Here is a 246,015-nt window from a genome sequence, read left to right on the forward strand (position 1 = left end):
CCCCGCTCGCCCATTCCCCCGCTCCCCGCTCCCATACCCGCTGTGTCCGGGAGAGACTAGAGACGTGCTGCTATGTAAATTTCACGTGTCTCGCTGGACCGCTAGCCAATGGGCACTTGCGGTCCAGCAGCCAATCAACTGGTGGCTGCTGGACCGCGAGCGCCTATTGGCTAGCGGTCCAGCGGGAGATATGAATTTTACATAGCAGCACGGCTCTCTCCCGGACACAGCGGGGAGCGACAGGACAGGACGGATGGCCTTTTTTGTGCACCTGAGCCCGCTGCCTCCCTGTCAATCACTGTGCGCCTCCCCGCCGCGTCATTTTCATATTTTATGTCATGACATCATCACGCCGCAGTACCGGCCGCTCCTGACCCCACAGCCCCCAGCCTTGGCTGCCCGACCGTCACTGTGCGTTTCTCCACCTGGCATTAATTAAAAACTTTATATGGAGTCCGTATTCATAAATGAAAATAGGCGGCTATGGTTATAAACAGACTGCCACAGAGTGTGAGCAGCCGTTATCGCTGACAGCGGATCCTGCGGCAGTCTGTTTATAACCATAGCCGCCTATTTTAATTTATGAATGCGAACTCCATATAAAGTTATAGCCTTCAATATAGGCACATTTGAATGAAACATCGGCAGGATGAGAGCAGCTTTTTGATTCATCCTCTCTATCTTATACTATGCTGTTTTTCACAGGCATTACCTCTGCAGCATTGCATATAGGTAAACAGTTAAATGCTTCTTACTATTTATACTTGACAGTTTTCCTACTGACTGCATGCTGCTCACCCCCCACCTATGCGAATACTTTGTATGTGGAGGGCAGCAGCGCATCCATGTGGGATTAGTGACTGTATGAAGCCCCTTGGCATTGAGCATGAAGACCCTTGGCATTGAGCATGAAGCCCCTGGCATTGAGCATGTAGGTAAGTGGCACTTTTGTGTCAAATGTGTAATGGGCATTACGGTGTTATATAGTATGTCACGGGCATTGCGGAGTGTTATATAGTATGTCATGGGCATTGCGGAGTGTTATATAGTATGTCATGGGCATTGCGGAGTGTTATATAGTATGTCACGGGCATTGCGGAGTGTTATATAGTATGTCACGGGCATTGCGGAGTGTTATATAGTATGTCACGGGCATTGCGGAGTGTTATATAGTATTTCACGGGCATTGCGGAGTGTTATATAGTATGTCACGGGCATTGCGGAGTGTTATATAGTATGTCACGGGCATTGCGGAGTGTTATATAGTATGTCACGGGCATTGCGGAGTGGTATATAGTATGTCATGGGCATTGCGGAGTGTTATATAGTATGTCATGGGCATTGCGGAGTGGTATATAGTATGTCATGGGCATTGCGGAGTGTTATATAGTATGTCACGGGCATTGCGGTGTGTTATATAGTATGTCACGGGCATTGCGGAGTGTTATATAGTATGTCATGGGCATTGCGGAGTGTTATATAGTATGTCACGGGCATTACGGAGTGTTATATAGTATGTCACGGGCATTGCGGAGTGTTATATAGTATGTCACGGGAATTGGGGTGTGTTATATAGTATGTCACGGGCATTGCGGAGTGTTATATAGTATGTCATGGGCATTGCGGTGTGTTATATAGTATGTCATGGGCATTGCGGAGTGTTATATAGTATGTCACGGGAATTGGGGTGTGTTATATAGTATGTCATGGGCATTGCGGAGTGTTATATAGTATGTCATGGGCATTACGGAGTGTTATATAGTATGTCACGGGCATTGCGGAGTGTTATATAGTATGTCACGGGCATTGCGGAGTGTTATATAGTATGTCATGGGCATTGCGGAGTGTTATATAGTATGTCATAGGCATTGCGGAGTGTTATATAGTATGTCACGGGCATTACGGAGTGTTATATAGTATGTCACGGGCATTGCGGAGTGTTATATAGTATGTCACGGGAATTGGGGTGTGTTATATAGTATGTCACGGGCATTGCGGAGTGTTATATAGTATGTCATGGGCATTACGGAGTGTTATATAGTATGTCACGGGCATTGCGGAGTGTTATATAGTATGTCACGGGCATTGCGGAGTGTTATATAGTATGTCATGGGCATTGCGGAGTGTTATATAGTATGTCATGGGCATTGCGGTGTGTTATATAGTATGTCATGGGCATTGCGGAGTGTTATATAGTATGTCACGGGAATTGGGGTGTGTTATATAGTATGTCATGGGCATTGCGGAGTGTTATATAGTATGTCATGGGCATTACGGAGTGTTATATAGTATGTCACGGGCATTGCGGAGTGTTATATAGTATGTCACGGGCATTGCGGAGTGTTATATAGTATGTCATGGGCATTGCGGAGTGTTATATAGTATGTCATGGGCATTGCGGAGTGTTATATAGTATGTCATGGGCATTGCGGAGTGTTATATAGTATGTCACGGGAATTGGGGTGTGTTATATAGTATGTCACGGGCATTGCGGAGTGTTATATAGTATGTCATAGGCATTGCGGATTGTTATATATGTATGTCATGGGCATCATGTGTGGGCTTATGTGTAATTGGAATTACAAAGTTCACTAAAACGTGCAATGGGCATTACGGTGTGTGGTATAATGTTGGTCCGTGCCCACTTTTCACTGCGCAGGAGCCTCACCTACTACATATTGGGGGGGGGGGGCGCGAAACATGCCCTTGCTCCAGGCGCCGTGGCACCTACAGTAGCTACACCACTGCTCAAGAATCACTTATGCAGTATTTGCCCAATGTAGCGTATACCAATAATTATTTAGCTGGCTTCATGTTCAATGTAAACCTATTTCATATGGTGAACAGCTGGTTACGGTATAGATGACAGACAATGTCTATATCGCCATTCACTTATGGTCAACAGTGACTTGGCCGAAAAAGGGTAGACATACCTTAGTTCGACACTGCCAAAAGGTCGACACAAGCTTATGGTCTAGTGTTCATTCTAGCACCCACCATCTTTGAAAACCCATGCAGTTCCATGTAAACTAATATTGAACTTTTGACTATCGACATTGCATCTCTCGACCATAAGTGTGTGTCGACCTTTTGGCAGTGTCGACCTAAGGTATGTCAACCCTTTTTAGGTGTCAACCTAGGCATTGTCTATCCATTGACTACATACCGAACAGCTAATGTAGCATACATTTTCGGGTTTCACAACTTAGAATTATCATAACTAGAGACAGGATTATATGCAACATAAAAAGCTTGAAATATGCATGCAAATATGCATGAAAAATACTTAAAATATGCATGAAAAGTGTTAAAATATGCTACATTAAATAATAAAAAAAAAAGTAATTTTTAATTTATTTAAAAATCAGCATACAATTAGTTGCATATAAACCTCAAAAATAGGCCCACAGCATCTGCAGATGTCTAGTTCTGTACACAGGACTTTTTTCTTCCTGGCCGCTACAGCAGACTGCAGCGTCCAAAGCTCTTCTTGCATCAAGAAGACCCTCATCTCCAGCACTGATGGATCAAATGTCAGCATACTAGCGTGTGAGGGCGGTGCAGTGGAAGGCTTCCTCAATGCGCCGCATACTCACTGTGACACAGTATTTCCTCCGCGCCGCGTGATGTCACAACCCTTCCGTCCGCCTCCTCTGCTGCAGAAGTCTGTCTCTTGGTGTAAAGTCCCAGGCCAGGGACAGGCAAAGGTTCAGTAGCTTCGTAATGGCATTCCACACCGAATGACTTTTATAAACATGGATTGGCAGTCTAGAGCAGTGTCAGACATATCGTACATTGAAGGTTCCCCACACTGTGCACATATTGCCCCAGCCTGCATACTCTACCACTACCTGGCCAGCAGCTGCAGGGCAAAGCAGTGCTGTGACTCGCGGGTGGGAAGAGGGCGGGGCTTAAAATATGCACCATCACTAGATTTTAGGTAAAATATGCAATAACCAGTGAGAATGGTCAAAAGATGCAAATGCATATGCAAATATGCAAATGCATATAATCCTGTCTCTAATCATAACACTGTGCAAGAAATATCAGCTCTGGTACTTTATATAGGATCTATACGGCTCGTAGCTGCCACCTGGCGGACACACGGCAGCTTAGAGGATGCAGTATTCGTACATTACAAGACTCTTTGCGGATATATACAAAAATTTGCTGGTCGCGTTTTATGCGACATAAATACATGACCTTTTCATTAGTTTATTTTAGGACTACAAGTGCCGGGATGCCCCCTGTCGGATATGGACTATCCAGCCTGCTCACTCTGAGCCACACGCTATAGAACTACATCTCCCGGCATGCCTCGCGCTGACGCTCTCAATGAGTGTCAACACGGAAGTTGATTTTGCAGTTACACGTGGTAGAAGCTGTGCAGTCCTGTCTGTGCTGTTGCTATGTTTCTGTCATTATTATTATTGTTATAGGTTTACACTCGTGTTTTTAAGGTAATATGTGTATAACGCGGGTGGGTAGGATATGCGTTGGAAACTGCAGATAGACTTTTTAACTTCTAAACCAGGGAATGTCATATTTCTAGTTATTTTAAAACGGATAGAATTACATGACTCCACGAAATAACACACAATGGCACTTTTTTCTAACTGCATGCAATTAGTTTTATATTTTTTTGTGTTACTCTGTTTTGATGGCTATTTTGGAACCAGATGTAACAAGCTTCAAAAAATTATGAATTGGAGAGGGACAAACAACCAGTCAGCTCGTACTTGTCATGGTATGGGCTGTGTTTGAAAAATGACAGTTAGGGGCTGACCGGCTGGTTGTTTTACTCCACTTCACTATCACTTTTTGAAGCTTTATACATCTGGCGCATAATGTTAAATCTTGCCTTGGTTCTACAGTATATTTCACCATAGCATTTGTTTTGTCACAGATGGACACCGTACTTACTTTACTGCCGCTGAACCATGAAGACCACGGAACACAAAGATGCCGCCTGGGTCCCAAGGCTATGTCTTACCTGGGATTAAAGATAGGCTTCCCCCTCCTAATATCATTACCCACTGGCAGCTGTTTGTGTACTGCTTGGCCTAGAAAGGATTTGTCCGATGTGTTCTTGCAGGCTGACCTGATGTGTTCCACATTGCCTAAACCAACGGTGGACTATAAGAATTTCTGTATTTCCCTAAATCAGTTAAGAAGCCTAAATTCTATCAAGTTAAAAAAGGTGACAGTAAAAGTTGTTATGAGAAATGTAGATGTGAAGTTAGCTGCATGTGGACCAGTTCTACAGGAGATAGTGAGAGACTTGCTGAGAAATGTCTATGTGTTGCCTGGCTATTTGATACGCACGACGGAAGATTCACCGGTGGTGAATGTGGAAATAGTAGACATGGATCCCAAAGCAGGAGCAGCTGGACTTATAACGGCAAAAACAAACTTGCTCATTATAGAGACCCTAACGCAGGAATGGTACACGCATATAATGGACAATGGGCCACAATGTCAGGTTGCTGGAATGGATGACGTATGTGAATCACTGAGGGAGATTATAAATCTACCTTTTCACTTCCCAGAGACCATCGCTAAGCTAGGCCTTTCTTGTCCCAGAGGGCTACTCTTGGCTGGTCCTCCAGGAGTTGGAAAAACTCTCCTGGTAAAGGCTGTTGCGAGACAAGTGGGGGCATATCTTATTAGTCTGAGTGGGCCCTCAATTCATGGAGCAAGGCCTGGAGAAAGCGAGGAGAATTTGAGAAAGATTTTTGAGAGAGCCAGAGATCTGTCTCGTGGAGGTCCATGCATTCTTTTTATTGATGAGATTGACTCATTGTGCCCTAAAAGGGGGAACTCAAATAATGCCCCTGAAAACCGTATAGTTGCCCAATTGTTGACACTCATGGATGGGATTCACAGTGACGACAAGGTGGTTATTGTTGCTGCTTCCAATCAGCCGGATGCGATAGACTCTGCACTCCGGCGACCAGGAAGATTTGACCGAGAGGTAAGTATCCTTTGTCAGCTTGGGTAATCATATGCCTTATAACAACAGTGGTTTATTAGTACTACTCTTCATTGTTTTTTTCATGGGAAAAACCTACAAGTAGTAACTTAAAGTTACCTTTACTATAACAGTTGAATGCTTACGCAATTACATTTACAGAGTTAATTAAAATCAAGAATCGCATTAGTAATAATAGTGGTATACAGCTCTTACCGAAGGCCAATTTCAAGTTAATTGGAAAATGAGACACTTGCATGGGAGCAAAATTGGGTCTGTACAATCCTGTTTCTACAGCTATTGAGATGAATGTATCTTAAGATGGGCAACTGTAAATGTAGGTAACGCACACATACAGCCATCGGACTTGGCAACACAAACACTTTTGCAAGACCTGTGAAACTCAGATGCATGTAATTCTAAATGTAGTGCGTCTTTAAGGGGTGTGATAAGCGTCACATTCCTTCACTCCACTGAACTTGCACACCAACTGGTCCACCTACCACAAGAAAATTATACACAAATAACCTCAAGATAGAAGCATTCAGAATAGAGACTTTGTGAGAATGCGCAGTTCAGCAGCTTGTACGCAAGATATGTTATAAGAGCCTTGTTCATTTTAATGCAAGCTGCTATTATCCAACAGTTACGGCAGTCTGATTCTGAATGTGCTTTCACAGCCTGAAGATAAAACCAGCTTTCTAAAGGGATGTGGTATGGCACGCAGACAGTTGGGATTCCGATGTCAGTATACCAACATCGGAATCCTGACTGCCGGTAGGGGGTGAACGCAAAGAAGCCTCTTGTGGTCTCTCTTCGCTCGCCACAGGTTCTGTTCTCCCTCTATGGGGGTTGTGGCTTATTCTCCGCACGAGGGAGAATAGCCCCTGTCAGATGGGATCCCGACTGTCGGGCAATTGAACAGTCGGGATTCCAATGTCAGAGTACTGGCCGTCGGAAACCCGACTGTCAGGCTGTAATCCGGCACCCCTTTCTGAGACCTAATGCACAAAGAGCCTCCAGAACACATGGCTAATTGCATCTAACCCTAACTAATGCACAGAAATGTACATACAAATACAAATTGGCAGCAGCTCATATGATCTAAAAGATAGTCACTGATTCTACCAGTCCAGTTAAATATTTGTCAAACTTTCCTTGGAGTGGTAAATGAACACCAATAAACTGTAACTCTAACAAAGTACCCATATAAACCTATGATCGTTATTACAGTTTATCTGTAAAATGCTACAAAACTTGCTGTAAAAGGATCACGAACACAAAAGGTTAAGAAAGAGAATATGCAGTCATGAACCAGAGGGTGGAGAGAGGGCCAAGTTTATTGGAGCTTAAAGTCTATATAATAGCAGATAAAGGCTATTAAGCCCATGTTCTGTGCCAAGCTATTTTTTTTATTGTACTCTCCTTTCAGACAGCAGCTGAAGTGTAATCTGTTGCTGAATTATATGTTAATAGTACATGGAATACAAAGCAATGTCATAGCAATGACAAATCTAGGGTTTATTGCGATAAGGAGGTTGTATGCTTGCAAATACCTCATTAGTATCACGCTTGGAATATAAACACTAGCATTAATATTTTGCCTTTAAATAAGTTGGGGTCTCTTGGGAGGTGTTAACATGATCCTCATAAATTTGGCCACTTTTTGCAATCTCTTATATATTTGGCTACATCTGTCACTCAAAGTGTGTCTGAAGCTGTAACGCTGGGTGGAGCCTCTGACTCACATGACTGACTCACACGACAGAGAACCAGCCCAGTGAGCCCACAGACAGTGCAAGACACCCTCTGCCTCTACATGTTACACAGCAAAGACACAGCTACTCACCAGACACACCAGGTGAGCGCCCCACACCTCCATACCTCCCAACATGACCCTCTCCAGGAGGGACAGAATGCTCTGTTTGTGGACTTCCATCTTAATTTATGATTGTCATCACCTGTTTTAAACAGGGTAATTGATAAGAAAGGTGTATAAGCACAGGTGATGGTAATCCAGAAACAGAGCAATGTGTCCCTCCCCCCCATTCACGGCAACCCCACGATTAAATGGCACATGCAAAACACTGACATGGCTATGGTCGACAATGAAAAAGGTTGACATGAGTTTTTGAATATTTATTTTTCACTTTTTCAATGTTTTCATATTCATTCTCATGTGTCGACATGGACACCAATGAAATGCCACACTTATGTCAACATTTACATGTGTTGACCTTTCTGTGTTGATTTTTTCTTGTGGCGATTTGCGGCACCCCCCGGCGACCCCCCTCCCGCGATTCACAGCACACCCCCCCCAATTCGCGGCGACTCCCGCGATTTGCAGCCCCACCCCGTGACACACCCCCTCCTGCGATTCGTGGCACCCCACGACCCCCCCTCCCACGATTTGTGCCAACCCCCAGGCACCCCCTTCCTCGCGGTACCCCCCACGCCCCGCGCCCCCCCCTACCGTGATTCCCCCCCCTGTCATTGCGTCAACCCCCTGCCCCCCACCCTCCCACGATTCACTGCAACCCCCCACGTCCCCCCCTCCCACGATTCGCGGCACCCACACACCCCCCCTGCGACCCCCCCCTCCCGCAATTCACAGCATCCACCCACGACCCCTCCTCCCGTGATTCGCGGACACACCTCACCTCCTCCCCCCCCCCCCCCCCCCACCCCCGTTTGCGATTCACGGCAACCCCAGGATTAAATGGCACATGCAAAACACTGACACGGCTATGGTCAACAATGAAAAAGGTTGACATGAGTTTTTGAAGATTTATTTTTCTTTTTTGAATGTTTTCATACTCATTCTCATGTGTCGACATGGACACCAATGAAGTGCCACACTTATGTCAACATTTACATGTGTTGACCTTTCTGTGTTGATTTTTTTTTTGTAGCAATTTTTTTACGGTGACAACTATGTGCAAATCAACCTACACATCATCAACCAATTCTTTGTATAATATATAACACCTGTTCTGTTTTACTGTAGGTGTTTTAAGTCAGATCTTTTACTGCTACTATTACTGTTTATGTAAATGCATTCTGAATGACAGCAACATCCTACCATCCTTCTACAAGAATATATAACCAACTAGGTGATTTATCGCGCCCCGTGCCCCCCCCCCTCCCGCAATTCACGGACCCCCCACCCACCCCCCCCCCCACGATTCACGCCCCCTCCCACGATTCACGTCACCCCCGCACACCCCCCCCCCTCCCGCAATTCGCAACCCCCCCCCTCCCGCAATTCACGCCCCCTCCCACGCTTTGCGGACCCCCGCCCTCTCCCGCGATTCGCAGACACCTGCGCCCCCTCCCTCCCTTGATTCACGGCACCCCCCACGCCCCTCCCACAATTAACGGCACCCCTAAGCCCCTCTTTAGTCCCCCGTATACTCACACACCCCTATCACTACCCAGCTTTCTGCTCTCCTGAACCGTAACTTCCACCACTGGGGAGTCGCTGACGCTGTGTTGCCCACATGCCCCTATCATGCCTCATAGCCCAGCCTCCTGCTCTCATGTACCCTAACTCCCACCCAGTAGGAGGAGACACTGACTCAGGGCCACCATCCTGTACTCCTGTACTCCTGTACTGCCACACTGGACCCTCACCCACTGGCAGAAGCTGCACAGTATCTCCCACCCTCCTCTTTAGTCCCCCTTATGTCCACAGACCCCTATCACTACCCAGCCTCCTGTTTTCCTGTGTCGTGACCTCCGCCAGTGGGGAGCCGCTGACTCATAAACACCCTACTATACTATTGCACACACACACCTAAACAACATGCACACACAGCCCCACCCACACCCATAAATGTCACTGTACCATCCACACTATCAATGTACATCTTACTCTGTAACCGCTTTTTAATTAAACAAAACAATACACACCCCCTTCCACATCATATGCTCTCTATTTAACACATTTCACCTATAACTCAAGTTGCAATACAGGCATCTTTCATACAATTCTAACCATCTTTCTCATATACAAATGTTCACAAATTAAGGGGGCGCAGCCCCTTACGACGGTGTGAAGAGCGCCCGTAGGGCGCGATGAATCACCTAGTGGTGGAATATAAGCACTTGTCATAAGGCCCCCCCCCATACACTAGGCAATTCACCTGCAATATGGGCTCTTTTCCTGTGCAGGCGGCCATCGATTGCAGGAAAATAGCCCAAATTGCATGTGAATGACCGCAGGTTTGATGCAATGCGTGGACCCATTCGCGCATCACACCGGAGCCTGCAAGTCGCACCGGCCGCAGAAGCAATCAGCCAGTCAGGCTTGGCTGAGATCGCATGCAAATGGACCATATGTGACATATTGGGAGGTCCCAGGTGGGTCAAGGGGGATCTCCGGAAACTTCCCAGAGGGGGGAAGATGCCATAGTGTATTGGCATCTTTATATGTAATGGGTTTGTTTGCAACCCTCTGTGTGATAATATTGGGGCTCTGGCTGAAAGGAATCCCTCCCATTTCTAGGACCTGTCAGCTCAGTGCTCAAGAGTTGCTCTGATTCATTCAGGATTGACTGTCATGGAAAAAAGTCTGAACACTTAGAAGCATATTGTGGGCTAGATTTATTAAGCTCGGTGAAGTGATAAAGTGTCTGATATTTTATCACCGACCAATCAGCTCCTACCATTTTTCAAACCAAGCCTGTAACTTTACGGTTAGGAGCTGATTGGCCGGTGATATAGTACCAGCCACATCACTTCACCGAGCTTAATAAATCTGCCCCTGTATTTATTACCAAGGTAGAGACTTATACCCCTTTTCCACCTAAAGCCTGGGTACGACCTAGCTAATTGAAACCCTGTTTACACTGTGGCTGAACCCAGGGTAGTAGTGAGTCTTCCCTCTGCCAGTGATCCTGCTCTCCATAGGCTTTTAGTGTAACCCGTTTACACTGCACTTTTACCGAGGTCTGACCCTGGTAGCTACTTGGACCTGATTCCCGGGGTTATATTTAAGGACCCTTTTCCACTGAGCCACAATGTGGGTAGACATGGAAATAACCAGAGTTATTGGGGCAGTAGAGAAGGGTTATACCATTGATATGTTTCTAAAAAACTGTAGAATATCCTAAAAAATAACAGTACCAACATGTTCATTCATTTCCTTTACATACAAGTCAGAATTAAAGGGTGAGTAAAGGCTTACATATAGCCCATTTCCCCACTTGCAAACAAGTACAACTATTCCCATACTAGGGGCCTGCAATTATTGGCTGCCATTCTCTTGTCCAAATGGGTGATGGTTTCTAGTGCACATCACCACACTGTTACATACTGCATTCACCTAAAAGGGCAGACTACATGGGCCAAATGTTTATCTTGTGTTATATTATACATTTCTGTGTAACCCTTGGGCCCACAATTCCTGCACACTCTCCCCTTCAGTAAGACTACCAGTATAGCTGAATCTAACCTGAAATGCATCCCCACTTTGGTACTGTATTGTAATGCACACTATAACAAGCACACTGGCTAATGTGTGTCATACAGCCGGTGAGTACCGGTAAATGTTTCCCTAACAGACTTTGGGGTTTATTCTAGTTCATTCTTTCTGACAAAATCCTTCTTAGATGGACAAAACCATGTCCACTGCAGGGGGGCAGATGTAACATGTGCAGAGAGAATTAGATTTGGGTGAGTTATTTTGTTTCTGTGCAGGGAAAATACTGACTGCATGATTTTACACTTCAATATAGATCTCACTTTGAAGAAAAACCCCACCCAAATCTAATTCTCTCTGCACAAGTTACATCTGCCCCACCCGCAGTGCACATGGTTTTGTCCATCTAAGAAGGATTTTGTCAAAAAGAATGGACTAGAATAACCCCCTTTGTGAGGTTCTTTTTACATTTGTTTTACACAACATATGGTTTGTTTTAATTGAAGAAAAAAATGCAATTGTGTACATACATTAAAGTCTATAAAACGGCATGGTTAAATATAAATACAGGTAAAATAAAAGGATAAATACAGAAAATATCAAGATGTATAATTTTTTAACAGTATTATTAAACAGGGTTATTCAGTTACTTTGCACTACTGCCCAGCTGTCACATCACTGCCCGGTCTATGTAGTACACTGAATCAGACCCATAGATGGGAATTCACGGTCATCATCCAACCAGATAGCCAACCTTCCCAATCGATTATGAATCATCTTTATTGTGGTAATCAATCAGTTTGGGCCTATTGCTCTAAAACAAATGGAAATCTGCCAAAATTGTAATTTACCAAGTACCGCATGATTAGAAATGTTCTTTATCACATGCAAGGTGGGATATAACATTATTATCAGTTAAGGACAATGCACACAAGGAAATGATGGTTCTGTAAATCACAATACAGTATCTTGTGCTTGCTTTATGTTCATCTTAGAACTACTGCTACGGGACCATACGTCAGTACAAGCTGAGCAGGAGAACAAGTGGTAGGCCAAGTTATTGAGCGCTATTACAAAATAGAAAAAAATAGGAGGTAGGCGGTGGAATAGAGGTAACAATAATTTGTACAATAGATGAACATGAAAATACAACAAACTCACTTCCCTGTGCCCGGTCCTCTTTTTACTTCATATAGGGGCTGATCAGACTCACTTGTAACGGGCCAAATTCGTCCCTGTCCCTGATAGTCGGGTGACTATGCACATGTGCAAACCCCATGAACGAACGGCTTCATTCATTCTAGGAGGGCCAGTCAGGGGGCGGCAGCTGGGGAACGCCCAGCGTTTTAGGGGAATGCCCATAAAAATGCCTGGTGTACCCCTGTAGACGCAGTCATGTTGATGCATGCTTGGGGTGGGCACCAGCCCCAAATTCGGAGGACAGCATTCAAATGAAAAGTAAGTCCTGGCTTTCTTTACATTAAACATTGATTAAAAATAATGTGAGCGACAATGATTTTTCCTTTGTGTGGCCGCATGCAAGTAGATGTGTAAGCGCACACATCCAATCACATGCTAATGCTAGGATTCACTGGGGCGGCGTTTACCTGCTCGCCTGGAAGCGAATATACTCTGCCTAGCAAACAGGTATGAATCAGGCCCATACTTCCATCAATTCTATAATATATTTCATTACATATGTTGAATAGAATAGACAAAATTGTGTAATGTTTAAAAAATGTATTCCTTATAACACAACACCATTAACCCCTTAGCTGGCACTAGTGCCACTGTCTGCGCTCCCTTCTTCCGGGCAGCGCCGCTGAGATCAGTGCTACGCTCAGCTTCAGCGCTGCCCCGCCTCCTTCCCCCCGGCTGTGCGCGGCGTGACCTTGCTAACGTCACGCAGCACACAGCCTGGTTGCTGGGGACAGGGCTGGGCAGTGGCTGATCTAGTGCGCAGTGCTACCCGGCCCCTGGAAACACAGGGGGCTTTTAGGGAGCGCTCCTTAAAAAAACGCCACTGACGGGGTTAAACAAATCTATAATAAATCTAAAATATCCATCACAAATAGTAAAAGATTTGGGGCTTTGCCAGATGTTTGACAGAGGACCCTGTAAAGAAATTTTAGAGGCTCCAGAACCCCAAACCCAGCTTTCACTGTAACAGGCCTGGTTCCGTCTCCCCAGAAGGATGCAACCGATTTTCCCGTCATCAGGCTCCAAAGCGTTTCAAGATTAAGCTCTTTGTGAAAGCAATATGATCTAATATCTGTACTTCATTCCTCCAGATAATTATTGGAACTCCAATGTTACGCCAGAGAAGAGCTATTCTTGAAGTGCTTACGTCACAGATGCCTATCGGCACAGATGTGGACATTGCGGCTTTAGCAGACATGACTGTGGGCTATGTAGGAGCTGATCTGGTTGCCCTCTGCAGAGATGCTGCCATGCAGGTGGTACTGCAAGTACATCAGGTAAGTGGAGCGCTACAGAATATTTTATCATTTGGTTATAGCTTAGGGAGTTACTATAGGCTTCAAACATCTGTACCTTTTTAATTCATAATATACACAGTATTGTAGAAATGGCCAAATTAACAGCGCAGTATAAAAAAAAAAAAAACATTTTACACAAGGAATAAAGCGGTCTGCTAGAAAAAAAATAAATAAAAAAATAGACATCCCCAAAACTCTAGTTCCTTCAATAGAGAGCATTAACCCCTTCAGTGGCAATCCCGAGAATTTTCTGGGCTGTGCCTCAGTGCCCAGTCTGGCAAGCCTGGAAAATTATCGGGATTGCCACTGTTAAGAGCCGGGCAGCGCTGCTGAGTTCAATCGCTCCCCTCTGTCGCGCCTCCTCCTCCCCCCTCCCCTCCGGCTTTTCTATTGAAGTCCCCGGCGCTGGCTTACGAGAAGCCGGGGACAGGGACGGGGTGCAGGGCCAGGCAGCGGCTGATTAACAGTTCAGTTGCGCGACCCGGGGAGGCAGTGGTGGCTTTTTTTTTTTAAGGGAGCACTCCCCATAAAAAACTCACCCAGTGTGGAGCGCTCCCCCAAAAAAAGGGTTAAGGACCTTATTCTGGTTGATTTGTTCGCAGGCACTCAAGCGAACGATAGTCGTATGCACGCAGACATGCAAATTTACACCCATACCACATGCGAACATGAGCATTCGCAACGGTACCCAAAGGGGAGTGGACTCAAAGTATCCTTGCACTTGCGTGCTCCTACACACATTGCTGTGTCCGCAAGATCATGCACTGCGCATGCGTGCGAACAGCCTCTGTGGGTGATTTAATTTGCAACTATAACAATATGCACGCAGTCAACCCATTCTCAACCCATTAGTTAATGACATGATTTCACTCATTTCATTGTGTATATTACATGACTTACCACGTCGAGTACCATCTTCTCTGGAGCCAACAGGGGATCCCCTCCATGCCTGCATCCACATGAAAAGCAAGTACTTTAAGCAGAATCCTAAAAGTGATTTGGTGGTCAAGCCCTCCCCCTGCAAGTCCTGCGCTTGCCCCTGTTACTCCTTTAAACAAATTGTGAAAAATGATAGAATGAGGGTTGCGGAGGTGCTCCTTGGGAGTAGGATATTAATGTAGAAGTATTTATTTAAGAGAGAATAAAAAAAAAAATCTCTCCGGGCAGGGCACTTGCCTTAGAAAGTCAATAGATCAATAAATAAGATATACCGTTTATTAATATAAGTCTAAAAGTGTGTTCCTACTTTTGTCTGGTTCCTTTAGAACTTTTAGACCTATATTATTAAAAGGTATATCTTCTTTATTAATCTATTTATTTATTTAGTTTCTTATATAGCGCAGCATATTCCGTTGCGCTTTACAATTGGATTGACTTCATAAGGCGAGTGCCGCCTGGGGAGACTTTTTTTTTTTATCCTCTATCCTCTCTTGGATAAATTCTTCTACTTTATTACAATGCACCAGGACTGGCCTGCAGCACGGCCAACCAGGAGATGTCTCATGCGACCTGCGGGAGTGCGCTATTTGTCATACATTTAGTGATCTGCACAATTTGTCAGTCTGATAAAGAATATAGTGCTGATATCCCTCTTATGTCTACCTGTTTTCTTAACAACACATTTTATATATGACAATAGACATAGATCCGTGCAAAATGTGTCTCGCATAGGAAAAGTTCTTGTTGTCAGAAACCCTTGTATTGAAGACTTCCACAAAGACAAAAATTAAGAGGCGCAGGTGAGCAGGGTCCTCTATCATCAGTTGCCTGTCCATCAGTACTGTGCTGGTCAGATAGTGATCTCAGTCCAAATATAAGATACTAAAGAGAAGGCTTGCCAAGTATGTCTCACGGAAACAGTCTCTAACGCATTCAGAGAGTATGTACGATATTAAAAAAAAAAAAATCAGTCTTGGTCATTAATCCTTAAGGAGTAGTTTCTTTCTCTTACTTGAGATCTCCTCTTTGTGTGCACCCATTATAGGTCCTGGTGACAGACATCTTTTCAACAGAGGCCAGACATGGTCTTTCAAACATTTGATTTAAATACCTGAAGATCAGCCAGGCTTACAGAGGTCAGATGTGAAGATGTGAAGCATTCAGGGAGACCAAATGTATAACCTTTATATACAAAGCATAGTTTTATGAATATAGGGGTGTACAAAAATAAACGGAGTGCATAGCTCATTAAGGTAGATAAGTGGTAAAGTGATCAGAAGAGAATAAATATTGTACCGCACTGTAAGTACAGCTAATCCGTGACGCGGTATAGCTACATTTATTTAATGGTCCATAAGATCTTTTTTAGTTTTTAATCTACTTTGGGGGAATACTGTTAACTTTGGGTGTAGAAGGCGCTTTGGTATGAGTAAACTCAGCCTTGTTTGCAGTCTGTCTCCTACACCCCTAGCACATTGTCACCTACATATAACGTGCATAAACAGTGAGATTTGAGCATAAGATTTTGACTATATAGTCAAAATCCAAAGAAAGTAAGTACAAATCTCACAGTGTATACAGCTTGTATTGCCAATGGGCACTTCTGTGGGATTGGCATTGCAAGAAATACACTGTGCAGGTAAGCCAATTTTCACTATATTGTATATAGTATAGCGTTCTAGTATAGTCAAAATCTCAAGTAAACATAATCAATATTCTATGGTGGTCCTTTTAGCAAGTTCAAGGGAAATCACAGTCAAAATCGTACAAAGCCTATGGTCTTCCCTGGCAGCATTGAACAGGGGACCTCGGCAGAACGAGCCCAACTTCACAAGCAGTCGGGCTCGTTCTGCTGAGAACGGCCAGGAATTGACGAGCTCCTAGGAGCTTCTTGTGGCCACGCCCCCTTCTCGACCTGCGGCAGTCGGTACATTGAATCCTGCCTGCAAAATTCTCAGTCGAGCAGACCGAGAACGGGACAGGGTCACGGCTGTCGGGCCAGCCCGACAGTCGTGGCCCAACATCGAATACCCCCCTAAATCTCACTGTGTGTAAGCAACTATAGGGAGATCAGCTCCTGCATGCTGTGTTTTCCTGCAAACATTGCCCTAAGAGTATTCAGACCCAAAACGATTCTAACAAATTTACCACCTATTTTGAATAATAAATAGATCTACTCTTCTCTCTCCCCCCCCCCCCCCCCAATTCTTGTAATATGTAAAAGGCAGTTATTTTCCTTGTAATTGCATGCTCAGATTTTAAATGACTAAATTTATTTAAATCACATTCAGTCATAATAAACATGCGTGTGTTTTGCGTGTTTATTGTGATTGAATGTGATTAAATTAATCTTTTTAAGGTGTGAAATGTGTTCTGATAACCTTTATAATATCCTATGTATTTCTGATTTGGACAGCGAGCCATATAAATTAAGAAAGGAGTGAAGGTGGCCATACATGCTCCGATCCCGGCGGGTCCATTTGTACTTTGAGATGCGTGCTCCCGCGGCATCTCATCGTACAGTACAAAAAGTATGTGCTGCGCATACTTTTTGTACTGGCTTTATCACATCGCATTGCATGCACAAGGCATGCGATGTGTGCACAAAACGGACGCCCGCATCGAAGCGTCTATGGGCACCTATAGGCTCATTTATACTTCAATAAATAAAGATAATACAATTTATTTATTGTAAAAGTTGCTGAGTTATAAAACACAGATGGCAGAATAACATTTGGCCCAATGGAACCCCCGCATATGCTTTTTTAACATTCACACCTATCACTTTGTCTGTCTTCTATATGTTGTGTGATTTTAGATACTTTACAGTTTTATTGAATTATTAAAGGTTATATTTTATTCCTTCTCTTTACTTGGGTGCACCCCATGTAGACTAGCTGTATTTGTCCCATTTAACTATCCTATTATTTTTTTCTGTGGTAGCACACCCCTGATAATATCCATAATCCTGGTGGATACCAAACCGTAATAAAGGAAGGAGGCATCTGTATACCTATTTGAGAGATAAGTGAAGATAAAAAATGTGCACACAAACAATAAGCGCTATAACCATAGTAATACATTTGAACAATATCACTCAAATGGGTTCAGTGAGTCCTTCCAAGATTCCAATGAAATGTCCCCCAAGGATCCGAGATTTCATGAGTATGGTGGAGGGACCTATGTATATGCTCTCCCACAGAAAATTAATACAGGGAGATGGAGGGAAGCAAAAATAGTGCAAATAAATCTTTTTATAGGGTGGATTTTAATATAAGGTTGCATTTACAATAGAGAGACATTTGTAATCGCATGCCAATTATCCAAGGCATTCATTTAATTGGATTCTTGGAAGGACTCACTGAACCCATTTGAGTCATATTCTTCAAATTTATGACTATGGTTATCTTTTGAGTGCTTATTGTTTGTGTGCACATTTTTTATCTTCACTTGTCATTTTCAGTAATATTTGGGGACTATTACTTTGTGCATGACACATTAGCAGCACTTTAGGTTTTATTGCGCACTTTGATTTGATTTTTCACTATTGGAGAGATATACAATCATTAGTCTTGTGCAATCGATTCCTACATAACCTCTGCAAATGAAAAACCATATGCTAAAAATAAACATTCCAGGCGGTGAGGTTTTTATGGTCTTAATTCAGACTTCATTGCACTGCAGGTGGTGGGGGCACAGAGGTAACATGTGCAGAGAGAGTTAGATTTGGGGGAGTTATTTTGTTTCTGTGCTGGGTAAATACCGGCTGCTTTATTTTTACACTGCAATATAGATTTCAATTTGAGCACAGCCCACCCATATATAAGGACAAAGGAGATTGTCATTCACACAGGACCCTCATCATGTGTGAGAAGAAGGACCCCCAGGTAACTATGTAACTAGAGTATCAAAGAGGGGGTGTGCCACCACTAGACAATAGGTTATATGTCAAAGGCAAAACAAGAGAAAGATTGTCAATGATGTGGTGTACCTCCTAAGGTCTCTAAACATAAAAAGTAACCTTTATTGGTTTAATTTAAAACTCGCGAAATAAAAAAAACCCACAAAAACGACATAACAGAAAAGTGAAAACACAGTAGGAATAAAGTGTGTTAAAATAAGGTGGCTCGCTGGCAGCGCACTATATAATGATATATGGAATTTATCAATACATCTTGCAGGTATCTTTCATTGACACTGGTATTAATAAATCTGTTGATGACAAATAGTGCTTATTTCATCTGTTTAGACTGAGTAATCAGGATGTGAAGTACTGTTATGGTTTACAACAGAATTCCAGGTCTAGTGAATCATAACATGGGTTAGTGGTCCGCTTGTGTGTCAGCACTCATGAATGTCGACAGGTGCTCACCCTGTTGTACCCTTGGTACAGATAGTTAGTAACAGGTCTGTATGTCAGTACTATTGAGTGTCAACAAACATTCCCCCTTTTGTACCCGAAGTATAAATAGAGCTGCGACTAATTACTGTTTAATGTGCAGGACTGGAGCTGGTCATAATTGTCTCCATACGAATGGTATATGCATTCTCACTATGCAAATGTAGACGCTGGTCCGTTGTCCAAAGACAATAAGGGAGTAAATGACAGTGAAGTAGTGAGAACTGAATCTTTGTAATGCTGGGTACACACCAGGACGACGAGGATCCGATCCCATCAATCTAGATCAAATTCCGACCGATTGTATGTAGATTGTGTGGTGATTGGGCCCTTTTCTGTCCTGTTCCGATTCCGATCGGATGTGCGGCCCCGCGGGTCAGTCGGTCGTTATTCAGATCCTACCTGCAGCAGGTAGGATCTGGAAACAACCATACACCCGGGTGCGGGTCGCCATCGAATCGGAACCCACTCACGGTGCACATCATGAGCGGGTCGTGCGCTCTGTGTGATCGGGTCGGACGACACACTGATGACCCGCTCACGATGTGCATCGTGAGTAGGTCGTCCAGGTGTATAACCCGTATAAGAGTGTTACATAGCTAGAGTTGCCATTTGATTCAAATGTTATGCAACATTGTATCAGTGGTTCCCTTGTCTTAGAAGTATTGAGGAAGTGTTGCAGCTCAATAACCCTTATAAACAGGGGGGGGGGGGGGTGATGATGAGCGCTAATTAAAAACGAAAAGGTTATAAGAAATGGAAAGGAAAATAAGTAAGAAAAACACCTGAAAATAAAACGGGATAGTTTAAATGCTTACAGCCCTTCTGAGCCGGTGTAAAAGACCGTGGAATGTGCCTTGCTACCTTTCCCTACCTCTAGTGCCGGGACCGAGTGTTGCGGCATAAACGGGTTTAATGCTTTTGATTAGCCTGCACTTGTCAACATGGTGTCAACTGATGACATATTGCGAAACTAGTAATTGTTGTAACACGACAATAAATTCACAGATAGTTCACGCTGCCCCTGAATGTTAGTATAACGTGGGCATATTATTCTTAACACCTGCTTGTCGGCACCCAGATGTCAATCGTAATTATATCACATAGGCTGTCTCTTTAAATTGGAATAGCTGTTTATATATACAGCTTGAATCAATAGATGTATATGTACAGAATGCCTTTATTGTGATATATAGAATGAGTGGACAATCACAGTGTTCCACAGGGAGAGTTTCAATGGTCACTCAGTTCATAATTATAGTCTCTCCTGTGAATCTGTGTTGTGAGCCTTTTTGCACTTCGCAGCTCACTCTAATCACCAGATAAAAATCGGTTGGTCTTGTATCATATGTATATCTCTCCACTTCTACACATACAGATATTAGCAGAATTATATCAGTGTGTTTTACAATGCTGCAAGACAAAAAGACAGGGGGGGGGGGGGGGGGGGGGAGTACCGTCACTGATTGATTCTAATAGTGATAGCACTATGGCTTTGTAGAAAAGCAATCCCCTGAGCTTTCCTGCTCCTTGTTCTAGCTATAATGCTAGCGTGCAGATTTTTGTGCTCGGGTGCTGTGGTAATCAACCTGGAGCTGGTAGCATGCATTAGCCACTGGTTGGAGACACCTTATTGGAGCCGTATCACATGAGTACTGGATCGTTTTTAGAGACCCCAAGTAAATGGTTAAATGTGTTTAACAGTTTCACATCATTAACCCACAAAGGGTAAGTGAGATCTAGTCATCTGGGAAGAAAGGTACATAAATAAATGCATTCCTATCAGAAGTGCGCTGCCAGTGTGCACCACCGCTAGCCGGTGTGCGTTCCACACAGCTTCATCAGGGCCAGATATCTAATGCTGGGTACACAGTGAAGCTATTCCCGTGGCCGCCAATATAGTGAACTATATTGGCAGTACCGCCGGAGAATGATATAGGGCAGTGGTGTCAAACTGATCCAGTTATTGTGGAACTACACATCCCAGCGTGCCCTGCCACAGATTTTATAGAATGGATTTCTAAAACTGGCAGGGCATGCTGGGATGTGTAGTTCTACAACAGCTGGAGGGCCATGAGTTTGACACCACTGATATAGGGCATACACACTGACCGTTATCCTTCACAATATCGGTGATGGCACCCGACTCCACTCCGTACATGTAGTCGCTAGAGAGATTGTCAGATTGAGCTGCATGTACAGATGACAAGAGTGACCATTATTGACACATGGACGCTCGCATCGTTAATGATATTGACTGTACACACTGGACCAGTGGTAGCCAACCCTAGCCTACGAGAGCTACCAACAGTTCACATTTTCAAGACAACCTAGCTGCTGCACTCATTAATCACTGAAACAATTTAAAAGATACACAGATGGAGCTAATTAGCTCACTTGTGATTCTGTGAGGAGACCTGCAAAACATGCACTGTTGGTAGCTCTCGAGGACTAGGGTTGGCTACCCCAGCACTGGACGATATGTACACAATATTTTGTTAGATATCAAATTTTTTCCATATCATTAAGTAAATATCACCCAGCTGAACTCTCTCTGCACATGTTACATTTGCTACACCTGCAGTGTAACATGGTTTTGTCCATTTGGATGGGGAAACATGTCATTTTGATTTATCGTTATTGAGCAACCATCTTCTTTAGAGTACAGGGGATCCCCTCCATACCTGCATCTTTCCCTAAAAGTAAGGAACCTGAGCAAAAATACAAAAAAGGCTGAGCAAAAATACAGCCTGCAGGTAATGGGAGGGTTCTCCCCTCTATTCACATTGAATTCTATCTGGCCAGACAAGGGAAAAGAGAGTTTTATCTCTCTCTCTCCCACTAAGTGGACATAATTACCTATCATCCACTCCCTGACAGGACGAAAAACAGACTTTTGGACAATAATATTCCCCTATACAGGTCTTTCTAACAACCAAAACAGTTATATACTGGTATATATTTTTTTTACAGCTTTGTGATTAAGTCTTAATTGTGCTACAGTATATCCGGGGAATGGCATGGAAGCTATATTTTTTTAGTGGAAGATTGTCACCCTAAGCATAGAGTTTTGTCACAAAAGCAGTGATACACTCCATTGCTGATATCAATCACATTGTGTAGCATTGCTTGTAGTATAGTAACACTACACCCTAATTTTATTTTCTCCCAACCAGAGAATCGTAGATTCATTAGGTTACCAACTGCAGTGACTTAAAGCACTGGTATGATATTGGCCTAAGTGCCATTCATACCAGCATGTAATAAATGTGCCCGGATTACATTCATGATGTAAAAGATTGGGATTAACACAGCAAGAGGGCCGAGATGCTTAAATAACTAATACTATTTAACTGCTCCATTGCTGGAAGTGTGGGTGCTGTAAATAATTTCCGTTCTGTGGTTATTTCTCATTGACTAATTTTGTAATTTACTATGAACAAGCAAAAAGGGTTTTTGATTACTAGATGTTTTTGTATGTGAATTAATATATAGTTACAAGAAATAAATCTGCTTATGTAATGGTACTCTGGGCTATATTTCAGGTCAGTCAGGTGAACCTGGTCAGCAGAAGACATTTCTATGAAGCATTTAAAAAGATACGACCCGCTTCCGCACGGAGTGCTGTTGGAAAGGTGGAGTTTAAACCCGTATATTGGGACAAAATAGGTGGCCTGGAGGATATTAAACTGTTGTTGAAACAGGTAAAAAAGCAACTGGACTCTTTAGTAAATGTTCATTTTCTGTTTAAATTATTATACATTACATTTATATTCTTTAGTGTAACAGGCTGAGTTGACAGTATTTTTATACCTTTTGAACAACATAAAACATGACTATTAATAAATAACGATATTAGTCAATTATTGTTCGCTTAGCAATAAAATCACTGTTGGTATCTTAAGTTGGGTACAGACTAGGCCACAGGTTTTTCAAAACAGTCCTCGGAACCCCACACAGTGCATGTTTTACAGGTCTCCTCTCAGTATCAAGTGAAATAATTGGCTCCACCTGTGTATTTTTTAAAACATGTCAGTCCGTAATGAGTGCACCTGTCGGGTGAACTGTGTGGGGTCCTGAGGACCAAGTTTGAGACCCAGTGGACTAGGCGATATCAGCCTTTGGAGCTAATGGCCAATATATTGCGATCCCATTGGAGGGTGGGCACCCCCAACATGTCTGTGAACAATGTTGTTCACAGCCAATGGGTGATCTATAGTATCTAAAGCTATAATTGGCATATCTAGCTGTGTGTATGGGTGGTCATAGCTAAGTGCACAAATTCAAATGTCTGCCCAGATGGATGAGAGGAACCAATCGGTAAATGCGTATACTTACCTGAATTGTTTTTTTGGGTGCCACAGCGGGTTCCCCAACATGTCTTTTTGGAGTGTACCCAGCCAATTCAGAACAACACAGCATAAAGGGTGTATGTTATCTCACTTGGTAACCTGCTTTTCCCCCCACACGCCAAGCAATATGGCTAATTGGATCCCCCCTTAGTAAATGTACATGAACAATAATCTTTTGATATGATTTTCAACCATGTAAGAGCGGTCAGACCATCGTTCTGCAGTTTAGTCTCGATTCCACCTTAAATAAATGTACAGAATATCATCAAAAAGTCACCACCTCCTGCAATTCAAATATTCAGACTTTTAGAACACTGCTATTTACCATCTCAAAAGGGTATATGGTCATTTGGTCTACAGTATGTTGGTTGACATGGGTCAAGGTCAACATGGGTCTAGGTCAACAGGTCATTATGTCGACAGGGTTTTTCACAGTTTTTTGAGCCGACAGGCGGTATTTCATGCCCTACCATCCATTAGGGCGTGGTGGGAGAATAAAATAGTGTGCCAAGCACAGTGAGGCACTGTGCCCGAAGCATAGCCAGCGATGTGGTGCACTTCAAACTGTGTCCATGTCGACATTCGGGGGAAAAACAGTAAAAAAAAAAAAAAACATGTCGACCTTTTGACTGCCGACCTAATGCTTGTGTCGGCTTCATGACCTGTCAACCTTTTCCCATGTCGACCAACATACTGTAGACAGAACGATCCCAACCCCTCAAAAGTTCCACTATTCAAGAAACGTTGTTTTTCCACTTCCAGTGAATAAAAGATAGAAAACACAGTTGTTGTGCCCTGTGCACACGGTTCAATGTGGTCTATTTTTCTATTTGATTTTGCTTATATAATCAAAATCAAACTCTCTCGATTTGATCCACAGCCCCACGGCATTGAATTCAAATAGAAAAATAGACTGTGCAGGTAAGACTATATAGTAAAGATCGGTACTATATAGTCCTAATCAAATGCATTTGCCTTGCCATGCGATTCGATCCCGATCGGATAGCACAGCAATTACACAATGTGTACACCCCATCAAAAAGACACACTTAAAAAAAAAAAAAAAAAACGGTGTGCAGGCTACCAGTGATTGCTTCCAGTGCTGTCGACACCTAGTGGTTGCTTCCAGTGCTGTCGACATGTTTCAACCCTAAATCAGGACTTCGTCCAGGTACCTGGCTATTATGGGAAATATAAGCACCTGTTGTTCAATGTGAAGAACTTAACAATAACTATTACTTCTGTCTTTGATTTCCAGAGCATTGAGTGGCCCTTGAAGTATCCCGATGCTTTCCTCAGAATGGGCTTAACACCACCAAAAGGAGTGCTACTATATGGACCTCCTGGATGCGCCAAAACCACTCTGGTTAAAGCAGTGGCTACCAGCTGCCATTGCTCCTTCTTTTCTGTTAGTGGCGCTGACCTATTCTCACCATATGTAGGGGACTCTGAAAAGATTCTATCTCAGGTACAAAATTTTTTTTATATTACATTTTCTTGCCTCATTTTCACTTGTGTTTTAGCAGCGAGCTGTTCTCTCATTAACATACAATGCTGTAATCATATATGGCGAGATGTATCAAATGGAAAATGCGGTAAAACCCCGGTTTTACCGCATTTTCCTATGTATCAAAAATGATACTGCAGTGAAGGGTATCGCCACCTTTGGGTGGCGATACCCTATAGAAGCCTATGGGCTTCTTTTCGCCGCCACCGACGCAAACCCCCCCCCCCCCCCCTCTGGCTTACCTTCCTGAAGGGTCCTCCTGGACCCTGGAAGGTAAACCTCTATCGACGCAGCCGGACGTCCTTCCGGCTGCAGGGGGGAGGAGGTGGTGCCGGGGACAGCTTGCTTAGCTGTCCCCGGCGTGACGCTGCGTGAGGGATGTAGGAGCCGGCTGGGAGGTATCACATTCCAGGTATCGCGGGGGGCCTCCGTCACCGCACCGCAATGCCAGCCGCATGTTAGTACATATGCGGCGGCGGGGGGGCGGCAATGTATTAATACATCCCGCCCATACTGTCTTATACTTGTGCATATGGTATAATTATCTTTACCTCTAGCTTTTCAGGCAGGCAAGAGCAAGCACTCCAGCCATTGTATTTCTGGATGAGATTGATGCTATTGTGGGGTGTCGCTCAGAGTGCAGGTCAGGCTCTGGTGTCCAGGAGAGGATTCTCTCTGTTCTCCTGAATGAACTCGATGGAGTTGGGTTAAAGACTACAGAACGCAGGGGGACCACACTATTACTGGAAGGTGACCACAATATGGGTCATAATGAGCAGGTAACTTGAGACTTCAAAGTTATTAAATTAGAGTAGCATGTTCATGGTCACACTGGGGATGTAATAAAGCATGGACAGTGATAAAATAGAAAACTTACCAACCAGCTCCTGGCATTTTATAAAGAGCATGTAACATGGAAGTTAGGAACTGATTGGCTGGTATTTTATCTCTCTCCACTTAATCACTCTCTAAGCCTTTAGTACAACACCTCCTAATGCTTTAGATGTTTGTTATATATGTGGAGAAAATAGTAGCTTTTCTATTTTTTTTTCTTATCTACTGAACCTTTTAAAAGGGAACATTTATCAAAGTGTAATCATTACATAAACTAGGTATATACAGTATTCCCTGTTCTTGGTCTGCAATGTGTTATTTGCAGATGGAAATGAAGGAAGTTGTGAACAAATTGGTGATGATTGTGGCAGCTACAAACAGGCCAGATGTTTTAGATGATGCTTTACTGCGACCGGGAAGACTGGACAAGCTCCTGTACATACCACCGCCCGATGAGGAGGTAAGGGGTGTATTTTTCATTTGCAAATGAAGTCATTGCAGACTGTTCATTGCTCTTGCCTTGTTTAGAAGAAGGCCTTGCTTCCCTGTATCATATGACTTGTATACAGTAGGAGCAAGTTTCATCTTTGCTCCTTTGGCCATGGCTATTCTATTGTTCTCAGCTGCAATACGTATTGTATTGCAGCTGAGAACAATAGAATAGCCATGGACAAAGGAGCAAAGATGAAACTTGCTCCTACAGTAGATCACCATTAAAAAATATTTGTATACTAGCAAGCCCATGCTTCAAAAGCTAGCCTGCCACCTTGTCATTGCCTCTGTGCATATATATGTGTGTGTGTGTGTGTGTGTGTGTGTGTGTGTGTGTGAGAGAGAGAGGTAGTTTCACTGGCTGCCAACAGATGACAGTGTTTCGGAGACACACAAACGGACACGAGACTATGGCACTAGAATCTTACCACAGGAAAAAATATTAGAAACATGCAGGTTGAGTATCCATTATCCTGAAAACCCTAGTGTAATTTTGTAATTTGTTTGGGATGGAGACACACCAGATAGTATACCCTCATGGACAATCTACACAGTGTCACTATAGCAGTTCATGTTTATAATTACTGCCGGCCATTAGAGTGTAATAAACTGCAGTGAATGTGGAGGCCAAGAGTAAGCTGTTGTGTGATTTTAATCCTTGCACTGGAACAAATGAAATATTGTGCTGCCAAGGTACAAAGGTCTCAATATAGGTTACTTTATTTACATATGGGTATTTTTTATGGTTTGGTCTTTATTATTACCAGAGGCAGCTGAATTCTTCCACCAGTTTTCAGTACAAGATTACTAAAGCTTGCATAAATAAGGAATTTGGTACTCACCGGTAATTCCCTTTCTCCGAGGTAGCAGGGGACACTGCAGTCATCACGTGTGGGATAGTATGGTGTACTGGAGGAGTCGGCACGTTAAGAAAATTTAAGTGTGGCTGGCTCCTCCCCCCTCTATCCCCACCCAGACCTCAGTCTTAAAAAACCGTGTCCGAGAGGAAGATGATAGGGCAAGCACCCGACAGGAGGAGGACACATCCATTCATAGCGAATATGGAGATTAGAATCCAACACACAACAACTGTTTTAACAGACATATGTATCAACAGACACATTCAGAAACATAAAGAACAGAAGAAGTAGAAGAACTTCTAATAAAACATTCAAACCGCAAGTTTCATTTACTGTATGACAACCCCCCGGAAGCAGGGGATAATTTTATGATCATTATGGCAGGAAGACTAGAGCTGGGAGGGTGTGCAGTGTCCCCTGCTACCTCGGAGAAAGGGAATTACCGGTGAGTACCAAATTCCTTATTTCTCCCTCGGATAGCAGGGGACACTGCAGTCATCACGTGTGGGAATAATACCCAAGCACTACTCCCGGGTGGGAGAGCACTGGGATTCCTGCAACACTGCCCTTCCAAATGAAGCCTCAGAGGAGGCGAAGGTGTCAAACTTGTAAAACCTTGCGAATGTATTTGTACCTGCCCAGGTAGCCGCCCTACAAACCTGAGCCAAGGAGACTCCCCTAGCTAGGGCCCAGGACGTACTGACTGACCTTGTGGAGTGCGCAGAAATGCCAGACGGAACCTGTCTGTGAGCCTGCACATAAGCTTCCTTAATGGTTAGGCACAGCCAACGGGCCAACGTCTGTTTGGAAGCTGGCCACCCTCTTTTTTCCGCTCCATAAAGGACAAAAAGATTATCTGATTTTCTCAGAGCAGCTGTACGTTTGAGATAAATCCGAAGAGCACGGACTACGTCTAGCAATTTTGAATCTCCTGAAAGAACTGGAATCACTATAGGTTCGTTCACGTGAAAGGACGACACCACTTTCGGCAAAAAATCCTTGCATGTCCTCAATTCAGCTCTATCTTTGTGGAAGATCAGGAAAGGTTCCCGACACGATAGCGCCCCCAACTCTGACACCCGACGTGCAGAGGCTAAAGCTAACAACATGACCGTCTTCCATGTTAGATATTTTTGGTCAACCGAGATAAGGGGTTCAAAAAGGTCTGACTTGAGGAAACTCAAAACCAGCGGTAGTTCCCAGGGTTCCGTTGGAGAAACAAAAGGGGGTTGTATCCTAAGCATCCCTTTTAGAAAGGTTTGCACCTCGGGAATGAGGGCTAATCTGCGATGGAAAGTGCAGAAATTTGCACCTTTAAGGAGCCCAGCCGCAGGCCAGAGTTCAAACCTACTTGTAGGAACTGTAGCAGTCTGGATAGACTAAAGACCGCTCTGGGAAAGTTCTTGGACTCACACCATCTGACATAGGATTTCCATATCCTATGGTAGTGGGCCGATGTAACCCCTTTTCTGGCTTTAAGCATGGTCGGTATTACAGATGATGGAATTCCCCTTCGTTTTAGCAGGTCGGCCTCAACAGCCAGGCCGTCAAATGTAGATGCTTTAAGCCTTGGTAAGCGAATGGTCCCTGTTGAAGCAGTACCACGACCTTCTCGGCCAGTCTGGTGCCACCAATATGACCGTTGTGGCTTCCCTCTTTATCTTCTTGAGGACTCTTGGAAGAAGAGGGAAGGGAGGAAAGATGTAGACTAGCCTGTATGGCCACGGAATGGACAATGCGTCCACCGCCAGCGCCGCTGGATCCAGTGACCTGGCACAATAGAGAGGTAGCTGATGGTTCAGTCTGGAAGCCATCAGGTCTACCTGAAGGGTCCCCCACCTGAGGGCGATCTGATTGAACACCTCCGGGTGGAGGGCCCACTCCCCTGGGTGGAAATCCTGGCGGCTGAGATAATCCGCCTGCCAGTTCTCCACCCCTGGTATGAAAACTGCCGAGAAGTCCGTCGCATGAGCCTCTGCCCATTCCAAAATGGGTCGAACCTCCTTCATGGCAGCACGGCTCTTTGTGCCCCCTTGCCGATTTATGTAGGCTACCGCTGTCATGTTGTCGGACTGGATCCTTATGGAGCATCCCCTGAGGAGATCGTGTCCCTGTGTTAGGGTCAGCCTGATGGCCCGTAATTCCAGAATATTTATGGGAAGTTTTGCCTCCTGCGATGGCCATCTTCCCTGGAACCTGTGGTTTAGCGCTACAGCCCCCCAGCCTTGGAGGCTGGCGTCTGTTGTCACCATTGTCCACGTGCACGGCTTGAAGCTGCGGCCTTGCAGCAGATGTGGAGTATGGAGCCACCATTGAAGTGATGCGCGAGTTTTCTGTGACAGAGAGATTCTCCTGTGGATCTGCAGGTGTGATCCCGACCACTGGGATAACAGATTTTCCTGAAAGGTTCGGGAGTGGAAACGCCCGTATGGGAGGGCCTCGAATGAGGCCACCATCAGTCCCAACAGGCGGGTACAAAGGTGTGCAGAGACTGTGCGTAGTTGCAGAATCTGACGTACTCTTAGTTGAAGAGTCCTGATCTTGTCCAACGGAAGGAATACCCTTTCCTGAACTGTGTCCAAGATCAGGCCCAAGAACTGAAGTCTCTGAGATGGATTTAGTTGTGACTTCTTGAAGTTCATTATCCATCCGTTTTGGACCAGAAAATTGCAGGTTAGGAGTGCGTCTGCTGCCAACTTTTCTGGAGAAGGAGACTTTAAAAGAAGGTCGTCTAAATAGGGTATGATGATAATCCCTTTTAGACGAAGCGCCGTTATCATACAAGACAGTACCTTGGTAAATACCCTCGGGGCGGAGGAGAGGCCGAACGGCAGTCCCCTGAACTGGTAATGATTGTCTTGTATGGCAAACCTGAGGAACCTCTGATGTGGTTCCCAGATGGGTATGTGTAGGTAGGCGTCCTTGATATCCAGGGAGAGAAGAAATTCTCCCTTCTCCAAGGACGCCACTACTGAGCGAATTGACTCCATTTTGAACTTGTGATAGAACACAAATTCGTTCAGATTTTTCAAATTGAGAATGGGCCGGACGGAGCCGTCCGGCTTTGGTACTACAAAGATGCTTGAATAGTACCCAGTGCCCTTTTGGTGCTCTGGGACCGGGACAATCACCTTTGAAGAGAGGAGTGATTGAATTGACCCACAAAGGGCTGAAGCTGTCTCTTCTGAGGATGGAAGTCCTATTGGGAAAAACAAGTTTGGAGGAGGGGCAGTGAGCTCCAGCTTGTAACCCTGAGTCACAATCTGAAGAGCCCAGGCATCTTTGCAGTGGGACCTCCAGGTATCTGCAAAGACTGTCAGCCTGGCGCCCACCTCGGGTTCCCCTAGGTGAGCTGGGAGACCGTCATGCCACTGACTTCTCAGTGGACTTGGTGTCTCTAACAGTGGCGGCTGCTGAGGGCTGGGCTGCTCTGGCCCCACGACCCCGGCGGCCTCTGTAGGAAGGGAAACCTCCTCTGGACCTACCTCTAAAGCCTGCGTTCCCTCGAAAGGGGCGAAAAGTAGGTGACACAAACTGCCTTTTTTGAGGCGGAGCAGATGAGGGAAGAAATGCAGACTTCCCCCCTGTTGCTTGGGAGATAAGCCTGTCTAGATCAGGCCCAAAAAGCATGTCGCCCCCGAAGGGAAGAGCCTCCACGGCCTTTTTGATTTCTGGTTCAGCTTGCCAAGAGCGCAGCCAGACTGAACGTCTGGCCACCACCGCAGAAGCTGAAGCCTTTGCTCCTAGGATGGAAATATCAGAAGCAGCCTCCCCTATGTAGGAGGACGCGTCCCTGATGCATTCTGCCAAAGCAATAAGTTCATCTCTGGGAGTATTCTGTTCTAAACCAGTGACCAGATCTGAGGCCCATTTTTCCATTGCTCTTGCAACCCAAGCAGATGCCAGAGCAGGACGCAACAGAACTCCTACATTAGTATAAATGTTTTTTAAGAGATATCCAAACGTCTGTCCTGAGATTCCTTCAGGGACACTGCTCCCGGGATAGGGAGTGTGGTTTTCTTAGATAAGCGTGAAAGGGACAAATCTGGGGTGGGAGGAGTCTCCCATTTTTCTCTGGATGCAGAGAAGGGGTAAAGGACCCTCAATCTCTTTGACATTTGAAACTTTTTGTCCGGAGACTTCCAGACTTTTAAAAGAGGGTTGTCTAACTCATCTGAGTCCGGGAAAGTTAGGGGCTGCTTTTGGATTCTTCCAAAAATGGACACCTGAGGAGGTGCGGATGTGTCAGCAATGTGGAAAGTATCACGGATTTCCCTGATTAGACCTTCCACTCCCTGGACCTCATCCTCTGGGAGATCATCCCCTGCGGGATCCTGAGCTGGATCAGGAGGAAATTCCCCCTCTTCCAATGGGATACAATCATCTGGGTCATCTGCCAGGACTATGGCCTGAACCGCCCTTCTCTTTACCGGGGGTGTGGAAGGCTTGGTCTGGGAGTAAGCCGACACAGACTGCTTTAGGGAGTTCACAGACTGAATAAGGGATGAAGCCCATAGAGGCTCAGAAGTAGCTAACTGAGACAGATGGGAGTGAAAAACTTCCCTGTCTTTTCTGGAAGCTTCCATCTCCGCAGTAAAGCTGGAGAGAAGGGTCTGTAAGACATCCCCAGGACATGGGGTGTTTTGCTGTGACCCAGGGGACCTGGGAGTAACAGCAACCTGTACCCTTGCAGAGGACTGAATCCTAGTGTAGCATGGGCCGCACAGGGAAACCCCTTTGATATGTGGAGTATACTGCTCCTTGCACTCCTTACAGGAGTACACCTTTTGTGCTGCTTTTGATGTAGCCCTTCCTGCCATACTGACCAAGGAACTAAGCACCTCACACGCACACCCTTACACAGACACAAGTGTTTTCTAGCACCACTAGACACAGTGAGAAGCCCTGAGGCCTGAGTGCTAACAGGGAGAGAGGAGCCAATCCTGCCCCCCGATGTCTATAGTGTCTGGGGATAACCCCTGATGACTCACGGTACAGTCGAGGTCCCAGGGGAAGCGCTGTGACCGCACAGGAGCCGGTAAACCGGGGCTGTAGGTGTCTGACTGCGGGAACAGTGGAGAGAAGCTGCGTTCCGGCAATGGCGGCCGCTGCAGAGAGAGACGCCTGTCAGCTCCGCCTCCTTGATGCAGACGTTTCCCGCGCCGATCTGTGGGCGGGAGATACCATCGCAGCCGTGTCAGCGCTGAGCGCGACCTAAAATGGCTGCGGACGCTGACACTCTCTCCCCAGCCAGTGCGCTCACTTCTGGCTGGTCCCCCTCTTCTGTGTTCCTGGAGAAGGGGGCATGACCTTGGCCCCGGAACGCTCGCTGCGTGCAGCTGCGGCGGGTCCCCAGAGCGGGTGCTCTGGTGGTCTTTAGGTAGCAGAGGAACACTGCGTGCAGCGTCGACTGTACCTCTCCAGGGTTCCTTTTCACAGGCAGACCGTCCTGTCTGCCTGCCACTAACAAAGTTTAAATAAAAACAAAAAAAGAAATAAAAACCTAATCTCCCTTAGGAGACCCTTGCCCAGGAGACCGACTCCTCCGGGCACTTTTTTAAGACTGAGGTCTGTGTGGGGATAGAGGGGGGAGGAGCCAGCCACACTTAAATTTTCTTAAAGTGCCGACTCCTCCAGTACACCATACTATCCCACACATGATGACTGCAGTGTCCCCTGCTATCCGAGGGAGAAAACTCTTTGGATAAAGTTTTTTTCCGGAAAATCTCTTGTGCAGTATTCATTAGACATCTTACATTTTTACTCTCTCTTCTGACAGGCGCGTTTATCTATACTAAAACTCTACACAAGTAGTGTGCCATTAGCTAGTGACGTCTGTCTGCAGAGCCTGGCAGCAGCTACATCATACCACTCTGGGGCAGACCTTCAAAATCTCTGCAAAGAGGTGAGAAAATAATAATGGTTTAGTGTGTACAATAAAAATGATTAAGGCATTCCTATTGGCTGCTGTATTTTTAATGTAGGGTTTTGTTTTTTAAATTATATTTAGCATACAGCATCATCTGGTAAGGTTTTGCTTTATAGACAACATGTTTTAATTCTTTAATCAGAAAATCTCCTTTACAAAAACATGTGTGTGTCTTTCCAGTATGGGCAAACAAGTTTGTAGCACAGGAATATGTAACTTTACAAGGACAATATGTTTCTATCTGCAGGCTGCCCTTGCTGCATTACAGATGAATGGACTACAGGCTTCCTGCGTGAAACAAGAACATTTCCAACATGCCTTAGCATCTCTGACTCCATCTCTGAATGCCAGTGACCTGAAAGCCTATAAGAAACTACGGGGTCATCCAGGAATAAAATGTTAAATGGAAAACGGACTACTTTATAAAATAACAATGGCTGACATTCCTGTATTAGTGCAGTATCGAACACCCCCCCCCCCCCCCCCCCTCCCCTGTAATATTTAGCAAGTTTTATTGCAAGGATAAATAACTGAATAGCCATGTAATAAATATTTTATTATAAACACACTGCATTGTGCAATTTCAGTACCATCCTTACAGAAATAATGTGCCAGGAACGTTACATTATAAATCATTTGTAGGAGGAAGAACATTAATGAAGTTTACATAAAAATTGAACACACAAACTGAGCATAATCACCATTACACTTCAACGTTGTCACTCATGTTCAGTGCAGACAGGGCAGTGGGGTAGGGGGATATATATATATATTTAATACTTAGCTCTCACGCATGGTCTAATTCTGCACTCAATGCACTGTAAACCCAATAATCATCTTCTGAAGCGAAGATTTATGATAGAAGGAATGGGCATGCATATAAGCTCCAGGTCTCGTATACCGTTTTCAGACCGCAAATGCCGGGTCAGACACGGGTCTCATCCCCGGAGTGACACAGCATTTTCGGTTTGAAAGCAATATTAGAGACCTGGAGCTCCGCATCCAACTTGGCTTATTGCCGGGGCTGAGCGGCTGCACGTCACCAAGGTCTTGGGAGGAGGCAGCGCTTGGAGTTACCAGCTCTGCCTCCTCCATACTGTGAATGGGACCAGAGTCGCTCGACCCAGGCTACCTGTTCACACTGCAATTGACACGGGCCAGAGCCGTGTTCAACCCTGGTCATTACCAGGGTTGAACTCCCATGTTGCTCGACCCAAGGTGGCCCTTTCAGACCGCACCTTAACCCGTGTTGGGTCCGCAATAACCATTGACAACCTACTACTTTGGCTTTTACATAGTTTTGTTTTATCATGTACATCAAGTGGTAAAATCCACTTCGTATTGGTTTACTAAAATATACTATCTTCAGTTTATGTACAAGCTAAATTGGCAAACAAAAAAAATATGTAGGTTCAGATAACCAATAGTGAGGTTATAGAATGGAACCTTTTGTCGTAAATAAAGTATACGTTAGAAATCTGGTCCTTCAAAATGATATAACACTGCCCAGAATGATCCTGATTAAGTACAGGATATCATCATACCAAAGGCTGGAAGAAACATGAATAAGTAGTGTTTGTTCTCTTCATATATCATGTTTGGTAAAAGAAATGGAAGATACATCTGCAGCATATTTTCTTATAACTAGTGTGAGCTGTCATGTTGCTTTCTCTGCCAGGATAAAATATTAACTAAAGTGCCAGCTTGTGGCCAAATGAGCAATAATAAAAAACCCAAGCACATCTCAGACATAGAAATACCCTTGTAATAGTCACTATGGCAAGTCATATGAAATGTTTCTCTAGCTCTAATCGAAGCGTAACACTGGCCTGTGGTCATCGGCGCTAGCAGCACAGCTAAAGTTCCAGCAGCCTGGGGTGACATCTGAGATTTAAGTTTCATACATGATCTCACCACACCTATATCCGTCACTCAGATCAGCATTTTTCTAACAATGACCAAGTGGAACAGACAAGAATACTGGCAAAAAATAAAATACTCTCTCCCCCTCAGACAATGAAGGCATATGCTTACTCTACAAGTCTGTAAACTTTAGCTCATATCCTGTAATGCATCAGATTTATGAGTTTGTTAGAGTTGACAAGATCACTGCTTCATTAGAAGCAGAGCAGGTATTTTTATATACCATATATACACACACACACTACAGTCTAATGTGCATTGGAGGCAGTAAAAAATATATTATTAACCTGCTGTGCAAGGTAATATTTTATGGAGACACAACCTGCTCTGGAATGAAGGAACATAAGTGCTTGAACTTCAGAGAGAACCAAAAGGAAGATTCTACTGACAGAATAACACAATATAACTGTTTAATAGGAGCAAATTATGTCCTATTAAATATAAACTGCATGATCCATTAAACAAAAATGGATTACTTTGGGTTTTCATAGCAAGACATCCTTCTTTTGGCCCTAGGTCTGAGGTTTGTGCAAATGTGCTTAAATCTGTAAACAGCACTTTAAAATTGGTCCTATTTTCACTATTGAGCATTTCCTTCATCCTCAAATAGACAAAGGATCACAGGTTCCAATAAAAAAAAAAAAAGTGTGCTTCTATTAAAGATCTATGCCACAGAATACACCATCGCTTCATCACAAACGTTCAAGGGTAGCAAGTATTGCTGTATTGTGATAGGTCTGTGGTAAGGCAACAGTCCACAGGACTTAGGCACTGGAACAGTTGGCACATGCTGTGCTCTCTTCTTGCCTGTAACTCTGCATCTGGATAAAGCACTTGTACATTCCATATGTGTTTAGTAGTATGTGTCTCGCTTTGCTTTGAACTTCCTCCCACTTTGATGAAGAGCCAGGACCTGGGGAGTAGAAGGTAAATGAATTTGTCCATCATCAGACATGCTTGTCCACTTAATTATTGCTCCCTAGCCACATAGTAGAAAGAGAAATATGTAGCAAATAAGAGAGCGCACTGTGTTGATCAATTTGTAAATTTTTACTGAACAATTTAGAAATACATTTAATACATTTATAAAAAATAAAATAATATTAAATAAAATTGAATGAACAGACAATTAATTTAAAAATATGTGCTTAAAGCACTAGAAATTCATTAAAACCTTCCGACCGTGAATTAATTTGTAGTTAGCCAGATCGGTAATTTGTGCCTTCAATTGTAACAGTTCCTGAGGAATCAATAATGCAGTTCCTTTAAATATATTGTACTGATGTGCAGCTGATAGCTATCAGTTAGGCGATGCTCCTTATTGTAAAAAACAGGTTATACAGTCGGGCAAAAAAGTATTTAGTCAGCCACCAATTGTGCAAGTTCTCCCACTTAAAAAGATGAGAGAGGCCTGTAATTTTCATCATAGGTATACCTCAACTATGAGAGACAAAATGAGGAAAAAAAAATCCAGAAAATGACATTGTCTGATTTTTAAAGAATTTATTTGCAAATTATGGTGGAAAATAAGTATTTCTCTTTCAATGGTCCTGGTGACACAGCTTCACATTGGGATGTAGGAGGGTCCGCAGGAGCCAGGCACCTATCCTAAAGCTTTTGGAGGGTAGGCTCCTCCCCTACTGCATCCCAGATTCCTCAGTTCGTGTTAGGTGCCCACTGGAGTGGGTGCTATTCTAAAGGGCTGCTGGAGCAGCCGAAGGAGTAGAGTTAGTTAGGGTTTTTATTATTTTATTAACTTCTACACTAGCTAGGTAGGCACAGTGTGAGGATTCTCATTAGTGAATCCTCGCACTGCTAGCGCAGCAGGAGCTGACAGAAACGAGTCCTGTCAGCTCACTGTGCACGAGGGAGACGCTGTCTGGCCTCCCTGTGCAGCGCTTACAGCTTCTTTTAAGAAGCTGCCTGGGCTCCGGAGCGCCCTGAAACCGGCTTCACGCTAGGTGGGGATCATGGGGGACAGGCGCTCCGTGATGGCGGCGGCCATTTTCTGCGGAGCTTACACACTGAGCTCCTATATTGAGAGGACAGCAGTGTTGTTACAGGCATGTTCCGAGTGGTCCCCAGCTGAGGGGGAGATACTGGAACGAGGAGATCCTACAATGGGAGCGGCTGTCTGGGGGTAGTTGGCGCCAAAAGTCACAGACCCCGCAGCAGCAGGGACTTGGTCCCTTCCCTCACTCTGTTTTTGGCGCCATTCAGAACGCTTGCAGCGGAGCTGAGCTGGCTTACTGATCCTGACAGAGTGATTGGATTTCCTGGGCTTCGCTTTCCCCATTCTGAAGACTACAGAAAGCTAAGTGGCTGAGTACACTGTATATAATGTATGTACATTTAATGCTGTGACTGTGTTATTGAGAACATCATGTCTGAGCAACAGTCTGTGGTTTTGGGGGAGGGAGCCTTTAATGCATTGAGCGCTTGCAGTGGTTGTACACTGAAATTTGTCCCTAAGGGGGGCTTTTGTATTTTATGCGCTGCTGTGAAACCCATGGGGAGTGAACCCCAGAGGGTAGTGCATCGGACCTTGCGAGGGCTGAGTCCCTGAGACAGGTCTGAAAATGCTTTGGTGCATTACTGGACAGGCAGAGTGATGGCTGGTAATTTCCCTAGACCAGGGCCATTCTCTCAGCAGTCGGGCCAGCTCTTTGCCTCGGACCCAGACAGATCCTGACTTATACAAGTCATGCAGGATACTGCTATGGGAATCAGCAGGTTTAAATTACTTGTTTGACAAGCTTTATGGTTATTCTGGGGGGACCCCTAAAAGGTCTTATTCAGTGCCATTATTAGCTGCTGATGAGGAGGGAGAGTACACAGACATACCCTGGGTTCAGGGTGATGTTCCTGAAGAGTCCTCACCCTCAGGGGTGGAGGATTTGATTACTGCTGTAAACAGACATTGAATTTGTCTGTGAAGTAAAAAAAAAAAAAAAAAAAAAAAAAAAAAAACTCCTGCTAAGGTTGTTTTTAAGAGACAGCGTGAGGGAAATGATATCTCTCTGCAGACAAGGGTTTACAAGATTTATTGGAAAACCCCTGACAAAAGGCTTTAGATGCCAAAATAGATGGTTAAGCCTGTATCCCATGCCTGAGGATCATGCAGACCTCTGGGAAAATGTTCCAGTGGTAGAGGCTTCTGTGGTATACTTGTCAAAAGCCACTGTGCTACCAGTGCAAGCCTTCAAGCAAGCAAGTCCTCTGATTGGCTTCAGTCTGGGTCTCTAAGGCCAGGATTGGTGGGTCAGTGACCTGTGCTCTAGTTGACATACTGTTTTGTGTGTGTTGTTACTATGCAGAGAAGTCTAATGCTGCTGCAGAAAGGTGATTCAGGCTGAGCAGGAAGCTCTCAAAATGGCTGCCAGAGTTTCCTCAGTGTTTGGAATGCCAGGAGAGTGCTCTGGCTTATAGCTTGGAAGGCAGATAACAAGTCTAAAAAGGCTTAGAGGCATTTGCTTTTAAAGGAAAGCTGTTATTGGTTTACAACTGGAAGAGATTAATAAGCAGGCCACAGGTGGAAAAAAGCACTTTCCTGCCTACCCCTGCAGCCAAAGCAGACATCAAGGTTTTCTGCTTTCAGGCCATCCTTTCGGCCCTCCCCTAGAGGAGGTGCGTCCTTTTGAGGACAGTCTTTTAAGGGATAGTCTCAGTCCTCCAGGGGCAAGGCCCCAAAGTCAAAATTTGGTTCTTTTTATAAGAAACCATAGGAGAGGAAAAATCCTCCGCATACTGCCAGGGGTTTTGCCCGGCGGTGTTTTAAGGAGGGGGGACGTCTGTCACTGTTCAGAGACGCAGGGGCACTGTTAGACCGGAACGCTTGGGTTAGAAATATAACCCAGGGTTAAAAGATTCCCTTCAAAGTTCTTCCACCGAGAAGGTTCATTCCTACACCACTACCAAAGGAGGCTCGGCTCCGTACAGCTCTCTTGGGAGCGGCTCATTCTCTTTTAGAGAAGGGTGTGGTAGTCCCGGTCCCCAGAGCGGAGGGAAAAAAGGCTTTTATTTCACTCTGTTTTTGGTGCCCAAACCAGACGGGTCTTTCAGCTGATCCTAAACTTAAAGGCATTAATAGCCATTTGTGGGTAGACCATTTCAAAATAGAGTCTCTACGGTCTGTGCTGCTAAGCCGGGACCAGGGAGAATTTTTAGCGTCCATGAAGGTCCAGGACGCATACTTGCAGGTTCCTATCCACCCTGAACATCAGGCACTATTGGGGTGTGCAATAGGAGACCTTCTCCTGTAATTACAGGCGTTGCCTTTTGGTCTGGCCACAGCGTCAAGGGTATTCACCAAATAATGTCAGAAATGGCGGATGTGCTTCGACTGACGGAAATCATGGTTATTCCATTTTTGGACGACCTGCGGTTTAAAGCGGAGTCAGCAGACAAGTGAAGAGTCACTTGGCAGAAACCATCAGGTTTTGCAGATTCACGGCTGGCTTTTAAATTTACAAAAATCTCAATCGGTGCCGTCACAGAGACTCCAATTCTTGGGGATTGGTCTGGATACCCAGTTGCATTGGGTGTTTCTACCAGAGGCATAGGCCAGGGATCTGGCTGCCTTGGTACAGGAGATCCTAGGGTCTCAGAGCACAGCAGTATGGAGGTGCCTCAAACTGCTGGGGAAGATGATGGCGTCTTTAGAGACGTTACAGTTCGCCAGGTTCCACTCGAGAGTGTCCCAGTGGACAGGGAACACTCAGACCATGAGGTCAGAACAAATGTTGTTGTTTTCAGAAACTCGATCCTTCCTAAAATGGTGGATGGAGGTGGATTCCCTTCGGGGGAGTCGGTCCCTGCAGTCCTGGAGCTGGGTGGTAGTCACTACCGACGCCAGTCTCAGAGGCTGAGGGGCAGTAGTCGTGGACCTGCGTCTGCAGGGCTTGTGGACTTTAGAGCAGAAAGACTGATACTTTACAGTCTGCCTTACTGATCAACATCTTGGAACTGAGGGCTGTGTGGAAGAGGTTTTCTCTGGCGGGAGAAAAGATTACAAGAGCTCCCTTTTAGGCATTCAGACCGACAACGTCACAGCTGTGGCGTATCTGAATCACCAGGGAGGCACACACAGCAATCTGGCCATGTGGGGGTGTCCCGAATCTTCTTGTGGGCGGAACAGAATGTTCTAGCATTATCAGCAATCTTCATACCAGGAGTGGAGAATATAGAGGCCGACTTCCTGAGCAGGGAGAAACTGATGGAAGGAAAATGGAGGCTGAATCCACAAGTATTCCACTAGATTACAATAAGGGGGAAACCCCGGATAGGGACCTGAAGGCATACAGGTTCATCCATCAGGTACCCAGGTTGTATGACAGGACGTGGGATCCACTGGCAGAAGCAGTGGATGCCATGACTATCCCCTGGGAGGGGAATCTTCTTTATGATTTAACGCCAGTTCCAATGCTGGCAAGAGAGTTGAAAACAATACAGGCCCAGACAATTCCAGTAATTTTAGTGGCCCCAGATTGGCCAGGGAGATCCTGGTACTCGAGGCTTCAGAGATTCTCTGTGGACTCGTGGCGTCTACCTCTGAGGTCAGACCTTCTAAAACAAGGACCGTTCAACCAGCTGGATTCAGCTCGATTAATTTTGACGGTCTGGCTGTTGAAAACGCCATTTTGAGGAATATAGGATTCTCAGAGGCGGTGGTTAACGCAATGAGGAAAGCCAGAAAGTCAGTGTCTTCTGTAAATTATTTTGGGGCCTGGAAGACCTATATTTGTTGGTGTGTAAGACAGAGGTCACGCACATCGAGATTTAAAATGGCTAAATAGTTGGAGTTTTTTACAGGAGGGCCTTTCCTCTGGGTTAGGCCTTCAGTCACTCAGAGTACATTTCTCGACCGTGTCAATTTTTCTTTCCAAAGAAGGATTGCGTTAGAACCAGAAGTACAGACCTTCCTGCAGGGGGTTTATCTATTGAAACCTCCCTACAACCAACCAGTAGCGCCAGGGGAATTATCTCTGGCTCTGGAGTACCTTAAAGAGGCGCCTTTTGAGCCGTTAAGGTCGGTTGACCTTAGTTTCCTTTCAGGGAAGCTGGTATTTTTGTTGGCGGTGGCGTCAGAAGAAAAAAAAAAAAAAAAAAATATCGGAGTTGATTGCTTTGTTCTTCAAGTCTTCCTCCCTTATATGTCATGATGATAGGGCTGCCTTTCGGACAGTACCCCTAGATTTTTACCAAAAGTAGTCTCTGCTTTTCATCTAAATCAGGAGATTGTTCTGCCTGTGTTTCAACCCACAGAGGGTTGTTAGGAAAAGGGACAAATTGAGGAATTTGGATGTTGTGCGCGTCTTGCGCGTTTATGTGGACAGAGTTAAGAGTGTCAGAAAGACTGATACTTTACTGGTTTGTATGACATACACAAACTTAGTTGGCCTGCTTCTAAGCAGACCATTGCTAGGTGGTTGCGCTCTGTTATTGCGTTTGCATATACTAAAGTTGGTAGGACTGTACCGGCCAGGATTAATGCGCATACCACCAGGTCGGTTGCCACCTCTTGGGCGGTTCGACATGGGGCAACAGCTGAGCAGGTTTGCAGGGCTGCCACTTGGTCTTCTGTTCATACTTTTGCCAAATTCGATAGGTTCCATGAGTTCGCGTCGGTGGACGCATCATTCGGGCAAGCAGTGATGAAAACTGCAGACCTGAGCGTACCCACCCAAAAGGACCGGCTCTGGAACGTCCCAATGTGAAGCTGTGTCACCAGGACCATTGAAAGAGAAAAAGGGATTTTTGTAAGAACTTACCGTTCGAATCCCTTTCTCTGATATGGTCCTGGTGACACAGCGATCCCTCCCTTACGCTCAGTAAGTATGCCAGTGTTCATGATGTTTCATGTTATAATTGGTTGAAAAGTTAAATTTAAAATTGTGCATATAATATGTGCAGGTGTTTGTACTGAGTTAATGTATTCCAGTGGCTTTGAAAGATTGAACTGAGGAATCTGGGATGCAGTAGGGGAGGAGCCTACCCTCCAAAAGCTTTAGGATAGGTGCCTGGCTCCTGCGGACCCTCCTACATCCCAATGTGAAGCTGTGTCACCAGGACCATATCAGAGAAAGGGATTCGAACGGTAAGTTCTTACAAAAATCCCTTTTTGGTCAAAAACAAACAAGCAAGATTTCTTGCTCTCACAGACCTGTAACTTCTTCTGTAAGAGGCTCCTCTGTCCTCCACTCGTTACCTGTATTAATGACACCTGTTTGAACTCTTTATCTATATAAAAGACACCTGTCCAACACTTCAAACAGTCACACTCCAAACTCCACTATGGCCAAGAGCAAAGAGCTGTCAAAGGACACCAGAAACAAAATTGTAGACCTGCACCAGGCTGGGAAGACTGAATCTGCAATAGGTAAGCAGCTTGGTGTGAAGAAATCAACTGTGGGAGCAATTATTAGGAAATGGAAGGCATACAAGACCACTGATAGTCTCCCTCGATCTGGGGCTCCCCGCAAGATCTCACCCTGTGGGGTCAAAATGATCACAAGAACGGTGATCAAAAATCCCAGAACCACACGGGGGGACCTAGTGAATGACCTGCTAAGAGCTGGGACCAAAGTAACAAAGGCTACCATCAGTAACACACTACGCCGCCAGGGACTCAAATCCTGCAGTGCCAGACGTGTCCCCCTGCTAAAGGCAGTACATGTGCAGGCCCGTCTGAAGTTTGCTAGAGAGCATTTGGATGATCCAGAAGAGGATTGGGAGAATGTCATATGGTCAGATGAAACCAAAATAGAACTTTTTGGTAACAACTCTACTCGTCGTGTTTGGAGGAGAAAGAATGCTGAGTTGCATCCAAAGAACACCATACCTACTGTAAAGCATGGGGGTGGAAACATCATGCTTTGGGGCTGTTTTTCTGCAAAGGGAACAGGACGACTGCTCCGTGTAAAGGAAAGAATGAATGGGGCCATGTATCGTCAGATTTTGAGTGAAAACCTCCTTCCATCAGCAAGGGCATTGAAGATGAAACGTGGCTGGGTCTTTCAGCATGACAACGATCCCAAACACACTGCCCGGGTAACAAAGGAGTGGCTTCGTAAGAAGCATTTCAAGGTCCTGGAGTGGCCGAGCCAGTCTCCAGATCTCAACCCCATAGAAAATCTTTGGAGGGAGTTGAAAGTCCGTGTTGCCCAGCGACAGCCCCAAAACATCACTGCTCTAGAGGAGATCTGCATGGAGGAATGGGCCAAAATACCAGCAACAGTTTGTGAAAACCTTGTGAAGACTTACAGAAAACGTTTGACCTCTGTCATTGCCAACAAAGGGTATATAACAAAGTACTGAGATGAACTTTTGTTATTGACCAAATACTTATTTTCCACCATAATTTGCAAATAAATTCTTTAAAAATCAGACAATGTCATTTTCTGGATTTTTTTTCCTCATTTTGTCTCTCATAGTTGAGGTATACCTATGATGAAAATTACAGGCCTCTCTCATCTTTTTAAGTGGGAGAACTTGCACAATTGGTGGCTGACTAAATACTTTTTTGCCCGACTGTATTACCAGACGTCTCCTGCGGGTGGGTGGGGTGGTGATGTTGGATCCAGACGGACACCCGCTACCACCGGTGTTGCTCCGATGGTGAGGGAACCGGTACCGGGAGCAGGTGTCTTAGACGGGACTCAGCAAGTCTGCTAACAACCAACGCGGCCCCGATGTGAAGAGAGCCAGCGTTGGGAGCTGACAGGGCTGGAAAGTGAGTCACCCCCGGACGGTCTGATGTAGTGGACGTCTCTGCGCACCTTTGCAGGGGACACTGGAGGGATAAACCTTTTGCTGTTAGTAGGAGCAGTCCGGCAGTGTGGGGCACAGGTGAATCAATTGAGGCAGTCTGGAAAGTAGTCACGATCGGAGTAAAGTACGTCTTAAGTACGTCAAGACGTACTTTACTCCGATCGTGACTACTTTCCAGACTGCCTCAATTGATTCACCTGTGCCCCACACTGCCGGACTGCTCCTACTAACAGCAAAAGGTTTATCCCTCCAGTGTCCCCTGCAAAGGTGCGCAGAGACGTCCACTACATCAGACCGTCCGGGGGTGACTCACTTTCCAGCCCTGTCAGCTCCCAACGCTGGCTCTCTTCACATCGGGGCCGCGTTGGTTGTTAGCAGACTTGCTGAGTCCCGTCTAAGACACCTGCTCCCGGTACCGGCTCCCTCACCATCGGAGCAACACCGGTGGTAGCGGGTGTCCGTCTGGATCCAACATCACCACCCCACCCACCCGCAGGAGACGTCTGGTAATATAACCTGTTTTTTACAATAAGGAGCATCGCCTAACTGATAGCTATCAGCTGCACATCAGTACAATATATTTAAAGGAACTGCATTATTGATTCCTCAGGAACTGTTACAATTGAAGGCACAAATTACCGATCTGGCTAACTACAAATTAATTCACGGTCGGAAGGTTTTAATGAATTTCTAGTGCTTTAAGCACATATTTTTAAATTAATTGTCTGTTCATTCAATTTTATTTAATATTATTTTATTTTTTATTTTTTATAAATGTATTAAATGTATTTCTAAATTGTTCAGTAAAAATTTACAAATTGATCAACACAGTGCGCTCTCTTATTTGCTACATATTTCTTGTTCTTGTTAAAAAAGACCCAGTCTTTTTCTTTGGGAGCAGCACATATTTTTTGAGCTGTGTATTATATAAATTAAAACAACATATATATTGTTAATTTTTGCGCCTGATTTGCCCTTGGGGCATTTTTTCTTTGTATACATAGTAGAAAGGTAGAGATATCTGCCTTTGTATCACCAGTTAATTTGCTTATGGAATAGCCCAGATGATAGAAAAAAAACTTGCAGGGACGTACACTAACAGTTATGGACTCTGCATTCACTCACACACATACATACATATATATATTTTGTGGACTTCCGGTGGAACCGGATGGTCGCACACATGTGTGCTCCCAGATCCCATCCCCGGAGCTCGCATCCCCAGCCCCCCTGGAGAGGGGGAGATCCGGCACAATGTGAGGGAGATGAGGCTGAGAAAGTGGAGAAGTGACGGAGGAGCAGAGACGGATGGAAGCGGACAACCCCCGGCCCGGCGCCCCCCCAGCCTGAAGACGGGGCACTCCATCACCACGTGGAAGTGGATGATTCCAGCAGGCAACAGAGCAGTGGCCGCGGCCCCAGGCCTCAGTGGTGGAAGCCCCCCGTCCAGAGCAGGATGGAGGATGAGGACTGACATGGATGACCCCAGAACAACAGCAGTGTCACAGCCCCCAGAGGTGAGGAGGGAAGTGGATAATCCCGGCAGGTGATGAAACAGCATCCATGGCATCCAGCCACCCCTCCCACGTGCTCATGGGTACAACCTCGTGGGGAGCTCCCCACGAGGTGAGGTCCCAAAACTCCCAACTCCTGCCTGGCCTCATGGTCTCTGCCCCCTCTCCCTGCACGAGGGCTCACCCCATCTACAGCTCCGGCAAGGGCCCTGACACGCTGGCCACCCAAGTCTACAGCCTTATGTCCACCCTGTGGAGGGCTGTAGGGAGATGAACTGTTGAGCCCTACTGCTGCTGCCCGCGAGCAGCAGGATCAAGATGGCGCCGCCGCTAATGGCAGCCTAGGGACTGAGCATTCAGCCATATACACTCATGTATCTCCCCTGTCTCTGCTTATATTGTTACCTACCTGGCTGGTACCGTTAATGGCTGCCTAGGCGCTGTGCAGCTCGGTGGGTATATGTTCCTGTGTCCCCCCCCTGAACATGTCCATCACCCTTCCCAGGGTACATGTAGTATATATCTGTATATGTTCATGTATATCAGTACTGTCACTGTTGAACTGTTACCTACCCGGCTGTTGCACAGCAAATCAAATTCCTAGTATATGCAAATATACCTAGCCAATAAAGCTGATCCTGATATGTCAGCTTGCCTGCAGCTTTCCATAGCATCACTCAGAAAAATCTACAGTGTAGTTCTAGGAGAAATGCAGTTTGCCGAACACGTTCCCTACTTAAATTCTCCCGAGACAGAACTCCGACCACACTGACAATGCCAGAATCTCAACTTTCGGCATCCGGAATGCTGGTAAGGTTTAGGTTAGGCTGTGTTTAAAGGGGTGGGAGGGTTTTTTTTTACAAGTGGGGGGAAGAGTGTTAATACAGGTGTCGGGATGCTACAGTCATTCTTATGACCCCTGCCACTACAACGCTGGGATCCCAATACCATTCCTTAAGAACACACTTCAAATACTATCTTAAAAAAGCTTGTAGCAAAGTTTTGTGTTTGCTGTTAATACGAGTTGGTGCAATGCACTTACTTAGTTGTAAACGGATTATGGCCGTTGATTTCCCTGTCGTCAGTGACCAGACATTAAGGTCTTCTACTGAAAATACATCATCTATTTTCATCATGTCTTCTTTTATCTGATCTATATTTAGATGTTTTGGAACTCCTGGAATAAAACAATAATATTTGTTGGGACATTTTATTCAGTTAAATACAAATTTATAACTATTCTAATTAAACCCCGATACACAATATAGTACTTCTAGATCCTAATGCGATTATAATTCTTTGCTTATAGAAAGATTTTTAGACCAGGAACTCTGGAGCAGACATATTAAGCCTGGTGAAGTGATAAGTGGAATGAGATAACGCCGCAGCCAGTCAACTCCTGTCATTTTATTAAACCCAGGAGGAGTTAATACATAAAAAAAAAAAACAGTTAATTGTGCACTTAACATGCACTAGGGGCAGCCTGCCGCTTAACACCTAGCCCTGCTGATCACTTGCAATATGAGTGATATCGGGCATACTTTGCCCTCTTAAAGCTGCTGTGTCCACTTCTGCCAGCCCCAGGCTAGCGTTGTCCTATCCTTACAGCAGGGACAATGATAACCCTGCCGATGGCTCTGTGCTGTACCCGGGGGAGAGGGGTGGGAGAGTGCAGGCACATGTATAGTATCACACAGACGCCGAAAAGGAAAGCCAAAGAGGCAGAACATTATGGCTCTCCTTATCGGCTGAAGGGGAGATAACACATTAGGGGAAAACGTGTGCCCCCTTCTGCACATTATTGCAGGAGAAGCAGGATCTGAAAATTAAAAACAGTTAACTGCCTGATAATACATCTACACCCCCCCCAGTCTATATCTTGACAGTTAGGAGTCAACTTGCTGGTGCTTTAGTTTGGGGCCACAACACCTTGGCCACAGAAGGCGGTGTGGGGTTACACACGTTGTGGCCGGATCCTGCCACTTGACTGCATTTCAAGGGGAGCACAGCACAGCTGCACTGTGTGAACATATACATTGAAAAGGGGATTTTTTGTAAGAACTTACAGTTAAAACCCCTTTCTCTGAATCCATCCTGGTGACACAGCTCAACCATGGGATGTAGGAGGGTGCGAAGGAGCCAGGCACCTATGCTAAAGCTTTGTGAGGCAGGCTCCTCCCTTCTGCATCCCAGCATTCCTCAATTCAACTTCCAAAGCACACTAGGATACATTAACTCAGTACAATGCTTGAACATATTAATATGCACAATCAAGTAATTATAACCATCATAACATGACAACACATGAAACGGCATTACTTACTTAGCGTAAGGGAGAAATCGCTGTGTCACCAGGATAGATTCAGTGAAAGGGAATTGAACAGTAAGTTCTTACAAAAATCCCCTTTTCTCTTTCATCCATCCTGGTGACACAGCTCAACCATGGGACGTTCAAGAGCCGGTCCTTTGGGAGGTTACGCTCAGGCCCGCAGTTCTCATCACAGCTCGCCCAAATGAAACTTCCTCTGACGCGAACTCATGGAACCTGTAGAATTTGGTGAAAGTGTGAACAGAGGACCAAGTGGCAGACCTGCATGCTTGCTCCGACCGAGCCCCGTGGCGCACAGCCCAAGAGGCAGCAACCGACCTGGTGGTATGAGCATTAAATCTGAAGGGCAATGGTGTGCCTACTTTAGTGTAGGCAAAAGCAATAACCGAACTTAACCACCTAGCAATAGTCTGCTTTGAAGCTGGCCAGCCTCTTTCATGTACATCATACAAAACAAATAACAAGTCAGTTTTTCGAAACTCCTTCATTCCATCCACATAAATGCGCAAAGTGCGAACAGCATCCAGTTTCTTTAGTTTGTCCCTATTCCTGACCTCCTCTGGAGGACAAAACACCGGAATCAAAATTCTTGGTTTAAATGAAAGGTGGAAACCACCTTAGGCAAAAACTTAGGAACAGTTCGGTTTCTGTTTCCAAGTCAGAAATTTAAGGTCAAGCGACCTTAACGGTTCAAAAAGGTGGTTTCTGCAGACACAAATAACACCAGAGATAAATCCCAAGGAGCCACTGGTTGTCTATAAGGAGGTTTAAGATGCGTAACCCCTTGGAGGAAGGTTTGCACCTCCGGTAACAATTTCCTTGCACTAATCATGGTTCGGATAACTGCGTCTGAGAAACCCTTCTTTTTTAAGATGGAGGTTTCAAGAGCCAGGCCGTCAAATTGAGCCGAACTAGGTCCTGATGAAGGAGTGGCCCTTGTCTGAGAAGGTCTAGACGAAGTGGAAGACGCCACAACGCTGTCGACAAGCTCAGAATGTTGGAATACAAAGATCTCCTTGGCCAATCCTGAGCTATCAGAATGATGGTTGCTCCTTGTGTCCTCACCCTTGAGGACCCGCACCAGCGGATAACTGGTCCTCGCACAAAACCTGTATACCTGACAATTGCATCTGGATGCCATTAAGTCCACTTCTGGGAGTCCCCAAAGAACCACTATTTCCTGGAACACCTCTGGGTGTAACGCCCATTCTCCTTCCAGGAGATCCGCTCTGCTGAGGAAATTCTCTTCCACATTCCGAATTCCCGGAATGAAAAAGCAGATAAGGCCGGTGCAATGGCCTCTGCCCACTCGAAGATCCGAAACACTTCCTTCATCACCATCCTGCTGTGAGTGCCACCCTTGGTGGTTCAGATAAGCCACAGCCGTGGCATTGTCTGACTGGATTCGAATGGGAGATCCCCTCAGAACCTCTTCCGCCTGCAGAAGCGCCTTCCAGACCGCCCGCAGCTCCAGGACATTGATCGGTAAGGACAATTCCACACTGGACCATAGACCCTGCAACCTGAAATTCAGGGCTACTGCTCCCCAGCCCGAGGCTGGCGTCAATGGTGACCACCAACCAATCCCATGACTGAAGGGAGCATCCCAACTGGAGAGACTCCACATCCGTCCACCACAGTAAGGAATTCCAAGTTTCTGGAGTTAAGAGAACCTTCTCTATTTTCATGGACTTCCCCGACCAGCACGCCAGGATGCTCTATTGGAACGGCCTTGAATGAAATCTGGCGTACTGAAGGGTCTCGAAGGTCGCCACCATTTTGCCCAGTAGCTTCAGGCAATGCCATACTGACAGACCGGGTGACTGTAGAATGGTCAAAACTAACTGACAAACATCTCTGGCCTTTGATTCTGGAAGATATACCCAATGAAGATGTGTATCCAGAATGACTCCCAAAAATTGAAGCCTCTGAGTGGGGCACAGCTGGGACTTTGGTAGATTTAAAATCCACCCATGGCTCTGCAGAAACTGAATTGCCACTACAAGATTCTCCTGCAGCCTCTCTGCTGACTCAGCTTTGAACAAAAGATCGTCCAAATACGGGTTGATTACAATTCCTCGGAGCCTGAGTGCTGCTGCCATGACCGCCATTATTTTTGTGAACACCGTTGGAGCTGTCGCCAGCCCAAAGGGAAGAGCCCGAAACTACAGATGTAAATCGCCTATCGCGTAATGCAGCAAAGACTGATATTCTTCGCATATAGGTACGTACAAATAGCTCCAGGCTCAGAACTGTTCAAGGATTCCATTCTGAAGTGATCCACCCACAAGTGGAGGTTCAGAGACTTCAGGTTCAGAATCGGTCTAATGGAGTTGTCCAGGTTTGGGCACCAAGAAAGCGGTACCGGAACTACCAATTCCTTCTCCAGGAGAGACCTCGCCACCCCCAAAAGGGCCTTTCTTGAGCGTGCCTCCATGGGTAAAGGTGTAGGAAGAAACCTCCTTGGAGGAACGCCCCTCAGGTTGATCCTGTATCCCTGGGAAACCACATTGAGAACCCAAGGATCCTGGGCGGATAGAGCCCAAGCATCCTGGTACAGCAAGAAGCGACTCCCCTCTCTGATTCCAAACAGGGGAACCTCCGGCCCTTCATGCACAGGGCTTCTTCACACCCTTGGAAGTCTGCTTTTTTGCATAGGCACCAAAACGGGACTTGGGAGCTTTACCTTTTCCAGCAACAAATCTTCCTCCACTAGACTGCCCTCTGGAGGAAGCACCCACTCTAAAGGAGGGACGAAAGGATGAGAGAAAAGCAGCAAACCTGGAAGTTCCCTGATTGGCTGCCAGCGTGGGAAGAAATGTACTTTTACCCCCCGTTGCCTGTTTAATGAGGGATTCCAATTCAGAACCAAAAAGCAACTCCCTTTAAAAAGCCAATGCTTCCAGAGACTTCTTGGATTCATTGTCGGCCTCCCATGCCTTAAGTTACAAGGCCCTCCCGGCCATCACGGAAATGGCCAACACCTTCAAAAACTGCTGTTAATCAACCCTCTACCTTTTTATCCACAGGGTCCCCTGCACAGGCAGTGCAGTAGCTTATGACAGCCTAGCACCCGGGGCATCTACCAGTGGGACTTTTTCCCACAATTTGACATGCTCTTCAGGTATGGGGTAAAGGCTCAAAAACCTTTCAGGCATAAGTAGTCTTATCAGGGGTTTTCCACGCCCCTCCCAGCAATTCTTGCATGCCTTCATCAGAAGGAAAAGTGACTGCGTCCCTGATGGGGAACCTTATACGCCTCAGATAAATTCAATGCCTGTTTTACAGCCAAAATTAAATCAACACCAGGTACAGAGGATTCAATCTCTTCTCTCTGATCCCATGACATGTCTTCCACATACTCCTCGTCCTCCTCAGAGTCTATATTAGGTATAGGTGGGGTGGATAAAGGGTGTCTGGGAAAAACCTCAGAAGTAGTGTTTCTGTACTGTATTACATTCATTCTGTTAAGCGCCTTGAGTCCTATTGGAGAAAGAGCGCTATATAAATAAAATTATTATTACTATTATAAACTGCTCCATAAAAGCATTAATCTTGGGTACACTCTGAGCAGTGTCCTGCATTGCTTGTATAAATGCCGCGTCCAACCTGAGAGGGTGGAATAGAGCCAACCGAAGGTTGTGAGGAAGACAATGGCCTGGGAGTTCTAAGCAACTCATGTTTAAAGCCTGTACTAAGGCAGACACAGACCTTCCAAGAGCAGCTGCCCACGCAGGCTCAGGTTGCTCAACCCTCTGGGCTTGCACCCCACTGGGCACAGATTCGCATGTAGGGCATATATCCCCATGGTCCATCTGTTCAGGAGTTCATTTAAGCCCACAAAATTTGCAGTTAATTAACATGGCAGACGCTCCTTCCCCCAGCACAGCAGCATTACACCTTCCGGTCAGGATTTTCACACAGTGCATTAAGCCAGGCGTTTCTACAAAGTTAATATATATCAGTGTACTTATCTGTCTGCCGCTGTGTCTGACCCTCTGTGGTCACCGGGGAAAACGCTGCCTCAGAAGAACTGTCACTCTGTCTGCAGTAATAAATCTCCTTCCAGCTCCGCACAGTGTGGGATGAAAGCTCGCCAGGGCAGAGTGAAGAAAGAGACCAAAATCCCTGCTACAGCGGGGTGGGAGGCTCTTTTGGCACCTTTTCCCCGATCCTTCTGGTTTTCTGTGTCTCCCCTCCAATGGGGACCAATTAAAACACCCAGCTGCGCTGAGCTCCTGTAACAGGCTGCAATCTCCTAATTCAGCCTGCAAACCCATTCAAGATGGCGGCTGCCATCACGGGGTGCCAGTCACCCATGATCCCCCCTTTTGCAGGGAGCCGGCTCCAGTGTCCCCCAGGGTCCAGGAAACATCCCTTTAGTGCTTAGAGACCAGACAGCGTGTCTCAGCACACAGACAGCTGACAGGATGCGCTTCTGTCAGCCTCTGCTGCGCTGTCAGTGTGAGGAAATTTTCCCTGGAAGCCTCACACTGTGCCTGCACTAACTAAGATGAAATATTAATAAAAAAACAAACACCCTAGCTACTCTATCGCATGGCTGCTGTAGCAGCCCTTCAGCATAGTACCCACTCCAGTGGGCACCCAACACAAACTAGGGAATAATGGGATGCAGGAGGGAGGAGACTGCCTCTCACAAAGCTTTAGCATAGGTGCCTGGCTCCTTCGGACCCTCCTACATCCCATGGTTGAGCTGTGTCACCAGGATGGATGAAAGAGAAATGTATGTGTTCACCTTGAATTCCAGTCCTCCCACAGTATGGTGCAGTCGAACCCAGCACCTGTGTACAGGATCCTTCCAGCCAAGCAGGTCCCAATGAATGGGACCCTATTGGCCGCTGTGTGGCCCCAGCCTTATCACTTCACCAGGCTTAATACATTAACCCCTGTATGTATGTAAGTGCTGGATATTAATTTGTTTGTTGGCACGTGCTGCCTGCAGTGGAGACAAACGTACACCAACATCTAGGCAGTTTACTAGACATCCTTGCAGCTAAATTCAAGCTATATTCAGACAGGTGAATGCAGAATGGACTGTCATTTAAACGAAGGACAAGTCTAATTTTTTCAGAGTAAAGTTAGTATGCAACGGACAGGTTGTCAGTGTCTTGGTTCAAAGTCAATAGGTTGACATGACAATGATCAACACATGAAACAATTGACATGAGATTTTTGGAATCTTTTTTTTCTTTCTTTGAACTTTACATCCACATGGACTCTGATTGGGCCGGAAGCATGGGAAGCGGTACACTAATTTAGAGTAAACATGCTAAAACCTAATTTGACATCGAAAAAACACATTAAAGGCTCTGGTCGGCCTTGTGCATGCCAACTTTTCCATGTAAACCTAATGCCTGTCAATCCTGTATACCATAACCAGTTTGTGAAACCCCTCTAAAATCATAAGACATTAACAGAAAAAAGTGGGAGGATTTCTCTAATCAGAAGACAGATTTTAGCATCATTAGGAATGCTTTTGGTCTAAGCTGCATATGTGATAAACACCTCAGGAAACGGAGCACATGCACTTACTCATTGAAAAGGCTTCAGTGACAGATACATACACAAGACCTTATTTTATGCACTTCATCTGCTTGAACTTCAGATAAAATATAAATAAATAAAAAAGCGATGGTACTTATGTAGTATCTGGGCGCCCGATTTTGTGATTGGATGCCTTACCTTAAGGCATACAATCAGATGCGATTTGATGCGATTTTCGGCAAAATCGCATCGAAATTGCATGCGAGATCGCATCCAATCCGATGCGATTTTTCATAGGATTCAATGTTAACAAGGTCCTGTTCATTTCCCCACTATCCAAGTGGGCATAGAGTTGATTTTATATAGCGTGGCGAGCGCAGCGAGCCACTGAGCCCGAAGCGTGGCGAGCCCCGCGGAAAACATTTTAAGTAATCCGCGGCCGCTCGCCACGCTTCGGGCACGTGGCGAGCCACGCTATATAAAATCAACTCTATGCCCACTTGGATAGTGGGGAAATGAACAGGACCTTGTTAACATTGAATCCTATGAAAAATTGCATCGAATTGCATGCGATCTCACATGCAATTTCGATGCGTTTTCGATTTTCCGACCCGATCTTAAGATCGGGCACCCAGATACTACATAAGTACCAAAGCGATTTCCCAAAACAGAGCTGACATGAGTTTATATATTTATTGGCATATCGAATTAGGTGTGAGGTTTTGCCCATGCACCATATCCACCCAACTCAGGGCTGGGCAACACCGGCCCTCCAGATGTTAATAAACTACACATCCCAGGATGCTTTGCATTAGTTTTGCTATGTGGCCATGCTGAAACTGATGCAAGGCATGCTGGGATGTGTAGTTCATCAACATCTGGAGGGTCGGTGTTGCCCAGCCCTGACTGGATATGCCTCTAAAAATAAGCATTATTGTAAAGTCACCGGTTTCTGCTTACCTTCAAGTATTATAAGGACTGTGTCCCTTATAATACGCACGGTCGTAGAAAGTACTAGTACAGAAAATATGTAGGTACAGATTGGGTCTGCAATTTTATATTCTGGCTGAAAGATAGAATGGTATATTATTTACTCCCATCATATACATCAGTATATAACATGAAAGTTAGGCTGGGTACATTTCTGGTTAATACATCAACCAATGTATTGATCGGTATGGTTTATGCACAACCAATCTTGTAAATATACATTTGCCTATCAGAATCCTGATACGTCTGGCAGCGAACCTACCTCGCATTCAGCCATAAATACAAGAAGATGTACTGATATATCTGCATGAGCTGTGCTACAATTAAGAATGAATATACAGTTGTGCTCATAAGTTTACATACCCTAGTAGAATTTGTGATTTTCTGGCCATTTGTCAGAGAATATGAATGATCCCACAAATTTTACTTTCACGCATGGTTAGTGGTTATGATTTAAAAAGAGTAAACACAGTTGTTTGACAATAAATGGCGTCACCCAACCACTAACCATGAGTGAAAGAAAAGTTTGTGAGTTATCATTCATATTCTCTGACAAATTGCCAGATGATGCACTAAAAATATATTGATCATTTAAACAAATAACAAATATAGCAAACTGTGTGCACCGAGCATTATGATTCTATCAACATATGTTCTTCTAATATACAGTAGGTGAGACATGAATTTCTTGAAAATTGTATTCAACTATATCTAAACATGTAAATATGTTACACAACAGGAAGGATAAGTCCGATTCAATTATCGACAAGCTTCGTGATGGGCACACGTTTGGCTATAACATTAAGAAAAACCTTGCTCATCTATGCTTGCGACTTTGTGGAGGGATACAAAACCGTTTTGGTCCTCACTATTATTAGGTTTCCACTGGGATATGAGCAGGGTTTCAAGGTGCGCATATCTCGAAAAGGGGTGTCATTCTTGGGGGCTTGCCCATCACTTATAAAGGTTCTCAAACTCTCCCTTCAACGTGAATAGATGCTGTGACCATGCACTTTAAAATTCAGACAAGGCTCGGCAGCCTGCTAAAACAACCTAACATAAGTAATACTGTTCCAACCTTGTACCAAACTTTTCCAATGAAATCACTACAAGTAGCAGTCGCCCTCTTTAATAAACTCAATCAAAAAAAGAATGAGTGAACTAAACAATTTACAGGAAGTTATTTTCACAATGGGGCCACATTGGACCCCATGGCACAGCCAAGCTTATGAAGATCTATATTACCATTCAATAAAAGGCAATTCGGTACTTGTTTCCTAGTACGGCGCCAGCACTAAAAATTGTATCCATCGGGACCCCAAAAATCGTGTAGATCAAATCGCATGCGATGGACGTGATTTTTACATTGGAATCAATGTAAAATGGTCCCCGAGACCCAATTTTACATTGGCCCCAATGTTAAATGCCCCCCACACCCCGATTTTCATTGTTTCCCAACCCTGATGGGTGAAATGACCCCCCATTGTTAACGCCACCCCACGATGAACGCCAACCCGAAGCGTGGCGAGCCCCGCGAGGGGACGCGCATTACTTCACAGATATTACGCGGGCGCTCGCCACACTATATAAAATCCACTCCACGCCGACGTGGATAGTGGGGGTATGAAAAGGTCGGAGAACGCGTACCGCCGCAGCTCGCCACGCTTCGGGTTGGGGTTCATCGTGGGGTGGCGTTAACAATGGGAGGGCATTTGTCGTGTAAAATACCCATAAGGGTGGGTATACAATGAAAAATCGGGTCCATTGGCCTATTTAACATTGTTCCCTATGTAAAATCGGGTCCATCGCATCGGTCACATGCCTTAACTTTAGGCATGCGATGGGGGAAAAGGCTAAATATAGCCCTAAAATCGCGTCGGTCGCGTCCATATCATACCTTAAGTTAAGGTATGCGATCACCTACAACGGGCGCCGTGCTAGGAAACAAGTACCTGCAATTCCTTGCAAGCACTAGTTGAAGCTGCAAAAAATTTTAAACAGGGGGACCCTAGTAATGCATATTATTGGAAATTAACAGTTGAATAGCCTCTACCCCATCATGGTGTGGGATGCACGCATATAAACTCATGACATCTGCACAACACAACACGAAATCTCTCACTGTCTGAATCTCTCATCCTATTAAATTTCACCCAGGATGTGGCACCTTGCCCAACATATGTAACTGTTTGATCAACATGTTTGTGCCTTTCAAATACAACCTCATCTGTTGTACAAATAGGATCAAGAGCATCCAAGAAACGGGCATGCATGCCATGGTGGTGCACAGGCAGTCACTGGCCCCATCCGCTACAGGGATGTACGAGCTCCGATGAAAACTGTTTGACTCATGCATGCGCAGTCACTCAGATCTGGTGTGGTGAGGGGAATGCTTGCGCTGACAGGCAGGCAACTGTATTGTTGAAAGCAAATTTTAGCCTGTGCGTACTGGGGGGAGTTTTGCTTATTTAAGTTTAATTTATGAATAGTCCAAGTTTCCTGATATGACTGCCGTGAAGAACAAGAATACGTTAGTATGGCTGAGAAAAAGAAATGCTGACAGTATTTAAATGAATACTTAAAATACGGATTTGTCACATCACCTGCCAACAATCGGGTCCCCTTTTGCCTCCTTTGTGAAAAGACATTTTCACATGAAGCCTTCTCGACAGAAGGAGTACATGGTAAAAATGCATTCAGACAAAGTTGGTAAGCCACTTCAATTTTTCCCAAGATCTCAAGTCCAAACTTGAGCGCCGACACACTGTCAGTGTTATGTTCAAGAAATCGTCACTCACTGCAGACAAGGGGCTGATTTGTTCTTATAATGTGTCCTTATTAATAGCTAAATGTGAAAAACCACACACTATCGGAGAAACACTTAGTACCCGCATGTAAGGAGATTATCAATACTATGCTACATACCTGGGTCAAGTGGAATTAATCAATTCCAATGAGTAATGATACGGTTTCAAGAAGAATTGAGATGGCTGCTCAAATAGACGAAACGTTAATCAACGTATTGAAGAATACAGAATTTGTGATCAAGAATAACGAGTCAACGGTTCGAGACAATGAAGCATGTAGTCGTACGTTGTTTCAGCCAACAAGACTGACGAGATAGTGGAGGAACGGTTTGCCAGAACTTTGACATCCGATACAAACGGTTTTTCAATCTACAAAACGGTAGATATTTTAACTGAGAAAAATATCCCTCTAACATATTCTAGTGTGTGCAACTGACAGCACCACACTTATGGTTGGACGATATCACGGATTTATAGCTCATGTGAAAACAGCGGTACCTGGTGTTTTGACTGTCGAGTTGCACGAATGTTTGAAATGAGTTATAAAGGCAGTTAACAATATAAATGCTCATTCCGCAAGCTCTGAAGAAAATGACAAAGAATTTAAAATGCCTTCTCCTGCACAGCAAGGTGAGATGTCTGTCAAGAGTAAAGTGCTTGCTGCATTTCTCTGAACTCTTTGAAACAGTAGTGGAGTTTCTTCAGCCTAGATTCAAGTCTGAGCAACGTGCTTGATAAACGATGTCTTTATGTGGCCTATCTTTGTGATGTTTTCGATAAACTAAATAAAACTATCGCAAAGCTTCAAGGCGGCAAAATGTATTTCATTGAGGCCAAATGGGATTTCAGCATTTATTGCTAAACTGGACCTTCTTAAAACAAATTTAAGTTGGGAGTTGTAGCAGTTTCCTAGTCTTTAAAAGTTTTCAGATGAAGGCAAAACTTGATGACCGACTTAAACAGTTGAAAGACGACATGCATAGAAGGTATCGATCATATGGTGGACAAGAGGAAGGTCAACATGCATCAAGGTTGACATGTCTTAAAGTCGACATAGGGTTAGGTCGACAGGAGCATTAGGTCGACAGGAGCATTAGGTCGACAGGAGCATTAGGTCGACAGGAGCATTAGGTCGACAGGAGCATTAGGTCGACACAAGCATTAGGTCGACACAGACAAGGTAGAAAGTCAAAAGGTGGACATGGATTTTTTCACTTTTTTATCCCTATATAAGGTGACCTGTAATGGTTTTATTTTTTTCCCCCACAACATTTTTTTTATTTGATTTTATATAAAAAAAATGTGAGAAACTGGCATTGCTAGCGGATATTTTGCACATCTCCCAGATGTTGACATTCAAAGGGTTAAGATAGTCAGTGAGAAGTTAGCATTACTTAACGTCTTTCTTTCTGCCTGAAATTCTTGTATTGCATTGGTCCAACTTCAAGAGAGAATTAAGGACGTTCATTTTAATGGTTTTGTGACAAATTATCCAGTCACCAGATATGCAGCACTAATGCTTGGCAAACAATTAGCCATTTAGCTTCTGACAAGGAAAACAAAATCCTGCTAACATAGCAAAAATAATAACCAATCACAGAACAAATAAACCTGGTGTTCACTTTTAAATCAAGCTAGCATTCTCACAAAGGGACGCTTACCTTGAAACGAATAATGTAAGCAGCAATAAGTACGCCAATACTTTGAGCGAGGTCACCTAGTGCATGTATAAAAGCAGCTCGGACTGCCAGGCTACCGTGGCTGTGTCCATGGGCGTTGGAAGTAGTAGTAGTAGCAGCAGCAGCTGGAGCACTTGGAGAATGTGAGTGGGAATGAGGATGGCCTGCTTGATTTAACAGAAATCCCATTCTGTAGATGAGAAAATAGTGTTAGAATCTGTAAGCAAAAACAAAACAAAGCTTCTTGTAGCAGAAATTACAATAATGTATCCCCCCTCCCCCATGGTGGAACTCATATCAAATAAATCATGTAACACATGGGTAGGGCTTGTTTGCAGATTTCATATGATCGGAGTACACACCTATATGCATTAGTGAATTTTAGCTGACTCCTAAACAATAACTATCTTATGCAATAATCTGGAATAAAAAGCAGGCGGACAAGAAAATAGAGAGCAATTACATCTTTCAAACTAATTGCAGCTACTAAGCCAGGCATTCCCAACCACGGTCCTCAAGGCACTGTACAGGTTTTTAGTGATATCCAGGCTTCAGCACAGGTGACTTAATTAGTACCTGAGTGATTCTGATTAATCCAACTGTGCTGAAGCCTGGATATCACTAAAACCTGCACTGTTGGTGTGCCTTGAGGACCGTGGTTGGGAATGCCTGTACTAAGCTTTAACTTCCTTGTTGTACTGATTCCCCATATTCTGTGCTATGTCGGTTTGTGGATAATAATCAGAATACATTTTCTGGTACTTGTTTCCTAGAACGACGCCTAGATTTCCTACGTACGCTAACGTAGGGAAATCGCATTGCATGGGCCATTATAGCGGCATGCGATGAGATGCGATTTTTTAATGTAATTTTTTCATTGCTCTGTCTGCCCCACTGTATTACCTATACAATGATATCATTTTATGTCCTAAAAAGAGGTTTTACGCAGCCCCCCACTTTCCACGCCACCCCGAATCGTGGCGAGCGGCGGCGGAACGCGGCCTCCGACCTTTTCATACCCCACTATCCACGTCGGCGCAGTGAGCCACCGAGCCCAAAGCGTGGCGAGCGCAATGCGTAAAACCTCTTTTTAGGACATACAATCATATTATTGTAATGTAATGGCATCGCACACCCAGGGCTGGCGCCACCACTAGGCAAATCTAGGCATTTGCCTAGGGCGCCGGCCACTGGAGGGCAGCATTTTGCCCCCCCCCCCTTGCCGCGGGGGTACCTGTCCTGCGGCTGTGTATATAAAGCTTGCGGCGGCAGCGGGGGTTCCCTGCAGTCAATAAGAAATAACTAGCGCTATCCGCCTGGCTACGCGGAAGCGCTTCTGTTGTGAAAACACTGGCCGCACGCTGATTGGCTGAGATTCAGCCAATCAGCGTGCGCCGTGCAGCCAGTGTTTTCACAACAGAAGCGCTTCCGCGTAGCCAGGCGGATAGTGCTCGTTACTTTTTATTGACTGCAGGGACCCCCGTTGCCGCAAGCTTTATATACACAGCCGCAGGACAGGTACACCCCCCCCCCCCCCCCCCCCGGGGCGCCCCCACCCTGACTCGCCTGGGGCGCTCCGGTGCCTTGCACCGGCCCTGCGCACACCCTATAAAATTGCATGCAATTTTGTGGCAGGTGCGATGCGATATCCTGTGGCACACAGAGCAGTGAATAAATTACATGGAAAAAAAAAATTGCATCGCATGTCACTAAAACGGCCCATGCGATGCGATGCGATTTCCCTACGCAGAATAGCCCACTAAGCAAATAGCTTAGCGGGCGCCGTTCTAGGAAACAAGTACCCATTTTCCTATATCACCTAGTATATTTGTCTTATATGCATAACTATAGGACTTTTATCTGGAAAAACGGTCAACTAAACAATTCTTGATTTTGAAGTCATCATTTGCATTATTAGCAGAATGAGTAAAAAGAGGAACGAAGTCATGGCAACCAATAAGCTTTGAAGTAGCATTTATCAAATGCATTCCATAAAATTATAGGTAGCAGCTGATTGGTTGACATGGGCATATTCACTCGTTTTACTGTTCTATACATCTCACTCAATGTTTTATAACTAGAATGTAATCTCTCTAAGGGCCTTATTCTATTTCACTCTTTCTGACAAAATCTTTCTTAGATGGACAAAACCATGTGCGCTGCAGGGGGGCAGATGTAAAATGTGCAGAGAGAATTAGATTTGGGTGAGTTTTTGGTTTCTGTGCAGGGTAAATACTAGCTGCTTTATTTTTACACTGCAATATAGATCTCACTTTGAAGTAAAACACCACCATAATCTAATTCTCTCTTCACATTTTACATCTGCCCCCCTGCAGTGCACATGGTTTTGTCCATCTAAGAAGGATTTTGTCAGAAAGAGTGAACTAGAATAAGGCCCTAAATTACAGTTTAACAATATTTCAGTTTCCATCAAGTAACTTACATAAGATTTACAGCAACACCAACAGCTGCTGTTATCAGCATTACATCCCCATTAATGTCATAGTCCATGTGAATGGTTCGCTCTATTGCTTCATACAGCAAGAAGCCTGTGAGAACGTACACCAGTAATACACTGATGATGGCCGACAGAACCTCTGTAGTCAAAAAAATAAAAGCAAAATACAGAGCATATAAGCAACATGACCAAATAAGCTGGGAAAAGTTGTTAAAAAGGGACTCTACCTTCAGGTAATTATATTGTGTAGGGGAGACAGACAGATCACCTCAACCAGAATGAGTCTATCTCCTTAACTTATGCTGGGTACCAGTGGCGCAAGTTCGTCCCAGTTACCCGGAGGCAAGATAAATATTGGTGGAAGCCACAAGCACTGGTTTTGCTTATTTCATTGGCCATAAATAATTTTTATTTGTTCCTGGACCACAGCCCAGGGCAGCCCTGCAAGTGTCCCGACACCCCAGGATGCCACAGGACAGTTTGGGAACCACTGCCTTAATGCATGCAACAGGGATTTAGAAATTAGTTACTCTTAAAGCCACCTTACACTAGAAAGATTTTAAAGTTTTTGGTCGATTTAGATGTTTCAGGCTGATATATCGGGGGAAATTTACTAAAGAAAATTTGTAAAAAATAGGTGTATTTGTATCCAGAAATACACTTATTTTTGACATTTACTATCACGAAAATATGACAATTCGTATTCGTATTGATAGCACATCAATACGACTACGAATTGACGTATTTTCGTGATAGTAAATGTCAAAAATAAGTGTATTTCTGGATACAAATACACCTATTTTTTTACAAATTTTCTTTAGTAAATTTCCCCCATCATCTGAAAAGTGCCACATCGTTTGTGTGTTCCATCTGATCCGATGCTCAGTCCAGTGAGTCGGATAGGAGCCCCTAGGTTGGTTGGACCGCACCTGTGCTATATCATAATCGGATGGAAAAAGGAGTGCTTTTGCGCATGCGATATCGTATGCAATCTATTGCAGAAAGTTTGACTGACAATTTCAAGTCCCTCTAGCCCCTAATCCAGCCCATCAGATATATCGTATGGTACAATGGTATACCAAGATATATCTCATGTGATTTATCTCGGCTTGATCAATTGCATGAGATATATCTTACGCAAAAAATTACACCAAAGTACCAAATCATCTGGAATCACTCCCGGGAAGGTCCAGGGGGAGTTCAAGGGAAATTGTATCCTATTTCAGCATCAGATATATCGTTGTAGTGTAAATGCATAATACGATTTGGGCCAGATTTCAAATGAATCGGGAAGTGAAATCGGCCAAAATTGCATGTTTAGACATCCCGCCCGACAATGCACGGTCCCGTGCGCATCGGATCGGAGTCAGGCAGTCGGACCGGCTGCACATAAGATTTCTTAAATCTTATGTGCAGCCTCCGGACGTCCCCCCGTGTGCTCCCTCTGTGTCCCCTGCCCGGCTCTCCGGCGCCCCCGCCCACTGCCTATTTGACAGCTTACCATGCCTGGCTCTCCCCCTGCAGCTCCCCAGTATCTGCCACCGCTGACCCTGCCCGGATTTCCCACTGCAGCTCCCGGGGAGTTGCATGATAAATCGCATGGTGATTAATAATATGCGAAACTTGGCACACCAAGTGCCTAATCATGTGTGAACCCTCCCGGGAGCTGCCGGGGAAATCAGATCCCACTTGTCCCTAGGACAAGTCGGGCTAATGTATGGGGGCCTTAAGAATCAGATACTGAATCCAAAATAGTACAGATCTCAAAACATATAATCTGATCACAAATGACTACAAAATGTGCACATCATCTGTATGCATTTACTTTAATACAGGTGAATACAGTTTATAAATACGGATTTCTATTGGGCATCCACATAATGCAGTCATTTTTTTATGGCATGTGTGCAATGCACTTCCGTAATCATTGAACACTAGCTTTAACATGCCTGTTAATGATTAAGATATTTAATGGTTCTCTGCTGTAAAATATCTCCAGGTCCTTCAAAGCATCTCTTATTTCAAAATTGCAATGCAAAGAACAGTCCATTGGGTCGATGCAATGCAATGGTGCGCAGTGCATAGTGCCGGTAGGGAGATCCCAGAGCTATTATAATCAGCGTGTTGCTAAGTTGGAGAATGCCAGTACTCGCGGGCATTTAGTCGCAAGTACCATCATTTATCAACTTAAGTGCCCCGGGGCAATGCGGTTTGCACCACGCTAGGGCTTAAAACAGCATCTGCTTGTAACCCAGGACAGGTGCGCACAGCAATCCACTAGTCGGCATTAGCGCTCGCTGATTAGAGTAGCCACAGAAGCTCCCTCGCAGCACTATTCACTGCTCACTGAATTGAATTTGATCCCAATTGCAAGATGCTTCTCATATAGACCAGTTTGTGTAATTCCTTAAAATTGGAAACCTATAGTGATTACATTGAAGGAGCACAAAGACAGATTGCCTTTAAACCTCGCCTATTCACCTCTTGCTATTTCTCAAGATAATTCTTGTATGTGGTATCGGTCACCTATACGGCTATCATTGAAATGTAACCTAAAAAACAAGTTCATTGCATTTTTATTGTAATAATTTGCCTCTTCTGACTTCAATTAAAAATAAAATTATAAATATTATAAAATATACATACATGTATGCATTGGAAAAGGGGACAAGTGCTTGCCAAAATGTTGGCTTTGCCATACATGTCTGATTGCATGATTTAAGCAGAACACTGTTTTCGGAAGCCTCCGAGTGCCGCTGCCTTCCTTCTACATACACATTTTTTTCCTATCTCACTAGATATCTAGGACAGACTATTTGTTTTTTTCCAATTCAGGACTGAAATGTAGGAAACTAGTACATGCATTCAGCTATATGGAAATTAACTAAAACATGAAATGCCAATAGCAAATGTGTAGGAATTGTGGCTACATTAAAATGAAAGAATGTCCACCCTCGACTGGTTATCTGTTCCATTTGTTGTGTATTAGAAAAAGCTATTGCATGTGAATACAAGGCGAGTGCGATCAATTTACATATGCGCCGTGTATAGGGTGACAAGCTCAGTGGTTGTGAAATGTAATCTCTGACTAAAGTTCTTGGGAAATGTCAAGGCACAGAACTGTACGAGCAGCACTGCACACTGAAGTAGTCTGGTTCACTTCTTCTCAAAAATCATTATGAAGTTCAGAGATTACTGGAGCTATGATTTTTGGTTAGAAGAGTGACCTGCAATAGCAGGAAAGTTTTGGCTGAGCTGCTTTTAGGAACGAAGAACCGTCCCAATATACTGTGTTTAGTGGTTTGCAGAATCGCAGCACAGGAGACGGGCAGCAATGAATCCGGTGTCTGCCATCACCAAGGAAAGCATTGCCGACGTTCAGGCCATACTTCGCAATGACAAAAGGGTGACCGTGGCACAATTAGATAGAGACTGGCATCTAATTGGGATCCATCGCCACAAAAAGACTGGCCTGAGCAAGGTGTCTGCATAACGGATGCCCCATCAGCTGATTTGAGAGCAGAAAGAAGCTTCAGAGACTTTTTTTCCGCAACATGCTGGCCAGGTTTGAGGACAGTCACTAAAACTCTATATGTGAGATCAGCAGTGGTGAGGAATCCTGGAATCTACAGTTTTGATCCTGAGACCAAAAAACATTCGGCCCAGCGCACTCCATTTGGAGGTGGGCCGCTGAAGAAATTCCTATGTAGGTGCAGTGTGGCCAAACAAATGGTGGCTGTTTTCGTAGCCAGGAGTGGACATGCTACCTGTGCAAAAGCAGCACAGTCACTGGTATGCTAACCAATGACTGATACAAGTGCTGGAAGTTCAAGAACTCACTCTCGTGGTGTCCTTCTCCTCCATTACAATGCTCCCGTCCACAATTCCCAGGAAACTGGTGGATTTTCTGGCCCATGAATGAATCCAGGAGCTTGGCCATCTCATCCACCACCCAGACCTGGCCACATGCAAGTTCTTTGTGTTCCCACAAATTAAGCTCATGGAATTTGTTCTGAGTCACCATAACCTGTAATGGAGACCTTCACCCAGCATGTAGAAAACATACCTGCAACTGCTTCAACAAGTGGTTTGAGCACATGCAACTTTGCAAAGACTATTCTGGCAAATACTTGGCCACAGGTGACTTAATTAGTAGCTCAGTCAGTCAGATTTAACCATATGTGCTGAGCCATGGATAGACCTAAAGCCTGGATCCTGGACCGTTGGGGTGCCTTAAGAACTTCCGAGTTAGTATGTATAATCATTTTGTGAATCTTACGGCACACCAATTGTACTTTAATAAATGAATGTGTTCTGTTTGACAATTTTAGCCAGCAAACAGAACAGCAATGTATTCACATGAATGTACTCTGTATTGACAAACTAGCATACTTCGGAAAGTAGGGCTACTTCGGTCATGAACGCCGAGTCTGCAATATGCCTTTTACCGTGTGTGCCATTGCTCTGCATATGGTAAGTCCGCACACAAATATATGCACCGATTCAGAATTGGTATTATTTTAAAAATACAGAACATTTTATTAAAGAACTGCATATGTAAATACAATACAAAATAAAAGTAGATTTATACATGTACAATGAATGTAGTGTGCATAACAATTATCTGTCAATACACTTTTTTTTTTTTTTTTAAGAAACATGGTAGTTATATATCTATCAATTACATAAGAACACACAACTTTACTATTAGAAGAATTCTGTTTTAGCCATTTAGGAAGTGTACTGTACATCTCAAAAGAAAGACTATATGGAATGCAAAAAAAAAAAAAAGGAACAAAAACTAATGGTGGAAACATCAAGATTTGTACCATGAGGTTAACGTTATTGCAGCGCTCAATTAATATTTTTTGGGCGAAGATAGGGATTTAACCTAGGTCAACCAACACGTTAAATAATGTTTTAGCATGCTTATCTTTGTCAAGGGACATCTCTAACCAGTACATTTAAAATTAATAGGCGACTCTAGGTAAGAATAAAGACGTCAGTAGCAGAAGAAATCCATAGAGGTAAGATAGTCTCCCACTATTCAGAATTGATTGATCCTGGCACTTACTATACCTGTGCTGGCAGATGCATAATAGGAGAGGGAATGGGTACTTTAATGTAGGCCAAGTACAGTTCGTACAATAAGGGCACATTTGCAGGCAGAGACACTTTCGCCTAAGGAAGCCATACTATCTGCAGGGGAAACTGGTCAACTGCACATAGAAAATGGACGACGTTTGTTATCGGATATTTACATAGGTAGCACTAAGCGGATTGGTGTGTTCTTCGATGTTCAGCATATATGTTTTTGGGTGATTCTTTAAGCAAATTTGTTCTTTTTTCTTGTATGCGAGTGGTTTCTGATGTATTGTGGACAATTTTGGAAACTGATGACCAATAGCGAATATTTGGCAAAAAAAAACAAAACATTTATTACACATAAGCAGGGCTTGACAAATACCAGGGGCCAAATTCTTCTTCCTGGAGCCTAGATTTCTTTGCAGGGAGGCAGGAAGCAGAATCTGGTCGTGGGCAGAGCAACAGTGCAGGCAACAATGCCCGACCCATGTCTCCCCCTCCAGACCAGCGGCTGCCTGACTCCTCATTCCCCCTCCTGAGCAGGGGCAGCAGTGTCTGACCCCCCCACCCATCCTCCTGGGCAGAGGCAAGAGCGGCCAGCACTGCCTGACTCAGCGTCTCCCCCCTCCAGACCAGCTTCAGCGCTACCCATCCCTGCTCTCCTCCTCCCTCCCCATCCAGACCAGCGGCAGCGCTATATGACTCCGTCTCCCCCTTCTGAGCAGCGACTGCGTGGGCAGCAGTGTATGTAGCAGTGCTACCTGACTTCTCATATCCCCCTCAAGAGCTGCAGCAGTGCCCGACCCTGCCCCCCCCCCCTTTGCCAGGGGCAGAGCAGCCAGCGCTGCCTGACACCCCCTCCTGACCAGCGGCAGCAGTGCCAGACCCCCCTTTCCCCCTCCTGGCGAATGACATTCAGTGGTGAGAGAGGGGAGTTCTAACAGCAGCGGGTTAGAAAGCTGCTGCAGCTTCTCCCTGCACATGTGCCAGTGGTCTGTCACAGGAAGGAGACCTGACATGGACGTGAACAGATACAATATGGCAGCATGGAGACCTTCAGTTCCGGCGTTCCGTACCCCTCCTGTTTTCAGCAATCCCTTAGCAACAGAGCCCAGTCTGAGCAGCACAGATGGGCGCAACTATTACAGCAAGTAGGTACCCAGAGCCTGCACATAGCAGCGTGCAGCCACATACCAGGCACCAAGTATACTGATACTTATGTGTTTATATATAACCCCGGCCATATCGCTCTGGTGCCAGGACGCAGCGCTCTATAACAGCAGGTGCTGCCCGGTTGCCAGTAAGGGCTGTAACGCCAGCATGAGGGTTGGTGGAAGCCACACTGATCAGTTCACAACTTCTAGAAACAGGTAGTAAGCCTTGGAGAGTGATCAACTGGAGAGAGATTAAGTAGCAGAGATGATTGGCCGATACTTATGTCCCTTTCCACTTCTCTTTCCATGACTGTCTTACCACCTTTACACTGGCCCTAATAACCAAGTTTGTAAGCGGTGTAAACGGTCTTTCAACACGGCAAGTGTTCCAAGTTCAACCTGGATCACAGTGCAGTGTAAGCCCGACCCATTCACTGCAATGAAAAAGCCAGCGCTGGGAGATGCTCTCAACTCCCAGCTCAGGCACAGACTCAGGCCCCGCCTATGGTGATGTGATGTGATGTCACTAACCCGGCAATGCATCGCACCGTGTTTGGGCACTCTTAGTTTGCCTGGCTCCAACACTTTCACCCTGGCTCCTAGATCTAAAAAATAATTGTCAAGCCCTGCACATGAGGGTAATTGTATGTGACTATGAATGCCATAAACCAGGTTCATATACTAATGGCACTCAACTACCTGTACCTTGCAATACACTTAGATATACTGCATTTGCTATTGTGGTTTTGTAGGAATCGCACACAGAGCCTGCCTTTTGGGGTATCATTTTGGCCAATTATGCAACTTAACTGTATTCATTTATTAAATAAAATAATGTTGTCTTTAGTAAAGCAATGGTGATTGTATGTGCTTCTGAAAAGAGCATACTGTATGTGTTAAAAGTCAATAGAAATGTCTCCTTATAGAATGCTCAAGTTGGGAAAAAAATTGTATTCATTAGAATGTATTTATAGTCACTAAAATGATAAATTAAATACTTAAAAAATATATACATATATATTAGTAACTGGTGAAGCAGAGACATACCTAACCGATGGAATCCAAAGGTGAAACGTTTGTTTGGAGACTTTGCCGACAACCAGAGTGCAAGCAAGGTCAGAATAATACTGCTGAGATCAGTAAGCATGTGAAGTGCATCAGTCATAATTGCAAGGCTGTTGGCAATGTACCCACCTGTTAAAAAAGGATTAGGTAGTTACATAATCTGAAGATTATGTTTCAATGAAACTCTACCAATAAAGAAGCATTTATTATGCATTGCTACAGAAGATATAAGGGCCTATGTACTAAAGCTTGGAGAGAGATAAACAGCGAATTAACTCATAACTGCCATATTACAGGACATGTTTGAAAATTGACTGGTTGGTTGATCATAGTTGTCTCAGAAGTTGCGGAAGAGTCACAATTGCTTGGGTACTCCCTCACACCGTTTAAAGAGAAGGGGGCTCGCCTTCATCCCACTTGCTTTCTAGTGAAGCAGACAAAATGAGGAGATTAACAGGGAATGCCAGTACTTTGTGTAAGGGCAGGATTAAGTGGTACAAATCATCATTTTAGCCCCACCCCTTTAACGTGGGTCACATGACCTGGCTTTCCTCAATGAGCTGACAGAAAAGTAGGCATGTTGTTGGTATTATCTCACTCCCCAAGTCTTAGTACATACAGATATGGCCACACTCATCGAGCATCCGCCACTATAAATTATTAACAGTTTCTTATTCAGAGCACATATTCGGTGGCACTTTACAGAGAATATTTGAACACTCACATGAGTCCCTCCGCCAGTGGAGCTACCACATGTACAGACACACATTCACACTGAGGTGGAAGCCAATGAACCTACCAGTTATATTTTTGGATTGTGGGAGGAAACCGGAGTACACCCACACAAGTACAGGGAGAATATACAAACCCCACAAGGGCCATGGTGGGAAATCAAACCCATGACCTCAGTGGTGTGAGGCACTAATGCTAACCATTACACCATCCATGCTGCCATGTCCACCACGCTTGTACTTCAAACTTGCACCCATGGATTACTGAAAAGCATTAGCTAGCACACAGCGTAGCTTGTCCGAGTCAGGGGTGTGACTTGCTGCATCAAGCGGGCACTGGTGGCCATTTTGCAGCATTGATGAGCCTGGCTGTACATTTTATTTTGAAATATGGTGTTTCTAGCACAGGTCTAGTTTGCATATCAGTGCTGATATACAGACCACACTGTGCTAGAAGCACTAGAGCAGGCAGTGACACCCCAGGCAGGGAAGAGGAACTGCACGGGTTTTCAGAGATAGCAGGTGCTAGAATGAACACTATTAATGTGTCTAAACTTATGGTGTGTACACACGGTCAGATGTGCCTTAAGATCCTATCCACGATCCGATCAGATAGGATCGTGGATAGGATCTTAAAGCACATCCGATTTGCATCCAATCTTGACTATATAGTGCTGATCTGCACTATGTAGACAAGGCAGCCAAGACTTTCTGGCTTCCGATACGTGAACGCGCATCGGGATCTCAAGGGTTAAAACCCTTGCGATCTGCATCCGATTCCGATGTTGACTATATCGTCAACATCGGAAAGGAAATCGGACCGTGTGTACACACTATCACACACCAGACCTACATTATTCGGGTTCATTCTGACAAATGCTTTCAAAGAAGGTTGCACTTCTGCAATGCACTCCTGCAGGGACCAGATTTTCAAAAGCATCCAAAACGTGTTAAGACTAATGCTGGGTTCACACTACTAGACAACATGCACTGATTGGTATTGGCTGACTATTTTCCTTTAACTTCCCAGTGTCCCGGATAAACAATATTTTATGTACAGATAGCAATTTCACAGATGGTCAAATTATATACAGGACCAAAATGTTGGGTTTCTACCGGATTCTATAGGGACGTTTGTAACATACACACTGAACGATATCCACCTTATCATTGAAGAAATTGAGCTGCATGTACGGACAACCTCGCTAACAATCCACAGAAGGGTGCATCGTTAACGATACAATTTTTTGATATGCCCGGTACACACCAGGATGACCCACTCACGATGCACATTGTGAGCGGGTTCCGATCCGAACGCGACTCGCAACCGGGTGTATGTTCGTTCTCAGATCTTACCTGCAGCAGGTAGGATCTGAATAACGACCGACCCGCAGGGCCGCGCATCCGATCGGGATTGGAACAGGACAGAAAAGGGCCCAAACTACATACAATCTACATCCAATCAGTCGGAATTGGATCTAGATTAATAGGATCGGACCCTTGTCGTCCTGGTGTGTACCCCGCATTAAGTAACAATTCTTTTTGAGGTTATCTGCAATATTGTTTTACATATCATCTAGTGTATGCCGAGCAATAGTGATCAATGATGCCCATCTGTGTGTCAATAGCACTCTAGGATTAAGAACAACGAACTGGTATTGTATAAATGAGAATTATGACATTTTCTAAAGCACAAGTTTAGACTTAACTCGATGGAGTTTCAGTAAATACAATGTTGTGACATAACCCAGCCAGCTACAGAATGTGCTACCTACAGAGTGACTGCCTGACACTAATGACAGCATCAATTCATCCAGAAAAAAAAAATTCTGCTTCCACTTTACACTACAATAACTATCCCAACCGATATTGGAGGGATAATTGGTATAACTGGGGCAGAGGCTGCAGGACCCGGGACACCAATGCTGCGCCCACTCACCCAGCAGCTCTCCCACCATGAAGAGCAGATAGAGCACGGCCGCCAGCCCCAGCCGCCTCTTCACATTCCTCTGTAGCTTACTCTCCCGCTGCTGGCGGCAGCTCTCGCACGGATCAGCCCGGACCTGCTGCGGGGAGTTCCGCTCGAGAAGCGAGTCGTCATCCGAGGACAGAGCCAGGGCTCCCCCGTTAAGGACTGGGACATCATCTGCCACCAGCACCCGCAGCTTATTGAAGCGGGGTAGCCCGTCTTCCTCCTCGTCCGCCGCCGCGTCCGGGTAGTCAAAGCCAGCGTCATCGCTCAGGTATGGAGGTTGGTCCCCCCTGCGGAGCTTCAGCCGGACAGCGCTCCACCAGGAGTGAGGCCGCCACATGGCAGCCGGGGGCTCGGGGCTGCTGCACTGACTGGAGACGTCCTGCCACCCGCCACCCGGGCATACACTGACACCACCGCTTCCGGGTGCACCTCGCGTGCTCTACAAACAACGTGTCACATGACGCGGGGGGGGGGTGGACGACAACAGCCAGAGTCACGCGCAGGACGTCTTGCGCCTCACGTGACGAGAAGGAGCGCGCTGGGGAGCCGGGCGTCACGTGAGAAGGCTGGCGCGCGCCTTGTAAATGGATCACGTGATTGAGTGGAGGTGCGCGCGCTGCGTATAATGTGTCATGTGAGCGGCGCGGCGCAACTGGTGTGACAGCAAACTCAAAAGGGGGTTTCATGTCACACACGGATACTAGCGGTGTAGAGCAGTGCTTAGACGGCGCAGCATTGGGCAGATGCTGTAGTTCCGCGTCGCTGACACCCGCTGGTAACCGAGACCTCTAGCGGTAGAAGGCCACAAGTACAACATTCCTCTAAGCTTTATTAACACCAACCTCTCAGCTACAAGAGAAGGCTGCTGCTGGTGTCTGGCTGAGAGCGAGCGGGTTCCGGGGTCTCTGCCCCGCGCATCACATGACATGCCTCTGGCTGGCGGCGGTGATGGTCGGCTGCGTGTGTGCGGTCTAGACTGACTCGGAGTGATCCGGGCGGCCAGCGGGATTCCATGGAGGAAGAAGAGAAGGGAGATGGCCCAACAGCTAGCAGCACACTCTCCCAGGGCCATAGCGCTGCAGCAGCAGGTACGGGGCACACTGCTCTCATTAGCGCGCACAGACACCGGCTACACCAGGGTTGTTTTGGGAAATGCATCAAGTTTTGAGTTCCCATCACTGGTCTCTTACCCAGGCATACTGTAACCACACTGCCTTTCCCCAGATCCTCACAGGCACCGACAGTCATAAGTCAGTTGTTGTTGTTATAATAATATATTATTTATAAGGTGCACGCATAGCTCCCAACTGTCCCAGCCACACGGGCATCTGTGCCCTGTGTTGGGGGGATGGGTAGTTGGGAGACACCCTGTTGCTTGCTGCTTTGCTCATCAGAGGAAATTGAATAAATGCTGTTATCATCTATCCATGGAGGCTGGGGACATGGCCAGCAGCTCACAGAGCGCTTGCCATGCCCCCAATCAGGGTGGATTTAGACTTTTTTTTGGGGGGGGGGGGGGGGGGGGGTGTTTACTATGTAGTCCTGACTCCTCCCCATGGCAGTCCTGACTCCTCCCCTTCCCAGTTCTGATTCTTCTATCACACAAATAAATATATGACTATGTATGTCGTTATAAAATATTTTTGGTGGGTTAGAGTTGTGTTACTGCACTCCCCTACCCGCCGCCCGGGACTTGGACGTGGCGGAAAGTTGTACTTTACTTAGGTCCCATGGAAAATAAACATCAGTGCGTCCACTACTGGCCCTTCAGAGCAGGGACTGGGCAACACCTCCTGCTGCTGAGCAGCCCTGGCCTCAGCCCCAGGCTGTCATTGTGTATTTCTGTCATTGTTGCAGTGCGCATGCGCAACTTTTGGAGGCGTCGGCCTCCCGGGAAAGTTCCCGGTAGAAATAATGGCGAATCCGCCCCTGGTTTTAGGGAATTTAGACTTCAGTTGGCCAGTGATTGTATTATCTGCACAGTACTGCATACTATGGTGGCGTGATATCTGTGATCATTTATGTTTAAAAGTTCTGGAGGAACATTGGACACTAAAGGTCCATGCACACACTATTTTGCCCAGCGTGTATGAACAGTGATGAGCACTATGTGAAGCCATCCACAAAGCTGCTCATCTACTGGTATTACAAGCAGATAAGCCCCCCTCTGTCTATCTCTTCACTGGCTCCCCATTCCTTTCCGAGTTCTCTTTAAACTCCTCACCACCACCTACAAGGCTCTCTCCTCCTCCACCGCTCCTTACCCTCTCTTCACTGATCTCTATCCACACTCCCTCCCGTCCTCTTCGCTCCATCGCTGACCGCCGACTGACCTCTCACCTAATCACCTCCTCCCACTCCCGTGTCCAAGACTTCTCTCGCGCTGCCCCAGTGCACTGGAACAACCTCTCGCCACCCATCAGGCTTTCTGATTCCCTTACCTCCTTCAAGCACTCCCTCAAAACCCACTTTTTTCGACTAGCCTATCCTTACTCCTAACCTCTTTTGATCCTCCGTTCCTACTTATCCTATTGTTTTTCGTTCGTCCACCCACCTATTTTTAGTATGTTAACTCTTATGAGTAGGGCCCTCCTTCCTCACGTACTCACCCTACCTCTTTACCTCACCTGTGCTCCTGTCCTGTTCTTCCCTTCCTCTACTTCATCTTCAGTCTCCTCGACAATTTTGACACCTACTTCTGAACTGATGCTGATTTTAGTTCTACCAGCTATACCCCTATTTATACTGTATTTTTTAACACACCCTGTACGTTACCTTGTAATTTGTTTTTTGTTTGCTATGTACGGCGCTGCGGACACTTTGCGTCGCCTTATAAATAAACGTACTACTACTACATGAGCGGCTTTCCCGTTTATGATGCAGGAACACGCAGCAGCACTCACCGCTCATCGTCGGGTCATACACACTGGGTGACTTTGAGCTGAAAGTCGCTCGAAACACCAAGTTTGAGCAGCTATCAGCTCAAAATCGCCAAGTGTGTATGGGACTTTAGGCATAAGCCTGGCTGGTCAGTATTATCTGCAATCTATACAGTCGGTCTGCAAGTAATGTGAAATGCTTGACTAGTGTTTCCTCTGATTGTGTTTCTATTCTATGTTAATTCTGCGCAGGGACAAGTAATGATGCCATTGACGAAGGATTGCCAGAAAATCTTCTTTCACTCGACTCCGCTGCTGTAGAACAGCTTAGTGAGGGGCTCATTTCCCACTACCTTCCAAACTTGCAAACGTCAAAGCTCGCCTTACAGGAACTCACGTATGTATAGGACTATACCCTTCGTGTGTAGAGTGTGCCTGTGGGAACATATATATTTCATACTTGCATCCTGCATAAGCCATGTGAGCCTCTATTTGTGTATATGATGCTGTGTAATGTATTATTTTACAGAAGCAAACATATCGTGTGGTATTCAGCACCCCTGACGGCGAGCTATAACTGCGAGCAGTGCCGATTGCTTGCCATCTGAGTATTCAACTCCCTCCCCCTCACTTGCAGTTTCCACCTCGCTGGTTCCTTTCGGCGAGGTGGAAACGGCAAGTGTGGCCATTAAAACAGCTGCATTTGCGGGGAACCTCGCCGTTTAAGCTCATCTCTGACGGCAAGGGTTTCTCCCTAACATTGAATACGGTGAGGAGGTTTGACGGCGGATGACGGTAGGATGGCTTTTCCTCGCTGAAAATAAGCCATCTTCGCCGCAGAAAACCCCCTCACCGTGGCATTGAATACTGCCCATCATGTACACTACAGTATAATGCTAAACTTGTTTTTCTCCTTGCTGTACACAAAACGAAGTATACTCCTCTCCTGTATGTGAAGGATATTAAAACCAATTAGACAATTCTTCTTTAATTACTATGTACGTATTTGCTGTCAGACTATATAATGGTAAAACCAGATTTGTCATAAATAGGAATGATGTACTCGCCTGGTGGAAAAACAAATCTCAGATTCAGGATACGGACTAGCAGCCCTAAAGTTTTTAGGTTTTCCAACTACTTACAGGGAGCAGTAACAGTATTTGCTCTGATAATGTAACATCCAGACAGCCTCCGCCACCTTGTTGCATGCAGGTACCCTTGCTCTCCGTTTCTCTTGTTCATTCTCCTTAGAGGAGGGAATGCTAGAAAACATGTCATGTAGTAGTGGTAGTGTAATGATCACATCTCCATCCATTAGCTGTGTATGTATATTACAGTACACTTGTGTCAAGTTTAACGTGTTCTAACAGAAGATACCATACATCTCTATTCAGAAATCTTCATTTACTTTTTATTTTTGGTGGTTTAATTGCATAATCCCCAGTACTCTGCTGCTAACAGCAAAAAAGACTGGGTTAAATTTGCTTCTAAAATCTTAATGAAACACAGAAGTCTCAATTGTTTATACAACCTCGGTCCTTAAGGACCCCCAACAGTTCATGTTTTTCAGGTCAACTGGCAGGTGCACGCTTTATTCACATATTCTTAAAAATATATATTTTATTTTTGTAATTGTTAGCAAGGTTAGATTTTTTTTGTATGTTTTTTTTGTATGTTTTACTGTGTTGTGTATACTATAGGGCAGTGGTTCCCAAAGGTGTCCCTGGTGTGCCCCGGGACACATGCAGGGGTGCCCTGTGTTGGTGGTCGAGGACCAACTCAAATTATTAATGGTTAGTTATTTATGAGCAAAACCAGTGCTGTTGGCTACCAATCATAAAATCTGTACAAACAGAAGCAAATCCTGCCCTTTACCACATAACTGACCCTAAAGGGCCCCTTACATTAGAACGATATGTCGGATACTGAAATTGGATGCAATTTCCCTTGAACTCCCCCTGGACCTTTCCGGGAGTGATTGCATCCAATTTGGTACTTTGGTGTCTTTTTGTGCATGCAATTTGGTCCAATAAATTGTATGAGATTTATCTGGCCAAATTGCATGCGTACTAACCTTTCTGCAATATCGCATACGATATATCGCATGCGCCAAAAAGCACTCCATTTGCTATCCCATTCCGACAAATCACAGATGAGGTCCGACCAACCTAGAGGCTCCCATCCGACTCACAATCCGACTCACAGGACCGCGGATCAGTTTGGATGGCAAACACAAACAATGTGGCACTTTTCAGACGATATATCGGCGCGAAATTGGCCAAAATCGGGCAAAATCGTTCAAATGTAAGGGGGCTTAAGAATCTCATATAAACCCAATCTAATAAAAAAAACTATTGGGCCTAGGGGTGGTGTAAAAAAATTCTGATACTCTAGAGTGCTGTGATTCCAAAAAGATTGGGAGCACCTGCTATAGGGTGTGTTTTTTTTTTTGGGGGGGGGGGGGGGGGGGGGGGGGGGGCGCTATCCTGGAATTATAGTTTGATTTTATTTTAAAATGAGCTGGACACTGTACATCAGCTGGTTTTGTCTAGTCGCTGTGTGTTCTACTCATTTGGTGGGTGGAGGCTTTCTGTGCTGCTTCCCATGCAGAACAGTTGTGTAGGACAGTGAACTGGTCTCCATAAACCAAAATCTATTATTTTCATAGGTTTGCATCCAAGGTGTTTCCCTGTGTCCGTGTGCTCCCACCCCTGAATGATTACTTTTGGGTTTGTGCTCCAGTGTAAGCTGTGAATAAAAAAGTTAGAATTTTTGATAGCTACCATTTAAATTAATTTCTATGATTTCATAGGGGGTCTTGGTCATCATCCCAACATTCCAGTGTATGTATGTACAGTATGTGTATTTATATCTTATCTGTTTTGATGGATACTTTAGTTGTGTACAGTTGTTTTTAGTTTTCTTCGGTTTCTCACTTTTTACTTCGTTCGGGACTTTGGTAGATATAAGGGTGTTGATTTTATCAATGTGTTTTAAAACGATTGTAAATGGTGCTTCATAACTGCTAACTGCCATTAAAATTAAGTTAAGAACTGATTGGCTGGAGCAACATTTATGATACGCAATGAGTATGTTCTCCTCTCCTGAGGTTTGGAAAAGGAGGATCACAATGTTTTTTTCCTCTTAAAGTGCATGGGTTCCTTACACCAAATAGCATAAGCCAGTTTGTTCTCTCATGAAATCAGAGCAATAGATTAAAGCAGTGGTTCCCAAACTGTGTGCCGTGGCTCCCTGGGGTGCCTCGGGACACTTGCAGGGGTGCCACGGGTTGGTGGTCCAGGACCAATTCCAATTATTTATGGACAAAACCAGTGCTGGTGGCTGCCAATCATAAAATGTGTACAATTAGAAGAAAATCCTGCCCTTTAACACATAACTGAACCTAAGAAGCACATATAAACACAGTCTACTTAATTTTATATAAAAAAAATTGGGGCCTAGGGGTGCCATGGAAAAATTCTGAGAGTATATCAGAACCCCTGGATTAAAGTACAAACATTCCTAAATTCAGAATATGCAATCATGTGGAGAGGTAGTTTCCTGTTAATCTACACTTTCCTTTTAGAAGTTGGGTCAGCCACCTGGAGATTTTCAGTGTTAGGCTAAATTTAGTTGTGTGTAGAACTAAGCATACAGCCAATGGGAATATTCAGATCATTTGTAAGGAACATACTGAGGGTAACAGTAATTTAATATTGAGCTGCATCAGTCAATTTTCTTGTAAATATGACCAATTTTTTGTAGTTCAAGACTGCTTATTTAACCCCTTCCCGACGGGGCCTTTTTTGTTAACTTTTCTTTTTTTTTTTTCTCCTCGCGTTCAAATAAGCGTAACTTTTTTTAATTTTCCGGCTATATAGACACATGAGGGCTTTTTTTTTGCGGGACAAGTTGTACTTTTTAATGGTACCATTTACTATACCGTATAATATTCTGGGGAATCAAGAAATAATTCAATGTGGGGTAAAAAGGAAAAAAAAAACGCAATTCCACAATTTTGCGCTGGTTACGTTTTTTTGGGAGTTCATAGTTCGTTTAAAATGATGGGTTATCTTTATTCTATGGGTCGTTACGATTCCGGTGATACCAAACTTATATAGTTTTCGTTACGTTTTACCACTAAAAAAAAAAATAGAAAATTTTACGGTTTTTCTAATTTGCGTTGCGTCGCGTCGCCATGTTCTGCGGCTTATAACTTTTTTATTTTTCCACCTACGGACCTGGGTGAGGGCTCATTTTTTGCGGGCTGAAGTGTACTTTTTAAATAATACCATTATGGGATATGTGCGACTTTCTGATCTCTTTTAGTTACATTTTTTTGGGTAGGCGATGCGACCAAAAAACGTAGTTTTGGCGTTGGGAATTTTTTTCCGTTTACGCCTTTAACCGTGCGGGATAACTAATGTTATATTTTAATAGATCGGACTTTTAGGAACGCGGCGATACCAAAAATGTTTATTTTTTTTATTTTTTATTTATTTTTATTTGTGAAATGGGGAAAGGGGGGTGATTTGAACTTTTAATTTTTTTTTTTTTTACTACAAGGCCCCCTAGTGTACTTGACCACTAGGGGGCGCGATCGCCTGTACTAGGTTCAGCCATAGAGCTCTATGGCTGAACATAGTGATTTTCAGCACTTCCTATTACATCCTGCCTCAGGCAGGATGTAATAGGTATGCTGACATGGCCAGCACAGGGGTCTACATTAGACCCCTGGCTGCCATGGCAACCGATCGGCACCCTCCGATCTCGCCGCGGGGGGCCCCGATCGGCGCCGGAGGGGGGCGCCCCCCCTCCGATCAGCTATTTAAGCACTGCGGGCGCTTTGCCCGCGGTGCTTAAAGGGTTAAACGGCCACGATCGGCGAACTCGTGGCCGTGAGAGCAGGTGCCTGGCTGTAATATACAGCCATTACCTGCTCTCTTTCAAGCCAGCTCACTCCGTGAGCTGGCTTGATTCCCCTGCAACCGTCGTATGACGTATATATACGTCATACGTCGGGAAGGGGTTAAGGCAAGTAGATTGTCCTATTGTTTTTTATGTAGGGAACAAGGCTTCTAGGCCATTAAATTGTCAGACAGTGGTTTTATCTGCCCTGTTTTTTTATGTCGCAATCATCTACCTGGATGTTTATTTTACAGACTATTGGGCTGATCCTGGTATACATACATACATACATACATACATTTATTTACAGTTTCTTATATAGCGCAACAGATTCCGTTGCGCTTTACAATAGTAGACAGTGATAAAACAAACTGGGTAACGACAGACTTGGGGATAGGAGAGCCCTGCTGCAAGCTTACAATCTATAGGGATATATACGAGGGAAACACAAGGACAGGCACCAGTAATAGCATAGCAGTCCGACCAAGTTACAAGTCCAGAAGGGAAGCTATATGATACATAAGTGCCTCAGAGGGTTATGCGTGTAGAACTTAAATATGATTGGCTTGCCTGAAAAGGTGAGTCTTCAGGGAACACTTGAAAGTTTGTAGGCTACATACATACATACATACATACATACATACATACATACATACATAGTAGGAACTGCTGCTAAATTCTGTAAAAGCAACCGGAGGCGTCTTGTGTAAACCGATTCCAGTTGAATGCTTCTGTGATCCGCAGGAACACTTGTGTGAACATAAGCTATCTAATTAACCTTACACATGATGGCTAGGCTATTCATGCTGCTGGGGCCAGGAAGTCTGTGTCTGAAGATGCCGGCCCTGACCACAGAATTCCTACAAAATAAGGAGCCCACACCCATTCTGTAGAACACTATCCAGCACAGCCACCAATGGTTACAGCCTGTCAGTTGCACTGCAGGTTAGGGGACACTGTGTAAGACAATGCAGGTTCTGTTCTGTACCATGCACCCACCATTGCCAAGCAAACATTTTTATTCATCATAATGACCTGTAGTGTTTACCTTTTATATAAGACCTGATTTAGGTCCACACGCAAAGCTGCGTTGCATGTGGATGAACTTCCTCGCTTGCCGAGTTCCCCCCGCACTACTGCGAATGGCTGCTTAGCATAAACATCCATTCGCAGCCTTGGGTGTGGGGGCAAATGATTCCATGGTCGACGACCATCAAATGATTTGGAAGGTGCATGCAGACCTAAGCCACCACTCACTCTGTCATACATTTACGTGCTCCCTGCACGGAAAGCGGGCGGGCAGCTGACATCCGCTGGCGTCATGGGCACATTTACATGGGAATGCCCAGCGTTTTCATGGGAACGTCCATGAAATGCTGGGCGTTCCCATGGGTGCAGCCCATCTCCGCCGCCCCCCACTGCTAGATGTGAATGGGATGGCGAACAAGCAATTGGCTGTGCCTGCTCGCACCCAGCATCTGCACATGCTAAACATCACTACCCCGTGAGAACATGTGTGGGAGCGATGCATCAGAATAAGGCCCATAATCTTTTTTTACACAGCCTTATAGCCTTGCTATAGAGCATAATATCACTGCATGACTAATCAACAATTTACATCTAGAAAAACTCAAAAATACATTTATAAGCAAGGTGTTACAGACAGGGTTGTGGCGTGTTGGCTACTTAAAGCGACGATACATAAAATTGTCTATAACGCAGTAGATTACTACAATGCAATATCTGACGCTTTCTGGAAAGGCTGTATCCCTTTTTGCATTTATTTAATTGTGTTCTAATGGTAACCTATGTTTTGTTCTAGGCAAAATCAGGTGGTTTTATTAGACACCCTTGACCAGGAAATCTCTAAATTCAAAGAGTGTAATTCCGTTCTCGATATCAACACTCTGGTGAGTTATGTGTAGCATTGTTTAGTTAGGTGCACCCAGCAATGATGAGGCTTCCTACACTTAGTAATAGTTTTCAGTCTTAGGGGGTATTCAATCCTGAATATCGACTTCTGGGACGTCACGACAGTCGAAATCCTAGCCGATTCTAGCAGCTTCTGACGGTACATCGACAGTCTGTATTTAATGTACAGACTGTCTGGTGTCGGAAAGTCCTCAAATTGTAAGAAAACTGCTGTGAATTCAACAATCCACAGCTGGATCTGACAGCCTTTAATGCTACTGTTAACAGCAGCACTGAACAGGGGAGTGCTGATATTTCATCCTGTCGGGATATATCGGCACAGATTGAATACACCCCATAAGCTTTGTCCTGCTAGTGATATCATATTGACTATTGTTTAATTCTGTTGGTTTGCGTGGTGGCAGTTGGTGGTCTATTTCTCCAGCAAATACATTCCTCTACCACCTGTCTTAAAGCCCATACATACTGGCCGAATTTCATGTGAAAGCTGCTCAGGTTTCTTGTCTGAGCGGCTTTCAGCATGAAACCCACACAGTGGCCTTTATTCAGATCTGATTGTAGTACAAATTTTTTTGTAAAATGGGCAAAACCATGTGCACTGCAGGTGGGGCAGATGTAACATGTGCAGAGAGAGTTCGATTTGGGTGAGTTATTTTGTTTCTGTGCAGAGTAAATATTGGCTGCTTTATTTTTACACTGCAATTTAGATTTCAGTTTCAACACACCCCACCCAAATGTAACTCTCTCTGCACATGTTACATCTGCCCCACCTGCAGTGCACATGGTTTTGCCCATTTTCCAAACAAATTTGTACTGCGATCAGATCTGAATAAGGGCAAGTGTGTACAGGGCAGCAATGAGCAGTGAACACTGCTGCGCACTCCTGCATCATCGTTGCCGGCCGCCGCTCATCTGCTATGGAAAGCAATCCGCCCCCCGCTGACAGCACCGGGCAGGGGGAAAGCAGCTCAGAGTATATGCACTGACGTCCCCCCCCCCCCCCCCAGCGATGACAATGGGTATGGACCTTTGTACTCGCTCCTTTACTCTCCTTTAATTCAATAATTTATTTTACAACTTCGTCAATGCAGAATATGGCACAACTGAGACTAGAGCTAGAAAGCCACAATCTCAGTCCAACCATTAACCTATTTGCATTTAGAAAAAAAGTAGCGCTGGTACACCAATGAACATTTGAACATTCACAATAATAAATGTAATAACCTATAAAAAAAACTATTTATGCCGCCAATAGTATCCACATATACTCCAATAATTCCAATGATAAACTCTGGATGGATGAAACAAAAATCCCCACAGTCCCCACGTAATGGTCACCAATTAAGTGTGATGGAGTGTGTGGCAAGATGGTCACTGAGGGCGGCTGGTCTGGCTCCAAGATGAAGTGTGATAAAAGTGCTGGGGGTAATGTCCAGGGCTTGCTCCTTACCCCCAGCACTTTTATCACACTTCATCTTGGAACCAGACCAGCTGTCCTCATTGACCATCTTGCCACACACTCCATCACCCCTCCATTTCTCTGGACTTTGTTACCCTCACCCATCTTGGAGAGACATTTGCTGCAACGCAATCCGATTGGAACAATATCTCCTGGTGACCCCAATTGCGGTAACTATTAATCCACCCACCTACGCTACATCGCCAATTGGTGACCATTACTTGGGGACTGTGTTTTTTCATCCACCCAGAGTTTATTGGAATTATTGTGGAGTATATGTGGATACTATTGGCGGCATAAATAGGAACGGATCCTTGTCCATTACTCTTGAAGTGGTTTTATATGTTTTTTATATGTTATTAAATTTATTATTGTGAATGTTCATTGGTGTACCAGCACTACTTTTTTTTCTTTTTCTATATCTTTCTTGTTGAGGGATTACTCACCCCTCTTTAGTAGCTGCTTCACAACGCACCCTTAATCAGCGTCCGTTTTGTTTGCTCTGCAACACCTGTTTTCCATACCTATTTGCATTTGCCTGTTTTCATTAACATTAGTGGTATATATCCACTTTCCTGTACTTGCAGTAGATGGCTGATATTGGCGGTGCTGCAGATTGCACGGTGTGTTTGCACCTTAGGTGCACCTTTGTTTGCCAAGTGCAGTCCCTTTTTTTTTTTTTGCTTCCAATCTCTGAATCAGTCCCTGATTGTATATAACAATTGCTCTTTTAAACTTAAACTGTTGCCTTAGTGAAAACTTAAACGGTAATGTCTTTCTTCTTATTAGGATTTTATTTGCTTAATTTTGTTGTGTTTTTAGTTTTCAGAAGCCAAGTATTACCACAACAAGCTAGTGAATATAAGGAAGGAAATGATGCTTCTTCATGAAAAGACATCAAAATTAAAAGTGAGTTTCATTTAAATACGAAACCCCTAACTTGGGTACACACTTTGCGATATACTGTTACCGACATGGCCGATATCGTTCACTATCTAGTCTAAATCGCGTAGTGTGTACCCACTATATTGTGAACCATGCATAATTAACAACCCCCCCTGTCATCTGTAAATACAGCGCAATCTGACAATATTGTCAGAGACTGCATGTACGGAGCAAGAAAGTGTCCGAACGGCCCGAAATAGTGAACGATCGTCCATAGCAACCAGTCTATACTTTCTCTAATGCATTCTAAAAAATAACACAGAATCTGATTGGTTGTTATGGACAACATCACCTCTTTTTGGACCTTATTCTAGCAACGCTTCATGTGGATTTAACACCACTCAGTGAGTTCCCCGCATGGCTGCGAATGGATGTTTTGCATAACATCCATTCGCAGCCGTGGGTGCGAATGGTACTGTAAACTAGCAGTACGCCGTGGAAGCCCGCACCCAGCGTATGCAGATGGGCATTGGCAAAACATTGCTCCTCCGTGCAAACCTGCGGGGGAGTGAGTGATACAGAATAAGGCCCTTTATTTTTAGAAGCTTTGGTAAAAAAAATTTTAAATTCAATCATTTTTATTGAAAAGTTTTTTGTTTTTTTTATACAGACAATAACGAGCACCCCATAAGCATATTTGGGTAGCTATAACTTTGGAAACATTATATATAAGGCAAAAAACAATTATATCAGGAACTTACAGTCTTGTATGGATAAGAGGGTTAATGTAGCAATCGCATATAGCATAGAGTAGTATCGCACTTCATGTAGAGCACACCCATACCCGAAGGCGCCATTCGGGCATAGACAGATATAGGGCAAGCAGGATATATTATGTCATAGTGCTTGTGCAGTAGAGTGAACATCACCATTGCTCATAATAGATATCAGTAATCTAGATCCCAAGACCATGCACAGAATCAACATAAAATAAATTAGCTACCAGGAATAAAAAGTAAAATGAACAAAGCACAAAATCCCAAAACAAACCTTCCCATGACCCCCCACCCTGTATGACCTACCCCCAACTTAGGTATACCTGGATCCCATTAACATAACCCCTACCCTCCTAACTATACTATCTAAGATATACCCCCCACCCATCCCTCCCAACTACTTGAAAATACGAAGGATATTGACCGAATATCTAGCTGGGGCAAAGAAAATATGATACTAAAAAAAAAGTAAATAAAGGCAGCTTGCTTAAACTATATATACGTCCCCCCCCCCCCCCCCACCCCCCACACACACACAATGGAGATTAGGCGGAAGTTTTGTAGGGGCAAAGTTAACAGGATATGCCAAACTAGGTTGAATCCAGCCCTCCTACAATCAATCCAAGAATTCAATTAAGTAGAACTATTTCACTCAGGGTATAATAATAAAATGGAGATAAGCATCCCAGATTGGACAGGAGAAAGCACTGTCGTAGGGGAGAGGCCCACAGGGGTAGAAAATTAAAGGTAGAGAAAGAATGGCATTAACAACATTGCGTCATATTAGGATATCGGACAGTGGATTGGTCAATGTTACAAAACATCATTACAGACATATACAATAAGTAGCATAATAAACGTAGAAATTTAACAGCATTATCATTTCAAACGAAAAGCAAGTCACTAGTCCGGCCAGTACTCAGACTCATGGGGAAACAGAGCGGAATGCAACTCATCCCCAGCCACTCGAGGATAGGTGAGGGAGCATCTAGGATATTTGATCAGCAAATACCAGAATAATGGAAAATTAATCAGTAGATGAATCACTCCTTTAACAGGGCTCTCAGTCATGGAGCAGCAGATAGACACAGTTTTGTCCCAGACCATAGGGAGGGGTATATCCAGGGTAGGAGCCTGCGTGGTGATATCGAGAGCTACAGGGTCCTTAAGTGTAGGCAGGGTATCTCCAGTAGACTCCGCACTCCAGCCAGGAGTGTGGGTAGAGGGCAGGGTAGGGCCGTATAGATCATCCATCCTACGGAGAAGCCTGGCAGTAGAAGTGTAGATCGCTCGTATTATTTGTTGAACAGAGACCTCCATGGTCTAGTATATAATGTAGCACACTTAAGAGATAGTCACCAAAGTGGCAGTCCATAAACTGTATAATGGCCACAAAACGCAGGGAGATGGAGGCGGCTAGCACACCCCCAGAGCCCACTGCCTGTATCCAACAGGGTATTGGAAGATGGCCACACAGTTCTGTCAGTGAATAGCTAGATGCGAATACAGGGGGAAAACAGTATCAGTGTTTGCTGCAAATTATGGCAATCTCCCTCACTCCGTACTTCGTGACAAGTATAGTCCAGAAGAAGATAAGTAACTGTACCAGGCTACCTTGCATATACTGGGTAGATTAAAAGTTTTAACTGCGCTCGGTATGTGCAGGAGCTAGTCAGCTGAGGCGCCGCTTCCCAGGGGACAGATAGTCAAGATGGCGTCGGCTTCTCCGCGCGGCCTGAGCAGCGTGCCCCTTCAGAGACAACTCCCGCTCTCGCCGCTAGTCCCCGGATACCACCAGACGCTCTCAACCGCCGACTCACCCAGCAAGAGGCACCAGCGTTGGATGTCGGGGCCACACGTCAGCTTCAGCGATGTTCTATTAGAGTAGTCTAACACTCCAAGATGGCGCCCGCATCTGATGAGAAGGGCGCACCGAGCACTGTCCAGGCATCCACGCATCAGCCAGGAGGGTCACAGGTGACGCAGGGGACACAGAAGCTGCCACAGAGAGGGAAAAAAACATACACAGGGTGTCCAGGGGTCCCAGGTCAGGATATCTAAACAGGATAATTGCGGAGCTCACACTCCCTGCGACCTGTCCCGCTGCCGGTCAAGCCACGCCCCTCCAAGCTTTGGTAAATTTACCCGCTAGTTAGAAATGTCTGCTGCCCTGTGATGGTACTGGTAAATCCAGACTGCTTTCTTGAGAACGTTTGTTTAGCCCACATAAGTAAAGAAAATGATCTGCAATTGATATTAATTATGGTATTGTTTGCAGAAACGAGCACTGAAGCTACAGCAAAAAAAGCAGGAGGACAATCTAAAGCAAGAACAACAACGAGAGCGCGAGCTTGAAAGAGAGAAACAGTTAACGGCTAAACCAGCTAAAAGGACTTAACCTGTAGAGCCCATCTCAGCCAGTACTTAAACTGCACCAGAAAGCAAATTCTTCATGTAATCAAGGAAAATAAGCTTTCTAGCTGGAAAGAAATCGTGTATTGCCTTTCTTGTTTTTTTTTTTTTTTTTTTACAAGCTAATTTCATGCTTTCATTGTGTGCACTGTCCTGCCCTCCAAAATCGTATGGGTCTAGCTTTTCTGTATGACAGTCTACGGAGGAAGTCTACTCTGGTACTGATACGTCTTGGATGTGTTTTCTGAAGAGTACATTTCTGTTCTCCGCAATAGCTTACAAAGGACAAATATATATACTTATTGGTCTAATGTGCAGTCTAAAGCCTTGTCTTAAAGGGTCTATTTACTAAGCTTCGGATGGAGATATGCAGAGATTAAGTACCAACCAATCATCTTCTAATTGCCACTTCACGGACTGCATTTTAAAAATGACATTTAGGAGCTGGTTGTCTGATACTTTTGTCTCCATCCATGGCTTAGTAAATAGACCCCTAAATCTCTCTCTTCTCCCCCCCCCTTATACCCATCTGCAACTTCAACAGCAATGCCCCAGGGATATCTATTTGTATCTCCCATATGTCTGTCAGTGTGTAGCAAGAATGCAATCATCTGCACTTAATTGGTTTATGGTAATGATTATCCATAAATAGATTAGAAACTTGCAACTTTGGAAAATATTAACATTGTACTCGATGCATGGAAAGGTCTAAATTGTGATCAATAGCACAATTAGACCTCTCCTAATCTAATTTTTTACCTTGTTCTACAATATAAGTTTATTTGCTGTTGGTTTTCTTATATTTTTATTATTATGTATTCTTACTCACACACCCCTTCCCCCCCAAGAAGAACATGCAATTTAATGGTGTATAATAACAATGCACTTAAATGGTTTTCTACTATTCCCTGGAAAGTTTTGTTAAAAGGGGGCTTGCTTCAAGTTTTGTCTTGGTTTTACACTTTTTTTTTCTCATTGAAAACATGGTCTGCCCTAATATGCATTTATTTTTCATTGAATGACCATGCCTGTGTACACACAGCCTTAGCGGTCTTGTTGCTGATTATGGATATTGTTGACCATGTAACAGAGCCACCATCAAAGGCCAATGGTTTTAAACCACAGGTCTTCAACCTGTGGCCCTCCAGATGTTGTGGAACTACATGTCCCAGCATGCCCTGACGGTTTTGGCATGCTGTTATAGGAAAAAATGTGGCACTGCATGTTGGAACATGTAGTTTCACAACATCTGGAGGGCTATAGGTTGAAGACCCATGTTTTAAACAATCAATGGTTTGTTCATGTGCAGACCAAATCTGTGCTTCACCATTGGGCTTAGCCAATGGTATTTCAACATAAGGGGCTGGCCATCAATGTTGGATGGCAGGTGCCAATACACTTGTCCGATTTGGGCCTGATTTCACCTGATTCTGATAGATTTGGCCCAAATTGGATGTGTCTGCCATCCGATCTGATGCGTGGTCCCGTGTGCATTGGAGTTGTAGGCCAGATGGGCTGCACATAAGATAAATGTATGTGCGGCACATTGCGGATGGTTTTTGGCAACCACAATGTATCACGTCCGATCCCCTAGTGGAGGAGTGACATGCAGAAGAGGCTCTCTCCCCGCTCGGCAGCGGGCAGCTGTAGATGTAATAGTATTACATGTGATAGATTGCATGCGTTAATTCGCATGCGATCTAGCGCATGTAAAATTGGTACATCAAGTGCCAGATTGTATGTGAGCCTTCCTGGCAGCTCCCCAGGGGAAATTGGATTCGACTTGTCTTAAGGACAAGTCGAACAAGTGTTGGGTGCCTTTAGAGACAGCATGAGACAATGAGTGGTTGATAAACCAATAATCCTGGCTCTGGAACAATCCATTTTACTGTATTACTTTTAAAGATTACTTAGCCTAAAATAAAAGTTTATTTATATCCAATGCTTATTAATTTGAAGCCCATCAAACATTTTCTATGTACTTCCAGTGACAGAAAGCCACTTAGAACATAACAGATGATGTTATTAACACCAATTTTAAACTCCTATGTGCAGATATTGAACTATTTGTGAATTGCACCTGTTGCATGAATTACTGCTCCAAATTGCATCCCAAAATGCAGTATGGGATCATGTTCAACGCCATGGCCCATAGGGTTGCTCAAGCTGGGTGCCACATTTGCTACAGAGATCCTAGCCTCTTCCCTCTCTTGCAACCCCAGCGACTTTCCTCAATCACCGTCTGATGCTGTCATGTGACCCTGTACTGCACAGGCACAGTCTAGAGCAGTGGTAGCCAACCCTAGCCCTCGAGAGCTACCAACAGTTCACATTTTCCAGACAACCTAGCTGCTGCACTCATTAATCACTGACACATTTTAAAAGATACACAGATGGAGCTAGTTAGCTCACTTGTGATTCTGTGAGGAGACCTGCAAAACATGCACTGTTGGTAGCTCTCGAGGACTAGGGTTGGCTACCCCAGGTCTAGAGCATCAGTACCTTGCGACGTGCTACATATCCAATAATAACGGTCCATACACACTGGGTGATTTTACCCAGCATGTATGGATAACAATGATGTGAATAATTGCCCAGTGCATACACAATGAGGTGATTTTTGCCCTTCTGATCGATTTTCCTGGGGTGGATGACTTTCCATAGCAGGACGCTATGAAAAGCCGTCCACCCCATCTGCTGGGGTGCCGGACGGGATCCCGACAGTCGTTTACCCGACGTCGGGATCCCGACTGTCGAAATGCCGACAGCCAGGTGCCCGACGGCCACCTGCTATTTTCCCTCATCTGGGTCCACGACCCCCATAGAGGGAGAATAGAATAGATGGCTCGCTTAGCGAGCCCGCAAGGGGCTTTTTTGCGCTTGCCATGCTGTCTGACGTCGGGATAATGACTGTCGGAGTCCCATACCACACCCATCTGCTGGTAATACCAGCAGATGAGTGGATAGGCCAGCGATCACCGCTCACTGCTGCCCTGTACACACTGGGCAACTTTAGAGGTAAAAGCAGCTCAATTGAGTCAACTGAGCCGCTTTCAGCTCAGTCGCCCAGTGTGTATGGGCCTTAAGACCGATCGGTCAATCTGGTTATCTCACAATGTGTAATGCCTTAAAATTACGGTACAGATCTGATGTACCTAGCATTAAAGCTAGACTTCAATAGAAATTTCAATATTTGTTTTTTTTAAATATATGAATGTGGTAACTGACTTATGTTTGATGAAAATTTAAAACAATAGTTTTAGAAATATTATGCTGTCAAACTATTAGGTAAAGGTATGTTTTTGCTACTTCACATGAAGAATAGTGTACAATAGCCATTGTGCAAGGTGAAAATAAAAACATTTACAAGCCCCAATATGGGTTTTTACATTTGAGAAGAAAAAAAATATTTGAAGATATGTTTCCTGCTCTTCTGGTTTCAGTGGTCACACAAATTATATGTGTAAAGAAAAACATATTTTGTGAAGGTGCCCATACACGGTGTGTTTTCACTGTACGATGCGCGCTCCCGCGGGCATCTCATCGCACAGTACAAAAAGTATTGTGCTGCACATTCTTTTTGTACTGCCCTTGTATCGCAAGCAAATTGCATGCGTTGCAGCCCATAAGGATCGCACCGTGTATGGGTACCTTAAGAATTGTTCCTTCCAATTTTATTTAAGGGCAGAAGCATAGTCGAACATTACTAGACTCTTTAGTACACAAGCTAGCATCAGCAGCTGCAGGCTCTTTCTATCAACTACAGCCACTAGAGGTCCTCATACAAACTCAAATTCAGTAACCCAGTGGTTCCCATACTTTAATGATTCATGGCACAATAGAGTCAGCTTTTATATGGTACTCTTAGGATAAAATTTTAATTCTGTAAATTGTGCCTAGCTGTCATCCTTAGGTTCAGTTATATGGTGATGTGCAGTTGTGCTTCTGTCCACATAGATTATGATGGCCATCCACTAGCACTGGTGTCCAGTGGCGTAAGTATGTCCCAGTTTCCCGAAGGCAAGATTAAAATTGGTACACACACACAGACACACACACTGCCTTATAGAAATATACACGTGTGTGTGTGTGTATTTTACAGAACAATCCAGAAACTATATCTAAATCTTTTACAGATTTATTAACAATATTATTTATTTTAAACAAACACATAGGTATGCAGTCATTCCCAGGATTAGAACCTGTAAGCTATCTCACTGGAGGCAGACACCTTACTGATAGAGCGTTTTGCTCCTGCATTGTTAGTATGCAGCTTCTAACTGTATAATTGTTAGTTCAAAACCTTTACTATTAGGCAGAGCTATGTAGTGTAATAACTTCATATAGCTACAATTCACAGGAGTCCTATGTATTAACAAAACCTGGAAAGTGACCCTAGGAAAGTGATACTAAATCTGTTTTTGGGAAACTGGTACAGCAAGAAGAGTAATGCTGTGTACACATGGGGGAGATAGGTGCTGTAATCGTTGGGAATATGGTCGCAGGCGACCATATTGCCAGTGATTGGGAGTGTGCCCCGGCGATAAATCGCCGGGTGCGCGCTCCCGTTTTCTGCCCCATTGTAATCGCTGGTCGCAGGAGCTTGCTCCTGCGACCAGCTAATTACCTCTGCGGCACCCCCAGCAGAGGTTCGTTTTCAACAGCGACCATCTCTGGTCGCTTGTTGAAAAAGAGACACTGAGCAATATATTGCTCAGCAATATATTGCTAGCAATATAACTCCCCCCTGTGTGTACGCACTTTTAATCATGACTGCTAAGTTTATTTACTAAGTGGAAAAGCCGTGTACTATGGAGGAGGTAATGAAAATATTTGCTGAACTGGCTGCTGGGCAGCAGTCTCAAATCTTGTTGCACGACAGCAAGCACAGATCCAGTTAATGTATGTTGCAATTACAGCGGGACAGTCGCGCTAATGATAGACTACCTCACTGTCTGTCCCACAGGGGGGGGGCAGTTGGGGTGAGTCGGGGCGATCACCAATGCAATGGTCTTCATCGCTGCTGTTAATCACTGATTATGTGCTGTGTGCATATCATCTCTACAGGGAGGGAGGCGGGGGCTGATCCCTGAAAAGATGAGAATGGGTGTTGTGGTGCTCGAACCCACCCCCTCCATCCATGGCTACTCTTTTCAAAGATGGGCAGGTACAAAAGATGTTACCAAAGCTTACCCAGCTTTGACAATGAGGCATTTTTGTACACATTCGAAATTACTGCTGTTCGTTTAATATTGTCAGAGGAAGAGTGGGCTGCCAGATTAGCTTCATGTCTCACAGGGGAGCCGCAGAGAGCATATAATGATTTGAGAGTGGCTGAGTCCAGCTCCTATCCTGTATTGAAAAAGACTATACTCAGCAGGGTTGGGACAGCAGGCCAAAGTAAAGCCCAGGAGTTCCATAATCTGAACCCTGGCTGAGCCTGCTATGGTTCAATTGACTGCAGCCTGATAAAAACTGCACAGCATGTGGTGTAAATGGTTGCTCTTGATCATGCTACACTAGTATTAGACCAGGTAGTTCAGCAATGGGCCCTACAGGCTGATCTTCAGACCTTTGAGAAGTTGGCAGTAGTAATCGAGAGGTACCTGACCCTTGGGAAACTGACTAAAACCAAGCAAGGGTTGCGCCGGTATCCAAGCCCAGAACCCAGGTGCCTGTAAGCAAATTTGATAAAACACCTACTGCTGTGTGTTTTGCGTGTGTTAAGTCCAGCCATAGGGCTATTTTACACGCTCCTGCCGGGCGGCGAAACCCCGCACGGCCAGGAAGCTGTGCCGCACACAGCAGTTTATAATGGTGGGGATGGCCACAGCCCGGCAGCCGTCCCTTCCAGTGGTGGGATCCGGTTGGCGTGGACGTCCTGTGTGAATGGACACATTTGTGTCCATTATTACCTTACGGTGTGCGGCACGGCTTCCTGGCCTTGTGGGGTTTCGCCGTCCGGCAGGAGCCAGAGCGTGTGAAATAACCCTTATGCACAGAGACTGTCCAAAGCAGGATTAGCCCATGGATTTTAGAGCAGGGAAGTCTACTTGACTGGTGGTCACTACAGCTGCTGAAAGCATTTCCTCAGCGGAAAGCACCCTGTTTCGACTGACCAGCGAGCAGACAGAAGCATCCCAGGAACTAAAATCTGCAGGATTCCGAAGTCTTGTGACTGTAAAACCTCCTTAGCCAGTGAACAGTGGGGGGACAATATGTATTGCAGACAGCACAGCCTCCAGGCATACTGCTGCTGCAGCTACTGAAAATCAATCACTGGGGCAGAGGGAGAAAGAAGACGGCCACTGCTGCTGTGCTGTAATAGGGAGGGAAGAGAAGGCACCCTCTAGAGCGAAACTACACATCCCAGCATGCTTTGCAATAGTTTTAGCATTCTCTAATAGCAAAACTGTGGCAACACATGCGAATGTGTAGGGGACTGAATGGGTCAGAATGAAGGCCATTATCTCAAACCATATCCGACCTGCTCTATTTCTCTTTCAATGGTCCTGATGACACAGCTCAACATTGGGATGTAGGAGGGTCCGTAGGAGCCAGGCACCTATCCTAAAGCTTTTGGAGGGTAGGCTCCTCCCTTCTGCATCCCAGACTCCTCAGTTTGTGTTAGGTGCCCACTGGAGTGGGTGCTATTCTAAAGGGCTGCCGGAGCAGCCGAAGGATTAGAGTTAGTTAGGATTTTTTTATTTTATTAACTTTTACACTAGCTAGGTAGGCACAGTGTGAGGATTCTCACTGAATCCTCACACTGACAGCGCAGCAGGAGCTGACAGAAGCGCGTCCTGTCAGCTCACTGCGCACAGGGGAGACACTGTCTGGTCTCCCTGTGCAGCGCTTACAGCTTCTATTAAGAAGCTGCCTGGGCTCCGGAGCGCTCTGAAACCGGCTTCACGCTAGGTGGGGATCATGGGGGACAGGCGCTCCGTGATGGCGGCGGCCATTTTCTGCGGAGCTTGCACACTGACCTCCTATATGAGAGGACAGCAGTGTTTTACAGGCATGTTCTAAGTGGTCCCCAGCGGAGGGGGAGTCACTGGAACTTGGAGATCCTGCACTGGGAGCGGCTGTCTGGGGGTGGTTGGCGCCAAAAGCCACGGACCCCGCAGCAGCAGGGACTTGGTCTCTTCCCTCACTCTGTTTTGCCGCCATTCGGAACGCTTGCAGCGGAGCTGAGCTGGCTGACAGATCCTGGCAGAGTGATTGGATTTCCTGGGCATCGTCTTCCCCACTGTGAAAGCGTCAGACAAATAAGTGACTGAGTACATTGGCTCTGTATAAAACGCCTGTACATTTTGCGCTGTGACTGTGTTATTTTTACATCATGTCTGAGCAACAGTCTGTGGCTTTGGGGGAGGGAGCCCTTAATGCATTGAGCGCTTGCAGTGTTTGTACACTGAATTTTGTCCCTGAGCAGATGGCCAGGGGGGCTTGTGTATTACTTGCGCTGCTGTGAGACCCATGGGGAGTGAACCCCAGAGGGTAGAGCAATCGGAACCTGCGTGGGCCAGTGCCCTGGGCAGGTCTGTCAATGCCTTAGTGCAATTACTGGACAGGCAGAGTGATGTGTTGGTATTTCCCCGAGACCTATGTCATCATCTCAGCAGTCCTCTGGCTCCTTGCCTCTGACCCAGGCAGATCCTAGCTTCTTACAGGTCATGCAGGATACTGCTAAGGGGATCAGCAGGTTTAATGATTTGTTAGACAAATTTGATGGTGACACTGTGGGGACCCCTAACAGGTCTTATTCAGTGCCATTGCTTGTTGCTGAAGAGGAGGGAGAGTATACAGACATTCCCTGGGATCAAGGCGATGATTCTGAGGATTCCTCGGCCTCAGGGGTGGAGGATTTGATTACTGCTGTTAAACAGGCTTTGAATTTGTCTGTGGAGGATAAAACTCCTGCAAAAGGTGTTTTTAAACGGCAGCGTAAGGAAACTGTTACCTTCCCTGCGGATGAAGGTTTACAGGAATTATTGGAAGGGGCTTGGAAAACGCCCGATAAAAGGCTGCAGATGCCAAAGAGATTTTTAAGTCTATACCCCATGCCTGAGGCTCATGCAGACCTCTGGGAAAAAGTTCCAGTGGTAGATGCTTCTGTGGCACGGCTATCTAAAGCCACTGTGCTACCTGTCCAGGGGGGGGGGGGGGGGGCAGCCTTTAAGGACCCTGTAGACAAGAAGCTAGAAGGTAACCTCAAGGCAATATTTGAAGGGGTGGGCTACACTTTACGCCCTCTTATAGCATCAGCCTGGGTCTCTAAGGCCATGATTGTGTGGGCCAATGACCTGTGTAAAATTTTACATGCTGATCAATTTGTGTTACTAATTGCTGAGAAGCTTAAAGCAGCTGCGGAGTATGTGCTTGAGGCTGAGGAGGAAGCTCTCAAAATGGCTTCCAGAGTTTCCACAGTGTCCGTCAATGCCAGGAGAGTGCTTTGGCTTAAAGCCTGGGAGGCGGATAACGAATCAAAAAAGGCCTTAGAAGCATTAGCTTTTAAAGGAAAGCTGTTGTTTGGTTCAGAGCTAGAAGAAATTATTAAGCAGGCCACGGGAGCCAAAAGTACTTTCCTGCCGGCTCCTGCAGCTAAGCAGGCCTCAAGGTTTTCTGCTTTTAGGCCGTCCTTTCGGCCCTCCCCTAGAGGGGGTGCGTCCTTTCGAGGACAGTCTTTTAGGGGAAAGTTTCAGTCCTCCAGGGGCAAGGCCCCAAAGTCTAAATTCGGTTCCTTTCATAAGAAACCGAGCACCAAAGGAGAGGACAAGCCCTCCGCATGACTACCTGGGGAATATTCCAGCAGTGGTCAAGGTGGGGGGGCGTCTGAGATGGTTCAGGGACGCGTGGGCATTGTTGGGCCAGGATTCCTGGGTGCTAGACATTGTATCCCAGGGTTACAAAATTCCCTTCAAAGGACTTCCTCCGAGAAGATTTATTCCTACACCACTGCCAAGGGAGTCTTGGCTCCGTGTTGCTCTTTTGGGGGCGGTTCAATCTCTCTTAGAGAAAGGTGTGGTTATCCCGGTCCCTCGAGCGGAGTGGAAGAAAGGCTTTTATTCCACTCTGTTTTTGGTGCCCAAGCCAGACGGGTCTTTCAGACCAATACTAAATCTAAAGTTCTTGAATCTACATCTGTGGGTAGACCATTTCAAAATGGAATCTCTACAGACTGTGCTGCTAAGCCTGGACCAGGGAGAATTTTTGGCATCCATGGATGTCCAGGACGCATATCTTCATGTGCCTATCCATCCGGAACATCAGGCTCTCTTGAGGTTTGTGATAGGAGACCTGCATTTGCAATTCCAGGCGTTTCCCTTCGGTCTGGCTACAGCGCCAAGGGTATTCACCAAAATAATGTCAGTAATGGCGGCGGTCCTCAGACTGAGGGGAATCACTGTGATTCCATATTTGGACGACCTGCTGTTCACAGCAGAGTCGGCGGAAAGGTTGCAGAGTCACTTGGCAGAAGCCATCAAGTTTTTGCAGGCTCACGGTTGGCTTTTAAATTTACAAAAGTCTCAGTTGGTGCCGTCACAGAGACTCCAGTTCCTGGGAGTTGTCCTGGATATCCATCTACATCAGGTATTCTTACCAGAGACAAAGGCCAGGGAGCTGGCCTCCCTGGTTCGGGAGATCCTCGGGTCTCAGAGCCCATCGGTTTGGAGGTGTCTCAAACTGTTGGGGAAAATGGTGGCGTCTTTCGAGACGCTACAGTTCGCCAGGTTCCACTCTTGAGTGTTCCAGTGGAACATCCTGACATCTTGGTCAGGGAATACTCAGACCATGAAGTCAGAGCACATAGTGTTGTCTCCAGAAACACGGTCTTCCCTGCAATGGTGGATGGAGGTGGATTCCCTTCAGTGGGGTCGGTCTCTGCAGTCCTGGGACTGGCTGGTAGTCACTACCGACGCCAGACTCAGGGGCTGGGGGGCAGTGGTTTTGGACCTGCGCCTTCAGGGCTTATGGACCTCGGAGGAGTCTGCCTTGCCGATCAATATCCTGGAACTGCGGGCTGTGTGGAAAGTGATATCTCTGGCAGGAGAAAGATTGCAGGGTCTTCCTTTGAGGATTCAGACCGACAACGCCACGGCTGTGGCGTACCTGACTCATCAGGGAGGCACACGCAGCAAGCTGGCCATGTGGGAGGTTTCCTGGATCTTCTTGTGGGTAGAACAGAATGTTCCAGCGTTGTCAGCGATATTCATCCCAGGGGTGGAGAATATCGAGGCCGATTTCCTGAGCAGGGAGGAGCTGCTGGAAGGGGAATGGAGCCTGAACCCACAGGTTTTTCATCAGATTACACTGAAGTGGGGAACTCCGGAGGTGGACCTGATGGCATCGAGGCTCAATCATCAGGTGCCCAGGTTCTATGCCAGGACGAGAGATCCACGAGCCGGAGCAGTGGATGTAATGACTATCCCCTGGGAGGGGAATCTGCTTTATGTCTTCCCGCCTTTTCCAATGCTGGCGAGGGTATTGAAAAGAGTCCAGTCCCAAGGAATTCCGGTGATTCTAGTGGCCCCAGATTGGCCAAGGAGGTCCTGGTACTCGAGGCTTCAGAGATTGTCTGTGGACTCGTGGCGTCTACCTCTGAGGTCAGACCTGTTAAGCCAAGGGCCGTTCTTACACCTGGATTCAGCTCGACTAAATTTGACGGCTTGGCTATTGAGACCACCATCTTGAAGAATAAGGGGTTCTCGGAGGCGGTGATTAACACCATGGTTAAAGCTAGGAAGTCAGTGTCTTCGGCTAACTATTATAGGGTCTGGAAGACCTATATTAGATGGTGTGAAAGGCAGAGGTCGCACACATCGCGATTTTGACTTTCTAAATTGCTGGAGTTTTTGCAGGATGGCTTCTCATCGGGGTTAAGCCTTCAGTCACTCAAGGTACAGATATCGGCCTTGTCAATTTATTTCCAGAAAAGGATAGCTTTGCTACCGGAGGTGCAAACTTTCCTGCAAGGGGTTTCACGATTGAAACCCCCCTACAAGCAACCAGTGGCTCCATGGGATTTATCGCTGGTACTGGAGTGTCTTCAAAAGGCGCCTTTTGAGCCACTGAGGTCGGCTGACCTTAAGTTTCTTACATGGAAGCTTGTATTTTTGTTGGCTTTTGCGTCAGCAAAGAGAGTATCAGAGTTGGGAGCGTTGTCATGCAAGTCTCCTTTTCTTATTTTTCATGATGACAGGGCTGTTCTTCGAACAGTACCCCAATTTTGCCAAAAGTAGTCTCTGCTTTTCATTTAAATCAGGAGATAGTTCTGCCTGTGTTTCAACCCCCAGAGGGTTCAAGAAAAAGGGACAAATTGAGGAATTTGGATGTTGTGCACGCCTTGCGCATTTATGTGGACAGGGTGAAGGGTGTCAGGAAGACTGACACTCTGCTAGTCTTGTATGATGTGCACAAGATTGGTTGGCCTGCTTCTAAGCAGACCATTGCTAGGTGGTTGCGTTCTGTTATTGCCTTTGCATATACTAAGGTTGGTAGGCCTGTGCCGGCCAGGATTAATGCGCATAATACCAGGTCGGTCGCCACCTCTTGGGCGGTTCGACATGGGGCAACAGCTGAGCAGGTTTGCAGGGCCGCCACTTGGTCATCTGTTCACACGTTTGCCAAATTCTATAGGTTCCATGAGTTCGCGTCGGAGGACGCATCATTCGGGCGAGCAGTGATGAGAGCTGCAGAACTGAGCGTACCCACCCAAAGGACCGGCTCTGGAACGTCCCAATGTTGAGCTGTGTCACCAGGACCATTGAAAGAGAAAAAGGGATTTTTGTAAGAACTTACCATTCGAATCCCTTTCTCTGATATGGTCCTGGTGACACAGCGATCCCTCCCTTACGCTCAGTAAGTATGCCAGTGTTCATGATGTTTCATGTTATATATGGTTGAAAAGATAATTTTGAAATTGTGCATATAATATGTGCAGGCGTTTGTACTGAGTTAATGTATTCCAGTGGCTTTGAAAGATTGAACTGAGGAGTCTGGGATGCAGAAGGGAGGAGCCTACCCTCCAAAAGCTTTAGGATAGGTGCCTGGCTCCTACGGACCTTCCTACATCCCAGTGTTGAGCTGTGTCACCAGGACCATATCAGAGAAAGGGATTCGAACGGTAAGTTCTTACAAAAATCCCTTTTTTCCCAGACTGTATCCAACCCACACTGTGTCTGATGTGCACTGTATCTAACCCATACTATATCCTGAACTGTATCCAACGCACACTTTAACCAACACTATGGAGGTTATTCTGGTTGCCATGCAGCTTTGCGTATGATTTTAACAACTGGATGTTTAGCATAAACATCCATTCGCAGCTCACATGCGTGGAGGAAATAATTTGATGATTGTTGACCATTGAATGATTTCTACAGTGCTCCCAAATGTAAGACCTATCTGGTGTCTACCATTTATAAGTGCCCTGTGCAGGAAGCAGCCAGGCAGATCCTTTTAGATATAAGACGTCAGCATAAGACATCCACTGATGTCAGCTGCCTACCCCTGCAATTGTGTGAGGTCGCTGAGGGAGGTTCTGGCTAAGCACTGTGACTTGGCAGCGTGACCGGCGTGCAGCCCACTGTAGGGACTAGTGTCTGGAAAGGGTGAAGGTCAAAGCAAGGCTTTGCCAGGGGTCCAAAATGGGACTAGCAGGTGACGGAGCTGCCATCACTGAGCCGCCGGGCCATCGGCGAAATGATGGTCACGCCTTATATCTTTTTAGGGCTATTTCACATGCTTCGGTTTCTCCTGGATGGCAAAAAGCTAAAAATTGTCCAGCTTTTTTCCTGATTACCTATGATGTCAGTTTGGTGGCAGAGATAGCTAAAACAGCACTCCAAAATACACGTATATGTTAGGACGACCTATGTGAAAGGAACCATAATTTGTCACTATTAATAACAATTGTACCCTTCTGGATTTTTGCCATCCGGGAAATTGTGTGGAATAGTCCAACGGGCTTGTTGTCCGATGTTCTGGTGGCAGGGAGACGCATAAACATTAATGCTGCTCTCCAGGGCTCTCACGGGTGTTGGGGGATGAAAGAACTGGCCAACTGCCCATCAGGTCTAGCTGTGGGATGATGAAGGGCAGGGAGCTGCCGGGGAGCTCCATGAGCCGGTGGCCATGCAGGAAGGAATGGCAACCACTGGACGTCAACATGTTACTTTCTATATTTTTATTTTTTTTTATACTTTTTATTAAAGGATTTTTTATACAATTAGGTGATCAAAGCCATTCTTATGATTTATAACATAGTATTACATCAGTCGGACAATGAAATACAAAAAAAAAATGGTTTACCCATTCCATGTTTGTCAAATATAGTCATCACAGCGTCAATCAGGTATAGATCTTGTATCACAATAAAAAAAACAGTAGTAGATTTTTGATGCAAATAGAGTATAGCCCGATACACATGATATATAACTTGTATCCTTAAACTTTTCCAAAGAAGAAAATTTAGGGGAAAGATGAAAACAAGACATTAGACAATAGACATGAAACATAAGGGATGAGAGTGTGGGGGTTAGAAAGTTAATGCCCCATCATTTCTCTCATCCTATCCCAACGTACATACAAATATTTATTTATTTATAGTTACATTACTTAAAGTTAGATAATTAGGTATTTTTATCCCATTAAAACTTACTTAACTATATAACTATAATTTCTTGCAATAATAAACTGCAACCTCAACTGGTTTGTTGGGAAGACCTCGAGGCTCAAGCTGTCCTTGCTTGGTCACAACATAGTGAATTAAAGCATAATATTTCCTAAACTAGCACACCTACTGCAGATGCTACTGTACCAATTACACTTTGCAAAGCTGTTGTTATATTGAACTCAAATCTTCTCTATATTTATATTGCGTTATCTCAAACCTAGGGGTAAATTTACTATTCTAAAAATCAAAAGAGATTGTGTTGCCTCAGATTCATAGAAAAAGACAGAATCCAAGACGTGATTCTATTTCTTTCGGACAGGGCTGAATTCGGCCCCGTTCCGATGTTTGGGACCCTGCGCATGCACATAGTATTATGCGCATGTGCAGCTCACCTGTGCAAACGGCTTCATGACTTGCATAGTCGCCGAGTCGTTTGCAAGGATCTGGGCAGGCCCAGGGCGGAAGGTGGTGACGAGTCGAAGGTCAACCATGCCAACGCCCAGCATTTTATGGGCGTTCCCATGGGTACACATCCTGTCTTCGTTACGGCGCTCGCCAATAAAAGTCCGTTCCCACTGACTTCTCTTTGTGTAGCCAGGAGAAATAGTATGATGGTCGGCAACCATCAAATGATTTCTCCTGCAGTGGAGGCATGCGAGGGGATGAGGTGGCGTGCCTCAGACACGTGGTAAGCTGCGATCATCGCAGCTTACCAAGCATTGTGTTAGGCATTGTGTAGGATTGTGCTAGGCCGCAGGTTGCTTAAGATTGTGCTAGGCCGCAGGCTGCGCAGGATTGTGTAGGCCGCAGGTTGCGCCAGCCTGCGCTAGGCCGCAGGTTGCGCCAGCCTGCGCTATGGCGTAGGTACCATGGTGTTAAGCCACTGGTGAGGTTGCATTGCCCTGCCCTGCCCTAGGGATCAGGAGGTTGTGTGTGTTCATTCACAGGTGCTGGTACCAGCATTGTACCCGAGTCAGAGGGACCGGTAGACGGCCGGTGAGTATAAGCTGTGTTGTGTCTCTTCGTTGTGTTGTTTGTGCTCCTTCCCCTCCCCGGAGCGTTTCTCCACACGAGTTACACCCGCCGTGTTCCACAAGTGGGTGTAACCAGTCTGAGGCCAGTAGTGCCTGTGATGACCATCCCCTCCCTTCCATAGTGGGATTCTCCTCCCCCATTCCTCCCACAGGTGGCATCGCATCGGGAGCTAGTGGAGCAAGAGTGAAGCACCGGGACCATCATAGTCCCGAAAGGTGGGGGGGGGTTGCTAGCGACCAGCCGAGGGGGGGGGGGGGTGCTAGCGACCAGGCGGGGGGGGGGGGGTTGCTAGCTTACCCTGCTTCGGCGACCTGCTAGCTGTCACCATACACTGCATCTGTCATGGCCGGTGACATGATGGCAGGGCTGCGGCCATCGTCAGACTGTGGTCAAAACCGCAGCCGGCCTCGGTCATATTTTGTATGGGTAGGACAGCCAGGCAGCGTCACAGGAGGGGGAAGCGGCGGCACGGCCCTGGGGGGTATAGCAGACAAATGTGGTCCGGTTTCCCGGTGGCCCAATCCGCCCCTGGTTAGGCGGTATGCACAAGATGCTCATGGCCAGAAATATAGTTCTCCAATACCCTGGAACAACTACACATATAATCAAATTGAATTAATCTACTGAGTATTAAGAGTCTTTTTCAGTTACTGTCAACTGTACAAACTACATTTGTTTTCTTTTGGAGCCAATGAACACACCATAAGAATTCCATTCTTTACAGAAACTGGCTTTTTCGTCACGCATTGCATTCGCCTATACTTTGCTGATCACATCTTAATTGACAATTAATTATTGTATATCAGATTAATCTGTATGCATATGGAGCTGGGAATGACTGATTTCAGAGGCTATTGTTTAATATCGCTTCTGATTAGATTACTACATTGAACTTCTATCTACAGTATGTCAGGCCTGCGTGTACAGCCCCAGTGCTGGGCGAGTCCCTCCCCGGGCAGCAGCCAATCAGCCCCGGCAATATCAGGAGGCAGTAACTGGAGGGGCTCCGGGGTGTGGCCAGGCTGAGGCTGAGCTCCGGAGAGTGTGATGATGAGTGTAGTTAGTAGTGTGACAGTCTCAGACTGTGTCCTGTCCCTGTGCTGTCTGGTCGCCTGAGACACGCCCAAAGGTGAGATTGTTGTGTTACAGTATGTGCAGGGCATAGTGAGACAGCCATTAGTGACAACAGGTGTCAGTCTGATGTACAAACAGAATATAGGAACAGCATGTCGTGCAGTGTGCAGGGTGGAAATTGATTCCTGTTTACTTTCTCATAGTATCTTTGCATTAATCTAGATGACAGGCTGGGTTGCTGTAGTAGAATACTGGTAAGGTGCTGTGTTGCTGAAGGGTTTATTGCATACAACTTTACAAGTACAATCAATATATTCCACATGATTATGTTCTATGTAAGAGGTGTGTCATTTTGTGCTCTTCAATTGTTGTGGAATTATAGTGGCTGGCATGGCATGCTTGTATGTATGTATGTATAGTTCCATGTCAAGCTTTTGGCTAAACCTTATAGATTAGTCTGTTACCAACTATATTATTAAGTTGTGTGGAAGATAAAGGGACAGTTGTGTTATAGACTTGCATGCAATGGCGAGATTCCAAAACATCTACCTTTTTAAATGATTGTCAAGAAACATTGTCCGGACTCGCTGGATGCCTGCAAGTCGCAACACAGGCTACTACATTTACAGTGTTTATTCCATGGTTGCCTACCTGACCCTCTAACTCAGGGGTGTCAAACTCAAATTCATCGGGGGCCGCATCAGCAGTTTGGTCACCCTCAAAGGGCCGGTTGTATCTGTAGGTCCCCCTGTATAATTATAATGCCATGACACCACAGGCTGCTCCCCCTGTATAATATAAAATGAATGCCATGACACCACAGGCTGCTCCCCCTGTATAATAATAATAATGCCATGACACCACAGACTGCTCCCCCTGTATAATATAATAAAAGTAATGCCATGACACATAAATGATTATACAGGAGGAGCAGCCTGTGGTGTCATGGCATTATTATTATTATACATGGGGACACCTCAGGAAACAGCAGATATATATATTTTTTTATTGTGAGTGTGATCCTCATCCTCACTTACTGTTTCTCCGTCTGTCCTGCAGCTGCTGCGGCTTCCAGCTTTTCTTCACTGCTTGCTGCGGCCACACTGTCCCCGACTCCCGGTCCAGCTTCCCTGCCTGCTCCTACTTCTCTACAGACGTATGGGCGGGCGGCGTCATCGTCATGACGTCCCCACCCAGTGTCTGTCACTGCTGGGCATCAGAGGGAACAGGCGGCCGGGCCCTCCTCCACGTAGCCGTGGAGGCCAGCGGCCATGTTTCTGTATCCGCAAACATATGTGCCTACAGGAACATGGCCGCCGACAGTGGAGGAACAGGTAAGGCAGCCGCGGACGTGGACGCGGCCCGCAGCACTCCTGTTTTAGACACACTGCCCCTGCGTGCTATCTCCTCGCGCGGGCCACATGACGAGGTCTGGCGGGCCTTGTGTTTGACACCCGTGCTCTAACTCATGGAGAAAATGCTCTGTTCCTGGACTTCCCTGGTACTGTATGATTGCCATCACCTGTGGTGAAACACCTTTCTCCCCACAGTTGCTGGCAATCATACATTACCAGGAACAGAGCATTTTCTCCCTGAAGGAGAGGGTCAGGTAGGCAACCATGGTTTATCCTCTACTATGGCAAGTTTGTGTTACAGGCTAAATGGTAGAAAGACAGTGAATAGGTTGACACAAGGTCAACATAAAAGGTTGCCACAAGTAAAATGTTGAAATAGTCAACAAGAGTTTTTTTGGGGTTTAAAATTATACATTTCATCACGTGTACCCCAAATTAGTTTACCACGGTCCCTTACTTTGCGCACGATGCTTCCGGACAGTCTGCACTCTGTACACCTTTTCAAATATGGACCATCGCCTTGCCTGCTGTTTGCTTGAATTGACTTTTTGTATATGTCGACATTGTTCATGTTGACCATTTGGTAACAACCTATTGACAGTCTACTTTGACACTGTCTACCTATCAACCGCATCACCCCCGTCATTTATGGTGCTTAACTAAAAAAAAAAAATACAGTTGCTGGGTATTCTGTGGTGCCAGACTATTACACAGAGTATTTCTGAAGCTATTTAACTAGTTCTGTCTGTTTAATCACCCAGTGGCAAATGCAGGATTTAGAGGGTGGTCAAATGTAATCCAAAATCTCCCAATCTGCAGGGCATTGGAGTAAGGGCCTGATTGGTGTTCGCAGCTTGCCAAGCAAACCAATCAGCAGAAACGCCGCCCTGCAGTATCCCCCCCCCCTCACATCCCCAATAACATGCGAGGGGATGTGTAATGAAGACACATCCCCTCGCATGTCTCCGCTGCAGGAGAAATCAGTTGATCAGTGATCCCCGTCCTTCCCTTCCTCCCAGCAACGGCCCTGTAAGTGTGTAACTGGCCGTCATTGCTGGGGTCTGCTTATGCGCAAATACATGCTTATGCATATGCAGACCCCCAAACATCGGCCCGGGGCCAAATTAATTAGAATCACCCCATAAGTATGGGAGACGGGGGAATGGTAACAGCCCTAAAAATTGGTCTTGTAATACACTGGATACGGTATTAATATTTAACATTACAGATGGTCTATAGCAGGGGTCCTCAAACTATTTTGCTCAGACAATATAAATAATGACAGGACCCCAGCAAGTTACTGCAGAAGGTCATCACATGTGTGGTCAGCAGACCGCACATACATGGCAGCATTGTGGAGGCACAAAATAATTTGAGTCTAAAATAACACACAATTCGGTACTCTTTACCTAGCACGGCGCCCACGATTTTGATCGTGGGCATCGCAGGTAAAAAAATCACGGGCATCGCGGCCATTGAATGCACTAAAAATCGGGTGCGACGCGACCGACGCGATGCCCGCGATTTCCCATAGGGAACAATGTTAAATTTCTCAATTGACCCGATTTTACTGTTCAATGCCTCAATTGACCCGATTTTTCCATAGGAAACAATGTTAAATGGCCCACAGAGGCCAAATAGCCACCCTGAAGTGTGAAATGGCCCCCACAATTGTTTACGCCACCCCACGATCAACGTCAACCTGAAGCGTGGCGAGCGCAGCGGTACGCGTCCTACGACCTTTTCATGCCCCCACTATCCACGTCGGCGTGGAGTTGAGAATAGAATAGTGTGGCGAGCGGACGCGGATACCTTCACAGGTAAACGCGTCCCTTCGCGGGCTTCACAGGTATCCGCGTCCCCTCGCGGGGCTCGCTGCACTCGCCACACTATTCTATTCTCAACTCCACGTGGACAGTGGGGGTGTGAAAAGGTCGTAGGACGCGTACCGCCGCCCCTCGCGGGCTCGCTGCGCTCGCCACGCTTCGGGTTCACGTTGATCGTGGGGTGGCGTTAACAATTGTGGGGGCCATTTCACACTTCAAGGCGCCTATTTGGCCTCTGTGGGCCATTTAACATTGTTTCCTATGGAAAAATCGTGTCAATTGAGGCATTGAACAGTAAAATCGGGTCAATTGAGAAATTTAACATTGTTCCCTATGGGAAATCGCGGGCATCGCGTCGGTCGCGTCGCACCCGATTTTTAAGTGCATTCAATGCCCGCGATGGGCGCCGTGCTAGGTAAAGAGTACCCACAATTCAATAGATTTTTCAGACTCCTTGAATCACTAATGCTGTGTACACATGGAGCAATATGATCGCTGGCAATATATTGCTAAGCAATCATATTGCTCAGTGTCTTGTTTTCATCAGCAACCAGAGATGGTCACTGATGAAAATGTCACACTGCCGGGAGAAGAGCCAGGGGAAGTCGCTGGTCGGAGGAGCAAGCTCCTCTGACCAGCGTCCATAAGGGGCTGAAAGCGGGAGCGCGCACCCGGTGATTTATCACACTCCAACCACTATCAGCTCAGCGACCATATTGCCAGCGACTATATCCCGTGTGTACGCACCTTGACTGAGATTAGAAAAGTCATCAACCTGGTGGTTGGCAACCTGGAGTCGTGACTCCATGCTGAGAAGGTCAGGACCCACAGTTTGAGAACCACTGGTCTGTAGTATAGGCTGTTACAAACATTTAAATAAGAGAAGTGGTCCGGAAATGTTTAAGCATATCATAATAAATAAATACACAAACATAATAGAACCAGTACTGCACTTTATATGCTGACAATGTCCCTCTTCATTAAAGGCACCTGTCTCTTCCTCCTGGCAGCTACTCTCTGGCCCATTGCAATGTTTGAGGGCTCAGATCCACAGATACTGTAAATGTGGTAGAAGAAGCTGGTACACTGGGCATGTGCAGCAGCTCTGCTCTGTCCCTTAAATTGCCTGATGTGGTGGCAGAATGTTTTTGAACTGTGGGAGAAAACCAGAACATTGTAGATGGAACTTTTTGCACTGCAAACACATGCAAATGTCATACAGCAGAGTAAAAAGCAGGAGTGTGCAACTGGTGTCAATGCGCATGTCAAAAGGCTGTTCATGTCATGGGTAGTTTGCAATATTGTGTAGTCTATGGCCCCATACATTAGTCCGACTTCTCCTAGGGCATCCCCCGCCCGCTGAAGTCCCACGCATGTCTCCCTCCTGCAGCTCCCAGGGGACTGCATACGATAAATCCATGCGATTTTATCATATGCAAAACTTGGCACATCAGGTGCCTAATCGTGTGTCCCCCTCCCAGGGAGCTACAGGGGAAATCCGGTCCGACTTGTCCCTAGGACAAGTCGGGTGAAATCGTGCCCAAATCGCATAGTGTATGGGGGCCTTTAGCATCAGCGCCTCATCAGGGACCACCTTTGAACGGTCACCAGCTGGGACTGATCTACATAGCTGTTAAATATAACCTTGTCACATCTCCATGGATATGATTTGTCTGTCAATCAACTGGAAATAGGATACCAAGAACATTTTTGAATTTGGGTGTGCTTCCAAGGTCGACAGGGAAAATGTGATATAAGGTTGACATGTGAAAAAGAATTTCACAAAGAAAAAGGTTGATACATGAAAAGGTCGACATGTGTTTGGGTGTACTGTAGATTTAACTGTATGATACCCAAGTAGTGTACCACGTCCCCTCACATGACTTGCTCTGCTCGCCATGCTTTGGGCAAGGTGCCTTGTTCCATTACTGCTGTTAACACAGATTATCCACATAGATGGTAAATTATAAAAAAAATTTAAACAATCCCCCCAAAAATCTGCATCCACCATTGTCAAGTCAACTATTACAACCTTTTGACCATGTCAACCGTATGGTGTTGACATTGACTGCTGACCTACCACTTGGATACCTTTTGATTTTTGTTGGTGGCTTCACATGTTATATCAGGGCTGGGCAACACCGGCCCTCCAGATGTTAGTGAACTACACATCCCAGGATGCTTTGCATTAGTTTTGCTATGTGGCCATGCTGAAACTGATGCAAGGCATGCTGGGATGTGTAGTTCATCAACATCTGGAGGGCCGGTGTTGCCCAGCCCTGTGTTATATTCTGGTATGAGATCCTTTTAAAGACTATGCAACAGTGAAATATAATGTTAGAAGTACTTGCTAATGAGCCAACGTATGTATGTATGTATGTATCTATCTATGAAGAACATTAAGTAGAATTAGCTGGACAGAATAAACGTTTTGTTGGCAGTGCTGTAACTTTGATCTGACTAGCAAATTATTTAATTGCATCACATGTAGTAATCCATTATTGCAATGTTGAACTTTTGCAATAACTACTGTTGCAATAGACTCCTACTTCCTTATTAGAGCTTGGGCTGTTTACAAGCACACACCCGTCCACCATCGGACGGGAGTTCTAGGAAAGCATAAAATACTACTTTCTCCCCACTACAATGGGCCGTTACGCACAAACAAAAGTTGGAAACCTCTGGTGATCCTCTGCCAAACCACATTACAATCCATTTTTGTAAAGGACAGACATACTTTTCCCCAAGTAATCTATAAAAAAACAATCAGTTTGCATGGGAAAAGTTTAATGTGCCATTTACTCATCCCTCATTGTATACTTTACTAGGTACACCTTCTGTTCCATGCAAATATTTCAACAGCCAATTGTGAGCTTTAAACCAGTTGTAAGTCAGTGCTTTACAGCATGCAGTTTTGTACAAGAGGTACCAAGCAATGAGGTTTGAATATGTCAGAAGTTTATGATTTCCTGGCATTTTTACAGACAGCTTTCTCCAGGTTTATAGAGAATGGCGCCTTAAACAATAAACCATTAAGTGAGCTGCAGTTCTGTGGGTAAAAACATCTTGTTATTTAGAGGGAAGAATCACCAGCTTGGGTCAAGGTGACAGGAAGGTAAAAGTATCCCATATAACCAAGTGTTCCGGAAGAGCAGGGGCGTAGCCAGAACTTGGTGTACCCCATAGGGGCCCTAGTTAATTTTATGACCCATAGTAGTGCCCCAGTTCATAGTATCTCACATTGCCTGCAGGAATGGCTATGAGACCCCATGTGACAGTGGAGTTTCCTGAGGTGGGGGCTAGGTGTGAGTGCCGTTTGCAGACCTTAAAATACATGACTCGCACAAGAAAAATTGTTCATTATCTTGGAATGAGACCAGACTAGGACCTGTCTGCTAGGATGATCCAGTACCTGGAGAGATTCCACTTCATCCCACTATCTCCTGTTTGCATAATTGGATCGGTGGTGTAGGAAGTCAGCAGGTAAAGTGGTAAAGCTGTGTACACAAGGTGGCGATAGGGGCTGAAATCGCTGGGAATATGGTCGATAAATTGCCGGGTGCGTGCTCCCGTTTTCAGCCCCGATCTAATCGCTGGTCGCAGGAGCTTGCTCCTGTGACCAGCTGATTACCTCTGCGGCACCTCAACAGAGGTTCCCCTTCATCAGCGACCATCTCTGGTCGCTGATGAAAAGGAGAAACTGAGCAATATTTTGCTGAGCAATATATCTCCCCCGTGTGTACGGGGTTTTAGACTGATGTCAGTGGTATAAATCCCAAACAGGGTTGAAATGAGTGGTACAGTCCAGGTTTTGGTATGCTTGTAGGGATCTGGTACTAGGCCATTCCCATACTACACACCAGGTTAATCAACTCCTGAGCTGAGAGATCAGGTGGAGTTCTGGAGTTTATTAATATATGAAGCTGCCTGTGGGCATTGTTGTGGATTGATTCTGCACTGATCACTAGCTCCCATTCACTATCACAGGACTTTCATTGGGCTGCTCCCATCCTATGGAATGCCCTTCCACGCACAATAAGACTCTCCACTAGCCTCTGAACTTTCAAGTGTTCCCTGAAAACACACCTCTTCAGGCAAGCCTATGATATTTAAGTTCTACACGCATAACCCTCTGAGGCACTTGTGTATTCTATAGCTTCCCTTCTGGACTTGTAACTTGGTGGGACTGCTATGCTATTACTGGTGCCTGTCCTTGTGTTTCCCTCCTATATCCCTATAGATTGTAAGCTTGCAGCAGGGCCCTCTAACCTCCCAAGAATCTGCTGCGCTATATAAGTAAATATATAAATAAATAATAATAATTGTAGTGCCCCTTGTTAGCAATGGATATGGATCATAAGGTCAACAGTCAATAGTGAGACCACTACTGGTCAACAGTCAATATGTCGACACACAAGGTCAACATGGTCTAGTTTGACATTGACAAAAGGTCGACATGGAAAAGGTTGATACAGGTTTTTCACGGTTTTGTTGTTTATGTTGACATGGACACCATATAAGTGTACTGTGTCCCCTCGCATGGCCTGCTGCTCTCACCATGCTTTGGGCATTGAGAAGTAAAATTATATATGTACTGGGCGACTGAGCTGAAAGCCGCTCGGTTTACTCGTTTGAGCAGCTTTCAGCTTGAAAGCCGCCCAGTGTGTACAGGGCAGCGGTGAGCGGTGATGCACGCTCCTGCATCATCACCGGCCTGGACACTCATCTGCTGGCATTACCAGCAGATGAACGAAGGCGTGGACGGCTTTCCATAACACCCTGCTATGGAAAATCGGCAAATCGGGCAAAAATGCTTCTTGTATATACACTGAGCGTTTTTCAGCCCAGCGATTTTTCTCCATCATTGTTGTCCATACACGCTGGGTATAATCGCCCAGCGTGTATGGACTTTAAGAAAAAGTTTGTTAAAAAAGAAAATCTTTAAAAACTCGTGACCCTATTTTATGTGTCGAACATGCAATTAATAGACGCAGAGGCATATACAACCTGGATATATTTTATTGACAAAAATTAGGCTTCAATACTAGTAGAGCAGTGTTTAAATGGCACAGTCTACCCTTAATATTGTTGCTGTGTGCATCCCTTATGGCTTCCTGATATTATGTAAATGCAGTCAGACCTTATAGAACATAATGGAGGAAATGAAACCATAAGATCCCAATAATCATATTTTGCCACAATTCCCTTATGGCTTCCTGAATGTCGATGGACTTGAAAATGTAATTAGACCTGTAACCACAGTAATTATCCTGTGTTTTATGTATGTTATATCATTAATATAATTTTTTTAAATTGGTATTTTATTAAATAAATAATACATTTACAGTATTTCTGAACACCCTATTCTTGTTTGCATAGTTCTCCCCGTATGGGCAGAGTATATTTCAGCGGCTGTTTCCAGAAGACCATGACCCCATTTTGTACCCTTATGCTGATGTAGGTTTTTGACTCGGAGGATGTGCAAAAATATGTAACAGCTGTTAGGGTTTGTATTGAGACTCCCCCGGGGCCCGGGCAGATGCCCACAATTGTGGGTACATTGATGTGATCCTTGTGCACTGAATCACAGTCAGTGGCTGATGCACACCCTAAAATTGGTCCCAACAGTTTTGATGCCACTCCCACAAAACCTCCTCTCCCTTGCAGATGAGACCTCACTGCAAGCATAATTGCAAGCCAGCCGATGCATGTGTGCATTGCAGCAGTGACGCAAGCACAGATAATCACTCCGTAGCATGCAACAGTGAAACTGGGACCAAAGTCACAAAGCATGCATCCCCTCAAGCTGGACACATGAACCTAAAAGTGTGTACACACACGTACAGATTTTCTGTCTGATCTATCTGGTGGGAAGAAAAACCTGGAAATGTATAGGAGCAACTGACAATCAAAAAATTGTCCCCAAACACTTAAACAGACAGTGATCAGTCAGACAAATTGTTTAATCGTTCTGATATAACAAATTTATCAAAGCATTTTTGGTACTTGTGTATTATAGCGGCGCCCCCGATGTACATCGCGCAATGTTTTTATCGCATGCCATGCACCCGATGGCATGCGATGCAACGCGATTTTGGCCCCCTATGCGATTAAAAATTGTATAAGCACCCAAATGGGTGCTTACAATGTTAAATGCACCACCCCACTTTAAACGTGAACCCGAAGCGTGGCGAGCGCAGCGGTACGCGTCCTCCGACCGTTTCATACCCCCACTATCCACATCGGCGTGGAGTTGAGAATAGAAAGTGTGGTGAGCGCAGCGAGCCCCGCGAGGGGACGCAGATTCCTGTGAAGCCCGCGAGGGGACGCCGATACCTCTGTGAAAGTATCCGCATCCCCGCGCGGGGCTCGCTGCGCTCGCCACACTTTCTATTCTCCACGCCGACGTGGATAGTGGGGGTATGAAAAGGTCAGAGGACGCGTACCGCCGCCCCTCGCGGGCTCGCCACGCTTCGGGTTCACGTTTATAGTGGGGGGGAGGGGGCGGCGTGGGGGTGCATTTAACATTGTAAGCACCCATTAGGGTGCTTATACAATTTTTAATCGCATTGTATGCCATACACAATGTCATACAATTTTAAAATTGTATGACATTGTACAATATCGCGTCGCATACCATCGCATGCCTTATGGTATGCGATGCGATGGGCGCCGCTATAATACACAAGTACCGCCTTTTTTATTTATTTTTTCCTGCATTTGGGTGGAAATTTTTGATTGTCATTTACTCCCATACATTTCCAGGTTTTTGTTCCCACCAGATAGAGCAGACACAAAATCTGTACGTGTGTACGCACCTTTTCAATGATCAGTTTATTCCAATATCCTCCACAGTCACCAGATCTTAATCCAGTACACCACCTTTGGGATAGGGTGCAGTGGAAGATTTACCACATGAATACAATCTTTTATCAACGGTCTGATGCAATCATCTCAATGGCCATTATTCTGGTTCACTCGCAAAGGCAAGTGCTTTCTCAAATGGACAAAACCATGTGCACTGCAGGGGGAGGGCAGATGTAACTTTTTGCAGGATTTGGTTGAGTTATTTTTGTTTCTGTGCAGGGAAAATACTGACTGCTTTATTTTTACAGTGCAATATAGATCTTACTTTGAAGTAAAACCCCACCCAAATCTGACTCTCTCTGCACAAGTTACATCTGCCCCACCTGCACTGCACATGGTTTTGTCCATTGGAGAAGAAATTAGCTTTTGCGAGTGAACCAGAATAAGGGCCAATATGAACCAGAATCTCAAAGCAGTGATCCTGATTCAGATCTGATCGCACAGCTGCTAATTTGCAGGTAAATCCGTCCCGCCAGAGTAAAATCCCGACTTGTGAATAGACGTGTATGGCTAGTGAATCTATTCACAGCCATGCAAATATTTCCGAATCCATTCACAAGCCGCTCTTCAGCAAATTATTTTTTCCAATGTGTGCAGGTTAAGAGTAGCCCTGGCCTTGCTCAGTGGCTGCGATGGAAACCGGCTGAAGGTGGCCGGAGCTGACATCACACATCCTCCCCTAAAATGCTTAATAAGACTGTGTTGCTCCTAAGCACACCTGCATTTTCTCTGCCACTCCAATTAAATGCCATCAACCCCCCCCCCCCAAACGCTGGCTTCCTTTCAGTCCCTTTGCGAACGGCTATTCAACAAAAAAAGTAGGAGGATTTTATTGCTGAATGGTGTTGCACAGTCTTTCAATAATTGTCCACTGTGTGAATTCGCCCGGCAGCAATCGGGTCTGAATCAGGCCCAGTGTTTCTAGCAATTTGTTTAATTAATTTCAGGAAAAACTCAAGCTGTTCTGCAGGCAATGCTTGTCCCAATACTTAGTGTATGTTATAACTAAAAAGCACATGTGGTGCCACTCTGCTCCAAAAATGGAGCACTGGGACTCTATCAGTATTCAATGTGGGGGCAAGGGAGTTTTGTACGGCGAGGGTGGCTATCTGCGCTGCTCGCCATCAGCCGCTAGCTCTCTTCCCCCCCCCCCCCCCCCCCAGCATTGAATACACCCCTATAGCTTTTCGGCTGCTTCTATATATGGAAGAAGTTTTGCATTTTATGAATGTTTCTGAATCATGAATCTGTTATTATGGTACAATGGTAGAAGACCATTTCAAATGTAAATATCCATCTTGTGCACATACGTGAGCCAGAGCCGAATTTCCCATTAGGCACGTGCCTAGGGGCGGCACTTGGATGCCTGTGATGGTACTGTCAGCCCAAAATGTACCAATAACTGCAAAATATCCACTGTACTGTACTGTACTGTTCCCTACTTTGCAGAGGTTTTGTTTTTACAGAACAGATGGCATTCATTTTACCTTCCATCTTGCTGTGGATGCTGATAAGTTATGATGCAAATGTCTGTACATTTACACACTACATGAGTCACATAAATTACACACTACATGAGTCACATAAATAGCTATAGAGTATGTCAAACTGGGGAGGAAAGACAGAGAAATTGCAAAGTCATCATGAGGCACACTACTGGTGGACTGTATAATCTGTTACACTAAACTGATACACACAGACACATGCCACTACAGTATATAACATCATCCTTCCCCATTATCATATTATAGTATCGTTAAGTTATATAGATAGGGAGGTGCAGCCAGGAATATATAAAACACAAGTAGAAAAAAAAAAAACAGTATTTTTCCAAGGGGCACTCAGATCGACAATCCCTGCACTCATACATAGGGCAGTATTCAACGAGAAATATTCTCCGTGCATGGCGAGAGATTTTTTCTCTCGTCATGCACTCACCCTGTTCCGGAGGGCTCGCTGCCACTCCTGCTCCCACTATTCAATGTGGTTAAGACTCGCCGCCACTCGCGGCGAGTCTTAACCCCTGCAGCGGACGAGCGTCCGCGGCAGGGAGCTGGCAGGGAGCCGGGGACGGTGGCAGCCAGGGAGATTAAAGTCTCCCTGGCTGCCCCAGAACATATGTGGAGGGGAGGTGGGCTCCCTGGGACCCAGGCAGCACAAGCTGCCCCCCCCCCCCCCTATAGCCAGCAGGGGACCCAGTATTCACTGCACCCGATCGTGCATATGTAATGATCGGATGCAGTGAATAAATGAATATCTAATGAGCGGCTCGAGAGCTCCAGCCCCCTGCTGGCTGCTCTGTGTAAAAAAAAAAAAAAATGTAAATTAAATATATATTCATATGCTATAAGCACATGAATAAAAATAACATGCCCCTTCACAGAAAAAAAAATCCTGATTTTTTTTTTTTTTTTTACACCAAAATTAAAAAAAAAAACCTTTTAGTTTAAAAGTTCACATTCCAGTTCTCCATGAAAAGATGGAGAATTGCTACACGGAGAGACACCGCGAAAATCACTTAAAAAGACAGCAAAAATATCACATTGAATAGGGTGGTTCACTTTTGGAGAGCAAAATGCTCCTTCCAACGCGAAAATAGCACAAACTCGCCATAAAACCAGGCAAATTTTTCTCATTGAATACTGGCCATAGAGATGATCTCATTCAGTGACCTAAGAAAAATATTGAAAACATAACCTTTATTAGTCACAAGTTCATTGTTAGGCCAGCAAAATATTATCACCTGAGAAATTTTACAATAAGTGATTATAAAATATAAAAGTCTTGTCGGTTTATTATACAATTTATTAAAGCCTCCGCTCCTATATGAGATACAGTATGTGCTACTGTATTTCTGTGGTATTTTATATTTGAGGGAAAAATCCCATATTGGCCGACTATGATCAACTATATATAGTCTCTATGCAACATTATATATCTTTTGATCATGATGTAACAATATTTTGTATACTTCTCAAGCATTCAGGGGTAAATTTACTAAAACGTATAAAAATTAAGAGGTGATGTTGTTCATAGCAACCAATCAGATTATGTGCCAAATGTACTAAGCTTGAAAAGTGATAACCAGCCAGCCAATCAGCTCCTACCTGCCATGTTACAGGCTGTGTTTGAAAATTAACAGGTAGGAGCTGATTGGTTGGAGGTTTATCAATCTCCATTTTATCACTTTTCAAGGCTTACTACATCTCGCCCTCTGTCTATCATTTCTTAGTATGCAATAGAGACATGTTAGACAGAATATGATTGGTTGCTATGGGCAATATCACCTCAGTTTTAGAAGCTTTAGTAAATGTACCCCAGAGTAGCTAATAAAATCATAAACTACATTTAATGTCTATGCAACCTTGTGTCATTATTATAAATAATTGTATTATTCCTGGATTGTATGCAGCTGTGAGTCGTAAAAGGAAATTCAATCTGGTCCTGAAAATTAAGTCTGGTCCCGTGAGTAAGCATAAACGATCGTTAGGATGCAGCACACGTGAATGCGTGTCAAGTCTGGCTCTGTTTGTGTGTGTGTGTGTGTGTGTGTGTGTGTGTGTGTGTGTAATTAATATATATATATATATTCTCTATAATTTTATTATTTTTTTTTTTTTATATTAGAGTGCGCCTATAATTGCAGCATTAGGAAGAGTTCATTCATTTGGATACTGCCTGATACGCTAAATCAGCTGAACAGTCATCTGTTATTTTCCTTCTTCATGTGCGAGTATTTCACCTAAATCCCCTACACCAGGGGTGTCCAAACTTTTTGCGAAGAGGGCCAGTTTTGGTGAGGTGAAAATGTGGGGGGCCGACCATTCATCCTGACATTGTTTGAATCATTAATCGCATCAGAATGGTTCCCCATTCACTTTATGTCCCGCAGCCTGCCCCTTCACTGTATATTCCCGCAGCCTCCTGCCCCCATTCACTGTATGCCCCCCCCCCACTCTGCCCCCCTTCACTGTATATTCCCCTGCCTGACCATCTTTCTCTGTATGTCCCCCAGCCTGCTCCTCCTTCAATGTATGTCCACTATTCACTGTATGTTCCCCACTCTGCACCCATTCACTCTGTCCCCCAGCCTGTCCCCCCTTCTCTGAATGTCCATCACTGCCTCCATTCACTGTATGTCCCAAAGCCTGACCCTCCATCACTGTATGTCCCCCAGTCTGCCCCCATTTACTGTCTGACTCCCATTCACTATGTCCCACACCCTGCCCCCCTTCTCTGAATGTCCATCGCTGCCTCCATTCACTGTATGTCCCCCAGCCTGACCCTCCTCTGTATGTCCCCCACTTTGCCCCCATTGACTGTATGTCCCCCTGCCTGCCCCCTCCATATATATATATATATATATATATATATATATATATATATATATATGTATCCCCAATATTCCAACTCGCGCTAGAGCCTATTTCACAGATAAATGTTTTACAGAATAATATACTTTTTATAAATTGTACAAGTAAGGCAGCCTCACCACTAAGTTCCCTGAGGGATAGGGAACGAACAAAGCCCAATGTTTTTACCCAATAGTGGTATGGCGCCTAAGACAGAATTCAAATACAAATTTGCAATAATCCGTATCCAATGAAGTAGTAAAGGAGATCTTTTCCAATAGTTTGTTTGTTTATTTTCTTCACAGGATAATCGGGTAAAAAACGCTTGTAGACAATCCCAACGCGTTTCGTCTCACAGAGACTTCATCAGGGGAAATACAATAATCTTGCGGTCGTGATATTTGTGATATCTGTGGGATACTTCCTCCGCTTACACAAATATTATCCGGGATAAATTAATAATGTAAGGCATGATATTCTTAAGACCTATGATGGGAATATAAATTTATATCCGCTGGTAGGTTTGAATAAAGCCAATTAGTGTGGCCTAAAATGAGACAGGTCTTAGAGTTCCTGTCGGTCTCGGTATTTGAATTCCTGTCAGCCTCCTTTAAATTGTGATTACAAAATATTTTCCTAAACCTGATGATGATTTGTGCTCAGAGAGGCTAGCAGAATGACATTAAAACACCAGAGGTAGTTTTGTATAAACCGACGTTTCAAGACCGTCGAAGGTGCAAAAGATATATAGTTTGCAAAATTAAGTTCAGTCTCTTGAAATTAATTAATTCGTGTTCTGAATTTGATTAGTAAAAATTGCCTAGTTTACATTGAACTACTATGGGTGATTTTCTGAAATATATTGCATTTAATAAACTAATGTATTGTAATGTTTTATTGCTATTTCTTATAATTGCAAGTATCCTGATGTAAAGCTTAGTATTTCATTAAGTATTTATCTACTATTTTTCTTTGTATTTTTTTTTTTTTAAATAAACAATTTTATTGAGCAAATACAAGGATATACAAGCTTTACAGACCAGCTGTTATCTCAAAATATCAAGACAGCGTGTATCACAATTTGCCAAGATTTTCATATTTATCAGAATGTATAGCAAGGGGATAGAAAGAACGAAGAGAGAATAAAAAAGAGAGGAGGAAGAGAAGGACAGGAGGGTAAATTGGGGGGTAAGAGGGGTGGGGGGAGAAAAAGAAGAAGAGGGGGGGGGGCGGGGAAGGGATGACCTCTTTGTATTGTTTTCATTTGGTGTTATCACTGTATTATTGAAAGGATTGAGCCTGACACACAGCAGACGTAGATTGCTGGGGTGAATGCCGCGGCGAGCTAGCGTCATGTTTCCATGACGACGTGCTGCTGCGGAGACACCTACCAGCTGTACTCGTCCGCTTCCTGGGCAACAGCATTGACGCGTCACTTGAGCGCCGAGTGCTATGCTAACACCATAGCAACGGCAGCCGGATGATGACGTCCATACGCTACGTGACCCGGAAGAACGTGCAGACGGCGTCTTCTTTTCGTGGGGATCGGGTATGTATAAATACTGTTATTGTATGCACTGTTTTTATGTATCCTGATGACGAAGTAACCCATTAAACTTCGAAACGTTGATGATTAAACTCCGACTGTGAACCTGTTAGTTGCTGTGAGTGTAATAGGTACAATATTTGATACCACTTTTAACAAGTGTGTTTCCTGAAAAGACCCTATGCGTTTCGTCCCGGAGGGACTTCTTCAGGGGTAACAGGCAGTGTTCTCTCTAAGCTGTGCGTGCGCGCGCACACAACTCGACGAGCGTGCACACAGACATTACAACAGAGCGCACAAAGCAGCAGTGGTCCCTTTTTGCAGTTGTGGACTCAATTAATGTGTGTTTCACCCATGACGAGCGTGCACACAGACATTACAACAGAGCGCACAAAGCAGCAGTGGTCCCTTTTTGCAGTTGTGGACTCAATTAATGTGTGTTTCACCCATTAACTACATTGCGTGCTGTGTTTTGAATGTTCAAATGTTTAATATTATTTTGAAGTAAAGTTAACACAAATGCTGAACGTCATTTTCCAGTTATATATAAGTGAAGCACAAAAATGTAAATTTCCTTCCAAAGTTGCACAGCCAAAATCTTTTGCCGCACACAGCCTTCGTAAAATTAGAGGGAACATTGGTAACAGGGTATCGATCTGTACTGTGTTCAATCTTAATTGATAGATGTACCAAAGAGAATCAGTCCCCTTGAAGGGGTGTTCGCTATCTGAGTGTCCTCAGCTTGAAGGGGTAGATAGAAAGAGTCCGATTGATGACTTCACCGAATAAAAATTCTGCAGGTGGGTTAGGTGTGTCTAGTCACACTGTCTCACACTCTGATTGACTAGACACACCTAACCCACCTGCAGAATTTTTATTCGGTGAAGTCATCAATCGGACTCTTTCTATCTACCCCCCCAAGCTGAGGACACTCAGATAGCGAACACCCCTTCAAGGGGACTGATTCTCTTTGGTACATCTATCAATTAAGATTGAACACAGTACAGATCGATACCCTGTTACCCCTGAAGAAGTCCCTCCGGGACGAAACGCGTAGGGTCTTTTCAGGAAACACACTTGTTAAGTGGTATCAAATATTGTACCTATTATGATATGATCTTTTGTGTGAGAACTTATTGTTTTTATACTATTGTACAAAATAAATTATTTTATATTGTTCCACCATTGTGTATGAAATTTGGGTGAAACCTATACTAGCGCACCTCTACACTTTTCCTTACTCATTTCTTATCTCTACTAACAGCGAGGTAGTTAGAGGTACAGCTAACCTTATAGCGCAGAAAAGGTCACAACCCCCCATCTTTTGAGATAGATTAGATAGATATACATACATGCGCAATGCAGCGGCACTCAAACAGGACTATCACCAAAAAGACAGTCAGACCACTTTGGGGTTCCCGTTTTCTTCCGTAGTCTTCTATCTGATTGGTCCTTTTGTACCCTGATGGCACCCAGGCGAGTAGTGTGATGACAAACTGGTGGAGTGCCAGCCTGTTGGGGTGTGTGTGTTTATTACTCTGCAAATATGGAGTACAATATATAGATCAGTATGCACAATAAAAACAACATCTACAAATATGGATATACTTAATACAGAAAAGAGAGAAAAAATAAAATAAGAAATTCTGGGTTGCAAGGTACACACAAATCTACAAAATCAGAGAAACCTAGATCAATATCACTTTTATGGAAAGTATATTATCAAAATGGACATTTTCCTAAAGTTAATACATCTAAATTGTACCATGAAGTCAATGATATTGCTGAACGAATAGAATTTTTTTACAGACCCATCAAGAGTTTGTATATATGGTAACCATAACCATAAATTTCTCTACCCTTTTATCTTTATTAATGGATGTCTCCAGCCAGTCCATATGAAATAAAAATTGCACTCGAGGCATCAATAATGATAGAGACAAAGGCCCTTATTCAGATCTGATTGCAGTACAAATTTGTTCTCAAAATGGGCAAAACCATGTGCACTGCAGGAGGGGAAGATGTAACATGTGCAGAGAGCGTTAGATTGGGTTCCACACAGGGTCCCGACAGTCGGGATTGCGACTGTTTAAATACAGATGCACATGTTCCCAACGGTTGGCTTTTCTCCCTCGTGGGGGTCCACGACCCCCATAGAAGGAGAATAGAGTAGATGGCGAGCATAGAGAGCCACCGTGCCCACAGCGTGGCGAGTGCAGTGAGCCCTGCAAGGGGCTTTGTTGCGCTTGCCATGCTGTCTGGCCAGTCGGGCTAATGACTGTCAGGATCCCGACTGTCGGAACCCTGTACCACGCCCGTTAGATTTTGGGTGTATTATTTTGCTTCTGTGCAGGGTAAATTCTGGCTGCATTATTTTTACACTGCAAATTAGATTTCAGTTTCAACACACCCCATCCAAATTTAACTCTCTGCACGTTACATCTGCCCCACCTGCAGCGCATATGGTTTTGCTCATTTTGAAAACAAATTTGTACTGTGATAAGATAAGAATAAGGGTCAAAGTATCTGAAGAAATTCATTGTGATAAGATTTTGGTTAACAATAACCTATTGGCTCTGGTTAAAGCTGAGGTCAACGAAGCCACTCAGGCGTTACTTGAAATTATATTTTAAGGACATCATTCAAATAATTTTGCAGAAACACCCAAAACTTTTGAACGTCAGTACATCTCCACATACGATGCATCCAGTCTGCTCCAGATTGTTTCCATTTAAATCAGGGGTGGGGAACCTCAGGCCCAGGGGCCATATGCGGCCCCCGTAGCTGGTCTGAGTGGCCCACCTACCCGCTCGGCGGATTTGCCAGGAGTCAAGTACAGGGGAATTCTCGCGAGAGGTCGGTAGTTCTTGCGAGATTCCTCTTAATTAGCAGCAGCCAGAGACTGTCAGTCCTATTCAACAGCAGCCGCCAGAGCATGGAACGGATGCAGCAGGACAATTTGTAAGAGACATTTTTGCATATGGCCCCCGAAGAATTTTTTTCCCCATACAAACGGCCCTTGGCACAAAAAAGGTTCCCCATCCCTGATTTAAATCAATCAGAATCCATAGCAGTATCCATCGCAAAACGTAATCTAGGTGTGATATAAGAGCGGTGCAATAACTGGTAGTGCGTTTCTGCAAAATATGTTGACAAAAGCTGTTCAGGCTAATGAATGATGTTAGGATGGTTTCCAGCGACAGATTAGGAAAGTCTGCCACCCATTTCACCGAAGCAGAAGTCAATGTTTCCAAATGAATTTGACATTTAGTATGCATGTACAGGTCGAGTATCCCGTATCCGAGTATCCGTTATCCGAATTATTCCGAAATACGGACATTCCAGAAAGTGAAATTTTTTTTTTTTTTGCTAAAAACTCACTGGGGACATTTGTAACAGCATCACTGGGGACATGATATGTAACTGGCACTATATATGTGCAAGACAATGATTGCTTGGCATTCAAATTCAGTGCTGAGATAGTACACACATTTCTTCCTACGATCCCCATGGCAGCCAGTATACTGGGATATTCCCCTTTCCCACCAATCAGACAGGTGATCTTTTGCAGGGACCGCCCACTCTGGGTACATCAGCTCCCTTCTACCTCCCTTCAGTGTCATTTTCTCCTGTCTCCGGTATAGACAGATAGTGCAGGGTTGTTTTTTTTTTTTTTAGAAAGGATACCTCGCTGGATGGGGATAGGTCCCCCGGGGGGAAGAAGAATACGCTGGGAAGGACCTTATTTATAAGCCCTTTCCCCTCTGTATTGTGCCTGCCGTCCCTAGGAAACCGCAAGTACAGCTATAACTGCAGAGGTTTTTTCCTACCTTGTCCTGCTCGCAGAGGCTACTAGCGCGTCTGGTGCCTCGCTGGTATTGCTGGAGCTCCGGTGCTTGCCTCGGCCAGAGCGCTCACTGTTACAGAGCGGGGAGAACGCGGCTAGATATCCACGCTGCCGGCAGAAGGAGCGGAAGCGCGTCAGGCGCGTACTTCCGCTCAGTGTTTTCCTATGGGTGCATGGGTAAATGGTGCCCCCCGGAAACTTGGAGCGGTAGATTGGTTCCGCTTGCCGCTTTTTTGGTGTAAAACGCTGGAACATGAGGGGTTAAGGCGCGGTATTTAAACCTAGCCTCCCCCTGCTGTAAAGTTGGCTGTTTCACGCTGTTCCAGTTATTGGTTTGTCAGCATGGATGCGCCTTCCCCCCCAAAGACCTGATGGTGCCCCCAAGAGGTATGCCTGGTTTTGTGGCACTTAGAGACGTTTTTGTGTTGTAGTTAGCATAGTTCACCTCATATATATATATATATATATATATATATATATATATATATATATATATATATATATATATATATATATATATATATATATATATATATATATCTTTTATACAGTGTGCCTTCTTCACCTCCTAAGAAGAGGACTTCTAAGAAAAGACATGTTACCTCTCGGTGTTTGGCATGTGATAAAGAGATTTCTGCAGCAAGCAAGAAGTCAGTTTGTGAAGAATGTGATACTTCGCCTAAACAGGTTAAGGAGCCTAGCTCTCAGGATGAATTGATACGGAATTTAATGGATTGGATGAAGAAGTCATTCGTATCCAAACAAGATCTCACCCAGCTGCAGGTGGTCAAAAGATCAAGATCCATGGCTGGTTTGTCCTACGAGGAAGGCGAATCCTCCACGGAGGAAGAATTATATGTGGAAGAATCTGGTGCAGAGTCCGGAGAAGTCGAGGAGACCAGATCATTCGACCTCGAGATAGTTGACGCTTTATTAAAAAATATATATAAAGCTATGGACTACAAGGAAGATGGTGTGACTACGGACAAAGATCTATTGTTTGAGACACGAGGAAGGAAGGGTAGAGCCTTTCCAGTGCATAAAGTCGTACGAGATATTATATCAAAAGAACACTCGACCGTGGAGAAAAGGATGTCGGTGGGTAACAGAATCGACAAGATGTACCCATTCAGGGATGAAGAATTCCTGAGCTGGTGTCTGATTCCTAAGGTTGATGCGGCAGTAGCTGAGCTCACATCGAAGTCAACTATTCCGGTAGAAGACGCAGCGGCTTTCCGTGACTCCATGGACAAGAGAATGGAGAATGCCTTTAGGAAAATACACTCATCCTCAGCAGTATCCCTAAAAGCTGGTGTAGCCACAACCTCGGTGGCCAGAGTCCTCCGCTTATGGTTAACCAATCTTCACACGGATGTGGAAGAAAAAATCTCCAGACAGTATATTCTGAAGAACCTCAGTATCATGCAGAAGGCAGTGGAATACCTGTGCGAAGCCTCGCTAGACTCGGTTCTATACTCTGCTAGATCCATGGCAGCGGGGGTCTGCGGAAGGAGAGCGCTATGGTTGAAACCATGGAGCGCGGACGCGAGCTCTAAGAATACTCTTGCCTCTCTACCCTTTCAGGGTTCATACCTGTTTGGCCCTAAGCTAGACACTCTGATACAGAAGCTGTCGGGGGGTAAGTCTATTAGGCTGCCCCAGGATAGAAGAAACAAGTTTCAGAGTTTCTCAACCAACAAGCAAAGCTATAAAGAAGCCAGAAGCTATAGGCCGGGCAAAACATTCTATCGAAGAGGCAACCCAAATACTTCCAGATTGGGATCCCGGCAGTCCTTTCGAAGAGGAGGAAAAGCATGACTATGCGGACGTGATGGCCGTAGGCGCCAGACTCCTTCTGTTTTGGAGAAGATGGGAGGAGTCCATTACAGACAAGTGGGTACTGCAAATTATTTACAAAGGCTACAATATAGAGTTCCTAGAAGTACCCTATCAGAACAGATATATAAAATCAGCAATTCCAAGCCAAAAGATTCTCAGAGACAACCTGATGTTGAAGGTCCAGCAGCTGCAAGAAATAGGAGCAATAGAAAGAGTTCCTTTTGCTCAAAGAAGGAAAGGGTTCTATTCAAGGCTATTTCTAGTAGAGAAGAGCTCAGGAGGATACAGAATGATATTGGATCTGAGACGACTGAACGAATACATAAAAGTAGTGAAGTTTCGTATGGAAACTATGACTTCAATCCTTGCCGGTCTAGCAAAGAACGAATTTCTAGCATCGGTGGATCTCAAAGACGCATATTACCACATCGCGATAGAACATCGAGACAGAAAGTTCCTAAGATTTGCGCTGGGACGCAGTCACTTCCAATTTACTTGTCTACCTTTCGGGCTGAAAACCTCGCCGAGGGTGTTTACAAAAGTCCTGGCCCCTTTACTGGCGGAATTGAGGAAGGAAGGTGTACAAATCTGGGCTTACCTGGACGACCTGCTCATAGCTGGGAGATCGGGTCAAGAGGTTCAGGAAAAGATTGCCCGAACAACCGAGTTTTTGAGTTTCCACGGGTGGATCCTGAATATAGAGAAGAGTTGTCTCCAACCAGTTCAACAAATTCAATTTCTGGGGGTCAGGATAGATACAAGAGAGTTTCATGTAGCATTGTCTCTGGAAAGAGCGGCAAAGATCCAGGCCCTAGCAAGAGAGATGTTAGCTACGAACAAGTTCGGCCTCAAAGTGGCGCTGAAGCTATTAGGAATGATGGCGTCTTGTATCCACATAGTGCCCTGGGCGCAGTGGCGAATGAGAGGGTTTCAGTGGCTACTACTCCCCCTCCTAAGGAAAAGATGCGACGACAGAAAGATGTTGAGTTGGTCTTCAACCGGAAGAGACTCGGTTCGCTGGTGGACAGAAGGCCTGCATCTGAGGGTATCAAGTCTGGAAAGCCCTCAGTTTCAGGTTCTAACCACAGACGCAAGCAGCAGTGGTTGGGGAGCTCATATAGAAGACATATCGGTCCAAGGACGGTGGTCAGAGGTAGAAAGAACGATGTCCTCCAATGCAAGAGAACTGCTAGCGGTCTGGGAGGCGATCAAGCAGGTTCACTGGAAGATCAGGAAATCTCATTTAAGGGTGTTGACAGACAATGTGACAGTGGTATCGTATATCAACCACCAAGGGGGTACAAGGAACAAGAGACTCATGCTTATAGCAGGTCAAATTATGACATGGGCAGAAGAGAATCTGCTGTCGATCTCAGCTGTTCATATCCCTGGGATAGAGAATGTAGAAGCAGATTTCCTAAGCCGAAAGACGATGGACACGGGCGAATGGGAATTGAATACGGAGGTCTTCCTCGAGGTGGTCAGAATCTTTGGCCAACCGGAGGTAGATGTAATGGCGTCTTTCAGCAACAAGAAGGTGAAGACATTCTTTTCAAAATATTATCACCCACAAGCTTCAGTCCTAGATGCCTTTTCGGTGAAATGGGAATTCAGGCTGGGATACGTGTTTCCACCATTTCCCCTGATAGCCAGGACTCTGAAGAAGATCAGAGAAGACCAAGTAGAGATGGTGATAATTCTTCCCTATTGGCCAAGGAGACCTTGGTTCACGAATGTACTGAGGATGTCGAAGGTCTCCCCTTGGTGCCTCCCGGCCAGAAAGGACTTGTTAAAGCAAGGCCCTTTGACCCATCCAAACCCCACAATGTTATGCTTGAGGGCATGGAAATTGAGCGGCAGATCTTAAGCAAAGCTCATGTTACTAACTCAGTTTCAGATATGTTGCTGAAAGCAAGAAAGACAGTGTCCTCTCTGCTATACTATAAAGTGTGGAAGAAATTCATCTCATGGGGTGGATATGAAGGTAACTTCTCAGAGATACCCTTGGCAGAGGTGTTACAATTCCTCTATGAAGGGTTTGAGCTGGGGCTCGCACCGGCAACCTTAAAGACTCAGATCTCAGCCTTGAGTATTCTCCTGGAGCGGAGACTCGCAGAGAGTAATCTCATCATTAGGTTCTGTAACGCTATGAAAAGAATTCGTCCTACAAGGAAACCTCTAGTGACACCTTGGGACTTAAATTTAGTTCTTAAAAGCTTAACTAACGAGCCATTTGAACCTCTGGAGGAAGTATCTGGGAAATATATGACCTGGAAGGTCATTTTTCTAGTGGCCATTGCATCAGCCAAACGGGTCAGTGAACTGCAGGCCTTATGGATGGAGGAACCTTACTTGAAGTTTCTACCTAACAAAGTTATACTGAAGACTAATCCAGAATTCTTGCCTAAAGTAGTCTCTGAGGCTAATATCAATCAAGAGATTGTTCTACCGGCCCTCTGTCCAGATCCCAAGGATGACAAGGAAAAGGCCTTGCACTCGTTGGATCTAGTGAGAGCGATTGCCATCTACCTTAAACGAACTGAATCCTTTAGGAGATCCAAGAGTCTGTTTGTAATACCTGAGGGAGTCAGAAGAGGTCTTACACCTTCTAGACAGACCATAGCCAGGTGGATTAAAGAAGTCATTCAATTTGCCTACAATAATGAAGGAAAGACGGTTCCACTGGTGATTAAGGCACATTCTACGAGGGCAGTGGCAGCTTCGTGGGCTAAGAAGGCTAACGTGTCAGCGGCAGAGCTGTGTCACGCAGCTACGTGGTCTTCACTCCATACGTTCTCGAAGCATTATGCTCTCAATGTGTCCTCTGCCCACTTTGGGAATTATGTGCTTGAAGAAGCCCTCTTGGGTAACTCTGTACAATAAATTGTTTAAGCAGCACTTGGTTCCCGCCCTATTTTTTCTTGGTTTGCTTTGGTAAGTCCCAGTATACTGGCTGCCATGGGGATCGTAGGAAGAAAAATGCGAATTATACTCACCGATAATTCCTTTTCTTCTGAGATATCCCATGGCAGCCATGGTTCCCTCCCTATGTATGTGTTCTTCTGCAGGGACTTTATTGGTCCGGAGACACTCGAATGACACTGAAGGGAGGTAGAAGGGAGCTGATGTACCCAGAGTGGGCGGTCCCTGCAAAAGATCACCTGTCTGATTGGTGGGAAAGGGGAATATCCCAGTATACTGGCTGCCATGGGATATCTCAGAAGAAAAGGAATTATCGGTGAGTATAATTCGCATTTTTTGTTTCACGTTTTGAATAATTAAAATATATTTGTGTGTATTTTATGTGGTAATAAAATATATTTGTGTGTATATTATGTGTTTATACAGCATACATGCAAGATACTTCAAAATACATCATTGAAATATTAAAATATTCCGAAATACGGAATAATCCGTTATCCAAAATTCTCCTGGTCCCGAGCATTTTGGATACGGGATACTCAACCTGTATATAAATGATGTAGAAAAAGATACTGAAGAGCTACAATGTAGAATAGCATCTACTGTAGTTTGTATTCTCTATCTGCAGCTGATAGTTTAGACAAAATATTTGTACTAAAACTACGTATCTGATCATAAACAATGGAATAGAGATATTTAAGTAGTTTTTTTTTTTTTATTCTACTTTTATTCTTTGCAGCAGCAGAATATACATCATGACAATGAGAGTACTTTCATAAGATTAACATATAGACTGTACAATGTTTTCTCAAAAAATAAAAGGTACAGTACAATTGTGTTTCAGTGTATCATTGGCTCAGTTACAGAACAATAACACTAAAACAAAAGAGTGAGTTATTGACTAAAATAACAATGCTGTATTATAACATATCGATGGCTCTGGGCCCAAATGTCCATGTGATATCCCCAACGTAAGCAAGTTCTACTGAACAGGAAACACATCTAAGGGCAGATGTTATCAAATGAGATGGGGGGGATCTTTTTAAAAAAAAATGGGCCCTTCATACCATAGAGTATGTCTAAAGCACTTCCGCACCTGTTCTTTCAAAGTTTAAGACAAGGTGTCAAAAGAACTCTCTCAAGTAGCAAAAAATTATTCAGTAGAGAGATCTTTTTGTAGAGAGGCCGCAAGTAGGATGTGGCCAAAAATGAAGAATACATTTTTTTTTTTTTGCAGCTGCAAACATTTTAATTAAAAGTTTGTGTACCCACATGAGTACCTTCTGGCAGAATGCCAAACATGGCCCACTCAGGAGTCAATGGCAGTGTTGAGACCAGTTGTTGTGTGGTAAATCTCCAGACTTGGGCCCAAAAACCCCTGATTATGGGACATTCCCACAGGCAGTGGTGTAATTCCTTTGTGAGCCACATCTAAGGCATACATGAGTGTTAATCAGGCTCCTCAAGTAGCGATGATGTGGGGATAAATAGGTTCTATGGAAAATATTCAGCAATAACTCCATATAGGAGGCTGCGGGAACCAATTTGATAGATATTTCCAGGGATTTCATGAGTTTCTTAGTACTCAGTGAGGGAAAGTGATCTCTCCATTGCACCACCCCCACCCACAGATCATCATGTTGAAGGGGAACACCCTGGAGAGACATCCACATAATGTTGAGCTTGTAAAAATGTTATAGGAAAAGGTTGCAGAACCAGGAATTTTTCTACAGCCTGTGCCAAGGTAAGTGTTTTTTTTTTTTTCGCCTCTCTATTGACCAAGTGACCTAAGGAAGTGATCCCATGACTTCGCCACGTGAATGGATGATGTGCATTTCCTTCCTGAAAGCTCAGATTAGAGATGAAAGGAAGAAATTGGGCCCCATATGCGTTAAGCTTTTAGTTATAGCGTAATATATGCCACACCTTATGCATAGTCATGAGTAATGGATTGTTCTGCAGGGAGGTTGGTAAGTCCCCATCATGTAGATGCAAAAATACAATCAAACTACCACCATTTAAAAATTGTGATTCCTTTGTAGAGTTAGAATACATGTCTTTGCCTTGTATCCAATCCCGGAGGTAGCGTAGATGGGAAGCATGGCAATAATTTGTGACGTTGGGTAACTTAATACCTCAGTTTGACCTACTTTGTTGCAGTTTTACCAGACCAATTCTCGCCCTTTTGCCATTCAAAACAAATGATCGGACAATCCTATTAATTTCCATAGTGTCCTGTTTGGTCAACAAAATTGTTAGGAATTGAAGTGGGTACAGGATTTTCGGGGAGAGGATCATTTTAATAAGGTTAACATGGCCTAGTAGTATGTGTGTGTGTGTGTGTGTGTGTGTGTGTATATATGTATGTGTATGTATGTATATGTGTGTGTATATATATATATATATATATATATATATATATATATATATATATATATATATATCTATATATCTCTCTGCACTCCGCTGGGTTTGCAGATGTACTTGAATAACACTGTGCCCTCCGTGTAAATGTTTGTTTAAATTACAGTATTGCTACCATAACTGAATTTTCTGTGGAGTTTTCATACAACATTTTAATGCCATACGAGTTATACTAGCATTGTCTCTAGGAGGTGTAAGTCAGTACAGCTTGAAATTGCATTGTGATTTATTCAACCTCTAATGCTGCTTTCCCACTGCCTACACGGGTAATGACCCGTTTTTTTTAAACGGGTCTTTAAACGGGTAAGAGCCATAAAGACCCTTTCCCACTGCAGCTTTTAAACTGTAAATTACCGTTTAAATGCTGTTTTTGTCACATTCACACTTACCCATTTAAGCAGTGTAAAGATGGGGGGGGGGGATTTAAAAAAAAAATATGGCGTGGGGTCCCCCCCCCCCCACTGCCGTAACCAGCACCAGGCTGAAAGCCGGGGCTGGTAATAAAAAAATCAGGAAACCCGGCAAATAGGGGTTCCCTGATTTTTTTTATTTTTATTTTTTTTTTTAAACCAGGTCCGGGGCTGGTTCCCAAAATACAGGGGACAAAATGATTAGGGGTCCCCCATATTTTAAGAACCAACCCCAGGCCAAACCAGCCAGCAGGGTAATGGCACAGCCGGGAGACACTTATGATATAAGTTCCCGCGGCCAAAGCATCAACCTACTGACCAGTCAGCCTGGCCAGGGGCCATGGGGGAGTGGGGACCCCCCAATGAAGGGGTCCCCCCCTCCAGGACTTACCTGACCAGGCTGAAGCCTGGTGCTGTCCCCGATGCCCCTGTGCGGTGGGCATCGGGCTGATTAAAGTGTAAAAAAATAGAATAAACTATTGTCTAATACTGGGGAACTATGAGTCCCAGCAAGCCTCCCCCTGCAAGCTGGGACTTGGAGAACCACAAGTCCCAGCCTGCGGGGCATTAAAGGGCCCGCTGGAACTTGTAGTTCCACAGTAAAAGAAATAGTACAATAAACACACTGACACATGTGAAAAATAAAAGTTGAATACATCCACAGCCCACACATACTGATACTTGCCTATCTTGAGCCCGAAGGTAGCCCTCGGTCCTGGTCCGGGGGTCCAGTGTCCGCGATCCGACGAAATCCATGGTGGAAGCTGTGGAAGGAAACTATACTCACCTGTCCCAATGTGACGTAGTCCAGGAAAGGCCTAGCGGCTCCTGATTGGCCGCTAGGCCGCATAGCAGCATTCGGGAGTCGGAGCCGCACAATGTACACAAACACTGTGCCGCTCTCAGCTGTTCGCTTGGTTCGCGTGTCAGTTTGTTATTTTGCAAAGACCCCTTCCCTGGACTACGTCGCCCTGGGACAAGTGAGTATAGTTTCCTTCCACAACTTCCACCATGGATTTTGTCGGATAGCGGACACCGGACCCCTGGACACCAGGACACCGGACCCCTGGACCAGGACCGAGGGCTACCTACGGGCTCAAGATAGGTAAGTATCAGTATGTGTGGGCTGTGGATGTATTAAACTTTTATTTTTCACGTGTGTCAGTGTGTTTATTGTACTATTTCTTTTACTGTGGAACTACAAGTTCCAGCGGGCCCTTTAATGCCCCGCAGGCTGGGACTTTTGGTTCTCCAAGTCCCAGCTTGCGGGGGAGGCTTGCTGGGACTCATAGTTCCCCAGTATTAGACAATAGTTTATTCTAATTTTTTACACTTTAATCAGCCCGATGCCCACCGCACAGGGGCATCGGGGACAGCACCAGGCTTCAGCCTGGTCAGGTAAGTCCTGGCCAGGCTGACTGGTCAGTAGGGTGATGCTTTGGCCGTGGGAACTTATATCATAAGTGTCCCCCGGCTGTGCCATTACCCTGCTGGCTGGTTTGGCCTGGGGCTGGTTCTTAAAATACGGGGGACCCCTACTCATTTTGTCCCCCGTATTTTGGGAACCAGCCCCGGACCTGGAGCCTGGGGCTCGTTTTAAAAAATCAGGGAACCCCTATTTGCCGGGTTTCCTGATTTTTTTTTATTTTTTTATTTTTTTTTATTAATTAATTTATTTATTATTTTTTTTTTTTATTACCAGCCCCGGCTCTTTCAGCCTGGTGCTAGTTACGGCAGTGGGGGGGACCCCATGCCAGTTTTTTTTTAACGGATAAAAGGGCTACCCCTTTCCCACTGCCGAAAAAACGTCTTTTAAGCGGGTAAAACACTGCTTTTTACCCGTTAAAAAAAACACGGTATTTTTAAACGGGTACAGCAACCTGGAGCTTTTCCACTGCAGCTGTACCCATTTAAAAAGCCTAAAAAAACGGCCAATTACCGTGTAAAGGCTGCAGTGGGAAAGGGGCATTAGCTTGCAAACCTGACACGTCTTGGGTTCACATTTATTCAAAACATTATTTTATTTTATTAGTGGTCTATTGATGTTTAAACCTTGATGTCTCCTTTATACATATTTACTTTGAACACTGAGTACAAAAGCATGAATGCGAACACATTCTGTAGGAGTTTTTTTGTTTAGTTATGCTTTTTGTTTTCACTTTTGCCATTAGTAGCATGTGTTAGTACATTTTTGACATGGTGTAACTATTATAGATTTGTTTACAAAGGTGGAAATGAGACCATAAGAACCTATTAATCCTATTTGAATGCACTTTATGAGCACTGGCAGCTGAATAACACTTTAGAAGCAGATAGATGAGAAGCTAAACATTCTTGCTTTATGTTTTAGTGCACATATAACTATTGGTCAGATTCTTTTTAGTACTAGCTTTTGTCCGGGTGGTTTTGTGCTTGGTCCTTCCTTTTACTCAACCTGCCCGTTATGTCTTCCAGCCTCTGTCTACCTCCGGAATGCCTGCAGGGCAATGTATGAGCAGGGCAGTGTTTTGTATTTGTGGGGGGTAGGGTCTGGAGCTTGAACAGTTAGGTGTGTGCTGTTTAATACCCCTTTTACACCACCACAAAAACCCGGGTCATCGGCGGGTCAGAAGCAGTGTAAATGGGTCACGCCGTGTCCCTTTACACGGGACTTCTACCCAGGTCCTGACCTGGCTATGACCTGGGTAGAGGGCGGTGTAAATGGGTACTCCGGGTCATCCGACCCGGCTCCCGATTACATCAATAAGGGACGTACAACCTGCGGACCGCAGCGTCCGCCTACCATCCACTAGGACGTGATGGGAGAATAAAATAGTGTGCCCGAAGCATCGCGACTGAAGCGGTGCACTTCAAACTGTGTCCATGTCGACGGTGTTGACATTCGGGTCAAAAAAGCTGTGAACAACCCCATGTCGAGTTTTTGACTGTCAACCTAATGTGTGTGGACCTAGACCCCATGTCGACCTAGTGTTGTCGACCAAATGCTTGTCTATCTAGTTCCTGTAGACCAAACGATCCCAACCCCTTAGCGTAAAGGCAAATGAGTTATCTTAAGAGATTTTTCATACTTGTCACAATGTAATTGACTGTTAATGAAGGGAAGTACTGAAACCTCACTGTTCTGATCTATAGAGATTAATTCAATATCTATTGATGTGGGGAAAAACAATTACCATTGCTGTAAACGCTTTGTATGAAAGGGTATAATTAATAATAAAAAAAAATATATACAAAAAAGCATGGAAAAACAAAGCTATTTCAAACAGAATAATTTCAGAACCGCTCAAACTTAAAAAGTAAAAATAAGGTAGCTCCTGCACGGCGTCCTCTAAAAACTGTCCCCATCAACATCCAGCGCTTGCCTGCACGCCCTACACCCTCTCCCCTACTACCGCTGACAGCGGGAACCCAGAGGTAGAAGTCCACGGAGCCGGGGGACGCTCCGTGCGTCCCCGCAGGTTGTGGCCTATACCTCTCCCTGAAGCCGGGGACTCAAGTACATCGAGTACCCGCGGCAGCCCTTTGAAGAGGCGGAGCGGAGCCCCTGCTCCGTTCGCACCCGCAGCACCAGCGCTGACCCTGCTCACACCCGGCGCAGAGCACCAGGGACACAGGACACCCCTTACAGACAACCCCTGTACCTGAAACCATCCGGCTGGGGTGAAGCTTGGAGCCCTCTCTCCCTCCGGCGGCCATCTTGGTTGGGGAAAAGCCTTGGGGGATTCTGCCACTAGCTGGTCCGTGGCTGCATGCCCCTAATCCAGCACCCAGAAGAAACTCACTGCAAAAGGCAACCCCTGAGACCCTGGAGGTGGTAAGCACAGAACTGTCTTACATTGAGTGCATTCTCAGCCCATAACATCCCACATATACGACCTAAACTCTATCACTTGATTAGAACTCCTGGTGCTGGAGCTCCCCCTACAGGATAAAATATATATTACAACACTTTAAATCATCTACTTCTGTCACCAACCTCTGTATACTATCCTAAATGATGGATAAATATGTAGCTAAACCGCCACGGAACCCCCGCGGTTCACAAGCAAGCAAGGGCCGCGGCCGGGACAATACAGCTACTGATAACCCTCAGTCACCGGGCAGTGAGCCTAACACCAGATCACCCAACCATCCCTCACCTACGACAGCAATGGAGTCAGCCAAATCCCTCACACCACAAGAGATCACTGACATACTAGCCTCCCTATTAGACCAAAAACTGGCTCCGTTGAAGGATTCGCTGGACTCAGCCCTCACTCAACTAAATCAACACGCCCAACGCCTATCTGAAGCGGAACAAAGGATCTCAGACCTGGAGGACGATCTAACAGCGGCCAAAACTACAATCTCCGACCAAGAGAAACTGATGACGTCCATACAGGACAAACTGGAGGACCTGGAAAACAGGAATAGAAGAAGTAATGTCCGCCTTATAGGACTACCGGAATCGGTGAAACCCCATGAGCTCATGAATCTTGTATCCCAATGGCTCCCGAGGGAATTGGGATGTGTCTCTGACTCTGGCTCCTTTGTGATTGAACGTGTTCATCGCATTGGCCCAGATAGACAAACCTCCACCGACAGACCCAGACCGGTCATCATGAAGTTCCTGAACTATGCCGACAAGGTACGACTACTAGAGGCATACAGAAAGCGAACCGTACTCAAATACCAGGAAACCAAGATCTTGCTCTTCCAGGACTTTTCTTATATGGTTGCAACGAAAAGAAGAGAATTTTCGCCAATCTGCAAACGTCTATTTGACATGGAGGTTCGGTTTGCACTACTCTACCCGGCAAAGCTGAGGGTCTCCCATTCAGGAAAATCATATTTCTTTGACTCTCCACATGCTGCGAAGAACTTTGTGGACTCTCTGGCCCCCATATGTTCATCCGGAATGGACGATGCAGACTGATCCTACACGACCATACCGGTACAGTTGTCCTCGACCCAAGTTACATTCAGGCCATGGTTATTATCTAGCCCGACAAATATCTGGCTAGCTTTTGGCCCCCTTGGTTATATATTTACAGAAATGTTTTATTCTGATTATTGGTGTCCCCTATTGAACAGGCTACGCTCAGTGGATCGCTTAAAGAGAGGTCACCAAATGTATCTATGTTCCAATACATGTATTACCCTTTTCACTCTATACGCCTTGTTTCCCCTCTCCCTCTACCTCCCCCCTCTTCCCCCTTCATCTCACCAATTTATACAACGTTTTCATGTTGAACCTCCCCCTACCCCGCACCTCCGCTTGGTATGCTGGAATACTTCTGTTCTGGCTGGCCCTGCTGGGGTGCTCCTCGGGGGGAGATCCTACTGGGTTCATATAATGTTAAAAAGTTTTTGGAATGCTACTATGTGCTTAGGTTATTGTTGCATATGTAGTTTACCATTACCAAATGTTGCTCATTGCTATTCTTGTTTACTAGATGGGTACGTGCTTCCTAACTGCCCGCTCGCTGGGACGGGCAGAGGAAAAATATTTTCTGTCCACGTCTCTTTATACTGGCCTAGGGTGGGCATAGGTTAAATGTCTACGACACCGACTCCCCCCACACATGTACAAACAGCATTTAAACTAGTGACTTGGAATGTAGAGGGACTAAACACCCCAATCAAAAGAAAAAAAATCCTGACCCACCTCAAGAGACTGAAACCAGACATTGTACTACTACAGGAGACACACTGGAGGGCTTCTGACCCTAATGTACTGAGAGATTCATGGATAGGAGAATATAGAACAGCATCTAGTACAACTAAACAAAAGGGAGTCTTGACCATCTTTAACAAATCTCTTTCCTACAACATAATAGATAATTTGGAAGACTCTGAGGGTAGATACCTATTTACAAAATTGACCATACAAGACATCTCTTACACTATAGCCAATATTTATGCTCCCAACGGCCCTAATGCACCCTTCTTCTCGGACGTTTACACCAAACTTCAAGACTGGGCAGAGGGAGAAATTATATTGGGGGGAGACTTCAACTGTGTCCAACTGATAGGATTAGATAGAGAAACAACTGCCACTAACCAAGGACTGCCTACCCCGTCATCATTATCCCTTTTAACAGACTCACTGAAACTATCTGACCCCTGGAGATGCCAACACCCCGATGCCCGTGAATACACTTTCTACTCCCACCCCCACCACTCTTCATCCAGACTAGATTTCTGGCTGATCACTGACACGCTCATGCAACGTGTAGAGAAAACCCAGATAGAACCTATACAACTATCAGATCACGCCCCAGTTTGGTTTACTATAAAATTAAACACCCCCATATCAAAATCATATAATTGGAGATTCCCAGCTTATCTGGAAAACTCCTCGGATTTCCGACTACACTTAGAACAATCGTTCCGTAATTTCACGAACGATAATAATGAACACGTCAACGACATTAACCTGTTTTGGTTAACCTCAAAACCGGTAATACGCGGCCAAATCATGGAATATGTATCCAGGAAACGTAAGTCTTTAAACGCGCAACTGAAAGACCTAAGCCACCACTTAACCACCTCATACAACACGCTGCTTTCACAAAATTCACCTGAAAATAGACAGGCCTATCTCGCAGCTAAACACCAGTACGATCTACTATACACAGAGAGAGCCAAATTCTCATATGATATACAAAGGAATACATTTTTTAGACATAGCAACAAATCTGGCAGACTACTGGCAAATCTGATTAGATCCTACTCCGCTCCCTCCCATGTTACTCAGCTATATACTGACAACGCAACAAATGCTACCGACACGCAAACTATCTCAGAAGAATTTTTAAAGTATTATCAAACTTTATATGAGGCACCTATGGACCATCCTTTGGAAGGCCAACGATTTCTAGAAACAGCCAACCTACCCACACTAACAGAGGGGGAAAGGGAATCACTAGTTGAACCAGTCAATGAGCAAGAACTACTCTCCCTGATTAAATCACTGAACAAGGGCAAATCGCCGGGTCCTGATGGATTTGGGACGGAGTATTATCGTATGCTAGCCCCTCAACTAACCCCTCATCTGCTGACCCTTTTCAACTCCTTACTCCAAGGGAACCCAGCCCCCACAGGCTTTGATGAGGCCAGGATAGTCATTTTCCCGAAACCCGGAAAGGACCCTAAACGTGTACAATCCTATAGACCAATTTCCCTACTAAACCAGGATCTAAAATTGTTTACAAAACTTTTAGCCTCCAGACTCCAGCCCATTCTGCAACGTATCCTTCATCCTGCTCAAAATGGGTTTGTTAGGAACAGGACCTCGGTACACAACATTCGCACCCTATTAGCAGCACTATACAGCTCCAAGCAAACAGAAGGCCTCAAAACCCTCATAGTCAGCTGTGACGCCGATAAGGCGTTTGACCGCGTGTCATGGACCCATATATTACGAGTCCTTCAAACCCAGCAATTTGGCACAAAATTCATCTCAATTTTTAACACTATATATGCTAACCCTCAGGCTTTTTTAACAATTAATGGGTTAAACACCAAAACCTTCAAACTACATAGAGGAACACGCCAGGGATGCCCCCTATCCCCTTTACTCTTTAATCTGGCCCTTGACCCCTTAATCCGTACATTTATTCATGAAACATCATGGCAGGGAATCAGAGTGGGCTCTCATGACATAAAAGTCTCCGCATTTGCGGACGACCTCTTACTATACTTTAGTGACCCGGTAGCAGCGTTTCCTTCATTGTTGACCATACTAAAGAACTTTAACCTAATATCAGGATTCTTAATCAATTTCGACAAAACAGAAGCGTTAGCACTGGGTGGGGAAGCGAGGACTGGTTGGGACGACACGTTCCCATTCAAGTGGGCAAACGAATACATAAAATATCTAGGTATACGTATCTCGCCCGATATATCCAAATGGTACTCCTTAAATTTCTCTCACCATATCGCTCAGATGCTAGAAGATTTCTCAAAGTGGCAACACCTCCCGATATCCTTTCTAGGCAGATGCCATCTATATAAGATGGTTGCCTTCCCTCGCCTACTATATTCAATACAGATGCTGCCATTTTTGTTGTTAAAAAAGGACATCCACACGATAAATAAAGCCCTCAATAAATTTATATGGGCAAATAAACGCCCCCGTATAGCATTATTTAAATTGAAACAACCACCCTCACTTGGTGGAGTTAATCTCCCCTGCCCTGAGGATTACTCCTTAGCAGCAAACTACAGATACGCCCTTGACTGGATAGGACATGGAGAAAACTTCACTAACAAAACACTAGAACAGGCCTTACTGCCTCAGCATGACCTATTAGGGATGTTACATTTCCCAAATGTCTCCATACTGCGAGAAATACGCCCTAACCCACTACTATGGGCACCTTACAAAGCATGGACCCAAATAAGGAGACGTTTTGGCCTTACTCCAGATAACTCACTGTTTCAACCTTTAATAGAAAACCCAGCTTTCCAAGAGGGCAGGGCAGATGAGGCTATTCGCAGTTGGCATCTCCGGGGTCTTAGATCCATATTTCAATTCCTGAATGAGGATTGCACGGTCGTACTAACATTATCTCAATTAAAAGACAAATACCCGACTATAAACTTCCCATTGTTTGCCTACTTTCAGATGAGAAGCTTTGTCACCAACATATTAACCCGACTAAAACCCAGCAACACAAAGTTTCCCCTAGACAACATAACACGACAACGCCCTAACTCATCCTACTCGACATCTTTAATATACTCTTATGTTAGACGTGAGATAGACTACACTAAATGTGAGGCAGGTCTAACAAAATGGAAGAGTTCTTTCCCAGATGTGACCCCCCAAAAAATTATTCAATGGACCAATATGCTTAATAAACAGCTGGTTTCAGCCTCATATGCAGAAATGAATCTAAAGATACTACATAGGGCTTACTACACTCCCCGACTTAGGCTCCTCACAGGGGCTTCAGATAACTCTCTTTGCTTTAAATGCGGGAACCCAGACGCAGACATCACCCATTGCCTATGGTCCTGCTCAGTGGTACAATCATTCTGGGAAAAAGTCCAGGACTATATCAATACCAATCTCAACATACCCTTTACAAAAACGATGGCATGGGCTTTTTGGAACTCCATAGAACCCCAGACTCCACCTATGTCTAAGGGTACAAAATCACTGCTAGCCCGTATAGCAGCTGTTGCAAAAAAAACAATACTATCCCAATGGATACAAAAAGAAAATATATCTATCTCCCTAATGTTGCCCCGACTATTGTTCTTATTCCAAATGGACTGGATAGAGTGCTCACTAGATGCGGAATCGCGATCAGCTAAGTTCTTCTCTATATGGCTCCCATATGTGCTAACATTACCGTCTTCTACCAAAGAAAACATCCGCAAAGTTACAATGTTGACAACTTGGTACAATATGGAAACTCTCGCAAATGGTTCCGCACCGTTTTAGAGATACCGTGATTATTTCCAGATACAATAATCACACATACCCACGGGAAATACTGACTACTAATCTTATATGTCTTTAAATGTACTCCCCTTGCCTATATGTCTCTTATTGCTCTTTTATGCTTATCTCTTCTCCCTCTCCTAGTCACCACTCACAAACCTGTATACCATTGTGAAAGGATGGCAATGACATTACCTATTCTGTCACATTGTAATTATGATGCGAACCATGTATGCACAAATGTATTGAATTCAATAAACACAAATTAAAAAAAAAAAAAAAAGTAAAAATAAAAGCCAAAGAGAAAAAAAAAATATGTATGTGTGTGTATGTATATAGTGCACTTACATAGTAGGTGACATGTCGAGCTCTAATTTAGTGTCTTCATAAATGTTACTATGTGCACAGAGGAATGTAGAATTTGTTGATGTCCATGACTCCTGCACTAGTGTGAACGTGCAGGAAAGCACTGCCTTAGATGTATATTCACACCAGGAATAGAAGGAGAGATGAAGATTAGCTTTCATGCTAAAGAAAAGGGCCGGGGAAAATTACAGCCTGTGGGGCTGAAGTGTTGTTGTGTGTGTGTGTGTGTATATATATATATATATATATATATATATATATATATATATATATATATATATATATATATATATATATATTATATCTCTCTATCGCATCAAATTCTGTGCTTTTAAGGTGCCCATACACGTTGCGATTATCGCATCCGTTCTGTACTTTTTAAAGTACAAAACGCATCTCATGTGTGATAAGCCGTGTGTCTGCGGCGATGCGATGCGCGTACCCGCAAGTACAATATTGTAAAGGACAAAAAGTATCTGCAGGCAGTACTTTTTGTGCTTCATCGCATCGCATCAGTACAGGAGTACATGCTATGCGATGCAATGTCCATTAGTAGCCATCAACTTTAAAAAAAAAAAATAATTGCATCGCACCCGCACATGTAGGGGCATCGCATCCCACTACATGCATACCTCCCAACTTTCTGAAGAATCAAATAGGGGAAGCCGCGCGAGCGTCCGAAAAGGCCGCGAATAGATGCTGTGCGCATGCATCTATTCTGTGAGATTGGGGGGGGGGACTCCCAACTCCCCCCCCCCCCCCCCCCTCCCCGCAGCAGGACACTGCCGGCCACGGGAGGGACGCAGGAACGTCCCCAAAAATCGGGACGTTCCCACATTTAGCGGGACAGTTGGGAGGCATGTGCCAGAATCGTACGGCACATTTTAAAGTACAAAACGTACAGCCCCAAATCTGAACGTGTATTGGCACCTTTACAATTGAAATGAAGATCATATATAATACCATGTTTTCCGGCATGGTTCTTATCCAGTGGCGTAACTATAGCTCCGCAGCCCCCGCGGTGGCGGGGGGGCGCAGAAAAAAATTGGGGGGGAGCTGCGGGGCTATAGTTACCCGCGGTCTGCGTCTCGCCCGGCTCTCTGTCGGGACCTTCCTGACGTCACGGTCCCGGCCGGCTCCTGCTGCAATGAAAACTGACAATTAGAAAATGGCTGCCCCCCATACTGCAGACCGTTTTCTGTCTGCAGTATGGGGGCAGCCATTTTCTAATTGTCAGTTTTCATTGTAGCAGCAGGAGCCGGCCGGGACCGTGACGTCAGGAAGGTCCCGACAGAGAGCCGGGCGAGACGCAGACCACGGGTAAGAAGGGGGGGCAGGTTAGGTGTGTGTGTGTGTGTGGGGGGGGTGGGGGGCGCTAAATAGTTAGTTACGCCCCTGTTCTTATCACACAGGGAACATCAGACTGTTCCCTTTTTTTTTTTTTTTTTTAAATCAGTTCTAAATTGAATCCCTGATCATTGGAGCAGGAAAATAAGTGGAGTCTGATTGTAGTATAAGGAACAAACTGGAACACGTTTCAAGATGTATATTTGATCACAAGTGGTTTATGATTCAGAGAAACCTATAAATGTCTCTTAATTGGATGCCAGTGTGTCGAGTGATAAAAGAAGAGCAGTGGGTACAGCCTGGAATGGCCCTTTCCCTAGATAAGACAGCATGACTTAGTGGTTTCAAGGACCACACCTGCAGGAAATGAGTGCCTATCAAATTACATACTTGCTGTAACTGTCTGCAACTCCACCTTCAAGATGACATTACAGGAGACTGATTTACTAGGGAGTCAAGTCTCTTACTTTCCCTGGAGGCCCTTTGCCACCCACAAGGAGGAGGTGGCCGCAAAGTAGGGAAATATGTCTCAAGGGAAAGTATGGAGGTGAGGTCTTTAGAAGTTCTCCATTTTTTGAGTTGTAGACTTGGTGGCGCCCCCCCAGATCCCGGTGCCCTAGGCAGCTGCCTAATGGTAGAGCAGGCATTCCCAAACACTGTCATCAAGGCACACGAACAGTGCAGGTTTTAGTGATATCCAGGCTTGATACACAGGTGATTTAACTAGTACCTGGCTCATTTTGATTTAACCATCTGTGCTGAAGCATGGGCATCACTAAAACCTGCACTGTTGGTGTGCCTTTAGGACCGTGGTTGGTAATGCCTGGAGTAGAGCATGGGTAGACACCTATACAATTGTTGCAAAGAAAAATACATGGTGCAGATGCTGGGACTTGTAGTTCTGCAAAGAAAAATACATGTATATATGGGTGTGCATTCTAAGACCCCCCCCCCCCCCCCATAAGCTAAGTTGGGACTCCATCAACTTGAGTAGCACCCCACCCACCTGATTTGAATATTATTTTACCAGCTTGGTCCCTGGTAGCCACAGACTGCCCCAACCATGAGCACTGCCCCACCTGCAGTGCTCATGGTTTTGTCCATTAGAAAGAGAATTTGCTTTTGTGGGTGAACCAGAATCAGGCCCCATATGTGCATTCTAGAGAATGTATTGAGCAGAATATTTGAAATGGCAATTGGGAAAACCCCTATTTTGATCCTCCAGTATACTTTAGATAGAAAATTCCAATTACCTTGGAAACTGCACGGCTCTTATACCTAATACTTCCCAAGATTCCTCTGCCAGAATGCAGAACACAAATATGAAAGTATAAACACTTTATTTCAAGTTTATGATGTAGCAGATATAAAGCTGTCCCTACATGGTAGTGTCAGGGGAAAGCTGGTCTTGCTGAAAGCTGGTGGCTTTGGATAAATCTGTTCTATATAACATAGCTCTAGTGTCCGAAACACTGCCATCTGTTGGCAGCGAGTGAAACTACATTTCTTTCTCTCACACATGCACAAACACAGAGGCAATCACAAGGTAGCAGACTAGCTTTCGAAGAATTTGCTTTGAGTAGGCTTACTAGTTTAAATATACATGTCCAACTATCTTGTAACCCAGATGGATGTGAATGGGGTTATCTACCAAAAAAACTATACGAGAGTCCAGTTGGATTAACTCACAGATCTTTATCCTTTAGCTATTCTGTAATGGGATCAAATCAGATTACCATGTCTGTGACATTTTCATATTCCGTATCTAAGGGAGCATACACACTGTACAATTTTTTTGACCAATTTGGTTGAAAGACATTTCCATTGAACCCAGTGTCCTGGTCTGAAGATGTTGACGAAAAATATTGACGACAGACGAAAGAAGAAAGATCTAGCTACAGTTTATAGGCTCTTTTTGAAAGATATTCAAATTGAGCTGCATGCACAGTTGACGAACAATCTTGATGAACAACTGGCGGGTATGCGCATCATCATTCATCGTTTGTTTGTTGACAATATCTTTTGTCAACATCTTTCGTCCAGGACACTGGGTTCAATAGAAATTTCGGTACTCTTTACCTAGATGGGCGCCCGCGATTGAAATCGCGGGCGTCGGGGGTAAAAATCGCGGGCATCGCGGGTAAATCGCGGGTACATAAAAATCTGCTACCCGCGATGACCGCGATTTTCCCATAGGGAACAATGTTAAAAACGCTGATTGAGCGCGATTTTCATGTAAAATGCCTCAATGGCCGCGATTTGGCCATAGGAATCAATGTTAAATGGGCCACAGAGCCCAAATAGGTCCCCTCAAATTTTTAACGCCACCCCACGATCCACGCCAACCCGAAGCGTGGCGAGAGCAGCGGTACGCGTCCTACGACCTTTTCATGCCCTACTATCCACTAGGGCGTGGAGTGAGAATAGAATAGTGTGGCGAGCGCAGCGAGCCACCGAGCCCGAAGCGTGGCGAGCGGACGCGGATACCTTCACAGGTAAACGCGTCCCCTCGCGGGCTTCACAGGTGTCCGCGTCGCCACGGACACCTGTGAAGCCCGCGAGGGGACGCGTTTACCTGTGAAGGTATCCGCGTCCCCTCGCGGGGCTCGCTGCGCTCGCCACGCTTCGGGCTCGGTGGCTCGCTGCGCTCGCCACACTATTCTATTCTCACTCCACGCCCTAGTGGATAGTAGGGCATGAAAAGGTCGGAGGACGCGTACCGCCGCCCCTCGCGGGCTCGCTGCGCTCGCCACGCTTCGGGTTGGCGTGGATCGTGGTGTGGTGTTAAAAATTTGGGGGGACATTTAAGGGTTAATTGTGGTTATTTGGGCTCTGTGGCCCATTTAACATTGATTCCTATGGCCAAATCGGGTCCATTGAGGCATTGAACAGTAAAATCGTGTACATCGGGCCTTTTAACATTGATTCCTATGGCAAATCGGGAGCATCGCGTCGCGGGCATCGCGGGTACATTTATGGCCAGCCGCGACGCGACCGACGCGATTTCCATGTTTAACATGGGTTTCAATGGGAAATCGCGGGCATCGCGTCGGTCGCGTCGCGGCCAGACATAAATGTACCCGCGATCACCACGACGGGCGCCCATCTAGGTAAAGAGTACCGAAATTTCTTTCAACCAAATTGGTCAAAAAAATTGTACAGTGTGTATGCACCTTAACAGGCACTAACCTCCAGGTGCTGGGTTTTCCTTATATACTTTGGCTATGATGTTATTGGGGTCTGCCCTGCAGGAGCGAGAAGAATAGCTAGGCCATACAAGACTCACTTTAGCTTTGCTGAAAAACTAACACTTAAAAAGAAAAAAACCCTCAACAAAACTGGTATCCTATATGCATCTTAGAAAGATCGCTCCGTGTGTACACCCCTTTAGAGACTTAGGGGCCCATTTATCATACAATATTTGTGCTAAATCACCTGAAAACACCTGTTTTCAGGGGTTAACCACAAATATTAAGTATCGCTGGAATATATCAGGAGGGACTGCTGTATCCCTCCTGTATCGCTGCAAGGCATCAACTTCGCATCCCTGAGCTACCAACATTCTGAGATGGCGGTAGCTTATTGTAGCCTAGCCTATGGGCTAAGGATCGTACTGCCGCCGAAGCAGTGCAGTCAGAGGGTCAGCGGGGGGGGGTCATCATTAACCGCACATGCGCAGACAATGCGATCCTGGGCGATAACAATCCACCCAAATCCATCCGATCCATGAGAGAGAGATTCCTGCAGTGACTAAAAGTTTGATGGCGCAACCAGGAGCAGCTTAACCCATTGAGCTGCTTGAGTAGTATACAAAATGGCAGCATGAATAAACGAATAAATAATAATAAAAAAAAGAGGCTACTTTTGCTGATTAACACTGGCAAATGCAGTCATAAGCTAGTGATCACAGGGGGCAACCAGTCTAATGCTGTGGCCATACATCAGAAAGATATTGTACCCAATCTCAATTGATTGTAACATGGATTGTATGCAGATTGTTTGTCCAAAAACCACCAAGGACTGCCGGGGAATTGAAGGGAAATTGGACACAATCATGAGCGCAATTGATCTTAAGATCAATCTTTCTGATGTATGGCCAGCATAATGCTGTGGCTACACACACTGTTTTAGCAGATCCCATTTAGCGGGACCCGCTTCACTAGAAGGAGACTGTACGCAGTCTCCTAGACGCTGCAGCTGTTGGGTCCTGCCGGTCGACTGCATTTCAAGGTGAACATACATGAAATGTGGATGTAGTGGACGGATCCTGTTCTGCAGGATCTGGCCACACACAGCTTCCTTGCGGCCCATCTGAACGGGACCTGCTTCACTGCTTTGTGTCTCCCAAGGACTCAATTTCAAGAAGTGGTACTTGTGTATTATAGCGGCGCCCATCGCATCGCATACCATAAGGCATGCGATGGTATGTGATGCGACGCGATATCGCGCGATATTGTACAATGTCATACAATTTTAAAATTGTATGGCATACGATGCGATTAAAAATTCTAAGCACCCTAATGCAGACCGGTGTGCCGCCATGCCTCGGGTCACGGCGACACACCAGCGGAGTTTCACTTTGACAGGGGGGACGGGCAGGCGGCTCGGCATCATGCTGGACGTTGTGGGTTGTGTGTGGTCTCGCGGCGCTGAGTGGCTGTCCGGGAATGCTTCCCCGCCCGCCCCCCTGTCAGTGTGCGTCCATGTGCGCACCGCCCACCCGCTCACGGCTCCCCCGCTGTGCACTGTCCGGGACTCGAGAGAGACGTGCTGTGCTGCTATGCAATAATCATATATCCCGCTGGACCACTAGCCAATGGGCGCTTGCGGTCCAGCAGCCAATCAACTGGTGGCTGCTGGACCGCGAGCGCCCATTGGCTAGTGGTCCAGCAGCGGGAGATATGAATATTACATAGCAGCACAGCACTTCTCTCTCCCGTACATAGCGGGGGAGCCGTGGGCGGGCGGTGCGCACATGGACGCACACTGACAGGGGGGAGGGGTCGTCGGCGTGTCAGCACAGGCAGGAGGGGGGTTTGCACACGGACGCACACTGGGAGGAGGTGGGGGGGGGGGTGAGGTGAGGTGAGCGGGCCGGCTAACCATCGGCTGGCTAAGTATGGTGTACTCCCACCCACTCTCCCACCCTCCTGCACTCACCCAGCCACCCTTCCACCCCACTGCAGATACCCTCCCACCTCACTGCAGATACCCTCCCACCTCACTGCAGATACCCTCCCAGCCACCCTCCCACCCCACTGCAGATACCCTCCCACCCCACTGCAGATACCCTACTGCTCCCACCCTCCCTCCCTGCCGCACACTACTGGCGGTGCATTGAATTGCAAATAGCGGACGGGAGCCAGGAGTGGGCCACTGCACAGTTCTGTCCCCCTTGGCAACGAGCAAATTCAGTCCACCTTGGCATCGAGCATGAAGCCCCTGGCATTGAGCATGTAGGTAAGTGGCACTTATGTGTCAAATGTGTATGGTGTGTTATATAGTATGTCATGGGCATTGCGGAGTGTTATATAGTATGTCATGGGCATTGCGGAGTGTTATATAGTATGTCATGGGCATTGCGGAGTGTTATATAGTATGTCATGGGCATTGCGGAGTGTTACATAGTATGTCATGGGCATCATGTGTGGGCTTATGTGTAATCGGAATTACAACGTTCACTAAAATGTGCAATGGGCATTACGGTGTGTGGCATAACATGTAATGGCCATTATGGCATGTGGTATACTATATAATGGGTGTGCGGTGTGTTGGCATTATGTTGAAAAATTTGGCGCGCGCCTTCGCGCGCACTGTCCATATTGTCCCTCGTTTGCAAGAAATTTGTTGAGTCCTGGCATAATGTGTAATGGCCATTGCAGTATATGGCATAGCTTGTAATTGGCATCACGATGTGTGGCATAACTTGTAATGGCCATTAATGTGTGTGATATAACATGTAATTGGCATTATGGTATGCAAAATCAAGAATGAAATTGAAGCAAAGGTTTAAAAAAATCAACATAAGGCAGGACTGGGGCGGGTCAGGGGGTGGGCCAATGTCTGGGAATCTCTCAACAAAAAGGTGGTAACCCTACTTACAAGTGCGCAATATTTTTGGAATATCTGATTAAAAAATGTTGGTGTGCCTTGGCAATTTTGAAGTCTTGTCTGGTGTGCCACGACCTGAAAGGTTGAAAATCACTGCCCTAATGGGTGCTTACAATGTTAAATGCACCTCCACGCCAACCCCCCCCCCCCCTCCCCACTATAAACGTGAACCCGAAGCGTGGCGAGCGGCGGTGGTACGCGTCCTACGACCTTTTTCATACCCCCACTATCCACGTCGGCGTGGAGTTGAGAATAGATAGTGTGGCGAGCGGACGCGGATACCTTCACCGGTATCGGCATCCCCTCGCGAGCTGCACAGGTATGCGCTCGCCACACTTTCTATTGTCAACTCCACACTGACGTGGATAGTGGGGGTATGAAAAGGTCGGAGGACGCGTACCGCCGCCGCTGGCCACGCTTCGGGTTCACGTTTATAGTGTGGGGGTGCATTTCACATTGTAAGCACCCATTTGGGTGCTCAAAAGCACCCTTTAGGGTGCTTATACAATGTTTCATCGCATAGGGGGCCAAAATCGCATCGAGTGCATGGCATGCGATGCGATAAAAACATTGTGCGATGTACATCGGGGGCGCCGCTATAATACACAAGTACCCAAGAAGCTACCACTTTGAAAAGCAAGCTGATGTCAGTGACCGCATTACATAAGAGAACAGAGTTGTAGAGCATCGTTTTCAAGCATACAGTAGGATTTGGGGTACTTGTTTAGTTTCACGGCGGACGATATATCGGCCGATGCGATATGATGCAGGTTTTTTTACCTGTTCAGAACCCCACTATCCACTACGCATGGAGTTGATTTTAAATAGTGTGGCGAGCCCCGCGAGGGAACGCGGATTACTGCGCTCGCCACACTATATAAAATCAACTCCATGTGTAGTGGATAGTGGGGTTATGACATAGTTGCCTACCCTCCTGCATTCTGCAGGAGACTCCCTGAAATAGCAGAAATCTCCCTCATTAGTCTAGCAATCTCCCTCATTTCACCTAGTCCACATTACACTGTTAAATGTTTTTGGGGAAAAAGGAATGAGAGATAGATACTGTACATTTTCATTGAGTCATCAGCACAATTTCCCAGCACTTTACCAAGTATAGTAGCTCTTACTAACTGCTTTAGTGCTCATCTACATTTGGATATAAGTTATTTTATAAGATTTTTCTCAGATGCAGCAGAACACACCCACGCCCAGTTCACAATCTCTTTTCACAATTTCTCCATATATGGAACTAGACACGCCCCCTCAATGGGGCGCTGTGTAAAATTCTACTACCAACTATAATCTCCCTGAAACTAGTTTTCAAAAGTAGGCAAATATGCGTTAGGAACAGGTAAAAAAATCGGATCGCCGATATCGCATCCGATATATCGGCTGCCGTGAAACTAAACACGTACCGGATTTTGTTTACATGTGTGAAAACAATAAAACAATTAAAATCTGATATATGAGTTCTATTAATTGCAATGCAACATGGCCTTTTCTTCTACATGAGGCCCAATTCCTGTTGTTTCTGTAGTCTATCATTACTCTATTGCATCCTAGAAAATTGATATACAGAGGGCCAGATGCACTAAGCTTCAAAAGTATTAAAATGGAGAGTGATTAACAGCCACCCAATCAGCTCCTACCTGCCGCCGTAGATTGCGGTGCACGGTGCTTTCTTGGCTGCTGGTGGACGTACTCACGCTCGTTCACGCCCCCTTCAGTGATGCGGCGGCCCGGGCAAGCCCCCATCAGTGATGCGCCGGCCCGGGCAAGCCCCCATTTGTGACGCCGTGGCCCGGACACGCCCCCTTTAGTGACGTCGGTTTGCCCGGTCCGCCCCTCCAGCACCCTGCCCTGTTTGGTTCCTGGAAGGAACACTAGACTGTGTGTTTTAAAAATGTCAGGCATGATCTGATTGGCTGGGTGTATATCACTCTCCATTTTATCACTTTTGAATCTTCGTGCATCTGGCCAACTACCTACTTTTCAGTTCTTATTCTCACTCTGGGGTGGATTTAACATTGAGTGATATTCTTGTTATCACTCGTTTGTAATCTTAAATGGTGCTCCAACCAATCAGCTCCTAAGTGTTATTTTGTTTGAAAACTTGCAGGTGCTGATTAATGGGATCAAGATAACCAAAATATCACACGCCGTTAAATCTGCCCTTACATCATTACATATTTCTCTTTCGTCCAGTCCGGTGACACAGCTAACCTTGGGATGTAGAAGGGTCCGCCAGGAGCCAGGCACCTATGCTTCAAACTTTGGGAGCAGGCTCCTCCCTTCTGCATCCCATCATGCCTCAGTTTCGTTTAGGTGCCCACAGGAGTGGGTGCAATGCTGAGTGGCTGCGCGCAGCCACACTTTTATTCTTTGTTTTTTTTAGTTAGGTTTTATTATTTTCTTAACTTATAGTGCAGGTTTTGCCAGCATAGGACTTCTGTGGAAGTCATTACATGCTGAGAGCGCAGCAGGACACAGACAGAAGCGCGTCCTGTCAGTGTCCTGTGTGCAGAGAGGTACATTCAGGGAGAATGTGCGCTCTGCACAGCGCTGAGCTCCGCTCAGACGGAGACTGGTCCTGGGCCACGGGGGACCCCATCCAGCGCCTTGCTAGAAGGGGATCTTGGGGAAGGGTCCTCCAGCGATGGCAGACGCCTTCTTTAACGGTTTGGGAACTGAAATCCCCCAGGGGAGTTGAAGCTCCTTACAGGACGCCCAGCGTTTCTGGGCAACTCCAAGTGATCCCTAGAGGGGGAGTCACTGGAGATGAGAGAGAGAGACACGGTGGGTGCGCCTGAAGGGGATTTGGCGCCAAAAGCGCGACTTCCCTCACTGTTAGGAAGATTGGATTCTTCCACTCGTTTCTGGCGCCATTACTCTGTGCTTGCTGCGGAGCTGAGAAAGACAGAGCCTGCTCAGAAGTCTCTCTGGAGAACGCTTCCTCCACTGTATCGCTAGCAACAGGAACACAGATAAGTACACTTGGTGCATTACTCTGTGACTTTGCCTGAACGTTGTACAGTGTTTAATACTTTGATATTATCATGGCAGACGAGTGCAGTTCTGTTGCTGGGGAGGGAGCGCTTGAGATGTTTTATCATTGCAAGAAATGTAATGTAAATATGTCGGTTGAACAGTTGGACCAGGGGGAATTGTGCCCTTCCTGTGAAGCTGTCCCCTGTGGAACTCGCACCACAAGTCCCAGGGAGGCTGAGCTGGCCTGGGCTGTGGCTTTGGGACAGTCTGTAAAAGCTTTGGCAGAGGCTTTAAACAGGCAGAGGGGATCATTAGTAGGATCACCAGGTCCTATTCCCTCATCTCAGGGATCTCTTCCCCTTTCACAGGGAGACCCCATATTGCTGCAGACTATGCAGGATACTGCTCAGGGGGTGCATAAAATGTCTTCCCTTTTGGAGCAATTCACAAAGGTTTCTGATGAATTTATGCTACGGCAGGGGTCCCCAGTGGTTCCTCCAGTATATGCTGATGATGATGTGGAGGAAGAGGATTTAACTTGGTCACAGGGGGAGGAAGCAGATTTCTCAGCCTCTGGTATTGAGGACCTCATTTGGGCCGTCAAACAGGCATTGGATTTACCTGTAGAGGAAAAGTCCTCTACACAGTGTGTGTTTAAGCGCAGTAAACAGGAACCAGTTTCTTTCCCATCAGATGAGGGCATGGTGGCTCTGCTGGGTGAGGCTGGCAAAGCCCCGGACAAGAGGCTATTGATGGCAAAAAAATATGCAAACATGTATCCCATGCCGGAGAACCATGTTAAGGTGTGGGAGAAAGTTCCGTTGGTGGACTCCTCAGTGGCCAGATTGTCAAAAGCCACGGCACTTCCAGTGCAGGGTGGCGCGGCTTTTAAAGATCCGGTAGACAAAAAGGTAGAAGGCTGTTTAAAGGCAGTTTTTGAGGGAGTGGGTTTCACCATGAGGCCCATCATTGCCTCGGCTTGGGTGGCTAAGGCCATGATCAAGTGGACTGAGTCATTGGAGAGTCATCTGCAGCATGATGCTGAAGCTTTGGCCATGGTTGAAAAGTTAAAGTGTGCCGCGGAGTACATTGGTGAGGCCAGTGAGGAGGGCGCTAAGATGGCGTCAAAAGTCTCGGTCACGTCTGTCACGGCCAGAAGGGCTCTCTGGTTAAAAGCTTGGGACGCAGATAGTGAGTCCAAGAAGTCCTTAGAGAATATTCCCTTTAAAGGGGAGTTGTTGTTTGGTTCTGAATTGGATGAGATAATCAAACAGGCAACGGGTGGTAAGAGCACCTTTCTTCCTACTACTTCAAAGTCTACTGGGTCGAAGTTTGGAGTGTTCAAGCAGTCCTTTCGTCCCTCCTTTAGGGGGGGAGCATCTGGCAGAGGTCAGTCAGGCCGGGGAAGATTTCAAGCCGGCAGAGGTAGGGCTTCCAAATCCAGGTTTGGCGCCTTTAATAAGAAGCACGTTGCCAAGGGGGAGGACAAACCCTCGGCATGACGGGGCGGAGACTCCCTGTTCTGGAATCAGGGTAGGGGGTCGGCTCCTGCAGTTTCAGGACAGTTGGAAGGTAGTCACGGACGATCCGTGGGTGCTTTCCATTGTTTCAGAAGGATATCGGATAAAACTGAGAGGTCCGCCCCCTCACAGATTCCTTCCAACGCCCTTACCAAGGACAGCTTCCCTCAGAGCTTCTCTTTTGGCAGCAGCCATATCTCTAGAGGAGAAGTGGGTAGTTATTCCAGTACCCATAGGGGAGAGAAGAAAAGGGTTTTATTCAATACTCTTTTTGGTTCCCAAGCCAGACGGGTCTTTCAGGCCCATTCTAAACTTAAAGTCTTTGAATGCTCATCTATGGGTGGATCACTTTCGCATGGAATCTCTACGGTCAGTGCTGCTGAGTATAGAACCAGGGGAGTTTTTAGCATCAGTAGACATTCAAGATGCCTATCTCCATGTTCCCATTCACAGGGAATTCCAGTCTTTGCTAAGATTTGCAATAGGAGAGAAGCATTGGCAATTCCAGGCACTCCCATTTGGACTAGCCACGGCTCCGAGAGTATTCACCAAAGTGATGTCCATTATGGCGGCAGCTCTCAGGTTGGGGGGGATAACTGTTATCCCTTACCTGGACGATCTGCTTTTCAAAGCGGAATCGGCAGAGAAGTTGAAGGTCCACCTGGAGAGGGCGACACAGTTTTTAAGAGATCAGGGTTGGATTTTAAATCTACCCAAGTCCCACTTGACACCGACGCAAAATCTGAGATTTTTGGGGGTGATCATAGACACACATCTTCACAGGGTGTTTCTCCCAGAATCCAAAGCGTTGGAAATTCGGCTGATGGTTTTGGAAATTCTCCAAGCCCCAGCACCATCAGTGTGGCAGGGAGTCAGACTACTAGGGAAGATGGTGGCAACCTTCGAAACCTTACAGTTCGCCAGGTTCCACTCCAGAATTTTTCAATGGAACATCCTGGCTTGTTGGTCAGGAGATGCCAAAAGGATGAAATTGGAGATTCTTTACCTGTCCACGGAGTCCAGGAGGTCTCTTTTGTGGTGGACAGATGTGGAGAATTTAAAACTGGGAAAATCTCTCAGGTCTTGGGATTGGCTGGTCATAACGACCGACGCCAGTCTGAAGGGCTGGGGGGCAGTGACCCTTCATCTAAGACTACAAGGACTTTGGTCAGTAGAAGAGACAAAATTGCCCATAAACATCCTAGAGCTGAGGGCAGTACTGAATGCCTTACTGCAGGCGGAGACGTATCTCAGAGGGTCTCCACTGAAAATTCAGTCGGACAATGCCACGACGGTGGCCTATTTGAACCATCAAGGCGGGACTCGCAGCAAGATGGCTATGGCCGAGGTATCCAAGATCTTCAGCTGGGCGGAGAGCAATGTTCCAGCATTATCGGCCATTTTTATACCGGGAATCAAAAATGTGGAGGCGGATTACCTCAGCAGAGAATCCCTACAGGAGGGAGAGTGGTCTCTTCATCGGGATGTCTTTCAGGAGATTGTCAGTCGTTGGGGTCTCCCAGACATAGACCTTATGGCAACGAGATCGAACCGTCAAGTTCAGATGTTTTGCTCCCGAGTAAGGGACCCGACTGCTTGGGCGGTGGACGCCATGACAGTTCCGTGGGAGTTCCAGATGGTGTACATCTTTCCACCTTTGCCCATGTTGCCGAGAGTCTTGAGGAAGATAAGGGACCAAAAGGTACGAGCAATTCGGATTGCTCCAAACTGGCCCAGGAGGTCTTGGTACTCCACTGTACTGAGGTTGTCGAAGGAGTCCTGGAAACTACCTCTAAGGCAGGACCTGTTGTTGCAAGGGCCGTTCCTTCACGAGGACCCAGCTCGTCTAAATTTGACGGCGTGGCTTATGAAACCTCCTTATTGAAGAAAAAGGGGTTTTCTGATGAGGTTATACAGACCATGTTGAGGGCCCGCAAGCCAGTGTCTGCGGCTAATCATAGGGTCTGGAAAATCTACATTAGATGGTGTGAGAGACAGAAGCTGCACACCTCCAGATTCAATTTGTCTAGACTTTTGAATTTCTTGCAGGATGGTTTTTCTTCAGGCCTTAGTCTGCAATCGTTAAAAGTACAGCTATCGGCCTTATCCATATTTTTTCAAAAAAAGGGTAGCTTTGTTGCCGGAGGTTCAGACGTTTTTACAAGGAGTTGCTAGACTCAAACCACCTTATAAGCAGCCGGTGGCACCTTGGGATCTGTCTTTGGTTCTTTCCATACTACAGAATCCTCCTTTTGAACCGCTTAGATCTGCGGATTTGAAGTACGTAACATGGAAACTTACTTTTTTATTGGCTATTGCATCAGCCAGACGTGTGTCAGAGTTGGGTGCTTTATCATGTAAGTCACCGTTTTTGATTTTTCATGATGACAGGGCTGTGTTACGCACAGTTCCAAAATTCCTACCTAAGGTAGTGACGTCTTTTCATTTGAACCAGGATATTGTACTTCCAGTTTTTGTTCCCCCAGAAGGGGTTAAAAATAGGGACAAAATGAAGAGATTGGATGTTGTCCGCGCCTTGCGGATATACATTGAGAGGGTAAAGGACTTTCGCAAATCGGATTTGCTCTTGGTGCTATATGATGTGCATAAGATTGGGTGGCCTGCATCCAAGCAGACCATCGCACGTTGGTTAAGATCTACCATTGCCTTTGCCTACTGTAAAGCGGGTAGACCTGTTCCATCTCGTATTAATGCACACACTACCAGGTCGGTTGCTTCCTCCTGGGCGGTGCGCCATGGGGCTACGGCGGAGCAGTTGTGTAGGGCTGCCACCTGGTCCTCTGTTCATACCTTTACCAAATTTTACAGGTTCCATGAGTTCGCGTCGGAGGACGCTTCATTCGGACGGGCAGTGATGAGAACTGCTGGTCTGAGCGTACCCTCCCAAAGGACCGGCTCGTGAACGTCCCAAGGTTAGCTGTGTCACCGGACTGGACGAAAGAGAAAAGGGGATTTTTGTAAGAACTTACCGTTCGAACCCCTTTCTCTGAGTCCAGTCCGGTGACACAGCGATCCCTCCCTTATGCTCAGTTAAGTGTACCGTTCATGTGTTGCCATGTTATGGTTAATGTTATGTTGCCTTAAAAGATATATGCATATATAGACATATATAAAAGATGTTCAGGCATTGTTCTGAGTTATGTATCCTAGTGTGCTTTTGAAGTCGAACTGAGGCATGATGGGATGCAGAAGGGAGGAGCCTGCTCCCAAAGTTTGAAGCATAGGTGCCTGGCTCCTGGCGGACCCCTCTACATCCCAAGGTTAGCTGTGTCACCGGACTGGACTCAGAGAAAGGGGTTCGAACGGTAAGTTCTTACAAAAATCCCCTTATCTTCCATTCCTTATTGTCTATACTTTCTGGGAGGTTGGCAGCGCACTATGATGCAGCGGCTTCAGGAGTGTGTGTGTGTGTCAGTGCTTGAGGAGACCTGGGCTGGCAGTGGCTACAGTGGTTGTTTTTTCTCCCTGGTGGTTCATCCGGCGGGTGAGTCCTGGTGTGATGACATCTGGGCCAGTCAGATCATCACACCACATGCCGGGTACTCTGCTGCACGGCATTACAGGCACCAGGTTGGATGGACGGCCAGCTGCTGGGTGTTCTGTTGCCTCCTGTGTGAGGCAGGGGGATCAGATGTCCGAGGCTGGCTATCCTGTTGCTCCTGGTCCTGGTACTGGCTCCGGGAAAGGAGACCGGAACCACCATGGATATCATGGTGGTGGACATAGATTTGCATTCAGAGGCAGAGCTGGAGGTCAGGGGGAGAGCCATCAATTTCACTTACATCGCCCACGGCATCCGCGGAGGCTAAGAAAACAGAAGAGGGGTAAGAGGGCTGGCACTGTGGCTAGATTACACTCTGCCTAGTGTTTTCTTGGCTAATGTTCGCTCTCTCTCTCTAACAAAATGGACGAGATTAGGCTGAGGATAGACTGTTATCAGCCATTAAATAACTGCTCCCTATTAATTCACTAAGACTTGGCTGGATGTTGGTGAGTCTGGAAAGGAAAAAAAGGTGGTGGCCTTTGCATATACACTTATAACAACTGGTGTACAGATGTAGGTCTGATCAAGGAATTTTGTTTAGCTGATTTGGAATATATTTTTTTAAGGTGTAGACCATTTTTTTTTCTGCCCCCGGAAGTTCTCTGTGTTCTTTGTGGCTGCAGTTTTCATCCCACAAGCTAATGTTCCTATAGCTTTGGACACCTTGTTTGATGTTATTTCCAAACTACTAACTGCCCATCCGGAGTGTGCTTTTATTGTTGCTGGCGACTTTAACCAGGCTAATTTGAAATCGGTTCTTCCTAAATTTGTGCAGAATATAGGCATCCCCACACGTGGAAATAACATCTTAGACAAATGTATATACGAACATCAGAGACTCTTACAAAACTGTCTTGTGACCGCATATTGGGTTGACGGATAATTCTTCTTTATTCCTAGTCCCAAAATATCTTCCAGTGTTTAAAAAGTCTAGGCCAGTTGTTAAGAATATTACGGTTTGGCCTGACAGGGCTTTGTTGAGTTTGCATGAATATATGGATTGGGACCTGTACATTGAAGAGGCAACCCATGATTCTAGCATTGACTCACTAGCTTCCATGCTTTTCATGTACCTTTAATTTTTTTATTGAGGGTGTAACCAGGGAAAAGAGAATGTTTATTCCCAAATGAGAAGCTATGTATAAATAGCGAGGTTCGTTCCCTATTACGCTCTAGGGATAATGCGTTTAAATCTTAAGATAGGGTAGCATATACAATTGCTCATTCAAATTTAAAGAAGGGTATTCCATTTGATAAGAAGATCTAGGTGGATAAAATCGAAGGTCATTTTAAGGAATCTGGAGATGCAAGATCAATTTTGGCATTCGTTCAAGCATATAACAAACCATGGTGGTTCAAATACTGGTCTTTATAAGACTGATGGGCCTTCTGTGGATGAATTTTTTAATAAATTTTATGCTAGGTTTGAGGGGGGGAACCTGATTCCTGCAGTTAAACTCTGTGAGCAGTCAGATTCCCCTCTGGAATTATCTGAGTCAGCAGTTAGGTTGTGCCTACAGCAAACTAATGTCAGGAAAGCTCCCGGTCCGGATAGTATTCCAGGTAGGGTCTTGCATATTTGTGCTGACCAATTAGTGGGAATTTTTACAAAGATCTTTAATTTATCATTAGCCTACTGTGTTGTCCCACAATGTATTAAAATCCACTAACATTGTTCCTGTCCCCAAATCTGCAGCAGTATCTGGCTTAAACATTTACCACCCGATCGCTCTTCCTTCATTAATTATGAAGGGTTTTGAGAGAGTGGTCTTAGATCACCCAGTCGGGTGTCATCCTGGTGGGTTTTGACCATTATCAATTTGCATATAGGTAAATTAGATCCACTAAAGATGCTGCTCTTTCTGTTCTCCACAAAATTTTGGAGAAGAGGGACTCCTATTTTAGATTTCTGTCTGAAAGGGGTATTACTTCTAAACCGTAAAAAGACAAAAGAGCTTGTTATGGATTTTAAAAGATCTAGGAAATCCACCGTTAGACCGCTGTTTTTAAATGGCGAAGAGGTGGAGAGGGTTAGGAACATCAGTTTTTAGGGATTACCTATACTGCGGATCTGGCATGGATCTCTCATACCTCTATAGCAGTTGGAAAGGCTCAGCAATGCCTTTTTTTTCTTGCGGAGACTTAGGGCAGCAGGGTTGTCTAGGCCAATACTTGTGAATTTCTACTGCTGTGTAATTGAGAGCCTGTTAACTAATGATATCGCAGTATGGTATGGGAATTTCAAGTGTTCTGATCGTGGCTCCTTAGATAGAGTAGTTAGGCCACTGAAAAAATCATTGGCCAACCCTTGCCTAGGATGGCAGATATTTTTACTAAAAGGAGTAAAGTCAAGGCTTTTATAATTATTTCAGATCCTAGACATCATTGTCTTTCTCTTTTCTCCCTGTTACTCTCTGAAAACCATTATAGGTGTTTAGGTTGTGGTACTAGTCAGCTGCGTAACATTTTTTTCCTTCTGTTTTAAGTTTGAATTGTAGTATGTGAATTGTGAGTACTCCTTTTTCTTATGGAATTTCATTTATGCATTTTTTAATGTTGTAAATAAAAATGAATTGATTCCATTCCAGGCCACGATACCGATTTTCTGTAACTTATTTTATCAGAATGTAAATTACAACTACATATATCTCAATATATATATATATATATATACATACATACTTGTGGTCAACGTTTCAATTTTATAGGCAAAATTGTCATCAGGATTTTTTGCCTATAAAATTGAAACGTTGACCACAAGCTGACTTTGTGTGTCTTATTATGCCGAGAGTGCCGCACCACACCTGCCCATATCTCTACCTGTGAGGGCACCGGCTCAAGTTACAAACCTGTCTCTGGGAGTGCCTATTCTTGGACAAGTGTGTGTGTGTGTATATATATATATATATATATATATATATATATATATATATATATATATATATATATATATATATATATATATTCCCCAACTTCTACAAATGACCTATAAACATAGGACAGTGTCTTACAACCAGACAGAACATTACAGGCAATTGTAAATAAAATAAATGTAATATGCCTGTATTAAATGCTTTTACTCCTTTGATTGCAGATAAAAACATTTGAGATGGCATTTTTTGGGCTGATGCCGTGTGGGGCCCATGTCCATCAATGTGCCCATATACTCAGGGCAGGAGTGCATAATGGTTCCTGTCGCAGCCTACATGTGACCAGCAGGTATGCCGCCAAGGAATATTATGATGTGGTTGTTGTTGGAGGCGGATCCGGTGGAATCACCATGAGCGCGCGTATGAGGAGAAAAGTTGGAGCTGGAAAAGTTGCCATCATAGAGCCAAGTGAGGTACTGTACAATAAATCCTTGCTTTGCTCATTGTGCTGTGAAATTTTGCATATGTGGGGTGAGATTTAATAGGATGAGAGATTCAGAAAGTGAGAGATTTGGTAAGAAATCTCCAGTTTTTTTAAAGCGGCAATCATTTACACTGCAAAATCAAACTGTAAATGATTGCCGCTTTAAAAAAACCTGGAGATTTCTTACCAAATCTCTCACTTTCTGAATCTCTCATCCTAATAAATCTCACCCGTGGTCTTTTTTAAGTTTCTTTTACTACATCAAGATTTTTCAGTTCGGAATGAGCCACAATGAGCCGTTCCAGTATTGTACATGTAGTCGGATGGTTACAGCACTGATAATGGCACTCTAATAAGCAGCAGGTATGCAGAAAACAAGGGTTCTGTGCCATTGTAGGGGTCATGGCTATGAGTTTTGTGAACCTGGCATGTGTGAGGTCTGTGCAAGTAGGTGGAAACAGGAAGGTGAGGAGACAGAGGGTGATCCCTGACCAGGAACCGACCCCGGGATTCAGCAGAGAGAGACGTATCCTGACCACTGAATCACCAGGGAGTTGGTTTTGATAGCAGAATGATGATTGTATAGTTGTATGACTGAACGGTAGTGGTAGTCAGTGCACTATGGACAAGACTAGATATTGAATAGAACTGGACTGGATGCTGGATATGAATAGGACTGGACTGGATACAACGTGACCGGGCTGGATAGTAATAGAAGCAGACTGTGAACTGGACTGGGAACCAGATTATAGCTTTGGAGAGGCTGGATAACAGGAGCAGAGGTTTACATTAACCAGGGCAGTAGGTATTATTCACACGGGAGGCTCAGATGCTAAGCTCACACTTAGCTGTGTGACTTAAGGAACTGACAGCCTTTGGGTCCCATGTCTCTCTATTTGTACTTAGGTGATTAATGACTAGAGACAGGTGATTCAGAGAGACTTAGGCTGACACAGGATTGGATAGCTCATAGTCAGATGATCAGACCTTGTGATGTCATTACTCCAGGTAGGCTTTGAAGTGGAGAGAGGACTAGTAGGCCATAAAACACTGAAGCCTAACTCCTAGGCCCCCATACACTGTCCGATTTGGGCATGATTTCACCCGATTCGTATGAATCGGCCCATGAAATCGGCCCAAATCGCATATGTTAACATCCCCTCCGACCCGATGTGCGGTTCCATGCACATCTGATCGGAGTCGGATGGGCTGCACATAAGATTTACTAAATCGTATGTACTGCCCGGAGCCGTGCGGGGTACTGAGTGGTCTCAGCCAATCAATGGCTTCCTATTCATCTCCATGGGCTTTTTTCTTTTGAAGTGCTCCTCTGATGCTGCTCCAGCCGCTACCCAGCAGCGTCTTCTCTTGCCCGGCTCCCTGCGCCGCCCCCCCCCCTTCCCTGCTCCCACTGACGGCAGTGGCTTCCTGTCCGGCTCCCTGCGACGCCCCCCATGCCCAGCTCACTGGTCGCGGGCATACCCCCACTGCCATCCCCCGCTCCCATTGTCCCTGCAGCTCCCCGGGAGTTGCATGTGATTTATCACATGCAAAACTTGGCACATGAAGTGCCTAATCGAATGTGATCCCTCCCGGGGAGCTGCTGGGACAATCGGGTCTGACTTGTCCTTAGGACAAGTCGGACTAATGTATGGGGGCCTTTAGAATGCACAGGAAATGCTGGCTTTCAGATCCAGACACAACAGAGATGATTGCAGAGGAGAATCAAATGCTGCACCCAGGTTGTTGCTAATTACTCAGAGGAATTTAGTGAGAGTTCAAATGGAGAATCCTGAACCACTGCTATCAGGGAGCTAAAGGGGTTACAGCTGTCAGAACACTGGGCTAGAGTATCTCAGGTATCTAATTAGGGAGAGCTGGTCATAGTTCACACACAATGACTGCAGGTTGAATGAATCCAGGCAGAACATGCCGAAACTGGGGAACAGAAGATCAAACCCCCATGTTTGTGACAGTGGGGAGTATGGAGAAGTTGAATGTACAAGTAATACCCCTTTCAGACATACGGCAAAATCCCAGGTTTTTACACATGAACGCGCATCAACCCGGGATTTTGGTATGTCTGAAAGGGTCAACCCGGGTGTTAAAACCCAGGTCTCCGACCCTTCTTTTTACCTGGGTTGAGGACCCGGGATTTAAGACCTGGGTTGACCCTTTCAGACATAAGAAAAACCCGGGTTTTTCAGCAAATTACTGGGTAGAACTGCTTCACTCGGTAATTTTGCTGCTGTAAGTGTGAAAGTGTGCAGGCTGCACCCGGGAAAATGACCCAGCAGTCAAAATGCCGGGTAATTCCCGGGTAGTAGGTCTAAAAGGGGTATAAGGGAAGGCACAGCACATGAGGGAGGCAGATGTAGTACGTGTGGAGAGAAAGATGAGCTGGGCAGTAGCCGTGGAACCTGACAGATTAGAGTGATGGGATGTGGTAGTCAGGGAGACTTGTGGTTCAACCTGGACATAACCAGTGCGTAGTTGAGGGTTTTAGTAGCATCCAGGGTGAAAAAGGGCTGATCCTGAAAATATTTTTTAGATGAAAATGGCAGGGCTGCAAAAGGTACTGAACAGGGCCAGATGTTCTAAACTTCAAAAAGTAATAGAGAGTGATAAACTACCGGACTACCAGCTCATTTTGTAAACACAGCCTATAGTATGGAAGTTAGGAGCTGATTGGCTGGTAGTTAACTATTCTCCACTTAATCACTGTTTGAAGCTTAAGCTGGGTACACACTGCGCTATATATGGTTAATGATATTGACTATATTGATATAGTCAACGATATCACATGCATATCATCCAGTGTGCACTGTCAATATCGCTAACAATGCTCACAGCTGTGAGTCCTTAATCATTCTTCTTGTTGTCTGCACATGCAGTTCAATCTGATAATCTCATAAATGACTGCTTGTAAGCAGTGGGGGGGCGGGTGTCCTCACTGACCGATATTTTGAACAATATCAGTCAGTGTGTATGCGCTATATAGTTCTCCCGCGGCGCCGCCAATATAGTTAACTAAATCAACAGTCATGGGAATCGCTTCAGTTTGTACCCACATTAGTACAGTATACCTGGCCCTGAATGTGTGATGTGAAAGAGAGGAAGGAGCCAAGCATAACTACAAAACCGCTCACTTAGGGACTAGAGAAGATTGTTGTATTGGTGTATCAGTGATTGACAGTCTAATGCAGCTAGGGGGTGATGACTCTGTTTCTTCAAATGGTGGCGTGTCACCATCATTACTGGGGAGAGGCCAGGATCTACATCAGGGGACAGATATTTCTTGGCCTCTGTATAGGACTTGCAGCAGCTGACAGCTGGCCAATGGTGCTGCGAAACTTTCAATACTGCGCCTTGGATGCAGTGCGGATCAGTAATGCAGCAGGCGGCGTGACACCTTCCGCTGCATTACCATATTATTGCTGCTGCTGCTGCAGCTTCTATCTTAGTAGCAGGAAGAGCAACTCCAACCACATCTGAATTAGCCTCAGTCTTTTAAAATGTTATTTGATTAGTGAGTTTAAAAAAAAGTGTGCTGCCTGTGACGGCCATACAGCTTTCAGAACATTTCAGCTACAGTTTGTGTGCATGAGCAATTCCCGACTAAAGATGATAACCGAACAGCTCCATATGTTAACTCCTTTCTCCTTCTTTGCCTAGACACACTACTACCAGCCCATTTGGACTCTTGTTGGTGGCGGTGCCAAGAAACTGGCAAGCTCTGCTCGCCCGACTTCAAGCCTGATCCCATCTGGTGTCAAATGGATCAAATCGGAAGTGAAAGGTTTTGATCCTGACAAAAACTGTATCCGCATAGATGACGATAAAGAGGTACACTCGTATTTTGGAATAGAGGATTCACATTTGGAGCCATTAAAAAGTATAAGATAGTAACAGCAATATTGTTAATTATGGTATAAAAAAACTTGGCATGGTGAAGTCACCCCACAATAAAACATCACATTTAATATGGGAATTTTCTGTTCACGGTTTCCTGTCGGAAGACATGCAAAAATGACTGAAGAAATGTTTGTTTCAAGGCAGCTGGTGACAAAATGGCAGGGGTCTCAGGATGCATTCGGGCCAATCAGCAACGGGACAATAGTGTGCTTTTTCTGCTTTCACCCTCACCTCCCTTGGGTGTTGCCTAAGCTTGTCAAAACAAGCTGTAGAAGCTGTATTGGGTTTCGTGATAGCAGAGGAATGGCTTCCCAAGTGTCCTCTGCTATTGCAGCTTGGGCTGGCAGTATCACAGGGAGAAAACACCACCATCTGGGACAGTTTCTCCATCATATGATTAGTATGGACCGATTCCAATGGAAAGTCACCCCCACTTTTAGGCAGCCCATGATTAAGGCATTACTGGGGTACTGCAGCCCCAAGGTCAAATCCACCACTATGTATGACTTCTATGTGTCTGTTTCTGTATTTTAAAATGATTGGGATAGGCATATAAATATCCTTAAAAAGAACTAAGGATCAAATAAGGTTGAGGATAGCTAAAGGCTAAAAAAAAGGGCAGACTAGATGTGTTTCGTATCTGTCATCAGATTCTGTGTTTTTATGTCATCCCTCCAAACTATCCCACAGCATCTAAGCAGTATAGTGTAGTGGGTCTGGGGGCTGCCCAGCTGATTCGGGAGCACCCCTAAAATGATTAAAACAAGGGATGTGATATGAGTCCACAACCCCCATACCAAGTTCCTTGACAGCAATCCTTGGGTCTTAAAAGTAGGGAGGTATTCTGTGTGCAAAGCGACATACGGAACTTAACTTTAAGAATGGCTGCATGATGTTTGGGGAAAGAAAGTACAAAACACTTTGTTGTTTTGTGACTTAACTTGTTATCTACAGAGAGCAGACAGTGAGCTAAGGGACTTCTCCTTGAGAGCGCGTTTATCTGTGATACTTGTATGATGTTCCTGACTAGGGGTCTGACACAGTTTTGTTAGCAAAGAGAAAAAAAAAGCACACTACTGGTTTTATACACTGCAGGTGGCGCTGATGTAATTACTTGTGCAGAGAGTTAGATGGTTGGGTGGGTTATTTTGTGTCTGTGCAGGGTAAATACTGGCTGCTTTATATTTACACTGCAATTTAGATTTCAGTTTGCACCCAAATCTAATTCTCTCTGCACCTGTTACATTTACCCCACCTGCAGTGCAGCATGGTTTTGCCCAGTTGTGTACAAAGCAGAATAAGGCCCTAGATGAGCTTGTGCAATGTGGATAAAGCATAGGTTTATAGGCTTACACACATTCATTTATTTAGTTCTCTCAGTCTATGAAGTAATTTACTATAGAAATATATAGTCTTCCTGACGGCGGCACTCAATGAAAACACCACACCATAGGCGATATAGGTAAGAAACCGACGTTTCAAGGCCGTCTGGCCTTTTTATCAAGGTGCAAAGAGTATCTCTTTGCACCTTGATAAAAAGGCCAGACGGCCTTGAAACGTCGGTTTCTTACCTATATCGCCTATGGTGTGGTGTTTTCATTGAGTGCCGCCGTCAGGAAGACTATACATTTGGCGTATACATATATGCTAATCATACGGAAGGCACCAGTTTTTTGTGCTTATCTTATCCATTGCTGCAAGCTAACAGTGAGAGTGCCTCCTCAAGGAAGGCTATAGAAATATATATATATATATTTTTTACAGATAAGTCGGTGTAGCTGTATAAAATATGGCCCTGATAGATAAGTGTGTAATTATGTTACACACTAGTGTGATTTAGGCCTGATTTCACACAATTCCGATGGATCAGGCTGAGAAATCGGGTAAAATTGGGCCAAATTGCATGGTTTAACATCCACTCCGACCCTATGCTCAGCCCCCTGTGCATCTGGTCGGAGTCAGAGGTCGGACGGTCTGCACATAAGATAAATCATAGTTGTAGCAAAAAATGTGAAACCTCATGTATATCTTTTTCATGTTGACGTTTTGACTCTATCAACTATTGTATGTCAACCTTTTGGGGTTGACTTCTAGATTGTCTGTCTAGTAATCCACACCCCGTTATGCCTACCTTGTATACCATAATGGTATTTGTTTGTGAATAGATTACAGGATTTGTCTGTAAAATGAATTGTTGTGGACTGTCCACAGGCATACTTATCTTAGAACAGACATTACATATAAAGACCAGATATTTAACACCTTCATTGCTGAGCGTATTGTGGTACTTGTCTAGTACTTGACTAGTCATATTCCACTATCGGTATCCGTAAATATGTATCACTACCTACAAAAAATATACCTTATTTCAGAAGACTTTGAATTTCCAGAAAATATCATGAGTTTGCCTATTTATCCTCAAGCTGGGTTGCTTAATTTTGCACTTGCAGATCAGCTCTACAGATTAGTTACATCTTCCGACTCTCTGCATTATTTTAAACAACAGTGCAAAAGAGGTCACGTAGTTTTGTACTGTGTCAGGTCACTTTACTTGCACCAATATTGCCTTCCCCCTGTCCTTGTATTAGTCTTGTAGTTCTTTCCTCCATGTGACATTGTGACCTCAGTGCTATTCTCAACAGCACAAAACTGTACAGACTACTGTAACTCCACAACAGGGTGCCAGCTGCCTAGATGTCTTAAGCGTTCTCTAATGTTACATAGCATACTTCAGTAATAATATATTTTTTTCTTTCTTTGCAGATAGGATACAAGTATTTAATCATTGCCCTTGGAATCAAATTGCAGTTTGAAAAGGTAAATAATGTCAGCTTCTATGGTTCACACTACAGAATGAGCAGAATAATACCCCTTTTACACCAAAATCCCTGGTGGGACCCTGGTCTTTGAACACGGGAGTTTCTAGGGTTGGACCCAGCTTCATACCCCATTTACACAGCACTGTGACCCAGGTCTGCACCGTTTACACTGAACCTGGGTCAGTCCTGCTTTTCCCTATGGATGACATAAAAAATGTCCATTTTAGGACCAATAAACTGCCATCCCACCTTCCCTCAAATATTTTAAATAAAAATTAAAAGACCTGACAAGTTAGCATTGAAAAACGTTGGTTTGTTTATTTTGTAAAATATTTTTCAAAAAGTTTTATTCAGTGCTCAAGCACACATAGCGGTATAAAAGTGCAGCATCATCCATGTGCTCCCCCCAGCCTCCCCCCCCCTAAAAAAATATATATATAAATGATACTGCATCCAATTATGAATTCTGTGTGCACTGCTCATATCCTTCCTGGCTGCTGTCTTTTGCCACTGCAGCACACTGTGGAAAGGCATCCGGCACTTCTGGTATCCTTTCAGCACTTGCAAAATAAGAGGGAAAGGGGGATGGGGAAAGGCCTAGGGCACTGGGCTATAGTGACAGAAAATGAGAAGGCATACTCCAATCAATACAATGAGGTAAATATTTTTACGTTATATGATTGTGGAGGTGCTCCCAGGGAGTGGGGTACGTGTAAACAAAAAGATTAGATATCCAAGAGAGGACATCAAAAAGTCTCCCGGGTGGGGCACAGCCTTCTTTTAAGAATCAATAACTGTTAATACAAATTTTATTAGTTAAAACATGACCCTAAAATAGGGTCATGTTTTAACTAATAAAATTTGTATTAACAGTTATTGATTCTTAAAAGAAGGCTGTGCCCCACCCGGGAGACTTTTTGATGTCCTCTCTTGGATATCTAATCTTTTTGTTTATCCTTTCAGCACTACCTGGATGTCCCAACCTGGGTTGGGACCATTTACACCGCCTACGACCCAGGTCCAACCAGTGTTCAACCCTGGTCAGGACCTGGGTAGGAGACCAGTGTTACTGGACCTGGGTTGGCGCCTTTTACACCAGCGCTGACCTGGGTCCAACCTGGGTTATTCCTTGGTGTTGTATAACCGCTTATCTGTACAGCAAGGGGACAGGCATATATTGGTGCCCCTGGCTTAACTACCTCCCACCCTGCTCCCCTTACAAGGCCTAGGCCAGAGTTTCCTGGGGAACAGTATGAAACTTGATACTGCTCACTTCAGTTGTAGTTTTTGGTAAATATTTTACTATTGTATCATTATTGTATTTTTTTTTTCCATAGATATTGCTTTTGTACTCCATATTGTATATTTTGTTTTGTAGAATGATCTGTTAACAAAACAAGTGTGGAATGCCGATTTAGCATAACTCTGCCCTCACTTACTGTTGATATATGCTTAGGTAATAACTAGTCGCTCCTTCTCATGTTAACAGTAACTAGCCATTACCTAAACACATTACTATGGGCAGTATTCAATGAAAAAGTTCTCCGTGCATGGAGAGCGTTTTATTTCGCTCTCCATGCACTCTCCGTGTTCCGGAGGGCTCTCTGCCACTCCTGCTCCCTCTATTCAATGTGGTTAAGACTCGCCGCCACTCGCGGCGAGTCTTAACCCCTGCAGGGAGCAGGGAGCTTTCAGGGAGCCGGAAGCAGCCAGAGAGATTAAAGTCTCCCTGGCTGCTCCAGAGGACTGTGGAGGGGAGGGGGGCTCTCCAGGACCCAGGCTGCACCCCCCTATAGCCAGCGGGGGACCCAGTATTCACTGCACCGTTCGTGCATAGTTACGTTCGGGTGCAGTGAATATATGAATATCTAATGAGCGGCTCGAGCGCTCGGGCCCCCTGCTGGCTGCACTGTGTAAAAAAAAAAAAAAAAAAAAATGTAAAAAAATATTTTTTTTTTTTAAATTAAATATATATTCATGTGCTATAAGCACATGAATATAAATAACATGCCCCTTCACAGGAAAAAAACCCTGATTTTTTTACACCAAAATTTTTAAAAAAAACCTTTACGTTCAAAAGTTCACATTCCAGCTCTCCATCAAAAGATGGAGAATTGCTACACGGAGAGAGATGGAGAAAATCACTTAAAAAGACGGAGAATATTTCACATTGAATAGGGTTGCTCGCTTTTGGAGAGCAAAATGCTCCGTCCAAGGCGAACAAAGCACAAATTCTCCACAAAACACAGAGAACTTTTCTCATTGAATACTGCCCTATGTCATGCAACTACTCCAAACACAATGCACTGCATATTTATGAGAGGGTATATGGAACTTGTTAGCATAAACATCCATTCTCCGGGGAGTGTACGGGGGTGAAATCATTCACTGTTATATGTATTTAGCAGTTTTTTACCACTATAACATTTTCTACTAAAATTACTCTATAATATTACTCTATAGCATTTTTAACACTCTTCATCTGTGTAACACCTTATTATAACCCCTAGCTTTTGCTTCTTTCTTATTAACTCACTATTTAGGGCCAGATTCTCTAAGCTTCCAAAGTGATAAAATGGAGAGTGATAAACAGTCAGCCAATCAGCTCCTACCTGCCATGTCACAGACGGTGTTTGAAAAATGTCAGACAGGAGCTGATTGGCTGGCTGTTTATCACCCTCCATTTTATCACTTTGGAAGCTTAGAGAATCTGGCCCTACTGTATATACTCTTTTCACTAGTGTGCTGCACTGGGTTCAATGGCTTTTTGCAACTTTTTGGGGTCCCACACCCCTGATTCAAACTTAGAATTAGGACCCACCAGAGACAAGGTCACCTAGATGCTGGTTGGTGTGATAGTATTTCTTGATCAATACATATACCAAGAACCTCAATATTGCTCACTTTTAGAGCACATTATAATTATTGTAGAGTCTGCATCAGCAATGTATTTTTCTTTTTTTGTAGAACTACAAGTCCCAGCATGATAGCAATTCTTAAGATGTGTGTATTTAGGGTGTGCAGTTTAAGATCCCTATCCCCCAGAAGTTCTTAACCCTTTGCGTCAAAATAGGTGTGAAAATTGCTAAGCAAACCTTTGTATTCATCATAATGACCTGTAATGTTTACCTTTTATATAGGAAATATAATCTTTATTTACACAACTTTTTTTTAATTTGAATTTATATAACAAATATGAGCGACGCTGGCATTTTTTAGTGGATATATCACAGATGTTGGCACTCAAAGGGTTAAGTATCATATATAAAGGAAAAGTGTGAGGATGCATTAAAATATAATTTAACTTCATTCATCTATGCTAAAGGTTACAATTGAGTATTAGAAATACAGTATGGAAGTGATAACCATGTAACTGTCCCAAGTGCTGTTGGAACATTGATCTTTCTCTCATTCAGCTTCATATAAGCTTCTAGCCTCTGCATATCCCCACACTGAGGGCCTTATTCAGACTGATTTGCTCCCCTGCGAGTTCCCGTAGGCTAGCGATGTTTTGCCACTGCGCATAGTCAGTTATGTGCATGTGCAGCCGTTGGAGGGTGTTGGGGTTGCGCGCCAGGGGATTCCCCCATGGGAATGCCAAGCGTTTCATGGGCATTTCCATGAAAACTCTGGGCGTTCTCATGGTAATTCCCCGATTACGCGGGTGCAGGGGGGCAGGCAGCTGACGTCCGCTTCCCATTCAGGCACTCGCAGATGTAAAGGCCCCCATACATTAGTCCAACTTGTCCTAGGGACAAGTCGGACCTGATTTCCCCTGCAGCTCCCCGGGAGGGGGACACACGATTAGGCACTTGATGTGCCAAGGTTTGCATATGATAAATCGCATGGAGGAGGGAGCCGTGCGGGGACGGCAGCGGGCGGGGGATGCCGGCTAATTGAGAGCCGAGCAGGGAGAGGCTACATAGGGACCCGGGCAGGAGGAAGCTGTTGCGGTGGGGTGACAGCGGGAGGCGAGCAGGGAGAACTTGATGACGCTGGGAGCCAGGAGGAACAGATAACTTGGAAAAAAAAAAAAGGTCTCAGCCAATCAATGGCTTGCTAGTCATCTCTATGGGCATTTTTTTTTTTTCAAGTTATCTGCTCCCGCCGCTGCGGCGCTGCCCGGGCCCTGGCAGCCAACGTCATATCATCAAGTTCTCCCTGCTCCCGCTGTCACCCCACCGCAACAGCTTCCTCCAGAACGGTGCCATATGCAGCCTCCCCCTGCTTGGCTCTCTATAGCCGGCATCCCCCGCCCGCTGCTGCTGCTGCATGGTTCCAGGGCTGGGCTGCACATAAGATTTGGCAAATCTTATGTGCAGCCCGTCCGACCCCGATCCGATGTGCACGGGACCGCACATCGGATCGGAGGGGATGTCTACAAGTGCGATTTGGGCCGATTTCACTGCTCGATTCATCCGAATCGGGTGAAATCGTTCCCATATCGCATAGTGTATGGGGGCTTTAAGACACCAAAAAGGTGTCTTAGATTTGCGAGGGCTTAAAAAATCATTCGCTGGTCAGCGACCAGCAAATGATTTTGTGCCCACACTCAAGGCTGTGCATAAATGATTATGCAAATCATCTATTCTATACGGGCGACCTCTGGTGGACTCGCAAGGCTGCAAAATTCGCAGCCTTGCCAGTCAACCAAAATAAGGGCCTGACTTCATACTTACTCGGCATTCAAATTACTCAATCTTCTCTATAAAGGTAGAAAATGTGTGAGATAGAAAAATGCACTGCTTCCTGGGGTTATAGTAGTGGGGTGTTTGTTCCCTACACCCAGTAATTATATAGGTAAGTGGGTGTTTGCACATGTTTCAAGGCAGAATAGTTCAAATACATTTTGTTCGTCGGGAGGCTTGCCACCTAGCAACAGCTGGTGGGTTGTAGTGCAAGCCTCCCGACGATCGCTGGAGAAGGAGAAGTGAAAAGAAATTTCACTCACCTTCTCCACAGCCGGGGGAGCGGGCTGATGCCGCCGGAGCCTGTAGGCGCGCGCGCAGTAAACGGCTCTGGGGCTACTGCGCATGCGCGCATATCAATAAGGCGCATGCAAATGAGCTCTGTGACGCGCTCACGCTGGCCACGTGAGCGCACAGAGTCTAGCAGCTACCAGCCCGCCCCCTGCTCAGATTTTACCTCAGCGCTGAAGATGGAGGACACTGTGTCTGTCTCTGCTACAGACACTCTCCCTGTGTCCCCTTCAGCCAGCGCTAGGAGCCTCAAACACAGAAAGAGGCTGCCTAGTGACACTTCCTCATCTGAGGACATTATTTTTAAGAGAAGAAAGCTGTTTAACCCTGTCAGGTCTGCAGACACCAGGGACAGCTCTGAGGCAGACAGTACACCTCAGGATAGCGATTCCCCCTCCAGCTCAGCATCGCTACAGGGGAGGAAAAGCACAAGTAAGAGGAGACATGTGAGCAAAAGCTCCAAGAGAGACGCCTGTTCAGGACTAATCGTCTCATTCCCAGGTATTGCCCGAAGTAGGAATACCTCAGCGGTACGCAATAAACCGCAGTCTCCTGCCCACGGGCATACTCCCCGAGCCTCAGAAAAGTATAAGAGGTCTCAGGGCTTACGTAAGGGGGCAAGTAAGCATCGCCCCTTAAGTCCAACTGACTTACAAGATGTACGCAGCCAGGCCTCAGTAGACTGGGAGTCTGAGGAGGTGACTAGAACCTCTGCGTCCTCTAAGAGAGGCGAATATAGTGACCTGCAGATGGCCAGGGTGGCACTAGCAGGAGTCTCACCCCCAAACAAAATGTATTCCTCCCACTGGGCCTTACAGGAAAAGTCCGAAGTCCATAACTTTGCACAGTAAGCCTTCAGGACATCCCTCGTTAAAGAGGATGAGATGGTTCTGCGTAACCATACAGGGATCCCAGATATCCCCGCCCTGTTCGCCCCTGATATTGACCCAGCACTATCTTCGCTTATTGGTGATAAGACCCAGAGAGACTTAATTGATAAGCTGCTCAGGAAAATCCAATTAAAGGTTTCCGACGCTGCGGGCCCCCTGCTGTTCGTACTGAACAAGGCGGAGAAAGAGGGCACCGCGAGCAGCTCCTTAGATTCCCTAGTGGCATCAAAGGCAGCACTCCTGAAGGCAATAAGCAGAGCCACCCTTATGGTTGGGCAGACCTTTGAGTTCATATCCAACACCCGCAGGTCCCGTTGGCTGTCCAGAGCAGGGCTAGCCGACTTAGCGCCCAAACCAGCGGAGGTCCCTAACCTTACTGACTCCGATTTATTCGGCCCTGACTTCATAGATGAAGTCAAGATCCGGTATAAGGCACGCAAGTCGTTTGCGGATCTAAAAAGCCACCAGTCTTCCAAACGGCCCTTTCGTCAGGAGGGTCGTTCTGCCACGGCCAGCAGTGCGACCCGTGACTACCGAGACTATAGAGGCTCCACCCGAGGCCACAGAGGAGGCTACTCCAGGTCCCGGAATTCCAGAAGTGCGGCTTCTTCAACCTCCTTCCTCAGGAGAGACAGAGGAAACGGTGAGTGTACCAGAACCACAGCCGCACCTTGGCCTCTCACAGGCCATACACCAGTGGAGAGAAATTACAACAGACAAGTGGTTGTTAAAAATTATAAAACAAGGTTTATCCCTTCCGCTGCTGAGATTTCCTCGCCAGAGAATCCCATGCACAGCAAACGCCAGTCCTCTCTTAGACAAGGTTTTAGTCACAGCCTTGTCTCAGGGAAGGATAGAATTGGCGGACACGTCCAAAACAGGTTGGACAAGTCACCTTTTTCCCGTAAGGAAACAGGACGGCTCCTACAGACCGGTTCTGAACGTCAAATCTCTGAACCAGTACATAAGACATCGTACGTTCAGAATGGAGGGTCTAACAGAGGTACCCTTCATTTTGACACAGAACGACTATTGCATAAAAATAGACCTCAAGGAGGCCTTTCACACTGTGCACGTACATCCCAATCACAGAAGGTTCCTGAGGTTCCTCTGGAACGGCTCCCTTTACCAATGGACCGTCATGGTTTTTGGTTTGTCCAATGCCCCTTACACTTTCACACGACTTATGAAGGCGGTGATAACACACCTTCGCCAGAAACAAGTCCGATGCATAATTTATTTGGACGACCTCCTAGTCGTACATTCAGAGCAGGAGACACTACTCTCCCAGAGAGACACAATAATATCACTCCTGCTCGGCCTAGGCTTCTCAATAAATTATCCCAAGTCAGTTTTAACACCTTGCCAATCAATCACATTCCTGGGATTCGTAATAGATTCCCGTTCTTTCTCTATCGCAGTGCCGGCAGAGAAATGGACAGACATCCAAGCCTTTGTCTCCCACATTATAAAACGTCAGCTCAGCCTGAGAGACCTCGCAAAGATCATAGGCAAAATGAGAGCTCTAGACCCCGGGTTCCTTCATGCACCCCTTATTTGCAGACACGCTCAGAACCGTCTAGGATTCCTTATCAGGATAGGCCTCACCTGGTCACACAGGATCAGGCTCACACCGATAGTTCGCGAAGAGATACAGAGGTGGACAGTGCTACCCATTCCTCCCCACAGACCCCTGCAGGATCCTACACCGGTTATCATCATAACCTCAGACGCGTCACTCACGGGGTGGGGAGCCTTTACTCGCGACAAGGCCGTGAGGGGCAGGTGGTCCAGGCAGGACTCACAGGCCCATATCAACCTCCTGGAACTAAGAGCAGCCAGACTAGCCTTAGCGGCCCTAGTTCCCCCGCATGCTCATCATATTCCCATTCAAGTCCGTCTGGACAACAAGACCGCAGTATCTTATATAAACAAGATGGGCGGCACAAGGTCCTTCCCTCTCTGCCACTAGGCAATAGACATCTGGGAGTGGGCGGTTCAGAGATCCATCCAGTTATCCGCAATATATGTTCCCGGAGAGCTAAACGAGTTGGCAGACGCTCTCTCCAGAACCCGTCTCACACTAGACAGAGCAACTCTAAGGCCAGAGATCTTTCGCAAGATCGTGACAGCCTTTGGGCAGCCAGGAATAGACCTCTTTGCGACACCATACAACAATCAGGTTCCGACTTTTGTGTCCAGGATATGGTCCCAGGCGGCATTCCAGACAGATGCCATGTCATTCCCCTGGACGGACCTAGTCCTCCCATATGCCTTCCCTCCGCCAGCCTTGCTGTTGAGGGTACTACACAAGATCAAGTCGGACAGGGTACCCCAGATTATACTGGTATACCCGATTTGGCCATCCAGAATTTGGTTCCCCCTAATCAGCCAACTACGGAAGGGCCCCAAGATCCCCTTAGAGATCTCGGGAGAATGTTTTCAGGGTACCCAGGACTTACTACAGAAACTGCCACAATGCATGTGGATGGCGACATTGCTAGGTTGTTAGCACACTCAGATCTCTCAGCATCATCAACCGCGCTAATCAATGCTTCACTGAGACCCAGAACCAAAGCTAGATATAGCGCCATAATTAAAGAGTTTATTTCCTGGCAAAACACCAGACCCAATGCTCGTCCCTCAGCACCAGTGAATTCAGCAATTGATTTCCTATCCCATAAATATGATACAGGCTCAGCCTCAGCCACCATACGTTCGTATGGTTCCGCGCTCACCCTTCTAATCCCAGGGTTTTCAGAGAATAGGTTATACTTACGCTTACTCAAAGGTATCTTCCTATCTAGACCATCACGACCACGTTACTCAACCACCTGGGACATTGAACCCTTTCTCAATCACTTGGCCACCATCCCTTCTACATCCGAAGCCCTTAGCCTATCGAGGAAACTGGCTTCCCTGATGGCTTTAGCTTTCGCGGCAAGAGGTGCCGAATTGTCGTTAATAGACATTTCCGACCCATGGATGACCGCAACCCCAGCGGGTTTCCACATTATACTCAAAGGGCACACAAAGACAAGCTCTATCCTCAGGCCCTTAGTAGAGTTCGACCTAGTTAGAGATCAGTCTGACCCCGCCCTATGCCTGGTAGATTGTTTGTCGGCATATTTAGCCCTGACAGCACCGATAAGAGGTGAACTTTCCCAACTGTTCATTACGTGTCGTAAACCCTTTCGCCCAGCCAGACCGGGAACAATCCGGGGTTGGATTGTGTCGGTCATGCGGGACGCGGGTATAGACACTTCACAATTCAAAGGGCACTCCCTCCGCGGAGCAGCAGTTACCTCTGCGGCAGCCAAGGGTTTGCCATTACAGTGTATTATGCAGGCGGCTAGATGGTCCTCCACGCGTACCTTTGTAAGGCACTATTGGAGACCATCTGATCACCAAAAGGTGGAGTTCCTTAGAGCAACCACCAGGTATGTGGTAGTCTACCCACCAGCTGTTGCTAGGTGGCAAGCCTCCCGACGAACAAACAGTAGTTTGCAGGAATCTATGACCTGCAAACTTTCTTTGTTCTAGGGAATAGGATTGCCACCTAGCAACAGCGACCCACCCTACCCGCCCGTTGCCTTGCTAGGTCTGGTGGTTTCTCCTGCTGCAATGCTAACTGTTTCCTTTCTCCTTTGGTTACAGGCGCTCCAAAGAATCAGAGCAAACAGCAGGCGCAGCCAGCTAAGCAACAGAAATGATCCCAAGAAATCCGTTTTGCTTCATCGAAGCACCGCTTGAAGTTTCCATTACTGATCGTCGTACCTTATAGTATTCCCGTTGGTTGTCCAGTTACCCTATGGGCTAGATAATTCATTGCGCTCTTGTTGTCGAGCAGCAGTTATTAAACACGTTTATTCAGCATCATTCAGTCTCTTGTCTCTGATTGGGTACAAGTACTACGTGGTGTTATATTCTATTTCATGTTCTAAGGATTGCCATCCGTAAGCTTCTGTAAAATCTGAGCAGGGGGCGGGCTGGTAGCTGCTAGACTCTGTGCGCTCACGTGGCCAGCGTGAGCGCGTCACAGAGCTCATTTGCATGCGCCTTATTGATATGCGCGCATGCGCAGTAGCCCCAGAGCCGTTTACTACGTGCGCGCGCGCGCGCCTACAGGCTCCGGCGGCATCAGCCCGCTCCCCCGGCTGTGGAGAAGGTGAGTGAAATTTCTTTTCACTTCTCCTTCTCCAGCGATCGTCGGGAGGCTTGCACTACAACCCACCAGCTGTTGCTAGGTGGCAATCCTATTCCCTAGAACAAAGAAAGTTTGCAGGTCATAGATTCCTGCAATCTACTGTTATTCTGCCTTTTGAAAACACACTGCACCCAGGGCTTCTGTGCAAACAACCACTTCAACAACATCCCCTCCATACAACTCACCTGCACCTTGAAAAACACTCCCTCATGTACTTTTAGATCAGTCTCTCATCTACGTTCTCCTTATCTCTGATAATCCCCTTTCTCTCACTTTACAATAATCACATATGACATTCCAGTTACTGTCCATCAGCCATCAAGTCTTTAAATGCCTTCAAAAAGCAGATCCTATGTTAAGGCCCCCATACATTAGGCCGACTTGTCCTTTGACAAGTCGGACCCAATTCTCCTGTGAGCCGCCCGGGAGCTCCCCGGGAGGCTCACATACAATTTGGCACTTGATGAGCCAAATTTGACGTGATAAATCGCAAGCGATTTATCACATACTTAAAACAAATACATAGCCGTAGCCAATTAGCCTACCAGTATATTTTTGGATTGTGGGAGGAAACTGGAGTACCCGGAGGAAACCCACGCAAGTACGGGGAGAATATACAAACTCCGCACAGTTAGGGCCATGGTGGGAATCTAACCCATGACCTCAGTGCTGTGAGGCAGTAATGCTAACCATTACACCATGTCATTAACTACAGATTTGTGTTATATTGTGCTGATTTAGAATTTATTTAATCTTGTTACATAGTTTCAAATGATTAAACTTAAAGAGCTGGAATTAGGCTTAGTTCTTAAGAAAATGGCTTGTAGCCTCAGACTTTTATGTCCAGAGTTACACAATTGCAATATGATTTCCTTGTCCAGTCAATCTGTGGCTGACACTCATTACTTCATAGATTCCAGTATAAGTGCTGAAGGGTTAACGCATTAACGGCTGTTGTGATAAGGGCAGAATACCCTACATACCGTGGATTTGTGCATTAAGTGATGGCTGTTTTTTTGACCTGCAACTGAAGAACCAAGGGCACTGCTTCAAAGCTAATTGAAGATTTAAACGTAATTGAATCAGCCCCCTGTGTGTTCTTCTCTAGGAAATATACACATAATTACTGTGTCGATTTATTATATTCTTCCTCGGCAGCAATTGATAAGTTAGCAATGTGCAAGTTAAGAGATTTGGGACAGAGATTTAATAAACCTATAATGAAGATAAAAAATTCAAAAGTTTTGTGCAAAGCACTAAGGCAAGCAGTGGTGTAGCAGCAGCCAATCACGAGGGAGGATTGCCAACCTCCAGAAAACACACTAAAGCCGTGTACACACGGCTGCGATAGGGGCTAATATCGCTGGGAATATGGTCGCTGGCGACCATATTGCCAGTGATGGGAGTGTGCCCGTGCGCGCTCCCGTTTTCAGCCCCGTTCTAATCGCTGGTCGCAGGAGCTTGCTCCTGCGACCAGCTGATTACCTCTGTGGCACCGCCGGCAGAGGTTCCCTTTCATCAGCGACCATCTCTGGTCGCTTGATGAAAAGGAGACACTGAGCAATATATCTCCTCCGTGTGTACGCACCTTTAAAGACACTCAATTCATGTGGCGCTCAATAATATGAGAAACAATGTGTAAAAACACACAATTTATTAAACACACATGAATTATATGTCTTGTTTGTTTCAATCCAGTTTGTTTAATCACTGTTGTTTCCAATTGTAAAGCGCAACGGAGCAATAAGCAGATTGTAGGTGGTATTTTATAATATGCGGTATGTACAGATGTCCTTTAAATATATCCGGATCAATACCTGGAGTGGATGCAGGTACAATAACTGCTGAATTCAGTCCTGACTTTGTGCCTGTTAGGGCAGCGGTCTGCAGCTCTCTTGCCCTGTAAAGCTTGCACAGCTGTCTGAGTGCTGGTGATGGCAAGCAGTGACTTGAAGCATAAGCTTCCTCTGTGTCCTGTTCCCTTAGACTGATAAGCCACTTAGAGAGTCCCGCTGATGCGTCTGTTTGCGGGGGCCGGCTAATGTCGCTTGACCATTGCATCAGCGGAGACTCTCTGATCGGCTTATCAGCCTAAGGGAACAGGATGCAGAAGAAGCTGACGTTCCGAGTAACGGAGCGTATTTCCAACTTTTTTTTTTTGCCTGGCGAAAACCTCCCCACAGACACATAGTGAAAGAAATACTTTAGAAAGATAAAAATAAAAAAATACTACTGCACTGTGCTGTTTATGGAACTTGTATTGACTCTTTATTTTTGTCTACTAAAGATCAAAGGACTTCCTGAAGGATTCAACTGTCCCAAAATTGGATCCAACTACTCCGTAAAAACTGTTGAAAAAACTTGGAAAGCTCTTCAAGACTTTAAAAAAGGAAATGCCATTTTCACACTCCCTAACACACCAATCAAATGCGGGGGAGCTCCACAGAAAATCATGTATTTATCCGATGCATACCTCAGAAAAGTAAGTTCACTTCACGCAATGTGCAGGCCTTTAAAATGACTAAATATTACGTCTATAAACATCTTTAAATTACAGTTCATCCAAAGAGAAGCGGGGCATTGTATTGGAGGACCCTGAGTCTGAAGGCTACCAATAGGCTAGTCAGATATCAGGCCTTGCATTTGACAGGTAGCAGTAGGAAGTCCGAGCCAGATAGCTTAATGTTATTATAACAATCCATTACAATGACAACATCCCTAATGAACAGTAGAGATGCTTTTGCATGATTACTGATCAAAAACAATGTAAACAAATAACAATTGGAACAAATACAAAGAACTTAGGGGTATATGTATCAAAGTTTGAAAATAGAATATAGTTATGCCTCACATTTGCGATATCTCAGGGATTGGTTAAATGGCAAAGATATGTATGCCAACACTACTTTAGAAACTGCTTTTCTAAATGGGGACAACTTAATTGTATTTTTACATCGACATGAGGGGGAATTACACCCGACGATACAGATTAATCCTATACTTATGAATACACGCAAAGTATGGCACATATTGCGCCATAAACAATCATTAAATCCATATATTTCTTTGCATCTACCTTTAATCTCTAACCCGCAATTCCAACATGGACTTGCCCAGTACCCATTTACTCTGTGGAAGAGACATGGAATTACTAACGTGGGCAAACTGGTTGACAGAGAATCAAATAAACCAATGACATATATACAAGCTACGGTTAAATTTCCCATTTTAAAAAATTTTCCACTAGCATTTTTACAGACACATCATTATGTGGCTGGCCTCTCTAGAATACTCTCGCCAAAAGATTATAATAACCCGTTGGACACACTCCTATCACGGGAAAATGTCCCATGTAAAGCGATTTCGACTCATTATGCATTTCTGCATGTGCCCATTCAACATGACACCATACAAACTGGGATGACACAATGGAGAGAACACTTACCTACGTTAACTATAAAAAAACTATTGAAAGCGCTAGAAGTTTCTTCTAAACTGGTACCAGCAGCGTCATATGTAGAACTATTCCTTAATGTGTTACATAGAACCTATTTGTCGCCACATCGTAGATATTTGATGGGACTAATCCCTGACCATCGATGCCTGCGATGTGGTATTCAGGGGGCGGAACTATTCCACTGTTTGTGGAAATGCCCAATAATACAGAGACTCTGGGTTCAGGTATGGAACTATACTACACAGTATCTAGTCTCGGCTATGTTGTTAACACCTGAATTGGCAATCTTTGGAATTATGCCGGAGGGCACACGTATTATTCAGGGAGCACGAAAACTTCTGATCATAATAGCAGCGACAACGAAAAAGTGTATATTACAATGCTGGCTGCACACTACAGCCCCTCCATTCTCCCTTTTTCTTAGTAAATTAAACCATATTTTTAAAATGGAGTGGCTGGAAGCATCCTTGAGAAAAGATATATATATACTGAAAAGTTTTTTAATACATGGGAAAGCTACATTGAAACGCAAACAAATGAAATAAAGATCCAGGTTTGGAATTGCTTCCGAAATACACTATGGTATGAGGAGAGAGTGAATGCACAAGACCCACCGATCCAATTTTTAGGGTAATAACATAGCCTATAGACAAAAGTTTAGATTCTTAAGGACCTAAAAGGAGGGAATATAGATGGGGAAAAGGAACCGGACCCGACCAGACCATGCAGAATTTAAGTGAATGTAATTTTTTCTCTTTTTTTTTTATTATTATTGTTTTTGTTATTAGAGAGAGAGTACCCTAATGTTAGAAAGACGATTAGGTGTATTGAATTACTTTGTATTTTAAACTGTGCAATGTATATGGGATGAAAGAAAAGAAAAGAAATGTAATGATTTTCTTTGATATCACGCTTCAATAAAAGAAAGTTAAAAAAAAAAAAAAAAAGTTTGAAAATAGAGCTGATTGGTTTGTACTTTTATTTCCCTCCTTGGTTTGCCACATATGCCCCCAAGTATCTTCGGCCCTATCTCTCCATACAGTTCTGCTTCATTACTGTAAAACCGATAGGTGAAGGCCTTTTAGCAGTACCTAGAATCTCCCGGTATACATATGGGGTTTTGCTTTTAGTCTGCAGCACTGACTGTAAATCTCACTTCCCTTTAGAGTTCGAGAGGCCCCCACTCTAGTATACTCTGTATTTAAAAAAGAAAAAAAATGTACTTCATTGTTTCTGTACTGTATTACTAAACACATTGGAGAATTTCATCCGGCACTGTCATTCAAACTGGAAGGTAATTTTTCAAAAACCGAGAGATGAATTTTTAATCCACCAATGTCGATCAAACTCTCTCCAAAAACCACACTGACCTTTTATCTAGGCCCTATGTTCACATCAGTGGTTTTTTTTGATGGGTAAACAATCTTCCCCTTCCAGGTAACATGTGTCCCCTTCTTTTGTAAACTGGCCTTTTTAATAGGCCCTATGTTCATAGAAAGTTTTCTTTTCCTCTAAGGCAGTGGTTCCCAAACTGTGCGCCTAGGCTCCCTGGGGTGCCTCGGGACACTTGCAGGGGTGCCTCGTGTTGTTCGTCCAGGACCAATTCAAATTATTTATGATCAATTATTTCTCTACCGTCCAATGGGATACTGGGTTCACTACTATGTGGATTGAGACCTCCGCAGGAGAGACAGGCACATAAAAGAACTTTCAGTGTGGGTGCACTGGCTCCTCCCCTCAATCTCCCTCCACTAGTCAGTTTTGAAAAATGTGCCTCAGGGAGAGGCAGTGCTTCTGGAAGCTCGAGTTTTTTCGACATTTTATTTAAAGTTTATTATTTTGGGGCGCTGTGGTGACCACACAGCTGTCCTGCTTCGTGGGTGTCAGGGGAAGGGTCAGTCCCCGGCCTCTTCAGGTGCAGAGCTGACCCTGCTGCAGGACACTTCGGTCCTGTGTGGGGCTTGTCACCGCACAGCATTGCGCTGTGGCGAGCAAGCCCCCCCTGCCGCCGCACACCCCTGACAGGTCAGAAGACTACAGTGGTGAGTACAGGCTGGGGGTCCCACAAGGGGACTCCGCAGCCATTTGTTGTGCGGCATGATGGCAGGCAGTAATGGCGGCTCTCTAGCAGGGACCGCGTGAACCCCACATCAAGTAACACTGGCACAGGGGTGCTGCCGCTGGACCACCAGGGACACTCCTTAGGTTGTTTTAACAAACCGCCATTATGTGCCAGTATAATATTAGATGAAGCGCCAGCTCCGTGTACAGGGGGGCGGGGCTTCACTCAGAGCGGGACCAGGCTCTGCTGGGCGTGCGCTGTCACTTCCTGCTTCTTCACTTCCTGCTTCTTCACGCTGCAAGACTCCATTACAGAAGGTCTCCTCACTGGCGTGGTGGATCCGGGTCCTTGCAGCACGGCAGAGACAGCAAGTTATTAGCGAGTTAGCGCTGCTGCGCTATCTGGCTTGTTTATAGACACTGTGTTCAGATCACTGTGTATAGCGTTACCAGCTCACCCAGATCTGTGAGTTCAGGTTAAGGGTGCACTCGGTTCCCCAATTGCTCTGTTTTTCCCCACTGATTAGTTACAGGGCACACATACTATAAGTCACATAGTCTGTTTAAACAAATACCAGTGGCGTGGTGTGTGCGCGTGAGTGGCTGCGTGGGGGTGAGTTGTACTGCTGTGTATCAGAGGTACTGTCTCATCATGGTAAAGCAGTTTACTTGCATGGTGTGTAGCACCAATTTTGTGCCCAAGTCACAGTCCCAAGTGACTTGTGAGGCTTGTATGTCACCACAGCCCAGTGGGGCTGACACCCAGATCAGTGGGGTGCCCCCACAGCTTGCGGGGACGTCTCGCCTCCTCCTCCCGCACAGCCCCAGAACTGGCTGCTGCGATGGCCCCTGACTCAGATGATGACGATGAGGACATACTGGAGGAAGGAGAGGAGCAGGAGGCTTGAAGCTACCCTCAAGTCTATGTACACGGCTAGTGGGGCCTCTCAACGCCCAGTTCTAGCCAGCTGTTGGATGGCTAAGGCCATTCATACCTGGTCAACCCAAATTCAGGAGGGGTTGTTAGGTGACATGACTGTGGCCCAGATTGGCGACAGTCTGCGTCACATTCAGGACACCGCAAGGATCCTGTGTGAGGCGCAAAAGGAATTGGGCGCAATAAACGCGCGCAATTCGGCCATGGCGGTGTCAGCCAGACGGGCCTTGTGGCTACGTCAGTGGTCTGCGGATGTGGACTCTAAAAAGAGCATGGAGGGTATTCCCTTTACAGGCGAATGGCTTTTTGGAAGTGAACTAGACGGCTGGATTTCCAAGGCCACGGCAGGAAAATCCACCTTCCTTCCTTCCTTCCTTCGGCACCCACAGTAACAAAACGCACCTTCACAGGTAATTCCCAGCAGTCCTTTCGTGGGTACAGGTTTCGCCCCAAGGCAAGGGGCGCCTCCAATGCCAACAGAGGCACAGGAGGAAAGTTTAGGAAACCAAACACCTCAGGTACCCAAGAACGTACCAATGCCACGGCTACCTCTAAGCCTGCAGCATGACGGGGTTCTCCCGCCACGAGAATCTCTCAAGGTGGGAGCGCGATTGTTGCATTTCAGCCATGTGTGGGACGCCTCCGGCCTGGATTCCTGGGCCAGGAGTCTCATTTCTCTAGGCTACAGGCTACAGGCTGGAATACAGGCTGGAATTCGACAAGCCCCCTCCCAGAAGGTATTTCAGGTCGGCCCTTCCAGCATCCCAGGAGGATCAGGTTCTCCTTCAGGGGGCCATTATCAGGCTCTTTCAGACCTATTCCTGGTCCCGAAGCCAGACTGCTCAGCAAGGCCCATCCTGAACCTAAAGTCACTGAACCCCTTCCTGCGGGTGTTCAAGTTCAGGATGGAGTCCTTGCGGTCGGTGATTGCCAGTCTAGAAAGAGGCATTCCAATTTGGCCACCGCACCAAATCTACCTCAGGTTTGCCTTAGGAAACGACCATTACCAATTCCGGGCCTTACCCTTTGGGCTGTCAACAGCCCCGCGGGTTTTTACAAAGGTAATAGCGGAAATGATGTCACTGCTCAGGCTTCAAAGGGTAAATGTCATACCCTACTTGGACGATCTGCTAATAAAGGCAGGGTCAGCAGAAGCCTTGAGCAGTGCTCTCAATCTGTCCATGCAGATTCTAAGAGACCACGGATGGATTCTGAACATGTCCAAATCATCGCTGGTTCCGACCCAAAGGATGTTATTCCTGGGCATGATCCTGGACACATCGGAACAAAGGGTTTTCCTGCCGATGGAAAAGGTCAGTGCGATACAACAGCTGGTCAGGGAGGTCCTACTGTCTCCTTTGGTACAGATCCATCTTTGCCTCAGGCTCCTAGGCAAGATGGTGGCTTCATTCGAAGCAATACAATTTGGCCGTTTCCATTTCAGAGTCCTGCAGCTGGATATTCTGACAAAATGGTCCGGCTCCCCCCTTCAGATGCGCAGAAGGATTGGCCTTGCAACAAGAACCAGGATCTCGCTACAGTGGTGGCTAGATTCATCCAATCTGTTGGCAGGCCGACGGTTTCAGATCCAGGACTGGATTCTGGTGACCACGGACGCCAGCCTGAGGGGCTGTGACACAGGGAGTCCGCCTCCAAGGTCAGTGGTCCCCATTGGAGTCAGGCCTACATATCAACAAGCTGGAGTTGAGGGCGGTCTACTAGGCCCTGTTACAGGCAGCTCCATTGTTACAGGGCAAGGCGGTCCAGGTCCAGTCGGACAATGCCATTACATAAATCGACAGGGTGGTACCAAGAGCATGCCTTGCATGAGGGAAGCAACAAAAATACTATATTGGGCAGAACAGAATGTCCAGGCCCTGTCAGCAATTTTCATCCCGGGGGTCGACAACTGGGAGGCGGACTTCATGGGTCGTCACGACCTCCACCCGGGAGAGTGGGGTCTGCACCCTCAAGTGTTCAACACCATAGTGGATCTGTGGGGTCTCCCTCAGATCGACCTTATGGCTTCACGATTGAACCACAAGGTAGAGAGGTATTGTGCACGGACCAGGGACCCAGGGGCGATAGCAGTGGACGCTCTCACTTGGACCTGGGATTTCCAATTAGTGTACCTGTTCCCACCGCTCCCATTGTTGGCACGGGTGCTAAAGCGGCTCCGGCATCAGGAGACGGAAGCCATACTGGTGGCACCAGATTGGCCAAGAAGGGCCTGGTACGGGGACATTCAGGCCATGCTAGTGGAAGACCCGTGGTGTCTGCCCCTAAGAAAAGACCTGCTCCTCCAGGGCCCGTTCGTCTTTCAGGACTTACAGCGGCTACGTTTAACGGCCTGGAGGTTGAGCGGCAGATCTTAGTCCACAAGGGTCTACATCCCTCTGTTCTCACTACCATGATAAAAGCCAGGAAGCCGGTGACGGCTTCTCATTATCATGTTATATGGCTTAAATATATTGCCTGGTGCGAAAGACATGCCTTACCTCCGGCTATTTTTCGACTAAACAGCCTGCTGCGTTTCCTTCAGGCTGGGTTGGAGAAGGGACTCCGATTGGGATCCTTAAAGGTCCATATCTCTGCGTTGTCTGTGTTTTTCCAGAAAAAGATTGCGGCCTTGCCAGAAGTACAAACCTTCCTACAAGGGGTCCTGAGGATTCAGCCCCCCTTTGTGCCACCCACTGCACCGTGGGATTTGGAGGTGGTTCTTACTTTTCGAAGATCTGCTAGGTTTGTTCCATTAGAGGAGTCTGAGTTGCGACACCTCACTTGGAAGACGGTTGTACTGCTGGCCCTGGCTTCGGCCAGGAGGGTGTCCGAGCTTGGGGCCTTGTCATGTAGGAGTCCTTACCTAGTGTTCCACGACGATAGGGCTGAGCTCAGGACTAGACCACAATTTTCTTCCAAAGGTGGTGTCAGGGTTCCACCTAAACCAACCTATTGTGGTCCCTTCCAGCGCGGCACATCCAGATATACCTGATACCTTGGATGTGGTGCTCACCCTTAAAGGGTATGTCAACCGCACAGCTAGGATCCGAAAGACGGACAGCCTCTTTGTGCTGCGCACAAGAAGGGGTCTCCTGCTTCAACGCGAACCATAGCCAGATGGATAAGGTGTACTATCCAACAGGCTTATGCAACAGCTGGTTTATCCCTCCCTTTTTCAGTAAAAAGGCTTATTCAACCAGATCTGTAGGTACTTCTTGGGCAGCTGCTCGAGGGGTGTCGGCCATGCAACTTTGTAGGGCCGCTACTTGGTCAGGTCAACACACTTTTGTAAAGTTTTATAAATTTGACACCCTGGCCAGGGAGGATTCCCAGTTCGGGAATGCGGTTCTACAGCAGACTCCGCACGTTCCCACCCGTTCTGGTAGCTTTGGGACCTCCCCATAGTAGTGAACCCAGTATCCCATTGGACGGTAGAGAAAATAGGATTTTGGGTACCTACCGGTAAATCCTTTTCTCGTAGTCCATATGGGATACTGGGAGCCCGCCTCAGTGCGTCTATTCTGCTAAAAATTGTTCTAACTTCATCGTTACGTTAAGGCTTGTTGTCTATAGGACGGTTATCTATATGCCTATATTTATATATAGATTTTTTCTAGTTAAAGGTGTCCTCTGACGATGTTAGGATTCACCTCTTAGATGTTTTTTGTTCGTTTGGGTGTGCTGGATGAATCTCACCACAGTAAATTATCACATACTCCTCACATGCTCTCCTTCGGCACAGTTTTTGCATTAACTGACTAGTGGAGGGAGATTGAGGGGAGGAGCCAGTGCACCCACACTGAAAGTTCTTTTATGTGCCTGTCTCTCCTGCGGAGGTCTCAATCACCATAGTAGTGAACCCAGTATCCCATATGGACTACGAGAAAAGGATTTACCGGTAGGTACCCAAAATCCTATTTTCTGGACAAAACCAGTGCTGGTGGCTGCCAATCATAAAATGTGTATAATCCTGCCCTTTACCACATAACTGTACCTAAGAAACACATATAAACACAATCTACTTAATTTGATATACATATTTTGGGGCCTAGGGGTGCAGTGGAAAAATTCTGATACTCTAGGGTGCCGTGTGTGTGTGTGTGTGTGTGTATAGAGAGATATATAATTTAGAGGCAGGCACACCATTTTAAAGAAATTTAAAAAAAAATTATAATAGTAAAAAGTTCACTCAAATCCATCTTGCAGTAGAGTCTTCAACTTGTAAATCCATACTGATCAGCAGAATAACATGAAGAAGATACCACAGCTAGCCAGCCATGCTCATGGGGGGTCATTGACCATCTGCACTGTGAAGCGCCTCCAATGAGTTCTGAAGCATTTGACTGAATATCAGCAGATAATTTTGCCCGAAACAGCAGTCAGATTGTCACTAAATACAAGGTAACCAGTTCCATTGGCAGCCATACATGCCCATGCCAGTACGGTTCCTTTCCTTTTCAGTACACTTCTCTTTCCATCATTCTGGTACAAGTTGATCTTTGTCTCATCTGTCCATAGGATGTTGTTCCAGAGCTGTAAATGCTTTTTTATATGTTGTTCGGCAACTAATCTGGTCTTCCTGTTTTTGAGGCCCACCAATGGTTTACATCTTGTGGTGAACCCTCTATATTCACTCTTGTGAAGTCATCTCTTGATTGTTGACATTGACACACACAGTATACACTTACCTCTTGGAGAGTGCTCTTGATCTGGCCAACTGTTGTGAATGGGTTTTTCTTCACCAGGGAAGTAATTCTTCTGTTATACGCCACAGCTGTTTTCCATGGTCTTTCGGGTCTTTTGGTGTTGCTGAGCTTTCTGGTGCATTCTTTCTTTTTTAGGAATGTTCCAAACAGTTGATTTGGCCATACCTAATGTTTTTGCTCTCTCTCTGATGGGTTTCTTTTGATATATCAGCCTAATGATGGCTTGCTTCGCTGATAGTAACAGCTTTTTGGATCTCCTCATATTGAGAGACGACAGCAACAGATTCTAAATGCAAATGTCACACCTGGAATCCACTCCAAACCTTTTATCTGCTTAATTGATGATGAAATAACTAGAGAATAGCCCACACCTCTCCTTGAAATGGCTTTTGAGTCGCTTGTCCCATTACTTTTGGTCCCTTAAAAAGGAAGTGGCACCAGAGGCAGAACTCTGGGAGGCAATGGAGTCCTCTGCTGCTGGGCTCCTGCTCCCAAGGGGGCACCTCTCCACCATCTGAAAGTTTAAATCCGTTATTTAAAAGCCAACGATATTGCTTCTGTGGCTGAGTTCTGAAATATATATGTGTTCTCTATCTATATCTATCTAAACCAAAATAAATATTTTATGTAGGGGTGTGTGTGTGTGTGTGTGTGTGGGGGGGGGGGGTGGGGGGGGGGGCGGCACCAATATATATCTTGCCTCCGGGCAACTGGAACAAACTTACGCCACTGAGTGGCACATATAGAAACCAGTGTAATTCTTACACAATTCACCTCATTTGGATGTAAATACCCTCAAATTAAAACAGAAAGTCAGTTAAAATCATCAGTTGAATCATTTCAAATCCATTGTGGTGGTCTATAGAGCCCAACATATGAGAATTGTGTCAATGTCCCAATATTTATGGACCTGACTGTGTGTGTATAGATTGCTACTTGGTGAGATTCCTATGGTATTACTGGTGCCTGTTCTTGTGTTTCCCTCCTATATCCCTATAGATTGCAAACTTGCAGCAGGGCCCTCTCACCTCCAAGGGGGGTATTCAATGTCAGGGGCACAGGTGTCGAGCAAGCTCGACACCCGTGCCCCGTCCCATTATCGCTTTGCTCGACTCGAGCTCGGCGGTCGGGATTCAATGTCCCGGCTGCCGAGCGGCGAGAAAGGGACATGGCAGCGAGTTGAGGGTGGAAATAGACTAGCTCTGGCCGGGAGCTCGCCTATTACCGGCTTTTCTCTGCAGAACAAGCCTGACAGCTTGTGATGTCGGGCTTGTTCTGCCGAGAACCCCTGTTCAATGCTGTCGGTGTAGACAGCATTGAATAGGGCCACGCAGCTATCTCCCCTATTAGGAGATGCTGCGGGAGCACGCCAAACATTGAATACCCCCCTAAGTCTGTCTGTTGTTTCCCAGTTTGTTTTATAACTGTCTATTATTGTAAAGCGCAACCGAATCTGCTGCGCTATATAAGAAAAGTAATAAAAAAAATGTGTATATATATTTATATTTTAAAATATATATACTCTATACACACAGGGAAAAAAACTAGACTACCTAAGTAGTCAAATGGGCGCTGGTATTATATATACCATATATACTCTAGTATAAGCCTACTTTTTCAGAAATTTTGTTGGCACTTGTTTCCTAGCACGGTGCCACCGATTTTGATTGTATCCATCAGGTCGGAAAAATCGGGTCGATCGCATCGCATGCCAACCAAATCGCATGCGATGCGATCGACCCGATTTTTACATTGGAATCAATGTAAAATGGTCCCTGAGATCCGATTTTACATTTATTTCAATGTAAAAAGCCCCAAAACCCCCCATTTTAATACCAACCCCCCCCCCCCCTCATGTTTCAAATGCCCCCCCCCCTCATTGTTAACGCCACCCCACTATTGACGCCAACCTGAAGCGTGGCGAGCGGCGGCGGTACGCGCCCTCCGACCTTTTCATACCCCTACTATCCACGTCGGCGTGGAGTTGATTTTATAAAGTGTGGCGAGCGCAGTTAGCCACCGAGCCTGTACAGTCACAGGTATCCGCGTCCGCTCGCTGCGCTCACCACGCTTCGGGCTCGGTGGCTCGCTGCGCTCGCCATACTATATAAAATCAACTCCGCGCCGACGTGGTAGTAGGGGTATGAAAAGGTCGGGGGACGCGGGCTCACTGCGCTCACCACGCTTCGGGTTGGCGTCAATAGTGGGGTGGCGTTAACAATGGTGGGGGGGGCATTAAACATACTTTTTATCCATATTCAATGTGAAATGGGCCATATTTCACATTGTCACCTATGTAAAATCGGGTTGATCGCATCAACCCGATTTTCACTTTAAAAATTATTTTACATTGTTCCCTATGGGAAATTCGCGTTGATCGCATCTCGGCCCCTTATTAGGGGCCGCGATGGACGCGATCAACCCGATTTTGTCTTTCACCGGCAAATTAGCTGGGGATTGACACAAAATCGGGTCCATCGCGTTGATTGTATGCCTTAAGTGCCTTAAACTTAAGGCATACAATCAACGAGATGGGTGCCGTGCTAGGAAACAAGTACTCATTTTTTTTTATGCTGAAAAAGCCCCCCTCTGCTTATACTCGAGTGAGGGTCCCACTTGAGTCAATGGGGGAAATTTACTAAAGGAAGTTTGTAAAAAATAGGTGTATTTGTATCCAGAAATACACTTATTTTTGACATTTACTATCCCGAAAAATACGGCAATTCGTATTGATAGAAAACTTCTTTTAGTAAATTTCCCCCATACGTTTTCCCAGTTTTTTGTTTGTAAAATTAGGTGCCTCGGCTTATATTCGGGTCGACTTATACTCGAGTATAGACTAGATAGATAGATAGATAGATAGATAGATATATCTATATAGATATATATCTATATAGATATATATCATTAGCTTTGAGCGAACTTATACATACAGTATAACACGGTGGTGGGCAACAAGCAGCCCTCCAGATGTTGTTGAACTACACATTGCAGCATACCTTCATCAGTTGCAGTATGGCCAAATAGAAAGGCATACTGGGATGTGCAGTTCTTGCAATTTACTGCTGTACCTTATAGCACATTATTTGTTCAGACATTAACATAGCACTAAAATCTGGTTTAGCCACATTCAGCATAGAAAATGACTGCTATATAGTATATAATGAATATATACAAGCAGTGGAAGCCTGATGGATTTTTGTTGAGTATTCTAACCCTAACCCACCCTTCAAGCAGCCTAACTAACCCACGCCTCCCACAGCCTAACCCACTTCTCCATTATCTAAAAGGGCTCCATACACTAGGGCCTAGGCAACTCACCCGACAGCTCCCCAGCGACTGGATCTCATGAGATAAATCATAAGCAGTCCTTTTGCATACAATATATTGCATGCAATCCCATTCACTGCCCCAGGTCTGATAAATCCTTGCTGCAGCTCTGACAATCTCCGGATCCGATCTGATGCACATGGAACCATGTATCAGATCCGAATCACAAGTAAATGAAATACGATTTGACACTTTTTGCAAGCTTTAATTTGTGCTGAAATTGTGTACAAAAGGGCTAAAGCATACTAGTGTATGGCTAACCTAACTGTCCCCTCTCACAATCTAACCCCTTTACTTACCTCTGGGATCTGTCCGTGTTTTGACCACCGGGATTCTGTAGCCCATATTGTGACCATTCGAATGGTGACTACATTAGGCCCAGTGCCCTTAAATAAATAAATGATATCCATGGAAAGAGGTTGTGTCATTTTTAAAGTCTTCTTCATACGTTGCACCCACAGACAGGAAAACGATCCGATGCCAACTTCTACTTCAACACGTCCTTGGATGTAATATTTACGGTGAAGAAGTACGCTGATGCCCTGTTAGATATAATCAAGAAGCGGGATATCCAGGTCAACTACAGACAGAACCTCATTGAAGTGCGGGCAGACAAGCAGGAAGCTGTGTTTGAGAACCTTAATAATCCGGGAGAGACCAAAGTTTACCAGGTAAACCAGAAAAATTCTTAAATTGTCAAATAATTGCTCCAGATTTTCTTAAACAAAAATCAAAGTATAAAGTTACAGAGAATATACATAGGTTTAATAACTATAGTAATCTACAGTGGCTATACAATAATTTACCCTCTTTCACATTTGTCACAGTTTATCATATTATGGGCGGGATGTATTAATATACATCGCCGGCTGTCCGCTGCGATGCCAGCGCATATGTACTAACATATGCGGCTGGCATTGCGATGCTGTGACGAAGCCCCCCCGCGATACCTGTACTCTGGTGTGCGGGGGGTCTCCGTCCCCTCCCTGCCGCCTGGCTCTCCCCTCACGCTGGGGACAGCTAAGCAGGCTGTCCCCGGTGCCTCCTCCTCCCCCCTGCAGCCGGAAGGACGTCCGGCTGCGTTACTAGGGGGAGTACAATAGAAAAAAACAGTGAGGGGGATTTTGGGGCTGTTTTTTTGAGTATACCTGCGTACAGAATCTATTAGTATGTACCTAGGACTAGCAGCTGCACTTTAAACGGGTGACTGGGTCCGTTGTGGTTTACAGTATACAGAGATTGGTTAAGTGCTGCGCTCTGTCACTAAGATTCTACCATAGGTTGAGTAAAATAAATGTTTTTTATTGTTGTGCAAAAAATATTAATAATCATGCATAGAACAAATGCTCTTTTCGGTACTTATGTAATATCTGGGCTCCCGTTTTTCTTATGAGACCGCGTCCCCTTGCCACGCTTCGGGCACGGTGGCTCGCTGCGCTCGCCACACTATATAAAATCAACTCCATGCGTAGTTGGATAGTAGGGGTTTGAAAAAATGGGGTGCATTTAACATGGGAGCCCAGATAATACATAAGTACCCTCTTTTCAATACAGTGTCCAGTCACTGAGGCTGGAGAATATGTATTCCCTCAAGGGTAATTAATCTATACAATGAAGAATAAGAAAAACGAAAAAGATGAAAAAAATGTATATAACACAAATGTATCACAAATAGTCTGAATAATTTTGAACAATTGTCACTGCTTCAAAATGATGTTATTGGACCGACATTGTAGGATAATGAAAATGAGAATCGTGCAACCAATTTATGATGCCGATTGTCTGTCAGATAAATTGCGTGGTGTGTACCCGCTCAAGTAGCGAGTGCGCAATATTTGTCCTAATATTGGGAAATAGGTAACTTTGAGTATAGTGAATAAGTTCAGCGGCGTCCCGCTATTTGTAATCCTTATGTTGTAACGTTCTGTGCAGTGTTCTGGTACCTTAAATTCGTGTTTGGGAACGGTGGCACTTTAGGAGGTGGCTTGGGGAGCTGGGGGTCCCGGATGGGTGAAGCTCCTTCTGTCTCCCGTTCGTCACCGGTAGCTAAGTGCGATGCACTGCTGACCGAGACATGGGATATACAGATGTTGCTGCCCGTCTATCTGAGTGGTCGCGGCTCACCGTGTCAGGATGCAAGTTACCTATTTCCCAATATTAGGACAAATATTGCGCACTCGCTACTTGAGCGGGTACACACCACGCAATTTATCTGACAGACAATCGGCATCATAAATTGGTTGCACGATTCTCATTTTCATTATCCTACAATGTCGGTCCAATAACATCATTTTGAAGCAGTGACAATTGTTCAAAATTATTCAGACTATTTGTGATACATTTGTGTTATATACATTTTTTTCATCTTTTTTGTTTTTCTTATTCTTCATTGTATAGATTAATTACCCTTGAGGGAATACATATTCTCCAGCCTCAGTGACTGGACACTGTATTGAAAAGAGCATTTGTTCTATGCATGATTATTAATATTTTTTGCACAACAATAAAAAACATTTATTTTACTCAACCTATGGTAGAATCTTAGTGACAGAGCGCAGCACTTAACCAATCTCTGTTACTAGGGGGAGGCAGGGCTTACCTTCCGGGTCCAGGAGGACCTGGACCAGGTAACCCAGAGGGAGGGAGAGAGAGGGGGGGGTCGGCGGGTTTGCGGCAGAGGCGTCGGGTGGCAAAAAGAAGCCCATAGGCTTCTATAGGGTATCGCCACCCAAAGGTGGCGAGACCCTTCCCTGCGTTAACGAGGCGGCGGGGTTTTAATACATAGGAAAATGCAGAAAAACAGGGGTTTTACCGCATTTTCACCTTAGTACATCCTGCTCTTAGAGAACAGAAAGTATTCAGGAATTCTGACCATTGATCAACACGACATACTGAGAAATGCCCAATAATGTACCTTGTGGATATTGCCATGTTCACCAAGTTTTCTTTGACATTTTGCCCCAGTTTCATCAGCTAGGATTAGCAAACAGAAATATTCATTTTGGGCCTAATTCAGACCTGATCGCAAGACAAATCTGTTCTCAATATGGGCAAAACAGTGTGCACTGCTGGTGGTGCAGATGTAACGTGCAGACAGTTAGATTTGGGGGAGTTATTTAATTTCTGTGCAGAGTAAATACAAATCTAAAGGCCCCCATACATTAGTCTGACTTGTCCTAATGACAAGTCAGACCTGATTGTCCCGGCAGCTCCCCAGGAGGTATCACATGCGATTAGGCACTTCACGTGCCAAGTTTTGCATGTGATAAATCAACTCCCGGGGAGCTGCAGGTGGTGGAACCAGGGAATGGCAGCGGGGGGGATGCCCGTGACCACAGACCTGGGCGGAGGGAGCAGGGAGGCTCCCTGTGCCACCCCGCTGACGACAGCGGCTTATTCCCCTGCCAGCTCCCTCCGCCCGGCTGTCTGGTAGCCGGCATCCTCTGCATGGCTACAGACTGCACATAAGATTTAGCAATCGGGTCGGACAAGATGTCCACATGTGCGATTTGGGCCGATTTCACAGCCCCATTCGAATCGGGTAAAACCGTACCCAAATCGCATAGTGCCTTAACTCTCTGCACGTTACATCTGCCCTACCTGCAGTGCAGCATGGTTTTGTCCATTTCAAGAACAAATTTGTCCTGCAATCAAGTCGGAATTAGGCCCATACAGGGGGGGATCCAGGATAAAATGACAGGGGGGGGCACCATGACAAAAGAGGGTTTAGGTGGGGGAGGGGTGGTGTTAGTGGTGCCAGTGTACATGCTAAGAGAGGGGCAGAGAGAGGGTGGGAATGGGATTAAAAATAGGCCCTGGCATTTAAAGTACGCAGGCCTACCATGGTGACAAAAGTGAAGGATGGGGGCGTGTCCTTGAGTGTAGTGTACAACACCATATACAACTTCTACACATTATACAACAAAATACTAGACCCCTCATACTTGCCCCTTACACATGATGCCAAATGGAATGAGCCAAAATTCACATAATGCCACACGGATTGAGCCAAAATTTATATAATAACACTGATTGAGCTAAAATTCACATAATGCCAAATGGATTGAGCCAAAATTCACATAATGCCACATGGATTGAGCCAAAATTCACATAATGCCACATGGATTGGGTCAAAATTCATAAAATGCCACACGGATTGAGCCAAAATTCATAAAATGCCACACGGATTGAGCCAAAATTCACATAATGCCACACGGATTGAGCCAAAATTCACATAATGCCAGACGGATTGAGCCAAAATTCACATAATGCCACATGGATTGAGCCAAAATTCACATAATGCCACATGGACTGAGCCAGAATTCACATCATGCCACACAGATTAAGCCAAAATTCACAATATGTGTAACTTAACATGAAATGGACATTATGGTGTAAATGCGCCTTTGGTGGACATTGTCCACCAAAGGCGCATTTACACCATAATGTCCATTACACGTTAGGTTACACGCCATTATGTATTATGCTAAACACCATAATGCCTATTAAAAATTATGCTACATAAGTGCTGCTTATCTACATGCTCATTGCCAAGGGTTCCATGCTCATTGCCAGAGGTTCCATGCTCGTTGCCACGTGGGACTACATGCTCATTGCCAAGGGGGAATACATGCTCGTGGTAAATGGGGGACAGCCGCCGCCAGGCAGAAGTGATAGCCACTGACAGTGGCAGAGCCTGGCTGTATTCAGAGCACTGCAGGTCCCGGCTATTTGAAATAATACCCCTTTCACACCAGCCTAGTCCCTGCATTTTCTGGTGTGAGGGGGAGAGAAAACCACACCTCCCCCCCTTTAACCAGTTATCTCATAGAGGGGCAAATGTATTAAGCCTTAACAAGAGATAAATGCAAGTGTGATAAGGAGAGATAAACGTCCAGCCAATCAGCTCCTTACTGACTTTTTTCAAACACAGCCTGTAACATGGCAGTTAGCAGGTGATTGGCTGGACGTTTATTTCTCCTTATCACCCTTGCATTTATCTCTTGTTAAAGCTTAATACATCTGCCCCTTAACCGGCTATATCTTCGGAACCAACTGACCCATTTACATGAGACAAGTATCATATTGAAGAACTTTTGAGTGGGCTTTGAATGATTTTGGTCCAGTGAAACTGGAACGTTTGGTTCCAGAGTAATCTGTCCTCAAAGAACATGAACAGCCATAAAATTACATTTAAAAAATAAAAATATTGGTTTACATGCAATATCTCTGGAACCGATTGACCTATATGTACCTGGTATCATATTGAAGGCCCAGCGATTTGGAATTGAATGAGATCAACCACAAGCTTCTGTGATGCCAGAGCGGCAACTGGCAGCCGTCTGAACCAGGTGGGGGTCGGAATTGACTGGTCCCATATTATCCTATGGGGAAAAAAACGTTACTGCTTTGCCAGGCGATATCTCCGGTTCCCGGGGGGCTAGAGACACGGGGCTGGGCTCGTTAGAAAGCTCTGGGCCTCAGCTACAAAATGAAATGACAAGGGGGGCATGTGCCTAAATCCGCCACTGGGCCCATAGTTCCACAGATTCTTATCTGGCCTATGGCTGGGCCACTCCAGTATACTCCTTTTTTTATATACACTACTCTAATGTGGATGTTGCAGTATGCTTTGACATTGTGCTGTTGGATAATAACATTTCTTGCATACTGCTGTACATTTACCTCCAAGACCTGTTTATACCTAGCGTATTCCTTCTTTTTTACCAAAATCCCTAACCGAGAGAAGCTTCTCCCCATAACCGCATACTCGCACCTTTTATGCTTTACAGTAAGGATAGTATTGTTTGAATGTTTAATTTCAATGGGCCTACACATGGGGAGATGTTCTGAGCAATGCTAGACCATGCATGTTTTGGAGAGTTAAGGGGTGTACAAATGGGGCAATTGACTACATCGCTTAGAAGGAATGCCTGAATCACCACGTGTACACAGCAGGCATTAGCGATGCACCGCCCTGCAGTGACTCTATCGCCCAGCGAAATAGATAGTGCAGGCAAGAATATGTTTGCTACACTGTGTATTTGTCCGTGGCTGGCAGGATATAATTAGCCTAAACACACACACACACACACACAAACAAACAAACAAACAAACACACACACACAGCTCAGTGGAATCGCTGGAACTGAGTCCCGTGTGTACACGGCTTTAGTCTGTTGTAGACAAAATCACAGTTTATATTCTCTCCATTCATTTAACACTTCATAAAGTTCTGGAGAATACCCCGATTTGGTCCTTTCAGTGTGATCTTCCTGATGAAGCTTCTGTTTGGAAATGCACTAACCAACTTCCTTTTTTCTTTGCTTTTAACTGTTTTAGGCTTTAATAATAGCCATATTTTGTTCAGTGTATCTTATGTATGAGCCCCCAACAAATCTGCCATGAGACTATTCCACCTTCAGTAAGCAGAGAAATGCAAAAAAAAAAAAATGAAATACAAAAGAATAGCTGACATAATCATATACCTGTTTTTCCCTAACTACTTATATAATTGTGAATGTAAAAGTGCTTACAACATACTTGATAAAAGGCAAACTGTTTGTTTCCCATCTTGTTCACACAGTATGAAATGCTTCATGTAACTCCTCCCATGGGACCCCAAGATGTACTGGTGAACAGCGCCGTGTCAGATGCAGCTGGCTGGGTGGATGTAGACAAAGATACTCTACAGCACAAGAAGTACCCCAATGTTTTTGGTATAGGCGACTGCACAAACCTACCAATATCAAAAACAGCAGCTGCTGTTGGTAAGAAAATGTTGTTTATTTTAAAGCAATGGTAGAAAATCTGTGGTCATCATTGTGTGTGCGGGCATATAGAATTCCACACCAGCTACCTACAGCTAGGGGTAGCACTTTAAGCCTTTTTTAAAGGAATATTACATCTAGGCCTGATTCAGTACCACTCACTGGCAGTAAGTGAGCGGCCGATGCCAGAAGTAATCAGGGATTACGTCACCTCCCTCAGTGAGTCAAAAAACAAAATAATAATTCAGATAAGGAACATTTATCACCCAGGATTTCTTTGTATGGTTAGTATAGTTCTATCTCACCGTATGCGGAGTAACGCTGCTTGACATGTCACATTATTGATATTAAGCCCTTCTTATATACAGCATGTTCTCACTTTCTGGATGCAATAGTACATTTAGTAACTATGGATGGAATTGAGCATGGAAGGATATTCAGGGAGTTTGCAGCGGACTGCGAAGAGAAAGTCGCTGCCCACACAGAAAGAGAAAATATTCCTTGCTAAGTTGTGAGAGAATTGTGAATGGATCTCTACTCGCAATCCATACGCAATTCCCAAACTGTTGCAGAATTTTTGCTGTCTGTGCAATTGTGAGTAGGTCTGAGGCTTCCACTAATCTGTGACTGAGACAGAGTGGAAATGGTCAGTGCTGATGTCACAGTCCCTTCTCAAAAACACCTGGGCACAACTGTGTTTTTTCCCCCAAACCAGAAAACACCACGTTTCCACCCCCAAATGCCGGCTTCTTGTCAGTCAAACTGTGAAAGGATTGCGTTTGATTCATATGCATTTTCAGCCGCTATTTCGAAATGCGCAGTGCATACAGTACACACGCACAGTCCTTTGATAATCGCTCCATTTGAGAATCCTCTGATTAGCAATCCTTGCTGAATAAGGCCCTATAAACACTTCTAATAACATGCATGTCATTAGAACTAAAAACCAGCATTGTGCTCCCCTGGATCAGCACAGATAGACATAAACAGACAACATTTTCTAAATCCTATCTTCAATCTAGCAATGTTACTATAAATAGTAGTGCATGTCACATTAAGGTCACATTTGTGTACGGAGTAGGCTTTTCTTAAAGAAATAACATTACTGACTGTTCCCTGTAAAAAATACTGGTTGTAACAGAAACATTTTTGAAGGTCATGTAAGGTACCTGGACATTGACCTCTCGTACCACCCAAATGTTCTACAGAGATCTTCCACTTCCAAGATAAGGGGTGTGGATCATATTGTCGACCCCACTTAAGTCGACAGGGTTCTAGGTCGACATGGATGAAGGTGGACAGGTGTCTAGGTTGACATGGTTCTAGGTCGACAAATGCGTTAGGTCAACATGGGTTTTTTCACTGTTTTTTTACCCGAATGTCGACACAGCAGACATGGGCACAGTTGGAAGTCAACCGCAGCCCCTCGCTATGCTTCAGGCACGGTGCCTTGCTGCGCTCAGCACACTATTTTATTCTCCCGCCACGCCCTAGTGGATGGTAGGGCATGAAATACCGCCTGTCGGCTCAAAAAAAACAGTGAAAACGCCCATGTCGACCTCGCAACCTGTCGACCTAATGCATTTGTCGACCTAGAACCATGTCGGCCTTGTCCATGTAAACTTAGAACCCTAACGACCTAGTTGCCTGTCGACCTAAGTGGGGTCGACAATTCAACCATATCCCCAAGATAAGTGGGCTGTGTGACTACACATATGTGGAGCTTAGCTGGAAAACCGTTCTTCCTTCTGACAATACATACAGCGCAGCAACGTTTTGGGCGCCGCCCATTCAAACCCCCCCAATCCCCCGCAGCCTTACCTTTCGCGCTGGTCCCGGCAGCTCCGTTCTTCTGCTGAGGACCACCACAAAATGGCCGCCCCCATACAGCACACAGTTTCAGAGAACTGTGTGCTATATGGGGGCGGCCATTTTGTGGTGGTCCTCAGCAGAAGAACGGAGCCGCCGGGACCAGCGAGATAGGTAAGTCTGTGGGGGATTGGGGGGGGGGGGTTTAACTATAGCACCGCAGCCCCCGGCGCCCCCATATGCGGTGCTATAGTTACGCCAGTGATACAGCGGAACACTACAAGCATCTTACATATATATTTTTGATTGTTGTACATTGATCTGCCATATATAAAGAAGTTTCTATAAGCCTGTATGAGAAGTGTCCAAGTACATTCTGTTTGTTTGCAGCTGCGCAGTCGGCGGTACTAGATAAAACAATATCTATGGTGATGAAAAACCAAACTTCCACAGCAAAGGTATGTAACACGCATGTAATAGTCCATTATTTAAAATAATATATTTGTATGTGAGTGATAAACAACACTGGATTTTTGGACCTAGGTGTCAGAGTGTAGTATGGGCAGCGTCTCCACTTGATCGCTCTCGAGGTTTGAATATTATAGCACTCAACAGCAGGAACGATTAGCATGTGTTCCTGGCCGTTACAGCTCAGGCAGAGTATTACAGCACCATACCATTCCCATAGCCACAGCCACTCTCCTGTGAAATCGCTGGTGATGTTTCATGTCAGCAAAATTGCTGTAGCGCAGCTTTGTTCACAATAACAGGGCAAACATTTCATGCTGATTTACTTTGCAATTCTCATAGCTGACAGCCTGGTAATTGTTCTTGGAAGGTATGCCCCCGAGGAGGAGTCACTAGCAGGCTACAGGCTGGACAAATATGTGATGTTTAATATTTAGGTTACTTTAAATGTTGCCCAATATTTGGTATGATGCGGTTTGATCTGCAGCAATGCAGCACCGCACCTTCAAAGCAAAACTCACCAACCGTTAAATGCAGTAGAAAAACACTTTTAAACACTGAAGCATTTTCACAATAAAATGTTATTTCCCTTGACCTGCTTTATACACAAAAGTATGTTTGATTTTCTTATTACAGTTTGGGAGTATAACATTTTGCAGTTGTGTATCTAAAATTGGAGCAACGGTGAGATGTGCCCCCTGGTGCCCACACACTGCACCCATATATAGTTATATTTGACTCCACCATCATCGCATATCGGCCTGGTGCTGCAGAAAACGTGGTGACCATTTTGCCAGTGATTTGCGCATGCGCAGTAAGTGTTGCTGGGAAGAGGCACGGGCACCATGTTTCCCAAGGCCTGCACGTGTGCGGTAGGTACTTCTGATCAGCCAAAGAGGAACTGACAGGCCCTCTCTTCTAATGCCCCGTGATATTGTGTGTCAGTCAACATTGGTTATTTGAAGGAGTTTTGTAGTGATAATGTTTCCATTGTTTGCAGTATGACGGATACACTTCATGCCCACTGGTGACTAACTACAACAAAGTGATTTTGGCAGAGTTTGACTATAACGCTCAACCCCTGGAGACTTTTCCTATAGACCAAGGCAAGGAGCGAAGATCGATGTTCTACATGAAAGCAGATATGATGCCAATCCTTTACTGGCACATGCTTCTTAAGTAAGTCTTTTCCAAGACACTAACCTTACATCATTTCCTGGCGCAATATTTATAAGACAGATATAGAATTTTTTTAAGTATTTTTTTTTTTTATAAACTATATATGGATGGGGTCCTCCAAACATTTAGCTTCTTTGTCCTCCTCATATGGCTTTCAAGTGCATCTGTTTTATAGATACCTACAACTCAATCATGCTCGATGGTTTATTTAATAAGATGGGAATCCTATTGAAGGTGGAATGTTGCTATGGGCAAACAATTAGAATCGAATTATTTATTTAGCCCCTTCTAGAAGAGATTAAAAAATATATATATTTATTATGTACATCCCATCTTCAATAGAATGCCCATCTTTGTAAATAAATCCCTCTATGTACACATTGGGGAGAGACTACCACTGTCCTTTTTTAGAGTCTTCAGTACGTTTAATAATATGTATACTACCCACTGCTCTGTTTCTCTGGTCTACTCCTCTTTCCTGAGCAATTTTTACATCCCTATTCCTTTGGTGCCTCATTTTTAATTGGGGACATTATTACAAGTGTGCCCACATACACCTATTCTCATATCGGGCAAAACTAGCCGTGACATGTTACATTTTGTTAAAATATGTGTCTTAAGATGCTACTTAATACAAATTCCATTGCAACAAAACCTCCACTTATTCCAAGTATTTAGTACAAAACTCAGAAAAAAATGTAAGTAATCTCCGTAAAAGGCAGGTCCTATACAAATGATTTGCACAACGTGTAATGTTACTTTATACAAGTTAATTTGCGACACAAAATACTTACGTAATACACGATTAGCAGATTATGAAGGGAATTTAAAAAATCATGTTGCTTTTTTATTTTATTTTTTTAATTTAAGGGCACCCCCCCAGAAAATGGCATACTTTCGCGATAATAAATTATGAAAAAGTATTTAAGGAAGAGAATGACTAAAAAAGATAGAGAGCAGGATGAATCCTAATGAAATCATTGTATGTCTTATTTCTTTACAGGGGTTATTGGGGAGGACCAGCTCCCATCAGAAAATTACTGCACCTCGGTTTTAAGTAAAGATGGATAAAAATAAATGTTCATGTTCTGTGCCATCGACTCAACATGTACCTGGGCGTATTGATTATGTATACCAATAATTCAACATACAGTATGGAGCAAAGAGGAGTTTTAGGAAAAGGAAAGCCACATTGTTAGATTAAGTTAACTATTTTTTACCATGAATGATTTTATTGTACTGGTGCCACAACCACAATCATGTTTTTTCTTGCAAAAATAATTTTTTGTCTACAAAATAAAACCCATTGAGAACCATGTTGAAATGTGGGTAATTGTTAATCATGCATTTTCTAGTTGTGTCCAACATTTGTGATATTTGGAAAGCAGCACGATTCAGTGAAAATAACTTACATCATATTTCTACATATTTTAATTTATTCCTATTCGTTGAATTTATCAGATTGCAAAAATATATATAATGTCAAGTAGATATGTTTGGACAGGAACTTAAAGGTTTCGGTCATAAAGGGGTATGCAATGTTATCTGGATTTGTCAGCCACCAAAAAATCTAGACCTACCTATTCAATGCACCCTTTTTCACCAATGCAGGTTCAACTTTGTTTAAAGTGAAATCTGCATGCATGGGAAAATAGTAAGTTGCTGACTTTCCAAATGGGACTAGTTTTTCTGACAGTCAAACAATCAGCACTTGCGTTTCATAGGTTGAATAGTAAGAGCATCGGAAAGGTGGTCTTGGAACTATTTAGTTGGCTGCGCTATTGGAATAGAGGAATTCTGCTCACACCCAATGCGGTTTTCTGCCTTGCAAACAGCATCACAACAGGCACTTGAGTTGGAGGCTGCCGGAGAATAGGTATTGCATGCAGCCAGGAAAAGTTTTAAATTTCAAAGTCTATAAAATGTGGGGTCATTAAAACATCATAGAAAAAGTCACAAACCATGTATCGCCCCCATCTTGTAGTCTTTAGTATTACAGATACTTAGGAAAAAATTTACACATCCACAATTTTTTTTTTTTGTAAACAGATCATGCAAAACGGTCATGCAGGTAGTGCCCCTTTCCCACTGTAGGTCTAAAACGGTAAATTGCCGATTTTTCAGCGCAATTTACCGTTTAAGGCTGCAGTGGGAAAGTGCCAGAGTTGAAATACCGGTTAAAGATAACCGGTATTTCAACCAGTTTTAAAAGCAGAGTCCTACACGGTTAAATACCATTTGTGAGGCAGTGGGAATGCCTCTGAAACGATATTTAGTTTAAAAAAAAAAAATCGCGTGGGGTCCCCCCCCACTGCCGTAACCAGCACCAGGCTGAAAGAGCCGGGGCTGGCATTAAAAAAATCAGGAAACCCGACAAATAGGGCTTCGCTGATTTTTTTAAAACCAGCCCCAGGCTCAAGGGCCGGTTCCCAAAATACGGGGGACAAAATGAGTAGGGGTCCCCCGTATTTTAAGAACCAGCCCCAGGCACAACCAGCCAGCAGGGTAATGCCACAGCCGGGGGACACTTATTATATAAGGTCCCGCGGCCAAAGCATTAACCCTATCGACTAGTCAGCCTGGCCAGGTGTCCTGGGGACCCCCCCAATAAAGGGGTCTCCCCCCTCCAGGACTTACCTGACCAGGCTGAAGCCTGTTGCTGTCCCCGGTGGCCCTGTGTGGTGGCCACCGGGCTGATCATTGTGTAAAAAAATAGATGAAAAACCTATTGTTTTAAACTGTGGAACTATGAGTCCCAGCAAGCCTCCCCCGCAAGCTGGGACTTTGAGAACCACAAGTCCCAGCCTGCGGGGCATTAAAGGGCCCGCTGGGTCTTGTAGTTCCACAGTAAAAAAAATAGATAAATAAATACACACTGACACATTATAAAAATAAAAGTTTAATACATATGTGAAATCTATCACAGTATTGCACAGGTAAGTATTTCTTTCTTCCCTTTGTAGTTAACGTTCTTTTCTTGCAAGGTGTTAGGTCAAGTCAGGCTACAATAACATATAAATGTCCACAGTGTGCAAGAAGAATGAACAATTTATTCTCTTTATAAATGAATGCTATTAATATTTGAGGCACATTCCATGGGAACATATAATAATGCTACAATCAAGATTCAATTTTTATTGTACAGGAACTCTCGGCTGCTGTCTTCTTCTATTGCTTTGCAGTTCTGGTATTCCTAAACAAACAGGTTAACCACCCTACTTTGTTGCTACGATAAACACAGGTTAATTCAGATATAAAGCAAAACACAATGTAACAAATATTAGACTTCAACCAATTAACTCAGTTGTATGTTCCATTACATATCTACTTTAAACATCCATGTAACAACTACTGTATGATAGAGGCCTCTAAGTTACCCAAATTATTATTGTGCAATACTTGTTTAGTCTGTAATAGTCTCGCAATGTTTCAAATCTGATTGCAATCACGTTTCACGAAAGCGCTTTTATTCTCCTGTGCTGCAGCATGAATTAGTTACTTGTGTTAAAAAGGTCCTGGAAAGTTTTAAAGGCTTTACTGTATATCAAATATTAAGTTTTTCTCATCAGAATTGCAGAGTAGAAGCAAATTATTTGTAATCCAGAAAGAGAGATTAACGATGTTACAGTAACTTTTGTAGATTGACCTTTTGTATCCACTTAAATGTTAAGCCTGTCTTTATGCTGACTGCTTTCTCAGGGGTATTCTGAACTGAGTTAATTAGCCATTGGATAACAATTCAGCTACACTATTTTGTCAGGATCCTCAGCAATAGTGTACTAAATATTTATTGTCTATAAGGAGCTCAAGTAAGAAGGGTGACTGAGTTTAGTAAACTGAATTCTTGTCCTGGTATAAAGACTGTAGTTAACACTGTCCCTGCTGCCTGTAGTCTTGTTTCTCGCCACAATCTCCAAATGAACTTCAACCTTTCAATACTGAAGGAAATGTTTTACTAACTGGTAGAAAGTTTTACTGTGTAGTAATAAAGGTTGACTAAATAAGCCAGTCTCTGGATACAACTTGGTGTAAGTCCCCAATAAATAACAAGTATTAGCACTGATGTCAATCTGGCACAGTATAGCTAGCTTAGGTTGGTCGTGTGCTGCAGCAGAGCGTTTACTATCAGCTGTGAGCTCAGTCTGCACTAGGTTGCTCTATGTGTGTGATGCGGGGCTGGCCTTAGCCTTATTAGCCTGCCTTTGGGGTGGGCTGCTTGTCACTCACCACTCCCCTTCTCTGGTTCTTCTGCTCTGGTGCCCGGCTCACTCTCCGCCTCTGTGCCGCCTCCTCCGTCCCTGCTCTGGCTGTCAGTCACCGCTGCTCAGCCCTCCGGTTCTGGCCAGCCTCTCCTCCTGATGCCGGACACTCCTTCTTCTAGTCACCGCCGGGTTCCCCGCCTGTCCGTCCCAAGCTGCTGCGTCACTGTAATCATGCCCGTCCCTGAGGCCGCGCCTTCACCTCAGATGTCTTTCTGGGACCGTCCTTCTATTCGCCGACCTCCGGCTGCAGACGCCGCCTCCTCACTGATGATGCCTTCCCCTGTCAGCGTCTGGACTGGTCTCTGGAGTAAGTAAGCTCCGTCTCTTCCCTCCAGCACCGCTGTCCATCTCTTATCCGGCTGCGCAGCTCTGCTTTTTACATCTCCTCAGGGTAACTTTTCTCAGGGTTACTGCCTGTCAGCACCGCTCTGCTGTTAACCCGTTCCTGAGGGGAACTCTCCCTCAGCCTTAACGGTTGTCCTTTTTATATCCCTCCTTGCGCTCAGCACCATTCCCGCTCTGCCCTCGAGCAGAAAAACTTTATTTGTCTGTCCATCAACATGTCTGTTGGTGCTCCCCTGACAGCGGAGACAATGTGACAGCCTATGTATTAAAGTTGGCTGACTCTTAGCTGAATTCGTTCACTTCCCTCTGAGGATTTCAGTTTACTATATTAGTAATAAATGTACTCCTTCTTTCTATGAAAACCTATGGTGCCTTCTGTGAAGGCATTTAATTATATATTGGTATAGCATATAATGTCCCCTATGGGGATGCCCATATTACAAACAAAAACAGCAACTTATGCTAAGAGCATTTAGGATGGCATCACATGCGCATATAGGTGATTATCACACATACATTACACAAACACACTACTTACCTATCTTGATCCCGTAGGTAGGTCCCAGGGTCTGGTCCGGTGGCTTGGGTCCGGTGGCTTGGTTCCGGGGCCTTGGTTTCGGGGCTCCAGGGCTGAAGAGTCCGGGGTCCTGGATCCATAGTAATCCAAAGGGGTACCTGGGGAAGGAAATCCTACTCACCTGTCCTCTGGCGTCCACCCCGGCATCTTCACTTCAAGACCTGCTCTGCTGTATACTAGAGACGCAGAGATCCTTCTTCCTCTGCGTCTCTGCTCAGAATGAATTCTGGCCAATCAGGAGCTGACTTTCTTGGCTCCTGGTTGGCTAGAAATCATTTTGAGCAGAGATGCCGAGGAAGAAGGATCTCTGCGTCTCTAGTATACAGCAGAGCGGGTACCAGCAGCCGGGAGCAGCGCGTCTTGAAGTGAAGAGGGAGCGCTGAAGGAGGTAAGGGAATCAGAAAGCCTGATGGGTGGTGGGAGGTTGTTCGGTACTTGTGTATTATAAATAATACATTTGATTCTGCCAGTCACTAAGGGGATGTTTCTTCCAAACATGGATTCTCTTCTGGAGAACCATTGTAGCCGGGTCTATATTTTGCATTGTATATTCTTTGACATCCGGCATGACCCAAACTCCCAAATATTTGAAACGAAGGGTCCATTGAAGGGAGTATTCATTGTGGGCAAGTTGGCAGAAATACTACCCATTATGGGGAAGATACTAGATTTATCCCAGTTAATTAGTAGTCCAGAGAATGTGCCAAATAGATTAACTGATTCAAGCATTGCTGTTAAGGAGGGGCCTGCGTCTTTCAAGAAAAGTAACATGTCGTCTGCATACAGTGCAATGACATCTGTACAACTTCCCATGGAGATGCCCTCAATGTCCAAAAAGAGCTGGGGAAAGCGGACAGCCCTGTCTAGTTCCGTGGCCTAGAGGAAAATTAGGGGTAATATATCCATTAATAGACAACCTGGCTCTGTGGGAGGAGTAAAGGAGCTGGACCCATCTTATAAAAACTTGGCCAAAGGCAAATCTACTCAAAACTTCCCACAAATAGGACCACTCCACCGAGTCGAAATCCTTGGCATCATCTAGAGACACCACCACTGCCCCCAACCCAGGTGCATCCCCCGCTGCAGGTGGCAAAACAACCTGCGCAGGTTCTGGATCGTTGAGTTACCGGGCATTAAGCCTGTTTGGTCACCATGTACTATAGTGGTTATAGCAGAGTTCAGACGCAGTGCAAGAACCTTTGCCAAAATCTTGATATCAGTTGAGAAAAGCGAAATTGGTCGGTATGAGTCGGGAGTGGTAGGGTCCTTACCGAGGGGGGCAGACTATTATCCTGAAACAGAGCATTAAAAAGATTTAGTAAATAAGGGATAAAAAAATCTTGATACTTTTTATATACTTCAATAGGAATACCATCACTCCCTGGCACCTTTCTATTGGGAAAGGAGGCTATAGCTGCTCCCACCTGTTCAGCCGCGATAGCTGCCTCCAAATAAACCCTATCGGAGGATAAACACGGGAGCGAAACTTGGGCCAGGTATTCCTGCAATTGAAGTGGCGTATAGGACGCCTTGGAGGCATATAGTGAGGAGTAGAATACCTTAAACTATATCCGGGGTGGATTAGTGCAAGGTACCAGTCAGGTCATGTGTCTGTTGGATGGAACCACTATTTCAGTCCTCTCTAGCCAAAAAGGCCAAATAACTGCCCCCTACATCAGCCTGTGAGTACATGGCATGCTGATTGAAAAGTCATTTACGCTTGGTTTATTCTAGGAGATAACTCGCCCACTCCCGTCTGGACAAGTCCCAGCTCAGACGATCATGAGGGGATTTAGAAATCATATGTAGCCTCCTGCCTGCAGCACTCATTTTCTAGGCGGAGTTCCTACTCTCTGCTTAATCGTTTGATTTGGGCCACTCCTTTAATGAAAGAACCTCTCATAAAGGCCTTAAGTGTCATGTTTTACCCTAGGATCTAAACAAGAAGCATTACATACATCGAAATCTTTCCATTCATCAATCAAGGCCTTTAGTCAGACAGTAAAGTTAGCCAGAATTTGTTAAGTTTCCATATACGATTATTGTGGGGCAACTGAGTATCTAAAACTACGATTAAGGGAGAGTGATCTGAGATTCCCCGCTGTAAATATTGAGTTTCTAAAATTTTTAGGACTAAATCTGAAGATACTAGAGCCAGGTCAATCCTTGAAAAAGTGTGAAAACTGGAGGAGTGACAAGAGAATTACTGCCGTATCGGATTATGGATTCTCCAGCTATCCACCAGCCCCAGCTCGGCTATTAAGGTCGCAAAAGGTGTTGGGGAGGATGAGGGGGAATAGACGGAGCCACAGCCTCACTCCATTTATTAAGCAGTTTGTCCATATAATTCTTAAAATTCCCCACGCAAATGACGGGAGTGTCCGGGAATGTAGGAATGAATGCGACTGCATGCTTAAGAACCTCATTGGAGGTGGTATATAAATGGCGATAATATGGAGTAGCATATGATTAATATGGGCCCTAAGAAAAACATACCGACCATAATGGTCAATTTGACTGTGTACTAAATGGAAGTTTACAGATTTTTTTTATAAGAATAGACATCCCCCGGCATTGCTGGAGAAGATGCGGTGATACATTGATCCCACCAATGTTTTTTTGAGAGCTAGGGTCTTACTTCCCACGAGATGTGTCTCTGAGAGGCAGATAATATCCGCCTTGTATTTCTTTACCTGTGCAAGTACTAGGGCACATTTGATACAGTCATTTATCCCCCTAACATTCCAGCTAAGTATGTTAAGCCCATTTACAGTTACCGCCATGTCAAGACATAAGGTTAACAGGGCCAAACCGGATATAATGCACAACGCTTAAGTGGTGGGATCAGAAAAAAACTAAATTCAAAATACCAAACACAGTGAAGAATTCCTAATCAAGCACACATAAATAGAGAAATGTAGAGCTTCTATGCAGCGGAATAACTGAAAACAGTTACACTCTATGTAGTAATCACAGACACAAGTAAATAAACAGAACATAAACCCTGGAACATCCCAACCGCCCCCCACCCTGCATATCCATAAGAACTAGATATACCTATTAGCCCAAATAACTAAATTACCCTATAAAGAAAGATACAACTTTAACCCTAGGGGTACAGGGATATGCTTAACCCTGTAAACTATATCCTAGCATTCAGCTCCCTAGAAGCAGAATGAAAAGTCCCAGAGATTACAGGCATCGCTGGATAAATAACATCGGTCGACAATTACCAGTCCACTCAGAGAGAAATATTTTGAAGCTGAAGCTGCTCACTCAGTTGAAGTTATGGTTATCCAATTTCAATGGACTCCGTGTCCGAGCCAGCCGCGATAGAGTGTCACGGTCCTTATAGTATAGAAACCGGGCTATAAAGGTGCATGCAGGGGAGCCTGGTGGTGGGGGCCTAGAGAGTAGCCGATGCGCCCGTTCAACTGAGAATTGTGGACTAAAAACTCTTCCCATTTGAATAGTTTTAACCCTCTCTGATAGGCCAACTATACGCACATTGTTGCTTCTCAGGCGACCCTCCATGTCAGAAAGTTTAACCTTCACGGCTGTCATCAGAGTCGACAGGTCGTCAACCATATGTTTCAGTGGGTTCGTAGCATCTTCCAGGTCAGAAATACGGTGCTCAGCCTCGCAAACCCTTTCCCGTAGCTTCTACATGTCATGTCTAATTAGTGATATGTCAATCTGCACCTAGTAGTAGTACATTTATTTATAAGGCGCCACAAAGTGTCCGCAGTGCCGTACATAGCAAACAAAAAAACAAATTACAAGGTATTGTACAGGGTGTGTTGATAAAATACAGTATGAATAGGGGTATAGCTGGTAGAAATAAAATCAGCATCAGTTCAGAAGTAGGTGTCAAAATTGTCGAGGAGACTGAAGATGAAGTAGAGGAAGTGAAGAACAGGACAGGAGCACTGGTGAGGTAAAGGGGTAGGGTGAGGACGGAGGAATACTTCTCCTAAGGAAGCCGCTGAAGGATGTAGGCGGAGAAACGCGTTGAGAGGGGACTTGCAGGCTGACATTTCACCCAGCTAACCAGATTGATCTCGGATATGACCGCAGTGTGGGCAGTCGGAGAAATTCGTCGCTAAAAATACAAGCCTCCTATACCCCTGGATTACAATAAGTATAACCACAATACTAATGTGCACATGTTTGTGGGGACTTGAACTTTGACCTTTCTAAAAACCTACTAACTGGCTTTGCTAATAAGTAATGAAGATCTGCAATTACATGCCTAACAAAAACTAACCAGTTCTAATACTTAGGGGGGAGTTCTTGTTTTATGTTTGTGTGTCAAATTGGCCAAATCATTGTATTTTAATGTATTAATTTTATTAAATATTTCCTATATTCAGTACAGCGCTGTTCCTGTCTTTCTTTTTTTGGTTCTATGAATTACAAGGGGTTTTGGTAATCCCCCTACAGGCTCAGCAGCAGTACCGAATATACAAATCAGCGCTCAGTATCAGTGTGTGGAGTTTTGAGGACGGAGGGCCCTACTCAGAGTTAACATACTAAAAGGAGGTGGGTGGACAAACGAAAAACAATAGGATAAGTAGAAACGGATGGGAACGGAGGCAGGATAGGAGGATCAAAAGAGGTTAGGAGGAGGGATAGGCTAGTCGAAAAAAGTGGGTTTTGAGGGAGCGCTTGAAGGAGGTAAGGGAATCAGAAAGCCTGATGGGTGGCGGGAGGTTGTTCCAGTGCAGGGGGGCAGCGTGAGAGAAGTCTTGGACACGGGAGTGCACCTGACCTATTTTATCTGTAACACTCTGCTCGGATGCTGTTATGGCCATGAGGATTTCTTGAATTGAGTTGAGTGAGTGTGGACAACAGGGGAGTCTCCGCAGGCACAGATGATGATGGTGGATCACCAGAGTGGGAGGGAGGATTGTTAGATTGAGAGCCTCTGCCAAATTGCTCAAGCTTGGAGGCTGCAGTAGCCTGGCCGGTTTTCCCCATACTGTATAGTGCAGTGGCAATATAGTAATAGCAGCAAGTGTCGGAGGGTATTAAGGCCACAGGTGGGTTGTAATCAGTGTGGATACAGTTATGTCCTCCTGCGTAGCACCCCAATGTGTGAGTGTGTGGTATAATATGATGGCCCAACACACCCAGTCACTTAAATTGCAATTGTTATTATAGTCACCGGATATTTATTGTGGGCTGGATAGCCAGGTATCAGCACTCTCTGGGTGGGAGATCCAGAACCCAGCGGCGGTGAAGCAGCCTGTGCCCGTATGAGAGTCCAGAGATGGCCCTGTACGGTGGCTTATCACTTCCTGGCGATTCACAAGATGTCTAGGGCAACAGGAACACGGGTCCCAGTAATGTGCTGTGCAGGCATAACGGGTCATCAGTGACTGGGTAGGACCCGGCGGTTTTCAGCCAAAAGTAAAGGCTCCAAAAGAGAGCACCAGGCAACAGAAGGAGATGTCCAGGCCCCCGCAGCTCTTACACACAGTGCCCTCCGGCAGCAGCAGAATCACGGCCCCCTCCGATGTGCCCAGCAGGCACAGCACAAGCCACAATCATGGGGGTGCAGGTGCCGGAGCCTCACGGGGGGACACCAAGATGGCACCCGCACACAGCAACGGGAGCGCCAGGCACACTAAGACACCCGGACCCCCACTGGTCTCGCACTCAGCTGCCGCCGGCAGCAACAGAGACACGGCCCCACTCGGTGCGCTCAGCAGCAGGACCTCGGCAGTCAGTGCAGGAGCTGGGGTCTCACCAACAGGCAAGGGAACACCAAGATGGCGCCCACCCCCAGCAGTGGGAGCGATAGGCATGCCAAGATGCCCAGTCACCCGCAGATCTCCTATACAAAGGATCTAAGCAGCTCCAGGGACGCAGGGGAGCTTTAGCAAGGTATGGGGATGGGAATGAAGTGCCTATGATCTCTTGGGCAGGATGTATATTTGGATGTTCAGCGGAGCTTCCTCACCCTGCTTTCACTCACATGCTCGGCCAAGCCACGCCCCATAAGTCCCATTTTTTATAAAATCTCGCTGCATCTTTTTCTGCCGTAGGAAGCAGAGCATGTCTTTCATAGAACAACACATCCAATAAGGCAAGCTTAAGTTCTTGGACTGATGGGGCCTGTTTTTAAATCCAATATAACAATATACATTTTTTGGCTAGGACCAAAATCACGAGTATAGGGATAATTTTTTTTTTTTATTAGGACCAAGCTCCCAGTCTTTGAAATGGAGAAATAAGCTTTCCATTGGATTCCTTACAATTTTCACCGTAAAAAGGCAGTTAATATAGTCCAATACCTTATTCCAGAAATTTCTAATTTTACCACACTCCCAGAAGTTATGCATATAGTTAGCTCTCATCATGGAGCATTTATAACAGTTGCCCAAATCATCTGGTACAAAGGGCCTTATTCTAGTTTACTCTTTCTGAAAAATTCTGGACTTAGGGAGACTACTGACATCGTAAGAATAGTGCTGATCATAAGTGCCAGGGACGCGACACAGCATCTGGCACCGGGCTGTTGCTGTACTGAGGTCATGCTGCACAGCAGGGATTTCCAGCCATTCAGTAGCAGACATGTGTCTCTTAGCACCTGGTGAACTGCAGACACATAATGGCCCTTGGCGCCATCGTGGCTTGGTACTCTCGGCGTCTGCAATCCTCAATGCGGCTCTAGTGCAGTTTTGGCAGCTACAGCCGACTAAAACAGATGGGCAGGACTCTATAAAGGCCACACTCCCTAAAAAGTACCAAGTCCTAGTATACAATGAGCAGAATTTTATACAGGCCACACTCCCGGATATTCTTCCCCCCCCCCCCCCCCTCCCTGGGGAGCCACCCCTTTCAGCTCCATGCTGAGATAGAGGTAAGCCCTAGTTGGAAAGAAAAATAACACTCTCTACCTATCCAAACTAGTTAGGAGACAAGGAGGAAGGGGAGGAGTGAGGTTATATATCACCAGGTGGGCGGTTCCTAGAAAAACATCCTGTCTAAACGAGAGGAGAGTGAGGATATCCCAATGTCATGGCTGCCATGGGGATCGAAGAAGAAAATCCATTTCATCGATTAAGTCTGAAATCTCTTTACAAAACGCAGCTTTCATTGTAAACTTTCAATCATGGAAATTGTCCTTTCATATATGGAAATCATGCAAGCAAAATTGCAAGAAGTGGTTTATTCAAGTACTTTTTGCGGATAGCATTTAAAAATTCTTTGCGTTTCAAAAATATATATACACAAAACAAAGTGTAAATATATATATATATATATAAAAATTTTAAATCTCCCAAAAAAGTTGTGAAGCCTTATTGCCATTTAATTCTGTAAAACAAAGAAAGAAAGAAAGAAAGAAAGAAAGAAAGAAAGAAAGAAAGAAAGAAAGAAAAAAAAAGTTAGATTGTACATTCATTTTAATCCAAAAGCTCTTCAAACTCTGTTCTCAGGACCCCAAACAGTACAGGTTTTCCAGTTGTCATCACATCAATTGCAAGTGAAATAATTAGCTCCACCTGTGGACCTTCTAAAATGTGTAGAGTAATGAATGTACCTGCTGGGTGACCTGAACTGAATGCGGTCCTGAGGACAGAGTTTGAGGGGTGCCGGATGGGAAAAAGAACAGGTGGCAGCAGTGAGTGCAAGAGGCTCAGATGCTCTTGCCACCCTGTTGTACACACCAGCTGGGATTCCGATGTCTGGGACCCCTACTGCACCAAGTTTGAGAAACACTGCTTATTCAATTAGATGCTCATATCATAAAATGGACATTTGCAAGGTCGCAACTGGTCTCCAGAAAGTGGTTCTGGTTGTCAGGTGGACATAGTCTAGGTCGACAGTCAATAAGTTGACCACTATATGTCAACAGGCAAAAGGTTGACGTGAGTTTATCAGTTTCACTGCTGTCTTTTAGGTCTTTTTGTTTTCCAGTAGTTTTATAGTTTTTATACTATTTTACAGTATATAAAATTCTAGGGGCAATAAGAGTGTGGTACTTATGTAGTTTCACAGCGGCAGTTATGTAGTCAGCGTAGTGTCCCTGTCAGAATCAGAGTAGTGTTCCAGCGGCCAGCGTAGTTGGCTTGTAACTGCGACTGCGAGTACGTTCACGCCTAACCGGAACTTACACGGTTAGCGTAGTCAGTTAGCGTTGTGTCAGCGCTCATCACATTGTGTGGGAACAATTGCCCATTTTTAACCTGCCTGACATGACAGGTGGGAATGTGTTCCTGAAACACCCTCACCATCCAGGTTAGCCAGAAGCGTGACGAGCCCCGCGAGGGGACGCGGTACGCGTCTTCCCGACACGTACATACCCCCACTATCCACATCGGCGTGGAGTTGTCTTTATAAAGTGTGGTGAGCCCTGCAGATTGCATGGCGTGTATTCTGCGTCTGGTCGTCACACTTCAGGCTCGTTTTTCATGTCCACTCGCTCGCCACACTTTATAAAGGCAACTCCACATCGACGTGGATAAGGGGATATTTGTAAGAGAGCTGGTGACTAAATAAAACACACGCCCATATGGGCGGCGCATGCCCCGATAAATATCAGGGACAAGACACCCACACGTCATCTGATGAAGCCGCTGACATTCTAAGAGGCGGGGAAACGCGTCATCCAGGAGTCCCTCACTGCGTACACGTGAGACACCACCGATCGGGAGAACCCGGAAGCCGGAGCTGAGCGTTCCTGAGAAGGCTGGCCAGACAAACAGAGCAGCCAGGGACCCGCTCACGGCGTGGGTAATTGAATAAGAACTCCCCCAATGGAGAATCGACAACTGGAGAATCGACAGCACCAACCGGCGAATGTCCACCGCTTTGGACTCTGGGAGGAACACACGATGTACATGTGTATCAAAGATCACACCCAAAAACTGAAGTTTCTGATTGGGCGTTAAGTGAGATTTTGGAAGATTTAACATCCACCCATGGTCTCAGAGAAACTGTGTTGCAATCGTCAGATGTTCCTGCAACTTCTCTGCCGATTCCGCCTTGAACAAGAGGTCGTCCAAGTATGGGATAATCCTAACCCCCTTTAACCTGAGAGTCGCTGCCATAACAGCCATCGCTTTTGTAAAAACTCTTTATTCTGTGGCCAGTCCGAAAGGTAGAGCCTAAAACTGCAGATGAGTTTCCCCTATTGCAAAATGCAGTAAAGATTGATGTTCCCTGCATATAGGCACATGTAGGTAAGTATCCTGGATGTCCACTGATGCTAGAACTTGTCCAGGTTCTATGTTTAAAAGCACTGACCATAGAGATTCCATCCTGAAGTGGTCCACCCACAGATGTAGGTTTAAAGACTTCAGGTTTAGAATGGGTCTGAAGGAACCTTCCCATTTGGGGACTAAGAAAATAATGGAATAAAATACCTTCCTTCTTTCCTCCTGAGGCACCGGGATCACCACTCCCTTCTCGTTTTCGCAAGCGAGCTTCTCTCAGCAGGGGTGTTGAGAGAAATCTCTTTGTGGGAGCTTCCCTGAGATTGATCCTGTAACCATGAGAAATGATGGCGAGAACACAAGGTTCTGGGGTGGAAAGATTCCACACATCCCAAAACTACAGGAGGCGACCCACCACTCTGATCCCAGAACGGGGAGTCTCCGCCCCGTCATGCTGAGAACTTATCACTTTTGGAAGGGTGTTTCTTTGCAAAGGCTCCGAAACAGGATCTGGGCGGCCTTCCTTTGCCAGAGGGGAACTTTCCCCTACCTGTTTTTCCTCTACTGGACGCACCCCCTCGAAAGGAGGAACAAAAGGACAGCCTAAATGCCCCAAACTGTCAGCCTCTGCTGCGCTTTCAGTGTAAAGAAACTTCCTCTGGAAGTTTTACACTGTAGCCTGTCACTAACTAAGAGAATATTAATAAAAAAAAAAAACTCCTAGCTACTCTACAAACGGCTGCAGCCCGCAGCCAGTAAGCATAGTACCTGCTCCAGTGGGCACCTAAAACGAACTGAGGAATTCTGGGATGCAGAAGGGAGGAGCCTGCCTCTCAAAGAAGTTAGCATAGGTGCCTTGCTCCTGCAGACCCTCCTACATCACATGGTTAGCTGTGCCACCAGGATGGAGGACAAAGAAAGTGGGGGTATGAACAGGTCGGGAGGTCACATAACGCGTGCGCTTGCCATGCTTCGGGTTGACGTGGATAGCGGGGGTTTGAAATGGAGGCAACTGCCAGTATGTAATATGGAGCACTGGCAAATGCGTACTTTATTGTGCATGAGACGCACTTGCGCACCACACCACCCCTTTGTGCACGAGATATGGGCAGGGTTGCCGTACCCTGCCGCACAAATTACTGAGATGCACAAGCGTATGAGACTCTCGTGCATCTCAGGCAGACGGAGTGCCTCTCCGCTGGCGCCTGCATGATCGCCTCTCCGCCAGCGCAGGGGTTCGGCGGTTACCGGCGCTGTGGGAGGCTTGCCAGGAATGCTGGGGACAGAGCTGCAGCTTGTGGGGACAGTACAGTTACTACGCTGCCTGACGGGGACACTACGTTAACTATGCTAGGCTGCCGCGAAACTACACAAGTACCAATAATAATATTGGTACTCTTATTTATTTAATGGGAGCACTATATGTATTAGTTAGCTAATTTGGTATTGTGTTTGTTTTCCCTTCTACAAAATCATTACTTCATTACAGAATAAGCCAGGAGACTTTTCTTTGGAAGATTTCAGCAATCCACCAGTGGTTTGTGCATTGGAATCCACATATTACTCCAATCTTAAACTGTGTACACACTAGAAGATATATCTGCAGATAGATCTTGTCAGATTGCACGATTTACAAGTGTCTGCCTAGTTGAGCTGTCAATAAACTCCAGCTCCTGGTGGGGGTGTACAGGTAATCGGTGGATTGCCTGTAGACATAGCGCAATGAGACAATAGGCTAGTGTGTACCCAGCCTTAAAAGGATTCAACTAATTTTTGTGAATGACCATTGTCTGGTTTCCAGCGTTTGCTCCTACATATTACCAGACTTTTGTTCCCACCAGACAGATAGGTAAAATAAATCTATAGGCATGTGCCCAGTTTTAATCTATTAATTTACACATGACTAAGCCTTCATTGATCATTCCTTTAAGCAGATAGAATAGAAGTATCAACACTTCTCTCAAATCCAATAACCCACCGAAATGTACTAGGTCAAAAAGGCTAGAATGTATATGTACTGCTGTGTGCTAACAATATATTCAGAAAGGGATTGCAGCAATTGTTACAGTACCTTGCAGTTTATCAAGTTCAGCACATCTCTATATACTCTGTTAAACAATTCTTCCCTTGTACGTGTTCCATTTAGATGTTCTATAAATAAGAGGATGACAACGATGTTAAATAGAGTAGTTGCATTCAATGTATTCCCAATAAAGCAAAACTCTTGTACTGATTAAGCACTAACCCACAATGATATTCAGTTCTTCCATGGTCTTCTTGTGTTTCACATACATTGGCCAGACATGACCATCAAAAAGTCCAGGTGGATCAGGAACAGTGTAGTTTCGAGAGCTGTTAAAGAAGCAACAAGAATTTGGGTAGTAGTGACCTAGCAGTATATGAAGACATACAGACTGACAATCTTTCTCAAATGTTTTTGAATCACTTCACCCTACACCAGGGGTGGCCAAACTTGTCCTCCAGATCTACCAACAGTTCATGTTTTCCAGGCACCCTGTGAATCTATAGTAGGAATGAATGCAGCATGTATGTAAATGTGACAGTTAGTAATGACTACAGCTGTGCACCAGCTAGGTGATATGGAAAATGTGGACCGTTGGTAGATTTCGAGGACTGGTTTGGCCACCCCTGACTCAGAATATCAGTATTTTTTTTCATGCCACTTCTACACCAAATGTATATTATTGAGAAAATTGTTTTTAGGTGTCAACATTAGGTTCAGTTATGTGGTGAGTGACAGGAGTCACTTTTGTTTGTCCACAAAGTTTAGGACTGGAAGACACAAGCACTGGTTTTGCCTAGAACAACAAATTGGTTCTTGGACCACCAACCCAGGGCATCCCTGAAATTCCCATGGCACCCAGTTCGGTACTTGTGTATTATCACGACTCCCACGATTTCCATCTTATGGGATCTTATACAATTTAAAATTGTATACCATTGTATATGGCATACAATGAGATGAGATTTTAAATTGTATAAGCACACTAATGGGTGCTTTCAAGGTCAATTGGCCCCCCTATAAGATTTTTAATTGTATAAGCACCCTAATGGGTGCTTACAATGTTAAATGCACCCCCACTATCAACGCCAACCCGAAGCGTGGCGAGCGCAGCGAGCCCGTGAGGGGCGGCGGTATGCGTCCTCCGACCTTTTCATACCCCCACTATCCATGTTGGCGTGGAGTTGATTGTATATAGTGTGGCGAGCGCAGCGAGCCACCGAGCCCGAAGCGTGGCGAGCCCCGCGAGGGGACGCGTAATACTTTACATGTAATACGCGTCCGCTCGCCTCGCTGCGCTCGTCACACTATATAAAATCAACTCCACACCGACATGGATAGTGGGGGTATGAAAAGGTCTGAGGACGCGTACCGCCGCCCCTCGCGGGCTCGCCATGCTTCGGGTTGGTGTTGATAGTGGGGGTGGCGTGGGGGTGCATTTAACATTGTAAGCACCCATTAGGGTGCTTATACAATTAAAAATCTTATAGGGGGGCCAATTGACCTTGAAAGCACCCATTAGTGTGCTTATACAATTTAAAATCTCATCTCATCTCATCGTATGCCATATACAATGGTATACAATTTTAAATTGTATAAGATCGGGTCCCATCGCAGCACATCTCATCTCATTGCATACCATCTTAAGCCTTATGGTATGCAATGAGATGGGAGCCGTGATAGTACACAAGTACCCCCAGTTCTCTGCGTTACTGAATGGCTGTAGATGTGTGTAGTCAGTTCAGTGCATGCTCCAATGGTGCCTAGAACCACGAGTCCTTAATGCACAATAACACAAGTCCATGGATTAACAGTCACAAATTTATATAAAGAAAATTTAAAATCTTATAATTGCACCCAATTTCTGTTTCTGTTGGTCATACAGATTTGATAAAACAGCTTACATAGAATCTTTCCCACACTTAGGGGGCTATCTATTAGCTGCAATAATTTTTCTCTCTCTACAAATGGGCTAATAGCTGGATAACGACCACTGGTCATCTATTTAGCTATAGAATTCAAGATGTTTTCAAGAGAAAACAAAAATAATCCTGTTTTGATGAAATAACCCCTGGGATTCAGGATAAGCATCTGGACCATTGTGCTACTGGGGCACCCAGAACTAAGACTTGGCTAATTGGATACCGCACATATTCCAGAAAGCCCACTCCTTGCATATTAAAATTGTATTAGAAGTCAGGGTCCAATTTGGGGTTTGGGGGGGGGGGGGGTTTCTTAAAAAAAAAGAAAAAAAAAAACTGTGATATGAACAAGTGTAAGAAGAAAATTTAGAACCTCCAATTGCTCTAATAGAGTAAAATTAGAGTATTACCCAATACTCGGATAGAGTTCATTCCAGGCAAACTCAAATGAACATGCTCAACATGGAACAATGACGTCAATTGCAAACATTACAGTGTGCTATATCAGATCATAGCCTTATGAATCCTAGTAAAGTCTTATGCCTGTTCTGAGTGATAAGGAAACATTGCACTTTGTCTGGGCCACAATGTCATGAGATAGAAAATGTCACTTCAGTTGTATAAGTTTAGGGCATCATGACTAGTGAAGATTACAGAGATCTGTGCTGTGGCTGATGCAAGACATCCACCAAGTTACAGATGGTGCGAATTTCGGGAGTTCCCCAGACGAAGTTGCGCTTTTGTGGTGGAGCAGCCCAAAAAGGAATTATCTGTACAGTGTGGTGTGTTTTTTGATAGAAGCAAAAGGGATTATTAGGCGCTTGTCAGGGGGGATGGGGGTTAGGAGGATGGGGGTAATCGGAAGAAGAAGAGCAGATTTATAGGATGAAGGTATAAATAAAAATAATAGTAGTAGCAAATAAATAGAAATAAAAGTCAAATAAAAATAAAAATTAAATAAAATAAATAAAACGTGCATAAATTGTTTACACTCTTTTGCAGGGTTGGAGGGAGGAACAGTCCAGTGTTTTATGACTCTAGCTTGCCCTAGCTTGCTAACCTGTAAACTCGTTGGACCAAAGAGAGGGACATCACGAGAGCAAGGGGACACACTGCCACCCGCTCCAGCTACTGCCGCAAGTCACGTACAGAAGCCAGAGAATCAGGTGACGTCACCCCAAGCCGCCCGCAGCACACGGAAGACGCTGAACAGCAGAACGCTGCCGTCTTCTCCTGTATAACAGGTTAGCAAGCTAGGGCAAGCTAGAGTCATAAAACACTGGACTGTTGCTCCCTCCAACCCTGCAAAAGAGTGTAAACAATTTATGCACGTTTTATTTATTTTATTTAATTTTTATTTTTATTTTACTTTTACTTCTATTTATTTGCTACTATTATTATTTTTATTTATACCTTCATCCTATAAATCTGCTCTTCTTCTTCCGATTACCCCCATCCTCCTAACCCCCATCCCCCCTGACAAGCGCCTAATAATCCCTTTTGCTTCTAGCAAAAAACACCCCACAATTTACAGATGGTAACATGTATGGAGCGGGAGGTCTGAGGCTACTACACTTTGTTACAGTGGTATAGACCAGTGGTTCTCAACCTCAGTCCTCAACAGTGCATGTTTTCCAGGTTTCCACACACAATCAAAGGTGAAATAATTGGCTCCACCTGTGATCTTTTAAAATGTGTCAGTGACTAATGAGTGCACCTGTTCACCTGCCAGGTGACCTGGAAAACGTGCACTACTGGTATAGACCATTTTAAGGGAGAGAGTTCAAGTGTCGAATGCATTAATACTGCATGAGTCGAGCACATTTTGGCTGGATACATTTCCACAGAATTCAGAAGTATGCCAGCGCCTTTAAGATAGTGAAGTACCTTCCTGTCTTTTAGTAGCTGTCCACACGGATACAGGGCCTAATTCAGACTTGATCGCAGGACAACATGTTTTCTCAAAATGGGCAAAACCCATCTTTCACTTCAGGTGGGGCAAATGTAATGCGCAGAAAGTTAGATTTGGGCAAGTTATTTTGATTCTGTGCAGGGTAAATACTGGCCGCTATATTTTTACACTGCAATTTAGTTTGAACACATATCACCCAAGTCTAAAGCCCCATACATGCAGGGTGGCGGGAGCCGGCGGAGCTGAGCTTTTTTTATAAGCAAGATCAGTAAGCACACCTGCCGTGCACCCGCAATGTTAGCTGAACAATCTGTGCTCAGTGGGGGTTTTGCCTATAAAAAACTACTGGCCCATCCTCTATCACCTGGCCACTTGGTATCAGCAGCCATGAGCCCTTGCCCTAATTAGCTTTAAAAAAGTGTGGCACAGGTGTGCCCGATTGCTTGGAGCGCTGGCTCCAACAACTGGACCAGACCTACATGGATGGGATCAACTGTATGAAATTGCAGGGTATGTATCTTAATCCAGTCCAAATTATTTTTATCCGGACCGCTTGCTTAATTAACTATATGCTCACGCTGCTGCTGTATTATTTTCTCCCCTCTGCCGCTAGTTAAAGATGTCAGTCATTCTCTACCCCGGAGCCCTGTATGTACATCCTCTGCTGTTGTGGCTTCAAAAAAATTAATGGGATAACCCCACCTCTATTGTAGCACCCCTAATAATGATACATTTCAATCAGACACATATTACATAATCGCAGACACCATCGGTGTCTTGCCGATGCGCATTTTGCCAGATATTCGGCTTCGTCAGGGCACTAATTCTGACCTGAAATAATATACTAACATCATGGCAGCACTCAGAATAGAGTGTCACTGCGAGGTCAGCAACATACTCCTCTCATATATAAAAATAGCAGATTACCTTATTAGTGTTCAGTCTAGCACCCGCCATCTTTGAAAACCCATGCAGTTCCTGTTCTCTGCCTGGGGTGTCGCTGTCTGCTGTGGTGTTTCTCGCACAGGTTTGGTTTGCATATCAGTGCTGATATACAGACCACACTGTGCTAGAAGCACTACAGCAGACAGCGACACCCCAGGCAGGGAAGAGGAACTGGATGGGTTTTCAAAGATGGCAGGTGCTAGAATGAACACTGCTTATGTGTATATAATAGAAGAAGCTGCCTGTAATACCAGCTCAAAATCCACTACCAATAATAAGAAGTATATCTGCTTGTCAGCACACTGATTGAAGAGAGTAAATCTCATATAACCAACAGAGATCAAAAACCCAAATACGGGGGCATGGACTAGCGGTCCCGTGGCCGTGTCTCTGCGAGGGCTCCCTGGAATACTAATAAATTACAAGTGACACTGATTTTACGAGTGTAAAAAATGTCATACAATAACAAACATTCTTACAGGCATATGTCACAATAAGAAAGCATAAAACCTAGAATATATCTCCTATAATAGGCAATCAAGTAATTCCAGTTGACCCCTGGGAAATATTCATAACTCTGCAGAGAACAGAGTGTAAGCATAATTTGCTCTGTAGACACATCAATAGGAAATAAACACAAAGTAACAGAATTCAGACAACTCCAAGGGTTTTGAAACATTTCAAGTACATTTGTTACTACATGCAGAGAATGCCTCTGAATACAAACCCCCAGTAATTAATCTTGAGACAGGGAGCACCACCCCTAATATAGGAGGGGAAAGTGTAATTACACAAAAATAGGAAACACCAATACCACAGGTGCTAATAAATACATATAAGCAAAGATATAAGTGCAATTGAACAACCCCCCCATACCCCCTCCCTTCTTCTAAACAAACTGTAAGAGCAATGCCTGAGCTCCAACTGATCCATTTCAGAAGAGATCACAAAGAGTAAATTAGAATATTCTAAAGGTGCATACACACGAGGGCTATTATTGCAAATATCGTTGGAAATAAGGTTGCTGAGTGACCATATTGCCAGCGATGGGAGTGTGCACCGGCGATAAATCGTCGAGTACAAGCTCCCGTTTTCTGCCCCTGAATGGTCGCTGGTTGGAGGAACATGCTCCTCCGACCAGCGACTTCAAATTGCCTCTTCTCCCAGCAGTGTGACATTTTCATCTGCAACCATCTCTGGTCGCAGATAAAAATGGGACACTGAGCAATTTGATTGCTGAGCAATATATTGCCAGTGATCATATTGCCCCGTGTGTACGCACCTTTAGAGTTGTGGAACAGAAGATTAATGCACAAATATATACACGCATATCAAAGTGCACATACCTTCTTCGCCTCTTGCATTCATCATAGGGTATTGAAATAAAATAACGATGCGTGAACATCTCAATTAGTGGTCTGGAAGGAAAATAATAAAATCAAATTACATTTGTACAGATATCTCAGACACACAATATTGTAGGGTTATACAGAAAATTCTTACTCATAGGTGTACAGAAGGAAGCCTTCCACAATTAGGATGTGACAAGCCTCCTGCTCTTCATTCCTCTGGCACACATGCCTATCCATAGTGTTGTTAATACCATGAGAACGCTCAAACTTCACAGGATCTTTTTTCCAGGCCGCAATTGTTTCAATCATAGCTTCAATATCCAAAGCACCGATCACTAGGAGGCAGAGAACAGACCGTGTTATTCTGTACACTATTTCACAGCGAGACCCTCTTGGCATATACAGTAATAACTGCTTTCTAGCACCACCAGTCCCAGCAGGGAAGCAACGGAAGCCACCTTCTTACCGTCATATTGCTTAAATCCATCTTCAAATTTGATCTCGTCCTGGGGCTGAAATAGGGTCCAAAAAAAATAAAATAAAAACCTTATAGACACAAGAACACTGTCTATAGACTGCTAAACATTTAAACAGAACTTATAATTTAGGATTTAAACAGACTTTACCTCAAGTATGTTACCATGGGCCAGTTGCACCAAGCTTCAAAAGTTATACAATTAAGAGTGATAAACAACCAATCAGCTCCTGCCTGACATTGTTCAAACACAGTCTGTGACATGGCAGGTAGGAGCTGATTGGCTGGCTGTTTATCACTTTTGAAGCTTAGTACATCTGGCCCCATGTATGTATGTATGTGTGTATGTATGTATGTATGCATGTATCTAGTACAATTGTGTTATCATTGCACCATTGTATCCACCTCTTCACATTGTACCAAAAATATACAGCACATAACACCTTACAACATTCCGAATGCAAAACTGGTTCCACAGATACATAGTGGCAAAGGCAATACTGGGGGAATAAACTACAGGAGTACTCGGATATGATCATTACAAGAACAAGGGTGTGACGTTTTATTTCCATTATATTATTTTTAAGCACAGGCTGCGGTTGTGTATATGTTTAATAAATCAAATTATGCTTGCCCTCTAAAGATATGTTGTACCATTGAAATGCTCTTACTTACTTTAAAAAAGTCATCCTGATGTACAACACAGCAATTGGGCAGAGATTTTAGCAGTCTGTTGGTCAGAGTGGTTTTTCCACCATTGGTAACACTAGAAACAAGATAAAAACAAATCATACAGAGTGTGCATTTCTTATTTAAGTGTAAATTCATGTTGATAAATGTAACTTCTCAGAATCACTATTTACTTGCAGAGCACCACACAACTCTGCAGCACTGGACAGTCTGTACAATAGATCAAACGGAATACAACTCATGCATGTAAAAAGAGCCAGAGCACACAAAACTGATGATGGTACAGATGTGAGATTTAGACAAGGTCCAGCTCAAGACCACATCAGTGTTTTTGATATGCTTTCAAGCATTCAATCCTATTAGGTGGTGAGCGGATGTTGCAAAAGCGTACAAATGCCAGCAGTATCACTCACAACACAATCCCATCCTTGATTCCTGATTTTTGTATTGAGCTGTATGGTACTGCAAACAAAAATGTACAAGTCTGGAGGCCATATAATACCCCGGTACTTATGTCATATCTGGGCTCCCGTTTTTCTTATGAGACCGCGTCCCCTCGTGGGGCTCGCCACGCTTCGGGCACGGTGGCTCGCTGCGCTCGCCACACTATATAAAATCAATTCCATGCGTAGTTGGATAGTAGGGGTATGAAAAAATGGGGTGTATTTAACATGGGAGCCCAGATAATACATAAGTACCAATACCCCTTTTACACCAAAAATCCCGGATCCGACCTGACATTTGGAACACGGATCCAAGCCAGGTCGGATCCAGGATTCGTACCAGTTACACTGCGGTGCCTACCCGCAACGTAAACGGAAGCTGCGCTTGCAGATTACTTTATCTCCACGCGCCGGGACAGTGATCACCCCCGACGAGACTGCCGATTGCCACGCTGGGGACAAGCCCAGCACCAAGGTAAGCTGCCCGGCTGCCCCCTTCCGCGAGGTGAATGGATGCCACACACAGGCATCCATTCACCTCCTCCTTGCCTCCACTGCTGTCTACACAGTACAGCAGCGGAGGCTGTGTGCGTCCCCTGCCCAACCTCCATGTTGACCGCAGGACACTGCGGTCCGGAGGTTGGGATTGCCCCATTGATGTAAACGGGAGCCAGGTTGAATGACCCGGCATACCCATTTACACTGCCCTCTACCCAGGTCCTAGCTGTGTTCAACCCAGTTCAGGACCTGTTTAGAAGTTCCAAGTAAATGGACACGGGTTGACCCATTTACACCCCGCTGACACTGGTTTTTGCGGCGGTGTAGAAGGGGTATAAATGTGGCATCCGTACTCATTACTCGAACCTAAGAACTGACCTCAAAGAGTCTTTTTATAATGTTATATTTTTTAAGGTACTCTTTACCTAGAACGGCGCCCACGATGTCCATCGCGGTCATCGGGGGTTAAAAATCGTGGCCATCGCATGCACTAAAAAAACGGGTGCGACGAGATGCCCGCGATTTCCCATAGGGATCAATGTTAAAAGTGTGATTGGACGCGATTTTAGTGTTCAATGCCCGCGATTTTTCCATAGGAAACAATGTTAAATGGGCCACAGAGCCCTAATAGTCCCCCTGAAGTCTTAAATGGTCCCCACAATTGTTAACGCCACCCCACGATCAACGTGAACCCGAAGCGTGGCGAGCGCAGCGAGCCCGCGAGGGGCGGCGTTACGCGTCCTCCGACCTTTTCATACCCCCACTATCCACGTCGGCGTGGAGTTGAGAATAGAATAGTGTGGCGAGCGCAGCAAGCCACCGAGCCCGAAGCGTGGCGAGCCCCGCGATGGGACGCGGATACCTGTGAAGCCTGCGAAGGGACACGTTTACCTGTGAAGGTATCCGCGTGCGCTCGCCACGCTTCGGGCTCGGTGGCTCGCTGCGCTCGCCACACTATTCTATTTTCAACTCCACCCCGACGTGGATAGTGGGGGTATGAAAAGGTCGGAGGACGGGTACCGCTGCGCTCGCCACGCTTCGGGTTCACGTTGATCGTGGGGTGGCGTTAACAATTGTGGGGGCCATTTCAGACTTCAGGGGGACTATTTGGGCTCTGTGGCCCATTTAACATGGTTTCCTATGGAAAAATCGCGGGCATTGAGGCATTGAACAGTAAAATTGCATCCAATCACACTTTTAACATTGTTCCCTATGGGAAATCGCGGGCATCGCGTCGCACCGGTTTTTTAGTGCATTTGATGGCCGCGATGGGCGCCGTGCTAGGTAAAGAGTACCTTTTTTAATATATGCAGCATTCAGGGTCTTATAATGCTGTGGCACAATAAATGTAGCATTTATTAGGCCAGGTACACACCAGTACAATAATTGGCATATTGAAACAAATTGTTCAGTGCGCAGGAGTGTGCATCTACACTGCACAAAGTCGTCTGAATGGCCGTGGTGCAGTTTAATGAATAACTGAGAGTCCCTCAGCGAAACGCGTCAGAAACACAGCACCCCCATTCCTCTCCACAATTGTGCTCTGTGGATTACAAAGCTACTTCCACTGGATACCTGAACCAGGACTTTTTGTGGACATTGCTAACTCTGGAACCAAGCAAAGCCAGTAAAAGGACAGCAAACAGCCATCACCACTCCAAAGGGTACATCTTCATTTGCTATATAGAACTGCAGCAGGTCATCCCGAAAACCGTGAGTGGTATATTATAAACTGTCCTATTAAGCCTAACCACCATTGCTGTCCAAATAGGAACAGGATCCAATTTAAGCGATTTAAAAGAGGGGTACTTTCCCTTAACTCAAAATGTATATATTAATGTATTTCTGCACCTTTATAATGATATTAGGTCTTTGTATTATTTTTTGTATGGTTTTGTATTAGTGAATAAAAAACTGTTTTTAAAATTATACACGCTGTGTGATAATTCCTTCCTCAAAGCGCAGTTTTCTTCCTTTCTCTCTGTATGGGCAATGTCGAATGGTCTGGGACGAAGGAAAATTTCCTGACCATCTGCAGATTAAACGTCGCTGTAGTGTGTACTCGGCCTAAACAATAAACATGTGTTTAGGGTAATTAGTAAGTAAACTCTATGGAGGAAAAGCATTTAAGAGGCTTATTTACTTGTGAACAAGATGTCACTTAAGGTCCATACACACTGGGCGACTGAGCTGAAAGCCGCTCAAAATAGCATGTTCGAGCGGCTTTCAGCTTAAAGCCGCCCAGTGTGTTTGGCCCGGCGATGAGCCATGCTACGCGCTCCCGCATCATTGCCGGTAAAGCCGCTCACCTGCTGGTATTACTAGCAGATGAGCGGCTTTGAGGACGGCTGACCGTGCCAGGCAGGGGGAAAGCCGCTCAGTGTGTATGCAGCGATGATAGCGATCATTCCTGTCCATACACGCTGGGCATAGTTGCCCAGTGTGTATACTAGGTTAACCTTTAAAATCTGGAAGGCTTTTTGCCTCCCCCTGTATAATCATTTGAGAGGCTATTGTTATTGTAATCTATACAATCTACATTGGACTTCTACAAATTCTTACTTCATTGGAGAGTTATCCTGACATTAACTGAACAGTTACTGTGGTTTAAGTATGCACGAGTTGAGTGCAGTAATACTGACAGTGTACAATCTAATATACTGACCTACAGTACTCAACAAAATTAAACTACAGGTTCATTTTAGGAATGTAACTGGTATCAAGCGGAGGGGATTTCACAAAAAAGTTTGCATTTTTTTTTGGCAGAAAATGCAGAAATAAATGCTGGAAGCCCAGATTGTTGCCCTTCCAAAACCAGGTAAACCCCCCACCGCAGTTCAAAATTTCCGCCCAATTGCCTTATTAAACACGGACGTCAAACTGTTTGCCAAGATGATAGCCAATCGACTATCCCCTCTCCTTCCCTCCCTAATAGCCGAAGACCAAGTTGGCTTTGTTCCAGGTAGACAGGCCCCAGATAACACCCGCAGAGTCTTCAATATTCTGGAATTCTGCAACCACAAAAAAAGAACCATTATTGATCCTGTCATTGGACGCCGAAAAGGCTTTTGACAGATTACATTGGGGGCTACTTAAAGGTGGTTCTGTCCCGATTCGGCTTTACTGGTCGTTTCTAAAACTCTATCTTTGCCCTGTACTCGGTCCCTTCAGCGAAGATATTTGTGAATGGTTGTCTCTCCTTGGGGTTTGACATCACCAACGGTACCCGACAGGGATGCCCGTTGTCCCCTCTAGTTTTTGCGTTGGCCATTAAGCCTCTGGCTGAGTAGATTAGGGCTGCGGAGGGCCTGAAGGGCCCTAACATTGGTGGATCAGGCCACATAATCAGTCTTTTTGCAGACGACATCCTTTTAACCCTAGTGAGCCCCTCCACGTCTTTACCAATAGTGCACACAGTGCTAGACGAATTCTCAAAGATCTCCTATTACAAACTAAATACATCTAAGACAGAGGCCCTTCCCTTTAACATCCCCTGGGAAGAAGTTCAGCTTCTTAAGGACCAGTATAGATACGCGTGGCAACTGAGATCCATTAAATACCTAGGAGTACAGGTAGCTAGAGACTGCGATGTATTTGATTGTAACTTCAAACCACTATTGTGCTCTTTTGGGAAATTGATTGACGACTGGTTAACACATGAGATCTCTTGATTGGGTCGCATTGCAGCTTCTAAAATGATACTGCTGCCAAAACTCATGGATCTCTTCAGAGCTATACCCAGAATCCCACCTAAATCCCTTAACACCAGCTTTAATAAATTGTTCTCTCGATATATCTGGAAAGGAGTTAGACCTTGTGTTGCTAGGAGGACCTTAGTTTTACCTAAAAGCTGCGGGGGGGGGGGGTGGCCTACCCTGACCTTGAGAGGTACCATTCTGCATGTTTGGTTAGTCAGGCCAGAGACGGGTTTGCTCTGCTCTCCCCTAAACCCTGGGTTCGCATAGAGTGCTCCTTTCTTGGTGATTACCACCTTATGGACTTACTTTGACTTCCCCGTCGGGCAATACCAGAGTGGCTGGGACCAGGGGCTGCTATTAGAGCAACATTGAATGCATGGCATAGATTGATCTCGGACGATGTAGATGTATTACTCCCGGGTCCGGACCTGTCCCTCTCTGCCATAGCCTCCCTTATACCAAACTTGAGATTGGACACCTGGGATTCCCGAGGTCTGACCCAACTGAAGGATCTTTTTCCAGCGGACAATTTAGCATCATCTGCAGACAATCTAAATATGGTATCCCCAAGCAGGACTTCCATAAATTTCTCCAAATTCGCCACTGGCTCCTTAGGTATCTAAAAAACAATACAATCCCCCCGGCCTTCCCAAGAATATTATACTCCTGGCTGTCCTCCCGGCACCACAGATGAGGGATCTCCAAATGGTACCAGTATGACATAACTAAATCTAAAAAGGAGAAACTACCAGCCCACGTTAGGTGGGAGAGCGATATGTCTGTGACGCTGTCGGAGGATGAGTGGGAATCTATTTCTACCTCTGGTTTCAAGATGTCCAAATGCTTAACCCACGCAGAAATGTTTTATAAATTATCTCAGAGGGCGTATTTCACACCCAGACGGCTGCATAGTATTTGGCCATCGGTTTCCTAGCACTGCTGGAGAAAGTGCGGCGGCATAGGCACTATTTTCCATATATTTTGGGAGTGCCCACTCTTGCGGCCGTTCTGGTCAGAAATATTCTCTCTAATCGGGGAGGTACTGAAGGTCCAGATTCCCGCTGTTCCATTAATTGCGCTATTCCACCATAGTACGAGTATGCCGAGTGGCGATAGGTATATCCTGGGCCATATTTTAATAGCCGCCAAAGCCACTATAGGTCAGCTGTGGAAGTCAGAGACAACTCCTTGCTTGCCCCCTGTCTTAGATAAGACAGGGCTCAAACAATGACCAGTGATGATCTCCTGTAATACGGTATATAAAGATAATTAACTCCAGTGGCTACCTACATGACAATTAGATAGATAGCAATAGAGGTATAATTGTCGGTCCCATCTGTCCCCCCTCCTCTTGTCCCTGTTTGTCTGTGTCTTAGTCTTATATACTGTATGTTCCTGTTGTTATACAGGCATGCAGTGCGCTATGACAGTTATTTTAAGTAACAGTATGGATCTGTACTTTCTCACAATGTGTACCCTTTGAATGACCCTACGAAGAATTGGGTGATGTACATTGATTTGTGTGCTGTATGCTTTAATAAAAATTGACATTATTTAACAACAAAAAAAAAAGAAATGCAGAAATGTTGCACCCGTAGGATGTTCTCAGACTTCATGCTTTACCAGAAACTTCAAATATGCTAATTGTCAGCTGCTGTAACACTTAATCTTTTATTATAGTAGACAAGCTGCAATAATGCAAGGTAAGGTGTAGATTACCAGGATAGTTTACAGAAAATGCCCTGCGAGATGGACTGACTGAAGGAGAGATCATTTACAGAACACTATCACCTTATACATAGCAATGTGTAACTGGAACTAGGTTGAAAAGGAAAGGACTCGCACAGACCTTAGATACCTGAAATAGGTCTTGCTAAATAGGTTTTCACATAGTGCGATTTTGCTTGTGATTCATTTGGGATCGAATCGAATGGCAAGCAAAACACATTTGATTTGTACAATATAGTACAGATCTGTACCAGTGCAAATCAATGACAGGCGGAAGAATAAGTATTTTCTTAATCAAAAATAAATAAATAATGAAGGAGGATTGTTGTATAAACTGTAAACACATTGCTGGATTATTATTGCAAGCCAACAAGAGAAATATATATATATATATATTCATTCAACAGGGCCGAAACTAGGGTTTCCGGCGCCCGGGGCAAGGCAGTCATTTGGTCGCGCCCCCCCCTTCCCCTGACGGGGGACGGGGACCAAATGACTGCCTTGCCCCTGGCGCCGGAGGCTGGGTGACCCCCCCCCCCCCGCTGACATCATACCAGTGTGCAGCCAGGGGGGGTCCAGAGACAAGCAGCGGGGTTCCGGGGACTGGTGTAGCCGCAGCTTTCTCTCCGTCTCCTAGCGCTATTTGCCTGGCGGGTGATGACTTTGAAAAGACTTGCCGGACGCCGATTGGTTGAATTCAGCCAATCAGCGTCCGGCAAGTCTTTTCAAAGTCATCAGCGTTTCCCGCCGCCAGGCAAATAGCGCTAGGAGACGGAGTGAAAGCTGCCGCTACAGCGGCTACAACAGTCCCCGGAACCCCACTGCCTGTCCCCGGAACCGAGCTGCCCATACCTCACAGCACCGCCCCCCCAGTTAATAAATTATTTTGAATATTTACTGTGGGCTGTGTGTAGACGCTGCCTTCATTGGATGGCACCTGGGCAAGTTATTTGACTGCAGCTAAAATAAGTCCTGAGTGACAGCTCTCACTCCATGAATATATATATATATATATATATATATATATATATATATATATATATATATATATATATATATATATTACACACACACTATCCATGCAATAGGCAGGGTTTTTATGGATTTATTTTAAGGCTTTGGAGTAATGTAGTACTGTTATAGAAGCAGTTTGTCCAGAGAAATGGAGGGAATACAACAGATCATATCAGAACTTGGCAAACCCAACACACCCAGCCCTGGAATTATGTATGTGATAAGGCTGCTTACTCATCTGCAGTAAATGTGTAACCTATTTCCAATTAATATACAGTATTTTAGTAATGGAAAAATACCTACAATTTAGTGAATTAAAAAATTAATTCCCACTGGCTCAGCAATAGTAACAATAATAATAGCAGTGATCAGGGGTTAGAGTGGGAACTAGGAGGAACTGAGTTCCACCACCTCAAATGGTTTGATGGAACATTTTAATCACCACATTGGCCCCTCACAGAAAGGCATTCTAGTTTGCAGGGGGATACCAAAAACCCTACCAATGGCCCTGCATGACCACTGGCTGTGATATTATTATTATTATAATAATAATAATAAACAAAGCAGACAGCACAGGCATTAAAACAAACCTTACACACTATACATAACACTAATGAGGAACATTAGTAGCAGCTGGAAGTCCACATAGTGTATAAGCACTATTCCTTTATATAGGCGCTAACGCAGTCATTCTTCCAGCTACTTGTACCCACAGAGCTACGTTACAGCTACACCAGCATGAGAGCCGCCCTTGCCACCGGCATCACTTACCCTCCTATGCCCACAACGATCTGCATGGCGGCGTCTCCGTCAGTCACTATATAAACTGATAGTAAGGGGAATAGGCTAGAGGTACGCGGAGAGCAGGGAGAGAGGAAGCGATCGTCAGCTGCGGCCCCACATGGCTTCCATGTCGGGGAGATCGGAGGGGAGGACACAAAACATCTATCCGGGTATAGGCAGCAGCTGGTGGGAGAGAAAGACCTGAGTACCCCGCCGTGCAGCCTGGTACTATCCCAGGCAGGTAATCAGCCTCACACCATTGGTCAGTCAGAGGGATGGGGGCGTGGTGATAGGACGTCCCCGACCCATGCCGCTAGAAAGTTGGAAAAGCAGCAGCCTGAACTTAGACGACGTGTGTGTGTTGTGAGTGTACTGTAACTTGTGTTGTGTGTGTCCTCAGGGCGCAGCTGACACGTGTCCTCAGAGTCCCTGTACAGTACTTGTTTTACAGATCCTTGAACTGTATTTGGGGGATTCATTTCAGGGCCTCCCCGAGCTTCATTTTTTTTCTGGACGGAAATATAGATTTAGCATCTCCCGCGATGGAATAAAAAAAAAAAAGGTGTAGTATCGCAACAAACAAGGGGACTGATACCCCTTTTACACCAAAATCTGTGGTCGGACCCTGGTCTTGGAACCCTGGTGTTTCCAGGGTCAGACCCAGCTTCATACCCCATTTACACAGCACTGTGATCCAGGTCGGATCCGGATCTGCGCTATTTACAATGAAATTGGGTCATTCCTGCTTTTCCCTGTAGATTACATTAAAACAGCACCTTCCCTCAATGATTTAATATAAAAATGACAATAACAAGTTAGCATTGAAAAATGTTGGTTTATTTTGTAAAATATTTTTTCAAAAACTTTAATTCAGCGCTCAAGCACCCATAGCGGTATAAAAGTGCAGCATCTCCGACGTACTCCCCCCAACCCCCTTCACCTGCAGCAGCAGACAGAGTCTCGCATGTGTTCCCATGCCCATCTTTCCCTCCTCCTCTCCCCGGTAATCGGTGTCACAGGCAGCCCCCCAGATAGGACACCCCCTTTCCGGGGTACTGCAGGGTTCCAGTTTTCACCCATACCCACGAAGAAGTGTGTATCCCAGAGCAGGGATGGAGATCATTTGATGTTTCATCCATTGGTCAAATGGTTCTGATGTTTAACTCTGCAATGTTGAGAAGCCTATGTTTCCTCATCATCACTAGGTTCCTCCTCCAGACCTCCACTGTTTTCCAAGGTCCTATGACATCTGTACTGCTACCTATGATCTCAGTGCCAGCTACCATCATATGACATCAGTCCCATTGCCTGTGATCCAGGAGGCAGCTGCCAGGCTACGTGGGGACTGTGGGAGAAGCAATAGGTCACCCTGATGTCCAGGGGTGTAACTAGAATATTGTGGGCCCCATAGCAAAATCTTGTATAATGCCCTTTAGTGGTGAGAAGAAAAGAATGAGGGTAGTGAGAGACAAAGAGGATTTTGGGGAAAGTGAGAGAGAAAAAGTGGAATGAGAGAGGGGTGGTCAGGGAGAAAGAGAGGGCTTCGTGGAAAAAGGGAATGAAATTGAGGAGTGAGAGAGATTGAGAGGGAGGGGAGGAGAGTGGTGCTTGTAGTAGAGAGAGAAAGAGGTTGAGAGAGTGTCAAGGAGAGAAAGAGAGCATATAACAGAGAGAGGGGGCAGAGAGAGAGAAGGAGTGTCTGGGAGAAAGTGTGAGAGGCCATGTTAAGGGAAGGGAAAGAGACCATTTTATTATTATTATTTACAGTTTCTTAATAGCACAGCATATTCCATTGCACCTTACATTTTAGGGGAGAGGAAGGGACAAGGATGGTCAGGCAGCACCATATAGAGTATGGACTGACAGATGGGCAGGGGTGGCAAAGACAAACAGAACACCATAGATGGAAGGATGGACAGGGGGAATAGATGGATGGAGAAAGAGCACCATAGATAGACAGATGGATGAGTGGAGGGCATAAGATGATGAAAGGACAGCGCACCATAGATAGAAAGACAAATGGTTGGTGGGCACAGACAGGGGCATAGACAGACGGGGATAGAACACCATAGATAGAAAGAAGAATTGGTGGTGGGTATAGATGGACGGATGGGGGTCATAGACAGATGGGGACAGAGCACCATAGATAGAAAGAAGGATGGACGGGGGCATAGACTGATGGAAAGGTGCACAGACAGATGGGGAAAAAAGACCATAGATAGCAAGAAGAATAGGGGCCCGGCATAGACGGACAGACGGTGGGCATAGATGAACGGATGGACAGGGGGCATAGATGGAGGGCATAGACAGATGGGGACAGAGCGCCATAGATAGAAAGAAGTATGGTAGTTACTCAGTTTAACAGACATGCCCATCTCACAATTCAAAAAATCAGACATTTATTAAACGCAGCCAGAGCAATTATACCCTGCCACTGTAGGTCTACAACGTCTCCCCCCCTCTTCCAGAATTGACTTTTAAATGTCCATGGAAGACCTTACATCCTTCCTGAACCACTCCTCCCAAACTTTTACTGCCACGTGGTATGGGTGGTTAACATTCATGGAATCCTCAGAATACTCCATGCACCATGCACTCTATGTCCGGCCTTAACTCTAAAAGCCCCATACATTAGGCCCTAATCATCCTGACAGCTCCCGGGGGGTTCACACACGATTTGACACTTGATGAGCCAAGTTGCGCATGTGATAAATCACATGCGATTTATCACATGCAGTTCCCCGGGGAGCTGCAGGCGGCGGACGCCGGCAGGGTGACCAGGGATCGGGGGATGGCAGTGGGGGGGATGCCGGCTATCAGAGAGCTCGTCAGAGGGAGGCGGTGCCGGGCAGGGGAGGAAGCCGCTACTATCAGCGCGGGAGCAGGGGGGTGGGGGGTGCAGGGAACTAGGCAGAAGAGAAGACCAGGCAGCGGCGCAGTGCCAGCGGCGAGAGAATAGGACTTAAAAAAAAAAGCCTATACAAATGAATGGGCAGCCACTCATTGGCTGAGAGTGACTTCCCATTCATTTGTATGGGATTTTTAAATTTCTTAAGTCCTGTGCTCCCACCGCTGGAGCTCTTCTCATGCCCGGTTCCCTGCCCCACCCCACCCCCCCCCCCCCTTGCTCCCGCTGCCGAGCTGATGGTAGCAGCTTCCTCCCCTGCCCGGCTCTCTGGTAGCCAACATCCTTCACACAGATCCTGGCTGCACATAAGATTAGCAAAACTTATGTGCAGCCCGTCCGACCTCCCAACATGGAACCACACGCATCGGGTCGGACGGGATGTCTATATGTGCAATTTGTGCCGATTTCACGGCCCAATTCATCCAAATCGGGTGAAATCGTGCCCAAATCGTATAGTGTATGGGGGCCTTAAATCACAGTGATCCTTCAGACAATCCTTCTCTCTCCCTCTCTTTCTTTTTCCCTTTTTGTTTTTCTTCCTCTGTTATATTGAATAGTATTACTGTAGAAGTAAAATATGTGTGATTCTTCTTATTCAATAAATGAGTGCAGTTCTATTTATAATATGCTTGAACAGTGTACACTGACTGTGAAAACCTTTACAGATACAGTATGGAAAGAATACTGTATTGACGTTGTTTTGAAACTATCATTTAATAAAAAATTATTGCATAAAAAAAAAGAAGTATGGGTGGCGGGCACAGATGGAAGGACGGGGAACATGGAAAGACAGTAGAGGGGAAGGTGATAATGAACCAGCACTGGCTGTACCAATATATTTTTAAATATATATTATTTCCTAGTAGTATAAAAGACGGTTTATTTCATTTAAAAAAGTTTAACAAACAATTAATCAGACAATAGAAAAATGTTTATTATACTAAAGGTTGAGTATCCCTTTAGTAAATAAGGGATTATTCCGAATTTCAGAATATTACATTTTTAAACACTCCCCTGGTCCCCCGGTGGTCCCCCAATGTCCACGGTGTCCACAGCGACAATCGGATTCGTCTTCAGCAGAATCCCCGATTCCAAGGATGCATTGCCGGGACCGGGGATGTCGCTGAAGACGAATCCGATGGCTCTCGTGGACACTGGGGACGAGGTGAGTATGAAAAAAGTTGCAGAGGGGACAAAACAAAATCTTCTGAAAACCTGGGATAGCCAGATAAGGGATACCCAACCTGTATTGGTACAGCCATCACTGGTTCATTATCACTTTTCTCCTTTTTTGTACCTTCCGAGGACTGATAATCCTCTAACAAGCCGCAGTTAGCAGTGCACCTTACCTATACCCCCTCTTTTTTCTAGAGAGGAGGGGTGTATGGATGGATGGATGGGGGGCATAGACACGTGTTGTCACTGCCCACCCCCAATTCAGACTTCAGTGGCCATCTGAAAAGTAAGTAGACCTACTTTTCAGACCGAAGGCTGCAGAAATCATTTGCTGGTCTGCAGCTATCAAATTATTTCTCTCCGGCGCAGCAGCATGCGTGGGGATTCGGGCAGCAGTGTTTGGCGAGTATATGCAGCCTATGAATCAGGTCTGAATCAGGCCCCCCCCCCCCTTCCCCGGGAGCCCCGTCTGGTAGCCATGCCCTCTCCTTAATTTACCAGGGCCTGGCCGAGCTGTTGGCAACTCTGCATACTGTATATGTGAATTACAGTAGATCGAATCCTGGCATGTTCCCAGAGAAAGCTGACTGCCATCTAGTGGCTATTAATGAACATATAACCTACTGTTTATATAGAATCACTTCTTTCATGCTGCGGTGGATGAAGCAAAAAGAGAACCAGCACACAATGTAGATGAAGAAAAAATCATTTGTATTAAATGTGTAGCATGATACAAAAATGACATGTTACCAGCAGACCCAACAGCTGTTTCGTTGCTGGTTTTTCTATAACTATGTATGGATCCTGCACCTACCTCCAACTAAAACCTACTAATATAGGTTACCTGCGGCAACTAGGGTTGTAAAAACATAGATGAGGAGGGGGGCTGTAATAGGATTATTATAACAACCCGCCATCTATGTGGATAGGTTTTATAACCATTTCTTTTCTCACTATTATTTTTTTTTAATTAAAGTATTTTTATTAAATTTTTTGCAAATACATACAAGTACAAGATAGACTTATAAGCAAGCAGTGCAAGGCCTTCCATCATATTATGCACATACAGTATGGCAAAATAAGGGCAGAGACGGATACATATAAAATATCTCTATAGTAAAAAAGTAACAAACCATCCACCTGGAGGCGCCATCCAGGTTGGACAGATCATATATATATATAAAGAGGTATGAAACTAAGGATTATACAGTAAAGTATACATAAGCTACTGTTGGTAAGGATAGCCAAGTTAACACCGCACTGTTTCCTAAAGCAAGGAATACTGCAGTCTATCAACATAAAAAAAAAAAAAAAAGTACCCCAAAAAACAAATCACCCCCCACAAAAGCCCAAAGTAAACCCCCTCAAAACCCCCCACCCTGTATAACCTAACCCCAACTTAGGATATACCTGGATCCCTAAACCTTAACCCTATAAACCCACTAAAACTATATCTATAGAGGGAGTAGATTAGTGGCATTTAGCTAAATCCAAATTGAATAAGCATCAAAAATAGCATATGACCTTACTATCTTAGCTAACCTATACCTAAAAACCTAACATACCCCCTCCCACACAACCCACCCAGATAACACTAAACTAAACATACACCCCCCCCCCTCCCCCCTCCCCCCCCCTCCCCCCCCCCCCCCCCCCCCCATATAAAAGGAAATTAAACGGATAATTGGTAGAGGCAAAGTTGACAGGATGTTCTCAGCCAGGTGAGGACCAGTTCTCTGAGCCAGGTGAGAACGGCATCCACAACAATACATCACACAAAAAATATCAGGCTATGGTCTGGTCAGAATCAAAAAACAATATTTTAGACATATACGATAAGTAAAATAATGGAGGTATAGGTGAACAGAGTCATCGTACCAGTTTACAACGAGTTATAAAATATTAAACAGGATATAAATACTGAAGTATAAAGATCTCAGTATAACGAGCAAACAGGATATGTGGTTATACTGTATATCAACAAAGGAGCAAGCAAAAATGGCAAATGTGGTGGGAGAAGGCTCTATCATCAGCAAAAAAGTGTAGAAAGTCAGTCCGGCCAGGCTCGCCTCCCATGTGAAACCGCATTTATTACAGTCCCACCATCATATACCTGAATACACATGCGCATCAATTGGTAGCGTAGAGATAAAGCTTCCAGAATTTTCCCATCCAGCCAAGAATCCAGAAACGAAACTGTAAAGGAGTTTCCTATCGGAAGCACGGCCGTCGGGGCTGTAGTATAGTGCTTCATAGAGACCGCCATATCAGGAGGCAAACCCCCAGTGTAAATTTTAAGGAATGGCTCCACTTGACAGGGTAAATCTGGAGTGTTCACAGGGTCGATATACAAAGATAAATCATCCTCATGCCCAGCAGTGCAGGTATCAGGGTCGCCCTCCATCTGACAGTTCAGATCAGGAAAAGGAGCAGATGCAGAGGATTCAGAAGTTACAGGCAGAGGATTTGTGGAGTTATTATTTACATCCCCAAATGCAGCAAGAAGCCTCTGTGTAAAGGCACTAATGGCCTCAAGGATTAGATACATAGGATCAGACATTGTTGAAATAGCGCATGCAGGCTACACTGCAAATAGGTAGTGAAGGCAAAATGGTGGTGGCTAGCACACCACACACTGCCCTAATGCAGAATGCACAGTAAATAGGGATGTATTAGCACAGTGTATCTGATCTGCACAATCCCAGCCGTAGGCACAGCAATAGATTGAGCATGCAGAGTAACAGTGTCCGGGCAGCAAGGATCACACCCACCAGACTTCTAAGATGGCGACCGCGGCCCGGAGAACCGTGCGACAGCCCAGCAGGACACCCCGCGATTAGACAGGAGATAGCCGGCAGCAGGAGCGGGTGCTGAGGCAGGGCAGCAGGCTGATGGTGCGCAGGAACTGGCCCGGCGGGGACGCGACACAGACGCTCGGGCGCGTCTCCACTCCCAGAGGCAGCAGCAGCAAGATGGCGCCCGGGCCTTCTCGTCCGGGGTTTGCACGGCGCCAGATCTCAGACCTCTTCCTCCAGAGCTTGTCGGTGGTCTCGGAGCGGGTAAGGATAGTCTGGACGGCTTCCCACACCTCTACAGTCAGTGTAGGTAGATACAGCGCAGACAGGATGGGTAGCAGGATATTTTCTAGCGAGGAGCAACAGGAGGAAGCGTCTCCTCACCTGCCCGCCGAAGCCACGCCCCCCTTTTCTCACTATTATTAGCAATTATATCATTATTAATATTATTATTATCATCATCATCACCATTATTATTATTTATATGTGTTTCTACTGTTGTGATCACGAGGTCCCGGTATTAACCCTATTTTCATTTAGTTTATGTAACAGCCCCCAATGTCAGTTGTGCATTTAGTTCACACAGTGGAGATATACTACTGTAGTGACGATTCCTCAGGTGCATCAATGTGCGTGTCCCTCAATGGAAATTATAAGGTTGCTGCAGAGTTTATCTATATTCTAATTGAATATCATTTTTGAATGATCCTATTCTCTATATCAGTGGTTCCCAACCCTGGTCCTCAAGGACCCCCAACAGTGCACGTTTTTCCACGTCACCCGCCAGGTGCACTCCTTATTCAGGCACATTTGAAAAGATCCACAGGTGGAGCTAATTATAGCACTTGTGATTCTGTGTGGAGACCTGTAAAACATGCACTGTTGGGGTAATTCCTGTCAAAGGTTCATTCTATCTCTTTATGCTAGTGGTACCATGACTATCATGCTGTGAGACATGTGCCTCACTCGTAATGGATGTGCTCACAATGACCTAGTTAGGATTGTAAGGAGAAACTTCAGTGCTACAATCTGTGATAAAAAGGAACCACTTGATAGGGTTACTGATAATTCCTAATATTTATTCCAGTAATGTCAAGCATAATATTGGTTATCTAATTATAATCACATAAATATTAGAATAGATATTTATTCCTGGATCAGACATTTGGCAGTAACGATTCCTCCGCAGTGTCTGTCCTCATAAACCCAAACAATAATTTATATCTGTGAGGTATCCATCAAGCAGACTGCTAGGATACCAGAGTAGTTTAATAGCTTCCCTGCTTGTATAAACTTCCTGAGTCAAATTGTTATAAGTCCATAGCAAGCAGATACCAGAATGTAATGTTACTGTAAATAAAGTAACTACAATATTGCAGCAAATGTTGCTAATTGATTTGCGGTAAGAATCTTTGCACATAGCATATATGTATGAGATTTCTTGAGCATTGTGCTCAAGGGTATTAAAATCATTTAAACCTCCTTCACATTTGCAAGCGCTTGCAAGCCGGGTACACAATCCCGGGTGTGAGCCCGCATGCAAGTGCTTTCACACTGGCCGCCCGACCCGGCATAACACCATCTGGAGGCGGGGCCAGGGTGGTGCTGGGAGATGACAGCATCTCCCAGCGGCACCTTTACAGTGCAGTGTATGAGACCCGGGTTGATACCCGTTCACACTGCGCCTGGACCCACGAGCGTTCCGGGTCCAACCCTGGTCAAGACCTGGGTTGAAACCCTGGATCCGGGATAATGTACCTGGACCCTTTCACACTGACTCATTTCCCGGGTTCATGCGCGTTCATGTGCAATATACTATATACTATAATTTAATGTGAATATATCAAATATACGTACTAAAATAAGACGCAGACAAATAGCCACACAGTATAAGACGCTAATGGGCGTTAACCTTTATTGAAAGGACTTTACAATATACAGAGTGCACTGCCTGCCCGCCACCATATTTTAAACACATTATTTTCCTTTTCTATCCTATAATCACTTGTGTCAATTTTACTTTGCAGTTTTAATTTAAAAACAAACTAACAACTTTTCTCTCTATGGGGGTTATTTTGGTTCAATCTTTCTGACAAATTCCTTCTTAAATGGACAAAACCATGTGCACTGCAGGGTGGCAGATGGAAAATGTGCAGAGAGAATTAGATTTGGGTGAGTTATTTTGTTTATGTACAGGGTAAATGCTGGCTGCTTTATTTTTAAACTTCAATATCGATCTCACTTTAAAGTAAAACCCCACCCAAATATAACTCTCTCTGCACAAGTAACATCTGCCCCACCTGCAGTGCACATGGTTTTGTCCATCTAAAGGTGTGTACACACGGGGCAATATGATCGCTGGCAATATATTGCTCAGCAATCATATTGCCCCGTGTCCAGTTTTCATCTGCGACCAGAGATGGTCGCAGATGAAAATTTAAACACTGCTGGGTGAAGAGGCAGGGGATGTCGCTGGTCGGAGGAGCATGCTCCTCCGACCAGCGACCATTCAGGGGCTGAAAACGGGAGCGCGCACCCGGCGATTTATCGCTGGTGCACACTCCAATCACTGGCAATATGGTCGCTCAGCGACCATATTCCCAGCGATTTCAGCCCCTATCGCCCCCGTGTGTACACAGCATTAGAAGGAATTTGTCAGAAAGCGTGAACCAAAAAACCCCCTATATGTTCTCTCCAATTTAACTTGTCCAGTGGTAGCACACCTCTGCACAATGAATACCTAAACAAATACCTAAATAAATTGTTACTAAGGGGGTCCCCCTTTTTGAAACACATAAAGTGAGAGATTTTGTGAGAGTTTTTCCCATTTTTTTTAAAGCAGCAATCATTTACATGGCAAAATCAACCTGGTTTTGCAGTGTAAATGATTGCCACTTTAAAACAAATGGGAAAACTCTCCCAAAATTTTTCTGAAACTCTCACCCTATTACATTTGGCCCATAGTGTCCTGTGCGATTGGCACAACCAATGTTTCTGTCCATTACTAAATTATCCAAGGGCAAAACCCCAGGACCTAAAGGAACGGGTCTGAATATTACAAATTGCTGTCCCCACATTTACATCCACATCTCCAAAGCCTGTTTTAAGGTGCCCACACACGCACTGTTCCCGGCAGTGCGATGCTATACGATGGGGTGCGCGCTCCCGCGGCACCCCATCGTACAGTACAAAAAGTATCTGCTGCACATACTTTTTGTACTAGCTTTTTCTAGCATAGCATCGCATCGCATGCACATCGTATGCAGAAGGCATACGATGCGATGCTATGTGTGCTAGTTAAGCCCACAACGCACGCCGGGATCGGTGCTTCTGTGGGCACCTTAACTTAATACTATCAGGAAAGGAACCCCCACCTGATTTCACTCAGGCTAGAATAATAGTTCTACCAAAACCAGGCAAGGATCCCATATTAGTCACCTCCTACCGCACTATGGGGGTGATTCTGATTGACTCGCATAGTAGCAAAAATTAGCTGGTTAGCGAGCTATGTAACGTCATACATTGCTTTCGGATCAATATATGGCGATTTTTGGCTGAATCATTGTTTAACATTGCACCAAAAACATAAACGATTGAACTAAGTTCTAGCAGTTATTTGATTAAAGATTTATGAGTACTTGTGTATTATCATGGCACCCCCGATTTCCATCGCAGGGCATTGTACAACCACAAAATCGCATCGCATCGCATGCCATGCCATATGATCACATGCGATGAGACGCGATTATACCCGATTTTTAATTGTACAGGCACCCAGACCCGATTTTACATTGTACACCCACCCCGATGCTTAATGACAATGTTAAATGCCCCCCATTGTTAACGCCACCCCACTATCAATGCCAACCCGAAGCGTGGCGAGCGCAGCGAGCCCGCGAGGGGCGGCGGTACGCGTCCTCCGACCTTTTCATACCCCAACTATACACGTTGGCGTGGAGTTGATTCTATATAGTGTGGCGAGCGCAGCGAGCCACCGAGCCCGAAGCGTAATACATGTGAAGCAATGCTCGGGCCCTCACAACGCTTCGGGCTCAGAGGCTCGCTGCGCTCGCCACACTATATAAAATCAAGTCCACGCCGACGTGTATAGTGGGGGTATGAAAAGGTCGGAGCACGCGTACCACCGCCCCTCGTGGGCTTGCTGCGCTCGCCACGCTTCGGGTTGGCGTTGATAGTGGGGTGGCATTAACAATGGGGGGCATTTAACATTGTCATTACCCATCAGGGTGGGGATACAATTAAAAATCGGGTCTGGGTGGGCATTTAACATTGAAATCGCGTCGCATCGCATGCCATTATAATGGCATGCGATGCGATATTAAAATTGTACACTCATCCCGGGAAAAGCCTCAAATCAGGTCCATCGCATGCCATCGCATACCTTAATTAGTGGTATGCAACGCGACGGGTGCCGGGATAATACACAAGTACCGATTTATGTCTAGCCGCGACATATGCAATAATATGGCCCCTGGTTTGGAGGCAGCCCAAAATAAATTAATGTCCTTGGTGTGTTGAATGTTGTCGTCCACATAATTAAGATAATGATGTTCTAGGGATAATTTTAAATCAGTCGAATACTGTATGCTAAATCTGAAGGAAATCTCCAGTTATGTGAAAACAATTTTGGGGAAGGTAGTGTCAGCGTAAACCATGCGGGAGCAATAGATTCAATCTTGGAACTATGTACAGTACTCTATTTAATAACGATGTAGGAATGAGCAAAAAGTCAATTCGGTACTTATGTAGTATCTGGGCTGCCGATTTTTTGATTGTATGCCTTAAGTTAAGGCATACGACCAATGCGATGCGATGCGATGACCCGATTTTTCCATAGGATTCAATGTTAAAATGGACTGAGTCCATTTTAACATGGAATTCAATGGGAAAAAGGGGTCCTTTTCATACCCCTACTATCCAAGTGGGCATGGAGTTGGATATAAACCTGTGGCGAGCGTAGCGAGCCACCGAGCCCGAAGCGTGGCGAGCGAAGCGAGCCCCGCGAGGGGACGGTATTCTGTGTCCCCTCGTGGGGCTCGCTACGCTCGCCACGCTTCGGGCTCGGTGGCTCGCTACGCTCGCCACAGGTTTATATCCAACTCCATGCCCACTTGGATAGTAGGGGTATGAAAAGGACCCCTTTTCCCATTGAATTCTATGTTAAAATGGACTCAGTCCATTTTAACATTGAATCCTATGGAAAAATCGGGTCCATCGCATCGCATCGCATCGCATCGCATGCGATATGGTCGGGTGCGATGCGATGCGATGGACCCGATTTCAAAATCGGTAGCCCAGTTACTACATAAGTACCGTCAATTCTAATAGACGTGTGTGGGGGAATAAAGAGTGCAAATTCCTATTCACTGGATCTTGGTATCTCCACGAATCAGAGAGATTAAGGGCCCATTTATCATGTATGATCTGGGTGGAATGTTACTGCCCAGGATCGTATTGTAAAATGCGATACTAGCGCTGGGATGTATCATCCCAGTGTGTACCCCACACTGGAATGATGCGCGCTCTTGTATTATCGCTGCCGGTTGCCGCTCATCTGCTGATATTAACATCATATCAGTGGCGGAGTTCATGGTTGTCCATAGCATCCTGCTATTTCTAAAAATTCCACACACCTGCCCCCATTACTAATGCCACACACCTGCCCCCATTACTAATGCCACACACCTGCCCCTCTTTAGATATTCCAACACCTGCGCGCCAGCCTTGCAAAATGGCACACACAGCCATCATCGGACACACATACAGCAGCGCCGAGCAGCGCGCCAGTCAGGAGCTCTTCACGGGCCGCATGTGGCCTGCAGGCCGTCTGTTGCCCACCCCTGGTCTAGACTGACTTTTATCTTGGCCGGAGGTGGCCGAATATGGGGTGGGCGCTGAAGTCATGTGATATCAGTCGCCCACTCCACGCAGACATTGACACGCCTGCATTCCCAGGGGTGTGCCCAGCGTTTTTATGGGTTGTAACACTGCTGCCGCTTCCTTCCATCCCGTCACATCGGGTTTGCACATGCCCAGACCCCCACCATTGAAAGCGGTGCTGAATTTGGACCCGACTAAATGGGTTTTATTCGGTGCTGTATTGGGATAATTGTGCTGCAATGGGAGGGTGCTCAGCACTGTGTGGAGGACATTTCCGCAGGTTTCCCTACAGGGCCTGATTCAGACCTGATCGCTGGGCTGCAAATCTTCGGAGCCCAGCAATCAGGTAAACGCCGCCTGGCCAGAGTTTCTCCCGCCCCTGTACATGGCTATGAATGCGGTCGCAGCCATGAACACAGGCACAAATACTAAATACTAGACTAGACTTACTTGATGCTGTGATGGCCGTGGGGAGATGGAGGCCATTGCTGATTCCAGCGGCCCTCCCTCCCAATGGCCGGGTGCTGCCTACGTTTTCCAGGGCATGCCCAGAAAACAGTGACATGCCGCAAACGGCCAGTCATTGCACGGGTATTCGCTCACTAGGTCGACAAGAGGAAGGTCGACATGCATTGGATCGAGCACTGAAGGTCACAGGGTAATTAGGTCGACACATGCATTAGGTCGACATTTTCACTTTTTTGAGCCGACATGTGCCGACAGGTGGTATTTCATGCCCTACCATCCACTAGGGCGTGGTGGGAGAATAAAATTGTGTGCCCGAAGCATGACAAGCGCAGCGAGCCATGCGAGGGGACGTGGTGCACTTTTTTTAGTGCCCATGTCGACTGTGTCAACATTCAGGATAAAAAGGTGAAAAACCCCATGTCAACCTACCCCATGTTGTCCTAATGCTTGTGTTGACTTAATGATCCTGTCGATCTAACCCCATGTCGACCTTCAGACATGTCGACCTTGATACATGTCGACCTTTTGACCCATACACGATTGCCATCCGCACATGTGCACTGAGTACCGTGCACATGCTTGTTCTATAATTGCTTGGCCCAGTGATCGTGTCTGAATCAGGCCCATAGTTGTGCTGGGCTGATATATACAGGGTATACTTACCCCACCCCTATCCCTTACCCTCCTTTATAGCAGCCTACCCCCCCAGCTTGGCAGTATCCTTCTCCGCTAGTGCCTAACCCGCAGCCTAAACCAATCACCCCTCCATCCTGATTAAGGTCAGACTGGCCTGACCTTAATCTTAAAGCTAGGCAGTTCGGATGCAGGCGTCAGTATACTGAATGCTGGCATCCTTAATGCTGGGATGCTGACTGCACCCCATGCTGGGAATGTGATCTGAACTGTATGGAAGAGGATATTGCTGCATGACTTTATAGTTGTGTTGCATTGGGAGTGTGTTCTGTGCTGCTCAGACTGGTAATGGAGGATTTTGCTGAGATATCCAGTCAAATGGTCGACCACTATTGCTCGAAAGGCAATAGGATGACATATGAAAAAGGTTGACATGGTCTAGGTCTGGGGTAGCCAACCCTAGTCCTCGAGAGCTA

The 246,015-nt window shown here is 45.2% G+C and overlaps 5 protein-coding genes across 6 annotated transcripts; 3 read left to right on the forward strand and 2 right to left on the reverse strand.

The window, feature by feature from the left end:
• Positions 1-4,348: 4,348 nt before the first annotated feature.
• Positions 4,349-33,696, forward strand: AFG2B (AAA ATPase AFG2B). The gene is made up of 9 exons (XM_083183966.1): positions 4,349-4,460; positions 4,907-5,974; positions 13,685-13,870; positions 22,775-22,933; positions 24,840-25,049; positions 25,646-25,867; positions 26,248-26,382; positions 33,054-33,179; positions 33,451-33,696. The coding sequence occupies exons 2-9, from the start codon at positions 4,907-4,909 to the stop codon at positions 33,604-33,606; spliced, it is 2,262 nt and encodes a 753-aa protein (XP_083040092.1). The 5' UTR covers positions 4,349-4,460; the 3' UTR covers positions 33,607-33,696.
• Positions 33,697-33,738: 42 nt separating this feature from the next.
• On the reverse strand, positions 33,739-71,680 carry SLC30A4 (solute carrier family 30 member 4). The gene is made up of 7 exons (XM_083183967.1): positions 71,152-71,680; positions 68,464-68,610; positions 61,163-61,316; positions 58,702-58,909; positions 54,204-54,309; positions 46,452-46,586; positions 33,739-36,039 (listed from the first exon to the last, which is right to left on the reverse strand). The coding sequence occupies exons 1-7, from the start codon at positions 71,522-71,524 to the stop codon at positions 35,891-35,893; spliced, it is 1,272 nt and encodes a 423-aa protein (XP_083040093.1). The 5' UTR covers positions 71,525-71,680; the 3' UTR covers positions 33,739-35,890.
• Positions 71,681-71,815: 135 nt separating this feature from the next.
• Positions 71,816-88,375, forward strand: BLOC1S6 (biogenesis of lysosomal organelles complex 1 subunit 6). The gene is made up of 5 exons (XM_083183969.1): positions 71,816-72,275; positions 74,319-74,463; positions 80,797-80,884; positions 83,188-83,274; positions 86,305-88,375. The coding sequence occupies exons 1-5, from the start codon at positions 72,200-72,202 to the stop codon at positions 86,422-86,424; spliced, it is 516 nt and encodes a 171-aa protein (XP_083040095.1). The 5' UTR covers positions 71,816-72,199; the 3' UTR covers positions 86,425-88,375.
• A 13,762-nt stretch (positions 88,376-102,137) lies between these two features.
• Positions 102,138-201,143, forward strand: SQOR (sulfide quinone oxidoreductase). 2 transcript variants are annotated; one of them, XM_083183970.1, is made up of 10 exons: positions 102,138-102,280; positions 158,041-158,289; positions 161,976-162,146; positions 164,979-165,032; positions 177,398-177,592; positions 190,063-190,272; positions 196,188-196,371; positions 198,571-198,638; positions 199,649-199,827; positions 200,831-201,143. In XM_083183970.1, exons 2-10 carry the CDS (start codon positions 158,056-158,058, stop codon positions 200,886-200,888), a joined length of 1,353 nt encoding a protein of 450 aa, XP_083040096.1. In that variant the 5' UTR covers positions 102,138-102,280; positions 158,041-158,055; the 3' UTR covers positions 200,889-201,143. The 2 variants fall into 2 exon arrangements, with proteins under 2 accessions (XP_083040096.1, XP_083040097.1); XM_083183971.1 differs by lacking the exon at positions 102,138-102,280 and adding an exon at positions 102,349-102,479.
• Positions 201,144-212,091: 10,948 nt separating this feature from the next.
• On the reverse strand, positions 212,092-231,903 carry LOC146075090 (nicotinamide riboside kinase 2-like). The gene is made up of 8 exons (XM_083183972.1): positions 231,647-231,903; positions 223,480-223,570; positions 222,796-222,841; positions 222,481-222,664; positions 222,324-222,395; positions 216,421-216,527; positions 216,247-216,326; positions 212,092-212,334 (listed from the first exon to the last, which is right to left on the reverse strand). Exons 1-8 carry the CDS (start codon positions 231,670-231,672, stop codon positions 212,329-212,331), a joined length of 612 nt encoding a protein of 203 aa, XP_083040098.1. The 5' UTR covers positions 231,673-231,903; the 3' UTR covers positions 212,092-212,328.
• Positions 231,904-246,015: the final 14,112 nt, after the last annotated feature.

The sequence above is a fragment of the Crinia signifera genome, chromosome 4, assembly GCF_055691185.1.
Source record: "Crinia signifera chromosome 4, ASM5569118v1, whole genome shotgun sequence".
Classification (NCBI taxonomy): domain Eukaryota; kingdom Metazoa; phylum Chordata; class Amphibia; order Anura; family Myobatrachidae; genus Crinia; species Crinia signifera.

Coding starts and splice junctions, on each gene's coding strand:
- AFG2B (XM_083183966.1), top strand. CDS start 4,907: ATGGACACCGTACTTACTTTACTGCCGCTGAACCATGAAGACCACGGA. Junction 13,871..22,774: donor TGGTACTGCAAGTACATCAG/GTAAGTGGAGCG, acceptor GCTATATTTCAG/GTCAGTCAGGTGAACCTGGT. Junction 26,383..33,053: donor TACCACCGCCCGATGAGGAG/GTAAGGGGTGTA, acceptor CTCTTCTGACAG/GCGCGTTTATCTATACTAAA.
- SLC30A4 (XM_083183967.1), bottom strand. CDS start 71,524: ATGTGGCGGCCTCACTCCTGGTGGAGCGCTGTCCGGCTGAAGCTCCGC. Junction 54,310..58,701: donor CTTACATTATTCGTTTCAAG/GTAAGCGTCCCT, acceptor TCTATCTTTCAG/CCAGAATATAAAATTGCAGA. Junction 46,587..54,203: donor AGTCCTTATAATACTTGAAG/GTAAGCAGAAAC, acceptor GTTTTATTCCAG/GAGTTCCAAAACATCTAAAT.
- BLOC1S6 (XM_083183969.1), top strand. CDS start 72,200: ATGGAGGAAGAAGAGAAGGGAGATGGCCCAACAGCTAGCAGCACACTC. Junction 72,276..74,318: donor CCATAGCGCTGCAGCAGCAG/GTACGGGGCACA, acceptor AATTCTGCGCAG/GGACAAGTAATGATGCCATT. Junction 74,464..80,796: donor CTCGCCTTACAGGAACTCAC/GTATGTATAGGA, acceptor GTTTTGTTCTAG/GCAAAATCAGGTGGTTTTAT.
- SQOR (XM_083183970.1), top strand. CDS start 158,056: ATGGCATTTTTTGGGCTGATGCCGTGTGGGGCCCATGTCCATCAATGT. Junction 165,033..177,397: donor TCAAATTGCAGTTTGAAAAG/GTAAATAATGTC, acceptor TGTCTACTAAAG/ATCAAAGGACTTCCTGAAGG. Junction 199,828..200,830: donor TACTGGCACATGCTTCTTAA/GTAAGTCTTTTC, acceptor ATTTCTTTACAG/GGGTTATTGGGGAGGACCAG.
- LOC146075090 (XM_083183972.1), bottom strand. CDS start 231,672: ATGCAGATCGTTGTGGGCATAGGAGG. Junction 222,842..223,479: donor ATCAGGATGACTTTTTTAAA/GTAAGTAAGAGC, acceptor ACCCTATTTCAG/CCCCAGGACGAGATCAAATT. Junction 222,665..222,795: donor TGGATTTAAGCAATATGACG/GTAAGAAGGTGG, acceptor TCTGCCTCCTAG/TGATCGGTGCTTTGGATATT.